A 250,748-nucleotide genomic window follows, 5' to 3' on the forward strand; every position below is an offset into this window, starting at 1 on the left:
AGGAAGAGGAGTATGACATTGCACTGACTGTGAGGCGCTCCGCGCTGAGACACAAAGCCAAACCACAGGAGGTAGTGGTACAGACATACAAAATACTCTCCCGTCTCTCTGGTCTCAGAAACCTCATTCCCGACATGGTATGGATTACAGGAGATTTGATGCCAAGCAGCACTCATAAAAGCCTGCAGTGGGTGCTGGTTTTCATCTGCACTTTGCAGATCAGCTACTACCGTCACTGACGGTTAGCTGGACAATCCATTAAAATATGGATAAGTATATAGATTTTAGCTGCATGTGTGTGTATGGAATCTCACACTTCCATACAACAGGCTTAATTAGTATGGTTGAATCGTGCTTGAAATACTCGGACGTCATACAACATTCACTGAAAACGTGTATGGGACCACAACAATTCCACCTATTTATACAATTCCATCCATTTATACCCCAGAATGCATAGCTGGCGGAAAGGTACACCAGATAGATAGTGCTCAAATCAGAGACGCATGTCTCTGATTTGATTGACCGCTTTACCTGGACAACTTTCCCAAATCGGATTCTTAAGTTTGATAACAAGCGAGATATTAACACAAACACCACAGCATTTTCAAATAGTACGTTGTTTTATGAGTATAAAGTACATACTCATGCAGTGTTAAAAGTTAGCATGCAGTACCTTTTTCCAAAGATGTTCTGCACCTCTGTGTTTGCTTATGACCATTTCCTGTTTCTGTAGCCTGAGACGTCTCTGTATGAGGTGCTCTTCTGGTGGTTACCTGACTTTGATGACGATAATGAAGAAGAAGCTGATGAAGGGGAAACCAAACAAGGTCGAGTGAAGAAAAGGGTTCGAGAGAGGTCGCTGAAGGGCCTGAGAAGCAGTGGAACACCAGAGACAAGACTTGTCAAAGTCAGAGTGGGGAAGACAAAAGATGAGAGGGCCAAGCGAGAGAGGGATGAAGGAACCAAGGGAAAGAAAAAGGGAAAACAGGCCAAGCTGATTGATGTGGAAAAAATGGATGAGGAAATCAGTGAAGAGGAAGACGAGGGAAAACCCAAGAAGCTACAAAAGGTTATGAAGTCAAAAGCCAGCCAATCTTAAGGCAAACGCCACGCTGTCTGATGAAACATTTAGTAAAGGAGTACAAGATAGATCTAGTTCTCCATTTGCAATTGTAAAATGAGGCCACAACACTTACAACTAATACATGCTGTTGGCTCATTGGCAGCCATTACAAGTGTCAGTCAGAAGAGCAAACCAGTTCTTAGTCTGCCATGTACTTCTTGCTTAGAATATTGAATGATTTGTGGTTTGTATTGTAAAGATGAGACTTATGATTAATTGTAAGGGTGCCATTGTAAAATAACTGCTCAACTGGGGCCTCTTTATAGGAATGCTGGATGTTTCAGACTGCCTAGGCAACTTATGCAATTGTTTTGATAACACTGTAAATACTGTACTTGAAAAAAATATATATACTTTTATGTAACATTTCATTTCTGCTACCCTAACTCCATCACAAAGCATTGGACACATCAATAAAGCTTTCCCTGTGTAATCTTTGAGAAACAAATAAGTATTGTATTATTCCACAAGCATATATTGTCTTTGTAGCTACACACATTTTCTTTCCAGCCAAGCACAGAGTAATTTCATAAGACACAACTTACTTTTCCACATTCTTTATTATAAAAAAAAAAGTATATTTAAAGATGAATTGTGGATCGTCAAAGATGTTGTTTAATTCAGAGGGCTCAACATCTACAATACAGGGGAATATATTCATCCTGGTGCTATTACAGAGCTCACAAAACTATGACCACCTTACAATATCCACACTAGCAGAAGACTTAGAATGCATGACCATTACATGTACACTGCTTAATTCTGAGTAGTACCCCTAGTGTAGATGTTGCCAGAGACAATATTTCAGTAGGACAAAATTCCTTTGGCAACTGTGTACAAAACCTACTGAATATGGTCCGTCGGTAAAAATGCATGTGGATAAACAACATGTCATCCAGTTTAGAAAGTGTACATTGAAACAGTACACTTGACACAGTCCAATGAAGGGGCACTGTAGTGTAATAGCAACCAAACGATAGGCAAACACAATCAGTTGTTTTGATGGGGCATTCCTCCATGACTGTCAGAAGGGAGCGGGGGTCTCATCAGGGGTGGCATGCCCATCCCGGGGCCACCGTGTTGCATCTGATGGTGGTGGTGCATCTGAGGAGGGCCAGGGGCACCAGGGGGCATGGGGGGCATATGCATCCCCCCTGGGGGTGGAGGGGGCATGGCCTCATTGGGGGGCCGAGGCCCTATCCCACTCATCAGCGGAGGGGGGCGCTTTACACCCATCGGGGGTACGGGTCCGCTGGGTGGAGCGAGGGATTTTTCCATCTTGAAGTGGAATTGGAGGAAAAACTGGAAAGATATTGGGGGGGATTACATGATGTGTACATTCAAGTTCAGGATTCTATTAATACCCAAATATCCGCCGAAAGATAGGACCATCTATGGGACTGTCAGCACCAGTACCATACCTGTTTTGTATCTTTGTTCCAGTGGGTCCAGAAGCGACTCTCGGCTTTATCAATCTCTCTGCTTGGCACCTGCAGAAATACAGAACATACAAAACAGGTCTGATTTGTCATTCACAGGAAAACAGAACAAGGAAAAGACAAATTGGAGTGATTGGGGATTCCCTTCGGTCCAAATGAAGACACACCTTGAAGGCGATGGTCTCATACGGTTCTGCAGCCAGTAGAAGGTACTGCCAACGACGGTCTGGGGGCTCAATGCGCTGCTCGTATGCAGACATGAAGCGATGCCTGGGCCCTATGCCCTCCGCTATCTCTGGGTAATCAATCTGATAAGGGAGGAGGAGGAGAGTTACTCAAGGTAACCAGTGTGTTCCAAGACTCAGAACAGTAGAAATTGCTTTCCCTCCATTGATCTGACCTTGTTGTATCTCGCTACACCCGCAATAACATCTGTTAAACACGTGTATGTGACCAATAAAATGGGATTTGACCCATGTTAATTATGTCCATGTCTCATTCAGACTCACCTGGAAAAGTAAAGACTGTTGCCCACTCTCTGGATCTCTCTGCTTGGTTACTGTTGACAAGGGAAATAATATCAGTTCAGCTCCATGATTCTCCCCAAAGAAGGTAAGAGGGACGCTGCGCCACCTTGTGGACTGCCCCAATTTCTTTTTTTACTTTGTTATCATTTAAGGACTATTTTTGCTCTAGATTGCAGAAAATGTCCTTTATTGCTATTCAAAAATGCTCAAATTGGGGCCACTGCACAACCACCTGTACTCAGGAGCACCACCTTGTTAGAAAAACCTGGGGAAAACCCTGACAGTACATAACAGATTGTTCTGGAGTCATTGAATCCTTGATGACTAACTACCATCAAAACACATAACCTACCTTTGTACCCTGGTCGACCAATCTTCACAAATTTCTTGACCTCAACCTTCACCTTTTCGGGGGCTGGCTGGGCAGGGGCTTCTTTTGCTTCTTTGGCTGCTCTTCTCGCTCTGCATTCAACAAAACAGGGAAGTGAACAACACCAGATATACAAAGTTGTTCAATTAAAGAAACATTTAAGTAGTAATAGATATGTACTTACAAATTGGTCTGATGCTTCTTTCCCTGTGTATGGGCCAGATAGCTGCCCTGTAATGAGAAAACGGTTAAGATCATGAATTCACATGAACCTTTTGAACTAGGGCTGACCACATTTTGTCGACTGGTCAGTTGTTTGGTTGAAAGTCTGTAGGTCGACCAAGATTTTTTAGTCGAGCAGTTGCAAATATATATGCAGTACCAGTCAAAAGTTTGAACACACCTATTTATTTAAGGGTTTTTCTTTATTTTTACTATTTTCTACATTGTAAAATAATAGTCGAGACATCAAAACTATGAAAACATATACTGAATCATGTAGTGACCAAAAGAAAGTGTTAAACAAATCAAAATATATTTTATATTTGAGATTCTTCAAAGTAGCCACCCCCTTTGCCTTGATGACAGCTTTGCTAACTCTTGGCATTCTCTCAACCAGCTTCATGAGGTAGTCTCCTGGAATGCATTTCAACTAACAGGTGTGCCTTGTTAAAAGTTACTTTGTGAAATGTCTTTCCTTCTTAATGCATTTGAGCCAATCAGTTGTGTTGTGACAAGGTAGGCATGGTATACAGAAGATAGACCAAGTCCATATTATGGCAAGAACAGTTCAAATAAGCAACGAGAAACGACAGTCCACCCTTACTTTAAGACATTTCCGAAAATGAAGAACTTTGAAAGTTTCTTCAAGTGGAGTCGCAAAAACCATCAAGCGCTATGATGAAACTGGCTCTCATGAAGACCGCCACAGGAAAGGAAGACCCAGAGTTACCTCTGCTGCAGAGGATAAGTTCATTAGTTACCAGCCTCAGAAATTGCAGCCCAACTAAATGCTTCACAAAGTACAAGTAACAGACAAATCTCAAACGCAACTTTTCAGAGGACACTGCATCATTCAGGCCTTCATCGTTGAATTGCTACAAAGAAAGCACTACTAAAGAACACCAATAAGGAGGAGACTTGCTTGGGCCAAGAAACACGAGCAATGGACATTAGACCGGTGGATTTTGGTTCCAACCGCCGTGTCTTTGTAAGACGCAGTATTTAGGCAAGAGGCCTGTGCGCATACATAACCCGTACTATTTACACTGTCTATGCACACTAGGTAAGACCTGGCCGGACCACCACCTATATTTTGGTTAGCGCGCCGGTTGGTGCTAAAGGTTAGGTAAGCTGTGGGAAGGCAGGAAAGGTAGGAAAGGGGACTCTAACTTTTACTTTCTTTGGTTCCGTCCAGCCCCTTTTCCCCACCTTACCGTGTTTAGGAATAATAAATTCCATGTAAACTGTATTTCTCTCTGCCTCTGTCCTTTCCTGCACCAACAATCACATACGTTTCACTCCACGGGGAGTTGAGATATAGCAGGGTGTTACGTACGCCTCTTGGAGGGAACGCAACAGTAGGTGAACGGATGATCTCCACATGTGTGGTTCCCACCGTGAAGCATAGAGGAGGAGGTGGGATGTTGTGGGGCTGCTTTGCTGGTGACACGGTCTGTGATTTATTTAGAATTCAAGGCACACTTAACTAGCATGGCTACCACAGCATTCTGCAGCGATACACCATCACATCTGGTTTGCGCTTAGTGGGACTATCATTTGTTTTCAACAGGACAATGACCCAGAACACCTCCAGGCTGTGTAAGGGATATTTAACCACCAAGAAGGAAAGTGAGTGGAGTGCTGCATCAGATGACCTGGCATCCACTATCACCCGACCTGAACCCAATTGAGACGATTTGGGATAAGTTGGACCGCAGAGTGAAGGAAAATAAGCCATCAAGTGCTCAGCATAAGTATCAACTCCTTCAAGGCTATTGGAAAAGCATTCCAGGTGAAGCTGGTTGAGAGAATGCCAAGAGGGTGTAAAGCTGTCCTCAATGCAAAGAGTGGCTACTTTGATGAATCTAAAATATATTTTGATTTTTTTAACACTTTTTGGTTACTATATGATTACATGTGTTATTACATAGTTTTGATGTCTTCACTATTATTCTACAATGTAGAAAATAGTAAAAATAAAGAAAAACCCTTGAATGAGTAGATGTGTCCAAACTTTTGACCTGTCATACACGCCTGTCTCAGTGGACTAATCCATTGTGAAGGCCACGGGGATGGCACAACAGTATCACCAGTAGTAAATGTACCGTTAATTCCCATAATTTCTAGTCCACAATGTTTGTTTGGATACGTTAATTTATGTTAATGAACTCAATATATTACAGTCTTTTAGCGTTCTCATGGTCGGAATGGACACATTGTTTGCAGACTGCACAACCTAGGCTACACTTGTAGGAAGCAAGTTTTGGCTCCTGTCAATGTTGAGTAAGGACACAAATCTGATTATGCAAAGTAGGCCTAGGCTACCTGGCCTGCATGCAAATGTAGGCCTATAAATGTGCCCATTTGGGGATCTGACAGTATTTCTGATTTTCTTAACTCACCACCACTGGAACTTCTCAAAGTAATTTTTACTTCACCTCAAACAGCAAAGTAAACTAAGTCTGTTTTTACAGCCATTAACATATAAACTCGGCAATAAAAAAAAATAAAAAAAGTCCTCTCACTGTCAACTGCGTTTATTTTTGGCAAACTTAACATGTGTAAATATTGTATGAACATAACAAGATTCAACAACTGAGACAAACTGAACAAGTTCCACAGACTTGTGACTAACATAAATGGAATAATGTGTCCCTGAACAAAGAGGGGGTCAAAATTAAAAGTAACAGTCAGTATCTGGTATGGCCACCAGCTGCATTAAGTAGTGCAGTGCATCTCCTCCTCATGGACTGCACCAGATTTGCCAGTTCTTGCTGTGAGATGTTACCCCACTCTTCCCCCAAGGCACCTGCAAGTTCATGGACATTTCTGGGGGCAATGGCTCTAATCCTCACCCTCTGATCCAACCGGTCCCAGACGTGCTCAATAGGATTGAGATCCGGGCTCTTCGCTGGCCATGGCAGAACACTGACATTCCTGTCTTGTAGGAAATCACGCACAGAATGAGCAGTATGGCTGGTGGCATTGTCATGCTGGAGGGTCATGTCAGGATGAGCCTGCTGTAAGGATACCACATGAGGGAGGAGGAAGTCTTCCCTGTAACGCACAGCGTTGAGATTGCCTGCAATGACAAGATCAGTCCGATGATGCTGTGACACACCGCCCCAGACCATGACAGATCCTCCACCTTCAAATCAATCATGCTCCAGAGTACAGGCCTCGGTGTAACGCTCATTCCTTCGACGATAAACGGGAATCCAACCATCATCCCTGGTGAGACAAAACCGCGACTCGTCAGTGAAGAGCACTTTGCCAGTCCTGTCTGATCCAGCGACGGTGGGTTTGTGCCCATAGGTGACATTGTTGCCGGTGATGTCTGGTGAGGACCTGCCTTACAACAGGCCTACAAGCCCTCAGTCCAGCCTCTCTCAGCCTATTGCAGACAGTCTGAGCACTGATGGAGGGATTGTGCATTCCTGGTGTAACTCCGGCAGTTGTTGTTGCCATCTTGTACCTGTCCCGCAGGTGTGATGTTCGGATGTACCGATCATGTGCAGGTGTTGTTACACGTGGTCTGCCACTGCGAGGACGCTCAGCTGTCCATCCTGTCTCCCTGTAGTACGGTCTTAGGCATCTCACAGTAAGGACATTGCAATTTATTGCCCTGGCCACATCTGCTGTCCTCATGCCTCTTTGCAGCATGCTTAAGGCACGTTCACGCAGATGAGCAGGGAACCCTGGGCATGTCATAAGTTTTCATAACTGTGAACTTATTTGCCTACTGTCTGTAAGCTGTTAGTGTCTTAACGACCATTCCACAGGTGCATGTTCATTAATTGTTTATGGCTCATTGAAGAAGCAAGGGAACCCGTGTTTAAATCCTTTACAATGAAGAGCTGTGATGTGATTTGGATTTTTACAAATTATCTTTGAAAGACAGGGTCCTGAAAAAAGGATGTTTCTTTTTTTGCTGAGTTTAGTTCCTCAAAGTAGCCTATTTAAAAAGAAAATTCCAGCTTTCTTTCGATAACCACTCAGCTTGAAAGAGAGGGAAAAAATGTCATGCTCTAATCCGGTGGAAACATCATAAAATGGGCCTACCTGATTACTTCTTTTCCTTGCGCAAATAGCCTACAGCTATGTCTGTCTGAAACTCACTGGAGCTGGAAATTCTGAAGGCCCAGAATATTTGAGAAAATGTTGCAAGTTTGCTAAAGTGAGCTTCAGGCCAGACCAAGTTAATAGTTGATACAATGTTTCAAGTTCCTTGTAGACAGGCCATGCATAGCCAATGTAATTTATAGGATATTTATAAGGATATTTTCTACCTTCAGGCTGCAATGTTTTTATTTGTAGGCTATTTTTTTTTACATAGTTGGCAACGGCAATATAACTTAATTTTAGAATTGTATTAACCACATAATCATTTTGAGATACGAAGACTTATTATAAATTAAATTAAACTGTTCCACAAAAATCATAACTGGCACACGGATTGGTAGAAATGGTAAGATAAATTGGCACTCCAAATGGAAATGGTTGCCACCTCCTGGTGTAGCCTCTTAGGAGCATAACAGCAGAATCTGCGAAGGCCAGCAGCAGCGGAGGAAGAGGGTCGGCAACAGTTTTTCTTCTGGTTAGACTATCTTGATCTCTGGCTCCCTCAAATCATTTGTGTGTCTTAATTATTTAAATCACAGTGTGCTTAAAGCATCAGACAAGCTCAGTAGCCTACATATTGTTGATTTTATTAAAACACATAGGGTGTGTCGATATAGGGAAAAATACATGTTTTAAAATTTTGACCAATCGATTGAACAGACGACTATAGGCCAACCAAGATTTTTTTGGGGGGGCCGCCCTAAATTTAACATCATATAAAGAGAAGAGTTATGGTGTGTTAAAATAAGCACTTTCTTACCTCATTGTTGTGGAGTGTCAGACACAGCTTACACTCATAAGAGCCCAGATGGTTCTTCATGAAATAGGGGTCCTTGTTGATGTCGATGGTCTCCAGGGCCAGCTGGCGGAGCCGCTCTCGCCTATCCCGGTTGCTCTCCGAGGAGGACGCCACGCCACCGCTCCCCGTCTTGCCCCCAGCTCTGTGTTGGAAATCCATCTTTGCGGGGCGATGGATTCACTCACCCTCAAACCTCCTCCTGCTGCTGCTAGACAGCTGGTCAAATACTCTGAAAATATGTCTTCAGACAGTGGAGAAACATACAGGAAGAATATTGTCAATGTTATGTTTGTAACAAATACAAGCAAAATAACTAAGATTGATTAGCTCAATTCCACAACTTATCTGCACTGTGGCATAGAAGGTGGAAACTACTTAACTAGCTAGCCACCTCTGTGGCTGTGATTGGCAATTGCCAATCTAACCTTTGCCATTGGAGACCAACACGTAAAATCTATTCATATGATGCATTTGCAGAACAACTAAAATCACGTAACGTTACCTAGTTAATAGATTAGCGTGCGACTAATTAACTAGCTAGCTATTTAGCCAATACTAACTAGTTACATTATCCATTTGCAAACATAACTACATCAAAGCACTGCATGTATTAACTAAGTCAAATTAGTTACATCTAATCTACGTTACTGGGTTTTGTTGCGCATGTTAGCTAAAGTAGCTTTGTTGAGCTAACCGGCAAGGTAGCTCAACATAATGACGATTTTAACTTTAAACGAACAAAACGGGGCACCTTTTCATATCTGGTTGCCGTATATGTAGATGCCTCTATTAAAATAAATACAATATCCTAGCTAATACCACATTTACCAGATAATGACTAGTTTTAAAACTCACCAATTAACTTACGTTTCGATCACGCTGTTCGCAATTTAAACACTCATGCGCATGCGCGAACATCAGTTTTGTACTTTTGTATATCTTTATTGACAAATGTACACAAAACACAATTTGACGATGTCAAATGTGGTCTTTCTTTAGCTTTACTGTACGAACTAGATTAACAAAAATATCAATATCTTAATTACTTCCCTTTCTAAAATTTGAGACATCCCTTTGGCCAGAATTTATAGCCTATAATGTTCAAATGCGTATCAGTCCAACCACAAAATGTCCTCACACGGTCACCATACTACGAAAGAAAGTGTCACATATGAAGGAGTGTCCACTTTTCTTTTTTCTAGGGACGTAGCTAGGCTAGTATCGAACACTTCGACCTCAGTGTGTTTAACCAACCACAAGTCAACACATTTCATGACGCTTTGTCAGTTAGGCAGCGAGTACTAGAAAGTAAGTGCACTTCTTCTGACAGCAGCAGGAGGCGGCTTGTGAGGAACTAGCTGAAACGAGTTTACCCGCATGAAACTACCGCAGTGAGACGTGTAACGATGGATATTACCAACACTGACATTTTGACAGAATAGCAAGCTAGGCTAGGTTGCCCTCCGCCATAAGGACATGGCTCTTTTTTAGCTGAGAGTGTTGCTTACCAAAGATTTGTATAATTAACGGTCAACCCTGTGCTGCATTTGTGAACCGCCTCAGGATGCGTTTCAATGAGAAGGAACTCATTTCGTTGAGTCGCCAACCATCTGAGAGGGCAGCGGAACTTGGCATGCGAGGACCGAAGAAAGGAGATGGTATGACTAATCCGAGTGGGATCACTATCATTATCACTGATGTCCATAACACATAGTCTAGATCTTAGCTACTCTAACTTGCCGGTTTGCAATTGTTACTCATTCATTGGAAGGCTACTGTAATGTCAAATTGATGGCATGATCAGGAAGACGTTTGCTCATTCATTCATTTGTTCTCATCTGTTATGCCAGTTGTAAAGAAGAGGTTGGTGAAGCTGGTGGTTAATTTCCTGTTCTACTTCCGAACTGATGAGGAGGAGGTAGGACGAGTTACCACCACCATCTTATGTCTGTCTCTGACTGTATGGGGATTTGGCAAGTGACAGGGGGTGTTTTTTCTCTCTTTGACAGCCTCAGGGTGCCTTGTTGCTAGAGCAGTGTCGGGTAGAAAGAGAGGACAGCCAAGCCTTCTCTATCAGTGAGTCCAAAACTGATCTCTCTTCTCTGCATTCATTGTTGAGTTTGGTTGGCTGTGACCCACTTTTTGTTTGACTTTTTTTGTAATTTAGCAGATGCTCTTATCCAGAATAAATATTGCTAGAGTGCCCAACATGAAAAGAAAAACAAAGTCCATTTTAAGCTTTAGTCATCGTACAAAAACATTGTGGGAACTGCTGTTCTAAGGAACCAATCTTCTCTCAGCTTTTCTAGATGAGGCAGAGAGGAAGTACCTGTTTGAGTGTGACTCCCAGGAGCAGTGTCAGGAGTGGATTGACTCCATCATCAAGGCCAGGTAATATAGGACTGCCCCATTTCACTTGCCTATTAGTGCAGAGGGTACAGCTACAGAAGCTATTCAGGACCAGGGTGGGTGATATTTTTTTTTTGTGTGTGACTCATCCTAGTTGCAACTCTATTCTTCATCTGTCCTACAGTTATGAGTTCATGAGGAAGAACTTGATCTTCTATCGCACAGAGATCCACCGGCTGACCGGCAAGGTAAGACAGACAGACCTGTTATCTGGATGGTCTCTTCTAACCATAGACTTTACAAAGTAACTTTACACAACCTGAATACACACTGATTACCTTCTCCTAGGACCCTCTGGAGCAGTATGGTATTGAAGATGAGACGCGCTTCCAGGTCACTAGTGGCCTACAGCTCATGCCTAAAGACATTTAAGATGTACTGTAGCCCCTGCCTACCTATGATGGACTAGTCACACCAACCACATCCCTTAGCATCTCAATATTATAGTGGTCTTTTCTTGCGAGAGAGTTCAACCTAGGTAAATGGGAAAGCCTTTTATATTTTAGATTAATTGTTTGTCTGTTTTTATGTTTGTTGTAATGATATGGCCTCCTATATCCAGGTACTGTACAACTCTTTCACGGGCTACTGCAGTGATATTCAAACTTTTTACTCAATTTTTTTCCCGACAGAATTTCTGGGGACCACATTTTTTCCCCTACAATATTAACTTTGACCCTTCTGTCACCTGCTGTACATTTAGTCATTTCACTCATTGACTTGGCTGGCTGTGTGATTCTCATTTCCTATATATGTAGATATGTTTTTTTTTACAATGGTTTTCTAGTGTAAGAAGCTGTGTTCTTAGTACAATGTGACGACTGTAAAGCTGTCAGCCTTTGAATGTGCAGAGGTTTTTGACTTCTTGAACCCCCCCCCCCCCCCCCCCCCCCCCCAGTGAATGAGACTGAAATGATGTACAGGCTGCACTTTTATCCAACCCACTTCTTTTTTCACTTCATGTTCTTGTATGTCATGTGTTTAGCCAGATTGGCAATACTTTTTTAGCTTGACCAATATTCCACGACAGTTGATCTTATTGGTGTTTGGTATGATTACTAATCTTATTTGTACTTTAGACCAATGTTTTCATGATACTTTTGCACATGTTTGTCTAGAGAATGGATTTGACTTGTGTACAGTCTCTCTCTGTAACAAATACTTGTCATGACTAGTTTAAGAATTGCACTCATCTACCTTCTTACCTGCCTACTTTTAAAGCTATTTTACATCAGTTCATCTGTTTGTCTAACACTTTAATTCAAATTGAGGACTACTGTTATTTAAATGTGAAACTGACAATGTCATCCTCTAAAACTGTTTTATCCAAAATCAAAGTCTGACTTGGAATAGAGCAGCAGTGATCTTACAATGGTAACAATGCATGTTACTTTTTTCCAGACTACAATTTCCTCAACACTGCATCACTGTTCTAGGACACTGTATCAATGGATTTGCAGAATGACCTTCCAATAATGACAATGCTTTGATAATGTCTGGGTATGTATGTTGAATGTTTCTGTTGCGTTACTTTGGCACGTTGAGTGTGCCGTGTGGTTAAACCTCAAGCCTGATTCTGCTTTTACTTCAAGTAATACAATGTACATTTCACTGTCATACTTCAATACCACAAAGTATGAGATCTACAATGTATTTTTTTTTTTTTTTTTTTTGAATAAAGTCAGATTTTAAAGACATAACCTTTTGTGAGTGAACATGCTTAATCAATGTATAAGTCAAAATGTAGTGTAAAAATGGTCTCCCTGTCACCAGTTGATCTATTGCTCACGCTGTGTCAAACAACTTCTATCTAGTGCACAGAGACCGGATGCCCCCGATTTCCAGCGACAGTCCCTGATTCTGGTGGCCTGTCCCTAACTAGAGCTGTCTCAAATGTTCCTGATTATTCTTCAAATAAAAAAGCAAAGATTTAGACTGATATTTCAATAATCAAATGCTGTATTGCTGGTGACACCTTAATTGGGGAGGACTGGCTGGAATGGGATAAATGAAATGCAGCACTCCACCATTCAGGCCATTATGGTAGAGTGGCCAGAAGGAAGCCATTCCTCAGTAAAAGGCCACTGACAGCCCGCTTGGAGTTTGCTAAAGGACTCTGACCATGAAGAACAAGATTCTCTGGTCTGATGAAACCAAGATTGAACTCTTTGGCCTGAATGCCAACTGTCACGTCTGGAGGAAACCTTGCACCATCCTGCTGGTAAAGCACGGTGGTGGCAGCGCCATGCTGTGGGGATGTTTTCCAGTGATTAGTCGGGGTCGAGGGAAAGATGAACGGAGCAAAATACAGGCGTGGCTTCGGGACAAGTCTCTGAATGTCCTTGAGGTTCCCATCCACAGCCTGGACTTGAACCAGATTGAAAAGACCTGAAATTAGCTTTGCAGTAATGCTCCCCATCCAACCTGACAGAGCTTGAGAGGATCTGCAGAGAAGAATGGGAGAAACTCAGCAAGTACAGGTGTGTCAAGCTTGTAGCATCACCCAAGAAGACTCTAGGCTGTAAACCCTGCCAAAGGTGCTTCAACAAAGTACTGAGTAAAGTGTCAATACTTCTCTAAATGTGATCCTTCAGGGTATTTGTTTTTATACATTTGCAAACATGTCATTATGGGGTATTGTGTGTAGATTGAGGATTTAGAATAAGGCTGTAAAGCAACAAAATGAAAGTATTCACACCCTTTCTCCCCCCAAAATAATCTTACAGCCTGAATTTTAAATGGATTCAATTTCTATTTTTTGTCACTGGCCTACACACAATAACCAATAATATCAAAGTGGAATTATGTTTTTTGAAGTTTTAACTAAATATGGAAAGCTGAAATGTCTTGAGTCAATAAGTATTCAACCCCTTTGTTATGACAAGCCTAAAGTTCAGGAGTAAAAATGTGCATAAGTTGCATGGAATCACTCTGTGTCAATAGTAGTATTTAACATGATTTTTGAATGACTTCCTCCTCTCTGTACCCCACACCCACAATTGACAGAGTGAAAATAAGGAAGCCTGTACAGATTAAAAAATATTCAAAAACATGCATCCTGTTAGCAACAAGGCACTAAAGTAATAATGCAAAAAGTGTGGCAAAGCAATTTCCTTTTTGTTCTGAATACAAAGTGTAATGTTTGGGGCAAATCCAATACAACACATTATTGACTCAAGACATTTCAGCTTTTCATTTTTAATTAATTTGTATACAGTGAAAAAACATAATTCCACTTTGACATTATGGGGTATTGTGTGCAGGCCAGTGACACAACATCTACATTCAATACATTTGAAATTCCGGCAGTAACTCAAAAAAATGTGAAAAAAGGGAGTATGGGTATGAATACTTTCTGAAGGCACTGTATCATTGGGTCCTACATTTCAGCACTACAAGACAGGGCTCATTCGTTACTCAATTACAAGAAAGCAGCTACCAGAATGACCACTAGCGACAAAGCTTGCACTAGGGACAAAGCCTGTTTTTTGGTGAATTCACTCACCTGTTCACAAATTTGGACTCCATTTTCTCTGCACAACATGTAATGGATATAATGAAAAATGTGCATTTGTCTTTTTCTCTCACTTTGTGACATCAGGGCTGGCAACATTGCAGAATGTGAAACTGAAAGAGACTCTGTTTCCATTTAGCCTACTGCCAGTTAAATCTTTCCCGAAAAAGAATTGTGCCTTTTGCACGTGTCTTCTAACAGAGGTATTTTTCCACAAAACAAACAGGGGTTCCAGTGACACATTGTTGACAGAGTAACTGCTCCTTTCTGCTGTTCCTCCACCATGCTCTGTAACCCACACCCTACTCAATTATTGACACAAGCAATCTCATTAGGTTTAATAGAGTGGACTCATCAGAGCACCAGAGAGAGAACATTTAGTTGTTTTCCTGTCCTGATGTGTGCCATTGTGTTTTTTGTTGTTGTTGCATACTTGCAGTTGTCTGTGTGTCTGTCTTTTTGTGAAATAGAGAGAATTTGGCAGGGTGGTGCATGTAGTATGAATACAGACAGAGGTTTAGACTCTGTGGTTGGTCTCTCTGTCTTGTTACCATTCAGGAAGGGACTTTCCCAGAGGACAGTTGTTGAATTCCTTCCTTGAAGGTATCCCAATGGGCACAGATGTCAGTTCAACGTCTAGTTTTGATTTACTTTTGATTGAGTTGTCAACTAACGTAAATCAACGAAAAATGTTAACCATGTCATTGGATTTAGGTTTAAAAAATGGTGAAAATAATAATAATATTCCTGAAATTCCTTTACATTGATGACTTTTTGAAAATCCAATCAGTTTTTGCACTTTGATTCAACGTCATCATGGCCAGACTGAAATATGACATGTTGTTATTCCACATTTTATATTCTATGGGAGTTATTGGAGGAACGACTTGGGAGCATTCACTAGGTTTGAACTAGTTGAGAACGATAAACGCAACTCCTAACATCACCCCTGGTGAGACAAAACCGTGACTCGTCAGTGAAGAGCACTTTTTGCCAGTCCTGTCTCCCTGTAGCGCTGTCTTAGGCGCCTCACAGTACGGACATTGCAATTTATTGCCCTGGCCACATCTGCAGTCCTCATGTCAGTAGAAAGGCCTCTTTAGTGTCCTACGTTTTCATAACTGTGACCTTAATTGCCTACCGTTTGTAAGCTGTTAGTGTCTTAACGACCGTTCCACACGTGCATGTTAATGAATTAATTGAACAAGCATGGGAAACAGTGTTTAAACCCTTTACAATGAAGATTTGTGAAGTTATTTGTATTTTTACGACTTTGAAGAAGGGTCCTGAAAAAGGGTTGTTTCTTTTTTGGCTGGGTTTAGCTACGTCACCAGCTAACGTACTACAAAAATCCCCTTTTCCACATTTTGTTATGTTACAGCCTTATTCTAAAATGGATGAAATATTTTTTTCCCTCATCAATCTACACACAATACCCTGTAATGACAAAGCAAAAGCAGGTTTGTATACATTTTTGTATTCAGACCCTTTGCTATGAGACTCAAAATTGAGCTCAGGTGCATCCTGTTTCCATTGATCATCCTTGAGATGTTTCTACAACGTGGTTGGAGTCCACCTGTGGTAAATTCAATTGATTGGACATGATTTGGAAAGGCACACACCTGTCTATATAAGGTCTCACAGTTGACAGTGCATGTCAGAGCAAAAACCAAGCTATGAGGTGAAGGAATTGTCCGTAGAGCTCCGAGACAGGATTGTGTTGGGCACAGATCTGTGGCTAGACGGAAACCGCTCCTCAGTAAAAGGCACATGACGGCTCGCTTGGAGTTTGCCAAAAGGCTCTCAGACCATGAGAAACAAGATTGAACTCGTTGGCCTGAATGCCAAGAGTCACATCTGGAGGAAACCTGGCACCATCCCTATGGTGAAGCATGGTGGTGGCAGCGGCAGGGATTTGGAGACTCGTCAGGATCGAGGGAAAGATGAATGGAGCAAAGTACAGAGATCCTTGATGAAAACCTGCTCCAGAGCGCTCAGGACCTCAGACTGGGTCAAGGTTCACCTTCCAACAGGACAATGTCTTGGCTGTGTGCTTAGGGTCAACGCAGGAGTGGCTTCGGGACAAGTCTCTGAATGTCCTTGAGTGGCCCAGCCAGAGCCCGGACTTGAACACGATCAAACATCTCTGGAGGGACCTGAAAATAGCTGTGCAGCGACACTCCCCATCCAACCTGACAGCTTGAGAGGATCTGCACAGAACAATGGGAGAAACTCCAAATACAGGTGTGCCAAGCTTGTGGCGTCATACCCAAGGAGACTCGAGGCTGTAATCGCTGCCAAAGGTACTTCAGCACAGTACTGAGTAAAGGGTCTGAATACATATGTAAATGTGGCATTTCATTTATTTATTTTTTTTCAAACATTTGAAAAAATATCTTAACCTGTTTCTGCTTTTTTTCATTCAAAAACAATTGAATCCATTTTAGAATAAGGCTGTAGCGTAACAAAATGTGGAAAAAGTCAAGGGGAAATTTTCCTAAAATATATACAAACATATTTTCCCTTTGTCATTATGGGGTAATGTGTGGATGTGTGAGAAAGAACACTCAAATTTGATCCATATTGAATTTAGGCTTTTAAACAACAAAATGTGGAATAAGTCAAGGGGTATAAATACTTTGAAGGCACTGTAACTCAGGTGAAGACAGGGCTCATAAGTGATCGTAGTGAACTCCCATGAGGGGTACTGAAGGAGCCTTGGGGTGCACCTTTTAACTAACTATGATACTAGAGGGTGTGCCCTGATGTTGCACCTGCAATCTGGTTATGACCCATAGAGATGGCTGCCATATACACGTTCAGTGCAGATGGGGCCTTTCCTGCAACCATGAGCTCCTGGAGGAAAGTAAAAATGACAAATTGGGCAGGAAGGTGACATTTCTGCATGGTCGACAAAACACTTCCTGAACACATTTCACTTGTAGGAATACAGGGTTCGCATAGAGCAGGCATCATCTAGATTTAGCCGCGGGTCGTTTCTTTCATGAGTGGAAGGTCAGGGAGCGGAAACATAATTACAAATCATGTGTAGACTGCAAATTGACCGCAAGAATCCCAAACAGATATGACTAAAGCAGAATTGTTTCAAACCTTGCTTACCTTTGTATATACTGAACAAAAATATATTTCAATGATTTTACTGAGTTACAGGTCATATAAGGAAATCAGTCAATTTAAATAAATAAATTAGGTCCTAACTATGGATTTCACATGACTGAGCAGGGGTGCAGCCATGGGTGGGCCTGGGACGGCATAGGCCCATCCACTGGGGAGCCAGGCCCACCCAATAAGAATGAGTTTTTCCCCACAAAAGGGATTTATTACAGACAGAAATACTCAGTTTCATCATCTGTCCGGGTTGCTGGTCTCAGACGATCCTGCAGGTAAAGAAGCCGGATGTGGAGTTCCTGGGCTGGCGTGGTTACACGTGGTCTGCTGTTGTGAGGCCGATTGGACGTACTGCCAAATTCTCTAAAACGACTTTGGAGGTGGCTTATGGTAGAGAAATTAACATTAAATTATCTGGCAACAGCACTGGTGGACATTCCTGGAGTCAGCATGCCAATTGCACTCTCCCTCAAAACTTGAGACATCTGTGGCATTGTGTTGTGTGACAAAACTACACATTTTAGAGTGGCCTTTTATTGTCCCCAGCACAACGTGCACCTGTGTGTTGATCATGCTGTTTAATCAGCTTCTTGATATGCCACACCTGTCAGTTTGATGGATTATCTTGGCAAATGAGAAATGCTCACTAACAGGGATGTAAACAAATTTGTGCACAAAATTTGAGAGAAATAAGCTGTTTGTTCTTATGAAACATTTCTGGGATCTTTTATTTCAGCTCATAAAACATGGGACCAAGACTTTATTTGTCCTTTATATTTTTGTTCAGTATATATGATCACATCTCTATTATGCTTGGGAATACTTGGGAACAGATTACAAAACTAAAATCAATTGGAGCTAATTTCCTGGTGTTTTTAGAGTATTTTATGTACAACAAATTTTTTTTTTTTTCCCAGAACAATTGGGGGGCCAAATAAAACCATCCAAGGGCCAAATTTGGAGGGCAATCCTGGAGCTACAAGGCAGTCACATACAAGTAGAACTGACGCGCTCTCGAGACTAATCTTCCTCAATACTTGAGGGAGCAAGGGAATTGGTGGAAGCGCATACAGCAGCCATCTGTGTGATAGGGCATCGACCCTGAGTGGGCCTGCTGGACCCTTTATTGAGAACCACATAGGACAATGGGTTGAGTCTTGCGATGCGAGCCGACAGCAATGGCCCTTTCGAATCGAGCCTAGATCATCTCCATTACTGTGGGATGTGTCCTCCAGTCTGAAGGAAGAGGGCCTCCTCTGGAGAGGTCTGCTGCCTGATTCTACAAACCCGGTGAGTGTATTGCTCTGAGGGATGTAAAGTGTCTGCTTGCCCAAAGCAGTAGCTCACTTTCTACCTGGTGCAGTGAAATTATTTATATTAAAGATGCACCAATATGACATTTTTGGCCGATACCGATATCTGATCTTTTCCTTGCCCCCAAAAAAACAATAGCGCTAACCGATATTTAACATTTTTGCGGCCTTTTAAGCATTCTAGGACAGTTAAATAGTTAACACACACACATACATGGAACGCAGCGGTCTAAGGCACTACTTTCCTCAGTCGGAAATCCACGACGACCCATTGTGCTGTCAGACTCAGCATGCTCATGGGGCTGACATCGCTGATCCAAATGTCAGTTGTGAAGGTAATAGCAGTGACGCTAATAGCAATACTGTGTAACTCCGGTAGGGCAACATCTGAAAAATAGCACTAACTTGGTAGTGTGTACCGGTGCTCGACCAGTCGGCGAAAGTCAACATCACCCACGACAAAGAACGGTTGATTGTCAAGGACAATGAATTCCATTATCTTGGCGTTTAAGAATTTTGCCTTTGAGTTGTCTCGCTGAAATGTTCTTACTCTTTCAAATGACTGCTTGACTTGTTGACTGCTCGATCCACACAGCAGACATTGTGGGCTAGGTTAGGAATGCTGTGTTGCACGTGTAGCGCAAAATTTTACCTGGTGTCATTACATCATGTACCGACATTATATAGGTATGCACGTCAACTTTGACATCGGTTTTGCACATCGGCGTTAAACTAGACTTTGGGCCGTTGCCGATGTTGGCATTTTTAGCTAATATCATCCGATTCCGATATGTTTACATATGTATCATGCATCCCTAATTTATATATACACTAGATGACTAATAGGGGGCGCTGTGTTGAATCTACCGCGTCTCCATCTTTACACTCCCAAGATTATAAAAGAAATTGGGAAGCTTTAGAAATGCATTTATTAATGTCTAGATTACATGTATTTTATTACAGACGTCTTAATGCATACTTTTACTTTTAAATTATATTATGTGAGCTAAACATAAACATTTAAAATGAAAGATTATATAAAAATATTTTTGTTAAACTACCATTTTTAGAGATTACTAAAGTCACTGTTCCCACTACAACAACACAAATACTTAAATTAATGTAATTTTGGCCTTGAAACGTTTCATTGAAATGGTGTAGAATTCCATTCATTCCTATGGAGGACTGCTCCTACTGGGGAGTGCCAATATGGCCGACAGGTGGCTTCAAAGCCTCTCAATGGCCAATACATAGCATCAGTAATCCAGGGTTTATATACATCATTGGTGCAGTGCCCTTGACCTCAGTCCACTCTGGCGGTTGATGTGTGCAACCACGATTGTCTTGTCTGTCAGTATGAGTACATGTTGTCTTCTCAGTACTGGAAGGAAGTACCACCTTGCGCTCCGGTATGTTGATGTAGGGCGTTCTCCATGGTGCTGACCATACACCATTGATCATTGACTGGTTCAAGACTGCTCCCCATCCCTGTTGGGAGGCGTATGTGGTCAAAGTCACCCGGTTGTGAGCTATGACTAGGAGAGCTCCACTGGAAGTTTGAAGTGCTAAGCGCCACCATTGTATTGCTCTCTAGCAACTAATTGAAATTGTCAGCTTTTGTGTTTGTCCCTTCTGGAACATAGATTGTGTCTGTTGTACCAGCTCTGTATTGGCAGCATGTGGAGCACGCCCAATGGTACAACATGGACTGCAGCAGCAAGGGGGCCCAGGAGCCTCTGACTCTCTAGAACGATCATCTATTTTCTTAGATTGAAGGGTGAAAGACAATTTGTCAAAGATACCACACTTTCTGGAGAGACTGTTGCTTGCATTATTTGGGTTTCCAGTGTCAAGCCTAAAGTGCATCAGGCAGCAAACCTTTTCTCCCATCCCAGGGTCCCAACTGGGATGCCAAGAAACCAGGCTCAGACTAATGCTGCTCAGGACTGGAGGAACAGACACCCTCAGCCCTACCGAAGAGCTCAGCATCGCCCAAGAGGCAGAAGTGCACCATATGCAGGCCACATCCCCTCTGCACCACAGCACACAGAGCCTCGATCCTGATGAGACCGACTATCTAGCACATCACAGTTTCCTCGAGCACCACCTTTCCAACTGGAAAAGGTAAACGGCCAACAAATGGGTGTTACACAAGGCTGCGCAATACAATTTTGTCAGTGACACCCACGTTTCAGGGGTGTCTTGAAAACAACAAGAGGTAGATCCAACAAAAAATGTCGGATGCCTCTGTCCGATCCTGAACCTAAGGTGCCTGAATCGTCATCTTTCAGCACTTCCCTTCAAAATGCTGCCATTCAAAACCATCCTTAAGTCAGTACAATCAGGTGATTGGTTCACCACAGTGGACCTGAAAGATGCATACTTTCATATCCCCATTCTACTAGCACACAAAGTTTTTTTCCATCAAAAAATGTGTTTTTCAGTTTTTGGGGGATTACCAATGAATTTAGAAAAGAGTAATCTAGTCCCCACTTAGTGTGCATTTTAGGCTTTGTAATGAGGCACTGAGGCTTCATATGTGCTTCTCTGTCTTCCCTAGACACTTGGAGGAGGTGGGCCACTGCTGGGCCAAATGTCTGGGCAGGTGTTATGGGTACACCTACGAGTGGAACCGTCTCTTTGTCAGGGAGCTTAGACTGAACTAACCATAGGTGGCGCCATGCCACACACTGTTGCCAAATATTTCCCAACCATCTGAGCAAGTCTTTAACTGTATTCAATTCATTCACGGTGTCAGTATCATAGTTTGCGGAGAGGGGTTCATGCAGCTCCTTCTGTTAAAAGGCCAGTACTGCTGCTGAGTTGCTAAGCCTAGCAGCTGAAGCAGTGCTGTCATGTGTTCTGCGTAGGAAGCGGTCAGATCTCCTGCATTGTTTATTAGGCAGCTCTTGGTCTGAACTGTGACGGAGAGAAGCAGGCAGAACAAGCGATGCAAATTATTTGTCCATACGGGGGAACTGTCCAAAACCACTCTCATCTGCAACATATACTGTAGCTAAGTGAGTGCATGTGCTTGGCAGGAGTTCTGTCATTTGGCATGCTCCAAGTGCATTGGATCTCATGCACAAAGTCTTTGAACAACAGAATGGATGTCTCAGTCTTTGAAGAACTGAATAAAACATGGATGTGGACGCCATGGCAGTAGATGCATGTTCCACTTTGAGGTTCCTGCTTGCCCTCAAATATTTCAGACAAGGATATTTTCTGGTTGACCATCACTGCCAGGCCAGCAGGCTGGGACTGGACGATGTTAGAGCTGTGGTACATAGCATCATCACCAGAGTGCTCATAAGAGTGGGAGGCTCGTGTGTCATGTGAAGGGAGCAAAACACATTTTTAGACCTGGAGCGTTTGGAATGATCATTGATCTGTGTGGCAGACTCATCTGATGAGAATCCGGAGGCTCCCCCCGAAGCCCACAAGTTGAGATTTCAATGCTCTTGGTTTGAATTTTTGACAGTGAGTGCACGAGCTGCTACCCTGTGCAGCCACTTGAGCATCTTCAGCTCCCTAGCAAAGAACGCAAAGTGTGTGCTCATCTGAGGGTTGGTGTTGTTTTTCACACTGTTGATATGGGTGGAACAACATCCTGTGTACAGTACTGAATCAGTGTGCTGTCAGAAGGTGAGTGTAGCTGGTGCATGAAGTCAGGCGCAGGAGAGCAAAATGAGTGAGCAACGTACTTTACTCAAAAAATAAAGGCACAAGGTAAACAAATACACTTGACGAAAATACCAACGGTTAATATAAGGCACGGCTGAACACAGCACCCGTCGAAAAAGTAATCATAAACCGAACTGAACATACAAATAATCACGCACAACAAGCATGGGGAAAAAGAGGGTTAAATACATGAACATGTAATTGGATAATGAAAACCATGTGTGTAGAAAATAAAGACAAAACCAATGGAAAATGAAAGATGGATCAGCGATGGCTAGAAGACCGGGGACGTCGACCGCCGAACGTACAAGGAGAGGGACCGACCTCGGCGGGAGTCGTGACATGTGCAAAGAATGGATTTTCACATAAGAGAAGTGTGTTCCAAGAAAAAAAAAATGTTTAATGCTTTTTGTTTTGGTGTGATTCTGTGTATGCTTCTGTATCGGCTTCAGATGCTTCGAGAGAAAGTTATACCGTCATGCTTTGGGTTTGAGACTCCCGCCTAAATATTTATCAAGGTCCGGGCTTTAAACTCCTGCCCGTTTGAAGCTATCTGACTGGCATTGTCAAGCGTGGACTGTCTGTCTCGGTGTTGGTGGACTCGGTCAAGTGAGGACCGGTAGCCAACAGGACCGCTGAGCTCCGTGATCACTCCAAGCTAGGGAGTGGCAATGCTGGATCAACAGGCTGGTATGGCAGTGAAGCGGGGACTGGCACGACACCACGAGTCAACAAGTGCCCACAACAGATACAACAAGTTAACTAGCTACGGTAGCATTGTGTGGCTAACTTAGCTAGCTAGCTATGAACTAACTTCCGAGGTTACTGACTTCTCTATGTGGCCGTGTATGGAAATTGTCTTTCTGGGCCGGGCAACAGTTAAATTGTAGTACCAAAGCAAAACTGTAGGAGCAGTCAACCAAACATTAGGGTGTTTTTGTTTGACCCACTCAAACATGACCAAAGACATGACTGAAACAGAAAATAGTGATGGGCATTCCAGCTCTTTTCAGTGAGCCGGCTTGTTCGGCTCAGCTCACCAAAAAGAGCCGGCTCGTTCGGCTCTGCTCACCAAAAAGAGCCGGCTCTTTTGGCTCCCAAACGGCTCTTTTAAAAAATATATGTTTTGTATTTTTTCAAATCAAACAGTTTGCGATAGTTTGACTATGATTGGTGTTAAAACAATTCTAATTAAATGAAATCATACTCTACCTTAACCACAATGTATTTAAAAATGCATTGGTCTGTTATGAAAAATAATGCTATTAAACATGTGCATTTAAAGTATAACTTTTTAATGTATATAAACAAAGTGCATATAAATGTAACAATTCAAAACTAATACAATCTGAACAACATAATAATAGAATATTGCACCATATCAAAGAAAAATAAATAACAATGTGCAAAATGCAACATTAAACTGGTCTCTCTTTTCTCTCTTCTTTAATGCCATGTTATCCAGCAGCATACCACCCTGCATACCACTGCTGGCTTGCTTCTGAAGCTAAGCAGGGTTGGTCCTGGTCAGTCCCTGGATGGGAGACCAGATGCTGCTGGAAGTGGTATTGGAGGGCCAGTAGGAGGCACTCTTTCCTCTGGTCTAATAAAATATCCCAATGCCCCAGGGCAGTGATTGGGGACACTGCCCTGTGTGTAGGGTGCCATCTTTCGGATGGGACGTTAAATGGGTGTCCTGACTCTCTGAGGTCATTAAAGATCCCATGGCACTTATCGTAAGAGTAGGGGTGTTAATCCCAGTGTCCTGGCTAAATTCCCAATCTGGCCCTCAAACCATCATGGTCACCTAATAATCCCCAGTTTACAATTGGCTCATTCATCCCCCTCCTCTCCCCTGTAACTATTCCCCAGGTCGTTGCTGCAAATGAGAACGTGTTCTCAGTCAACTTACCTGGTAAAATAAAATAAATAAATAAAAAATGCCATGTTATAACCAGCAGCACACAGCAATGTTGACCATATTTTGCTTTTATGAGAGATTCGCATTCAGAAATGCAAGCTGCCTCACTTTCGAAGGGCTGATGCAGTTTCTTCTCTTAGTAATTATTTGTCCTGTTTTTGAGAAGACCCTCTCAGAGGGAAAGGATGTGGCCACTATGCAGAGTCTCCCAGTTATGACTTTAGTAAGCCGTGGGTAGACAGAGGCCTTGTTCTTCCACCAGCTCAGAGGATCTGCAGGTCTTTGGAGGAGGGGCTCCTCCAAATAGGATTGAACCTCCATTATGGCATCTGCTGAAGGATTCCTTCGTGCTGCATCCCCAGTTGCTCTCTCCTCAAACAGCATCCAAACAGCAGATGTTTGTGGCACTACTGCTGGTGCTTCTGCTCCATCTGATCCCTCTTCTTCCTGTTGCCCTGGTGCCTGAGCCAGCTGACTGCTGGGGCTGTCCCTCCCTGCTGCTGAGGTTATTCTTTGAAGAGCCTCATCAATCGCTCTGGCATCACTGAAGGCTAACTTCTTAAACCCTGGGGTCAAGTGCAGCGATTTCTGATAGCACGTGATTGTATTCCATTCTGTGGAACTTTCTGTCCATTGATGAACATAGGGTGTCCATCAACTCTACCACATGTCCTGTGGTTACGTTTGCTTCTCTCTGGCAGCTGGCTGTGATTCGCTGCAGACCCTTACACAGGAGTTTCACTTTTGAGGCTGTCACATAGCTGAAAAGAGAGAACAGTAACTTATTAGTTCAGGTTCATGTTTTGTCTACTGATTCTACATTCTCATCTACTGCTCATAAGTGTAACGGATGTGAAATGGCTAGCTAGTTAGCGGGTACGCGCTAGTAGCGTTTCAATCAGTTACGTCACTTGCTCTGAAACCTAGATGTAGTGTTGCCCTTTGCTCTGCAAGGGCCGCGGCTTTTGTGGAGTGATGGGTAACGACGCTTCGTGGGTGACTGTTGTTGATGTGTGCAGAGGGTCCCTGGTTCGCGCCCGTGTCGGGGCGAGGGGACGGTTTAAAGTTATACTGTTACATATGCATATATAATAATGGATTAAATAATGATGTAGTAATAACTGCTTACTGTACCTCTCTCCACTGATCTCCACAGTGACCTGCTCAAAGGGTTCCAGGACTCTGCACACCTCCTCCACCACCTCCCATTCCTCTTGGGTCAGAGCATCAACAGGTGCATTGACAATGGCCAGGGTAGAGATGATGGCATCCTTTGACTCGGTAGAGATGATGGCATCCTTTGACTCAAGAAACCGCTTCAACATATAAAATGTTGAATTTCACCTTTTAGTGCAGTCTTGTTTAGGCCTCAGCTCAGGCATCCCCCATCTGGCGTTGTGCAGACTTGCGTTTTTCAGCACCTACTGTGCTCCTTCAGAGCATCTCTTACAATCAGGTTGATTGTGTGGGCAAGACATGGATGATGGGTCTATTTTAAAATGTTCATGGCTTTGGTTATGTTACCTGCATTGTCGCTAACACAACAGACCACTTTTCCATCTACTTGGCATTCTCTGGCCACTCCCAACAGTTCCTCTGCCAAGTTTTCTGAGGTGTGTCTGTCACTGAACTCAAAGCAGTCCAGAAGACAGCTAGACATTGAAAAATCTTCAAAGAAGTGACATGTAACCGACATGTAAGAAGTGGTTACCCTTGATGTCCAGCAGTTAGTGGTAAGGCAAACTGCAGTAGCTTTTTGGACTCTTTCCAGCACTGAAGCCTGTGTGCTCTCGTACAGTGTGGAATAAGTGATTTTGAAAGGGTTTTCCTGCTTGGAATTGTGTACATTGGATTTAGACTTATTGCTATAATTTCTAAAACCTCTGTTCTCCACGATCGAAAATGGCTGGAAATCGGTGGCAATCATTTAAAGCCAATGCAATATCAATTTGGCCTTGTTTTGCTACAGACATAGACTTTGGCATAAACTGGTCCATAGAAGACTGCGTTGCTGTGGGTCGCGGAGTAGGCCTACTTGGCTGAGTGGATACTGGCTCCACCACTATCACTAGCAGGCCCGCTAGGTTCTCGAAGCTCTGCTACAGCTAGCTTTACAGTTGGGTGCACAGTTCGCATAAACCGGTGTAGGTTGTGCGTAGAACCGGCTTTATATGAGATTTTGTTTTGGCAAATTCTACACTGTGCTCTAACATTGTCTTGTTTATTAAAATGCATCCAAATGCTACTGTGCTTCAGACTGATTTTCCAGCTGTTGTTTTCACAGCCGTCCTTCCTCTCTCTTGGTCTGCTAAGTGTGTGACTGTGAGTGAGTTGGCTCGGCCTTCCCTCGCGCATCTTTGGTTCATTGGTTGACACTGCGTGTCTGATTGCGCTTGAGCAATTAGGCCTATATTATTGTATTTATTTTTTCGTTCTTTGAATGAGTTAATCATATTCATTTAAATATTTTGATTATTTATATCTTAATTTTTTTATAAATATATTTGTCTCTTCTGATATGTGAGCCGGCTCCCAACGTTCACCTACAAGAGCCGACTCGTTCGCAAACGACCAATCACTAAAAGAATCCAATTTACCTGGGATATATACAAATTGGTGTGATATTTGAGCCTCTCTCTCAATTGACTGTATAATGAACACACATATGATTTCAGTTCATGAGTGTGTGATATGGGGGTTGGAGACATGTTTAATTCGACATTATAAAGAAAACGTTTTATGTTGCAGATCACCTCCTGTCGACTCGACTTTCGGCTACAGTCGGTTGCTTTAGCCGTACTACTCAAACGAGCCCATTATTAGCTTTCAATGGAATGTCTCAACTGTAACAAAGAGACTATCACATTATGGTGCCTCTTCCTTCTTCTTAGTTTCACCTCAAAGTAATTGACATTTTTATGATATCTTTAGCACAGTAATGTCCCCTAAAGATGTTTCATCAAAGATGGTTTAGAAACTGTGGTCACTGGTTTCACCTCCCTGCCTGCCCCTCTGCCTGGTATCATTCGTTACCATAAACACAAAGTAAAAAACAACAACCTTTTCTACCATTTCTCTTCATAAAATCTGATTGTACACCTAACCCCAACCTTAACCATACTGCTAACGTTATGCTTAACTCTAACCTTAAATTATGACCGAAAAGCTAAGCGTTGACTTTGTGGCTGTGCTAACTAGTGGAAACCCTCTGTTCCCTTGACGACGTAAAATGTGTGATTCAAAAACAGTGACGTCACCGCGCCATTCCCATGTTGCTTTGCGAATCCCAGTCGAGCGTTTGTTCGATTTGTTGGTCTAAACATTTGTCTCTGTCTGGGCTGGAGAATAAATAAAATTGATTTATTTTACAAAAAATCTCGCCAAACAAACCGTCTCAAACTTGGTGCATAACTGAGAGTCTTTGACGCTGCACGGTAGGTCAATCTGAAAAATAATGGTGTGAGGAACAAGTTCGAACGTTTGGAGATAAACAATCACAATAGCGCACGTTAGCTAGATAGTGCTAACTTTTAGCCTATTCAGCGTGCTAATGGTAGTCTAGCTACTATAAGTGGCCTTTTCTAATGGGTTTTAAAAGTGGCGCTCATGTTGGTTCTCTTGTCTTGAACTACGTTAGCTAGCTATTAATGAATAACTAGCTAACGTTAGCTTTGTAGCTAGCTAGTGCAACGAGCACTCAGGTTTGTCGACTAATTAGCTAACGTTAGCTGTCTACAACATCGATTAGTATTTGTTGAGCAGACTAGTAGAGCTCAAATACGAAATTCCTAGAAAACCTCATATTTCCACTCATTCATCGAGATACATGAAAGTGACAAGCGTAATGTTAGTTATGGGATGGAAGTGATGTTCATCCGTTCTGAGGCCTTCTGTCAATGGGCTAAGTTTACAGGTCACGACATCAATAAGCAATACCAATAGGTTTCTGATGGTACTATATACACAACAAACACGACAGAAGATAAATTGAGATTAGTGAACCAGCTGGTCAAGTCTCCACACAAAACGACCTCAATAGTTAGTTACAATTTCCAGAAGTCAAAGCAGTGCCATGAATCTGAGGTGTTGAGTTTATATACACCAAGCAGTATAATATAGTAGTGGTTACTGTACCAACAAGTTACTTTTTCTCTGCCAGAAGTACTGCTGAAGTCAAGTCAATTTTACCAGTAGGCCAAGTACCCCTGGTTGGGAACCACTGTCATAGAGGCAGCAGGTAGCCTAGTGGTTAGAGCGTTGGGCCAGTAACCGAAAGGATGCTGGATCGAATCCCTGAGTTGGCAAGGTAAAAATGTGTCGTTCTGCCCCTGAACAAGGCAGTTAACAAGGCAGTCATTGTAAATACGAATTTGTTCTAAACTGACTTGCCTATTTAAATAAAGGTTAAATAAAATATATATTTTTTTGGGGGGGGGGGGGTCTGTTTAGATGACAATGTTTGAAGTTATATCCATGCTGTATCTTTTCTGGGGGTGAATGTATAGAGCGGAACAAATTGAGGGACCTACCAGCATTTGTCCAATAGAAGCTCAAATTTTTGTTGCAAAAATGTTTTCCAAATATTGTGTTGGCCTACTACGTCCCTGTTGTAGGGCGGCAGGTAGCCTAGCAGTTAAGAGCATTGTGCCAGTAACCAGAAGATTACTGGTTCAAATCCGCGACCCGACTGGGTGAAAAACCTGTAGATGTGCCCTTGAGCAAGGTACTTAACCCTAGTTGCTCTGGTTAAGAGTGTTCGCTAAATGACTGAAATGTAAATGTGCTCCTTTACAGATATGGACCAGGACTATGAGTGTCGGCTGCTCAGGCAGATCAACATCCAGAACGAGAACGCCAGCCCTTTAGTAAGTGCATAGACTCAATAAAAGTTGTGTATTATTCTGGATTGGCACAATATCATTCTGTATTGAGATGGCATATGATGTTCATAGATGCCAACATCTAGATTTATTTGTCGGAATTGGTTGGCACACTCGGCTGACAGCATAATGTTCAGGGATTTCAAGAGTAAGTTCTAGTTCAGTTGATGGGACGAAGCGTATGGTCATCTATCCAGAGATACAAATCCCCTGAAAGTAGGTCAGGTGTACTAGAGAACCAGTTTGTGTATTATTTTCTTGCTAAACTATATCAGACATACATTTAGCCTAAGCAGAACACACTGTCAGTGTTTGAAGTTGACAGCTACTGAACAAAGACTATATAGATTTTTTTCAGATTAGCTTGACAATAGTCTGATACTGGCTCCTCCCTTACATGTTTAATAACAAACTGCTTTGTGAAGACTAAAGAGGGTGTCTAATGTGTGACACGAGAGCTTTGCTGTCAAACAGTGTGTGAAGTCTAAAAGCTACGGTTTTATTCAATGAGTCGCTCTGTCAGGTCCCCTGATGTTTTGTCTGCATTAAAACCACCTCTCTGATTGACCCCTCCTGTTTACTTTAAGTCAAGTTTCTCCCCTCTCCCTGTGGAAACCCAGTAGAAAATAGGCATAGGCTATATCTTAGAGTATTCCTTTTAATTGTATCTCTATTGAACACCTCACCCGTGAATCACGAAACCCCCTTAGTTAATTGTTTATCTCACTTGGGCTCTGCGGATCTCATGAGCTATTAATGTGCAATGATTGTCTTTTTCTCATCTCTCGTGGTTAAATTGTCCTCTCTGTGGACGAGTCCCTCTCTGACCCTGTATCCCCTTCTCTCTCCCCATGAAGAAGGCCATAGATACAGTACGAGCCCTGACACCCACCAACTCCCCCCTGTCGTCACCAAGCAAACATGGCGACCGCTTCATCCCCTCCCGCGCCGGCGCCAACTGGAGCGTCAACTTCCACCGCATCAACGTGAGTCCCCCCGCAATGCACTTTGGGATTTTTTTTGTGCCCCAAGTTTTATATCTGTGTTGATCGTGTCACTTGCTGGGTTTCTCTGTCACCCTAATGAAGGGTGTTGTAGCTGCACCATGTCGGTGCATTTAACATTTTTTGCTATGCATTAAACAATAAAGGCTTTTAAAATTGTTCCACTACATGAGAGTGCCTTGATTACTTCCGGAAGTTTTGTTGCAAAGGCTTTTCCGGCATTGTTTACTATCCAGCATCAAATCATGTACAGTATTTCACCCCATGATCAAAGAGCACCTCATGGTTTAACTATAAACCAATGAAGCGCTCCTCTCCTGTCTCTACATATTAGTCATTGTTAATGTTGTTGTGTAGGAGAATGAGAAGTCTCACAATCAGAACAGGAAGACAAAGGATGGCACAACAGACACTAGCAAAGGTAAGCCTATTGACTCTGTTGAATTTATTGTGTTTCTGTAGTGTGCATTGATTCTGTTTTACTCATTGATTCTGTTTTACTCATTCATTCATACCCATTAAAATGGAGATTAACATACCCCTCCCTCCTTCTAGCGGACGGCCTGGCGTACTCTGCCCTACTGAAGAACGAGCTGCTGGGGGCAGGCATAGAGAAGGTCCAGGACCCCCAGTCAGAAGACCGCCGCCTCCAGCCCTCCACCCCCGCCAAGAGGAGCCTCTTCAGTGTACTTAACATAGGCCCTTATACATTCTGTTGGAATAGCGTCTTTTTCAAAGCTACCAGGGGTATTAGTGTATTGTGTGTGCTGCAGTTTTAATTTGTTAGTCGTACAACATGTTTACCTTTGATACTAAATATGCCAGTTGTTTCTGTTTACAGTATTCTGTCAGTGCCAAACGATCTCTACCCGAGGATGGCAACACAGTGTCTCCATACTCCTTGTCTCCTGTTAGCAGCAACAGGTATTCACCACTTTCACTTATGCATTGGTTTTATATTATATGGCTAACAGTGGTGTTCTAGTTCTCCTCTCCCTCTCATTCCATTATAATGAGTCTTTTCTGTGTCACATTGAATGTGTCATCTGTCTTGTCTCCTTGTCTCCCTCCTTGTAGTCAGAAGCTGTTACGGTCACCTAGGAAACCCACTCGTAAGATCTCTAAGATCCCCTTCAAGGTGCTTGATGCTCCAGAGCTGCAGGATGACTTCTACCTCAACCTGGTGGACTGGTCCTCCCTCAACGTCCTCAGTGTCGGCCTGGGAACCTGCGTCTACCTCTGGAGCGCCTGCACTAGCCAGGTGTGTGTGTGAATGTTTGTGTGTTATCACACTGAAATCAGTGACACTGTCTCCATTTATCGCAAATACCTTTCTCTCGTAAACTCTTTCATATGATGTGGATTGGAAATTGACAATCTATGGATTGTGTCTTTTGGTCTTCAGGTGACGCGTCTGTGTGACTTGTCAGTGGAAGGGGACTCTGTCACGTCAGTGGGCTGGTCAGAGAGGGTGAGTCTGTCTGCTTTAACTCCTATGTGTTGTCATGGGCACCCCTTGTTTACCCTATACCTCCAGGGCTCTGCAGTCCTGGCTCTATACGCTTCAGGGGGTGTGATGGATATGCCCTGATACCATGTGTGTCCGGTTATTGTACTCTTCTCTGTGTGTGTGTGTGGTTTCTCAAGGGGAACTTAGTAGCGGTGGGGACTCATAAGGGCTATGTACAGATCTGGGACGCGGCAGCAGGGAAGAAACTGTCAGTACTGGAGGGACACACAGCCAGAGTGGGTGAGTAGAAGGAGGCTGGCTGGCTGTCCTACAGAGAGAAGAGGAGAGCTTCTCCTCTGAGTCAGAGGAACGGTAGTGCTGCAACCATAGAATATAATATCTAGTAATTCTATTGCTATGGCTTCGTCATGAAATATTCATCCTTTAGTCAAAAGAAAACTATGAAAACAGTGCATTTCAGCTGTTTTTATATTTTTTGCTCAATCTTTCTCTAGGTGCGTTGGCGTGGAATGCCGACCAGTTGTCGTCTGGCAGTCGTGACAGGGTTATCCTGCAGAGGGACATCCGGGCCCCGCCCCTCCAGTCAGAACGTCGTCTCCAGGGACACCGACAGGAAGTTTGCGGCCTCAAGTGGAGCACAGACCACCAGCTACTGGCCTCAGGGGGAAATGACAACAAGGTACACACAGCACAGACCACCAGCTACTGGCCTCAGGGGGAAATGACAACAAGGTACACACAGCACAGACCACCAGCTACTGGCCTCAGGGGGAAATGACAACAAGGTACACACAGCACAGACCACCAGCTACTGGCCTCGGAGGGAAATGACAACAAGGTACACACAGCACAGACCACCAGCTACTGGCCTCGGAGGGAAATGACAACAAGGTACACACAGCACAGACCACCAGCTACTGGCCTCAGGGGGAAATGACAACAAGGTACACACAGCACAGACCACCAGCTACTGGCCTCGGAGGGATTGCAGGACACACACAAACCTCTTGAATATCTATTGTACACTCCTGCTTTTATCCTTATCCTATGGCATTAACTTCCCAGAAAAATAACAATCCCTCCCCATAGCTGCTGGTATGGAACCACTCCAGCGTTCTCCCGGTGCAGCAGTACACGGAGCACCTGGCAGCAGTGAAGGCCATCGCCTGGTCCCCCCATCAGCATGGCCTGCTGGCGTCTGGAGGGGGCACGGCCGACCGCTGCATCCGCTTCTGGAACACCCTGACAGGCCAGCCCCTGCAGTGCACCGACACGGGCTCCCAGGTCTGCAACCTGGCCTGGTCCAAGCACACCAATGAACTGGTACGTAGGTAGGGGCGGCTTTTTAGGGTCATTCTGTGGGAAACAAACATTTGTATGAAATGTGATATTTTCCATATATTTGGCACAAAGACAGGCCCTTTTTAAAGGAAATTATTTTGACTCCTAAACATCTGTGACTAAAATCCTTTTTACCTCCAGGTAAGCACACACGGCTACTCCCAGAACCAGATCTTGGTGTGGAAGTACCCCTCCCTCACACAGGTGGCCAAACTGACAGGCCACTCCTACAGAGTGCTCTACCTGGCCATGTCCCCAGACGGAGAGGCCATCGTGACAGGCGCCGGAGACGAGACGCTGCGCTTCTGGAACGTCTTCAGCAAGATGCGGTCCACCAAGGTAGCCAGACACCTCATATTGATTGGGGTCATAGATTTTTGTGCTGCCTGTGCCCCATATGAAGTCTACCTTTCAAATGATTTTGTTACCAATAACAACGCAATAAGCAAAACCACTGTCTCAGCTGATATAGAGGATTGTAGTGTTTTAGAGATCTGACCCCTGCTCTCTTCCTCTGCAGGAGTCTGTATCTGTTCTGAACCTGTTCACCAGGATCCGGTAGCCAGAGGGGCGCAGCTGTTCGGCAGGGGAACAAGCGGGGTGGGGGAACAAGCCCATAGGGAATAATGTACTGCACACAACAAGTCCGACCCCTTATCTCTTCCTAGGCCTCTGGTAGGCTAGGGTCCTTTCACATACCCAAGGCCAGGTCGTCAAGCCGATAGAGGAGTCTTCTTCCACTGCCTCACCGCCCATCATAACCAGTGTGACATCACAAGGCCACACCCCCATACAGTAATATTGGTGCTTTCCCAGGAAGAGAAAGAAGAGGACTCTGGAACTTTCCTTTCCCCCAAGTGATTCTGTTTTTTGACAGACACTGTGCATACCTGCCAAATACGAAGTTTGTCCTTTTATTGAATGTTTATTTATTGTTTTTCTTTTTTTAAACATTGTTATCACGTGTCGTCGCCAGTCTGCTTCTGCAGCCTGTGTTTGGGTTTTGTTTTCTGTGTGTTAATGTTACATACAGACTTTGTGAAGAGCCTGATGCTTTTGTGGTTGTGCCTGCCTTAAAGGGATAGTTCATGTCTAAAATCAAACTCATGTTTTCACCATTGAAGGTATGGAAATGTATGACATGCTTTGACTTCAGGGTGAGCTGTCCTGTACCAGTTTGTAAACTAGTGATGGTTAACCCTAGGGCTTGAGAGGTGGGAGCTCACTGTTTTTTTGCATGTTGTAGACCATTGTAATTTATTCACCTTGTAAAGTTCATTTGAAGTGTGATGATGCGTGATAATAATAATGGTGGAAATCTTATGTTTTTTTTAATTAGAAAAAAATCGGCAATTTATAATTTGAGCAGTGGCCGCAAACAAACTATATATACTCGTATTGTTTTGGCAGTTATCTTTTTTAACCAGTTTCTATCTTTAACCTACATTAACCTAGACACATTTCACATTATTGCTGTCTTGAGTTACAATTGCACTCAGTCTGATAATGGGCTAGTACCATTCAAAACAGATGTAAATAACTAGGCATAACCTTTGCATTGAGACTTATACAAGAAAGAAAAAACTGAAATATCAAAAGTAACATTTTTAATCTTAATCAGGGTAACTTTTTTTCCTGGGTGTAGCAGGAACTGAAAGTCACTGTAAAGAAAAAAGTAAAGATGTTGATGGCCTCTTAAAGGCATTACTAGTGCATTGTGCTGTGTGTGTCTGTGGTATAATTTTTTTTTTTTAAACAAATATATATTTAGTCCATGGCACTTATCGTTTTGCTCTTGACTCTAAGCAGATGTGAAAATCTCATTTTGTTGTAATTCATTTAAAAGAAATGTTTAGGCTGATTTTTCTAGTGATTATTTTTCATTTCCTCAGTTTGGATGTGGTGTTGGAGTGACCTGGTGTGCCATCTTTGAATGAGTGGTATTTATTTGAGCTGTGTTAGTGTCCAGTAGTACACCCATAGCTTGTTCTGAGAGTTTAATATTATCTGAGAAAGGTGGAACGCTGATCTGTTCGGTGTATATACTAGCTCCAGTCCTAAATAAGCATTTGTACTCCTTTTATGCCACTTAGAAACAAATAAAAACAAAGAATGCTGCCAACTTGAAATGCCTAAAGAATGTTATGAAGATAAATATTTCTGTACTGAGAGAAATGGAATTTAAAAAATAAAAAAAAGTGATTGTATATAAGGTTTTCGAGTGTACGTTTTTATCTGTATCAACTGTCTGAATGGGGATGTGGTGCATGTGTAATTGTTTGTGTGATCAACTGTGTCTGAATGGGAATGTGGAGCATGTGTAATTGTTTGTATCATCAACTGTGTCTATGAATGGGAATGTGGAGCATGTGTAATTGTTTGTATCATCAACTGTGTCTGAATGGGGATGTGGGGCATGTGTAATTGTTTGTATCATCAACTGTGTCTGAATGGGAATGTGGAGCATGTGTAATTGTTTGTGTGATCAACTGTGTCTGAATGGGGATGTGGGGCATGTGTAATTGTTTGTATCATCAACTGTGTCTGAATGGGAATGTGGAGCATGTGTAATTGTTTGTATCATCAACTGTGTCTGAATGGGGATGTGGGGCATGTGTAATCGGCAGAACGTGTGGAATAATCCCTCAAGACATACATCACTGTTGCTAAAGAGCTTTGATTGCTGTGTGTGATGAAGAATATCGTACTATGAACTGAAGCCCTCTGTGAGATGGCTCTTGTTGCTGTCCCAAAGGAATGACCAGAGGGCGTTGTCTCCTACAGCAGCAGCCTCATCCACACCCCTGTTCCATTTCCGCACCAACATCAGGCTGTAGTTCGTGCAGGTTTTTGTTGCTATTTGATTCACAATAATCATTTGAATGTACAGCCTAGTCTTATAGACTAGATGTAACATAGTAAATGTAAATCTAGGACACTTAAATTAGTAGGCCTATGTTACGTATGGTTACGTAAGACAGAAGGTTACTTAGGTCAAAAATGAAAGTAGGGTTATTGTATAATGCGAATGTCTAGCAACCCAAAGGTTGTGTGTTTGAATCTCATCATGGACAATTTTAGCTAATTAGAAAATGTGCAACTACTTAGCATGATCGCTAACATTAACGCTTTAACCTGACTCCTAACCTTAACCCTAACCGCTAGCTGAAGTGTTGTGGTTGCAGGTTCACCTGCATCATCAAAAGCCTATTATTTTAGGGTGTTCCTATAGGCCACCAAGTGCTAACAGTCAGTATCTACACTGAACAAAAATATAAACGCAACAAGTATTGGTCCAATGTTTCATGAGCTGAAATAAAACATCCCAGAAATGTTCCAAATCTCTACAATTTTTGCACAAATTTGTTTACATCCCTGTTAGTAAGCATTTCTCAATTGCCAAAATATTCCATCCACCTGATAAAGAAGCTGATTAAAAAGCATGATCATTACACATGTGCACCTTGTTCTGGGGACAATAAAAGGCCACTAAAATGTGTAGTTTTGTCACAACACAATGCCACAGATGTCTCAAGTTTGAGGGAGCGTGCAATTTGCATGCTGACTGCAGGAATGTCCACCAGAGCTGTTGCCAGAGAATGTAATGTTAATTTCTCTACCATGAGCCGCCTCCAACCTCATTTTAGAGAATATGGCAGTACGTCCAACCGGCCTCAACACCGCAGGCATTGTATGGCATTGTATTGGCGAGTGGCTTGCTGATGTCAACGTTGTGAACAGAATGCCCCATGGTGGCAGAAGGGTTATGGTATGGGGAGGCATACGTTACAGACAACCAACACAATTTTATCAATGGCAATTAGAATGCACAGAAATACCGTCACGAGATCCTGAGGCCCATTGTTGTGCCATTCATCCGCCGCCATCACCTCATGTTTCAGCATTATAATGCACAAGGATCTGTAGACAATTAATGGAATCTGAAAATGTCTCAGTTCTTCCATGGCATGCAGACTCACCAGACATGTCACCCATTAAGCATCTTTGGGATTCTCTGTCTCGACGTGTACGACAGCGTGTCCAGCAACTTCGCACAGCCATTGAAAAGGAGTGGGACAATATTCCACAGGCCACAATCAACAGCCTGATCAACTCTATGCGAAGGAGATGTGTCACACTACATGAGGCAAATGGTGGTCACACCAGTGCCTGGGATCTGGTTCAGGTTATTAATCAACTTACCATGGTGTTTACAAACACTACAGGAACTATATCATCCATATGTATTGATCACATTTTTACTAATACTGTAGAACTTTGTTATAAAGCTGTATCCGTTGGATGCAGTGATGCGCTGCTATATCCAGGAAAGCCAAGGTTCCAAAAGCTGGGCCTAAAATAGCGTATAAGAGATCATACGAAAGATTTTGCTGTGACTCTTATGTGGATGATGTTTAAAATATTTTTTGGTCTGGTGTGATTAATAAGGATCATCCAGAATCTACACTTGATGAATTTATGAAATTGCTTGTTACAATTATTGATAAACATTGACCTGTTATGAAACTGACTGTTAGAACTGTTAAGGCTCCATGCATTGATGAGGAATTGAAAAACTCTATGGTTGAAAGAGATGGGGCAAAAGAAGTGGCTAATAACTCTGGCTGCACATCTGACTGGCTGACTTATTGCAAATTGAGAAATGATGTGACTAAATCAACAGAAAGAAGAACAAACTGTATTATGAAGCAAAGAGCAATGATATAAAAAAAACATTGGAATAGTTTAAATTAAATTATGGGCAGAAAGACAACTCCATCTTTCAGCAAATCAGATGTCTTATTCATCACAAAACCATTTGATGTTGCCAATTATTTTCATAATTACTTAATTGGCAAAGTGGGAAAATTTAGGCAGGAAATGCCAACAATGAGCAGTCCTATTCATGCATACAAAAACAAATAATGAAAGAAAAGCAATGTAAGTTTTAATTTTGTAAAGTCAGTGTGGGAGAGGTGGAACATTATTGATAACGAACAATAATGACAAACCTCCTGGCACTGACAACTTAGATGGAAAGTTACTGAGGATGGTGGCTGACTCTATAGCCACTCCTATCTGTCATATATTTAATCTGAGCCTCGAGGAAGGTGTTTGTCCTCAGGCCTGGAGGGAGGCCAAAGTCATTCTGCTACCAAAGAATGGTAAAGCGACCTTTACTGATTCTAACAGCCGACCTTTCAGCTTGTTGCCAGCTCGTAGCAAACTGTAGGACAAAATGGTGTTTGACCAAATACAATGCTATTTCCTTGCAAAACGATTAACAACAGACTTTCAGCATGCTCATAAAGAAGGGAAATCAACATGTACTGCACTGACACAAATGACAGATGGTTGTTAAAGAGACAGTGATACATTTTCACATTTCTGTTTTTCATAATGTAAAATGCATATTCCGTATTATACAGTCTATGCTTGATATTTTATTCACCATAGGAAGATTGTGGGAGCTGTACTGTTAGATTTCAGTGTAGCCTTTGATATTATTGACCATAACCCGTGTTATGGTATTTTCAACCTCTGCTATATTGTGAATTCAGAGGTATCTATCTAATAGAACACGGAGGGTTGGTTTTCTTTAACGTCTTATGGCTGCAGGGGCAGTATTTAGTAGCGTGGATGAAAGGTGCCCAGAGTAAACGGCCTGCTCCTCAGTCCCAGTTACTAATATATGCATATTATTATTGGTATTGGATAGAAAACACTCTAAATTTTCTAAAACGGTTTGAATTATGTCTGTGAGATTAACAGAACTCATATGGCAGGCAAAAACCTGAGAAGTTCCACTTCCTTTTTGGATTTTTTCTGGGGGTGCCATATTTTCAACCAAGCTCTCATTGAAAATACAGAGAGATATGGATGGGTTTTCACTTCCTACGGCTTCCACTAGATGTCAACAGTCATTAGAACTAAGTCTGATGACTCTAATGTGAAAGGGGGTCGAAGGAGACAGAAATTAGGTATCACTGCCATGAGGTGACCATGCATTCAACACGCGCGTTCACGTGAGAGGGAGCTCCGTTCCATCTCTCAATTGAAGTCGATCTAATTCTCCGGTTGGAACGTTATTCAAGATGTATGTTAACAACATTCTAAAGATTGATTCAGTACATCGTTTGACATGTTTCTACTGACTGTAACGGACCGTTTGGACATTTCGTCACGTTATAGTGGTCGCGCTTTGAGACTTTGGTTAGGGTGTTTGGTAAACAATTCGAAAGTAGCTAATTGGACATAAATAACGGACATTAACGAACAAATCAAGCATTTATTGTGGACCTGGGATTCCTAGGACTGCATTCTGATGAATTCATCAAAGGTAAGGAAACATTTATCATGTATTTTCTGGTTTCTGTTGAGTCCAACATGGCGGCTAATTTGGCTATTCATCTCAGCTCCGTCTCAGATTATTGCATGGTTTATTTTTCCGTAAAGTTTTTTTTAAATCTGACACAGCGGTTGCATTAAGGAGAGGTATATCTATAATTCCATGTGTATAACTTGTATTATCATCTATATTTATGATGAGTATTTCTGTTGAAACGATGTGGCTATGCAAAGTCACTTGATGTTTTTGCAACTAGTGAATCTAACGCCTCAATGTAAACTCAGATTTTTTTATATAAATATGAACTTAATCAAACAAAACATGCATGTATTGTGTAACATGAAGTCCTATGAGTCTCGTCTGATGAAAATAATCGAAGGTTAGTGATTAATTCTATCTCTTCTGTTTTTTGTGAAAGCTATCTTTAGCTGGAAAAAATGGCTATGGTTATTGTGGTTTTGTGGTGACCTAACATAATCGTTTGTAGTGCTTTCGCTGAAAAGCCTATTTGAAATCGGACACTTTGGTGGGATTAGCAACAAGATTACCTTTAAAATGATATAAAACACATGAATGTCTGAGGAATTTTAATTATGAGATTTGTTTTTTGAATTTGGCGCCCTGCACTTCGACTGGCTGTTGTCATATCGATCCCGGGACTGCAGCCATAATTAATGGAAGCTTCTCTAATGTTAACATGTCAAGTGTGGTGTACCGCAGGGCAACTATCTTGGCCCTCTACTCTTCTATTTTTTACCAGGAAGTCAGCAACCACATATAGTGAAATCACTACAATCCTAAACAAATAGTTGCGGTCAGTTCTAGAATGGGTGGCCATTAATATACTGGTCATGAACATCTCTAAAACTAAGAGCATTATATTTTGTACAAATCATTCCCTAAGTTCTAGACCTCAGTTGAATCTGGTAATGAATGGTGTGGCTGTTGGGCAAGTTGAGGAAACTAAATTACTTGGTGTTACCTTAGATTGTAAACTGTCATAGTCAAAACATATTGATTCAATGGTGCTAAAGATGGGGAGAGGTTTGTCTATGATAAAGAGATGCTCTGCTTTTTTTGACACCACACTCCACATAGCAAGTCCTGCAGGCTCTAGTTTTATCTTATCTTGATTATTGTCCAGTCATATGGTCAAGTGCTGCAAAGAAGGACCTAGTTAAGCTGCAGCTGGCCCAGAACAGAGCGGCATATTTTGCTTTCATTGTAATCAGAGGGCAAATATCAGTACTATGCATGCCAGTCTCTCTTGGCTAAGAGTTGAGGAAAGACTGATTGCATCGCTTGTTCTTTTATAAGAAACATTAATGTGTTGGAAACTCCAAATTGTTTGCATAGTCAACTTACACACAACACTGACACACACACACTTACCCCGCCAGGCATGCTACTGGTGGTCTTTTCACAGTCCTCAGGTCCAGAACAAATTCAAGGAGACGTAAAGTACCGTAGAGGGCCATGATTGCATGGAACTCCCTTCCATCTCATATAAGGCAAGTGAACAGCAAACCTGGATAAAAAACTACAAAAGAAAGCAACACCTCCCGGCACAATGCCTCTCCCCATGTCACCTACCTTTTGTGTCTATGTATTGGCATGTGTATGTAACTGACAGATGCTTGCACGCACGCACACACACACACACACACACACACACACACACACACACACACACACACACACACACACACACACACACACACACACACACACACACACACACACACACACACACACACACACACACACACACACACACACACACACACACACACGTTTTAAAATGTATGTCAATTGTAAAGTCTTTTGTCTCTAATGTCTTTTTCGTTATGTGTTGGACCCCAGTAAGACTAGCTGTTGCCATTGGCGTCGGCTAATGGGGATCTTAACAAAATAAAATCCAAGCTTAGCTAACGTTAGCATTAGCCACCTAGCATTAGCCACAACAAATTGTAATTCGTAACATATCATGTTTGTAAATTCGGGAACATATAGTTTGAAATGCAATTCGTAACATATTGTACGAATTGTAATTTGCAACATATCATACAAAATGGATGATGAACATCCAGAAATGAATACATACTAAACAAAAAAAAACATATGATACTACTTGGAGTGTCCGGGATTTACTTTTACTATGTTACGTCTACCCCTGAGCCCAGGTTGTGGATTATTCTGATTGGGTGAGTGTGCAATGACAAAAGCCTGCAAACACTGTGGCTGTCCAGAGCCCTTCAGAGCTATTTCGCTAGCTCCCACCCCTTCAGTGTTCACAGGTGTAAAATGACTGGGGAGGTGGGAGAAATATGGTGCTTCTGCTTCACTTAGTACCACAAATGGCTACAAAGATTTCCCACAATATTGTCCTTAGAGACCTGCCAACACCAAAGGATCAGGAACTGGTAATGTTCCATTTGGGCCCATAGGACAGCTGCATCCTAATAGTATTGAATTGCTTCCTTTACTTGTCTCCTTTTCTTCATGACCACTGAACTGAAAGGAGAGGCCTCTTTACCTTTCACTGTTCATGGTGAGGTAGAGGGGATGGAGGCTCATTCTGAAAACAACCCTTACCAAGCTCCATCCCTTTATCTAACCTGGTTGCTTGCTTACTAATCTGAAGGAACACAACTGGTTTAAGCAATATAGTGACTGGTCCGACATTGCTTACACCTATCCAGTCCATTCAGATCTGCAAACACATAGAGATTAGCAGACAGGGGTTTGTTTTTGGACCGGATAGACAATTGGAAACTACTGGAGATTATTGGACCACAGACACAAACAGAAAAACAATGAAGGATCAAAGCGGTGTGTTCGGTAGACAGATAATGGATTTTGTCTGCTGTCTACTGTAGAACCCAATCATAATCCAATGCAAATTACACAGATGTATTGTGATGTAGGCATACAACAGGGCATGCAAAGTGTTACATCTCTGCACCCACTCCAGCTTAGTTGCTTTACCATTAAATTAAGCCTTGAGAGCAGGCTGGAGAATAGAGGGAGATGTGTTCATATGCATAATCCTGCCTCCCGATGAGTCTATCAGGAGACGGCCCAGAGAGAGAGAGGTCTTTAGGTATCATATTGAACCCAGCTGTAGTGCTAATCACCACCAGACTGCTGGGCTATCAAAGACTCTGTTATACCTGCTGTTCACATGTGTCCTTCTTCCTGATCTTGTCCCGATCTTGCCTGTTTACACTTATAAGATCTGATCACAATCAGATTACAATGCGTCTTTTAATCATCTACAATTGTCTAAACATGTGGGCGCAATCAGAATGTGGACAAGATCAGGACAAAGGCTACATTTTAGAACCAGGTATAAACAGGGCTAAAGGAGCGTGGCTTTGTGTTGGCTACCCAGAAAGACCCAGGCTATATCTTGGGTTGGTTTTCAATACAACATTGTAACCATAGGCGGAAATCCCAGGGGGGACACGACCCCCCCCCATCCTGGGGAAAATATGATTTGTCCCCCCCCAATATATCACTGTAAACATAACTATGTAATTTCAATAATATTAATAATAGGCAATGAAAGCACTTGTACTGATTATAGACACTTAATAGCGCGTTTTTAAATTTCACAAGATTGCGACCCCCCCGCCCTTTGCCTCACAATGGTTTGATCCACTGCCAGTTCTTTAGCTGGCAAGGTAATAGAGGGCTCGTATCTACTGTCCGAAAGGCACTCAATGTACGTAATTGACGTGAGGTAATCCAGTTAATCGCGCTTTAGCAATGTATATATTTTTTTCATGTTGCAGGGTTCACACACTAGCTGAATTTGCAGAGCTAGCGCGCAAACTAAAGCAAACATTAACTATCAAGCTAGCTAGTACCTATTCCATTTATGTGGCGTCGTCAAAGATGGAATATTTGCTATCGTCAGTTTATTCCAAAATTAGCATGCAGCTGTAGTGCTTCAAAGTCCCTGTGATAAGGTTAGCGATAAACTGAAGTCCAAACTGAACAAAACTACACTCTCTTATACCATTGTCTTAAATATATTTAATGGTCTCGTTGCAAAAGCTATATTGTCGCTAGTGAATTTTTTATTTTTTTCACCTTTAACCAGGTAGCAAAGATTATAGCAAACACCACAGAAACGGAATTGGTGCTCGCTAGCTTTGCAAATTCAGCTATTGTTGGAAGCCTGCCAATATGAAACAAACTATGTTAAAATTTCAAAACGTTGCAGCATGTGTTGTGTAAATGTGTGTGTGCAGCTAGACCGGTCAGCCAGCCAGCCAGGTAGAAAAATGTCAGAAAAAAGTAAAAAGACGGACATCAGAGTATTTTTCAGTACACCAAAACGCAAAGTAAGAACTCTAGTAGCCTAATATCTCAAAGACCAGTTGATAAAATGTTCATAAGAAAGAAGTGAAATGCTAATGGAAATATTTCACAATGATGTCATTAGGCAGAGCAGGCAACAGATGGCACACAGACAGCAGAGCTGGGGACAGATATGCAGGGACAGACTGGCAGAGACAGGGAGTCTCAGGTAAGTTTGTTGAGTCTTTGTTTGGCAACATTATGAAAGGTTCTCAATTTTTTTGATTTGTAAAATAGGGACATAATTGGAAAATGCCATGAATACCCCCACTCTCAATTTAAACTGGTGACTGAACCAAGATTTGTTTAAGGCAATGGTATTGCTGTTGTGATTAATTGTGTAGTTTTGGGTACCGGTAGTTAGGTGTACAGCAAACACCTTATTTCTTTTCTAGGAGACAGACTGTGAGTCAGTGAGGGTGGTGAAAGGGAAAGAGCCAAGGAGAGAGACTTGAGGACAGTGTCACAGCCACGGCAGGACCAGGTGTCACCCTTGTTGCCAGCAGCACCAGTATAGGGGACAGTGGCACAGCATCGTCCAGTTACCTCAGTGATGACACAAAACCATATCAGCCACACCCACAATTTATAGAACCGCAAACTCTTGCAAACGTTTCAAGAGAGAGGAACACTGCACTGATAAGGAACATTGCTATAACTATTATTATTAGTAGTATTATAATGATTTAAACAAGTTGGGACAACCCTTCAGTTAACTACTGTACCTAACAATTATCCAGTAGTAGTGATTATGGTCCCTCAATATACATTTAACATATTACAACATAGTCTATGTGTTACAGCACTACTTTTGGTGTCTCCCTCAGGAATTGCTCCTGAGAAAATTTCATGTAATTGTCCCCTCCAAGGTTGATATCAGATTTTCGCCCCTGATTGTAACGATACGTGACTTGATGCTTTATCCTATTTCTAGGCCATAATACTTTGCATACCCTATTTGCTGTTAAACATTAGACACTGATCGACACTGGTCATTCAATAGGCTGTGTCCTTATAGGATTGTATGCCTCTCTAACCAGCTGATCATGGACTACAGGAAAAGGTGGGCCAAACAGGCCCCCATTAACATCGACGGGGCTGTAGTGGAGCAGGTCGAGAGTTTCAAGTTCCTTGGTGTTCACATCACCAACGAACTATCATGGTCCAAACACACCAAGACAGTCGTGAAGAGGGCACGACAACGCCTTTCCCCATCAGAGACTGAAAAGATTTGGCATGGGTCCCCAGATCCTCAAAAAGTTCTACAGCTGCACCATCGAGAGCATCCTGACCGGTTGCATCACCGCCTGATTTGGCAACTGCTCGGCATCTGACCGTAAGGCGCTACAGAGGGTAGTGCGTACGGCCCAGTATATTACTGGGGCCAAGCTTCCTGCCGTCCAGGACCTATATACTAGGCAGTGTCAAAGGAAAGCCCCAAAAAATGTCAGACTCCAGTCACCCAAGAAATAGACTGTTCTCTCTGCTACCGCACGGCAAGCGGTACCGGAGCGCCGAGTCTAGGACCAAAAGGCTCCTTAACAGCTTCTACCCCCAAGCCATAAGACTTCTGAACAATTAATCAAATGGCCACCGGACTATTTACATTGACCCCCCCCCCCCTCCCTCCATTTGTTTTTTACACTGCTGCTACTCACTGTTTTTTATCTATGCATAGTCACTTCACCCCTGCCTACATGTACAAATTACTTAAACTAACCTGTACCCCCACACATTGACTCTGTAAATATTTTCTTCACTCTTTCTTGAACTGCACTGTTGGTTAAGGGCTTGTATAAGCATTTCACGGTAAGGTTGTATTCCTGTTGTATTCGGCGCGTGTGACAAATAAAGTTTGATTTGATTTGACACTACATAGCATCCTTAGTCCTTACAGACTCATGCCCAATATGACATATTGAGAAATAGGGTGTTCAAGTGATACAGTCAGAGATATGATTTTAAACTGCACCCATTTTGTACCTCACATTTGTATTTGTACATGTTTTTGAGTTTGCATGGCTCCGGCCTTTTGGGGCCCTCTTGAGGCGCGAGCGGGACTCTTCACATTAACCTTGCCAGACAATGCTCCTGCGTAATTGAGTTTATTCACAGGAAGGGCAGTGGTGCACCAAAAACATCCTTCAAGGCCCTCAGATGGGAACATACTCACATTTTAGATTTTAGTCTACAACACATTGGCTATGAGACGGCTTCAACCTTTTTAGTAATTAGGTATTTGTGTGGTATAAGGGGTGGGGGGGTTAAAATGAGCATTGAAATGGAAAATAGAACCACTTGGGTTTTCCAAATATGTTTATCTGAGAGAGGAGTGAGATGAGCAGCATCCACAATAATGAGTCACACATAACCGTCGGTGGTTATTGAAAGTTTGGCAATCTATTTGAAGAGTGCACCCTTGCGATCTATTTGCATATTATTTCATATTTTCGTTATTTGTTCAGGTAATTCCAGGTAGAAAAATACATTATGCACACATTCATATGATCATTCATCCTGTTGGTGTACTGCCTTTTAACTGTCTGTAAAGTGACCATACACTGTGGCCATTTTCTGGGGCAATTTGCAGAACATTGGCTCATGAATTTCACCTTTTCTCAAGATAGGGGATTTAATGCTTACAAGAACAGCCTTATATGATCGATCAATCAATGAAATCTATTTCATAAAACCCTTTTTCATCTATAATAAATATTAAACATTATATAATGTGCGTGTAAGCCTATTTGCCTTTTAGATAATTTATGTTTCACTCCATTGGTTTTTATTTGTAATTTCAGGTCATCATTTGTTGGGGCCGCACCCATGATTTTCAAAAATATATATATAAAAAAAATATCGAATCTCAATTGGTCTTTTCCTGTAGTCGTGATCTGCATTGATCCAGCCCCCTTTCTGGTGACCGGACAATATATAAACGGACAGAATTTCATCTCTCGCTGAGCTACCTAGTAACATCCTAATAACCATTACGTGGACCGCAGATGGGGAGGGTTTACAGCTGAGATTGACGTGTGTTTCAATGGCAGCCGGAAAGAGAGAAAGCGGGGCGACAAGACAACCCAATAGAAACGGTACCAAGGAGTCACCTGTTGATCCGTAGGCTTTATGATGGTAAGTCAGACGTCCTCTATTTCACTTTCACATATTAGACAGGTAAAAAAAAATGTTAACTTGTTGTAAAGACGTTGCCATTGTAGAGAGAATTGTACAGACAATATATTGTGTTGTTTACACAATTATGGTTGAAGGGATCCAGGACGTGCCCGAAAGAAGAAAACGGTCAGTGTGAGAAGTATATTTGTTAGTATCATTGGCAAATTAAGAGTGGACTCCATATTTACAGCAATTATTCTGAAATGCAATGTCATTCTCTCGCTCGTTTGCCAGCATATAGCTTGAGCCCCGAGAAAAATATTCCTGATCCCGTTGTTTTTTTTATCGAACAAATCTCAAAAGGTTAACTTTCAGTAGCCTATTTACGTGTTTTGTCTTCATTTACGTCGAATATCTGGGTTTTTTAAATCAGCATTAGATGGAAAACTTTCGTGCAACATGTGGTTTTCGGGGCCGGTGTAAGGAAAGGCGAGTCTGATGCCGGGGATAGGGATAGGGCGTCATTCAGCACTGAGCCACTGGACAGCTCACACGTCCACAATGTCTATTCGACAATCAATAACAAATATCGTTTATAAAAATTTAAAAAATTCGCTACTAGATTTTCAATTTGTTTGTTGGTCCTGTTAGCAACAAGATCAGACCATGTAATGACATCATTAGTAGACTACTGGTTCCTCCACAACACCTTTCATTCATCTGGCCTTGTTTTCTTCATTGAAATCCCCAGTTACTTTCAAGTGGAAAGCTTCATGAAATCCAGGTCAAAAAGAGCCATTGAGATGTTCATTTATAATTTTACATTTGAGTGTCATTTAAAAAAAAAAATATGTTACTGTCAACAGAAAATTAAGGAAAGGCATGACTTGGAAAGTAATACCTACTCAAAAGAGGAATTGACTTTTCCACATATAATGACACATCTCCTCTAAATGATCTGTTTTCCTGAGAGAGAGCTTTCTCCGCCTGTGATCAGCCAGCCTCTCTACAAACCATGGTTGCCAACATTTACTGTCATCCTTTCTTCCCCCAACCTTCCCTTCCCTTCCCACCCCCCAACCTTCCCTTCTCTGTACTAAATTGTCACCACCACCCCACCCTCCTCTCCCAGTTGCTCCCAGTCCTGTTGCATAGCTACCTGCTCTGCCCATGAAACCCACTGGAGATGGAAGACAATGATTATAGCTGTGAGCGTGCACGCTATCCAGATGATAAAATCAAGCCAAAAGCAAACAAAAATTGGATTTATCTCCTTGTGGAAGTTCAGTCTTTGACTGTCATCTGTTTTCCTTAGTGGTGACAGTAACGTGTAGATAGTGTAACACAATATGAACACTATGATAATGTAGAACCATTTTCACAACTATCTACAGTATGTAGCTCAGGCAAACCCCATTATTAATTAAGGTCATCTCTATTTCTTTAATATTGGAATTTGACAACATGCAGTAGCAGTGCTTTTGCAAATAGGGTTTATTATTAGTGCTATGTTCCCCTCCCCCATATCCCCTCATACTGCTGTCCTCCTCCTCTTCCCCCTCTCCACCTATCTTCTCCTCTACCTCTTTGAGAATGGCTGAATGGTTGGCATTAGAACAAAGGCAGAACGGAATGTCAACAGGCTACATACAGAAACAGGTAGAGAGAGGGAGATGGAGAGCGAGAGAGAAAACACAGGGATGAGAAAAGGACAGTGCCAAATAAACCTCTCACCTCTACACCCCTTGTCACTTTTCATATCTTCCACTAGAGTTCCAACTACAGCTCCCAATAAGTATGAGTAGTAGAGTGTGGTATTTACATGTTGAGTGCATACTGTATAAATGTGGATGTGCAGAGCGGGAATAAAAATGTTAGGTGGGTGCATATGTGAAATGTCAAGTGGAATGGGATTTTTTACCCTCATAATCTGTGTCAAGGCTCTGTGCTATCATGTCTTTCTTAATATTTTATTTCAGCTGAAGCAAGGGATCCGGAACACCAGATGGATGGATGGATGGAGAGAGAGACACCTGATCCTAGTGCTGTGTGGAAGACTAGTGATTTTGTTGTGATGCTGAGCAATGAGAATAACAACAAGTCCCAGTCTGCCTCTCAGCACAGGGCACTGGCCTACAGTCTGTAGCATACTACAAGTTCAAGTCCCAGTCTGCCTCTCAGCACAGGGCACTGGCCTACAGTCTGTAGCATACTACAAGTTCAAGTCCCAGTCTGCCTCTCAGCACAGGGCACTGGCCTACAGTCTGTAGCATACTACAAGTTCAAGTCCCAGTCTGCCTCTCAGCACAGGGCACTTGGCTACAGTCTGTAGCATACTACAAGTTCAAGTCCCAGTCTGCCTCTCAGCACAGGGCACTGGCCTACAGTCTGTAGCATACTACAAGTTCAAGTCCCAGTCTGCCTCTCAGCACAGGGCACTGGCCTACAGTCTGCAGCATACTACAAGTTCAAGTCCCAGTCTGCCTCTCAGCACAGGGCACTGGCCTACAGTCTGCAGCATACTACAAGTTCAAGTCCCAGTTTGTTTTTTCGTCATATACACATGATATACACAGAGTACCCAGTGAAATGAAATGCTGACTTGTAGGTTCACGTCTTGACAGTGCAACAACAATAGAAAAAGTAAACAGGTAATAAAACAATCAAATGAAGACTCAATGGGATAAAATAGAGTAGTAATTTAGAAAGAATATATTATAAAATATAATGCAAGAATGCAAATTAAATTAAGACTGATATTTACAACATGTGGTGGGAATTGTGCAATAGATTGTGCAATGATAGAGTCCAGTAACATCAGTCGTGTGAGTGGGAAGGTGTGTGCGTGTGTGTGTGTTTGAGACTGTGTGTAGGTGTGTGTGGGTGAGTATACAAACACTGTGTGTGTGTGTGTGTGTGTGTGTGTGTGTGTGTGTGTGTGTGTGTGTGTGTGTGTGTGTGTGTGTGTGTGTGTGTGTGTGTGTGTGTGTGTGAGTTGGTATGCATGTTTTTGGTTCCATTCTGTTTTTCCAAGAGAGCTGACTCGTGTACTCATATCTTTACCCTGCGTTGTCAGGCCTGGTTGTTTGGATTTGCTGGCAATGGCACAGGTAATATTTCCCAGCTTCTCTGTCCAACTAAATGTGTCTGGAAAGATATAATTAAACACTGGAACATTGATAAAATACAAAAACAGGTACAAATGGTCACATCCATACAATCAGAAAATACATCAGAAATGTGGAATCTCGTGAGTACACATGCTTTGATCAGTTTTCCAGGCATTCTGCTCAAAGGGAGAGGCAGCCATTTCCCCCTGGTAATCTTTTAAGACTAGCATTTTAATCTGATATATTTGAACTAGGGCAAATTTACAGTTCAAAGTACAGAAGGCCCACAGTGTATGGCTCTATGACTACACCTCATAGATAAAAACACTTCTAGAATTGCTTTATCTGACATCAAAGGATGTAAAATGTGGATGTAAAAGAGGACATTTTGAAAATGGTCCATTGCTGAACTGGAATAATTCAAATGACATGCTGTCCAGCGTGTCATAACACCAAGCCTGGTTTCAAATATGTGTATTTGAGTATCTTGAATTGAAAATATTTTAATGGTTATTTGAAAAATCAAATAGTCGACCAAATTGTATTTAAGAGGATTTTCAAATATTTATTTCAAATACTATTTTCAAATTCCTGGGTTAAACACATAGGAATGTATTTGAGTCAGTGTATTCTAGTTTTTCAAATACATTCAAAGTGTATTTCCAAATACATGAATATGTTCAACTTCTTGTCTTTTCAAATAAAATATATCTGAATACTTTGAATGTATGTGAAAGTAATAGAGATATTTGAAATAGCATTAGAACCCAGGTCCGTAACACACTCTTCAAAGGTCTTCATGTTACATCCCCACTTCAAAATAAAGGAGAGCCGCACACTCTAGGAGCTCAGATGCAAAAATGTAATTACCAACGTTTCGACAGCCATCAGGGTATAATCACAAACACTGCGGGATAACTCATTTATATAGTGTCAAAAGACACACAGTAGACTTTGATCTGAAGCCATTCTTGTGATTATTGTGACTTTGCCATTGTAATTGTTTGTAAGCTTGTGTAGTATAAAATGAATCTATGATCGTATGCTATCCATTTGGTTTTTGTATGCTGTTCTTTGTATGCCATTTTAACATTTGAGAATTAACCAATGCTATTAGGCCACTCTTGGCCATGATTACCGACACCTGTGTGTCTTTTGACACTATATAAACGAGTCCTCCCGCAGTGTTTGTGATTATACCCTGATGAAGACAGCTTGACTGTCAAAACGTTGGATATTACATTTTTGCATCTGAGCTCCTAGAGTGTGCGGCTCTCCTTTATTTTTACGTTTTCTACTCCGCTAGCCAGCACCTCGCCTACATAGGTGTGCGTTTCTTTTTCTTCTACATCCCCACTTCAACCTTCCGCTGAGCGCCCTAGTACTAATATTTATTGTGTATCTTATTCTCTCGACACAATTTTGCATGTTAAAGGAACGGTGGGTTAGAAGAACCCATGGCTAGAACACAAATCCTTTCATGCCCCTGCGCATACCACCTGGAGGGGGCTTAAATTAAGGTGGGCCAATCTGAAATCAATGCCCATTTTCTCAAAATGTACCATTAAAGTAGCCATCAATTGCACACTTGTGACCACCCATAACGAGATATAGCCAATATTGTCAATCAATACAGCCTGCTTCCCATATACCCACCCACGTCCTCCGACCAGGTAAGTCTGATTAGTCACAATGGGTGCTGCACATCGCTAGTGGATAAGGAGCATTCACCACCCCCACCCCATTACAATGGAAAGTATTCACCACCCCCACCCCATTACCCCATGGGAGACCAGATGCTGCTGGAAGTGGTATTGGAGGGCCAGTAGGAGGCACTCTTTCCTCTGGTCTAATAAAATATCCCAATCCCCCAGGGCAGTGATTGGGGACACTGCCCTGTGTGTAGGGTGCCATCTTTCGGATGGGACGTTAAACGGGTGTCCTGACTCTCTGAGGTCATTAAAGATCCCATGGCACTTATCGTAAGAGTAGGGGTGTTAACCCCGGTGTCCTGGCTAAATTCCCAATCTGGCCCTCAAACCATCATGGTCACCTAATACATTTACATTTACGTCATTTAGCAGACGCTCTTATCCAGAGCGACTTACAAATTGGAAAGTTCATACATATTCATCCTGGTCCCCCCGTGGGTATTGAACCCTGGTCCCCCCGTGGGAATTGAACCCACAACCCTGGCGTTGCAAGCGCCATGCTCTACCAACTGAGCCACACGGGACCAGTTTAATCCCCAGTTTACAATTGGCTCATTCATCCCCCTCCTCTCCCCTGTAACTATTCCCCAGGTCGTTGCTGCAAATGAGAACGTGTTCTCAGTCAACTTACCTGGTAAAATAACGGTAAAAAAAAATAAAAAAAATAAATTACAATGGAAAGTATTCACCACCCCCACCCCATTACAATGGAAAGTATTCACCACCCCCACCCCATTACAATGGAAAGTATTCACCACCCCCACCCCATTACAATGGAAAGTATTCACCCCCCCCACCCCATTACAATGGAAAGTATTCACCACCCCCACCCCATTACAATGGAAAGTATTCACCACCCCCACCCCATTACAATGGAAAGTATTCACCACCCCCACCCCATTACAATGGAAAGTATTCACCCCCCCCACCCCATTACAATGGAAAGTATTTACCACCCCCACCCCATTACAATGGAAAGTATTCACCACCCCCACCCCATTACAATGGAAAGTATTCACCCCCCCCACCCCATTACAATGGAAAGTATTCACCACCCCCATTACAAATGAAAGTATTTTGAACACAGGATAAGCACCACACAGATACAACATCCAACCATAGGTGGAGTTGGGCTTCCTGTGTGGGAACAGTGGTAAGTGGTTAATGCCATAGACCTACGGGGGTTCACTTAAAGGGCCAATCCGCAGTTGAAATAATAACAAAGTGTTGTCCCCATCACTTTTCCGGTAACAAGCTGGTGGATGGGGCTGGAGAAATGTAATCACTCTCAAATACATAGATAGAGCTATGGATGCAAGGACTGACCATCCATGATAAACTACGTTACAAAAAGTATGTGGACACCTGCTTTTCGAACATTTCATTCCAAAATCATTGTCATTATTAATATGGAGTTGGTCCCCCATTTGCTGCTATAACAGCCTCCACTCTTCTGGGAAGGCTTTCTACTAGATGTTGGAACATTGCTGCGGGGACATGCTTCCATTCAGCCACAAGAGCATTAGTGAGGTCAGGGACTGATGTTGGGCGATTAGGCCTGGCTCTCAGTCGGCGTACCAATTATTGGTCACATACACATGGTTAGCAGATGTTATTGTGAGTGTAGCGAAGCACAGAATACTCTAGAGTGTCATTGTATTCTGTAGCGTTAAGATTTTCCTTCACTGGAACTAAAGGGTCTAGCCCAAACCATGAAAAACAGCCCCGTACCATTATTCCTTCTCCCCCAAACTTTACAGTTGGCACTATGCTTAGTGGCAGGTAACAGTCTGGCATTCACCAAACCAAGATTTGTCTGTTGGACTGCCAGATGGTGAAGCGTGATGCATTGTTCCACTGCTCCAGAGTCAAACGGCGGCGAGCTTTACACCATTCCAGCCAATGCCTGCTCAACCTTGGAAACCCATTTCATGAAGCTCCCGACTAACAGTTCTTGTGCTGACAATGCTTCCAGAGGCAGTTTGGAACTTGGTAGTGCAGAAGCACACCATCCCAACAGTGAAGCACAGGGGTGGCAGCATCATGTTGTGGGGGTGCTTTGCTGCAGGAGAGACTGGTGCACTTCACAAAATAGATGGCATCATGAGGCAGGAAAATTATGTGGATAAATTGAAGCAACATCTCAAGACATCAGTCAGGAAGATAAAGCTTGGTCGCAAATGGGTCTTCCAAATGGACAATGACCTCAAGCATACTTCCAAAGTTGTGGCAAAATGGCTTAAGGACAACAAAGTCAAGGTATTAGAGTGGCCATCACAAAGCCCTGACCTCAATCCCATAGAAAATGTGTGGGCAGAACTGAAAAAGTGTGTGCGAGCAAGGAGGCCTGTAACCTTACTCAGTTACACCAGCTCTGTCAAGAGAAATGGGCAAAAATTCCCCCAACTTATTCTGGGAAGCTTGTGGAAGGCTACCCGAAATGTTTGACCCAAGTTAAAGAATTTAAAGGCAATGCTACCAAATACTAATTGAGTGTATGTAAACTTCTGACCCACTGGGAATGTGATGAAAGAAATAAAAGCTGAAATAAATTATTCTCTCTACCATTATTCTGACATTTCACATTCTTAAAATAAAGTGGTGATCCTAGCTTGGATTAAATGTCAGGAATTGTGAAAAACTGAGTTTAAATGTATTTGGCTAAGGTGTATACAAACTTCCAAATTCAACTGTATATAGTGTATAAAAAAATGATAGTTTTAACCATGTTTTGAGGCTGTATAGTGTTTGTTTACATTGACTTTGTTAACAAACATTTGAGTAAAACATTTGTGGACCATACTCACAAACTTTTGCTTCGACCCGAGGTTTATACCTGTGGTCTGTGGCTAGATGCTAGCTTTTCTCATAGGCCAACCTGGCACCATTAGCCACTACACGGAGGACAACCAGCAGAGCACATAATTATATCTGTTAACAGAATAATAGATACATTTACCAACAGGGTAGGTTAGGTTACTTCCTTAATTTGATCCATTAGAGTTACATGTCCAACATTGTAATCAATAACGTAACTAATGTAATCTGATTACTTTCAGTTACTTTTAGATGACTTGCCCCTTACGAGGCATTAGAAGAAAAGAAAAAGGAATGTTACCAATTCAACAACATCTATTGCAGGATAAATCAATGTTAGAGTTTACATAGCTGGCCATAAACGGATGTTGCATTTTATGGGTTATGTAGGCTTCTTACCCATTACTTTCTCTTCAATACAGATAATAACCTTGAGACAACTCTGTGCTGCCTGGTCTCCACCAACTCCACCACCTGGAGCCAGCAGATTGTGTGGGTGGAATTCGCACGCAACTCCCTTCCTTGCTCTGCCATGGGCCTATCGCCCTTTGAATGTTCCCTGGGTTATCAGCCCCCTCTCTTCCCCGAGCAGGAGGAAGAGGTCGGCGTACCTTCTGCCCAGATGTTTGTCTGCCACTGTCGTCGTACCTGGAGGAGAGCCCGATCGGCCCTCCTCAAGACCACCTCCAGGTATCGACAACAAGTGGATCGCCATCAGACCCCGGCTCCCCGGTATCATCTCGGGCAGAAGGCATGGCTATCCACCCGGGATCTGCCCCTCCGGGTGGAATCCCACAAACTCTCCCCACGGTTTATTGGCCCGTTTCCCATCTCTAAAATTATTAGTCCCTCTGCTGTTCGTCTTCTGTTGCCCCGTGCCTTTCGTATACACCCCACCTTTCATGTGTCCCTTGTTAAACCCATGTCTCACAGCCCTTTGTCTCCTGTTTGTCAAGTCAACCAGCGTTTTTTTGCATCAGCTCCTGCTTTTCCCCAGTCTCTCTTTTCTCGTCCTCCTGGTTTTAACCCTTGCCTGTCCTGACCCTGAGCTCGCCTGACCACTTTGCCTGTCCTGACCCTGAGCCCGCCTGCCTGACCACTCTGCCTGCCCCTGACCCTGCTTGCCGTCCAGTACCTTTGCCCCGTCTCTGGATTACCAACCTTTTCCATGACCTGACCCATAGGCTACCTGCCAGTACCTTTGCCCCTGTTGCTGTAATAAATATTGTTACTTCGACACGATCTGCATCTGGGTCTTACCTCATCCTGATAGAAATATGACTTACACTCATCCTCTTGCTTAAAAACTGAAGAAACTAAGAAAGATAAACAGCTCAAGCAAAAACCGTCTAACCTATAGACCTCTTTCTAGTAGACAACACACTGACGTAACATACAGATGCCACTTCTCTTGGCTGCAGTAAGAAAGCCATCGCCATCTACTCCCATTCAATAGAGCCTAGATTTACACTTTTATTACATCTAAACAAAAGCACTTTTTGGGGTTCTTATACACTTACAATGATGTTTTGATTCTTGCTTGAACAGTCGTTAACATTATATTTGGTTGTGATCTTTGCAAAATAACTATTTTGGATGCAGCAGTTGTTAGCTAAAATTCTAACGCTCATTGGTATAGGCTGTAGCAAAAGCTAGCCGAAGAGCCGTTTTACTGGTACAATGCAACAAGTACAATGCAGTTGATCAAATGGCAAAGGAAAATATATGCAAGGTGATCAACTGAGGCCAAAGCTGCAACTTGATCTCATAGTTTCAAATCAGGATTTGACGTAATGTGGATGAACGTCAAATTTTGACCCATTAATTCCGCATTGTTACAGGGTTCATTCCGTGACTAACTTGTTTCTTGACACCCATTCTGAATCTGACTGCAGCTCTTAGTTAAGTGTTGCAGTGATTTCACTTGCTGTGGAAGATAATGTGTGGAGTCATCAGCATACATGGACACACTGGCTTTACTCAGTGGCAGGTCATTAGTAAAGATTGAAAACAGTAAAGGGGTCTAGACAGCTGCCCTGGGAAATGCCTGACTCTACCTTGATGATGTTGGAGAGGCTTCCATTAAAGAACACCCTCTGTGTTCTGTTAGACAGGTAACTCTCCATCCACAATATAGCAGGGGATGTAAAGCAACAGATTATGATCAATAATGTCAAAAGATGCACTGAAGTCTTAACAAAACAGCTTCCATAATCTTTTTATTATAAATGTATCTCATCCAATCATCAGTAATTTGTGTAAGTGCCGTCCGTACATGTTGAATGCCCTTCTCTATAACCGTGCTGAAAATCTGTTGTTCATTTGTTTACTCAAAGGTTGATAAGGCAGCTGAGCCAGTAAAGAGTGCTTTGCTATTCTTGGCCTGAGGACACACACGTTCCTGTAGGCTTAGGTGCCTCCTTAAATAGGGGTATGGTGGCTCCTTCAATATGTGTAGGAGTTCTGGATGATGATGTCTCTGAAGAAGGGGAACCAGTCTCTGCACAAGCAGACGAAGTAGATGTATCCAGGGTAAAATGACTCCTTCTGGTGGGTGGCCCCGGCCTTGATGATGTGGAGGGCAGCATCGCTGGCTGGGTAGGCCGTCATGTTGGTATATCCTCTGGAGGTGGCATAGAACAATGTAAAGACATGCTGCCTGCAGGGTGTTTGTAAATGCTTTAATCAGGACTCCATCTGAAATGGCCTATTCCCTATATAGTGCAGTACTAGGTGCAATTTCAAATGCACACCAGGTTATCTCAATGGTTTGAATAAAGGTTGCATAATAAAATAACGACACATTGGTAAGACCTACATGATACCTACTGTAATGTTTTACCTTAACTCCCCATTACACTTTAACTAAGACCTACTATAAATGCAGCAGTTACTGAACCACCAGAAATATATACCATTACACAATCACTCAATACAACTCATTCATGTTATGTTTCTTACGTGACCAGTCATTCAACATCACAAGTACAACCAGTCTTGATGTCATGAATCTATTTGGAAGAGATGAGAGTTGTAGAATACAAATCTCTTATTCTGTTGAAAACCCAAGTGTAAATGGCTCCTGTGACTAACCTGATTTTGTCCATGGCTGAGTCTGTGTCTATCAGGCCCAGTGTGGTGATGGTCAGAGACACATTGCTGCGCTGCATGGCTAGCTCATGCTGCATGGAACCAAAGAAACCGTTCACTGCAAACTTGGTGGCCGCGTAGGGCCCCACAAAAGGAGTGGTTATCTTACCTGTAGAGGAGAGGGAAGAGAAAGGTTGTGAGTTCACACAGTATCCACAGTGCTTGTCTGAGTACTTCAGACTGAGAAGAACAGGATTTTAAATTGTATTCCCCCTATAAGGATTACTAGTGCAGTTGCATCTGTATAAGACTGTATGTGTATAAGACTGTATGTGTATAAGACTGTATGTGTATAAGACTGTATGTGTATAAGACTGTATGTGTATAAGACTGTATGTGTATAAGACTGTATGTGTATAAGACTGTATGTGTATAAGACTGTATGTGTATAAGACTGTATGTGTATAAGACTGTATGTGTATAAGACTGTATGTGTATAAGACTGCAACTGTATAAGACTGCAACTGTATAAGACTGCAACTGTATAAGACTGCAACTGTATAAGACTGCAACTGTATAATATTATCTGTATGAGACTGTATCTGTATAAGACTATATGTATAAGACTGTCTGTATAAGACTATATGTAACAGTTTAACTTTACGTCCGTCCCCTCGCCCATACCCGGGCGCGAACCAGGGACCCTCTGCACACATCAACAACAGTCACCCACGAAGCATCGTTTCCCATCGCTCCACAAAAGCCGCGGCCCTTGCAGAGCAAAGAGAACCACTACTTCTAGGTTATTAGAGGAAGTGAAGTAACTGACTGAAAGGCTGCTAGCGTGCACCACCGCTAACTAGCTAGCCATTTCACATCCGTTACACTCACGCCCCTTTCGACCTCCTTTTCCGCAGCAACCAGTGATCCGGGTAAACAGCATCAATGTAACAGTATAACTTTATGGCGTCCCCTCGCCCCGACCCGGGCGCGAACCAGGGACCCTCTGCACACATCATCAACAACAATCACCCACGAAGCATCGTTACCCATCGCTCCACAAAAGCCGCAGCCCTTGCAGAGCAAGGGGAACCACTACTTCAAGGTTTCAGCGCAAGTGACGTAACTGACTGAAAGGCTGCTAGCGCGCACCACCGCTAACTAGCTAGCCATTTCACATCCGTTACATACAGTGGGGCAAAAAAGTATTTAGTCAGCCACCAGTTGTGCAAGTTCTCCCACTTAAAAAGATGAGAGAGGCCTGTAATTTTCATCATAGGTACACTTCAACTATGACAGACAAAACGAGAATTTTTTTTCCAGAAAATCACATTGTAGGATTTTTAATGAATTTATTTGCAAATTATGGTGGAAAATAAGTATTTGGTCACCTACAAACAAGCAAGATTTCTGGCTCTCAGAGACCTGTAACTTCTTCTTTAAGAGGCTCCTCTGTCCTCCACTCGTTACCTGTATTAATGGCACCTGTTTGAACTTGTTATCAGTATAAAAGACACCTGTCCACTACCTCAAACAGTCACACTCCAAACTCCACTATGGCCAAGAACAAAGAGCTGTCAAAGGACACCAGAAACAAAATTGTAGACCTGCACCAGGCTGGGAAGACTGAATCTGCAATAGGTAAGCAGCTTGGTTTGAAGAAATCAACTGTGGGAGCAATTATTAGGAAATGGAAGACATACAAGACCACTGATAATCTCCCTCGATCTGGGGCTCCACGCAAGATCTCACCCTGTAGGGTCAAAATGATCACAAGAACGGTGAGCAAAAATCCCAGAACCACACGGGGGGGACCTAGTGAATGACCTGCAGAGAGCTGGGACCAAAGTAACAAAGCCTACCATCAGTAACACACTACGCCGCCAGGGACTCAAATCCTGCAGTGCCAGACGTGTCCCCCTGCTTAAGCCAGTACATGTCCAGGCCCGTCTGAAGTTTGCTAGAGAGCATTTGGATGATCCAGAAGAAGATTGGGAGAATGTCACATGGTCAGATGAAACCAAAATATAACTTTTTGGTAAAAACTCAACTCGTCGTGTTTGGAGGACAAAGAATGCTGAGTTGCATCCAAAGAACACCATACCTACTGTGAAGCATGGGGGTGGAAACATCATGCTTTGGGGCTGTTTTTCTGCAAAGGGACTAGGACGACTGATCCGTGTAAAGGAAAGAATGAATGGGGCCATGTATCGTGAGATTTTGAGTGAAAACCTCCTATCAGCAAGGGCATTGAAGATGAAACGTGGCTGGGTCTTTCAGCATGACAATGATCCCAAACACACCGCCCGGGCAACGAAGGAGTGGCTTCGTAAGAAGCATTTCAAGGTCCTGGAGTGGCCTAGCCAGTCTTCAGATCTCAACCCCATAGAAAATCTTTGGAGGGAGTTGAAAGTCTGTGTTGCCCAGCAACAGCCCCAAAACATCACTGCTCTAGAGGAGATCTGCATGGAGGAATGGGCCAAAATACCAGCAACAGTGTGTGAAAACCTTGTGAAGACTTACAGAAAACATTTGACCTCTGTCATTGCCAACAAAGGGTATATAACAAAGTATTGAAATACACTTTTGTTATTGACCAAATACTTATTTTCCACCATAATTTGCAAATAAATTCATTAAAAATCCTACAATGTGATTTTCTGAATTTTTTTTCTCATTTTGTCTGTCATAGTTGAAGTGTACCTATGATGAAAATTACAGGCCTCTCATCTTTTTAAGTGGTAGAACTTGAACAATTGGTGGCTGACTAAATACTTTTTTGCCCCACTGTATATGTATAAGACTATCCATATAAGACTGTATTTGTTTAATGCTATCTGTGTAAGACTGTATCTGTGTAAGACTGTATCTGTGTAAGACTGTATCTGTGTAAGACTGTATCTGTGTAAGACTGTATCTGTGTAAGACTGTATCTGTGTAAGACTGTATCTGTGTAAGACTATCTATATAAAACTATATCTGTATAAGACTATCTGTATAATACTATATCTGTATAAGACTATCTATATAAGACTATTTTTTAAGACTATTGGTATAATACTATCTGTGTAAATCTGTATTGTATAAGGCTGTGTGATGTGTACTCACCCAACAGAGATGACACTACGATCATAGACCCTGCACTCTGCTCCAGTACTGGCAAAGCTGCTGAAGCCATGTTCACATAGCTGAGGAAATTCAACTTTGGAAGACAACACATTAAAAACTACACTCATTGAATGACCTTGTCTCGCTTGGCCAGACACAAGACTTGAATTATAGCCTAATATGAAGAAGAAGAAAACAAAAGCGTACCTGCATCAGTTCCCTGACGTGATCCCCATCTCCGTTCCACATGGCGAATGGGGTGGATCCAATGTGATTTAGAACCAGGATGTCAAGACCTCCTGCGAAAAAGAGAAACAGATACTAGTGTGCCTTATGAATCTCTAACATAACATAATAAATACTCACAATATGACTGAATGTATTCTTAGTGATCAGTCCTTACCCAGTTGTTCGACAGCCATCCTCACCACTCTCTCTGGGTCTGAGGACTGGGACATGTCCCCTGTCACATACAGAGCCTTCTGGGCCCCCAGGCTTGTGCAGTTCGCTGCCACCTACAGGACAGAGGGAGCAATGACACACTGGTACAGAGGCTGTCACTATCTATCTGGTCATCATGAGACAGTAGAAAGGATAGAAGTTGATAGACAGACAGACAGACAGACAGACAGACAGACAGACAGACAGACAGAGAAACCGACACAGATAGATCCTCAAACCTTCTGTAACGCGTACTCCCTCCTGGCCGTGATGACGATCTGGGCGCCCATCTTGGCATAGTGGTATGCCACCTGTTCTCCGATGCCTGTGCTAGCCCCAGTCACCAGCACCCTGGCATTACGAACAGATTCTGAGGGGAAGGACAGACAGACAGACAGGCAGTCAGTCAGGCTGCGTGGGGTGAGAAAGAATACTGACGGAGAAGGAAGATCACATGATCACAGTGACTAAAATAAAATAGTGGTGTTTTAAGGTTAAACACAAATTTAAAATACTTAATCGTAAAATACTTAATTGTCATCATGATCATCACATACTATTAAATACTGAACAAAAATATAAATGCAACATGTAAAGCGTTGGTCCTGTTTCATGAGCTGAAATACATGTATATTGTTGGTCCCCTGTTTCATGACCTGAAATACATGTATATTGTTGGTCCCCTGTTTCATGAGCTGAAATACATGTATATTGTTGGTCCCCTGTTTCATGAGCTGAAATACATGTATATTGTTGGTCCCCTGTTTCATGAGCTGAAATACATGTATATTGTTGGTCCCCTGTTTCATGAGCTGAAATACATGTATATTGTTGGTCCCATGTTTCATGAGCTGAAATACATGTATATTGTTGGTCCCCTGTTTCATGAGCTGAAATACATGTATATTGTTGGTCCCCTGTTTCATGAGCTGAAATACATGTATATTGTTGGTCCCCTGTTTCATGAGCTGAAATACATGTATATTGTTGGTCCCATGTTTCATGAGCTGAAATACATGTATATTGTTGGTCCCATGTTTCATGAGCTGAAATACATGTATATTGTTGGTCCCATGTTTCATGAGCTGAAATACATGTATATTGTTGGTCCCCTGTTTCATGACCTGAAATACATGTATATTGTTGTTCCCATGTTTCATGAGCTGAAATACATGTATATTGTTGGTCCCCTGTTTCATGAGCTGAAATACATGTATATTGTTGGTCCCATGTTTCATGAGCTGAAATACATGTATATTGTTGGTCCCCTGTTTCATGACCTGAAATACATGTATATTGTTGGTCCCATGTTTCATGAGCTGAAATACATGTATATTGTTGGTCCCCTGTTTCATGAGCTGAAATGCATGTATATTGTTGGTCCCATGTTTCATGAGCTGAAATGCATGTATATTGTTGGTCCCCTGTTTCATGAGCTGAAATACATGTATATTGTTGGTCCCCTGTTTCATGAGCTGAAATACATGTATATTGTTGGTCCCCTGTTTCATGAGCTGAAATACATGTATATTGTTGGTCCCATGTTTCATGAGCTGAAATACATGTATATTGTTGGTCCCCTGTTTCATGAGCTGAAATACATGTATATTGTTGGTCCCCTGTTTCATGAGCTGAAATACATGTATATTGTTGGTCCCCTGTTTCATGAGCTGAAATACATGTATATTGTTGGTCCCATGTTTCATGAGCTGAAATACATGTATATTGTTGGTCCCATGTTTCATGAGCTGAAATACATGTATATTGTTGGTCCCCTGTTTCATGAGCTGAAATACATGTAAAAGTGTTGGTCCCATGTTTCATGTGCTGAAATAAAAGATCCCAGAAATGTTCTATACGCACAAAAAGCTTATTTCTCTCAAATGTTGTGGACAAATTTGTTTACAACCCTGCTAGTAAGCATTTTTCTTTTGCCAAGATAATCCATCCACCTGACAGGTGTGGCATATCAAGAAGCTGATTAAACAGCATGATCATTACACAGGTGTAACTTGTGCTTGGGACAATAAAAGGCAACTCTAAAATGTGCAGTTGTCACAACACAATGCCACAGATGTCTCAAGTTTTGAGGGTGCGTGCAATTGGCATGCTGACTCCAGGATTGTTCACCAGAGCTGTTGCCAGAGAATTGAATGTTCATTACTCTACCACAAGCCGCCTCAAACATTGTTTTAGAGAGTTTGGAAGTACGTCCAACCAGCGTTGTGTGGGTGAGTGGTTTGTTGATGTCAACATTGTGAGCACAGTGCCCCATGGTGGCGGTGGAGTCATGGTGTGGGCAGGAATAAGGTACGGACAATGAGCACAAAAGCATTTTATCGATGGCAATTTGAATGCACAGAAAAAGCGTGACGAGATCCCGAGGCCCGTTGTGAGGCCCATTTTTTAAGATATCTGTGATCAACAGAATCATATCTGTTTTCCCAGTCATGTGAAATCCATAGATTAGGGCCTAATTCATTTCAATTGATTTAATTCCTCATATGAACTATAACTCAGTAAAATCTTTGAAAGTGTTGCATGTTGCGTTTATATTATTTTCAGTATACTTACTACTTTTTAGCTAATTTGCAACTACTTAGCAAATTAGCTAACCCTCTAACCTAACTCCTAACCCTAGCTTTAACCTTAACTCTAACCTTAATCCCTAGCCTAGCTAATGTTAGCCACCTAGCTAACATTAGTGTTGCCGACTAGCCACCAAGCTAACATTAGTGTTGCCGACTAGCCACCAAGCTAACATTAGCCACAACAAATTGGAATTCATAACATATCATACGTATGGCAAATTCATAACATAATGTATGAACTGTGATTCGCAAAACATATCATACGAATTGTAATTCGGAACATATTCCAAATGGATGATGGACATTCAGAAATTAATAGATACCATACCAAACGTAGCATATCATACTAATTTGAGTGTCCCGGATATTTATTTACTATGTTATGTCTACCCCTGAGTCTAGGTTGCACTACTATCATAGCACAGCACACTGTGTATGCTGGAACATTGGTAACATTGTGGGAGGCAAGCCGTCTGGAGAGACTATGTATGGACTGATTACATAACAGGGAATAAATACATAGCTGCACCGGGGATGGTCAAAGTTACTTATGTTGATATCAAGGTAAGATATGAAAAATTAAGATAACATTTGTCATATCAAGAACTTGGGACTATAAAGGTTATCTGCAAAAAGATGAGGAGTTCATTGGCTTTAAAGTACCGAACCCTCATTGGTTGAAATGGTGTCAGAAATGTTATCTCGTATTCTTTTTAACTTAACATGAATTGGGGTATTTAGAGTTGTATATAGGTAGAGAATATGGTACAGAACAAGGCTATGTCAATAACTCAATTTGCAATTAGAACTTTCTAGTCCCAAATTCTCAATGACAAATTAAGATTAGAAATGAAGTGTTATACTGTTACACATTAAGTTTAAATATGATCCATACGTTGTAGATCCTGACCATATTTCACACTCAGTTATGTCTGCCCTAAAATGGACAGATCTGCCCCATAGCCACATCTGCAAACACTTCAAATCTACCAAGTCTCCACAGTCCAGTCTAGCCCTGTCCAATCCAGTCTAGATATTCTAATGGGTATCTGCAGTCATTAAGTGACTAATGTCCATTGTGGATTGAAACTGTTCAAGAACTCGGGTTAAATTGAATTGACAAAGTGAGTGGTGTCCCATTTGATGTCATCAAAGTTGTTTTCTGATTATATTGTAAATGATGACAAGTTAAATCTAGTGCATTAAATCTTAATTTAGTTTAAAAACTTGAAATGGAAAAGGCTAATAGAACACTGGGAAATGAAAATTACATTTCCTGGATGTGGGAAATCTAAACAAACAAGAACCTTAAATGAGCTAAAAAGGTGTGTTCTTGCCCGCTATAATCACCATTCTGTTGATGGCATGCCCCCATAGCTTGGACCTTAAACTTTTGTTTGTACTCCACCATTATTGGGTGTAGGGGTCCTGCCTTCCAGCCCATTTTATTATATATTTCTTGCCCGCTATAATCATCATTCTATTGCTGGCACGGCCCCATTGCTTGGGCCTTAAATTTTCATTTGTACTCATCACTATTAGTAGGTGTCGGGGTCCTGTCTACAGGCCCCTTTGTTTATTGATTTCTTGCCCGCTATAAATCACCATTCTAATACTGGCACATCCCCTTATATACGCAGCCACTGTCTCGGCCCTGAGCCCCACGCCGAGGGGAAGGAAGAGACCGGAGAGTCGCAGTCTCGCGCCGTTTACCCACGCTTCATCTTCCTACTTCGCTCGATCTATATTCTACTGTGGCCCTCTGGTCGACGTCTGCCTGTCCTATGGAGCACTGTTGTCTGCCTGTCCTATGGAGCACTGTTATCTGCCTGTCCTATGGAGCACTGTTGTCTGCCTGTCCTATGGAGCACTGTTATCTGCCTGTCCAATGGAGCACTGTTATCTGCCTGTCCTATGGAGCACTGTTGTCTGCCTGTCCTATGGAGCAATGTTTGAGGACTCACCTGGATCAAATGTGTCCCTCCAGAGGACTGCCATCAGGCAAACGGCAAAAATTAAAAACACGGTCTTCATCGGGACCTGCATAACAATGTTGACTTCTATTCAGTGCCGCAGGTGATGCTCAGGTAAGACACGTGACTTTAATTGGTAAAACAATTTCGTGCCTGTGCCAATATCCTACTTCATCGAACTGTAAAAACAAAACGGTCCCGTAAGGTTATTCTAAAACTCCATCAAGTTCTGTAAAGCATGCTATGATCACAATGCTGCAAGCCACGGACAAAGTGGTTCTTGCCTTCCACCTCATACATTTTGTAGCCCTAGCCTAATGCTTGTCTTACCTTAAAGGGGCAGCGACACTTGGACGCCAGCCATGTAAATTGGCATATACAGTTGACGTCTGAAGTTTACATACACCTTAGCCAAATACATTTAAATTCAGTTTTTCACAGTTCCTGACATTTAATCCTAGTAAAAATTCCCTGTCTTAGGTCAGTTAGGATCACCACTTCATTTTAAGAATGTGAAATGTCAGAATAATAGTAGAGAGAATGATTTCAGCTTTTATTTATTTCATCACATACCCAGTGGGTCAGAAGTTCACAAACACTCAAATAGTATTTAGTAGCATTGCCTTTACATTGTTTAACTTTGGTCAAACGTGTCGGGTCGCCTTCCACAATAAATTGGGTGAATTTTGGCCTATTACTCCTGACAGAGATGGTGTAACTGAGTCACGCTTGTAGGCCTCCTTGCTCGCACACGCTTTTTCAGTTCTGCCCACACATCTTCTATAGGATTGAGGTCAGGGCTTTGTGATGGCCACTCCAATACCTTGACTTTGTTGTCCTTAAGCCATTTTGACACAACTTTGGAAGTATGCTCATTGTCCATTTGGAAGACCCATTTGAAACCAAGCTTTAACTTCCTGACTGATGTCTTGAGATGCTGCTTTAGTATATCTACATAATTTTGCTCCCTCGTGATGCCATCTATTTTGTGAAGCGCACCAGTCCCTCCTGCAGCAAAGCACCCCAACAACATGATGCTACCACACCTGTGCTTCACAGTTGGGATGGAGTTCTTCGGCTTGCAAGCCTCCCCCTTTTTCCTCCAGACCAGAGGATATTTCTCCAAAAAGTACGATCTTTGTCCCCATGTGCAGTTGCAAACCGTAGTCTGGCGCTTTTATGGTGGATTTGGAGCAGTGCCTTCTTCCTTGCTGCTATAGCCTTTCAGGTTATATCGATATAGGACTCGTTTTACTGTGGATATAAATACTTTTGTACCTGTTTCCTCCAGCATCTTCAGGTCCTTTGCTGTTGTTCTGGGATTGATTTGCACTTTTCTCACCAAAGTACATTCATCTCTAGAAGACAGAACGCGTCTCCTTCCTGGGCGGTATGACGGCTGCGTGGTCCCATGGTGTTTATACTTGCGTACTATTGTTTGTACAGATGAACGTGGTACCTTCAGTCGTTTGGAAATTGCTCCCAAGGATGAGCCAGACTTGTGGAAGTCCACACATTTTTTTCTGATGTCTTGGCTGATTTTTTTTCCCCCCCCCATGATGTCAAGCAAAGAGGCACTGAGTTTGAAGGTAGGCCTTGAAATACATCCACAGGTACACCTCCAGTTGACTCAAATGATGTCAATTAGCCTATCAGCGCTTATAAAGCCATGACATAATTTTCTGGAATTTTCCAAGCTGTTTAAAGGCAGTCAACTTAGTGTATGTAAACTTCTGACCCACTTGAATTGTGATACAGTGAATTATAGGTGAAATAATCTGCCTGTAAAACAATTGTTGGAAAAATGACTTGTGTCATGCACAAAGTAGATGTCCTAACCGACTTGACAAAACTATAGTTTGTTAACAAGAAATTTATGGAGTGGTTGAAAAATGAGTTTTAATGACTCCAACTTAAGTGTATGTAAACTTCCGACTCCAAATGTATACAGTACCAGTAAAAACTTTGTTACACCTACTCATTGAAGAGTTTTTCTTTATTTTTACTATTTTCTACATTGCAGAATAATAGTGAAGACATCAAAACTATGAAATAACACAAATGGAATCATGTAGTAACCAAAAATGTGTTACACAAATCAAAATATATTTTATATTTGAGATTCTTCAAAGTAGGCACCCTTTGCCTTGATGACAACTTTGCGCACTCTTGGCATTCTCTCAACCAGCTTCATGAGGTAGTCACCTGGAATGCATTTTAATTAACAGGTGTGCCTTGTTAAGTTAATTTGTGGAATTTCTTTCCTTCTTAATGCATTTGAGCCAATCATTTGTGTTGTGACAAGGTAGGGGTGTTATACAGAAGATAACCCTATTTGGTAAAAGACCAAATCCATATTATGGCAAGAACAGCTCAAATAAGCAAATAGAAATGACAGTCCACCATTATTTTATTTTAAGACATGAAGGTCAGTCAATTCGGAAAATTTCAAGAACTTTCAAAGTTTCTTCAAGTGCAGTCACAAAAACTATCAGGTGCTATGATGAAACTGGCACTCATGAGGACCGACACAGGAAAGGAAGTCCCAGAGTTACCTCAGCTGCAGAGGATAGGTTCATTAGAGTTACCAGCCTCAGAAATTGCAGTCCAAATAAATGCTTCACAGAGTTCATCAGACACATCTCAACATCCACTGTTCAGATGAGACTGCGTGAATCAGGCCTTCATGGTCAAATTGCTACAAATAAAACACTACTAAAGGACCAATAATAAGAAGAGACTTGCTTGGGCCAAGAAACATGAGCAATGGACATTAGACTGGTGGAAATCTGTCCTTTGGTCTGATGAGTCCAAATTTGAGATTTTTGGTTCCAACCGCCGTGTCTTTGTGAGATGCAGAGTAGGTGAACGGATGATCTCCGTTCCCACTGTGAAGCATAGAAGAGGAGGTGTGACACTGTCTGTGATTTATTTAAAATTCAAGGCACACTTAACCAGCATGGCTACCATAGCATTCTGCAGCGATACACCATCCCATCTCATTTGCGCTTTGGGGGACTATCATTTGCTTTTCAAAAGGACAATGACCCAACACACCTCTAGGCTGTGTAAGGGCTATTTCACCAAGAAGGAGAGTGATGGAGTGCAGCATCAGATGACCTGGCCTCCACGGTCACCCGACCTCAACCCAATTGAGATGGTTTGGGATGAGTTGGACCGAAGTGAAGGAAAAGCAGCCAACAAGTCCTCAGCATGTGGGAACTCCTTCAAGAATGTTGGAAAAGCATTCCAGGTGAAGCTGGTTGAGAGAATGCCAAGATTGTGCAAAGTTATCATCAAGGCAAGGGTACCTACTTTGAAGAATATAAAATATATTTTGATTTGATTAACTTTTTTGGTTACTACATGGTTCCATAAGTGTTATTTCATAGTTTGATGTCTCCACTATTATTCTACAATGTAAAAAATAGTAACAAAAACCCCCCCAAAAACCTTGAATGAGTAGGTGTGTCCAAACTTTTGACTGGTACTGCATGTATAATTATTTTTTAATGTCAGATAGGCAAATACACAATGTAATTGTATGCCCTCTTCCTTATACTCATTCTACTTCTCCCGCTCACCATATTCTCATGCACAGGAATATGGGAGATATGCTATGTACCAGGAGCTGGGAACACACACCTTGTGAAAAAAATATCTCTTTTATTATCCATGATAGTGTTGTTACACAAACAGACAAAACGGAGAATTGAACACTTGTAAGCTTACTAAATAATCAACTTTTGTAGAAAGCAGCAAAATAACATGGTAAATATATTTCCTCTGAATCTCGACAGTCCTGTAAACTTGCAAACTACACAATAAAGCACCGTAACAACGAAGGAGAGGGAGGAGAGAAAATTCTGATATTTTCCCAAACAGAGCTTTTGAATACCACTGACTGTCTGATGGGCATGATGAAATAATTAATGGTTTTAATACCTAGCAAACACTGTGAGAATGACAGAGCAGAACACAAGAGAGGAGGACAATAAGTTTCCACATTTATGTAGAATTTAAGATCTAAATTAAGTGGCATTTTGAGGTAACATTACTTTTAACCTAAATTGAATTATTTAGGGCCTTCTAGGCATTGTAAAATGTTATCTCTCTGGCAAAATGCCACTACTGGTAGGGAATCTTCACCGGTCAGAGATTTAAAGATAAAAGGTCTTTATCTTTGTTCAACTTCTCTCAACAATTGCTAGTTTCAAAAGTCAATTTCAACATCAACCTTTTTAGTGTGGATAAATAGCCCCATTAAAACATATGTGAAGCTTTACAAAAGCATTCACATAAGGGACATTTTTACACCTTAATTTCTGAGGTGAACAAAGAACAAAAACTAAGCTAGAAACATGAAACGGTTTTATTACCTTTTATGTTTAATTCCTTACTGGAAAAAAAGGTTTAAATGCTAAGTAAACCTGGCCACTAGTGGGGAAAAATAATGAACCAACAATGGCTGCAATCGCGAAATAAAGCATTATTCAACATCAAACAGGAAGAGCAAATAATACCAAAGCATCTTTGCAGTATTTTTAAAAATGCGTCACACATTACAGGTATTTACAAAAAGTAAGTACAGTTACAGTCATGACGGTCTAACAACATGACAGAAATATTTGATTATTCAACCATGACTAAGGGTTGATTGTAATCCAAAATGTCTTAAACATGACTCTCTGAATTTATGAAACTAGTAGCTAAGTCAAATAATTCCTCTCAAATTAAAATGTCAGCTTAGCTGGTGTGGGTGGTTCTGAAACATGAGCAGGCAAATCTTGGCAATTGTTTATAATTTCTATTAAATAACATTATTTTCTTGCACTATTCAAGCAACACATTTGAACATTAACATAGGTCATTTTCACTGATAATATCTACTTCCTTAGCCAAACAAAACACTAATTCTATTGTCCATAGTAACCAAGTCATCAACCATCAGTTGGGAATACATTGTATCAAAGCTTTTGCCCTGGTACAAAGTTCATATCCATGTTTTATTTCAGAATATATAAATAAAAATGATAGCTAAATATGTTTTAAAATAAGTTGCACATAGAGATAAGAAAAATAAAACATTGCTGCTTCATCTCTTGTTTCTTAAAGTAACTGTCGAGTGAAAATGTAACTTTAAAAAAAGTTAATATTCTGTTAAGCCAAATAATGTTGTTGACTCGTCCTATACTCATGTGGCCAAAGCATAAATTGGAGAAAAATAAACACTTCAAAAACCCCACCTCAAACTTGTATCTAAAACAGACAGTTTAAAAACTGCTTGCTATTTCCTTATAGAGTATGATGTCATACTCCTGAGGAGGATGAGCTGTCCAATCAGCGGCCTACTCGCATAAAAATCTGTGATGACCAGTATACGCCAACACCATTATGTTGTTGGGGTACGCACACACCATTCAAATACAGAAAAGCTGCTTTTTAACATACTTAATTACTTTTTTTTGGAAGGAAAACTATTTTACTCATATTGTAAGTAATTAATTGTCATATTTCATCGAAATCTGGAAAAGTTTGACAGTTACTTTAAATGAAAAATAAATAGATGTAAGCTTTGAACTGTTTACAAAAGCCTAGTCGATCTAAGTAACAGATTTCACACTTTTAGCAAACTTCTGACCTTGGTAGTCCTTCTCCCATTAGATGAGACAAGGCAGGGAACATGTCCACAATAATGACAGTAAGTGTCATGTTTGCAGAGTTTCATTTCAATTCAGGGGAGGTATTCAAATTGCATTGATGAATTAAGCTTCTCAATATTTCAATTTGGTAAATACTGAATTTTGAACTCACTTCCTTGACTGAGTTGAAATGAGAGTCGACCTCAAGGTGGTTTTGACCGAGTCGAATTTGTATTCTAGGTGGTTTTGACCGAGTCGAATTTGTATTCTAGGTGGTTTTGACCGAGTCGAATTTGTATTCTAGGTGGTTTTGACCGAGTCGAATTTGTATTCTAGGTGGTTTTGACCGAGTCGAATTTGTATTCTAGGTGGTTTTGACCGAGTCGAATTTGTATTCTAGGTGGTTTTGACCGAGTCGAATTTGTATTCTAGGTGGTTTTGACCGAGTCGAATTTGTATTCTAGGTGGTTTTGACCGAGTCGAATTTGTATTCTAGGTGGTTTTGACCGAGTCGAATTTGTATTCTAGGTGGTTTTGACCGAGTCGAATTTGTATTCTAGGTGGTTTTGACCGAGTCGAATTTGTATTCTAGGTGGTTTTGACCGAGTCGAATTTGTATTCTAGGTGGTTTTGACCGAGTCGAATTTGTATTCTAGGTGGTTTTGACCGAGTCGAATTTGTATTCTAGGTGGTTTTGACCGAGTCGAATTTGTATTCTAGGTGGTTTTGACCGAGTCGAATTTGTATTCTAGGTGGTTTTGACCGAGTCGAATTTGTATTCTAGGTGGTTTTGACCGAGTCGAATTTGTATTCTAGGTGGTTTTGACCGAGTCGAATTTGTATTCTAGGTGGTTTTGACCGAGTCGAATTTGTATTCTAGGTGGTTTTGACCGAGTCGAATTTGTATTCTAGGTGGTTTTGACCGAGTCGAATTTGTATTCTAGGTGGTTTTGACCGAGTCGAATTTGTATTCTAGGTGGTTTTGACCGAGTCGAATTTGTATTCTAGGTGGTTTTGACCGAGTCGAATTTGTATTCTAGGTGGTTTTGACCGAGTCGAATTTGTATTCTAGGTGGTTTTGACCGAGTCGAATTTGTATTCTAGGTGGTTTTGACCGAGTCGAATTTGTATTCTAGGTGGTTTTGACCGAGTCGAATTTGTATTCTAGGTGGTTTTGACCGAGTCGAATTTGTATTCTAGGTGGTTTTGACCGAGTCGAATTTGTATTCTAGGTGGTTTTGACCGAGTCGAATTTGTATTCTAGGTGGTTTTGACCGAGTCGAATTTGTATTCTAGGTGGTTTTGACCGAGTCGAATTTGTATTCTAGGTGGTTTTGACCGAGTCGAATTTGTATTCTAGGTGGTTTTGACCGAGTCGAATTTGTATTCTAGGTGGTTTTGACCGAGTCGAATTTGTATTCTAGGTGGTTTTGACCGAGTCGAGTTGTATTCTAGGTGGTTTTGACCAGGTCATAAACGTGGATGTGGAAGTCGTCGTCGTATTTGATGTAGTAGACGGAGGGTTTGGCGGGAACCTGGTAGATAACCAGCCCAGTCCTCTTCACGCCCTTATCAGTGACGTACTCCACCTGCTTACCCACAAGGCTCTCCGTCTCCTCGCCTGGCTTCCTGTCCGCAGGCAGCAGGTGTTTGTTCTCTGGGAAACGAGGGAAAAAATAGAGGAGGAAAAAAAATAGATATGCATATGGTGTCTGCCGTTTTACTTCACATACCAGAACAAATACTTCCTCCTCTTTCAGGTCCTCTACTCAGCAGCTAGCCACGTAAGACGTGTTCCAGTTCTCATGCTCTCAACAGACTACAACCATTTCACCCAGTAGCCTCATAAGCCATTCATGACCTGATTTTGAGTTGTCTTTCTGGATGTATACTGATCCCCAGCAGCATCTGCCCAGCATAATCAGACGTGTGTATATCTCTTCTGTATATCTTTTCCTTCGCTTTACATGTCAAACCTGCCTTTCATTCAGCTTTACAACAATTACTTCATCCGATAGTACTGTGGACATGGCTCCCTCCCTGGCCATCCACATACTGTGCTGTATGTCCCCATTTCAACTGCTATATGCAGTGAAGACCATTTCTATTTCTTCTTATGGAGATAAGATATGTGTGGGTTAAAGTCTTTACAATGACCTTAATTAATGTTAAACTAGGTTTACAAACTCCTTTACTAATGTTAAACTAGGTTTCCTTTGTGTCAGCACTAACCATTGCAACAGACCTGTGATTTGTATCAGACCCTCTGTCGCGTCATCTTCTAAAGGTGAAGATAATTATATGGAGTAAATAAAAGTCCTCTTCTAAAGGTTAACATAATTATATGGAGTAAATAAGTCCTCTTCTAAAGGTGAAGATAATTATATGGAGTAAATAAAAGTCCTCTTCTAAAGGTTAACATAATTATATGGAGTAAATAAAAGTCCTCTTCTAAAGGTTAAGATAATTATATGGAGTAAATAAAATACTTTCTCACCAGCTTCAGGCAGGATGCGGAGGTCTCCGTCCTTATAGTCGTCCCAGAGCTGGTACATGTAGAGCACAGGGTCCTTCTCATAGGTGATGTAGTACCAGTTGGTCATGACTGGGGCGCGAGAGAGCACCATGCCCCGCCACTCATTCTTCTCACCGTCCTCCTTCTCAAACAGGTGCTCCACAGCCTTGCCCACCAGCTCTGGCGCATCGTGGGGCACCTTGATCTTGTTGTTTACTATGGAGGTAAAGAGAAGGACTTATAGTTTTGAAAAACACTAAAATAGCAGCCTGGTCAAGAATACGGAACACTGCGCTCACTTTTGGTTTCAGATTATTTCATTTAACTAGGCAAGTCAGTTAAGAACAAATGAGGGCCTACCCCGGCCAAACCCGGACGACACAGGGCCAATTGTGCGCCACCCTATGGGACTCCCAATCACAGCCAGATGTAATACATCCTGGATTCGAACCAGGGACTGTAGTGACGTCTCTTGCACTGAGAAGCAGTGCCTTAGACCGCTGCGCCACTCAGGAGCCCCAAAACAGAACGTGAGCTGGTTCCACCAGGCGACTAAAATAGTTATTTAACTTAGACTGAGAGAATTGCTCTTTTTGTGTACTTTGGGGGCGAGAGGTAACATGGGATAACAAATACTCCATTTAAAAAAGAAAAACAGCCCTAGGCCCTTTCGATCTGAATGGATAGGTGTATAGGTCCAATCATATACAATTCTTCTACATTGACACATATACAGTACAAGCTAGGTGCTGGGATTGAATAAAATGATCTTGCATCGAGTTGACAACACCTTTATCTTGTAGTTTGCTGTACAGGAGATTACAATTAGCAATGTGCGGAAAGGTCACACGATAACGAAAAGGTAGGTCATTAACCTATGGATAAGGAGAGCAATGGGGATAATGGTATGCAGGCTTTTATTTACAATTAGGCCTTGATAAGATTAATCTGTTGTGTACATACTGACCTGGAACAAAGACCAGCACACACTGTTCTTTTGTGTTTTGTACATATTTGCTTGGTGGTCATTCCAGGTCGAGAATTTCTTCTCTCATTACCAACATGCTTAAATCAAAGCTTCAACATACTCAAACAGTAGGTGAACCCACCGACTTTCTCTGTTAAAACCTGCAGGTTGGACACCCGCTCGTCTTTGAACAGCTCGATGCCATAGACGCAGTCGAAGCCGTCGTATTTGACCATGTACAGGGAGGTGTTGACGGTGAGGCGCTCCAGCACTGTGCCTTTCCACTTGGTCAGGTTGCCCTTCTCCCTCCAATTGTGCTCAATCCGCAGGCCCAGCAGGTTGTTAGCGTCTGGGGTCGACGACAGAGACAAACCCGAACTCTCACTCAGCTCGCCGCTGCTACGCTTTCTGAGAGAAGAATATAGGTGTAAAATAGTTAAAGCAAAACAGGAAATACCCAAAACAGTACTCAATTATCAGTGAAATACCCAAAACAGTACTCAAATACCAGTGAAATACCCAAAACAGTACTCAAATACCAGTGAAATAACCAAGAACAGGTGTTTCAACCTACCTGCCCCTTTTCTTGGACATATTTCCAGAAATTCACACAATCCTGTGGGCAGAGAGCAAAGAGAGTGTATTATTTCAATGCAAAACCTCAAATAATGTAGCAAAAGGCAGGGCAGGGCAGCGAACCCAGGTCGCTGGCTCACATAGTGAGGATCGCTATGTTGCACCCTCAGAAGGGAAAGGTGCGTCCCTATGCCCTCGACAACTCAGCCCCCTAACACTTCTGTGCCGTAAATTCACAAACACCATCCCACTTCTGACACCAGTGTAGCGAACGGCAGGGCAGGGGAAGCGAGCCCGGGTCACTGGCGTAAAAGGCATACACCCTGCAAATCGTGCCAATAGAGTTCACCCACTTAGTGGGAATAATAATGTGGCTCATATACCAAGGACCTCTACCATAATCTCAATCTGGAGAAACTAACTTGATACAATTGTATTAAAGTGTAGGCTAATTATGAATTAGCATTTCACTAGGCTATATTGATAACACATGGACTGTGTCACGGGGTAGAAATTCCTATCTTCAAATGACAAATGTTAGATGGCACATTTATCTGGAGACATGCAATCTGCAAATCATAACAAGATAACCTGTTACAGTGTATCATATAATGAATTATGGCTACGCAAGCAATAAACCCACACCCACCAGTGTACAAGTACTGGCGAGGATGGGTTATTTTACCCAGGTAGCCCTAGTTTCCCGCGAGTATACCACAGGCAGCCAAATTCTGATATTTTTCGAACTAATTGGTGTTATGACCAATTAAATCAGCTCTAAAAGCATCTGATGTGATTGGTCAAAAGACCAATTAGTGGCAAAAAATATCATAATTGGGCTGCCTGTGTAAACGCAGATTAAGTAGCCCTACCGGATGTCAACAAACAATGTCGCCCTCTCCCTCACTGCATAACCTCCTTCAACTGCTGCCTGTGCAATTGTCTGTGAAATCATGTCATGTCTCTAATGTAATTTTGCGGCGGACCACGTTTCGTAAGATTGCAGCAATTTGATATTTTTGGACAAGCCAGAGATATTCCTGACTACATCAAGGTGTAAGCAAGCCTGTAAGCAGAGGTGTAGGCCTAGCCTTTCACATGCACGATTACGTTCAGATGTTGACAATTGCTTTTCAAAGACGCGCGTGCCTATTTGCGCAAAGCGAAACCAATAATAGAACATTCAACGTCATGTAATCATGTGCGGTAATTTTGTGCCGTAACACTGACCACTGGTATACAGTAAAACGACCAACTGTGTTAGCGTTTGCATTACAATAAATAACGTAGACAAAATTGACACACTGGAGGCCTTGAAATGCATTATAATGTAGTGCAGTAACACGATTATCAAAGTAGAAAGCATATTTAGACAAAGAGAGTTACCTGGCCCCTATTTTCATATCTACTTCCCTCTGCTGAGCAGAATCCGCCTCATGAAGGCTACAATGAAACAGTCTGACTACGGGAACTACAACTACCAAGATAGGTTTATGACTAAACTCTGTAAAAGTGTTGTCCTTCGCACAGGCCGCTGGGGGTTGGTGTACTTCACGTTACCCACCCCATTAAAGCCATTACAATAAATTGGGTTGTGTAACTCACAAAGGAGCAAAAACGGTCTTTAGTGGAGCTGTACCTTGTGGCTTTGGCAAGCAATTAAATATTCAGTGTGTAGGCCTGTCTATTTCAGGAAAACTGAATTAACATAAAAAGTATCCATTTTGTTTTGCCTATCCGGTAGTAAGCTTGTCGGCCAAGCGTGTGTAGGTTGAACTACATTTCCCACAATGCAATACATATCACGGATTGCGTTGGGGAAATTCCTTTACAGCTGCACTATGACATGTATTTTTTCCCTTAGCCCATACTTTCTTTGTCATGTTATTCTACTGTGGGCCATATGAATAGCTATGCCTGCTTTAGAAAATAGATGTTTACATAGTCTAGACCTACAATGTGTGAGTACTTCTGTAGAATGGATGCATTGCATGTTTATATTTATATCAAATTATATAATATTGGCTACTAATAATAATATGTTAGCAATTATAAAATGGATCAATGTTGAATCAAGGCTTGGAAGTGGTGGTGTGAATGAGTCAACCAGGTGTTATTTGCAAGAAGGTGGAGGCACACAACACACACAACACACACACACACACACACACACACACACACACACACACACACAGCCTCAGGAAGTAGTTGGATGGGGGGGGGGGGTGTATGAAGACACTGCTAATAGCTAAAACAGGCCTAGTAAAGGACTAGTGCAATACTTTAGTATTTTTTTCAAACTACATGTATTTGAGTGTTTACCAGCATTTGTAACTTTGGTCTGATAATAATCTGTACAAAACAGTTAATCTGATAATACTTGTGGAATATGAAAATACTTGCTTCATATGTTTTCCAGTTTCTTGAAATACTTTGAAAATGCAACTTATTTCTATGTGAAAACTGAAATGGTCTTTTAATTCCTTTTCCATAGATGCTGTTATCCAGAGCAATTTACAGTAGTGAGTGCATACCTTTTCTATACTGGTCCCTCATGGGAATCAAACCCACACCCCTAACATTGCAAGCGCCATGCTCTACCAACTGGGCCACATCATGTCATCACAAACCACTTGATGCCTCAATGTACTCAATTGCTGTATTGGTCATTGTTTTTCTATCATAGTGACAAAAAGTCTACTGGTACAAACCTAGATGACCAGCTTACAGTGTAAGGAGGGTAAATTAATACTGCACAAAAAGTGGTTGTTTGCCATGTTATTTGATCAAGAAAAATATTTAATTTGTCTTGTTTTGGCCGGTGTAGACCGTCATTGTAAATAAGAATTTGTTCTTGACTGACTTGCCTAGTTAAATAAAGTTTAAAAAATAACTTTGCACCTTTTGATGTAAATGTTTGAGGACAGGGTTTTCTGGATTCCATTAGAATGACAGAATCGCAGAGAAAGGGACATAGCAACAACTCTTACAATTCCAACTATTGAATCCTGCAAGATACTGTTCTTAATTATACAACCACCTTTTTTCTATAGACGTCTATATCGGTCCACTAATACTAGTAAAGGCCTAATACTAGTAAAGGGCTAATACTAGTTAAGGTACTACTTTTGTGAAACTTTTTTTTCTGCAAAAGATACATGATTTTTTCATGATTTTTTTTGTTTATTTTTTTACTTTTCAGTGGGTGCTGCTGTAACAGTTTAACTTTAGTCCGTCCCCTCGCCCCGACCCGGGCGCGAACCAGGGACCCTCTGCACACATCAACAACTGACACCCACGAAGCATCGTTACCCATCGCTCCACAAAAGCCATGGCCCTTGCAGAGCAAGGGGAACCACTACTTCAAGGTCTCAGAGCAAGTGACGTCACCGATTGAAAGGCTGCTAGCGCGCACCACCGCTAACTAGCTAGCCATTTCACATCCGTTACACTGCAGCACCCTCAGCACCCCTACTTCCCAGGGTTATACACACACGCACGCACGCACGCACGCACGCACGCACGCACGCACGCACGCACGCACACACACACACACACACACACACACACACACACACACACACACACACACACACACACACACACACACAGGCAGCAAGAGTACCTAGCTAACTAAAATCAATCTCTGCCTGTCTGTCTCTCTCCCTCTCTCTCTCCCTCTCTCTTCCTCTCTCTGTCCCAGACTGCTGTGTCACTGTACATAATGAACTAGAGGTACAGACTCTAATCACTAAAAGACACTGCTACCTGCTGTGGGGAGTGATGGGAATATGAAGGACCTCTGAGTCTCAGTGGATGTGATCAGTCATGCTGTCCTATAAACTGAATCGACAGTTTTCACCACTAGATGTCAGCCACAGTCTCTCTGTCACAGCAGACCATTCATAATGAGCTGATTTGGACAGACTTGGTGGAAAAGGTACATAATTGTCATACTTGAGGAAAAGTAAAGATACCTTAACCCTCCTGTTGTGTTCGTTTAATGTTAATTCATTCTGTGTTCCCAGTCCAAAATGTCCGCCCAATTATAGCTGATTATAAATCCATAATAATACATATATTATCACCTAATGTTGTGTTAGATCTTTTTATCAACTTAAGTTCTTGTAAACATTACAAGTTTTGAACTTCTATTTGCTATTTATGGCCTGTAGGCCTCATTGACTTGAGCTCATACAACTCGTTTTTGAGTAAAAAAAGCATAATGTATGGATTATTTGGACTACTGTATTACAAATACTCAGATGAAACATATTGTGTTATTTATCACAGACTACTTTGTGTCAAAGTTTAACAATGACATTTGTTTTGAAACCATTTCAAATGTTTAAATAGTGGCAGGATTTTCTGTCATCAATCCGGGATATGGCGTATCTCATTGGCCCTGGGGTCATCCTGATAACATTTTCAGCCGGCAGCCGACCTCTCCTCTCAGGTATGGATGAAGATCAGGACAAATTCCCATTCTTTGACCGGAATGTAACAACAACCTCAGCAGGGCCCTCTTCCTCATCACTGGAATGTAACAACAACCTCAGCAGGGCCCTCTTCCTCATCACTGGAATGTAACAGCAACCTCAGCAGGGCCCTCTTCCTCATCACTGGAATGTAACAACAACCTCAGCAGGGCCCTCTTCCTCATCACTGGAATGTAACAACAACCTCAGCAGGACCCTCTTCCTCATCACTGGATTGTAACAACAACCTCAGCAGGGCCCTCTTCCTCATCACTGGAATGTACCAACAACCTCAGCAGGGCACTCTTCCTCATCACTGGAATGTAACAACAACCTCAGCAGGGCCCTCTTCCTCATCACTGGAATGTAACAACAACCTCAGCAGGGCCCTCTTCCTCATCACTGGATTGTAACAACAACCTCAGCAGGGCCCTCTTCCTCATCACTGGATTGTAACAACAACCTCAGCAGGGCCCTCTTCCTCATCACTGGAATGTAACAACAACCTCAGCAGGGCCCTCTTCCTCATCACTGGATTGTAACAACAACCTCAGCAGGGCCCTCTTCCTCATCACTGGATTGTAACAACAACCTCAGCAGGGCCCTCTTCCTCATCACTGGATTGTAACAACAACCTCAGCAGGGCCCTCTTCCTCATCACTGGAATGTAACAACAACCTCAGCAGGGCCCTCTTCCTCATCACTGGAATGTAACAACAACCTCAGCAGGGCCCTCTTCCTCATCACTGGATTGTAACAACAACCTCAGCAGGGTCCTCTTCCTCATCACTGGATTGTAACAACAACCTCAGCAGGGCCCTCTTCCTCATCACTGGAATGTAACAACAACCTCAGCAGGGCCCTCTTCCTCATCACTGGAATGTTCCACATCGATTGTCTCTTGGTCTGGATCATAATCTGTGTTGTCTTCAACTTCAGACACTTCCTCCTCTAATGCATCTTCGCTGTCAGTTTCCTGGCCTCTCTCCTCCTTACCAGTGTCATGATCAAAGATATGATCAAGATCCTCACATACAGTATATCGTTTGGTCATTGTGCTGCCACAGAATTAATTGTGAGCAAGGCTTCAAAAAAGCTTTATATACCAGAGCTGCGAGAAAAGTTCTATATATTATTGAAACAATGTTTCGATTGTTTGTGAGAATGCCAACAGGTGTGGTTCCTTGGGGGAAAGATTCTATTGGGGAAAGGTTGCCATGGGGTTGCCACTATTCAGTCAGAAATCAATGGCCCATCAACTTAAGGACTGACAAAACTAATTTGTCTCCACTTAGCGACACACAAGCCTTTGAATTGATTTTGTGAAGAATTTCTTTAACCACTCCCAGAAGGCTCTTTATAAATCATCTTCTGTCCTGGACGAGGAACTTCTGAAGAGTTTACTTCAATGGTAACTTAATTAAATGTAGTTGTTGTACCCTAGCATACTGGGGCTGGCAGACACTTAAAACCCATAACCGTCTAAGCACTGTCTAAGCCGGGGGAGGGGGGTTCTACTAAGCTATATGGAATTGTTTTAAGAAGGTCATACCAAGGACCATTTAGCTATTTGATTTAGAATGTTAAAACCCATTGAAGTATCCCCAAAAATGAAAATGATTTTTCATTTTTATTTTTATTTTTTTAATGAAAATATATTTTTGGCCTTACTGCTACTTGCCTACACAAACACATTGAATAACATATTTACTACATGGAATTTGTTGAATTTCTTTGACATGTATTTAACCCCTTATTTTTGGCACAAAACAGACGCCATATACAGTATTCTTCAACTGGTTCTGGGGGCCATTCAGATGAGTCTTGTGAGGACTGTTGGCGTCCTAGAGAAAGACAACCAACATGTATGTGTTTATGAGAGTCTCACCTTTCCACAGAGGGGAAACCCAAATCTGGGCCTAGTGTGTAGCCCAAGCTGTTCGGATGCTACAGACAGAAGTTGTCAGATCGGCTGTACCGACTTCAGACGAGTCCCAAGGCACATTTGGCGGTCAGAGAGCAAAACGGAGAACCCCGTTGTGTTTGTGAGAGTCTCATATTTCCATAGAGGGGCCATAGGGGTCATAACCATTCGGTTGCTACAGGTGATTTTGTGAGAAGACTCTGTCACCTTTCACCACAGATGAGGAAGTGTGACATTGGCGGATTTGGTAGATTAAGAGGCATCCAATGCAAGCTGATATCTCTAGCTTAAATTGACAGATTTTTATTGGTATTTTAAAATTATGCTAATTAGATTCCCGCGGGGCACGGACATTGACTCTAGGGGATTTAAACTGTGTAGTACTACGGCTCTATTCAATCTGTATCAATGAAGCATTAACATTGAAGTGTTGACACACCAGGGAATATTACCCCTAATTAGTACAAGGAAGCTATGTAGAAATACAGACGGTCTAAAGGGCCCTTCCCTCTTTGTTGCCTTCATCTGTACTGGTCTTAAAACAAAGGCTATGGTAAAACAATCAATCATTTATCTGTGCTTTCACTCGTCCAGTTTGATGCCAGTGCAGTTGGAGGAAAGGAGATGAGGAGAGGAAAAGCCACTTCACACTATTGAGATACACCCGGATGAGTCATCTCTACCATCAGTCTCATCCCATTTCTCTCCCGTAATCCACTGTAGTCTGTGCCCTGAGCCCTATTCCAATACTTTTGCAATGCCTCCTTATTTCTTACCTCCCTGTCTTGAAGTAATCCCCTTTCTGACATGAATGGATGTAAGCTCTTGTTTTCACCTCCCTTTCGAGGTTGGATCAGTGATTATGTGGTAGTCCCACCTAGCTATCTTTAGATTAATGCACTAATTGTACGCCGCACTGGATAACAGTGTATGCTAAATGACTCAAATGTAAATGTAAAAAAATATATTACTCGGAGGGGACAAAGAGATGATTTATTGAACAGGGCTATGGACTGCTCTCTCAGTGGTTTGGATGCCAGTGTGCCTCCACCTTGGCTCACTCAGCAACACTGGATCTGGCCAGAGAAGCCTGTGGGTCTGGCTAAAGCTTGTGTACAATCCACCCCCACAGCCATTCATCATCACAGACACAGAACATCCAGAACAACAGAGGTGATTGTTGTTGTATAAGGCTAGAGAGAGACTAAAAGCCTTGTACACAAGGTTATAGGATTTCACTAGCATTTTACTTGAGCCCTTTGGCCTACGTCCTAATAATGATGTTACAGACATCATAAATAGTCAAGAGCTATAACTCATGTAATATTATGGCAGCTATCATGAGTCATGAATCCTTAGGAAATCTGTTATGTGGGTACAATGAAACCGTTTTGAAAAAAGGTTCGAGTAGGCCTAAAGTGCATTTTCCTACGTCAGAAACAGCGACTGAGTTTAGGCCTACTCGAATCCTTTTTCAAAAGGACTTCCTGTCAGCCGAAGAACTAGCGCTGCACCAAACATAATATCTTCAGATGTCTACAGTGGAGATGTGTAGCCAGTGTGTGTGTGAGTGAGTCAGAAAGTTAAGCTGACAAACCGTATGTGTGGGCCTTGTGTCCTCCTCTCTGACTGTGTACAAAGCTTTCATGCTGGCCAAGGTTGCCTGTCTACATTCCTGGCTGCCTGTCATTGTCACAGCAACCGAGCAAAAAGCATTGAGCTGAAAAGGCACTGCTATGTTGTTTCACCAAATAGCTAAAAGTTGCCATGACTAATGGAATACCTTGCTTTATATTTGTAAGAGTGAAGCAGGATGATGACGGTGCTATTCCGACTCACTTCCTGCTTTTTATTCGGCACACAGTCACACACTGCTGTACAGAATGGCTTTAGATATTCAGTAAAATACAATTAACTTTATTATGCTCTTAAATATTTTACAGTTCATCACATAAGAGCAAGGATGAACATTGTAACATGTTTCCACTCAACACATGATCTTTGGTTGATCATTTGATCAATGAATCCCATTATGGTATATTACCAAAAACTGTACAGTATTATCTAATAATATTCACTCTTAATCTAATGGTAATCCAAATTGGGGATCGGGATAAACTGGCAGGTCATGGCTGGATCACTCGTGTCAGTAGCCAACAAAGTTTGCAAACCACTGCTTAAAACCAAGTAGCTTAGTGTAATCCTAAAAAGTCTGGAGGGAAAGTAGCCTTGGCTCCATCTCACACACACACACACACACACACACACACACACACACACACACACACACACACACACACACACACACACACACACACACACACACACTCTCTCTCTCTCTTACACATAGATTGCATCCAAATCCCTGGTCTGTCCCACACACAACCAGGTAACTCTCTCTGCTGCTGTCTCAGCTGCTAAGAGGTTCCTCCAGCAGTGGTATCCTAGGAGGGGAGCCAGTGGATGCGTTCTCCCCAGGGGCACGCTGCGAATCTCGCCTTTAAAAATAGAGTACTCCCGCTCTCCCTCCATCTCACATCTCCAGGTATATGTCAGTTCAATTTTCACTGCAGGAGAGAAGACACTCACTTGCCAAAAGGGTCAGGTAGAGTTTTCTGACGATGGAAGCCTTTGCACATAGGTGGGATGAGACAGAATCTTTGACAAAACTTTTCCCTAAGCTCCCAGAATATTTACAATGAACAGAACAATAAACAAAACATTGTGTTTTATCAAGAACCTAGATAACATTTATTCTGGAACTCAATATAAAGAACAAGCTAGACTGTGTCTGGTTTATTTCTGGCAACTCCCATTCAGTTTTTCTATTTCTCAAACCAAGGAACCTCAATCCCAGCCACCACACTCTTCCTGTACCTCTTCTGCTTTTATCAAAAGATCTCCAGGCCTGGTAGCCATGTAAATTAGTTCCTGTTATAGCTGTACTGTCCTGCTGAGAGTGTTGATTGTGGTATGGGATGAATTGTAGAGGGGATATTATGGTGAAGGAGACATGTACACTCAAGACCAGTCATGTCTATATCTAAGGTCACACTGTGTGTGCGTGTGTGCGCGTGTGTGTGTGTGTGTGCCTGGATCACACATGAAAGAACAATTGATTGAGTGTCACATCCTGTTTCCATTGGTAGATCACGAAGTGTGTGTGTGTGTCTGTGTGTCTAGGAATACTGCTCTGTTTCAGCTGATAATGGTAGCATGTCCACATGGCAACAAGCTCTCACAGTCTCACTGCAGAGTTAGGCATTTATCGACGTTTCTCCAAACACCAAATTTCGAAGTTGCTCCAAAACTAGTGTCCACGCACGCACGCACGCATGCACGCACACACACACACACACACACACACACATCCAGAGACATGGGATTATGCCCATTCACCACCCCGTCCACGCCCTAGCAAAACCCTAGCCTACTTGATGGTAATAGTGCTCACTGTTGTCCCTAGTGGGCGGGTTTGAAAGCATTTCCCGACTTGCCCTGGCGTGCCCTGGATGTATGGATGTCCAATTTTGAAGTCACTCTTGAGCGATCTGCCTGCATACGAAGGAGGCCTTTACAGACTCCTGACTGTCAGAATGTAATAGATGGTTCACCATGGTTCACTGTTTATCCAAATAAAAGCATTTGTGTGTGTGTGTGTGTGTGTGTGTGTGTGTGTGTGTGTGTGTGTGTGTGTGTGTGTGTGTGTGTGTGTGTTTGTGCACATGTGCATTGCTGCATGTGCATGCCTGTGTGCATGTCTGTGGAATGTTATATTCTAAATTTGGAAATCACGCCAGTGTTAGGGCTAAAATCAGAATGTGCTGATTGCTGTTTTCACTGGGTTTAATTAGCGAGTCTATAAGCTGATTTTTAGCCTTAATCACACCTAACCTCCCTGTTCCCTTGCAAATGATGAAATGGCAAATTTAGAGGATGGTGTCTGCTGCAATATTTTTCTCAGGAGAACTTTCTGTAACAACCCCAAGACATTTTGTGTTTGAGAGCTGAATACATTTCGACAGGGTCAAGAAGAGTTTAGTGGGATGGGTGAACACATGGGACGTAGATCTCCTGTGGCCTACAAGTGATTTATTTATTTATTTGACCTTTATTTATACATGTTAAATTAATTAAGAAGAGATTATTATTTTCAATGCTGATCTGTGTTAGCCCACTGAGCTAAAGTATAGGTATTAACTTGGATCGCTAACTGAAGCTTTTAGGTTTCAGGTATACACCCCCCCCCCCCCCCCCCCCCCCCCCCCCCCCCCCCCCCCCGACACAAAGAAACAAACTGAGCAATCATCCAAACTGATCTTCAGTCTACAAAGCAGAAAGTTGACTTTAGAAAACTATCCCCAAAGAGAGTTCAGTACAAATATTTCATTTCCTGATGTAAATTAAACTTAGCATTCAATGGAGTTCTGCCCAATGAACGATCTTGACGATAGAGTTCCAAGTCGTGTCCTCCACACAGGACATTGTATCTGTTTAACCTTTTCACAGTGAAGAATGAGGTTCACACGTGTGCACTCCTAATGAGTATGACCAGCCTATAAATGGCTCCACTCCGCATGTTTCCCTGTCCTTTAACACCATGTATGACCTCCACATAGCGTTTCAAGTGTTATGTTTCACAAGTTTAAGGACCAGACTTTGAAATGGGTTTAGAATATTTATTGAGGAAATTGATGTGCGAACGAGGATTCAGGAGGAGATTTAGAATGGACCAGATGAAGCCTAGGGCTGCAGATGACCCTCCCCAGGAGATCCTTGGAAGAACCTAAAAGATACTAGATAAAAGGTGAAGGGATGCAAAGACTTGATAAAGATAGGAATGCATGGTGTAATGCAACACGCCATGCACTACAGAACATAGAGAAGGAATGTTCATTTGTCAGGTTAAAGTAGTGTGGCTGTGGTGATTAAGGAGATTGAGGACAGGTGTGGAGGATGATTGGCAGTTAGTAGCAGCTGGTGCTTGTTGAGTTGCAAGGGAGCAGTGTTTAAGGCAACTAGTTAAAGTGTTTCATGTTAAATCTTAAAACTACACATGAGTTAGCAAATACCAGAGGTACAATAGAAGTAGCAGCACCACTATAACTTTCATTGACGTTTAAAAAAATATATTTAAAAAAGTTAACAGCAGGCCTGCATTTGGCACTCAGCCATCTACTCCATTTGCATTTGCACACACTGTATATAGATTTTTCTATTGTGTTATTGACTGTAATTTTGTTTATCCTATGTGTAACTCTGTGTTGTTTTTTGTCACACTGCTTTGCTTTATCTTGGCCAGGTCGCAGTTGTAAATGAGAACTTGTTCTCAACTGGCCTACCTGGTTAAATAAAGGTGAAATAAAAATACAAAAATCTAACTCAGGCTACAGGGATTTAGTTTCTTGCAATTAAGAAGAGTGATAACACACTAATTCCCTGCCATTAATGATTGGACTAAATTAAATGTACTATTTGCCCATGAGGTTGTATAGCCTTCCCTGTCACAGCCAGTTGACCCTGAGAGAGAGAGGTGGAGAAGACTAACTTCCAACCATGCACAAATCTAATTAACACTTCTACCAGATCAGAGGAGAAATAGGAAGACGTAGATGTGTGTGTGTGTGTGTGTGTGTGTGTGTGTGTGTGTGTGTGTGTGTGTGTGTGTGTGTGTGTGTGTGTGTGTGTGGTGTGTGTGGCATGAATAGCAGACTGGTATCCAGGCTACCAGAATACAGTTGGAACATATGTTCCTACTGAACCATTCAATGGCTTTGATGGGCCTCTACTTCACAAGGTGTTGATGTACTGGCCTGTCTATTTCCAGATGCTGATGCTGAAAGGTGTTGATGTGTTTGACTCTCTTCCTTCACACATTCTGTTGATATTAATTACTCCCTCCAGTCTGACCTCCAGCTTGTGAGTCTAAGCACTCTAATCAACACACACAGCGTTAGTAAATACAGACACAAACAAACACTCACGTATGTACGCATACATGCAAGCACATAGGTACTGTATGCATGCACCCAGGTACAATTGTACACACACCTACCACTGTGTATGTCAGTGTATCAATAATAAAGTGCTGTTCTCCCTCCCTCCCTCAATCCTTTAATCACTGCCTAAATCCAAGATCCACAGACTGACTCCTGACTCCACAGTCCTGAGTGCATCTCAACAGTCTGCACTGGGTTCCTCCTCTCCCGCAACTCTAATTTGACAGGATAGGATAGGTCAGAGAATCTACCAGAGTTTCCTTACACCACAGTAGATCATTGATATACACTTACCCCCGCATACTCTGAGCTTGCTGGTTCTATAATAGTTAACATGGCAATGTGGTTTGTCCTTCCTAGTATGGCTAGATAGTGACTCTGGTGTAGAGGCTATAGGACAGGTAGTATGGCCAGATAGTGACTCTGGTGTAGAGGCTATAGGACAGGCCGTATGGCCAGATAGTGACTCTGGTGTAGAGGCTATAGGACAGGTAGTATGGCCAGATAGTGACTCTGGTGTAGAGGGTATAGGACAGGCAGTATGGCCAGATAGTGACTCTGGTGTAGAGGCTATAGGACAGGCAGTATGGTCAGATAGTGACTCTGGTGTAGATGCTATAGGACAGTCCGTATGGCCAGATAGTGACTCTGGTGTAGAGGCTATAGGACAGGCAGTATGGCCAGATAGTGACTCTGGTGTAGATGCTATAGGACAGGCAATATGGCTAGATAGTGACTCAGTGTATAGGGTACAGGACAGGCCGTATGGCCAGATAGTGACTCTGGTGTAGAGGCTATAGGACAGGCCGTATGGCCAGATAGTGACTCTGGTGTAGAGGCTATAAGACAGGCCATATTGCCAGATAGTGACTGGTGTAGAGGGTATAGGACAGGCAGTATTGCCAGATAGTGACTCTAGTGTAGAGGGTATGGGACAGGCAGTATGGCCAGATAGTGACTCTAGTGTATAGGGTATAGGACAGGCCGTATTGCCAGATAGTGACTCTAGTGTAGAGGGTATAGGACAGGCAGTATGGCCAGATAGTGACTCTGGTGTAGAGGCTATAAGACAGGCCGTATTGCCAGATAGTGACTCTGGTGTAGAGGGTATAGGACAGGCAGTATTGCCAGATAGTGACTCTAGTGTAGAGGCTATAGGACAGGCAGTATGGCCAGATAGTGACTCTAGTGTAGAGGGTATAGGACAGGCCGTATTGCCAGATAGTGACTCTAGTGTAGAGGGTATACGACAGGCAGTATGGCCAGATAGTGACTCTGGTGTAGAGGCTATAAGACAGGCCGTATTGTCAGATAGTGACTCTGGTGTAGAGGGTATGGGACAGGCAGTATGGCCAGATAGTGACTCTAGTGTATAGGGTATAGGACAGGCAGTATGGCCAGATAGTGACTCCGGTGTAGAGGCTATAGGACAGGCAATATGGCTAGAAAGTGACTCAGTGTATAGGGTATAGGACAGGCAGTATGGCCAGATAGTGACTCTGGTGTAGAGGCTATAGGACAGGTAGTATGGCTAGATAGTGACTCTGGTGTAGAGGCTATAGGACAGGCAGTATGGTCAGATAGTGACTCTGGTGTAGAGGGTATAGGACCTGCAATATGTGTTATTGATCTGTGTACTCTGCTGCAGTATGAGTTATTGATCTGTGTACTCTGCTGCAGTATGTGTTATTGATCTGTGTACTCTGCTGCAGTATGAGTTATTGATCTGTGTACTCTGCTGCAGTATGAGTTATTGATCTGTGTACTCTGCTGCAGTATGTGTTATTGATCTGTGTACTCTGCTGCAGTATGAGTTATTGATCACTGTGATTATGCTTTGATACCTTTGGCTCCCCTCCGCACAACAGAGTTATCTAAAAGTGTGTGTGTGTGTGTGTGTGTGTGTGTGTGTGTGTGTGTGTGTGTGTGTGTGTGTGTGTGTGTGTGTGTGTGTGTGTGTGTGTGTGTGTGTGTGTGTGTGTGTGTGTGTGTGTGTGTGTGTGTGTGTGTGTGTGTGTGTGTAAAAGAGAAAGAGAGAAACTCCACTTTGTTCCCTCCCCTGGCCCAACAGTGTGTCATGTCACATACACCAGGTTGTGAGTGTCACAGTAGGATCCAGTGTTTGTACGTGTATGAATGCAAGTGTGCAAAACGTAACACCCCCACTTTAGTGAAGACAAGCCTTGTGCCTGCTCAACTCAAAGGTTTGTCTCTTTGGCCCTATTGAAATACTATAAAAGTGCATCCCACGCTTCCCTGCCTTCTTGGAATTGGGGAAAGCTACAGTATGTTAGGAACCCTTGATTTAACCAGACCATTGTTGTATTGTCATTGCTGTTATCATCACCTTGACCCAGGGCCGGACTGGCCATTTCGGGCAAATGCCAGATGGGCTGGTCCACTTTTTGCCCAGGGGGTCTATCTAACTAGTCATTTTTTGGGGTGGCAAAATTATAATAATTTGGCTAATAGGGGGGGCCTCAAGGGAAAAAATGGGCCGGTGTGTTAGAAATGCCAGGGCCGATTACTGGTCCCAGTCCGCCCCTGCCTTGACCTTAGTCATTGTTGATGTTGTTGTTGCTGACTGAGGTCAACTCAGTCAATTTAGGAGATTCAAATGTATTTAATTAATTATAAAATCTTCATCAGATGATAAAGGCCATCACTTCATACCCTAAATTAAACATCAATTAACTTAGCAGAAAAATATTCTGTTAATACTCTCTAGCTTATTGTTTTCATATGTTCATTGTTACTAAAGTGTTGCCAGAATTAGAACCAATCAAATCAACACTCTGAGTCAGTAACCATTGAAAAGCATAATGGATGGGATTATCATGGTTGTCAATCATTGATTTAGTTTTAGGAAACCCCGTTTTCACGGTTTCCTCCCCCCACACCACTGAGCTTCCCACTGAATTAGATCTGATGGGGACTGATGGTGCAGAACTCGTTTCAAGTTCCATTCAGAGGTTTCATCCCCATTATGTTGCAGGGTTGCTGTGATCAGCATAGAATTAAATAGACCATCAGCCTCTCTGTATATCTCTATGGTGTGGGCTATTGTTTTATTTGAATTGTATATGAGTCTGTGTACTGTGTCTACAGACACGTGCTTAGTGACGGAGACTCAATGAATCACGGCAGAATAGCTGCTTCATGAAAACTCAGAATAATGTTAGAAATAACAATAGTACAGTAGCTTGCTAACTAGCTAGCTTGTTTGAAAGCATGCAACACTGTGTGTGCAGCACTAAGCAGATAGGTTGGTTAGCATCATTGTTTCAGTGACTGGCTCAGCTAGCAGGCTGCTAATGTTGACATTTAGTGTGCATTGTCAAACTTAAGAAATACTGCATTTTGAAGCACACAAATTCTTAGCTAGATGTAAAATGGGGAGACTAAGACTTCCTCACCCTAAAAAAAGCGAAATTATCGACAGATTTATTGTTTTAGCTTAGATTAATTCAGACTGTTATGAGTCAGAAATGGGGTTTAGCAGACGATGTCACTGTAACCATGGTCTAAGGGAGGAGACCAGAACGCAGTGTGGTAAGTGTTCATGCCTTTATTAGCAAAGTGAACACTATGACAGAAATAACAAAGAGATAAACGAAAATCGAACAACACCAAACCGTTCTGTCTGGTACAGACACAAAGACAGAAAACAACTACCCACAAAACACAGGTGGGAAAAGGCTACCTAAGTATGGTTCTCAATCAGAGACAACGATAGACAGCTGCCTCTGATTGAGAACCACACCCGGCCAAACACACAGAAATAGAAAACATAGAACACAAAACATAGAATGCCCACCCCAACTCACGCCCTGACCAAACCAAAATAGAGACATAAAAAGGATCTCTAAGGTCAGGACGTGACAGCCACCTAGGTAATATGTTCTAGTGTTAGACAGTACATTGTAACCAAACTAATTTGTATCTATCCCATTACCTTTGCAAGATAGGAGAGGCAAAATATATGTAGTCTCTGATGTACAACAAAGGCCTCAGAGGGTCTCTAGAGAGATGTAATCTATCCATTGTCAATATAAGGCTGCCTAGGATCTGGTCCATTGATGGCTTCGATGAGTCAGTTGGTGTGACAGTGACAATGCCCTGAGGCGATGTGATGGGGGTCTGAGGTGCCCATCAAGGAAATGACAGAAATCTTTGATTTGTAAAAGCATGCAGTTGGATATGTCCTTGTTGCAGATGTTTTTATGAGTCAGATAGCAGGGCTTATGCCGAGAGAAGGAGAAGGCGAAGGAGACCAGGGGAAGGAGACCAGGAGGAGGAGAAGGAGAAGAAGGAGACCAGGAGAAGGATACCAGGAGGAGGAGAAGGAGACCAGAAGGAGGAGAAGGAGAAGGACACCAGGAGGAGGAGAAGGAGAAGGACACCAGGAGAAGAAGGAGAAGGCGACGGAGACGGAGACCAGGAGTAGGAGACCAGGATGAGGAGAAGAAGACCAGGAGAAGAAGGAGAAGGAGACCAGGAGGAGGAGAAGGAGACCAGGAGAAGGAGAAGGAGAAGAAGGAGAAGGAGACCAGGAGGAGGAGAAGTAGAAGGAGACCAGGAGAAGAAGGAGAAGGATGAGGAGAAGGCGACGGAGACCAGGAGAAGGAGACCAGGATGAGGAGAAGGAGACCAGGAGAAGGAGAAGGAGAAGAAGGAGAAGGAGAAGGAGAAGGAGAAGGAGAAGGAGAAGGAGAAGGAGAAGAAGACCAGGAGAAGGAGAAGGAGACCAGGAGGAGGTCCAGCTGCAGAATGCTGCTATCCTCCATTATCATGGCTGAAAGATACCCAATTATTTACTCCCATAAGCGTGTGGGGTGTGTGTCTGTTTGGGTGGTGTGTGTGTTTATGAAAGAGTGAGAGAGAACCTCATCTTCTCTTTATGTAGCTGGAGAAGGTTTAGAGAGAGAGCGAGAGAGAGGGAGAATGCCAATCTGCACTTCCAGTGACTTAGCAATTTCCCAGATGAAATGTGTGAATGATCCTCTCCTCCCTCCTCAGAATATCCCCATTAGTTTTACTACTTAATTGTTTTTATCAGGGATGTCACAAATTGTGGCCCTAAATCTCATCTTTATAATGTGACACATGATTACATTTAGACATAAAATTAATCACGTTGAAATTGCCTTGCAGGCAACTACGTTAACTAACAGTAAGTGTAATTGACGACACACAAAGCTACACAGTCTCCTAAGCAATATGAATTTCACTGTAATGCCAATGTCCTCAAATAGAGCATTACATGGTTTTTCAGATTCTTACTTCACTCATAATTCTCTTTAGTTGATGCTTACTGCTATATCCAGTAACATCCTTCATCTGTTTACTGCTGGAGAGACGTCAGAAAAACGTTGGTAAAAGCAGGGAGACAGAAGGACAGAAATAGACCCAACCTGGGATGGTTGTTATGCTGCGGTAAGGCTGGGTGAGCAGAGGAGAGGAGATGAGAGGAGAGGGAATGGCCTGGGCTGCACACTGTTCAGCCCTGCTTCGGGTGCTGTGATGGATAGAGAAAACAGAGAGAGCGCTTTCAAGGTTTTATTCGTCACATGCACAAGTACAGAGAAATGCTTAACTTGCAAGCCCTTCCCAACAATGCAGTATTCAATATAAAAATAGTCAAAAAATTTGGGGTCACTTAGAAATGTCCTTGTTTTTGAAAGAAAAACACATTTTTTGTCAATTAAAATAACATAAAATTGATCAGAAATACAGTGTAAACATTGTTAATGTTGTAAATGACTATTGTAGCTGGAAACGGCATATTTTTTATGGAATATCTACATACATCACTCCTGTGTTCCAATGGCACGTTGTGTTAGCTAATCCAAGTTTATCATTTTAAAAGGCTAATTGATCATTAGAAAACCCTTTTGAAATTATGTTAGCACAGCTGAAAACTGTTGTTCTGATTAAAGAAACAATAAAACTGTCCTTCTTTAGACTAGTTGAGTATCTGGAGAATCAGCATTTGTGGGTTCGATCACAGGCTCAAAATGGCTAGAAAAAAAGTGATCAAAATGGCTAGAAACAAAGAACTTTCTTAAGAAACTCGTCAGTCTATTCTTGTTCTGAGAAATTAAGGCCATTCCATGTGAGAAATTGCCAAGAAACTGTAGATCTCGTACAACGCTGTGTACTACTCCCTTCACAGAACAACGCAAACTGGCCCTAACCAGAATGGGTGGGAGGCCCCGGTGTACAGCTTAGCAAGAGGACAAGTACATTAGAGTGTCTAATTTGAGAAACAGACACCTCACAAGTCCTCAACTGGCAGCTTCATTTAATAGTACCCACAAAACACACACACACACATTAACATTTAACAAGGCACTACCTCATGAAGCTGGTTGAGAGAATGCCAAGAGTGTGCAAAGCTGTAATCAAGGCAAAGGGTGCCTACCTATTGGGTTACTACATGATTCCATATGTGTTATTTCATAGTTTTGATGTCTTCACTGTTATTCAACAATGTAGAAAATAGTACAAATGAATAAAAACCCTTGAATAAGTAGGTGTGTCCAAACGTTTGACTGGTACTGTATACAGTTGAAGTCGGAAGTTTACATACACTTAGGTTGGAGTCATTAAAGCTCGTTTTTCAACCACTACACAAATTTCTTGGTAAAAAACTATAGTTTTGGCAAGTTGGTTAGGACATCTACTTTGTGCATGACACAAGTAAATTTTCCAACAATTATTACCATACAGAATATTTCACTTATAATTCATTGTTTCACAATTCCAGTGGGTCAGAAGTTTATATACACTAAGTTGACTGTGCCTTTAAACAGCTTGGAAAATTCCAGAAAATGATGTCATGGCTTTAGAAGCTTCTGATATGCTAATTGACATCATTTGAGTCAATTGGAGGTATACCTGTGGATGTATTTCAAGGCCTACCTTCAAACTCTGTGCCTCTTTGCTTGACATCATGGGAAAATCAAAAGAAATCAGTCAAGACCTCAGAAAAAAAATTGTAGACCTCCACAAGTCTGGTTCATCCTTGGGAGCAATTTCCAAATGACTGAAGATACCACGTTCATCTGTACAAACAATAGTACGCAAGTATAAACACCATGGTACCACGCAGCCGTCATACCGCTCAGGAAGGAGACACGTTCTGTCTCCCAGAAATGAACATACTTTGGTGCAAAAAGTGCAAATCAATCCCAGAACAACAGCAAAGGATCCTGTGAAGATGCTCGAGGAAACGGGTACAAAAGTATCTATATCCACAGTAAAACGAGTCCTATATCGACATAACCTGAAAGGCCGCTCAGCAAGGAAGAAGCCACTGCTCCAAAACCGCCAAAAGCCAGACTACGGTTTGCAACTGCACATGGGATAAAGATCATACTGGTCTGATGAAAAAACGGAACTGTTTGGCCATAATGACCATCGTTATGTTTTGAGGAAAAAGGGGGAAGCTTGCAAGCCAAAGAACACCATCCCAACCGCGAAGCACGGGCATGGCAGCATCATGTTATGCGGGTGCTTTGCTGTAGGAGGGACTGGTGCACGTCACAAAATAGATGGCATCATGAGGAGGGGAAATTATGTGGATATATGGAAACAACATCTCTAGATATCAGTCAGGAAGTTAAAGCTTGGTCGCAAATGGGTCTTCCAAATGGACAATGATCCCAAGCGTACTTCCAAAGTTGTGGCAAAATGGCTTAAGGACCACAAAGTCAAGGTATTGGAGTGGCCATCACAAAACCCTGACCTCAATCCTATAGACAATTTGTGGGCAGAACTAAAAAAGCGTGTGCGAGGAGGCCTACAAACCTGACTCAGTTGCACCAGCTCTGTCATGAAGAATGGACCAAAATTCACCCAACTTATTGTGGGAAGCTTGTGGAAGGCTACCCAAAACATTTGACCCATGTTAAGCAATTTAAAGGCAATGCTACCAAATATTAATTGAGAGTAAGTAAACTTCTGATCCACTGGGAATGTGATGAAATAAATAAAAGCTGAAATAAATGATTCTCTCTACTATTATTCTGACGTTTCACATTCTTAAAATAAAGTGGTGATCCTATTTGACCTAAGACAGGGAATTTTTACTAAAAACTGACTTTAAATGTATTTGGCTAAGGTGTATGTAAACTTCTGACTTCAACTGTATCTAAGACGCAGGACAGCTAAGACCCCAGTTATCTAAGACCCCAGTTATTTAAGACCCCAGTTATCTAAGACCCCAGTTATCTAAGACCCCAGTTATCTAAGATCCCAGTTATCTAAGGCCCCAGTTTTCTAAGACCCCAGTTATCTAAGACTGCAGGTATCAAAGACGCGATTTATCTAAGATGCCAGGCATCTAAGACACCAGCTATCTAAGACTGCAGGTATCAAAGACGCGATTTATCTAAAATGCCAGGCATCTAAGACACAAGTAATCTAAGACTGCAGGTATCAAAGACGCGATTTATCTAAGATGCCAGGCATCTAAGACACCAGCTGTCTAAGACTGCAGGTATCAAAGACGCGATTTATCTAAGATGCCAGGCATCTAAGACACCAGCTATCTAAGACTGCAGGTATCAAAGACGCGATTTATCTAAAATGCCAGGCATCTAAGACACAAGCTATCTAAGACTGCAGGTATCAAAGACGCGATTTATCTAAGATGCCAGGCATCTAAGACACCAGCTGTCTAAGACTGCAGGTATCAAAGACGCGATTTATCTAAGATGCCAGGCATCTAAGACACCAGCTATCTAAGACTGCAGGTATCAAAGACCCGATTTATCTAAGATGCCAGGCATCTAAGACACCAGCTATCTAAGACTGCAGGTATCAAAGACGCGATTTATCTAAGATGCCAGGCATCTAAGACACCAGCTATCTAAGACGGCAGGTATCAAAGACGCAATTTATCTAAGATGCCAGGCATCTAAGACACCAGCTATCTAAGACTGCAGGTATCAAAGACGCGATTTATCTAAGATGCCAGGCATCTAAGACACAAGCTAAATAAGACTGCAGGTATCAAAGACGCGATTTATCTAAGATGCCAGGCATCTAAGACACAAGCTATCTAAGACTGCAGGTATCAAAGACCCGATTTATCTAAGATGCCAGGTATCTAAGACACCAGCTATCTAAGACGGCAGGTATCAAAGACGCGATTTATCTAAGATGCCAGGCATCTAAGACACCAGCTATCTAAGACTGCAGGTATCAAAGACGCGATTTATCTAAGATGCCAGGCATCTAAGACTGCAGGTATCAAAGTCGCAATTTATCTATGCCGCGGTTTATCTAAGACGCCAGGTCTCTAAGACGCCAGGTATCTAAGATGGAGGTTATCTAAGACGCCAGGTATCTAAGACGCCAGATATCTAAGATGGAGGTTATCTAAGACGCCAGGTATCTAAGATGCAGGACAGCTAATTAACATTATGATGAATGTACCATATCAACATTAAAGATATCGACAAAGTATTGGAATGTTTATGAGTACACGAGTCAGCTCTCTTGGAAAAACAGAATGGAACCAAAAACATGCATACCAACTCACGCACACGCACACACACGCACACACACACACACACACACACACACACACACACACACACACACACACACACACACACACACACACACACACACACACACACACACACACACACACACACACACACACACACACACAGACACACACACACACACACGTTTCTAAGTGGGTGGCCGACTGTGCTTCTCTTTAATTGCTCTCTGCCATTGAAAAGGTTGAATGGTTAATGGGGTTTTTGTATTAGCGGCAGTCATAGAAAGAGTTTAGCTGTGTGTGTGTGTGCATGTGCATGTGTACGTTTATGTGTGTGTGTGTGTTTCAGCTTTGATGAGTAGCTTGGGCGTCAGCGATCCCAGACCTTGATGGAACAGAATAGATGAGATGAATCAGAAGCCCAAGCATTGTCCCAGAAGCCCAGAGCACCCAGAACACAGAGTTCTACTGTGCACCAGACAATCTAACACTACACTTCCTAGAAGCCCTTCAGGATTCTACTACTGTATTACTGTAGGACAGAGAGGTAGATGGAACTTGTGGAAGCCTGATGCGGTGGCGGCCATGTAGAGGGCATGAACTATTAGCTTTTGAGACACTATGTCAGGGAAGAAATAATATGGTATCTGTCTGAGATTGGGAGTGAATGATGTTTACAAGAAGAGACAGATGGTCTAAGATTGCCCTGCATTATCTCGTCCTCCTTATCTTCCTCTCTTCCTCTCTTCCTCTCCCTCGATACATCTGCCAGGAGTTCATGGACATTTCTGGGTCGTCTGTAATGGGAAGTGTTTAGGGTTAGGGATAGGGTCAAGTGTTTAGCAGAGCAGATGCATAGCATACTGCACAGCCCAGGCCAGCTGCTCACACAAAACAGAACAGTACAGAACAGCACAGTACAGCACAGTACAGCACAGAACCGTACAGAACCGCACAGTACAGCACAGTGCAGAACAGCACAGAACAGCACAGTGCAGAACAGTACAGAACAGCACAGTGCAGAACAGCACAGAGCAGCACAGTGCAGAACAGTACAGAACAGCACAGTGCAGAACAGTACAGTACAGAACAGCACAGAACAGAACAGTACAGAACAGCACAGTGCAGAACAGCACAGAACAGCACAGTGCAGAACAGTACAGAACAGCACAGTGCAGAACAGCACAGAGCAGCACAGTGCAGAACAGTACAGAACAGCACAGTGCAGAACAGTACAGTACAGAACAGTACAGTCCAGAACAGTACAGTACAGTACAGAACAGCACAGAACAGCACAGTACAGAACAGTACAGCACAGTACAGCACAGAACAGAACAGCACAGAGCAGCACAGTGCAGAACAGGACAGAACAGCACAGAACAGCACAGCGCAGAACAGTACAGAACAGCACAGAACACCACAGTGCAGAACAGTACAGAACAGCACAGTGCAGAACAGTACAGAACAGCACAGTGCAGAACAGTACAGAACAGCACAGAGCAGCACAGCGCAGAACAGTACAGAACAGCACAGAGCAGCACAGTGCAGAACAGTACAGAACAGCACAGTGCAGAACAGCACAGAACAGCACAGCGCAGAACAGTACAGCACAGTGCAGAACAGTACAGAACAGCACAGTGCAGAATAGTACAGAACAGTACAGAACAGCACAGAACAGTACAGAACAGCACAGTGCAGAACAGCACAGTGCAGAACAGTACAGAACAGCACAGTACAGAACAGTACAGAACAGCACAGAATAGCACAGTACAGCACAGAACAGAACAGCACAGAGCAGCACAGTGCAGAACAGTACAGAACAGCACAGAACAGCACAGCGCAGAACAGTACAGAACAGTACAGAACAGCACAGAACAGTACAGAACAGCACAGTGCAGAACAGTACAGAACAGCACAGTGCAGTACAGCGCAGAACAGCACAGTACAGCACAGAACAGAACAGCACAGCGCAGAACAGTACAGAACAGTACAGAACAGCACAGTGCAGTACAGCGCAGAACAGCACAGTACAGAACAGCACAGAACAGCACAGTGCAGAACAGTACAGAACAGCACAGTGCAGAACAGTACAGAACAGCACAGTGCAGAACAGTACAGAACAGCACAGTGCAGAACAGTACAGAACAGCACAGTGCAGAACAGTACAGTACAGAACAGTACAGTACAGCACAGAACAGCACAGTACAGCACAGAACAGCACAGAACAGTACAGAACAGCACAGTGCAGAACAGTACAGAACAGCACAGTGCAGAACAGTACAGAACAGCACAGTGCAGAACAGTACAGAACAGCACAGTGCAGAACAGCACAGCGCAGAACAGTACAGAACAGCACAGCGCAGAACAGTACAGCACAGAACAGAACAGTACAGAACAGCGCAGAACAGTACAGAACAGCACAGAACAGCACAGTGCAGAACAGTACAGAACAGAACAGCACAATACAGCACAGTACAGAACAGCACAGTACAGAACAGTCTAGCACAGAACAGCACAGTACAGCACAGTACAGAACAGCACAGTACAGAACAGTCTAGCACAGAACAGCACAGTACAGCACAGTATAGCACAGTATAGAACAGAACAATACAGCACAGTACAGCACAGTACAGCACAGCACAGTACAGTACAGTACAGTACAGAACAGTATAGCAGAGAACAGCACAGTACAGAACAGCACAAAACAGTACAGCACAGTATAGAACAGAACAATACAGCACAGTACAGCACAGTACAGCACAGCACAGTACAGTACAGTACAGTACAGAACAGTATAGCAGAGAACAGCACAGTACAGAACAGCACAAAACAGTACAGCACAGCACGGTACAGCACAGTGAGATGAGATCCTAATAATCTTCTCTAAAAGATTTGGTCTCCCTTGATATTTGTATTTATTTCTATAATTAGCTGATCAGCATTGAGCTGAGCTCAACTGTGGGTTGTCCTGGTGCAGCAAAACGCCCCCTAAGGGAGGCCAGTTTGGTTTTGGCTTCAGACCAATCAAATCACTTCCTTAGCAAAATGTAATTTCCAGAAAAACGTGTCTGTTTCTGGTCTGTTTGTGTTGATGTTCTTCAGTAGCTAGCTTGCTAAATCGGCCCTTTCCTAAGCCACGGATGGAGATGGGGATTTGGACTTGTGGTTTTGACTTAACTCTCTGTATAGGCCAATGATAATGACTGTGATTCTGATCAACCATAAATTAATATGTTGTGCCACTGGCCTGAGATGATTGAAGTTCGATATGTAGCCTACATGTAGCCTAGTAGGCTCATGTTAACTAGCTAGCTAACTTAGCTGGTTCACTGTTGCCCATGCGAGAAAGTCAGGCTAGCAACCATTTTAGCGAGGTAGCCCATGACAACAAAAACTAAAGTGTACTGTATGACAGAGACAGACTGTTTAGTCAACATGAAAGAAAGGAGGATGGCATTGGCGATCAACTAGTCTACAAGTAGGGTGAGTCAATTTGTTTTATTTTACAAGCCCTTAATAAACAATATCGTTTTAAGAAAATAAGAGTTAAGAAAATATTTACTAAATAAACTGAGGTAGAGAAAGTAACAATAAATAACAATAACGATGTTATATACTGGGGGTCCCGGTACCGAGTCAATGTGCAGGGGTACAGGCTAGTCGAGGTAATTTAAACAATATGTACAGTGCCATTCAAAAGTTTGGACACACCTCCTCATTCCACGTTTTTTTTTATTGTTTAAACTTTATTTTACGCACCTGCTAATATCGATTTCCTATTGAACATACTTCTTTCCGTATGAAATATTACAGTTTGATTACATTTTAGAGTATCTGAGGGGTCAATAGAAACTTATTTTGACTTGTTGTAGCAAAGTTTAGTGGTAGATTTTTGGATTCCTTCCTCTGCAGGTTGAACGAGTGTCACGTTCCTGACCTATTTCTGTTAGTTTGTTATATGTGTTAGTTGGTCAGGACGTGAGTTTGGGTGGGCATTCTATGTTTTCTGTTTCTGTGTTGGTTTATTGGGTTGCCTGGTATGGCTCTTAATTAGAGGCAGGTGTTTGGCGTTCCTCTAATTAAGAGTCATATTTAGGTAGGCGTTTTCACAGTGTTCGTTGTGGGTGGTTGTCTCCTGTGTCTGTGTATATGTTTGCACCATACGGGACTGTTTGCGGTTTGTTCGTTTTATGTAGTCTGTTCCTGTTCATTGCGTTCTTCACGTTATATGTAAGTTCGTCGTTCAGGTCTGTCTGCATCGTTTATTTGTTTTGTTAGGTTATGCAAGTTTAGTTTGTTTTTTCCGTCGTGTTCAATAAATCATGTCATTTCACTACGCTGCGCCTTGGTTCCCTCAATACTCCTCCTTTTCGGTCGAAGAGGAGGAGGACCGCCGTTACAGAACCACCCACCAATCCAGAACCAAGCAGCGTAATGTCGAGCAACGGGAGAGTATGCAGGACTTGTGGAGTTGGGAGCAGGTATTTAACGGAGAAGGACCATGGGCTAAAGTGAATCACCGTCCATGGGAACAGCTGGAGGCAGTTCGGAGAGCGGAGGAGAAGAGAGAGAGGAACCGGCGTTATGAGGGGACACGTCTTGCTAAGAGGTAGTGGGCCAAGGGCAGGTAGGAGACCTGCGCCCACTTCTCAGGCTAACCGTGGAGAGCGGGAGTACGGGCAGACACCATGTTACGCAGTAGAGCGCAGGGTGTCTCCTGTACGTGTGCATAGCCCGGTGCGGGTTATTCCACCTCCCTGCACTGGTAGGGCTAGATTGGGCATTGAGCCAGGTGTCATGAGGCCGGCTCAACGCGTCTGGTCTCCAGTGCGTCTCCTCGGGCCGGCATACATGGCACCTACCTTACGCATGGTTTCCCCGGTTCGCCTACATAGCCCGGTGCGGGTTATTCCACCTCCCCGCATTGGTCGGGCGACCGGGAGCATTCAACCAGGTAAGGTTGGGCAGGCTCAATGCTCAAGAGAGCCAGTACGCCTGCATGGTCCGGTATTTCCGACGCCACCTCCCCGCCCCAGCCTAGTACCTACAGTGCCTACACTACGCACTAGGCTACCAGTGCGTTTCCAGAGCCCTGTTCCTCCTCCACGCACTCTCCCTGTAGTGCGTGTATCCAGTTCGGTGCCTCCAGTTCCGGCACCACGCACTAAGCCACCTGTGCGTCTCCAGAGCCCTGTACACACTGTTTCTTCTCCCCGTACTAATCCTGATGTGCTTGCCCTCAGCCCGGTGCCACCAGTGCCGGTACCACGCACCAGGTATAGAGTACGCTTTGAGAGTCCAGTGTGCCCTGTCCCTGCTCCCCGCACTAGCATGAAGGTGCGTGTCCTTAGCCCGGTGCCTCCAGTTCCGGCACCACGCACCAGGTCTACAGTGCGCCTTATCCGGCCAGAGCCATCCGTCTCCCCAGCGCCATCTGAGCCATCCGTCTCCCCAGCGCCATCTGAGCCATCCGTCTCCCCAGCGCCATCTGAGCCATCCGTCTCCCCAGCGCCATCTGAGCCATCCGTCTCCCCAGCGCCGTCTGAGCCATCCGTCTGCAATGAGCCTGCAAAGCCGCCCGTCTGCCATGAGCCTGCAAAGCCGCCCGTCTGCCATGAGCCTACAGAGCCGTCCGCCAGACAGGAGCCGCTAGAGCCGCCCGCCAGACAGGAGCCGCTAGAGCCGCCCGCCAGACAGGAGCCGCTAGAGCCGCCCGTCAGACAGGATCTGCCAGAGCCGCCAACCAGACAGGATCTGCCAGAGCCGCCAACCAGACAGGATCTGCCAGAGCCGCCAACCAGACAGGATCTGCCAGAGCCGCCAACCAGACAGGATCTGCCAGAGCCGCCAGCGAGCCATGAGCAGCCAGAGCCGTCAGCGAGCCATGAGCAGCCAGAGCCGTCAGCGAGCCATGAGCAGCCAGAGCCGTCAGCGAGCCATGAGCAGCCAGAGCCGTCAGAGAGCCATGAGCGTCGAGAGCCGTCAGCCTGCCATGAGCGTCCAGAGCCGTCAGCCTGCCATGAGCGTCCAGAGCCGTCAGCCTGCCATGAGCGTCCAGAGCCGTCAGTCAGCCATGAGCTGCCCCTCAGCCAGAAGCGGCTAGTAATCCAGAACTGCCCCTCAGTCCAGAGCTGTCTCTCTGTCCGGAGCTGCCCTTCAGTCCGGAGTTGCCCCTCTATCCTAAGCTACCTCTTTATCCTAAGCTACCTCTTTACCCAGAGCTGTCTCTCTGTCCGGAGCTGCCCTTCAGTCCGGAGTTGCCCCTCTATCCTAAGCTACCTCTTTATCCTAAGCTACCTCTTTATCCTGAGCTACCTTGTCCCGGAGCTGTACTTTATCTTGGTGTTGCCCCTTAAATTAGGTGGGGGAAATAAGAGGGTGGTCATGATAAGGGGTAAACGTAAGCTGGGATTGACTATGGTGGGGTGGGGACCTCGTCCAGAGCCTGAGCCACCACCGTGGTCAGTTACCAACCCAGACCCTCCCCTAGACTTTGTGCTGGTGCGCCCAGAGTTCGCACCTTATGGGGGGGGTTATGTCACGTTCCTGACCTATTTCTGTTAGTTTGTTATATGTGTTAGTTGGTCAGGACGTGAGTTTGGGTGGGCATTCTATGTTTTCTGTTTCTGTGTTGGTTTATTGGGTTGCCTGGTATGGCTCTTAATTAGAGGCAGGTGTTTGGCGTTCCTCTAATTAAGAGTCATATTTAGGTAGGCGTTTTCACAGTGTTCATTGTGGGTGGTTGTCTCCTGTGTCTGTGTATATGTTTGCACCATACGGGACTGTTTGCGGTTTGTTCGTTTTATGTAGTCTGTTCCTGTTCATTGCGTTCTTCACGTTATATGTAAGTTCGTCGCTCAGGTCTGTCTGCATCGTTTATTTGTTTTGTTAGGTTATGCAAGTTTAGTTTGTTTTTTCCGTCATGTTCAATAAATCATGTCATTTCACTACGCTGCGCCTTGGTTCCCTCAATACTCCTCCTTTTCGGTCGAAGAGGAGGAGGACCGCCGTTACAACGAGTGGATTACTCAAATTGATGGCGCCAACTAAACAGACTTTTTGGGATATAAAGAAGGATTTTATCTGAAAAAACGACACTACATGTTATAGCTGGGACCCTTTGGATGACAAATCAGAGGAAGATTTTCAAAAAGTAAGTGAATATTTAATCGCTATTTGTGAATTTATGAAACCTGTGCCGGTGGAAAAATATTTTGATGTGGGATGACGTCCTCAAACAATCGCATGGCATGCTTTTGCTGTAATGGCTCTTGTAAATTGGACAGTGCGGTTAGATTAACAATAATTTAAGCTTTCAACCGATATAAGACACTTGTATGTACCTACATGTTTAATATCCATAATTTCGATGATCATTTATTTGAATTGCGTGCCCTCCAGTTTCACCGGAAGCTGTTCCGCTAGCGGGACTCCCGGTCACGTCCTGACCATAGAGAGTCCTTATTTCCTATGGTGGAGTAGGTCAGGGCGTGACTAGGGGGTTAGTCTAGTTTATTATTTCTATGTGGGGTTCTAGGTTTGTTTTTCTATGTTGGTGATTTTGTATGATTCCCAATTAGAGGCAGCTGGTAATCATTGTCTCTAATTGGGGATCATATATAAGTAGCATTTTTTCCACCTGTGTTTTATAGGATAATGTATTTTGAGTAAGTGTATGTAGCACCTCTGTAGTCACGGTTCGTTGTTTGTTTATTGTTTATTTGTGTCACGAATGTTGTTGTATGAATCGGACCAAGGTGCAGCGTGGAATGGTATTATCATCTTTATTCGAGTGAAACGCACAGAAAAAATAAAGAGCAAAATGAACGTGAAGCTATGCAGTGCTCACAAGCAACAATACATAAACAAGATCCCAACCACAGTGGGGAAAAGGCTGCCTAAATATGATCCCCAATCAGAGACAACAATAGACAACAATAGACAGCTGCCTCTGATTGGGAACCATACCAGTGTCATGACGTTGGCCTGGGGGTAGGTTTATGACAGTCATAAATACCTCTTTCCCCCTTTTTCCCTCTCCCTACTATAACTGATGTGACATAAGAAAACCCCTTGGTTAACATAGAGATTCTGGGAACATCAGAAGTTGGGGGGAAATTAACTATATTCTGGTAATCCGACCAACTGAACATATGCGGTGGTACTTAAGGTATATTATGTCAGTTCGGTTGCCCTCTGACACATTCTCATCAATGATAGAATGACATAAACTCTACTGTGGAAAGTCTAAACGTCAGAGGTATCGGATTCACATGAAATTGTTGTTTTATTCAAATGTTTGAATATGAAATTATTTGTGAAGAGATTAAATGTAATTTTAGCTTCCAAATGAGAGATTTGGGTTTTCATAAGTTTGGGCTTCTGCTCAACCAGGGGCCCGCCCCTGTGAAGAGACATGGGTTATAAACTTTTCAGACACACCCCTCTCCCTCCACTATATAAGCCATTGACAAAAATATAACTTCCTGTTCCGGGTACATTAGGATGACGATCCGATGTCAGAATGGTTCAGATAATGACTACAGAACTAAGCCAACATCAGCATGGACTTTGGTTGTAAATGGTATGAACTTTGAACTCGTATTCACTACAGAAGTGATACCTCCTAGCCGTTGAGTTATCAACAGTTGCTACAAACGCAGGTTAGGAAGGACAGTCAGAGTATCCCGTCTACTCCACAACGACGTTACCACATATCCAGGGACCACCAGAGACATTCTTCAAAGGACAGAGGACTCGGGTTGGCGATACGGTCTTCCATCTACCACCAACCTACTGAAGCGCAGCTCAGAGTAAATATTTATTGCATTTTCCTTTTTCAAATGGGCGGTAATTTAGAATGCATGAGATACTGTATTTACGTTAGCACAGCTCGCCTATGTTCCAGTCTCCCGCTCTTTCACTAAAATCCCGCCCCTTTTCTTTGTGTAACAAGCTGTCATATCTATTACGCCCGCTAGGGACGTTTTCCTTTATGACGGCAATTTGTGATCAAGTTATGATTTAATTGTGTATGTGTGATTCTGTGTGATTAGTTAGGTATTTAGTAAATAAATAATTAAACCCAATTTTGTATTGCTGATTCAACTTGTTAGCCAGGATTCTTGCAGATAACCAAGGATTTACACCTTTCAGATGAGACTGAATAAAATGACGATTAATGTGACTGCTTATGGATGTAAAATATTACTAAATCTTTAAGAGTTTATTCGGAAGATAACAGCGCTATAAATATTATTTCGTGGTGTCCCTCTCTAGTTAATTACATTTACATGATTAGTTCAATCAGGTAATATTAATTACGGAGAAATTATTTTATAGAATAGCATGTCATAGCAATTAATCTGGCATAGCCAAAGACACGACACCAGGCCAACATAAAAATACAAAAACTAGAGTACCCACCCTAGTCACACCCTGACCTAACCAAAATAGAGAATAAAAAGGCTCTCTAAGGTCAGGGCGTGACAATTTGTTTTGTTTTTGTTAAGTTTCACTTTTAATAAATTATGTGGAACTCAACATTCGCTGCGCCTTGGTCCGTTTCTACAAACAAACGTGACAGAATACCCCATCAACCCAGGACCAAGCAGCGTGCTACAATGTGGAAAATAAGTTGGACCTGGGAGGAAATAATGGCAGGAGTCACAGCAGACGCAAGGAGAGAAGGAAGAACAGCGACGATGCCGGGGTTCGCGGCCACAAGGAGAGCCCAAAAGACAGCCTACAAATGTTCTGGGGGGGCACACGGGGTGGTCGGCGGAGCCGAGGTGTGAACCAGTGACAACATGGGAGGAGGTAGAGAGGTGGTCGGTCGACCCAGGGAGAGTGCCAAAGCCCGCCTGGGTGTTAACAGTCTGGTGCAATCTGTGCCAGTCCCACGCATCAGGCCTCCAGTGCGCCTCCCCAGTCCGGTACGTCCTGTACCTGCTCCTCGCACTCGCCCAGATCTACGCCTCCACAGCCCAGTACGTCCTGTGCTAGCTCCTCGCACTCGCCATGCAAAGTGAGTCATCGTTCCGGGAACAATTTGTGCCGGCTCTAGACGCCAGGTCTTCAGTGCGCCTCCACAGCCCAGTGCGTCATGTGCTATGTCATCGAACCGGTACCATTGATGCCGGCCCCACGCATCAGAACTCCAGTGCGCTTCCCCAGTCCAGTACGTCCTGTTCCTTCTCCCCGCACTCGCCCTGAGGTGCGTGTCACCAGTCCGGTACCACCAGTGCCAGCCCCACGCACCAGGCTTCCTGAGACGGTCCACAGTCCGGAACCTCCTGAGACGGTCCACAGTTCGAAACCTCCTGAGACGGTCCACAATCGGGAACCTCCTGAGACGGTCCACGGCTAGGAATTCGGTATCATTGAACGCGAAGACCGACAACCGCCGTAACATCTATTCTATAACGACATGAATGAATGTTACCCTGAATGTTACTATCCACTCTAACCACGGCAGAGAGAGAGAGAGAGAGAGAGAGAGAGAGAGAGAGAGAGAGAGAGAGAGAGAGAGAGAGAGAGAGAGAGAGAGAGAGAGAGAGAGAGAGAGAGAGAGAGAGAGAGAGAGAGAGAGAGAGAGAGAGAGAGAGAGAGAGAGAGAGAGAGAGAGAGAGAGAGAGAGACAGAGACAGAGACAGAGACAGAGACAGAGACAGAGACAGAGACAGAGACAGAGACAGAGACAGAGACAGAGACAGAGACAGAGACAGAGACAGAGACAGAGACAGAGACAGAGACAGAGACAGAGACAGAGACAGAGAGAGAGACAGAGAGAGAGACAGAGAGAGAGAGAGAGAGAGAGAACAAACTCTCCAACAGAAACAAACTTTTCAACAGTATTCCCGACAACACACTGAGCTTAAATATATATATTGATTGCAATTATTCCCGAATGAGTGAGCGTTCATGTGCAAAGGATCAGCATTTCAATTGTTATAATTATCAACTTTGTAGTGTCTCATCTCAGTCGACCCCCACTTCCCTTTTGTCCACCAAGCCGCAATGCCGGTTTAGCCCATTAGGGCACATTCCCCTATAATTTCCTTGTAACTACTGTTATCTACTGTTTGTTATGCATTTCTGTGATTACTTAGTTAGTAAATAAATTATTTAAGACAATTGATGTATGGATTACTCATAGTGAAGACTGGGTTCGTGCTGATAACCAACAATTTACGACGTTTGGAATGAGACTAACGTGAGGTAAAGAATAATTCATTAATTCGAAGACTAATTGATCCGATATTAAAATATCTGAAAGTTATATTAGGAAAATTATAACTTTGTAATCTCAATATTTTCCTTGGTGCCCCGACTTCCTAGTTAATTACAGTTACATGATTAATTAGTTTAATCGTGTAATAATAATTACAGAGTTATTTGATAAAAATAAGTCTTCCACACTGGTGACACTGTCAGTGATTTATTTAGAATTCAATGTACACTTAACCAGCATGGCTACCACAGCATTCTGCAGTGATATGCCATCCCATCTGGTTTTCGCTTAGTGGGACTATAATTTGTTTTTCAACAGGACAATGATCCAAAACACACCTCCAGGCTGTGTAAGGGCTATTTGACCAAGGAGAGTGATGGACTGCTGCATCAGATAACCTGGCCTCCACAATCACCTGACCTCAACCCAAATGAGATGATTTGGGATGAGTTGGACCACAGAGTGAATAAAAAGTAGCCAAAAAGTGCTCAGCATATGTGGGAACTCCTTCAAGACTGTTGGAAAAGCATTCCAGGTGAAACTGGTTGAGAGAACACCAGACAAAGGGTGGCTATTTGAGGAATCTAAAATCTAAAATATATTTTGATTTGTTTAACACTATTTTGGTTACTACATGATTCCATATGTGTTATTTAATTGTTTTGATGTCTTCAGTATTATTCTACAATGTAGAAAATAGGAAAAATAAATAAAACCCTTGAATGAGTAGGTGTGTCCAAACGTTTGACTGGTGCTGTACATGCAGGTGGGAGGGAGCGAGGGAGAGCTTTGTACGAGTCTCTCTGTTTGGAGTAAAAGTGGTCTAGAGCTATTTTCCCCTCTGATTGCACATGTGACATGCTAGTAGAAATGAGGTAAAACTGATTTAAGTTTGTGTTATTTCATTGGTTCATCGGTTGGTAGATAGTGTGGCCTACAGCTTATCTTGGGCCTGGTCCAGGAGCAGCAGTAAACCCTTTGTGTCTGACTCATTAAAGAAAAAATATTAGTCCAGTTCGAGGTGAGTAATTGCTGTTCTGATACCCAGAAGCTCTTTTCGGGCATAAGCGACTGTAGCAGAAACATTATGTACAAAATAAGTTACAAACAATGTGAAAAAACACACAAAATAGCACAACTGGTTAGAAGCCCATAAAACAACAACTTCCAACTACTAAATCAGTAGTTGTTTAGTAAACTGTCGGAAACATTAACTTGCTTGACCATGCTGCAAGTTGTATAACTGTTTGCTACATGCAACATTTGCTTTGTGGACTTCACCGGACAGATGCTGCCCTCCGGTTTTGTGATGACACAAACATATGTGTAGTTGAATTTATTCTGCCACTTTGTGACTGTTGTCTTTTTGTTGTCACGCCTTATAGTATATCACGGGGGCATATGAACGAATGGGTCATAGAAAAAACAATGGAATTATCACAACATAGGTTGTAATATGGCTTTTCTACTGGCTTGGCTTCCTCAGTGATTTGACCCACGCACCGCTACTGTTCATACATATACTGAAAGAATATATAAACACAACATACAACAATTTCAAAGATTTTTCTGAATTACAGTTCATAAACTCCGCAAAAAAAAGAAACGTCCTCTCACTGTCAACTGCGTTTATTTTCAGCAAACTTAGCATGTGTAAATATTTGTATGAACATAACAAGATTCAACAACAGACATAAACTGAACAAGTTCCACAGACATGTAACTAACAGAAATGGAATAATGTGTCCCTGAACAAAGGGGGGGTCAACATCAAAAGTAACAGTCAGTATCTGGTGTGGCCACTAGCTGCATTAAGTACTGCAGTGCATCTCCTCCTCATGACTGCGCACCAGATTTGCCAGTTCTTGCTGTGAGATGTTACCCCACTCTTCCACCAAGGCACTTGCAAGTTCCCAGACATTTCTGGGGGGAATGGCCCTAGCCCTCACCCTCCAATCCAACAGGTCCCAGACGTGCTCAATGGGATTGAGATCCCGGCCCTTCGCTGGCCATGGCAGAACACTGACATTCATGTCTTGCAGGAAATCACGCACAGAATGAGCAGTATGGCTGGTGGCATTGTTGTGCTGGAGGGTCATGTCAGGATGAGCCTGCAGGAAGGGTAACACATGAGGGAGGAGGATGTCTTCACTGTAACGCTCAGCGTTGAGATTGCCTGCAATGACAACAAGCTCAGTCCAATGATGCTGTGACACACTGCCCCAGACCATGACGGACCCTCCACCTCCAATTCGATCCTGCTCCAGAGTACAGGTCTCGGTGTAACGCTCATTCCTTCGACTATAAACGCGAATCCGACCATCACCCATGGTGAGACAAAACCGCGGCACGTCAGTGAAGAGCACTTTTTGCCAGTCCTGTCTGGTCCAGTGACGGTGGGTTTGTGCCCATAGGCGACGTTGTTGCCGGTGATGTCTGGTGAGGACCTGCTTTACAACAGGCCTACAAGCCCTCAGTCTAGCCTCTCTCAGCCTATTGCGGACAGACTGAGCACTGATGGAGGGATTGTGCGTTCCTGGTGTAACTCGGGCAGTTGTTGCCATCCTGTACCTGTCCCGCAGGTGTGATGTTCAGATGTACCGATCATGTGCAGGTGTTGTTACACATGGTCTGCCACTGCGAGGACAATCAGCTGTCCATCTTGTCTCCCTGTAGTGCTATCTTAGGCATCTCACAGTACGGACATTGCAATTTATTGCCATGGCCACATATGCAGTCCTCATGCCTCCTTGCAGCATGCCTAAGGCACGTTCACGCAGATGAGCAGGGACCATGGGCATCTTCTTTTGGTGTTTTTCAGAGTCAGTAGAAATGCCTCTTTAGTGTCCTACATTTTCATAACTGTGACCTTAATTGCCTACTGTCTGTAAGGTTTTAGTGTCTTAATGACCGTTCCATAGGTGCATGTTCATTAATTGCTTATGGTTCATTGAACAAGCATAGGAAAGTGTTTAAACCCTTTACAATAAAGATCTGTGAAGTTATTTGGATTTTCACAAATTATCTTTGAAAGACAGGGTGCTGAAAAGGGACGTTTCTTTTTTTTGCTAAGTTTATAAGGTAATCAGTCAGTCATTTCACATGAATGTGCAGGGGTGCAGCCATGGGTGGGCCTGGGCATAGGGGGCATAGGGCATAGGCCCACACACTTGGGAGCCAGGCCAACCCACTGGGGAGCCAGGCCCAGCCAATCAAAATGAGTTTTTCCCCGCAAAAGGGCTTTATTTCAGACAGAAATACTAAAAAAATGGTGGCCTTTTATTGTCCCGGGCACAAGTTGCACCTGTGTAATGATCATGCTGATTAATAAGCTTCTTGATATGGCACACCTGTCAGGTGGATGGATTATCTTGACAAAGGATAAGATGCGCACTAACAGGGATGTAAACAAATTTGTTCACAACATTTCAGAGAAATAAGCTTTTTGTGCGTATGGAACATTTCTGGGACCAGTACTTTACATGTTGCATTTATATTTTTGTTCAGTATACATACGCTGTAAGGTGGGATGCAAGGTGAAAAATCAGGGAAGAAGTTTTGGGTTTAAGAACTGAACACTGAGCAAATGTCAATCTCAGGTAATTTAGGGTCTGAGCTCAAGCATAATCATAAGGCCTAGGAGCTAACAGGAGTGGTAAAGGAGTGGTCACGTCAGTAAAAACTAAGTCATTTCAATTCCAAAATAAACTCACTCAATTGAGTAAAGGGTTCATTCTTGCCATTTATACGTTTATTGATTTTTCCATTACAGAAACAAACCAGGAAGGCAACACAACACTAAGATACATTGCACCCAGATCTCATCAGTCCCCATTTTCCAGGAGGCTGTGCCCTGGTTCCTGTGTGCTGTGTACCCTACTCCCAGGTGTGCTGAAAATAACAGAACGCTTGGCCCTGTTCACCAGCCCTTACAGCTGTCCCACTCCACCGCTACAGAAGCATTTAAAGGTCAACTCTGACAGAATACTCCTCATAGGCCAATAAATCCTCAAAGGGGATGTGTTACTACTGTAATACTGTAGGAACCGTTTGTGTACTGTACCCTGGCTTTGGCTTTGAACGTTTTATCATTTCATAAGGTTTTACATGTGTTGGTTTATAATGATAAACAAATACAATCTGTACAGATGCAGGATATAATTTGCTTGAAGCTTCTAAAGTTTGTCATTTACACTTCAAAATTTCCCTATCTAAAAATGTATCAACCCCTACACAAATGTCCATTAATTATAATCCACAGAATAATTCACATTTCCTGTTGCTGCAGGATTATTTTCCTGCCGTGGGAATTAAGATCAAACATCTGTAAAGAAACGTTTATTGAATTGCCATTTTCCGTCAAGAGTGGCTTAATATGTTTTATACAGTAGATAAAACCTTTAAGGAAGGAAGGACACTACTGTACAAACATAGGTAAAGCTATACACACAATGCATGTGTCTCTATCCACATTATACAACATAGGTGTTTATGAGACTGTTCTTACTGTTCTTCATAATTCAGTGCTCCGGTTATTCTCTCCCTGGTGTCTCTCTCTGCTCCAGCCCGGATCACTGCACTGTGTCCTGGGTGGGAATGGAGGGATGGAGGGCTGAAAAGTGGAGGGCTGGAGGGGAGAAAGGAATGGTGGGAAGGGGGAGCGAGACAGAGGGGTAGAAGGAAGGAGAAATGAGAAAGAGAAGGGTGGGAAAGGGAGAGAGGGTGAAGAGGGGAGTGGAGATAGGTGGGAGAGGGGGGAGAGATAGAGAGAGTGACAGAGTGAGAGAGGGTGAAGAGGGGAGGGGAGATAGGTGGGAGAGGGGGGAGAGATAGAGAGAGTGACAGAGCGAGAGATGGTGAAGAGGGGAGGGGAGATAGGTGGGAGAGGGGGGAGAGATAGAGAGAGTGACAGAGTGAGAGAGGGTGAAGAGGGGAGTGGAGATAGGTGGGAGAGGGGGGAGAGATAGAGAGAGCGACAGAGTGAGAGAGGGTGAAGAGGGGAGGGGAGAGAGGGGGGAGAGATAGAGAGAGCGACAGAGTGAGAGAGGGTGAAGAGGGGAGGGGCGATAGGTGGGAGAGGGGGGAGAGATAGACAGAGTGAGAGAGGGTGAAGAGGGGAGGGGAGATAGGGGGAGAGATAGAGAGAGCGACAGAGTGAGAGAGGGTGAAGAGGGGAGGGGAGATAGGTGGGAGAGGGGGGAGAGATAGAGAGAGCGACAGAGTGAGAGAGGGTGAAGAGGGGAGGGGAGATAGGGGGGAGAGATAGAGAGAGCGACAGAGCGAGAGATGGTGAAGAGGGGAGGGGAGATAGGTGGGAGAGGGGGGAGAGATAGAGAGAGTGACAGAGTGAGAGAGGGTGAAGAGGGGAGGGGAGATAGGTGGGAGAGGGGGGAGAGATAGAGAGAGTGACAGAGTGAGAGAGGGTGAAGAGGGGAGGGGAGAGAGGGGGGAGAGATAGAGAGAGCGACAGAGCGAGAGATGGTGAAGAGGGGAGGGGAGATAGGTGGGAGAGGGGGGAGAGATAGAGAGAGCGACAGAGCGAGAGATGGTGAAGAGGGGAGGGGAGATAGGTGGGAGAGGGGGGAGAGATAGAGAGAGCGACAGAGCGAGAGGGGGTGGGAGCTGTGCTCCAGCTGCTCCAGGGCCTGGCCAGAGGAGTGTGCCCTTGGGCTGCCCTCGTCTCTGACGTACGCACGAACAAACGCACATAGACACACTCACACACACACACTCGATCATTCATTCACTCTCACATACACACACAGCCACATGTATGAGCACACACCATCTCTTCGTCACACTCACACGCAAAGCAGTGATAGGAGTCTCCTGACTCAGACAGCTCATCACGGATGCAGCAGAGCCCCTGTCGGCAGAGAGACAGAGAGACAGAGAGAGAGAGAGAGATAAAAAGAAAGAAAGAGAGAGAGAGACAGAGAGAGAGAGAGAGAGAGATAAAAAGAAAGAGAGAGAGAGACAGAGAGAGAGAGAGAGAGAGAGAGATAAAAAGAAAGAAAGAGAGAGAGAGAGAGAGAGAGAGATAAAAAGAAAGAAAGAGAGAGAGAGAGAGAGAGAGAGAGAGAGAGAGAGAGAGAGAGAGAGAGAGAGAGATTTTCTATTGAGGCAGAGAGGAAAGAGACAGACGCCTCTGTGATTAACTGGGTCTGTGTGCCTGTTTGCATCTGTTTTGTAACAGCAAATCAAAGGCCACACAATTGTTCCGTCTGTATGTGTACTGTAGCTGTCATCTACAAAACATTTTTTCACAGCAATGGTTTTAAATTCAAACACCTATAGTAGGAGGCTGACTGTGAAGGCTGCTGAGGGGAGGACGGCTCATAGTAATGGCTGGAATGGAGCAAATGGAATGGCATCAAACATGGAAACCACGTGTTTGATGTATTGATACCATTCCATTCCATTCCCCTCCAGTCATTACCACGAGCTCGTCCTCCCCAATTAAGGTGCCACCAGCCTCCTGTGGTGGTTAACTGTGCCCCTGTGTGTTCTTCCACTGGTATTCATTGAGATATTAACTGTAAGTAATTTTGGACCCTATTAGCCTGTAGAGATAACGGAGAGATAACGTGACCACCCCCAACAGTTGAAAAACACTTTAAGTGAAGTGTGTAACTTACCATTGTCAGAATGAAAAAGTTGTCAGGTATACCCAGAATATGAACACACGAATCAATGAAGGGACATGACTGCCAATGCGCTCATCTTTTTATTGCACAACAATGACTCATTTTGTTAGGAACGCTTTAACAACATTTCCACCGACCGACAGACCAGCTTATTGAGAGAGAGCAGAGCCTGGCTCTGAGTTTTGGACCAGCTGAGAGAGAGTGTAGGACAGCCGTATACCCCGTACCCCGTCCAAAGGAAAGAGTGGAGCTATTACCATATTGAGTACATCTATCCACTTCTTGCAGATATTCACGATATGTGAAGTACTTAGGAGTAGGGTTTAGGGGTCAGTTTGGGGTTGGACAGCTAGATACCAGCTCAGACAGAGTACAGTATGGAGTTCAGTGGAGCGTTAAAGTACTTTAACCCGTACAGACCCAAACACAAGCTGAGCCTGAGGGGCTTTAAGACAACCTCAATGGGGAACGACAAACACTGAGTGACAACGAGAGAAATTTGTTTAGTTTTTTCATTGCCAGATGAGGATAAACCCACAGTGGCTGGAACATAGAATTCCACTTGAGTTCTGAGAACCTTTGTACTGGAACCACTGTTAGGAAGGCTAGCTGCAGTGATGTAGAATCTCTTTTGTCAAAAGATTCCAAAATAAACTGCTTTTTCAGATGGCAGCTCTCAGATTGCAATTGTGTCTGTTTCTGCTTGAGTGGGCCTGAAGACCTAGCTTGGTGTTCTCAAGTGGGACCAACAATGTAGAAGGAAAGGCACAGGTACACACACACACACACACACACACACACACACACACACACACACACACACACACACACACACACACACACACACACACACACACACACACACACACACACACACACACACACACACACACACACACACACACACACACACACACACACACACACTATACAGAGAGTCCTAAAGCAGAGAGAAGGCTTAGATAAGCAGGCCACAGTAGCTACAACACTAAGGTATAATAATTGTCAGACTAGTTGACATTTTAAATCATTGTAGTTGGTTACACAGAAATGTCTAGATTTGAAGGTCCCACAAGGAATTATCAACCAAACATCCCCTCTAGGTCAGAAGCAAATACATTGGTTAGTCAGACAGATATGAGAAACAGTAATCAAGCTTGGTACTGCTGCTGCTTCCTTGGTCTTCAGATGAACAGTTTTGGGGTGTCCATTTTCACTTGAATGATTCTTGATTTGAGTTCAGTTGTCCACAAACACTGTTTGTTGTCTGAGGTGATATCTAGACTGCGTAAACTCCACGAAAAAGCTTGTTTTGAGTTCACCCTCTCATTGTAGAAAATGTTTGGATTACACCAGATTGTGGTACAAACACGACAATGTGCCTCCATAACTCTGTGTATGTCACACATACAGTAGATGAGTAGAGTACAGCGCACATGGTGTTTGAAGGCTCAAACCAACAAAAATGTGTAATTTTGTGTTTCCCAAACCAGGGAAATTGATATATACTGACATTGTCATTTTAATTCAGCAGTACTAATCTTTAGCTAACATTTGTACATATATTGCAAGTTGAAAATAAAAACACATATTTGCATTTCTACAAGCATGTACATACCACAAAAAGAGACTGTGGAAACTAGATATACAAGGTACAGTATATGCTGTCCATGTGCATTGGGGCAAACTGTAAACAAAAACAAGAACAACAACAAAACAAACAAACAAAAAATACTTATCGAAACAGAAACATAAAATACACTGATATGCTAAGACATCAACACTAAGGTATTCAGTACCCTTAATATCTTTCATATCTGGTACGGCAAAAATTTGAGATTTTAAACTGAGATAACCGTCTCTCAATAATCGTTGGTTGGTTTCAAGCATATGTGGGGAATCTCACTTGCATTCCATTGCAAGTTTCTTTTTCACAGAGAACAAAAGCAACAGTAAATGACCAGTAAGACTTTACTTGAATACGCTATCTTAAAACCTGCATAACACCTTCTTATACATAACAGATGCAAGGGATTCAAGAAAGAGCTTGTCAAATTCACTGAGGTGTCATCCATTGATCAAGAGTCATGCTGGGTGCATGGCAACTCTTGCACTGACACAGAGATGATATTGCCTGAACATAGCAGTTTTTTCTCTGCCCTTCTTTTTTTCACTGACTGTGGACAATCATTCAAATCTTTACAAATAATATCAGCACAGTCCTTATAGCAGCTAGCTTAGCACGGCAAACTCGGGTTTTAGCACATACAAGGAATAGGTAAGAGGACCAATTGATTGCAATGACACAGCATTGAAGCGCACACCTGGAGTTCACTCATTTAGACTTAACTCATTCATAATTGTATAGGCATTTTGCCATGGGAGAAAACAAGCAGTCATTATAGTAATATGTTGGGGACTATGATCTGACTTAAAATATGTGACGTGATAGTTAAAAATGATAGGCTCAAAGCATTAGGTTTTGATATGTGGCTCAGAATATAAGTGATAAACTTATATAATAATAATTGTTATCGAGTGATCCAGAATTGATGTGAAATTTAGGTAAAATCAATAGTGAACCAATAAGGGATCAATAAAACCATACAGACGTGGGATCTTAATTTGACCCTGCTTCTCACAGCAGGAAAATAATCCTTCAGCAGCACAAAATTGTAATTATTATGTGTATTATAATTAATGGATTTTTTGTAGGTGTTTTTCGTTAGGGAAAATTGTGTCTGAAATTTTAAAGTGGAAATGACAAATTTTAGAAGTCTTTTTAAACCTTGAATACACCACAATTTGCATTTCCTGTTGCCCAGGAATATTCTCTGCGACAACAGTGGGATCAAATTAAGATATCAGATCTGTATATCTTTCCGGAAAGGTGGTAAACCTGAGTGAAATGTCCATCATCATGAAAGTTCAAAGCTTCAAAAGTCAGAAATGGTACGACGACTCAGCTGCCAATTTTCTCCCAGGATATTATTAGGTTAACCAGATGTGACCGTTGTAAAAGACTGAAGCTGTGATTTCCCTTTCCATTAAAGGCTCATAATGTGACACAATCTGCTTAATGTTGAGCTCAATTTTGCTGTGAACCAACGAGTCAGTTCTCAGTGACAAACTGAAAATGGTTTCAACTCTCTGTCCTACATCCAATCATTTAAAAAAGTGTATTGTCTTGTCATAGAACAGAGAATGGGGTAACACACAGTTTCCATAAAGAACACACCCAGACCAGAGAAGCAATAAACCTAAGAAACATCGCACAAACATTCAGCGACACAATCTCCCTTCGCATCGTCACCCAGAATAATTTCGGTCCTTGTATTTACATGGCAGTTTATTTCTGATTAGCTGTCTTCCCCCTCATATGGCATACATTCAGCAAGAGAAGGCTTTGAAGTACACCAGGATTAGAATCATTAGAATATTTATAATCAATGTCACAACCCGCCACAACCATGAATTTTGAGAACTAAATAGGATTGCTGAAGAATAAATAATTTTCGTACAGACATTCGTAGAGTTTGAGATTCGAAGGAGCTGTATCACTTGCTCAATATACATACAACACCAAAAACACACAGGTGAAGACATACTTTACTCTACCCCACAACATTTCCTATTGGCATGCATTCTGTCAATTAGTTAGTCTTTCTTTACAACATACAATATTACTTTAAATGGACTTTAAAGTGATAGTTTGGGGGAGTTGATTTCCATAACTCCATTCCGGAATCCTCGGGGGACCCTGAACCAGTTTGAAACCAGTTTGCCTCATTTGAACCACAAAATAATTACATCCACTCACTTCCTCTGACATTTTTGGTTAAGATAACAACGTGGTCACTGGATTACAATAACACAACATGTGAAGCCACGGCAGCTGCTGGATTCTTTAAGGTTTCACAGTAAAAAGAAAGAAATTAGATACCTGTACAGCATATGTATATACATGTTATATATATATTTAAATATATAGGCGGGGTAAAAGTATTGCAGAATTATATTGCATGTATTAATCAATAAACCTGGACGAAAACAAGCAAGTATACAGTATGGGTTGTTTGCGATGGTTCTTTTTGATAAAGCTCAGATTTTTGCCTCCAGGGTCACGATCAGTATATTTCTGCTGACATGACAAGTGGATATCTTTCCAGACACATTTAGTTGGACAGAGAAGCTGGGAAATATTGCCTGTGCCATTGCCAGCAAATCCAAACAACCAGGCCTGACAACGCAGTGTAAAGATATGAGTACACGAGTCAGCTCTCTTGGAAAAACAGAATGGAACCAAAAACATGCATACCAACTCACACACACACACACACACACACACACACACACACACACACACACACACACACACACACACACACACACACACACACACACACACACACACACACACACACACACACACACACACACACACACACACACACACACACACACACACACACACACACACACACACACAAATCAAATCAAATATATGGCTTCTAAACTTGGAATCAAGGCAATTGAATAAATGGCATTTTCTTCTATATTTCTTTTTTAGTTGATACAGACACAACCAAACTTTGTGTTTAAGCTCAACTTTGGTTTGGAGTAGTTACAATGAAGATATTACCTTTCGGTATTTTTTTTTACTATTCTAACTATTTACACATCGATGTAAGATCGACCAGCGGTCTAAAACACTACCTTCACTACTATTTTAAACAATATGAAATGTATTTATTTTGCTACAACAGCGTTTACAGAAAAAAAGGACCTAAAAACACATTCTGAAAGCGTAAAATGTCATCATTGTCATCTGATTCAAGTCCCTGATTTTGCGTTTTTAAGTCCAGCTCCTGCTAGATTGCATTGTATGGATTCTACACAGTATGCAACAGTTACATTAATTATGTTGTTTCTCAATATCTTTACAATAAAGACAGCAATATAGGTGTTTGGAAGCAGAGTGTAAGGGGTGATACTAAGACTACAGGTGCTGGCATAGTAGAATAGTCCAGTCCCACCTTTGTTAAACTAGTTTAATTGTTTCGACTCTCCAAGTCACATGAGCCAAAGAGTTCCTCTCTCCTCTTTGTTGACTCCGACCGACACACAGGACATTCAGTTAGAATGACTGACGGTGTGGCCCATATGAAGCCAGCCAGGTCAGTAAGGAAGCCGACCAGTCAGGTCATCCAGACAGAGATAAACAGACGTTTAGATTCACCCATGTGAAGAAGGCCTCTCTCCTGCAGCTCTCATAGGGTCACAAGTTGGAAGACAGCCGGTTCCGGGCTGAGTCTAACTCTGGTATGCTAACGATCGAATCCTTCTTAGGAGCTCCAGAGGCCGGGAGCCCCGACCCAGCCGCCGCTGCAGCCGCCCCCATCCCGGGTGCTCCTCCTGGGGGAGGAGTGGAGGCGAAGGCCACCCGCTGTGGAACTCCCGCGGGTCTCCCCCCAACCTGGACCCCCACCCCAGAGGGCCCAGGCTGGCTGGGGTGAGTGGGCTGAGGGGGGCCGATGGAGGTGGAGGAGGCGTGGGTGGATGGGTGGGTAGATTGGGGAGGGCTGGGGCCGGCAGGAGGGGTTCCATCCTGAGGGAGGGAGAGCTGGGAGGCGGAGAGGACACGGGCGTCTTGGCTCAGGGTGCCTGAGTGGAGCGAGTGGGTGCTTTTGTGTGAGGAGGGCCTCTGGATGGTGTGCGTGGGGCTGGGAACGTGGTGCTGCACCAGGGACAGCTGAGACCCAGACGGCCCCGCTCCCCCCATGTACTGGAATGTCCGTCCTGGATGCGCCAGAGGGCTCTGAACTGGTGGGCTGGAAATAGCCGACCCAAACACTCCTGTTGCATGAGCCATCTGTGGTGGCTGGGACTGGAGAGGAGATGCGGAAACAGGGCTCTGTGACAGGCTATGGACCACCTGGAACCTCCGCAACATGCGGGGGGACTGCAGCGTCCCTGACCCTGACCCAGACGCTGACCCTGGCCCCATCGGACCTGGCCCCATCGGACCTGGCCCCATCGGACCTGGCACCATCCCCATCCCCATCGGCATACCCATCGGCCCCATCCCCGGCATCCCCATTCCCCCCATCGGCCCCATCCCCTGGGGGCAGAAGCTCATGGCCACAGCCTGCTGGAGGCTGGCGAGGGCCCCGACCCCGGATGGGCCTGCGGGGGAGAACATGCCCCCAGGGACGGAGGATGTCATGGACATGGTGCGGGGTCTCTGGAGGTCCACCAGTTTGACCATCTCACGGTCGTACTTAACAATCTCCTGGATCATCTCATTCTCATGGTTGTTGAAGACGCCGGAGTTGAGGTCGTGCTGCACTTTGTGCATCAGAATGGAGTTCTTCTTGCCTGTGATGTGAGGAGGAGGAGGAGTGAGGAGGAGTGAGGAGGAGGATAAAAGTAGAACATGATGAGGTAGAGGAAGAGGAGAACAGGGAGGAGGAGGAGGAACACTGACAGTATTTTCCATCCTTCAAACTAGGTATATTGTTTTGGCAAGAACAATGCTACAGGAAAATACTGACAACAAGAGGGTCACAGTGTCACTTCATCAATTAAAGGAAAGAGTCACCCATTTTGAATGTTATATCATTTTTATGCATCTCTGAGCAATGTTTTATCGATTCCAGGGTCATTTAATGTTTTCGTGTGTTCCTGAGCTATTGTCGTTTAAGCAGGCAGAAATAGAGCCTGTATGACAAGTTTTGCATTATATAATGAATATTGCACATAGATAACTAAATAACTAAATAGCATTCAAAATGGGTGAGTCTTTCCTTTGTCCTGTATAGAGCATGCTGAAGCAACACCATAACTCAGCTCAATGCTCGGGCTAGAGTTATCTTTCATAGATAAGATTGCATCTGCTATTTCTAAGAGGAAGTCCAACATAAAAGGTCAAATAAAGATGTGTTTATGTGATATCAATACGTAATATTAGGGTAAGATGTGAAGATGAATTCTCAATAAAGACAGTGTCACGCCCGAAGCCTGCTTTTATCCTCTACTCCCCTGTGAAAATAACAGGTGCAACCACTTGATATATCTGGCCCAGTCCCTATTGATTGGACCACTGTTGTGTCTGGCAAACAGTGGGGAATGCAGCATCTGTGGAGCCACCTGGGTACCACTAGCGCGGAAACTACTATCACACAGGCAGTTTATTGTTCTCTTTCTAGGAAGAGAAGCAAGTACAACTTGGGCCCTATTTGACTACTTTAAAATGCATCCTTCTTTCTTAGTTCCCTTGGGAAGTAATCACTGATCTAACTCAAATGGATTGTTGAAAGTTCACGGATCTACTACTGTCAGATCAGTGATTACTCTAAGGCAGGGAGTGAGGAAGGTGCATTAGTACAGGGCCCAGAGCTCTCTTCAGTACCTATGCGGTCCAGTCGGTCGATGGCCACGGTCTCAAAGGCCCGTCTCATCATGGGGTACTCCTCTAGCACCTCATTAAAGTTGTCCACAGACAGGGAGTAGAGACGGCAGTACGTCTCCGCTCTGACGCTGGCCGTACGCCGACCCCGCGTCAGCAAACAGATCTCTGATAGAGGGAGACAGGGTCAGGAAACACAGAGATAGAGCAAAATGTCTCAGAGAAACAATATATTCATGTTCTATTTCATTATCTGTAAAATATACCGTAGAAACCACCCATTATCTGTTTCACTACCAGTTGTTTGGGATTGTGGTACACTTCCAATAAAGTTGTGCTAGTTTTCAAAGCCGAGGGACACATGAAAACCCACAAAGCAGTGGGTATTCTGCTCCAGAATACTTCAGTGATCTCATTATGTGTCACGCCCTGACCTTAGAGATCCTTATTCTTCTCTATGTTTGGTTAGGTCAGGGTGTGACTCGGGTGGGAAAGTCTATGTTTTCTATTTCTTTGTTTTTGGCCGAGTGTGGTTCCCAATCAGAGGCAGCTGTCTATCTTGGTCTCTGATTGGGGATCATATAGAAGTTGTCATTTTCCTTTTGGGTTTTGTGGGATCTTGTTTTCTGTTTAGTATCTGAGCCTGACAGAACTGTGCGCTTTAGTTTTTCTGTCTTTGTTATTTTGTTTTGGTGTCATCAATAAAAAGACGATGTACGCCCACCACGCTGCGCCTTGGTCTCCTTCTACAAATGAGAGCCGTTACATTATGTCTAAATATTAATTGTTCGCTGAATTAAATGAAAGTCTGTATGTATTGTGGTTCAGGCCCATACCTCCAAAGTAAGAGCCATCAGAGAGTTTCATTCCCAGGGTTCCCTTGGTGATGACGTTACAGACTCCGTGCTGGATAAAGTACATCTTCTTGCCGATGGTGCCCTCTCTGATGATGTAATCACGAGGCTGGAAGACCTCGAAGCGGAGCATGATCAACATGGCTGTCACAAAGTTGGGCTCTGCGTTGGCGAACAGCGGCATGGACGCCACCAGCTTACGGCAGTTGAAATTGACAATTTCCTGATGATTGGATAGACAAAGTTGGTTAGTAAAATATTTCAAAAACGTTATATCCACCAATTATTCACATGTATGTTTTTATTTTGAAATGATTGCTTATGGGTACATTCATGTGTGTGTAAAATATTTAAAAAATGTATTAATAAGATATTCGATGTGTATGAAAATGTTTTTTTGCTAAATGCTATACCATTGGTTAGCTGGAATGGAATGTTTGTATTCTGTATATTTGACCTGTGTATGAATGCACTTACAGTAAGTCGCTCTGGATAAGAGCAACTGCTAAATGACTCAAATGTCACATGTAAATGTTACACATACAGGTCTCAAATGATTGTATTTATAATATCGTTGTAACATTTCTATATTTCTTCCTTCCTTTCTTAGAATTTGGGGGATTTGTGTGTATTGTTTAGTAACGACAGGTATTATTGCAGTGTTGGAGCTAGAAATATAAGCATATATAAATGTTTTATATTGATGTCATACATTTAGCATTTCTACATTTCTTTATAAAAATGTAGTTATTTGTACATTTGACTGTGTAAAACCTAGCAGTACTACTTATTTTTCTGAGAGTGAGGCGGATATATAGCATTTTGCAACAAAAAAAACATGATTATATGTCTCTCTGAAATAAAACCATCAACTGATGGATTTTAAACAAATACATGTCTGTCATTAAACCATGCCATGATTAGATAGAGAAAAAACACACCAATCTCCTTCATAATTTCTTTCAACAATAAAAGCTAATTTCCCAGCATTTCTGAAAATGGATATATAGCGTTTTGGAATGAAACTCTTGAAATGTTTTTAAATAGTTGTGTGTGTGTGTTCATGGCGTGCCTGTTTAGGTAGGAACTCAAGAGACCCACCTCTCTGAGTGGTTCGTTCAGTTCCTCCAGGATGCTGTCTTCATCAAACATCTTCCCCTGGTACCGGTGCTCATAATAGTCATGGATTTTCTGTCGGAAGTCGGATGGCAGCTTGTGGAAAGACATGTACTGCTCCACTTGTTTGTACTGGAGAGAGAAATAAAGTCAATTTTATTTTATTTTTTATTTTATTTAACTAGGCAAGTCAGTTAAGAACAAATTATTATTTTCAATGACGGCCTAGGAACAGTGGGTTAACTGCCTGTTCAGGGGCAGAACGACAGATTTGTACCTTGTCAGCTCGGGGATTTGAACTTGCAACCTTTCGGTTACTAGTCCAACGCTCTAACCACTAGGCTACCCTGCCGCCCCAATGTGCTGTCTAGAACCAGAAAGGGTTCTATCTAGAACCAAAAAGGGTTATTTGGCTATCCTTATAGGAGAACCCTTTGAAGGACCCTTTTTGGTACCAGGTAGAACCATTTTGAGTTCCAAGTAGAACACCTTCCACAGAGGGTTCTACATAGAACCCAAAATAGTTCTACCTGGAACCAAAAAGGGTTCTACCTTGAACCAAAAAGGGTTGTCCTATGGGGACAGCTGATTAACTATTTGTATCTAAGAGTGTAGAGCTTAAACTGACTCTATGGAGCGGTTCAACCATTCCATCATGAAAAAAAGGGAGACCCATTACTAAAGTGGATGGTGGACAGGCCATGGTGAAAACTAAGGTCTGGTTTTCCAGACAAAGATTAAGTCTATTCTGGACTAAAAACATGCTAAATGGAGCATTTTTCTAGCCTAGGACTAGTGCTTTTCTAGTCTAGGACTAAGTCTACTCTGTCTGGGAAATCAGCTCCTAAAGCTATGCATTACTAAATCAATGGAGTGTATCAGGTGGTGTATAACTGGCATGGTGTTTGATCCCAACCCTCCCCGGGATGCTAGTCTGCCAGTCAGGAAGACATAGATGTGGTTGTAAAGCTGTTGAGCTGTGGGAGATGGAGAGATTCCTCTGTGCACTTTTATGTCAGCATCCGTGCAGTTCAGCCCACGTCAAACAGGGAAGCTGTCTCGTAAACATGTCACTCCACCCAGCACTCATAAAGCCTTCACAAACATAACACAGGTCTGGGTCTTAACTGGCACTGACACGTCAAAACCCACACACATACTGGCAGGCAGACACACACACACACACACACACACACACACACACACACACACACACACACACACACACACACACACACACACACACACACACACACACACACTGACTGATAGACAGACAGACACATAGACAGACAGACAGACAGACAGACAGACAGACAGACACAGACAGACAGACACAGAAAGACAGGCACACAGACAGACAGACAGACAGACAGACAGACAGACAGACAGACAGGCAGACACACACACACACACACACACACACACACTGACTGATAGACAGACACATAGACAGACAGACAGACAGACAGACAGACAGACAGACAGACAGACACAGAAAGACAGGCACACAGACAGACAGACAGACAGACAGACACAGAAAGACAGGCACACAGACAGACAGACAGACAGACAGACAGACAGACAGACAGGCAGACACACACACACACACACACACACACACACTGACTGATAGACAGACACATAGACAGACAGACAGACAGACAGACAGACAGACAGACACAGAAAGACAGGCACACAGACAGACAGACAGACAGACAGATAAATTAACTGTTTTCCTTCCCTTCTTTCTCAAACCATTAAAAATGTACAAAAACAGAAAACTCTTTCATAATTTTAAAGAAAATAGTATAAACTATGCAAATCTGGAATGTGAACCCTTATGAACACCTTACTGATTGTAATATATAATAATATATGCCATTTAGCAGATGCTTTTATCCAAAGTGACTTGGTGTTGCCTGCAAACATTTAACACATGGGTGGTCCAGGGAATCAAACCCACTACCCTGGGGTTACAAGCACCATGCTCTACCAACTGAGCTACATATTAAGGTCTAGTAATAGAGTGTTAATAACTGCCTTATTCATGATCTACTACGAGACAGGAGCACCATAAAGGTTTACCATACCCCATTTGACCCACTGCTTTCATCTCTGCCACATCCACCGAGAAGAAGCCATATAACTCTAACAAGCTCAGTTGAATAATTCAAAGGCAAAATAAAGAAGTGAAGTCTCTCATGGGTGATGAAAGCTTTGCTTCCCTAACTTGCTGTTACATAATGAGATGCTGCGTCAGTGCTGCTGCTCTCTGACAGGCTGAACGGAAGCTGTGGTGGCATAGGTAGGTGTTGCTGACGTAGTGTGTGTGGGTGTGTGGGGGGGAGGGTGTTGCTGACGTAGAAACAGCCCAGGGCATGCTGGTGATGCTGATAGGCTAACCATCATAACAACTGAACCTGCTGGTGATGCTGATAGGCTAACCATCATAACAACTGAGCCTGCTGGTGATGCTGATAGGCTAACCATCATAACAACTGAGCCTGCTGGTGATGCTGATAGGCTAACCATCATAACAACAGAATCTGCTGGGGATGCTGATAGGCTAACCATCATAACAACGGAACCTGGTGAGGATGGATCAGTCATTGCCTGTTTCTGAAATAGTACCCTTTGCCTATATAGTGCACTACTTTTGACCAGGGCTCATAGGGCTTTGGTCAGAAGTAATGCACTATATGGGGAATAGGGTGCCATTTTAGACACAACCAGTGTTCCCATTGTGATGAGACCATAGAAATTGAATAGGTAGAATGGAGTAGTTGTAACATAGATACCAGTAGTTCTATTATTTACAGGATTTCTATGGTAACACCCCATGTACAGATTATACCAAGAAAACAGGATGTTCAGTTGAACAACTTGAATAGTGGTATCCCAGAGCTAAAAATGTGAATTCCAATGAGTATTTGAAGTGGATAATGGTAGTGTAATACCTACACCTACTGCTACTCCCAGTTTGAGCATCAACCATATCCCTCTTTGCCTTCTCTGATTGGTGGGTGATGTAGAGGTCATGGGTCAAACCTATCCCCAGCGATTTAGACTCTTAAGTACAGGAGAATGAAGCAACAAAACACTATCTGTTTGGCTGCTGATTGGCTTAAATAGCTGCGGTTTAATGACCTGCTTTTGAAAAACATGTCCATGTGCCAGATTGATTTTTACAACCTGACAGCTCTCCAATGTTATTGAGAAATGAGAGAAAGGGTTAGCCAATGAGCCACAGTGCTCGGAGGGGGACTGACAAACATCCAAAGAGGGTCAAAATGACACCCATTTTCTGTGTCACTTTGACTGGCCCATATGCTGCAGCTAAACAGTGTGAGAGATGACATCTTGATGTAGCCTAAACATTGGCATTCATGGATTTCTGTTTAGCACTTGGTGGTGGAATAGTTCTCCATTCACTATTGACAGCATGATGGACAATGTTCTATCACTTTTACTTCTACCCAGGGGCATAAAATGGGGTACAAACTGTGTGTGACACTATTTATCCCTTACAGTTAAACACAAAAATAGTAAAAAATCCAATGAAAGTAAATGGAAATAGATATGTCATAGCGATGATCAATTCATCACTCATCATGTTGAAGCTGAACACAACCCCCTGGTCTGCTCCAGTGACATCAGCAACACTTATACGTCATCTATCTTTAAAGCTGTTTAATCTCAACCCCCCCCCCCCCATGGCCCCCCTTTTCCCTTTCCTCTCCCCTCAGTCCTCGCTCCCCACCATGAGCAATTCTAATTTGGGTTCAGTGCGGACAGCATTTTCGGATATATCATTCATTCACTGCATTCCGGCCTAAATCACTTCATTATAATACATAGCACATCTAGCAGTGAGTGAGAGGCTGGTGACAGCCAAGTCAAAGCCTGTCTCCCATCCCGCCAGAGAAGATGTGAGCAGAGGTAAAACAACATCAAAGTCACTACTGCTCTGTTAATTGGATTTTTACGGAATCAGAAACATACTGAGATTGACTCTGAGAGAGCTAATGGCCACGGGATGTTGGCCTGTGCACGTCTTACATTTTGTTTTATATTTTCCTCCATTGAATGTCTGAATACGTTTACGTACATCTATGAGCTACCGTCTTTAAAAAAAGCGAGTTCCAAAAGGATTATTTGGCTGTCCCCATAGGATAACCATTTCTGGTTTCAGGTAGAACTCTTTTGGGTACCATGTAGAACCCTCTGTGGAAAGGGTTCTACAGGGAATTTAAAAGGTTTTTACTTGAAACCCAAAAGGGTTCTTCAAAGGGTTCTCCTATGAGGACAGCTGAAGAACCCTTTAGGTTCTAGATAGCACCTTTTTTTCTAAAAGTGTACGTACTGATATTTAACCCTCTATATACAGTAAGAACTAATGGTGGCCACAGTACATTGACATTAAAGTCATTTAGCAGACGCTCTTATCCAGAGCGACTTACAAATTGGAAAGTTCATACATATCCATCCTGGTCCCCCCGTGGGAATTGAACCCTGGTCCCCCCGTGGGAATTGAACCCACAACCCTGGCGTTGCAAGTGCCATGCTCTACCAATTGAGACACACGGGACCACAGTAGATCCTAACTCAGTCTGAGTAATGAAGGTGGTCAGAGACTTGATTTGTGTCTGAGAGAAGACAGCCCACATGAAAAAAGACTACAGTTTAGGATCATATAATAAACTGTAGTATACTGTAGAATACTACACTGAGTGTACAAACCATTAGCAACAACTTCCTAATATTTAGTTGCGCCCACTTTTGCCCTCAGAACAGGATCGATTCATCAGGACATGGACTACAAGGTGTCAAAAGCGTTCCACAGGGATGCTGGCCCATGTTGACTCCAATGCTTCCAACAGTTTTATCAAGTTGGCTGGATGTCCTTTGGGAAACTGTTGAGTGTGAAAAACCCAGCAGCGTTGCAGTTCTTGACACACTCAAACCAGTGCACCTGGCACCTATAACCATACCCTGTTCAAAGGCACTCTTTTGTCTTGTCCATTCACCCTTTGAATGGCACACATACACAATCCACGTCTCAAGTGTCCCAAGGCTTAAAATTCATTCTTTAACCTGTCTCCTCCCCTTCATCTACACTGATGGAAGTGGATTTAACAAGTGACATCAGTAAGGGATCATAGCTTTCACCTGGATTAATCAAGCCAGTCTGTGTCATGGAACTAGCAGGTCTTCTTAATGTTTTGTACACTCACTGTACTATCCATCGATCATGTGTAGTACTTACTATAGAATGTTGTAGTATACTGTAGAATACTACAGTAAATACTACAATATTATCCAGAAGAAAAAAACCCAGTGTAGTAAATACGACAGTAATGCCCATTTCCCTCCCCAATATTGCAATTTGTGGCACCCATGCGGAAAACCTACATGCCAAGTCTAGCCCATAGCTGTGTTCGAGTACTCACACTAACGGCACTAACCGTACTATTTCTGACGTGAGTTGAGTGTATAGTATGCATATTGGTCATAGTATGGTTATAGTTAGTATGCCAAAAGTTCCCGGATGTCGTACTACATTTGCCAAAACATGAAGTATACACGCAGAGGACACTATTTCTGTAATTTAGGGCCCATAATGCAATTCTACGGAAATGGGTGTGGCTTCACATCGTTTTCAGATTTGAAGAAAACGGAGGAAAATATGCAGCCGAAGTCCAACGAGAGCTGATACAAATTCACTGCTTTAACTAATTAGGACAAATGTTAAGAAAATGCAATGTAATAAAGTAATGACTTTTCAAATAAGTTACCTTACACGTTATGTTGGCTGACAATTTGTTAGCTACGCTGTCCTTATAAACCACATAACATATTACATATTATAATTATGTAGCGGTATGTTAGCTAGCTACCTAACGTTAGTCGTTATACATCAAACTTGCCAGTATATTAACTATCTAACTACCCAATGTTTATTGACTTGATTATTCCCATCATTCTTAGTTTAGCTAAATGGTATAGTCGTTGTGCGTTCTCAACAGACATTCGGGTGCTTTCGTAAATTCACTCTGGCCATCTACTCCGATTTCAGAGCACTCTCGTCTGAGTGTACCAGAGTGCAGAATAATGAATTTACAAGTGCTCAACACCAGTTGAATATGGCCAGTGTCAGTAACCGTTGGCAAAAAAGCGTAATTAAATTGTTGCCAGCAGCACAGTTGCAGTCACCAACGCTCTGGATAACATGAAAACTGCCTAACCAGCTCTGCTAGGGCGAGTAAAATGGTCAGAGTGGTCTCATTTGTGTCTGGAAGTAGCTAGCAAGCTAGCCAATGTTAGCTTGGGTGCTTGACTGCCGTTGTAAGGTCAGAACGCTCAAATCAACCCAACTCCTGGGCCAGAGCGTCCAGTGTGCGCTCCGAGAGAGAAACGCCCTGAATTTAACAAACGGACAATCTGACAAGGCTCTGAATTAACGAGCGCACTCTGGCACTCCACATTGAATGAACACACCCAATGTCGTAAAATGTCTAACTAGTCATGTGTTATGCTAACTAGCTAACAAGAGGTTGCATAGCAACAGCATCAACTTCCGGTAGACAGGCGAAGAGCTAGTACGCTCAACTGAAAGCCTACTGTTCATTTACAGTATACTAAAAATGAACTAATAGTATATGGTATGCAGTATATACTCATTAAGTATGTAGTATACAGTATGTTAGTATGGGTATTCGAGCACAGCTCATGTATTGTGTTCTCTACAGGTTCTAGAAAAGAGCAGAAGCTCTGAACCATCCGTTCAGACCCCAGTCCTACCTACCTACCTGTTATGGAGAATGAAATATTTTAGTATTTCTCCAGTAGGTTCCTGAAGGAGAAAGCCTCCACTTCGATGTCAAAACAAAACCACTGCAGTAAATACTACAGTAATGTCCGCAAAAACACTACTGTAAATACTACAGTATACTACAGTCATCAAAGATATTACATAAATTACTATGGTATATACTACAGTTTTCTTTTAATACATAATTTATACTACAATTAACTGTAAATACTACAGTATACTACAGTAAAAACTTAACAGCAAGGTATGCAAAAACACTGCAGTGAATATTATAGTATTTATACCATAGTATACTATAGTCATTTTTTGTGGGAGATCACTTCTGTGGCTGACATGTAAACAATCCTCCATCCTCTTACATGCTTCAGGCAGCGCAGCTTGGGCTGTCAAAGACCTCTGCTGAGTACTAAGCTACTATACTGTCCAGCCTTTAGGGTGACCAATCCTGCACTAACACACCTGATTAATCCAGAGACTCGAGGCTGATTCATTGGATTAGGTGTTTCAATGCTGGGCCTGCACCCACTTCATCTGTCCAGGACCAAGACTGGCTAGTGGCCATCCCCCTGTGCTACAGTGTGAACCCACAGAGACAGACTGACTCCACTCTCATCAGGGGCAGAAGGTTTAAACGACTCTCAGTAATATTTGGAGGCATAGAGAATTCCTCCAGCCGAGAGCAGCTTCACTGGACTGACAGTTCCTTTTCTGGGTGTTTTAATAAACACACGGTGATCCTCAGCTCAGAAACCATAATCCCTAGCAGAGCAGAGTCGTCGGAAATCTGACAGCAGATCATGAGCAGTAGAAAGTTTCTATTGAAATGTACTGACCTGGCCTCTCTGCAATGCATGGTGGAGTGGTAAAATGGATTAGACAGAGAGTTATTAAAGAGACCAGGAAATACAAATGAGAGACAAACTATGTCAACTCTTTCAGTTCCATTCAGTGGGAAGAGTTCCATTACGCTCCAAGTGCACTTTGACATGGATGCCTAATCCTCCTTCATTTGATTCAAGGTAGGACAAAAAGATTCCGTTCACCTGTTCAAGATGTTCTAGAACACCAATATTCTGATAAGATTGCATTTGTAAAACCAGTCACTCTCTGTTGTAAAACCAGTCACTCTCTGTTGTAAAACCAGCCACTCTCTGTTGTAAAATCAGCCACTCTGTTGTAAAACCAGTCACTCTCTGTTGTAAAACCAGTCACTCTCTGTTGTAAAACCAGCCACTCTCTGTTGTAAAATCAGCCACTCTGTTGTAAAACCAGTCACTCTCTGTTGTAAAACCAGCCACTCTCTGTTGTAAAATCAGCCACTCTGTTGTAAAACCAGTCACTCTCTGTTGTAAAATCAGCCACTCTCTGCTGTAAAACCAGTCACTCTCTGTTGTAAAACCAGTCACTCTCTGTTGTAAAATCAGCCACTCTCTGTTGTTAAACCAGTCACTCTCTGTTGTAAAATCAGCCACTCTCTGTTGTTAAACCAGCCACTCTCTGCTGTAAAACCAGGCACTGTCTGCTGTAAAACCAGTCACTCTCTGTTGTAAAACCAGTCACTCTCTGTTGTAAAATCAGCCACTCTCTGCTGTAAAACCAGTCACTCTCTGCTGTAAAACCAGTCACTCTCTTTTGTAAAATCAGCCACTCTCTGCTGTGAAACCAGTCACTCTCTGTTGTAAAATCAGCCACTCTCTGCTGTAAAACCAGTCACTCTCTGTTGTAAATTCACCCACTCTCTGCTGTAAAACCAGTCACTCTCTGTTGTAAAATCAGCCACTCTCTGCTGTAAAACCAGTCACTGTCTGCTGTAAAACCAGTCACTCTCTGCTGTAAAACCAGTCACTCTCTGCTGTAAAACCAGTCACTCTCTGCTGTAAAACCAGTCACTCTCTGCTGTAAAACCAGTCACTCTCTGCTGTGAAACCAGTCACTCTCTGTTGTAAAATCAGCCACTCTCTGCTGTAAAACCAGTCACTCTCTGTTGTAAATTCACCCACTCTCTGCTGTAAAACCAGTCACTCTCTGTTGTAAAATCAGCCACTCTCTGCTGTAAAACCAGTCACTGTCTGTTGCAAAACCAGTCACTGTGTGCTGTAAAACCAGTCACTGTCTGCTGTAAAACCAGCTACCTGGCAGGGTGTTCATCTCCCCCTGGGAGATACCATTCCTCACCGATGAGACACACCATGTATCACACAGAGAGCTTTTAGCACCCGTTGCCCGGGGCACGAGAAGAAGGATGAAAGGTAATGGAGAACCATCTCATTGCAGATCTAATAGAGGTGAAATACAACGAGTTGGATTGGTAACAAAATGTGATCCAATATGATTTACAACTAGGTAATTACATTTCGCTCCTCATAGGAAAGACCTTGAAATGAAATGAAAAGTAGCAATGCCGTAACAGAGGATATTCCCAGACAAAAATGACTATTATTGTCCTGACATCTCTGACTATGGCCCAAAATCGCATTGAAAAGGTATGTATTAGAGGCAAGAGACTTCAGACCATCTAAGTCTGGTCATCATAAGTCTCCTCCTCTTTCCCTCCTCCCCTCCCCCTTGCTTGGTTCCCCGTAGCGGCCAGTTAGCACTGCACCTCTCAAGGACACAGCCACCAGAGAGAGGGAAGGAGAGAGACAAGGGGAAAGAGAGAGAGAGAGAGAGAGAGAGAGAAAGACAGGGATAAGAGAGAGAGAGAAAGAGAGAGAGAGAGAGAGAGAGAAAGAGAGAGAGAAATAAGGACAGGGAGAAAGAGAAGGACAGGAAGAGAGAGATAGGGGGGGATAGTAATGGTCAGAGAGAGAGCGAGAGAAGGACATGGAGAGAGAGAGGACAGGGAGGGAGAGAGAGAGAGAGAAAGGGAGAGAGAGAGAGGGAGAGAGAGAGAGAGAGAGGGAGAGAGCGAGAGAGAGAGCGAGAGCGAGAGTGAGAGTGAGAGTGAGAGAGAGAGAGAGAGAGAGAGAGAGAGAGAGAGAGAGAGAGAGAGAGAGAAAAGGTAGAGAGAGGTAGACAGACAGAAAGAGAGAGACCGAGAAGAAGATAGAGCTGGAAGGGAAGCACAGAAAGAGTGGGATGAGAGCAACAACGTGTGTGTGTGAGAGAGAGATTGAGTGGGAGAGGCAGGGAAAGGGAGAGAGGGGGCCATGGTGGGGACATCACCTTCAGGATGACATTGGCAGCAGGTCTGCTGCCTCATCAATTCTGCTGCTGCCCAGAGGGACGTCATATCTCCCACTCCACCTTTCCCTCCTCTTCCACATCTGCCTCCCTCCCTTAACCCCCCTGCTACCCCCAGCCCGCGGCAACGCGGCTCTACCTGGTTGAACACACCCGCTCACTCCGATTGGCTGCTGAGAGGTAGGAACACTCCCGCAGCTCGACAACCACAGAGACTCTGCTTGGAGACAGGAGCCAGGGCTTGTGTTGCTAACGCTGCTGCTAACACCAGGCGACACTACTGCAACACTACTCATTAACACTAGACTACAGCTTGCTGGCTGGGCTCTGCAGGTATTTTCCTGGGATCTACAGAGAAACTATATGGTGTTATACTACCATACAACAGGTACTATCTGGTACCTATGTCAAAGATCAGTTTGTAGGCCACCTTACTACCGACTAGGTACAACCCAATGATGCCTAGTGGTTCAATTATAAAATAAAGTATTTCTTACTTTACTTATAAATCACTACATTTTACGATGTCATTGTTACATAGCCTATCATTTGTGAATTATTATGAATAGCGGAAGTAATATGACGGGAAAGAATAGCCTAGCAGTAAAGGAATAATGGTAGTTAATTCATTAATTCATTTAGTAGTACTACTAATACGCAAGAAATGAAGCTATAATTTCACTGCACCGTTCAGGCAACATGATCATTACCATAGTAAGAACACAACTGATTGTTGTTGTATCACTGCAGTAATCGGTATCATCATTAAAACGCTTTGCCGTCACATTCTGGAAGCAGCCCATTTAAAACTGCCACTCATCTGGGGAGCAAAATACATCAAACACAACAGAGGACAGACACGGTTGTCAGGGTGGAGATGTGTCAGGGTGGAGATGTGTCAGGGTGGAGATGTGTCAGGGTGGAGATGTGTCAGGGTGGAGATGTGTCAGGGTGGAGATGTGTCAGGGTGGAGATGTGTCAGGGTTGTGATGTTTCAGGGTGGAGATGTGTCAGGGTTGTGATGTTTCAGGGTGGAGATGTGTCAGGGTTGTGATGTGTCAGGGTGGAGATGTGTCAGGGTTGTGATGTGTCAGGGTGGAGATGTGTCAGAGTGGAGATGTGTCAGAGTGGAGATGTGTCAGGGTTGAGATGTGTCAGAGTGGAGATGTGTCAGGGTGGAGATGTGTCAGGGTGGAAATGTGTCAGGGTGGAGATGTGTCAGGGTGGAGATGTGTCAGGGTGGAGATGTGTCAGAGTGGAGATGTGTCAGAGTGGAGATGTGTCAGGGTGGAGATGTGTCAGAGTGGAGATGTGTCAGGGTGGAGATGTGTCAGAGTGGAGATGTGTCAGAGTGGAGATGTGTCAGGGTGGAGATGTGTCAGGGTGGAGATGTGTCAGGGTGGAGATGTGTCAGAGTGGAGATGTGTCAGAGTGGAGATGTGTCAGGGTGGAGATGTGTCAGGGTGGAGATGTGTCAGGGTGGAGATGTGTCAGGGTGGAGATGTGTCAGAGTGGAGATGTGTCAGAGTGGAGATGTGTCAGGGTGGAGATGTGTCAGGGTGGAGATGTGTCAGAGTGGAGATGTGTCAGGGTGGAGATGTGTCAGAGTGGAGATGTGTCAGGGTGGAGATGTGTCAGGGTGGAGATGTGTCAGAGTGGAGATGTGTCAGAGTGGAGATGTGTCAGGGTGGAGATGTGTCAGAGTGGAGATGTGTCAGAGTGGAGATGTGTCAGGGTGGAGATGTGTCAGAGTGGAGATGTGTCAGGGTGGAGATGTGTCAGGGTGGAGATATTATAACTTCATAATATAATTTTATAATCATGTCATTTAATAGTAATTTCATGTGTCAAAATGACTCTATAGTCATGTAGCAGGGATCCAGAGGTGGCACCACAGGGCCCAGAGTTGTGGGTCCATTTTCTTTCCCTGGGGGACAGAGTTTTTCCTGATTTGGTAACCTAACCAGGTATAAATCCAGACCATATCGGGTATGACAGTAATTAATCAGTTGGAAAAAGGCTTTGTATGGGCTATGATGGGACCAGAGTTTTTCTAATCAGGTCACATGGTTTAAAAAATAACTCCTGGAAAAACTCCTGGGCCTAGGGCAGCAACCTTGTTCATATAATATATGATATATTTTAAAATTCGACTAACGTGTGTGGGGGGGGGGGGGTGTTTACACAGACAACACCTGTACAATAGAATTCAAAGGGCTGAGCTTGCTCTATGCAGGTTTGTATCGTGTAGGCCAATGCAACTATATTTAAAAGAGTAACTCACAGTCTGTCATCACTAGCGTTGTGTTGTTAATTTCAGGTAGGCTAATAATTTTGGATTGAAAAGGTCAAGGTAGCCTAGCCAACGTAACCAAATTTGATCATATTCACATATTCACATTTTCAGAAAATATATTTATGTATTTATAGTCATTTACACAAATAAATGGGTTATAAATGCATAAGATGAACAAGATGACTTTGTTTACCCTCCCCAGAGATGACAGGGCGCCCTGGCTGTAGCGTATGAAGTTGTGGTTGTTATCCGTAGCCTACAGTTGATCCGTCTGAAAAATCATCTAATTCTCATCCCATACAGCATGTCAGATTGATAACGTTAAGGTGAGGGCTGCTGTAACGTTTCTGTTTGTGTCTGTTGGGAGTGAGGTGTTATCACACTTGCTAAATAAATACCGGAGGAAAGTGGAGAGCGTTCTTTGTGCTTTGCTAGATGACTTGCCTTGTGCCGGCCCGCACAACCTGTGATTTCTGTGAATCTGATTGGTCAAGACACACACAAGAACCTCCTCCGACATGAACGACAGATACATTATTGTATGTGAGTTGACAAATCATGAAGCAAAACAGTCTAAAAAATGAAAATGTTTCCCTCTTGTTAACACTTTTGACTCAATATTCTCATCAAGCAAAATCAAAAATGGTGGGGATGTAGGTTCAGAAGAAAATGTACCAAAAATACAAACACTAAAATTGTGGAAATTATACCACCAACCTAAAGGAACTTTAGAGACTGGAAGAGGCATTTTCTCTGCACAGGTAGAGCCCTGTCTGTGCATGTGCCTGGTACTGCCACGTCATTTTTAACACTTGATAACACTTGATTTAGTCTACATCATCATCAATATTGAGTCTAGATGGCTGATACTCGCATCAGAGAGACGCAGAACGGCATAGAGAGGTAAATCACAACCAGGTAAATCACAACCAGGTAAATCACAACCAGGTAAATCACAACCAGGTAAATCACAACCAGGTAAATCACAACCAGGTAAATCACAACCAAGTAAATCACAACCAGGTAAATCACAACCAGTAAAAGAAGTTAAGCTAGCTAATCAGCAGATTTACATGAATCATCAACGATCAGCTGATAGCCTACCCTCTGTTCCAGATGTCACTGTCTTTAGGAGGCACTGTAACTAGCTTGCTTACCAGTTGTGATGATGATTGAGTGCGTTGTTGCAGAAATAAATAGGCCTATGTTCAAAAAAACGTTTTTTATTTTGAGCACATGCCCCCTGAAAGGTCTGTGCATGGCCCTGGTTGGGTTGTTGCAGGAAAGAGGGAGAGAGAGAGAGAGAGAGAAGGATGAAGACAGAGGGAGAGACAGAGAAAATAAAGGGATAAAGTATTTTTACCTTCTCCTGGTACTGTCGTCGGGACGAGTCCAGGGACTGGATGAGTGCGGTGGCATGGCCTATGAACACAGCGTAGCAGGTGGCCCCTACGATCATGCTGAGCATGGTGAGCCAGATATCAGACAGGCTCTCCGGGGCCTGCCGACCATAGCCGATACACAACATGTGGCTCATCGCCTTGAACACTGCAAATGAATACAGCTCAGACCATGTGTCATTCTGCAAAGAGAAAAATGAAAGAGAAAATGAATTTAAATATGTATGAAAGACAGAAGAAAAAACATTTGGGGAGGAGAGGAGAAGAAACAAAAAGAGGAAAGTTTTTGAGTTGGTGACTCAAAGTAAGAGACAAAAACTGAGAAGAAGTGATAGACTGAGGGGAGAGTAGAGAGATAGAGAGAAGAGGATAGAGGAAGATAGAAAGGAGGGTAGAGAGATAGAGAGAGGAGGGTAGAGAGATAGAGAAAGGAGGGTAGAGAGATAGAGAGAGGAGGGTAGAGAGATAGAGAGAGGAGAGTAGAGAGATAGAGAGAGAAGAGGGTAGAGAGATAGAGAGAGGAGGGTAGAGAGATAGAGAAAGGAGGGTAGAGAGATAAAGAGAGGAGGGTAGAGCGATAGAGAGAGGAGAGTAGAGAGATAGAGAGAGGAGGGTAGAGAGATAGAGAAAGGAGGGTAGAGAGATAAAGAGAGGAGGGTAGAGCGATAGAGAGAGGAGAGTAGAGAGATAGAGAGAGGAGAGTAGAGAGATAGAGAGAGGAGAGTAGAGAGATAGAGAGAGAAGAGGGTAGAGAGATAGAGAGAGGAGAGTAGCGAGGTAGCGAGATAAACTTCTGTATGTGTAATGTTTACTGTTAATTTGTATTGTTTGTTTCACTTTTGTGTATTGTCTACCTCACTTGCTTTGGCAATGTTAACACATGTTTCCCATGCCAATAAAGCCCCTTGAATTGAATTGAATTGAGTAGAGAGATAGAGAGAGGAGGGTAGAGGGAGATAGAGAGAGGAGGGTAGAGAGATAGAGAGGGGGTAGAGAGTTAGAGAGGAGGGTAGAGAGAAAGAGAGAGAAGAGGGTAGAGATAGAGAGAGGAGAGTAGAGAGATAGAGAGAGGAGGGGAGAGGGAGATAGTGAGAGGAGGGTAGAGAGATAGAGAGAGAAGAGGGTAGAGAGATAGAGAGAGGAGGGTAGAGGGAGATAGTGAGGAGGGTAGAGAGATAGAGAGAGAAGAGGGTAGAGAGATAGAGAGAGGAGGGTAGAGAGATAGAGAGAGGAGGGTGGAGAGATAGAGAGAGGAGGGTGGAGAGATAGAGAGAGGAGGGTGGAGAGATAGAGAGGAGGGTAGAGAGAGAGAGAAGGGTAGAGAGATAGAGAGAGGAGGGTAGAGAGATAGAGAGAGGAGGGTAGAGAGAGAGAGAGGAGGGTAGAGAGATAGACAGAGGAGGGTAGAGACAGTGAAAAATCCCATTTAGCTTAGTTTTGTTTTGTCTTTCATACCAGGTCATATGTCTTCTCAAGTCATGTTGACACGGTTCTACTACCATTGATTTAATGTATTGTTCTGATTAATATTGATGTTGTAGTTGTTGTTAATGGTGATCCCATGTCCACTACTACTAGTATTATTACTGTTGGTCCCACCATTTATCTATATATAAATATATATATATTTTGTATATATATACATATATATTTTATTTTTCGATATGTATACTTTGACAATGTAAGTAATAATGAACTTGCCATGTCAATAAAGTCAATTGAATTGAAATTGAATTGAGAAGAGGGTAGAGAGATAAAGAGGGGGGTAGAGAGATAGACAGAGAAGGGTAGAGAGATAGAGAGAGGAGGGTAGAGAGATAGAGAGAGGAGGGTAGAGAGATAGAGAGAGAAGGGTAGAGAGATAGAGAGAGGAGGGTAGAGGGAGATAGAAAGAGGAGGGTAGAGAGATAGAGAGGAGGGTAGAGGGAGATAGAAAGAGGAGGGTAGAGAGATAGACAGAGAAGGGTAGAGAGATAGAGAGAGGAGGGTAGAGAGATAGAGAGAGGAGGGTAGAGAGATAGAGAGAGAAGGGTAGAGAGATAGAGAGAGGAGGGTAGAGGGAGATAGAAAGAGGAGGGTAGAGAGATAGAGAGTGGAGGGTAGAGGGAGATAGAAAGAGGAGGGTAGAGAGATAGAGAGGAGGGTATAGAGATAGAGAGAGAAGGGTAGAGAGATAGAGAGAGGAGGGTAGAGAGATAGAGAGTGGAGGGTAGAGAGATAGAGAGTGGAGGGTAGAGGGAGATAGAAAGAGGAGGGTAGAGAGATAGAGAGGAGGGTAGAGAGATAGAGAGTGGAGGGTAGAGAGATAGAGAGAGGAGGGTAGAGAGATAGAGAGTGGAGGGTAGAGGGAGATAGAAAGAGGAGGGTAGAGAGATAGAGAGGAGGGTAGAGAGATAGAGAGAGAGATAAAGAGGGGGGTAGAGAGATAGACAGAGAAGGGTAGAGAGATAGAGAGAGGAGGGTAGAGAGATAGAGAGTGGAGGGTAGAGAGACAGACAGAGAAGGGTAGAGAGATAGAGAGGAGGGTAGAGAGATAGAGAGTGGAGGGTAGAGGGAGATAGAAAGAGGAGGGTAGAGAGATAGAGAGGAGGGTAGAGAGATAGAGAGTGGAGGGTAGAGAGATAGAGAGAGGAGGGTAGAGAGATAGAGAGTGGAGGGTAGAGGGAGATAGAAAGAGGAGGGTAGAGAGATAGAGAGGAGGGTAGAGAGATAGAGAGAGAGATAAAGAGGGGGGTAGAGAGATAGACAGAGAAGGGTAGAGATATAGAGAGTGGAGGGTAGAGGGAGATAGAAAGAGGAGGGTAGAGAGACAGACAGAGAAGGGTAGAGAGATAGAGAGAGGAGGGTAGAGAGATAGAGAGTGGAGGGTAGAGGGAGACAGAAAGAGGAGGGTAGAGAGATAGAGAGGAGGGTAGATAGAGAGAGAAGGGTAGAGAGATAGAGAGAGGAGGGTAGAGAGATAGAGAGAGGAGGGTAGAGAGATAGAGAGAGGAGGGTAGAGAGATAGAGAGAGGAGGGTAGAGAGATAGAGAGAGGAGAGTAGAGGGAGATAGATTGTTTTTATTGTCTATTTCACTTTTGTATATTATCTACCTCACTTGCTTTGAGGGTAGAGAGATAGAAGGAGGAGGGTAGAGAGATAGAGAGGAGGGTAGAGAGATAGAGAGAGGAGGGTAGAGATATAGAGAGGAGGGTAGCGAGATAAAGAGGGGGGTAGAGAGTTAGAGAGAGAATAGGGTAGAGAGATAGAGAGAGGAGGGTAGAGAGATAGAGAGAGGAGGGTAGAGAGATAGAGAGAGAAGAGGGTAGAGAGATAGAGAGAGGAGGGTAGAGAGATAGAAGGAGGAGGGTAGAGAGATAGATAGGAGGGTAGAGAGATAGAGAGAGGAGGGTAGAGATATAGAGAGTGGAGGGTAATGAGATAGAGAGATGAGGGTAGAGAGATAGAGAGGAGGGTAGAGAGAGAGAAGGGTAGAGAGATAGAGAGAGAAGAGGGTAGAGAGATAGAGAGAGGAGGGTAGAGAGAGAGAAGGATAGACAGATAGAGAGGAGGGTAGAGAGATGGACAGAGGAGGGTAGAGAGAGAGAGAAGAGGGTAGAGAGATAAAGAGGAGGGTAGAGAGATAGAGAGGATGGTAGGGAGATAGAGAGGAGGGTGGAGATATGTAGAGAGAGAGAGGAGGGTAGAGTGAGAGACATTAGGGTAGAGACAGAGAAAGGAGGGTAGAGAGATAGAGAGAGAGAGATATATAGAGAGAAAGATAGAGAGGAGGGTAGAGAGATAGCAAAAGAGAGGAGGGTAGCGAGAGAGGAGGGTAGAGAGATAGAGAGGATGGTAGGGAGATAGAGAGAGAGAGGGTCTGTGGAGAGATGTAGAGAGATAGAAAGGAGGGTGGAGAGATAGAGGAGGGTGGAGAGATGTAGAGAGATAGAGAGGATGGTAGGGAGATAGAGAGGAGGGTGGAGAGATGTAGAGAGATAGAGAGGACGGAACAAGGCCGAAAGCATTAGGGACAAAGGAGACAAGGAGAGGAAGTTGTTTAAATGAGGACTCAGGGGAGATAAAGAGGAGAGAGTTAGATGGCGAGAACAAGAATTAGGGAGGGTGAGAGACAGAGGGGGAGAGAGAAAGCAAGAGGGAGAGGGAGGAGGAGAAAGACAGGGAGAGAAGGAGAGAGAGAGAGAGCGAGAGGGAGAGATTGGGGGAATCCTGTGAGGCCTAATCAGTGAGAGGTGGAGGAGGTTCTGAGCTGATTTCCACCGAGAGAGACTTTAATGAGAGGTCATTAAATATGCCCTTTCACAAATCGTAATATGAATTCACACACACACACACAGACACACACAAAGGGTGGTATTCTCTGTGCAAAAGATCCCCCAAAACCTTGCAGCAGATTTTTTTTTAATGACGTCCATTTTATGGCACCGATAATTTATAGGTGCATAGGAGCAGTATTACAAACTCATTTTGTAGTAATGTAATGTAATGTAATGAAATATTGCTGTTTGTTTTTGGTACAATCTCAGCAATTTCTTGCAGTGAGAGCTGTCTAGTCAACAGAAAATGTCCAGGACGGAAGCAATGAAATGGCAAGTCCAAATAGCCTAGCCAAGTCCTAATACTTTTGGATAGCTTCCTTTCCTTGTCTGCTCTCCTTGTTGAAAGCTGAAGATGAATTTAGTTGGCAGGTGAGCAGACACTGATAGAGACCTCTACAATCCTTCCATCTGTCTGTTAGCGGAAGGAAACACTTCAGAGGGGTTGGGTTAAATGAGGAAGACACATTTCAGTTGAATGCATTCAGTTGTCCAACTGACTAGGCATCGCCCTTTCCCTTTCCCTTTCCCAAAACACCAAATGCTTATGGCCAAGGGGAAGGGCTAGGGAGCTAATTGGGACCATCTGATAGTGTTGGAACATAGCCCCTATCCAGGAAGCATCTGATGTCAAAAACACCTTCTTCCACACTGACAAGCAGTTCCACCAATCACAATGTACTGCAGAGGAGGCTGTGGGAGCAGCTATAGGAGGACGGCGTTCCTACAGCTCCTCCCACCAACCTCTTCTGGTGTACTGTACAGCACATAGTCAAGGTCTCCAAAGATGTCTTACATTCCACCCCCTCCTCTACCGCCCACGACATGACACACGGCAGAGAAGAGCAGCGCAAGGCAAGGTTCCAGCTAGAGGCTGCAGTCAACATCTTCCACTTTGTCCTACTCTCCCCTCCAGACCGCATTCAGTGGTGCAGGGTTAAATGGAGGAGAATAGAATTGTGTTTCTCCTCTTGGTTCTAGACAGCTACAGGTACACTCATGGTATATTGGCCATGTACAGTACCACATCACATATACTACGCTGAAACAACATACAGTGCCCTGGGCACCGCCTGGTCCATATCTAGGATTTACTCTGTAAAATGGTTACAGTGGAAGGAGGGAGAGTTTTACTTAGGCAATAAAAGGAATAGAGATGTGTTAAATAACCGTTGGCCACACCGAGGGGGCTGTGGCTAAATGATGGAAGAGAAAACAGAAACAGTAGAGGGATAGAGAGTGAATAATGAATGAACGATGAGCACTTTGGCTCGAAAATAACCTAGGTGGATGAGAGAGAGAGTAGAGAGAGAGAGAGAGAGAGAGAGAGAGAGAGAGAAAGAGAGAGAGAGACAAAGAGAGAGGGAGAGAAAAAGAGAGAGAGAGAAAGAGAGAGAGAGAAAGAGAGAGAGAGAGAGAGAGAGAAGAGAGAGAGAGAGAGAGAGAGAGAGAGAGAGAGAGAGAGAGAGAGAGAGAGAGAGAGAGAGAGAGAGAGAGAGAGAGAGAGAGAGAGAGAGAGAGGGAGAGAGGGAGAGAGGGATACAGAGATTGAGAGAAGAGGAGAGCGAGGCAGTCTATCCTCTGAGTGGTTATTCGCACCGGAGGATACAGGCTCAAACCCTTACATGTACAGGTGGTTCACCTATGAAAGTGATGCTATAGCTCACCCTGTGAGACTCGGGGAGCGTATATATCTTCCCACATATTGCTTTTAACCAAGCTGTTTCCTTCCAAGCCAGGCTCTGAAACCCATTCATCGATACAAGGCTAGGGGCTCATGTTTTCAGAGCCTGGCTTGGAGGTACAGCAGGAGGTAGAGGAGAACAGGATGTCATGGATGACGTCGGATCTCCTTGAATCCTTATAAGCTGTGTCCTGATGTTTGTTTGGTTTCCTTTCTTTCAGACACTCTGCTGGCTCACTGTACACAAGTAGTATGTCCAGACCATGAGCTATACCCGATCAGTACAGTCGACCTCACTGGAACAGAACTCGGTCATAGCAAACACAGGCAAACACAAGAAGACAGAACACAGAGATAGTAGCCTATGTTTGCTTTGCACCAGCACATTCTCATAAATGTTCCCTTTCTCAGAACAAAATGGGAAGCCAGAGCTCTGCTTGGCCCTGATAGGCACGTAGTAATCTCCCGTAGCCAGATTCTGCGTATAGACCGAGAGAATCTGTCAGGACTGAAGGGGATGCGTGACATTAAGCAGACGTTTCTGGGGGTTTTGTCACTGGTTATTTGGACGTGGTTATTTGGATGTTTTGGTTATTAGGAAGCTGTGCTTCAACTGCTTTGCCTCGAGTGCATTGTGCGTGTGCCCACGCGAATCGGCATGGGGGGGGCTATGGTTGAGAGTTTCCCTTTGTGAGGGGGGAGAGTTGCTGGAACTCTCAAGTTCTAATGCTGTAAGTATGAATCCATCAATTAATCATGCAGCTGACCAAATTATGCAAGATTTTACTTCTGTTGTTAACAGAGTACTTAGAGACACCCAATGAGAGACGATCGACACGTCTAACTGCAGAGCGATAAACTGAGCAAATATCAGCAGATATCAAGCCCTGTCTGCAGCCGCAGGCTCTGTTTGCACTAGCTTATCTAAATGTACAGTGACCAGCCACAGAAAGACTGACAGACAGAACATCTCTCTCTCTCTCTCTCTGTCTCCCCCCCCCCCCCCACGCCACCACTCCACGCCTCATCGCTCTTCATCCATCAATACCACTGAGAGGAGAACACAACACTGAAATATAAGTCTTAAATCTCTGAACAGACATTGTCTTTCCTCGGCACATTCATTCCCAGCACCAGAGGAACAGTGGCATCCTGTTTTAATTGTCTCTACCTCTGCCATGATGATGATGGGGGGTCTGTAGTGTTGGAGTCTGGGCACGTTTGGTCTTTTCTCATAAAGCCTGTACTGGAAGGGAAACAGCTCCTCTGATGAATAGGTCTATGGGTTTGGCGTGCATTCCATGAAGAGCTGCACAACAGCAGATAAGGGCAGAGAGAAGTCATTACCATAACATGGGACTACTGAGTTCCACATGCAACGGAGGAACCTTTCTCTGTATGCGATTCATTTGGTTGGCCATGTATTTATATTTATCATATACATCAGTGGAGGATGCTGAGGGGAGGACGGCTCAGAGTAATGGCTGGAATGGAGACAATGGAATGGTATCAACCACATGGAAACCATATGTTTGACTCCACTCCAGATATTATTATGAGACGTCCTCCCCTCAGCAGCCTCCACTGATGTATATGATAAATATAAATACAAAGACAGGAAGGGAATCTAGAGAGGTGTCTGCTCCCCTGCATTAATGTTTCTGGAAAAGCCTCTTTCTCCATATGTTGGCTACGATAGACCCCGTGGTGTTCATTCAGGAACAGCAAACCCAGAGCAGATCATTGGACTGGGGATGATCCCTTCCTTCCTTTGTCTCTCATCTCTCTCAGACAAAAGTGAGAAAAAAATGCCTTAGTATGTCTAATCCATTCACTGAGCTCTAACGACTGTTTCCACTCAGTAACTGTTTGGGATCTGATCACAGTTAATTACTTAGAGCTGAAAATGAGCTCTAAAACACTAAATCTACTTTAGCCCACCCTAATAGTTCATACTAGTCCACTAGAGTAGGTAGCGTACAGTCGTGGCCAAAAGTTTTGCAAATGACACAAACATTAATTTTCACAAAGTCTGCTGCCTCAGTTTGCATGATGGCAATTTGCATATACTCCAGAATGTTATGAAGAGTGATCAGATTAATTGCAATTAATTGCAAAGTCCCTCTTTGCCATGCAAATGAACTTAATCCCAAAAAGACATTTCCACTGCATTTCAGAACTGCCACAAAAGGACCAGCTGACATCATGTCAGTGATTCTCTCGTTAACACATGTGTGAGTGTTGATGAGGACAAGGCTGGAGATCACTCTGTCATGCTGATTGAGTTCGAATAACATACTGGAAGCTTAAAGGAGGGTGTTGCTTGGAATCATTCTTCTTCCTCTGTCAACCATGGTTCCTGCAAGAAAACATGTGCCGTCATCATTGCTTTGCACAAAAAGGGCTTCACAGGCAAGGATATTGCTGCCAGTAAGATTGCACCTAAATCAACCATTTATTGGATCATCAAGAACTTCAAGGAGAGCGGTTCAATTGTTGTGAAGAAGGCTTCAGGGCACCCAAGGAAGTCCAGCAAGCGCCAGGACCATCTCCTAATGTTAATTCAGCTGCGGGATCGGGGCACCACCAGTACAGAGCTTGCTCAGGAATGGCAGCAGGCAGGTGTGAGTGCATCTGCATGCACAGTGAGGCGAAGACTTTTGGAGGATGGCCTGGTGTCAAAAAGGGCAGCAAAGAAGCCACTTCTCTCCAGGATAAACATCTGGGACAGACTGATATTCTGCAAAAGGTACAGGGATTGGACTGCTGAGGACTGGGGTAAAGTCATTTTCTCTGATGAATCCCCTTTACGATTGTTTGGGGCATCCGGAAAAAAGCTTGTCCGGAGAAGACAAGGTGAGCGCTACCATCAGTCCTGTGTCATGCCAACAGTAAAGCATCCTGAGACCATTCATGTGTGGGGTTGCTTCTCAGCCAAGGGAGTGGGCTTCTCATAAAGAATGGTACCAACACATCCTCCGAGAGAAACTTCTCCCAACCATCCAGGAATAGTTTGGTGATGAACAATGCCTTTTCCAGCATGATGGAGCACCTTCCCATAAGGCAAAAGTGATAACTACGTGGCTCAGGGTATTTTATCGATATTTTGGGTCCATGGCCAGGAAACTCCCCAGACCTTAATCCCATTGAGAACTTGTGGTTAATCCTCAAGCGGACAAACAAAAACCTACAAATTCTGACAAACTCCAAGCATTGATTATGCAAGAATGGGCTGCCATCAGTCAGGATGTGGCCCAGAAGTTAATTGATAGCATGCCAGGGTGGATTGCAGAGGTCTTGAAAAAGAAGGGTCAACACTTCAAATATTGACTCTTTGCATCAACTTCATGTAATTGTCAATAAAAGCCTTTGACACTTATGAAATGCTTGTTATTATACTTCAGTATTCCATAGTAACATCTGACAAAAATATCTAAAGACACTGAAGCAGCAGACTTTGTGAAAATGTATATTTGTGTCATTCTCAACACTTTTGGCCACGACTGTTTATGTAGTAATGCACAAATAGAGGGGAGAGGGCAGTGGTGGCTGGTGTCACTTAAATCGGCGGACAGGCTCATTGTAATGGCTGGAATGGAATAAATGTACCGGGTCAAACATGGTTTCTATGTGTTTGCTGCCATTCTATTCATCCATTCCAGCCACTACTATGAGCCATCCTCCCTTCACCAGCCCCCTGTGGCAGAGACTTATGACTCACTGAAGCTGTTTCTCTAATGAAGTCTCTGTGTGTCTCGCCCAGTCGTCTGACTGAAGCACGTCTGCGTTCTTTATGGTCTTTAATCCAGAAGCTTTTAGTTAACACCAATAATTACAGTCCTTTAACCATTGACTCTGTCTGTTAGTAGCTGCTGCTGCCTATGTCATTATCCATTTAGCCCTTCACTCCAGTGACACATGGCTCCTCTCTCTCTCTCTCTCTCTCTCTCTCTCTCTCTCTCTCTCTCTCTCTCTCTCTCTCTCTCTCTCTCTCTCTCTCTCTCTCTCTCTCTCTCTCTCTCTCTCTCTCTCTCTCTCTCTCTCTCTCTCTCTCTCTCTCTCTCTCTCTCTCTCTCTCTCTCTCTCTCTCTCTCTCTCTCTCTCTCTCTCTCTGTTAATCCACAATTAGAATTAAACTTGATAGAATGGACTAGCATTGATCATCATTCCCTGGTGGTTGTAATAGCTGGCCATTTAGAATGTTTAATTAATTGATGCTTAATTGCCATACTAATTGCTTTTGTGCACATAAAATAATATGTGATGGGGAAAAATCGATAGTTACATATCGCAATATTTTTTGGGACGGTATTATATCGATACTTTGACTCCAAGTGAGCCAACTTGTTTTCAGCTCTTTAATTTCCATTAATGATCAAAATAAAATGTCTCATGCGCTCTCTTGTCGATCTGCAGCAGATATACATGTATAATGAGCAATAAGTTCGGAACATCAAATCCCATTAAAATCACAGTATTGATTTTAATATTATCAAGATAATATTGTATTGTGAAATTAGAAATTCCCAGCACTAATTAGAATGTGGTACTTTTCTCACGTGCAACAATGGCAACTGCAACTGTGCCTCACTATCATGTTGGCCATGTTGGCTGTTCCTCTTCCACTCACCAATCCATGGCCCGAGCATCAGTGTTGTGTTCAAGACCACCTAAAGTGAGACCGATTCAAGACCAAGACCGGAGCAATTTAAATCCGAGTCAGAGACCAAGACCGGAGGAGGGGGGGCGAGTCAAGACCAAGACCGGAGGAGGGGGGGGGGGCGAGTCAAGACCAAGACCGGAGGAGGGGGGGCGAGTCAAGACTTTTATTTCCATCACGAATCAATCGCTCCGCCCTCAACTTCCGGTCTCCGTGCTGTTGTGCTGTTTATTGCTACTTGGCTATCAGACAAACTTGTTGGTTTTTACTTTTAATACATTTACCAACGTCTAAGTTTTTTCCTCGCTCTACTTTTTTCGTTAAACTTTTTCACCCCGGATGCTTTATCTGGACATGGTTCTACAGGACCTCCACCAGCCGAAAAATAAGTACATGTAGGTAGAGTTATTAAAGTGACAATGCATAGATAATAAGAGAGAGTAGCAGCAACATAGAAGGGGGGGGAAAGGGTAATGCTAATAGTCTGGGTAGCCATTTGATTAGATGTTCAGGAGTCTTATGGCTTGGGGGTAGAAGCAGTTTAGAAGCCTCTTGAACCTAGACTTGGTGCTCCGGTACCGCTTGCCGTGTGGTAGCAGAGAGAACAGTCTATGACTAGGATGGCTGGAGTCTTTGACAATTTTTAGGGCCTTCCTCTGACACTGCCTTGTATAAAGGTCCTCAATGGCAGGAAGCTTGGCCCCAGTGAAGTACTGGGCCGTACGCACTACACTCTGTAGTGCCTTGCGGTTGGAGGCCGAGCAGTTGCCATACCAGGCAGTGATCAACCTGTCAGGATGCTCTCGAGGGTGCAGCTGTAAAACCTTTTGAGGATCTGAATAGGTGTTGTCGTGCCCTCTTCACGACTGTCTTGGTGTGCTTGGACCATGTTAGTTTGATGGGGATGTGGACGCCAAGGAACTTGAAGCTCTCAACCTGCTTCCTTACAGCCCTGTCAATGAGAATGGGGGCGTGTTCGGTCCTCCTTTTCCTGTAGTCCACAATCATCTCCTTTGTCTTGATCACATTGCGGGAGAGGTAGTTGTCCTTGCACCACACGGTCAGGTGTATGACCTCCTCCCTATAGGCTTTCTCATCGTTGCTGGTGATCAGGCCTACCATTTTTGTGTCATCGGCAAACTTAATGATGGTGTTGGAGTTGTGCCTGGCCGTGCAGTCATTAGTGAACAGGGAGTACAGGAGGGGACTGAGCACGCACCCCTGAGGGGCCCCCGTGTTGAGGATCAGCATGGCGGACGTGTTTTTACCTACCCTTACCACCTGGCATCAGCCCATCAGAAAGTCCAGGATCCAGTTGCAGAGGGAGGTGTTTAGTCCCAGTGTCCTTAGCTTACTGATGATCTTTGAGGGCACTATGGTGTTGAACGCTGAGCTGTAGTCAATGAATATGTGTGGAGTAAAGGTGGTCTAGAGTTTTTTTCCCTCTGGCTGCCCATTTAACATGCCGATAGGAATTAGGTACAACTGATTTAAGTTTTGCTGCATTAAAGTCCCCGACCACTAGGGGCACCGCCACTGGTTGAGCGTTTTCCTGTTTGCTTATGGCGCTATACAGCTCATTGAGTGCGGTTTTAGTGCCAGTATCGGTCTGTGGTGAGATGTAGACAGCTACAAAGAATACAGATGAAAACTCTCTAGGTAGATAATGTGGTCTACAGCTTGTCATGAGATACTCTACCTCAGGCGAGAAAAACCTCGAGACTTCCTTAGATATCGTGCACCAGCTATTGTTTACAAATATGCATAGGTCCCCACCCCGTGTCTTACCAGAGGCTGCTGTTCTATCCTGCCGATAGACTGTATAACACGCCAGCTGTATGTTATTAATGTCGTCGTTCAGCCACAACTCGGTGAAATATAAGATATTGCTGTTTTTAATGTCCCGTTGGTGTGATTTGCGTGCTTTCAGTTCGTCCCATTTATTTTCCATCGATTGAACATTTGCTAACAGTACGGGTGGCGAAGGCAGATTAGCCACTGATCCTCACAAGGCACATCTCTTTCCGCAAATTCTCAGTTTCTTTCTCCAGCAAATGATGGGGATGAGGGACTTTACGGGTGTTTGGAGTATATCCTTCCCGTCCGACGAATTAAAGAAAAATTATTTGTCCAATTCAAGGTGAGTAATCGCTGTTCTGATGTCCAGAATCTCTTTTCGGTCATAAGAGATGGTAGCAGCAACATTATGTACAAAATAAGTTACAAACAATGCGGAAAAACAAACAAAATAGCACGGTTAGTTAAGAGCCAATAAAATGGCAGCCATCCCCTCCGGCGCCATCTTCACAACTTCCAGCTTAGTGGAGTCTGCCACTAGCACAGTCAGTGTAGTCACCTCAGCTATCCCCATTGAGATCGTGTCTGTGCCTCGATCTCGGTTGAGGAAAACAAAACATGGCGGTGTATAGCAATCTCAGTGGAATTAAGACCTTTCCATTCCTGTCATTATTGAAAGAAATTGTGATATCTCACATCTCAAAATAGGGTTACTTAATGTTATATCCCTCACTTCCAAGGCAGTCATAGTCAATGAACTAATCACTGATCATAATCTTGATGTGATTGGCCTGACTGAAACATGGCTCAAGCCTGATGAATTTACTGTGTTAAATGAGGAATCTCTTCCTGGTTATACTAGTGACCGTATTCCCTGAGCATTCTGCAAAGGCGGAGGTGTTGCTAACATTTGTGAAAGCAAATTTCAATTCACTAAAAGAAAAATGACTGCGTTTTCATCTATTGAGCTTCACGTCACAAAATCTATGCAGCCTACTTAATCCCTTTTTATAGCTTCTGTTTACAGGCCTCCTGGTCCGTATACAGCGTTCCTTACTGAGTTCCCTGAATTCCTATCAGACCTTGTAGTCATGACAGATAATATTCAAATTTTTGGTGACTTTAATATTCACGTGGAAAAGTCCAAAGACCCACTCCAAAAGGCTTTCGGAGCCATCATCGACTCAGTGGGTTTTGTCCAACATGTCTCCAGAACAACTCATTGCCACAGTCATACTCTGGACCTAGTTTTGTCCCGTAAATAAATATTGTCGATCTAAATGTTTTTCCTCAGAATCCTGGACTATCGGACCACACTTTTATTTTGTTTGCAACAAATAATCGCAACAAATAATCTGCTCAGACCCCAACCAAGGATCATCAAAAGACATGCTATAAATTCTCGGACAACCCAAAGATTCCTAGATGCACTTCCAGGCTCCCTCCATGTACCCAAGGACGTTGGAGTGCAACAATTGGTTAACCAAATAACTGAGGATCTTAATGTAACCTTGCGTAATACCCTAGATGCAGTCGCACCCTTAAAGACTAAAAACATTAGTCACAAGAAATTTGCTCCCTGGTATATAGAAAATAACCGAGCCATGAAGCAAGCTTCATGGCGCTCCACCAAACTGGAAGTCTTCCGACTAGCTTGGAAAGACAGTACCATGTAATATCGAAGAGCCCTCACTGCTGCTCGATTATCCTATTTTTCCAACCTAATTGAAGAGAAATGAACAATCCCAAATATATTTTTGATACTGTCGCAAAGCTAACTAAAAAGCAGCATTCAAAAAGAGAGGATAGCTTTCACTTCAGCAGTGATACATTCATGAACTTCTTCAATGAAAATATCTTGATCATTAGAAAGCAAATTACAGACTCCACTTTGAATATGCGTATTTCTCCAAAGCTCAGTTGTCTGAGTCTGCACAGAACTACCAGGACCTAGGATCAATGGAGACACTCAAGTTTTTAAATCCTATATCTCTTGACACATTCATGAATATAGGCATGGCCTCTAAACCGTCAAGCTGCATACTGGACCTATTCCAACTAAACTACTGAAAGAGCTACTTCCTGTGCTTGGCCCTTCTATGATGAACATAATACATGGCACCCTATCCACTGGATGTGTACCAAGCTCAATAAAACTGGCAGTAATAAAGCCTCTTGAAAAAGCCTAACCTGGACCCAGAAAATGAGAAAAACTATCAGCCTGTATCAAATCCCATTCCCACTCCAATTCCTCTCAAAAAATATTAAAAAGCTGTTGCGCAGAAACTCACTGCCTTCCTGAAGACAAATAATGTATACGAATTGCTTCAGTCTGGTTTGACCCCCCCATAGCACTGAGACTCCACTTGTGAAGGTGGTAAATGACCTTTTAATGGCATCTGTCCTCCTGCTCCTAGACCTTAGTGCTGCTTTGACACCATCGATCACCACATTCTTTTGGAGAGATTAGAAACTCTAATTGGTCTACATGGACAAGTTCTTGCCTGGTTTAGATCTTATCTGTCGGAAAGATATCAGTTCGTCTCTGTGGATGGTTTGCCCTCTGACAAATCAATTGCAAGTCCTCAAGGTTCCGTTTTAGGACCACTATTGTGTTCACCATATATTATACCTCTTGGTGATGTCATTCGGAAACACAATGTCAACTTTCACTGCTATGAAGACGACACACAGCTGTACATTTCGATGAAACATGGTGAAGCCCCAAAATTTCCTACCCTGAAAGCCTGTGTTTCAGACATAAGGAAGGCAAATGTTTTACTTTTAAAGTCAGACAAAACAGAGATGCTATTTTTAAGTCCCAAGAAACAAAGAGATCTGCTGTTGGATCTGACAATTAATCTTGATGGTTTTACAGTCGTCTCAAATAAAACTGTCAAGGACCTCGGCATTACTCTGGACCTTGATCTGTCTTTTGACGAACATATTAAGAATATTTCAAGGACAGATTTTTTCCATCTTCGTAACATTGCAAAAATCTGAAACTTTTTGTTTAAGAATTATGCAGAAAAGGTAATCCATGCTTTTGTCACTTCTAGCTTAGACTACTTCAATGCTCTACTCTCTGGCTACCCGGATAAAGCCTTAAATAAACTTAAGTTAGTGCTAAACACAGCTGCTAGAATCATGACTAGAGCCCAAAAAATGTAACATATTACTCCATTGGCTTACTTTTAAGGCTAGGCTTGATTTCAAGGTTTTACTGCTAAACTACAAAGCATTACATGGGCTTGCTCCTAACTATCTCTCCGATTTGGTCCTGTCATACATACGTAAAAAATGAGGACCTGAGCCCTAGGATCATGCCTCAGGACTACCTGGCCTGATGACTCCTGGCTGCCCCCAGTACACCTTGTCGTGCTGCTGCTCCAGTTTCAATTGTTCTGCCTGCGGCTGGGGAACACTGACCTGTTCACCGGACGTGCTACCTTGTCCCGGACCTGCTGTTTCCGACTCACTCTCTCTCTACTGCACCTGCTGTCTCGACCTCTGAATGCTCAGCTATGAAAAGCCAACTGAAATTTACTCCTGAGGTACTGACCTGTTGTATCCTCTACAAACACTGTGATTATTATTTGACCCTGCTGGTCATCTATAAATGTTTGAACATCTTGAAGAACAATCTGGCCTTAAATGGCCATGTACTCTTATAATCTCCATCCGGCACAGACAGAAGAGGACTTCCTAGGTTCCTACCTTTCTAGGGAGTTGTTCCTAGCCACTGTGCTCTTTGGGGTTTTAGGCTGGGTTTCTGTATAGCACTTTGCAACATCTGCTGATGTAAAAAAAGGGCTTTATGGATAAATTTGATTGAAGATCGAGACCGGGAGGGGGACAAGGGGTCGTAGAGACAAAGTCAAGAATGAGACCAGAAGGCCTATAGGTTCACCACTGAAGGCCTATAGGTTCATCACTGAAGGTCTATAGGTTCACCACTTAAGGCCTATAGGTTCACCACTGTACTGTTAAGATGTTCATGTTTTAACAAAGGAGGGTACATATTTGGTCTGGCGAAGAGCTTTTATGCACTGGTCTCAGCTGGTCTTATTAGGAGTCCTCACTGTCCGAGACCGAGTCAAAACCGAGTACAAATGTATCCGACACCAAGACAAGACCGAGACACTCAATATGTGGTCTCGAGACCGGACGTCTTGAGTAATACAACACTGATTAGCATCATGTGATGTCTTTCATTCAACAAAGAAGGGAACAGGCTGTTCATACTCTTCAAAAGGGTTACAACAACCTGCCTGCCCTCGCCCCCGTCCGCCTCACGTTGCCCTCCATGAGTTACTGCCTGTGGGGACTCCTGACTCCTCCACCGGCCTGTACTATAGCTTGTGTAGGTGTAGTAGTGATGATGGATGTCCTGGCTGCTACACGGTGGCTAATGTTACGAGTTGTCAGCCACTGAATAACGGGGAGGTCTCAGGTGGCCTGGGCTGCTCGCTTCAGAGTGACGGCCCTCTGGAGAGATGCTGCCCTTGATTATACACCGGGAGGGAGGAAGAGGGGGAGGGAAAAGGGGAAGAGGGAAGAGGGGGAAGTCAATGGCCTGACAGAGAGAAAGTGTCAGTTTGGGCGTTTATACAGTACACTATACAGTCTTCAGGACCCCTAGGTGTCTATTATAGAAGGATAAGGTTTTTACTTTGAGGTGGCCTGTCAGAATGCCTGTATTGCATTGTCATAGGAATGACATAGTACCTGTCAGAGAAGGTCAAGAGGTTTATTACAGTCTGACATCACACTTATGGGAAATGACAATCACACTCCTGAGAGGTGGGGATGTTCAGAACCTTGCATTAGAGAGAGTGTCCTGGGAAATCCACACGAGTCCCACTGTTGTTATCACATTCTCAAACAGGCCTTTCATATTAGCATTGTTACCTGATCAATGAACAAACCAACTAATATCTGTTCTGGTCACTTGACCCCTCACCTCACCCCTGCAATACCTCCCAAGGTCGTAAGATTGGGAGGCAGAGCCAAGGTAGTTTTCTCCTTTCTCAGCTGACCTGATTTAAACAAATCTTGAGACACAAAACAGCTGGAAACACAGCTCAGATGACAGTCTAGTCTAATTCAATTGAATATCACAAACCAAGAGGGATTCGTCCCTTCATAACAGATAAAAGGACAACTTTTATCTGCTTTCTCCTCTCATTGCTTGAGGCCCACCGGGGGACTCATTTGATGGGGTATTAGTTCTGTACGTCGATAAAAAGGAACACACGTCAACATCTGCCCTGCAGAAAAATGTAAAAATAACAGAACATTTACGTGACGTGGTGGCAGGCCCAATGACAGCGGAGGAGCAGAACCCAATCCGTTTAAAAACCCATTTGGAGCTGTGCCTGGTGGGTAGGGCAGAGGCTGGGAGACGGAGCGGTTTTCCCTGGGCATGTAAAAGGCCAGACTGACGGATGGACCTATAAACACTCAGCTTTTACCTCCCAGAGAAAATAGACAGGAACAAAGGAGCCTGCTGCCCGGGCACATTCCCATTCCTCCCTTTCCCTCTTAATCTTTCCTGTCATCGCCCCACCCCGGTGAGAGAAAGAGAGGGAGGGATGGAGGGAGGGAGGGAGAGATGCAGAGGGAGGGAGAGAGGGATGCGGAGGGAGAGAGGGATGTGGAGGGAGGGAGAGATGGAGGGAGGGATGGAGGGAGGGAGAGATGCAGAGGGAGGGAGAGAGGGATGCGGAGGGAGAGAGGGATGTGGAGGGAGGGAGACATGGAGGGAGGGATGCGTAGGTGTGCATAAATCGTGTTGCCTGACTTGTTATTTCTCTCAGCGTTCCCTCGCTCGTCTTCAGGTGGCTGGGCAGGCTGTGTCTGGCTCACTGGCTGACTGTTCTAACAGTAGACAGTGCAAACAACCATCAATAGTACTAATCACTGGACTGATTTCTAGTTAAAACACATCGATGTGTTTTCCCAATAGGCCTTCTTCACGAAGGTCTTTTGGTCTATTGATAAGTCAACAACAGAATCTGTATCTGATAGATGTTTATTGTGTACCTGTGGGAGACTATTCTTATTGATTAGGAACAAAGCATTGATTAATGAATGGATTATGACTGATGTTTTCTTCTGCCGCTCTAGTCGCTAGTTCTAACTATGAATCTATATAATAGGTTCAATCCACAGCACACCCAAAATGGATTACTGAAGGTGCTGAAAGCTGGATAAACATAAAAAAGTCTCTGCACACTTCCAGTCCAATACAAAGTTATTTTAATTGTATCTGAGCTTTCGGTCAATCAACCTTCATCAGAGCATAACTGTGCGTCACTGTGTATAATATGCTCTGATGAAGGTCAATTGAACGAAAGCTTAGCTACAATTAAAATAACTTTGTATCGAACTGGAAGTGTGCAGAGACTTTTTTTCTGTTTATCCAGTTTTACTTGTGAATGTAACACATGTAATGAATCAAACACATACCACCATCTTGTTGAGGGAGACCCAGCAGTCCTGGGGGAAGTCCTGCAGCATGGGAACCAGGAATTGCAGACAGCCATCCCAGTGACACAGCAGCAGCATCATACCAATCAGGTTGAAGATCCGCATTACTGCACTGGCCAGGTCATAGGTCATATGGAAGATCTAAAACAGAGATGGAGAGACAAGGAATGAGTTAAGGCGGAGAGGATGGACGAGTGTGTGTGTGTGTGTGTGTGTGTGTGTGTGTGTGTGTGTGTGTGTGTGTGTGTGTGTGTGTGTGTGTGTGTGTGTGTGTGTGTGTGTGTGTGTGTGTGTGTGTGTGTGTGTGTGTGTGTGTGTGTGTGTGTGTGTGTGTGTGTGTGTGTGTGTGAGAGAGACATCGAGAGATAGAGAAGCAGAGAGAGAGGATAAGAGAGAGAGAGAAAAATAGAGAGAGAATCACAGTCACAGAATTCTTCAAGATTTCCTGTTTAATTTGCTGCAAGATTCTCTAGTGATCAAGATGACAATTCCTAGGAGCAGGATTAAAGGAGAAGACTACAGTCAGCAGAACCATGTTACCTGCTGGTTCTTTGGACCGGATTAAGAATGATTAATGAGAGGGGGAAGACAGCTTCCCATCAGTCGGCCATCATATACACAGCAGGAACAGAGCAGACATTTGTTACAGCCAGATACAAGACATTAATCAGAACTGTAACACACACGACAGGACTCCCTCGCTCACTCCCACCCAAACACATACCGGTACACAAGTCTGTAGGCACAGATGGCTATACACGGCAGGTAGCCTAGTGGTTAGCGCTTTGGACTAGAAACCGAAAGGTTGCAAGATCAAATCCCCAAACTGACAAGGTAAAAATCTGTCATTCTGCCCCTGAACAAGGCAGTTAACCCACTGTTCCTAGGCTGTCATTGAAAATAAGATTTTTTTCTTAACTGACTTGCCTCGTAAAATAAATAAATAAATATACACACTCAATAGGTGTCTCTCTTTTCTACCCCATCCCTCTCTGTGGGATGGACAGGGAACCATTAGGATTCTTCCTATCTGATGTCATCTCACTGATCAGTCACAAGGTTGTCACTTTAGCCAACCATGGATCATTATTGTCACTTTGGCCAATTATCTGTCAATTATCTGTCATTACTTTCACTTCAGACAACCATTTTAGCTAAATGGTTTGAGTGATGGCTAAAATAACGGGGTGGCAGGTAGCCTAGTGGTTAGAGTGTTGGACTTGTAACTGAAAGGTTCCAAGCTCGAATCCCTGAGCTGACATGGTAAAAATCTGTCATTCTGCCCCTGAACAAGGTAGTTAACCCACTGTTCCTAAGGCTGTCATTGAAAATAAGAATTTGTTCTGAAATTGACTTGCATAGTAAAATAAATAAAAAACCCAACCAGATAAAATTGGTATGCTTCTCTAAACCCAACAAGATAAAATTCACCCAAAACATATGCACTTCTGAGCCCTAAGAAAGAAACCAAACTGGCCACAAGGACAATCATCTTTCAATGACCCCTGAGGAGGTATTAGTAAAATGGAAGACTAAATGCTTCTCAGTCCTGGCACCCCAATGGTGGAACCAGATTCCCCCTGATGCCAGATCAGCAGAGTCCCTGCCCAATGTCTGATATCCTACCTCTTCAAAGAGCATTTTAAATAATCCCATAGCACCCCCCCCCCCCTGTAAAAATAACACCCTTGTCTTTCACACTTTACTTTTTCCTACTTGCTGATAGCTTCTTTATTGAGGAACATTTTACTTACTATGACAGATATTTGGTTGTCCCACCTAGCTATCTTAAAATGAATGGATAAAAGGACTCAAATGTAAATGTAAATAAGTATGGTGCATTGCTAACTCACAGTCACTGACTGATGACATCATACACTATCTCTACCACGGCTGTGATTGGACATGAATCACCAGTTGATCTTTCTTAATGCCACTTTAACCTTTTGGGGCTTCTGATAGTTAGTTTCTAATATGAGATGGCAACTTACAAAATACTGCACTTCAGCACATCTATTTATAGAGTCAACATGTCACTTATGATTAGTGACATGTTGAGGAGGAGAGGAGATAGTCACAATACCAGAGCAATATTTACAGTATGCAGAGTTCTGCTAACCTAGTTTAAGACACAGAATCAGAATGGGTGTCATGTGGGCACCAAAGGTTCCAAGAGAATTACATTCTACAGAAAATATCGATTAGAATGTTACTGTCATGGAACGTTTGGTGCCAACATGGAGGACTGATTGGCAAACTGTATGGCTCTAATGAGGCACCATGGACAGCGCCAAGGTTCTTATGGCGTTATGAGAAATCTGAAAATAGTGAACCAAAGAGAAGCAGAAATTGGACACATTTTGAGGCAGATTCTCTGCAATTTTGTGTGAAAATGTAATCACCAAAATTACTCATTCAATTAGATCCTCAAGTCTTCAAACCAACATTTTGTTTTTGTGTGGGAAACAATAAACACTCACATAATCAATTGGAGGACTGACTAGCAACTACTACAACAACAACAACAACGGTAAAAGCAAACTGCTACTACTACAGCACAAACAGTTATGTCGCCATGGCAATTCCCATTAGTAGAGGGTCCAGTTTGAATTGGAACTACTTTGTAGAAATGAAACAAACAGTTAGTCATTATATCGGTCTAAAATATAAAATACGCACTTTATGCTTCAAAACCATCTTTATAAGAGCTCTAAAAATAGGTTATTTTTCGACTCAAAATTCAAATTATGTAGAGTAAGTCCTTGTTGGCAGAATTAAATGTATGTAGTCAATGCGTGATTAATAAAATTCACCAATCAATCGCTAGGTAGTCTAATAAATATTGCTATATCAGGTTGTAAATCACAGCTAGCACATTGTTACCTGCCTCCAGCCATTCAGGAGATGAATTCAGTTTCACTGACCCAATGCTTTGCACAAAAACGGATTGAAAAGGGCAGTGATTGGGAATGTCAACACAATAAATCTAGCTATGCAGTCCCGTTACGTGGCTAGTGCTATAGCTAGATGATCTATTTATGGAGGCCTACTTATTTAGCAAGCTAGCTATATGGCTTGATAGCTAGCTAGAACCTAACCTGACACAGAGCCTTGTACTGTAGCTCGCTAGCTAGCTGCTGGAAGGATGTGATGTTATCGCCTGGACAAGTGTGTGAGTGGAAGACTTTTCCCCCAATGTTAAATTTTCAGCTTTGGTGGCTACAGCTATTAGGATCACTAAGCTAGCTACTCATTTACTCAAACTTGAACGACTGTTAGCATATCTCTTAGTTGTCAATCAAAATGTATTTGGCATTGATCAAATGAGCAGGCAGGCAAGCTCTAAACCCCATTCACTTATGGGTTATTATGGGACTGGGGGCAGGCTGCAGGAGGCTGAGCAGGCTACTATTCCTCATCGTATTCACAGTGCAATTTCGACTACGTACTGAAAAGGTTTGAGAGGGTTTGCCTACCACCCACGGTACTAGACTTTAGCACATCTGGCACAGGCTAGATAACCATGTTGTTATTATTGTGCATAGGCAACTTTATTTATTTATTTATTTATTTATTTTCATCAAAGAAAACAGTGTGCAGGTGTGGTTGGAAGCCCAGGGGCTTATATAAAAACCACACCATAAACAAACAATATGCAATAAATAAGTACAAAAAAAGGGTTGTTAAAACAGATAACAAAACCTACTAATTATAAACGTATAAAGAAATTGATCAGTAATCACGAAAATATATATATTGTCTTGTTTAAATGTGTGTGTGCATGTGTGGATGTGAGTGTGTGAGAGTTAGGCTATATGGAGGAGATTACTGAGTAGTTTGGTTCATCAGGCTGAACCCCAGTCTTCCCTTGAAGTTATTGAGGGATGATGATGTTTTGGCAATGTGAAGATAAAAATTCCAGAGTATGGTACCTCTATATCTGATAGAGAATGTACTATGTGAGGTGCGGCAGTGGGGAGGGTGCGACAGTGTCTTGTGTTATATAGATGGATTTCAGAATGAACCTGGAAGAATCCAACCGAGGGAGAGATAGCCTACCTGTTGGTTGTTTGATCAACAGGACTGTAAAGTTCCCAAAAGTAAGACTCCCATGGTATTTATATATTTGCAGAAAACCAAATCAGGTTTCTTTTGTGACTTTTGCTACTGCTTTCTAAACAATGATCTAAACAAAGTTGTGCTGTTCTGATGCCTGTAAACACAACCCAGCGCAGTGCAACGGCTGTCAGCAAAGTGACTGGCACAACACTCACAACCCTAAACAGTGGAGAAGCACATCTAGTACCGTACTCAATACTTCCTCTCCAAACTCCACTCTACACTCTTAGAAAAAAAGGTTCCTAAAGGGTTCTTTGGCGGTCCCCATAGGATGACCATTTTTGGTTCCAGGTATAACACTTTTGGGTTCTACCTGGAACCAAAAGGGTTCTTCCTGCAACCAAAAAGGGTTCTTCAAAGGGTTCTCCTATGGCAGGGATTGGCAACTTTGATGGGGCCACAGTGGTTTGTGGGTCAGCAATTCTAAACATTTTGCCATAGGGTGGAGGCAAATATTTGCAGTTCTTAATATGATAACTGATGATCAATGGGCCCCATGCCGCTCGGTAATTCGACCGTGCTTACTACAAGTTTAGATAGCTGGCCGCTAGACTAACTTACCAATATAAAAACAATTGTGATATGGACTAATTGAGTGAATGCTGACGAACAACCACATAATAGAAATTGTGTATTCTATTATTCTAACTCTCAATAGTAAGTTGAGACCCCGACTGAGTACCATATATATTTTTTGCCTGTTTAACACCAGCCCATCTCAGCACTCATCTTCCATGCATGCCAAGTATCCTCCTCCACCCATCATGCACCGCTCTGTGTGTTTGTCGCATAATGTCTTCAGAAAATCCAATTATCCAAAGGTCATGTGCACACACAGGGCCCAGTGCATCCATCCACCATCCGCCATCCGCACCAGGGGCCCAACCAAGCACAAAGTACCCCTTCAAATAATGAATCGAGCAGAGGCATATATGTACTGTAGATGAACAAATAACTAGATATGAAGGCCGAAGGAAAAACCAGCTAATCAGAAATCCATTCCCGAAGCCAACAAAGAGACAGAAAATGTATGGAAACACAATTAAACCCATACAAGGAACGCTAGCCTAACTGAATTATAGGTTGGTAATAATAACAATTAGCAAGACATACAGTATGATCATAGTGAGCACCCCCTCCGGTGTACCATATTGTCACCCCTCCAACCCACCTGCACCTCCTCAGGCGTCTTAATTGATTAAATGTGTTTGCATCTCTAATATGCTGCTTATGAAGACGAGCTGATGCCTTCTGGGATTCACAGGTCAAAGGGGGAGACGGTGACGACACTGATGGTGATTAGGATGCAAAGTGTGTGTAAAAGCTTAAAACCTCCTGCCAACAACATCACACATATTTCAGGGAGAACAGCAAAGTAAACTCCTGGCCCTTGACAAACGACTGGGAACAAACTAACATATGCAGCTTGCAGACAGGGCCGGGTCCAGACTGATCATCTGTCTCACAGCTTATTGGGCATCAGCCAACAACTAAATGTCTGAGAAGGAACTCAGTGACCTAACAGCAGCTATACCCAGATCTGCTTTTTTATTAATTTATGCAGAAGTCCAAATAGATTGGGTACCAAGAGTTCCTGGTTACAGAACAGTGTGGTGTGCTGGTTGAATATTCTATGCTTGACAAAGCATTCTATGATTGTCTACCTAGACAACTTGTCTAGACAACCTTTAGCATAATTCATTACCCCTCAATACCTCTTACTACCTCTCAATACCTCTCACTACATCTCAATACCTCTCAATACCTCTCAATACCTCTCACTACCCCTCCATACCTCTCACTACCCCTCAATACCTCTCACTACCCCTCAATACTTCTCACTACCCCTCAATACCTCTCAATACCTCTCACTACCCCATAATACCTCTCACTACCACTCAATACCTCTCACTACCCCTCAATACCTCTCACTACCTCTCAATACCCCTCAATAACTCTCACTACCCCTCCATAAATCTCACTACCTCTCAAAACCCCTCAATAACTCTCACTACCTCTCACTACCTCTCACCACCTCTCACCACCTCTCACTACCCCTCAATACCTCTCACTACCCCTCAATATCTCTCACTACCTCTCACTACCTCTCAATACCCCTCAATAACTCTCACTACCCCTCAATACCTCTCACTACCTCTCAAAACCCCTCAATAACTCTCACTACCTCTCACTACCTCTCACCACCTCTCACCACCTCTCACTACCCCTCAATACCTCTCACTACCCCTCAATACCTCTCACTACCCCTCAATTCCTCTCAATACCTCTCACTACTTCTCAATACCTCTCACTACCTCTCACCACCTCTCCCCACCTCTCACCACCTCTCACCACCTCTCACTACCCCTCAATACCTCTCACTACCTCTCAATATCTCTCACTACCCCTCACTACCTCTCACTACCTCTCAATACCCAATTCACTATCTACAATTCACTATGCCTCTCTACCCAAATCACTATCTACAATTCACTACTTCTCAATACCTCTCACTCCCCCTCAATACCTCTCAATACCTCTCAATACCTCTCAATACCCCTCAATAACTCTCACTACCCCTCAATACCTCTCACTACCCCTCACTACCTCTCACTACCTCTCAATACCCCTCAATAACTCTCACTACCTCTCAATACCCCTCAATACCTCTCACTACCTCTCAATACCCCTCAATACCTCTCACTACCCCTCAATTCCTCTCAATACCTCTCACTACTTCTCAATACCTCTCATTACCCCTCAATACCTCTTACTACCCCTCAATACCTCTCACTACCCCTCAATACCTCTCACTACCCCTCAATTCCTCTCAATACCTCTCACTACTTCTCAATATCTCTCACTGCCCCTCAATACCTCTCACTACCTCTCAATATCTCTCACTACCTCTCAATACCTCTCACTACCTCTCAATACCCAATTCACTATCTACAATTCACTATGCCTCTCTACGCAATTCACTATCTACAATTCACTACCTCTCAATACCTCTCACTCCCCCTCAATACCTCTCACTACCTCTCTCTACCCAATTCACTATCTACAATTCACTACCCCTCACTACCCAATTCACTATCTACAATTCACTACCCCTCACTACCCAATTCACTATCTACAATTCACTACCCCTCACTACCCAATTCACTATCTACAATTCATTATCTACAATTCACTATCTACAATTCACTATCTACAATTCACTACCCCTCACTACACCTAAAGTAAAGCACTTTAGACCTACAGAGGAAAGTGTGGTACAAAATCCAATCCATTATCATTATTGCCATCGGAAATGTATCTCATTGTCTATAAATGACTTCTGTGTAATGCTGTCCTACCTCCCTACTGTGCCTTCTCTCTGACAATACTTGTACTTTGCTAGCATAGCCATTAAGGCTGGTAATCATATGGGAAATCAAATTACAATATTATCACTATACTTAGGTGCCAAGGCAATATGTATTGCGATTCTCATGATTCTCATGATTCTATATCAAATCAAATGAAATTGTATTAGTCATGCGCCGAATACAACAGGTGTAGAATAAAGAGATAAAACGAACAAATAATTAAAGAGCAACGGTAAAAAATAACAATATATACAAGGGGGTGCCGGTACAGAGTCAATGTCAGTGGGCACCGGTTAGTTGAGGTAGTATGTACATGACTATGCATAGATGACAACAGAGAGTGGCAGTGGTGTGGAGAGGGGGGTGGCAATGCAAATAGTCTGGGTAGCCATTTGACTACATGTTCAGGAGTCTTATGGCTTGGGGTGTAGAAGCTGTTTAGAAGCCTCTTGGACCTAGACTTGACGCTCCAGTACCTCTTGCCGTGTGGTAGCAGAGAGAACAGTCTATGACTAGGATGGCTGGAGTCTTTGACAATTTTTAGGGCCTTCCTCTGACACTGCCTGGTATAGAGGTCCTGGATGGCAGGACACTTGGCCCCAGTGATGTACTGGGCCGTTCACACTACCCTCTATAGTGCCTTGCGGTTGGAGGCCGAGCAGTTGCCATACCAGGCAGTGATGCAACCAGTCAGGATGCTCTCGATGGTGCAGCTGTAGAACCTTTTGAGGATCTGAGGACCCATGCCAAATCTTTTCAGTCTCCTGAGGAGGAATAGGTTTTATCATGCCCGCTTCACGACTGTCATGGTGTGCTTGGACCATGTTTTTTTGTTGGTGATGTGGACACCAAGGAACTTGAATCTCTCAACCTGCTCCACTGCAGCCCTGTCGATGAGAATGGGGGCGTGCTCGGTCCTCTTTCTCCTGTAGTCCACAATCATCCCCTTTGTCTTGATCATGTTGAGGGAGAGGTTATTGTCCTGGCACCACACAGCCAGGTCTCTGTCTTGTTGTTGTCGGTGATCAGGCCAACCACTTTTGTGTCATTGGCAAATTTAATGATGGTGTTGGAGTCGTGCCTGGGCGTGCAGTCATGAGTGAACAGGGAGTACAGGAGGGGGCTGGGCACGCACCCCTGAGGGGTCCCTGTGTTGAGGATCAGCGTGGCGAATATGTTGTTACCTACCCTTAACACTCGGGGGCGGCCCATCAGGAATCCAGGATCCAGTTGCAGAGGGAGGTGTTTAGTCCCAGGGTCCTTAGCTTAGTGATGAGCTTTGAGGGCACTATGGTGTTGAACGCTGAGCTGTAGTCAATGAATAGCATTCTCACATCAGTGTTCCTTTTGTCCAGGCGGGAAAGGGCAGTGTGGAGTGCAATAGAGACTGCATCATCCGTGGATCTGTTGGGGCGGTATGCAAATTGGAGTGGGTCTAGGATTTCTGGGATGATGGTGTTGATGTGATCCATGACCAGCCTTTCAAAGTACATCATGGCTACAGACGTGAGTGCTATGGGTCGATAGTCATTTAGGCAGGTTACCTTAGTGTTCTTGGGCACAGGCACTATGGTGGTCTGCTTAAAACATGTTGGTATTACAGACTCGGACAGGGAGAGGTTGAAAATGTCAGTGAAGATACTTGCTAGTTGGCCAGCACATGCTCGCAGTACACGCCCTGGTAATCTGTCTGGCCCTGCAGCCTTGTGAATGTTGACCTGTCTAAAGGTCTTACTCACATCGGCTGCGGAGAGGGTGATCACACAGTCTTCCGGTACAGCTGGTGCTCTCATGCATGTTTCAGTGTTATTTGCCTCGAAGTGAGCATAGAAGTAGTTTAGCTCGTCCGGTAGGCTTGTGTCACTGGATAGTTCTCGGCTGTGCTTCCCTTTGTTATCTGTAATGGTTTGCAGGCCCTGCCACATCTGACGAACGTCAGAGCAGGTGTAGTACGACTCGATGTTAGTCCTGTATTGACGCTTGCCTGTTTGATGGTTCATCGGAGGGCAAGCGGGATTTCTTATAAACTTCCGGGTTAGAGTCCCGGTCCTTGAAAGCGGCGGCTCTAGCCTTTAGCTCAGTGCGGATGTTGCCTGTAATCCATAGCTTCTGGTTGGGGTATGTACGTACGGTCACTGTGGAGACGACGTCATCGATCCACTTATTGATGAAGCCAATGACAGATGTGGTGTACTCCTCAATGCCATTGGAGGAATCCCGGAACATATTCCAGTCTGTGCTAGCAAAACAGTCCTGTAGCTTAGCATCTGCTTCATCTGACCACTTTTTTATTGATCTAGTCACTGGTTCTTCCTGCTATAATGTTTGCTTGTAAACAGGAATCAGGAGGATGGAATTATGGTCAGATTTTCCAAATGGAGAGCAAGGGAGAGCTTTGTATGCATCTGTGTGTGTGGAGTATAAGTGGTCCAGAGTTATTTTCCCTCTGGTTGCACATTTAACATGCTGATAGAAATTTGGTAAAACTGGTTTAAGTTTCCCTGCATTAAAGTCCCCAGCTACTAGGAACGTCGCCTCTGGGTGAGCGTTTTCTTGTTTGCTTATGGCAGAATACAACTCATTCTATGCTATCTTAGTGCCAGCCTTTGACTATGCTCTGTAAACAGCTAAAAAGAATATACATGAAAACTCTCTCGGTAGGTAGTGTGGTCTGCAGCTTATCATGAGAAACTCTACCTCAGGCGAGTAATAGCTCGAGACTTCCTTAGATATCGTGCACCAGCTGTTGTTTACAAAAATACATAGACCGCCCCCCTTTGTCTTACCAGACGCCGCTGTTCTATCCTGCCGGCACATCGTATAACCAGTCAGCTGTATGTTGATATTGTCGTCGTTCAGCCATGACTCCGTGAAGCATAAGATGTTACAGTTTTTAATGTCCCATTGGTAGTTTAATCTTCCCAGTAACTCGTCCATTTTATTGTCCAAAGTTTGCATGTTTGCTAGCAGAATTCAGGGTAGTGGGGGTTTATTCGATCGCCTCCGACTTCTCAGAAGGCAGCCCGCTCTCCAGCGTCTCTTTCTCCTTCTCCTCTTCACGCAGATCACTGGGGTCGGGGCCTGTTCCCGAGGGAGCCGTATATCCTCCGCCTCGGGCTCGTCAGAGTCGGGAAAGAAGAAAAAGGATTCTGCTAGTCCGTGGTGAGTAATCGCAGTCCTAATGTCTAGAAGTTATTTTTGGTCATAAGAGACGGTAGCAGCAACATTACGTACAAAAAGAGTAAAAAAATAAGTTACAAACAACGCAGATAAAAAAAAATTAAAACAGAATCGGTTGGGGGCACGTAAAATGTCTGCCTTCTGCTCCGGCGCCATCTTACTCAATACTGTGATTTTATTGCAATTCGACGTTCCAAACATATTGCTCACCATATTTCTGCCACAGACGGACAAGAGAAAGCCATCAGAATGAGTTTTGAACTATCAAGGAAATAAAAGTGCTGAAACAAATTGTCTCCCTACTTAAAAATAAAATGGAGAACAAGCTATGAAGGGAAATACTGGATATGTAACTGTATCGCTTTTCCTCTCATCACTAATAGCCATCTAGCTTTATTAGCGTTTACATCTATAGTGACTATCTTAAACCATGTAGCATGTAGCCATGATGCTGTGAGTGGGCACTACAGATTAATAGTGGATGAGATGAGTTTCCATGTTACAAGCTCTAAGAGTCCAAGTGAATGGTGCTATATGTCTACTATAATTACAATCATTCATCCTTTCACATGACCACAAATAGTGGATGAGGTGAGGTCGAGCTCCCCTCGAGGCAATCCATTATGATAATTATACTAAGCCATGTAGCTTTTAGGGGCGGGGGTGATCCTACCTCTTCCCACTGGTGGATGTAACGTTTAGGGGCGGGGGTGGGGGGTGGTGGTACTACCTATTCACACTGGTGGATGTAACGTTTAGGGGCGGGGGTGGGGGGTTGTGAACCTACCTCTTCCCACTTGTGGATGTAACGTTTAGGGGCGGGGGTGGGGGGTGGTGGTCCTACCTCTTCCCACTGGTGGATGTAGCGTTTAGGGGTGGGGGGTGTGGGGTGGTGGTCCTACCTCTTCCCACTGGTGGATGTAGCGGATGAGCCGGGACAGCCTCAGCAGCCTCAGCAGACTCAGGATCTTAGTGAAGCGTACGATCCTCAGGGCCCTGGCCGTCTTATACATCTCAGAGTCGATCCCCTTCTCCACAATCAGAAAGATATAATCCACGGGGATGGAGGAGACAAAGTCCACGATGAACCAGGTCTTCAGGTACGTCTTCTTGATGGTCTTGGGGTCCAGGATGATGTCAGAGTTGTCCTCGATGATGATGCCAGTGCGGAAGTTGAGGACCAGGTCCATGAGGAAGAAGGTGTCGGAGATGACGTTGAAGATGATCCAGGGGGTGGTCGTCCCATCGTTGAAGAAGGTGATGCCCACCGGGATGACAATCAGGTTACCCACCATGAAGAGAAGCATCGTGAAATCCCAGTAGAACCTGGAGAGAGAGGAAGAGAGAGAGAGCGCGCGCGTGTGTGTGTGTGTGTGTGTAGGCAGGAAAGGGAGAATCGAGAGGAGGAGGAAAGGGGCGGAGTAGAGGACAAAAACAGAGTGAGCGAGAACAGAGAGAGAAGCTGAAAGGCAGTGGAGACTTTCTAACAAAGGCTGGTGAGACTGGAAACAAACTACATAGACCTACAATAGATCAGGGTGAAGGATAATGTTAAGCTAATTACTATTGATGAAGTAAAATGAGTATGATTGTTGAAAAATATGAACCTAAAATAATATGAAAAATATTAACCTATTATTATTGTAGTAAACATAGGCCTATGTGTGTGCCTGTGTGTGCCTGTGTGCCCTCACGGTCCACATCGTTCCATAAGGTGTTATCAGTTTTTCAAATCAGATTTTACTGCTTGCATGAGTTACTTGATGTGGAATAGAGTCCCATGTAGTCATGCCTCTGTTTAGTACTGTGCGTTTCCAGAGTCCATTCTGTACTTGGGGACTGTGAAGAGACCCCTGATGGCATGTCTTGTGGGGTATGCATGGGTGTCTGAGCTGTGTGCTAGTTGTTTGAACAGACAGCTTGGTGCATTTAACATGTCAATGCCCCTCACAAATACAAGTAGTGATGCAGTCCATCTCTCCTCCATTTGAGCCAGGAGAGATTGACATGCATGTTATTGATGTTAACTCTCAGAGGACATTTAAGTGCCATCCGTGCTGCTCTGTCCTGGGCCAACTGTAATTTGCCTTTGTCTCTTTGTGGCATTTGGTCATATGACTGGGCAATAGTCCAGGTAAAACAAAACTAGGTAATTTATTAAGGACAGACCTCTCCCCATCTTAGCTACCATTGCATCAATATGTTTTGACCATGACAGTTTGCAATCCAGGGTTACTCTAAGCAGTTTAGTCTCCTCACCGCTCAATTTCCACATTATTCATTACAAGATTTTGTTGAGGTTTAGGGTTTAGTGAATGATTTGTCCCTAATACAATGCATATTACTTGCCACTCACTCTAAAACTGACTGGGCTCTTTGTTAAGTGTTGCAGTGATTTCACTTGCTGTGGTAGCTGATGTATAGTGTGGAGTCATCAGCATACATAGACACATAGGCTTTACTCAGTGCCAATGGCAGGTCATTAGTAAAGATTTAAAACAGTAAAGGGCCTAGACAGCTGCCCTGAGGAATGCCCGACTATACCTGGATTATGTTGGAGAGGCTTCCATTAAAAAAACACCCTCTGTGCTCTGTTAGACAGAACACTCGATCCACGCTATAGCAGGGATGTAAAGGCATAACGCATTCATTTTTCCAGCAGCAGATTATGACGATAACGTCAAAATCTCCACTGAATTATGACGATAACTCAAAATCTCCACTGAATTATGACGATAACTCAAAATCTCCACTGAATTATGACGATAACGTCAAAATCTCCACAGAAGTCTAACAAAACAGCTCCAACAGTTTTCTAATTATCAATTTATTTCAGCCAATCATCAGTCATTTGTGTAAGTGCTGATAGTCAGTTGATAATTTGTTTACTGTGAAATAGTATTGTATCTGGTCAAACACAATTTTTCCTAAAAGTTTACTAAGGATTGGTAGCTGGCTGATTGGTCAGCTGTTGGAGCAAGTAAGGGATGCTTTGATATTCTTGAGTAGCAGAATGACTTTTCCTTCCGTCCAGGCCCGAGGGCACACACTTTCCTGTAGGCTTAAATTGTAAAGATGGCAAATAGGAGTGGCAATATACAGTGCCTTCAGAAAGTATTCAAACCCTTTGACTTATTCCACATTTTGTTGTGTTGCAGCCTGAATTCAAAATGATTTAAAAAAATGTATAATCCTACCCATCAACACACAATACCCCACAAGGACAAAGTGAATACATGTTTTTATACATTTTAGCAAATGTATTGAGAATTAAATACAGAAATATTTATTTTAAATAAGTATTCACACCCCTGAGTCAATACAGTTGAAGTCGGAATTTTACATACACCTTAGCCAAATACATTTAAACTCACAATTACTGACATTTAGTCCTAGTAAAAAATGTCCTGTCTTAGGTCAGTTAGGATCACCACTTCATTTTAAGAATGTGAAATGTCAGAATAATAGTAGAGAGAATTATTTATTTCAGCTTTTATTTCTTTCATCACATTCCCAGTGGGTCAGAAGTTTACATACACTCAATTAGTATTTGGTAGCATTGCCTTTAAATTGTTTAACTTGGGTAAAACGTTTCGGGAAGCCTTCCACAAGCTTCCCACAATAAGTTGGGTGAACTTTGGTCCATTCCTAGCAGAGCTGGTGTAACTGAGTCAGGTTTGTAGGCCTCCTTGCTCACACACGCTTTTTCAGTTCTGCCCACAAATTTTCTATAGGGTTGAGGTCACGGCTTTGTGATGGCCACTCCAATACCTTGACTTTGTTGTCCTTAAGCAGTTTTGCCACAACTTTGGAAGTATGCTTGGGGTCATTGTCCATTTGGAAGACCCCTTTGCGACTAAGCTTTAACTTCCTGACTGATGTCTTGAGATGTTGCTTCGATATATCCACCAAATTTTCCTTCTTCAGGATATCATCTATTTTGTGAAGTGCACCAGCAAAGCACCACCACAACATGATGCTGCCACCCCCATGCTTCACGGTTGGGATGGTGTTCTTCGGTTTGCAAGCCTCACCCTTTTTCCTCCAAACATAATGATGGTCATTATGGCCAAACATTTCTATTTTTGTTTCATCAGACCAGAGGACATTTCTCCAAAAAGTATGATCTTTGTCCCCATGTGCGGTTGTAAATCGTAGTCTGGCTTTTTTATGGCGGTTTTGGAGCAGTGGTTTCTTCCTTGCTGAGCCACCTTTCAGGTTATGTTGATGTAGGACTCGTTTTACTTTGGATATAGATGCTTTTGTACCTGTTTCCTCCAGCATCTTCACAGGGTCCTTTGATGTTGTTCTGGGATTGATTTGCACTTTTCTTTGCACTTTTCTCACCAAAGTACATTCATCTCTACGAGACAGAACGCGTTTGTTGGAAAAATTACTTGTGTCATGCACAAAGTAGATGTCCTAACCGACATGCCAAAACTATAGTTTGTTAACAAGAAATTTGTGGAGTGGTTGAAAAACGAGTTTTAATGACTCCAACCTAAGTGTATGTAAACTTCCGACTTCAACTGTACATGTTAGAATTACCTTTGGCAGAGATTACAGCTGTGAATCTTTCTGGGTAAATCTCAGAGATTTGCACACTTGGATTGTACAATATTTGCCCATTATTCTTCACAAAATTCTTCAAGCTCTGTCAAATTGGTTGTTTATCATTGCTAGACAACCATATTCAAGTTTTGACATAGATTTTCAAGCAGATTTAAATCAAAACTGTAACTCGGCCACTCGGGAACATTTACTGTCTTCTCTGTAAGCAACTCCAGTGTATATTTGGCCTTGTGTTATAGGTAATTTCCTGCTGAAAGGCGAATTCATCTCCCAGCGTCTAGTGGAAAGCAGACTGAACTAGGTTTTCATCTAGGATTTTTCCTGTGCATAGCTCCATTCCATTTATTTTTTATCCTGGAAAACTTCCCAGTCCTTAATGATTGAAAGCATATCCATAATGTGATGCAGCCACCACTAAGCTTAAAAATGTGGAGAGGGGTACTCAGAAATGTGTTGCCCCAAACATAACACTTTGTATTCAGGACAAAAAGTTAATTGATTTGCCACATTTTTTAAGTATTACTTTAGTACCTTGTTGCAAATAGGATGCATGTTTTGTAATATGTTTATTCTGTACAGGCTTCCTTCTTTTCACTCTGTCAATTGGGTTAGTATTGTGGAGTACCTACAATGTTGTTGATCCACAGCCATTAAACTCTGTAACTGTTTTAAAGTCACCATTGGCCTCATGGTGAAATCCCTGAGCGGTTTCCTTCCTCTCCGGTAACTGAGTTAGGAAGGATACATGTATCTTTGTAGTGACTGGGTGTATGGATACACCATCCAAAGGTTAATTAATAACTTCACCATGCTCAAAGAGATATTCAATATCTGCTTTTTTTACCATCTACCAATAGGTGCCCTTCTTTGTGAGGCATTGAAAAACCTTCCTTTTCTTAGAGTTTTAAATTCACTGCTCGACTGAGGGACTGAGGATACAGAGCTGAGGTAGCTTGACTGAGGGACTGAGGATACAGAGATGAGGTAGCTTGACTGAGGGACTGAGGATACAGAGATGAGGTAGCTTGACTGAGGGACTGAGGATACAGAGATGAGGTAGTTTGACTGAGGGACTGAGGATACAGAGATGAGGTAGCTTGACTGAGGGACTGAGGATACAGAGATGAGGTAGCTTGACTGAGGGACTGAGGATACAGAGATGAGGTAGCTCGACTGAGGGACTGAGGATACAGAGATGAGGTAGCTCGACTGAGGGACTGAGGATACAGAGATGAGGTAGCTTGACTGAGGGACTGAGGATACAGAGATGAGGTAGCTTGACTGAGGGACTGAGGATACAGAGATGAGGTAGCTTGACTGAGGGACTGAGGATAGAGATATGAGGTAGCTTGACTGAGGGATTGAGGATACAGAGATGAGGTAGCTTGAATGAGGGACTGAGGATACAGAGATGAGGTAGCTTGACTGAGGGACTGAGGATACAGAGATGAGGTAGCTTGACTGAGGGACTGAGGATACAGAGATGAGGTAGCTCGACTGAGGGACTGAGGATACAGAGATGAGGTAGCTTGAATGAGGGACTGAGGATACAGAGATGAGGTAGCTTGACTGAGGGACTGAGGATACAGAGATGAGGTAGCTTTACTGAGGGACTGAGGATACAGAGTTGAGGTAGTTCGACTGAGGGACTGAGGATACAGAGATGAGGTAGCTCTGAGGGTAGACTGAGGGTAGAGAGATCAAATCAAATCAAATTTTATTTGTCACTTGCGCCGAATACAACAAGTATAGTAGACTTTACAGTGAAATACTTACTTACAAGCACTGAGGCACTCATTCAAAAATCATGTTAAACACTATTATTGCACACAGTCCATGCAACTTATTATGTGACTTGTTAAGCACATTTTTACTCCTGAACGTATTTAGGCTTGCCACAACAAAGGGGTTGAATAGTTATGGACTCAAGACATTTCAGCTTTCCACGTTTCAGCTTTCAGCTTTCCATTCATTTGGAAAAATTTCGCAAAACATCATTCCACTTTGACATTGCGGGGTATTGTTTGTAGGTCAGTGACCATAAATCTCAATTTAATCCATTTTAAATGTAGGCTGTAACACAACGAAATGTGGGAAAAGTCAAGGGATGTGAATTCTTTCTGAAAGCACTTTAGTCCTCTATCATCCTGAGACATTGTCCATCCAAGTTGTCAGACGCAGGTGGCTTGTCATTGTTGATAGACAACAATCGTTTTTCACCTCTTCCACACTCACTTTACGGAATAAAAAATTGTGTGAATTGAACCATCTTATTTTTGCCCAAAATTATATTTAAGGTCCTCCAAAGCTTTTTATTATCATTCTTTATATAATGTAACTTTGTTTCATAGTACCTTTTCTTCTTCTTTTTATTTAGTTTAGTCAAATGATTTCTCAATTGGCAGTACATAAAATCCATTTAGCTGAGGTGTAAAGAGCAGGTTAAACGGTTGGGTGCTGTTGATGACAGTCAGAGGTAGAGGTAGAGGTAGAGGGGAGAGGTAGAGGCAGAGGGGAGCGGTAGAGGGGAGAGGTAGAGGTAGAGGTAGAGGGGAGAGGTAGAGGTAGAGGGGAGAGGTAGAGGTAGAGGGGAGAGGTAGAGGTAGAGGGGAGAGGTAGAGGTAGACGGGAGAGGTAGAGGTAGAGGGGAGAGGTAGAGGCAGAGGGGAGCGGTAGAGGGGAGAGGTAAAGGGGAGCGGTAGAGGTAGAAGGGAGAGGTAGAGGTAGACGGGAGTGGTAGAGGTAGAGGTAGAGGGGAGAGGTAGAGGTAGAGGCGCAGAGGGGAGAGGTAGAGGTAGAGGGGAGAGGTAAAGGGGAGCGGTAGAGGGGAGAGGTAGAGGTAGAGGTAGAGGGGGGAGGTAGAGGCAGAGGGGAGAGGTAGAGGTAGAGGGGAGAGGTAGAGGTAGAGGCAGAGGGGAGAGGTAAAGGGGAGCGGTAGAGGTAGAGGGGAGAGGTAGAGGTAGAGGGGAGAGGTAGAGGGGGGAGGTAGAGGCAGAGGCAGAGGGGAGAGGTAGAGGTAGAGGTAGAGGCAGAGGGGAGAGGTAAAGGGGAGCGGTAGAGGTAGAGGGGAGAGGTAGAGGTAGAGGGGAGAGGTAGAGGTAGAGGGGGGAGGTAGAGGCAGAGGCAGAGGGGAGAGGTAGAGGTAGAGGTAGAGGGGGGAGGTAGAGGCAGAGGGGAGAGGTAGAGGTAGAGGGGGGAGGTAGAGGCAGAGGGGAGAGGTAGAGGTAGAGGTAGAGGGGGGAGGTAGAGGTAGCGGCAGAGGGGAGAGGTAGGCTAGTGAGTGTTCAGGTCCACACAGTCAGAGAGGGCTCACTGCAGGTGCAACGCTGAGTCATTACACTGCGACTGAAGCAACAAGGTGTGAATAAACCCTGTTAGTCATGCTATTTGTGAAAACTATGGCATGCCAACTCCTATGAGACTTGCATTTCTTGTGTTGCATAACTCTCCTGAAAACTATATGCTCAGATTACATACACTGAGTATACCAAATATTCCCACAGTTGTGTCAAGCTGGCTGGATGTCCTTTGGGTGGTGGACCAATCTTGAAATACATGGGAAACTGTTGAGCGTGAAAAATCATACCCCGTTTAAAAGCTCTTAAATGTTTTGTCTTTCCCATTCACTCTCTGAATGGCACACATACACAATCCATGTCTCAATTGTCTCAAGGCTTAAAAATCCTTATTTAACCTGTCTCCTTCCCTTCATCACCACTGATTGAAGTGGATTTAACAAGTGGCATCAATAAGGGATCATAGCTTACACCTGGATTCACCTGGCCAGTCTGTCATGGAAAGAGCAGGTGTTCTTAATGTTTGTACACTCAGAGTTATTGGATAGGGGAGACCATGTCACAAAGCAACACAGGGCACAAAGTAACAACTAAATAACTCAGATTAGAAGCCCCTTGGAAAAGTGTTATTTAATGTGCTAATAATTGGTTAGTGTATCTACATGCCTAGGAAATGTTGCTTAAATCCATACATTAAAAAAAAAATATATTGACAGGACAAATTCTAAATATTCTTGCCACCTCCCTTTTTTGATCATTGACCTATGAAACATTCCCCATGTATCTAATCATATCATTTTTTATCAGTTAGAACAGGTATTTTGATTGGTATAGTTCATGACAATAATTATTGTTGTATTTTGTCACAATACTCGGTATTACACTCAGATTTGTAATGGGGGTACATTGTAACATTTGTTACAATTAACCCCTTACCTAAAATTCAATGGTATTTTATATGCTATTTAAAGACATTTAAATAATGATATAAAATAGCACTTATTTACATCAAGTTTGCCAGTACAACTAAGATAATCGCTCTAAAACATGGCTACTCCGTTTTTAGTCAATATGACATGATGAAATTATGAAAAAAAGTGTACATTTTGTGTATTTATATCCAAATATCAATTTAACTTCCGAACATGTTTAAATTACCCCAAATATTTACCATTGAAGACAACCGCCTACGGGGTTAATTGTAAAATGTTACCTTCCACCACTCTCGGATTGAATTCTAAACGTCTGGTATGGCCTAGAAACGTAGTCAGGTCACAGTGTGTGATGGTAGCTGAGATATGTGTGTTGTTTGTATAAACAAACTCAAATAATAATTTCATAAATAAGCAAAATACTGAAATTGTTACTTTGCGCCCAGGTCTCCTAGGCCCTAGTATTATATGTCTTGTACTGAGTCAACCTTATTTGATTCCATTCGTTAAGATGAGCTGAGCCGAAACAGCACGAGGTGTGATTTGTGAATCGAAAGTAGGCTAGCTACAGAGTTTATCATTCTGCCGGCTCCACTTTCGGTTAGGCGGGAGCTGTCCACTTGTGACGAGTGGTGCTGAAAGAGGGAAGGTAGCGCCCATGTGTCTATCAAGAAATCCAGTGACGCAAAGATGCAATTTCACGAACATGTAAACAATGGCATATCACTCAGAGACAGGGCCCAATTCACGAAAATAAAGCATTTCATAATCATCATGACCCTCTCAAACGCGAGAGAAGCCCTATATTGTGTCAAAAGGCGTGAGAAGTCAATTAAGTCTTATCGCTGATAAAACCGTGATGAACGGGCAAAGCAAACCCCCCATTAAAATGCATGATCCGGGGAGTCAGAGTGATAGAGGCGGATATGTCTCGAATGAGCATGCTTGAGGTTTTAGCACACTTGGCTCAAGGTGACATTCAATTACTGAGTGCATCACACACCCCGGCAATCCTATCAGCCAAGGATCTGGCCGACAGCCATAGGCTACTACGCTAACCTCGACTCGAAACATGAACAAATCATCTTTAATCTAGCCCCACGGTAAATAGCCTAGTAATTTGCGGAATGTAATGATTGTGGGCCAAGATTCGCCTATTGTTCTGAATGCGATCGATGCGAATGAGTTGACGAATTGAAACAAACGCGAGGCTTGGTTGGGTATCCAGGATATTCAACAGACTAGCTAGTGTTTACAACCTTGAAAGGGCACGATATCATCGTTATTCATAAAGCCTATGCAGAGAGCTTTGCGCACAGGTTGTCTTTGAAATCATCTAAAAAGCATTTCTAAAAAACCTGATTTGTCAGTGGCCCATTGTTTAATGAAAATCACTGCATAGATGGGCTTCATTCATTAAAATGTGATATACATGTATTGGCTAAAATACCAGCCAGAACAGTTGAAACAAAAGGGGTAAATGTAAATTTTATAATAACTAATGACAATGGATGTGTTACACAAAGTACAATGACTATAGCGTTCTACTGCTGGGCTCCTGGATTCTCAGTATAACTTGTTGATGGTGCTATGGGGCCAAACTTAGGCCCTCCATGACATTGCCAACATGCACATACATACATACATTGCATAACTCTTACCTGAAATCACTGTAGGGGTGGATAATCCAATTGCCCGCTGATTTAACCCGCTCTTGCTCCCTCTCCACCGCCTTTTGACTCCCATACATGCGTAAGGAGAATTTGTTAACTCCAGGCTGCAGCATGGCACTGAATTGTCGTTGCATGAAGGTGCTTCCGTCAGCCTCGGCATCCTCGGCCTGGATCTGGGGTCCATCCTCCGGCTTCTGGAAGGTGACAGAGTTTCTAGGCTGCTGGGTCGTCTGGGTCTGGGTCGAGCCGTGCAGCGATGAGGAGGCTTTCCTGCTTGGCGCGTTGGAGAAGGACACCCTGGAGTCCTTTTTCTCGGGGACGCCGGTGGAAACAGGGGTGACGCCGGGGTTTGCGCTACCTTCCCCCTGGCCCTGCGTCATGGAGCCTGTCGCGGAGCCATCCATGCTGGCCCTGGCTGAGTTACAGGCACCACGCCTAAGGGACGCGTCCTCGGCCCTCCCCGCCCCGGCAGTCTTGTTGGAGATGATCGAGCGCAGGCTCCCGGTGCCGGAGTCCCTCCTGCATTCTCCGTTTTTGTTGCATTTCATTCTTGAAATTGGAGCGGTGCTGTTGTTACAAGCATCACCTGCTGCCGCGTTTAAAACCTCTACTGCGACCGCTGCTCCATACGCCTCCGCCCCTGCCGCTCTGTTGGTCTCGCAGCGCCCGGCAGCATCTCCCGGACAGGTCGTGGTATCAGTCGCTTTGGATGCTACAGTGGGCTTAGTAGCAGCAGGCGCACCCTCTGTTTGCAGTAGGATGGGCTCGTTGTTGGTGGAGTTCTTTCTGGTAGCCGTGGCCGCGGCTCCCCCTCCTGGCGTAAAGTTCTTCATCCTGATACTACCGCCTCCACCACCACCGCCACTGCCGCTCCCCCCGGTTCGGCGCAGTCGCGGATACTGAAACTTGGACTCGTCCTCACCGTCCTCCGCCTCGTCTATGACAGCGTTACTGGCCTCGCCGGGCTGCTTCACATTCGGGGGGCTCTGGCTGGCAGCAGCAGCGGGGGCAGAGTCAACACAATTGCTGCTTTTGCTTCTCGTACAATTGGACGTGGCAGCTTTGGGCGCGCTGATGTGGCTACATCCGCTACTGCCTGCCGCCTTCTTTTTCATGGTCGCAGCAGACGAGCCTGGTGAAACCTCATTCTTGTCCATGACATTGGGCATATCAAATGTTGCCTCCAATTATCTTTAGTGAAAACCGATCAGGACAGAGGAGTGGGGGAGAGAGAGAGTGGAGAGAGAGAAAGGAGAGAGAGGAGGGGGTGGACGTGACTTCTTTGCAAACTACAAGAGTAGGTATCTGTACTCACTTTCAGAGATCATGTAAGCTTCGCTTCAACATTGTTTATATTTTATCACATCTAATAACACTTTTAGTGGCAGTTGCTCTGTGATTAAGTCCCATTGCCTTATTAAATTAACTTTCAATTACATTCTAATCAATCCAATTTCCAAAATAGTCAACAAGATAGCATCTAAATTCATGTGAAATCAGTTAGGGTCAATGACTCATACAGCTATCAAACGCTCAATTAAAACGGCATGAAAGTAATGAAGCAATGATGTCATTTTTTAGAGGGTGTTTTCAATGACAAGATGTCAAACAGGCGTGTAGCGCCCTCTACTGTCCATACAGGTGGAATACAGAGAATGAGATCTCAAAGTGATAGTCTGTTTCCTTTACCTCATCATCTGCACTGATGTGAAATAGCTGAGCAGGTAAACTTCCACAGCAACAGTAACTTTCCAATAGGCATCCACCATACTCTCCCCTGTCATGTTTCCATATCAGGGGACGACAATGAAGATATAAAGGGAGGAGGCCACAACTATCCAAATGGACCTTATATAAGCATCATGTCCTTGAATCAAACTGTTTGGATTTTCATCAAAGATTCTCCTCAAAGATACAGCTTTCAATTTACACCAAACATTCCAAGAATCCAAATGGGACAGTAATAAGGATCAAATGATGTTTTGGAAGTGTTGTCACCCAAAAGTTAGATTAAGATATTAGAGAACAGATACAATAATGTGTGCAGGCAAGCACCAAATGATTGTTGCTAGTAGGATTACATTCTATCTCCGGTTCTAGCCTGCTGTTACCTCCATCAACAGGTACATGTAACTTTTTGTAACCACATGATTATTTCAGGACCCCTTTACAGGACAGAAACAATGTTTAATCCATCACTAAGTGTACCCAAGCATTCACAACCGGTGAGCATACTGAAATTGAATCAATTGAATCAAATCAGACCAGCAGTAGGATACGTACGAACAGCCCTGACAAAGGACCCAAAGTCCCAGACACACTGTTGGATCTGATATAGGACAAGGATGCCTTTGTTTAGTGAAAACGTGCCTAGTATTTATTTATCGCCAAGTCCTATTTCAACCATATCTACGTCATACACATGATAATCCAGGCCAAACTGTATATATGATCTGGTATTTTACCTTGTCCACTGAACCATTGAGACCTACATGACACACACACACACACACACACACACACACACACACACACACACACACACACACACACACACACACACACACACACACACACACACACACACACACACACACACACACACACACACAGCCTTCAGAATCACTGACGCTGATTGCACAGTCTGTGTCAATGACATTCAGAGGTTGTCTGCAATCACTGAACTTGTCTCAAACATCCATGCAGCAATGTTAAACCACGTTTCCCAGGGGTCAATGGAGTTGTCGTGACTGTTTTGAGTCTCCTTGCCGCAAGTCTCTTACCTTTTCACAGTGAGATGCCGGGTCCAGTCTGAGTTGGCAGATGGAGTGTGTCTCTCGCTCTGCAGAGGCTGCCTGCCTCAATTCCACTTCCTGGTATGATGACACATTAGAAGAATGATGCTATGGGTTCATTTGCATAAAAGGCAGAGTTCCAGTTCCAAAAAAGAAAAAAGGCTAATTGATCTTGGACGAGGTCCAACGAGCTACGAGGAATCCCAGAGAGAGACAGAGTTTCAGGCTGGTTGAACAGATGCTGCTGTTGGGTGGTCTGGTGGAACTAACCTGAGAGCAGCGTATACTGACAGTGTCAACATTCATCATTGTTGTATGAGAATTTGAAGTTGCAGCTATAACCACTTACACAGGGTCAGTTATTCGTTCAACCCTCTAAATGGTTTAGGTTAAAATTGGGGTTAGCGTAATCTGGTCCTAAATCTGTGGTTATGCTTATACTAAAACCTCAGCTACCCTTTTCCCACATGACATCCCAGGTGTATGTGGACTGGCTATAACATATTTATAGCGTAACAATAAGCATTTCAGTCATGCACAGAAGGTTTAGTGAAAGATACACAGTTGTTGTTCTCAGAAAGCTAATCACCAGGCCAGGTGGTCTCTTTCGCTGTTTTGGTTCTCTCCCCCACCCCTTTCTTCCCTCTCTTATTTTCTCTCCCACACACACAAACACACACACACACACACACACAAAAGAAAGACAAGGCAGGTCTAAATGGGTCCTGTGTTTAGGCTGATGGGGCTGCAGCAGTAGAAGGTCCAGTTAACTGATGAGTCTTACCAGCAGGACTGATAAGGACATGACTTGGGTAAAGCCCCACATAGAACAGACTAGAACATACATTTCATGTCATCTGACCAAATCCAAGTGCCAATGCCATTTATCAAGAAAAAAAGTATTACATTTATTACAAAATATTTTTCTCTGAACAATTGTATTAGTATAAATAATATAATTTCCCCATGTTTTGTAGCTGAGTATTTGTATTATTTATTTTATACAGTTATTTTGCTGATCTTTATCAAGCATGCCAATCATTTTGGACCTGACTGTACATGACTTGGGTAGGGGCCACACAGACTAAAACATGCTTGAACCTTAACTACAGGCACATTGCTTGGTCTGAAACACATTGAAATGTTCCAATGATCCCTTCAGTGACATTGGCCCCTTCAATGTTCCAATGATCCATTCCCCTAACCCTAGGGGTAGGGGTTAGGGGAATAGTTAGGCTGGACTACACAGAACACCATCTTCCTACCATGCACATAAAGAATGAATAGAACAACATCAGGTACCATATTTGAAAAGGTGATAAAATATGCGTAGTGAAATGGAGTGTGCATAGCAGGGTGAGAAGTGTACCACGGCCGTCTGTCTCCAAGGCCTGCTGCCAGAGACAGTGAGAAGTGTACCAGGGCCGCCTGTCTCCAGAGCCTGCTGCCAGAGACAGTGAGAAGTGTACCACGGCCGTCTGTCTCCAGAGCCTGCTGCCAGAGACAGTGAGAAGTGTACCACGGGCGTCTGTCTCCAAGGCCTGCTGCCTGAGACAGTGAGAAGTGTACCACAGCCGTCTGTCTCCAGAGCCTGCTGCCTGAGACAGTGAGAAGTGTACCACGGGCGTCTGTCTCCAGAGCCTGCTGCCTGAGACAGTGAGAAGTGTACCACGGCCGTCTGTCTCCAGAGCCTGCTGCCTGAGACAGTGAGAAGTGTACCACGGGCGTCTGTCTCCAGAGCCTGCTGCCTGAGACAGTGAGAAGTGTACCACGGGCGCCTGTCTCCAGAGCCTGCTGCCAGACAGTGAGAAGTGTACCACGGCCGCCTGTCTCCAGAGCCTGCTGCCAGAGACAGTGAGAAGTGTACCAGGGCCGTCTGTCTCCAGAGCCTGCTGCCAGAGACAGTGAGAAGTGTACCACGGCCGTCTGTCTCCAGAGCCTGCTGCCAGAGACAGTGAGAAGTGTACCACGGGCGTCTGTCTCCAGAACCTGCTGCCTGAGACAGTGAGAAGTGTACAAGGGCCGTCTGTCTCCAGAGCTTGCTGCCTGAGACAGTGAGAAGTGTACCACGGGCGCCTGTCTCCAGAGCCTGCTGCCAGAGACAGTGAGAAGTGTACAAGGGCCGTCTGTCTCCAGAGCCTGCTGCCTGAGACAGTGAGAAGTGTACCACGGGCACCTGTCTCCAGAGCCTGCTGCCTGAGACAGTGAGAAGTGTACCACGGGCGCCTGTCTCCAGAGCCTGCTGCCTGAGACAGTGAGAAGTGTACCACGGGCGCCTGTCTCCAGAGCCTGCTGCCAGAGACAGTGAGAAGTGTACCACGGCCGTCTGTCTCCAGAGCCTGCTGCCAGAGACAGTGAGAAGTGTACCACGGGCGTCTGTCTCCAAGGCCTGCTGCCAGAGACAGTGAGAAGTGTACCACGGGCGTCTGTCTCCAGAGCCTGCTGCCTGAGACAGTGAGAAGTGTACCACGGGCGTCTGTCTCCAGAGCCTGCTGCCTGAGACAGTGAGAAGTGTACCACGGGCGTCTGTCTCCAGAACCTGCTGCCTGAGACAGTGAGAAGTGTACCAGGGCCGTCTGTCTCCAGAGCCTGCTGCCTGAGACAGTGAGAAGTGTACCACGGGCGTCTGTCTCCAGAGCCTGCTGCCTGAGACAGTGAGAAGTGTACCAGGGCCGTCTGTCTCCAGAGCCTGCTGCCTGAGACAGTGAGAAGTGTACCACGGCCGTCTGTCTCCAGAGCCTGCTGCCTGAGACAGTGAGAAGTGTACCACGGGCGTCTGTCTCCAGAGCCTGCTGCCTGAGACAGTGAGAAGTGTACCACGGGCGCCTGTCTCCAGAGCCTGCTGCCAGAGACAGTGAGAAGTGTACCACGGCCGTCTGTCTCCAGAGCCTGCTGCCTGAGACAGTGAGAAGTGTACCACGGGCGTCTGTCTCCAGAACCTGCTGCCTGAGACAGTGAGAAGTGTACCACGGGCGTCTGTCTCCAGAGCCTGCTGCCTGAGACAGTGAGAAGTGTACCACGGGCGTCTGTCTCCAGAGCCTGCTGCCTGAGACAGTGAGAAGTGTACCACGGGCGTCTGTCTCCAGAGCCTGCTGCCTGAGACAGTGAGAAGTGTACCACGGCCGTCTGTCTCCAGAGCCTGCTGCCTGAGACAGTGAGAAGTGTACCACGGGCGTCTGTCTCCAGAACCTGCTGCCTGAGACAGTGAGAAGTGTACCACGGGCGTCTGTCTCCAGAGCCTGCTGCCTGAGACAGTGAGAAGTGTACCACGGGCGTCTGTCTCCAGAACCTGCTGCCTGAGACAGTGAGAAGTGTACAAGGGCCGTCTGTCTCCAGAGCTTGCTGCCTGAGACAGTGAGAAGTGTACCACGGGCACCTGTCTCCAGAGCCTGCTGCCTGAGACAGTGAGAAGTGTACCACGGGCGCCTGTCTCCAGAGCCTGCTGCCTGAGACAGTGAGAAGTGTACCACGGGCGTCTGTCTCCAGAGCCTGCTGCCTGAGACAGTGAGAAGTGTACCACGGGCGCCTGTCTCCAGAGCCTGCTGCCAGAGACAGTGAGAAGTGTACCACGGCCGTCTGTCTCCAGAGCCTGCTGCCAGAGACAGTGAGAAGTGTACCACGGGCGTCTGTCTCCAGAGCCTGCTGCCTGAGACAGTGAGAAGTGTACCACGGGCGTCTGTCTCCAGAACCTGCTGCCTGAGACAGTGAGAAGTGTACCACGGGCACCTGTCTCCAGAGCCTGCTGCCTGAGACAGTGAGAAGTGTACCACGGCCGTCTGTCTCCAGAGCCTGCTGCCTGAGACAGTGAGAAGTGTACCACGGGTGTCTGTCTCCAGAACCTGCTGCCTGAGACAGTGAGAAGTGTACCAGGGCCGTCTGTCTCCAGAGCCTGCTGCCTGAGACAGTGAGAAGTGTACCAGGGCCGTCTGTCTCCAGAGCCTGCTGCCGGAGACAGTGAGAAGTGTACCAGGGCCGTCTGTCTCCAGAGCCTGCTGCCTGAGACAGTGAGAAGTGTACCAGGGCCGTCTGTCTCCAGAGCCTGCTGCCAGACAGTGAGAAGTGTACCACGGGCGTCTGTCTCCAGAGCCTGCTGCCTGAGACAGTGAGAAGTGTACCACGGGCGTCTGTCTCCAGAGCCTGCTGCCTGAGACAGTGAGAAGTGTACCAGGGCCGTCTGTCTCCAGAGCCTGCTGCCTGAGACAGTGAGAAGTGTACCACGGGCGTCTGTCTCCAAGGCCTGCTGCCTGAGACAGAATTCTCTCCATTTCCTCCTTCAGGACAGGACTCCTGAGGGAGCAGAGCTATGATTGGCTCCTATGCTGTGCTCATAATTAAACCGTGTTGATTGGGTTATTAGGTGATTACTAATCAGCATGGCACCACTTAGCCCGATAGTATATAATAGTTTCACATAATGGCTTTCAGCCCCTGCTTATTGTTCAGCGCCCGGTTTAAATACTTCAGAAGTCCACCCTTCCTAGTTACTACCTACCTTCCTTCCTTGAAGTGACTAACTACTGAGCTGACATGACTATGCTGGTGCTACTGTAGTGCTTCACCTCTCCCATCGGGAATAATTAGTGAGAATTTTGTACAATGGAGGAAGGAAGGGTGGATTTCTAAAGTATTAGAACAAGGCAGACAATTCCAGACACCTCATATTTCACCATTAAAAAACTTTTTCACAAAGCAGAACATTCTAGAATCGTCCAGAATAAATGCATTTTCTACTTACCGTCATAGTATAGCGCTATCATCAAAACTGCAGTATAGTCCAGTTTCTGTGTTGTATTGTTATTTTACCCTAACAAATGATTAACCTACAATAGAATATGTATATAAAAATGTATTGAACTGAAATTCATTGTATGGGACATTCGAGGAAACTGAGTGAGAATGTTTGCCACTTTTGATAGTAGCCTACAAGAAATGTGAGAATACAAACATTTAGGAAAAATGCTGATAAATTGAGACTTTAATGTGAGAATCACAATATGAGCATTAAAATTAATGAGGAAAAGTTCAGAGATGCAATAACATTTTTGTTCAGTTGTAGTTTCCCAAAATTCCCAATCCTGAAACCAAACAGAATGTAGTGCAACAGAAAAGTGCAAATAAATCATTCTAAAATCAGATGCATACACTCAGTTCTCTCTGTAAGATATTCTTCAGTTGGCTGTACAGTGACTGACCTGCTTGTTTATGTTCTTAAATATGAATACCTCTATGTAGACATATCTCTCTCCTTCGGCATGGAAGTCTGTACCACCACGGTTGAGTAAAAAAAAAAAAAAAAAAAAACTTTCAACACTTTCTCTTTTAAATATAAAATGTGTGTCCCCATCTTATGGCAAAAAGACATGACAATGTCTCAGTCAAGTCGCAGTCCACTGCGGTTCAAACGTGGATACTTTTATACACCACAGCCTGTTCAGATCCTTCTCCAGTTTCATCTTCACTCTCTCCTTTTACAGAAGCAACAATACTGGTGCCGTCATCCACTCCAGTCCTCACACATGGGAAGGAATGATCGTGTGTTCAAAGTTCACAATAGAAAGGGGATCAAATAAACTAAAAAGAACGTCTCAATGTCCATATTGTGTTTATCGTTTCACCTCCAGAGTAGAGTCATCTCCCCAGCAGCTTCTCCCAGTGGACCTTAAAGAGAGCACTGAGAGGGGCGGCCCTTCAGACTCTCCTGAGCCAGTGGTAGAGTGGGGGTGAAAGTCTGCCTGGGGTGGGGGTGAGGTGTTGGTTGTGTGCAGGAGGTGTGATGGTGATGGAGATCTAGGAGTTGTTGGCAGCGTTCTCGTTACTGGGGGAGCTGGAAGAGGATGAGGAAGAGGAGGAAGGGGAGAAGTTCATTCCTGAAAGTCCAGGGGGGTCCGTGGCTGTGTTCTGTCCACTGAGGCTCTTTCTGCACACTGGACATGTGTCGTGCTGAGGGAGGGAGAGAGGGTCACAGAAACGAGGCTCAGCTTACAGCTTAGACAATGAGAACACATTAACATGCAAACCACTGCATTTAAAAGGAATTAAACTAAGGTGATAAAGCACATACCTGTTCCAGCCATGGTACTATACAGTCATTGTGAAACAGGTGATTGCACGGAAGTTGCCTCACAGTCTCCCCTACACTGTAGTCTTCCTTGCACACAGAACATTCTAAACTGGAACCTGCAATAAAATACAATATTTTGTTTATGAACTACACCTTTAAAATTATTTTTGACCTCTGTGGTTGAGTGATCAGTCCCTCCAAAATTCCACTTGAATTTGCTGCGGCAATTCTGACATTTTACATGGCAATATGCCATGATTTTGTCCAATTTGTCGTGACAATGCGCTGACATGGGGAAAAGTTTGTTGACGTGTGGCTTGATTGAACCATATTATACAGTAGATGTGCAGTGATTGGTTGAAATTGCGAGCCATCTTTCTGCAATGCGATTATATGCGATCATATGACTTATTTATGCGGAAATGGTGCAGTGATTGGTTAAATTTGCAAGTCCTTGCATAATATGCAGGGAATTGTTGCTTTTGCACCCAAAAAAACGTGATCCCAGAATCCTGGAGGGACTGTTGTTGTTGACTCACCCACATGTTCCTCTGTGATCTGGATGCTGGGCAGGTTCTTTATCCTCTCTCTGTCAGCAGGAGGAGGACCAGTGTTCTCAAACTGATTTAATAACTACAGAGGAGAAAGGGAAAGTTGTTTTATTAGATTGTGCAAATGTGTCACCAGAATTTGTAATTGAATCCCTTGTGAGGTGTAGAGGATTTGAGTATGTATACCTGGGTAATGATAGAATCAAGTCCATTGGCACCCCAAGCATAGTCCATTGGATTTGAGTGTAGCATGCCCCTATCAAGAGAATTCCAAGAAATGAATAGAAACACACAGTAACTAGTACGTTTACAGACACAACATCAATTTTCCTGGTAATTATATAATAACACGGTGCACATACCATGGTCCCATTGCAATGTTCGGCATGGCTGTGGGTGCTATGATTCCATTCACTAGCTGCTGGATGATTCTGCAGAGGGACAATGAGAAATATCTCAGTCACTTAAGCATTTCACTCTAAGGTTGTAATTGGCGCATGTGACAAATAATATTTGATTTGACTTCCTGAGTTATTGCTGAAGAAAACTGAGTCATGTCACGACACAAGTAGTGTATGAATTCCTTTTTCATCTCTTTCCTACAGGGAAAACAATGTTTCATAGGGCAAGCAAGCTGGAAAGTGTTCCTTACCCCTCTAATGTGGGCACTCCTTCGTGTCTCTGTCCCGGTCGCCGTGGCATGTGTCGTCCCTGTGGTTGCCGAGCGCTGTACCGTTGCCGTGACGCCATCTCCCGTTCCCGCCGGTTCTCCGTCTCGCGGTTGTCTTCTGCTGGCAGCCCCGCTCGGAGGTCGAAGTTCTCGTCAAAAATCCCCAGAGCGAACTGGCCGTATCCGGGCGGAAATGTAAACATGTGCTGGTGGTCCATACTCTTAGGAAGGACAAAGAGTGAAACATATACTGTCACTACCTTGCAGTCCAACCAAGGTGCATGAGTTCATGAAGACCAACTGTTGAGTTGAGGAACAAAGGAGTTCTGTGTCACTAACCTCAAAAGTCGGACGGTTCTGATCGCTGGTGGAGGCAGTGGATGTGGACCCATTTTCAGTGCTGGAAATAAATAAAATACAAAAAAATGTCAGGTTCTCATCTTATCTTCAGCTATGAACCAATGTGATAGAAATGAGCCTAAACACTGACAGCCTGTTTCCCAGACACATATAGCATTGTCAATGGAGAAGTGCTGCTGAAAGGGCTTTAAACTCTGATAGACAGGCAGATGATACTGTAGGCTACCTTCTCTCCACTGATAGCTCTTCAATGAAGCCAGATTCACACCGCGGACATGTGTACTCCTGCAGGAAAGCAGAGATACATCTAATTTATAACATAATCATAATTGTCATCTGTCAGTCTCATACACTTTAATATTTTCATTTGATCTGAAGCAAAACAAAACAACAATCTTGCCCATGTAGGCTATGTATGTATCTGGGAATTAAGATTGTTAGCTAGCTTCAACCAGATGTGGCTTGAATTCAAAATCAAACAAGTTAGCTATTGACCTTACACGTTGACCCGCTGTAGCTCCATTCCCAGAGTTGATCATTTTAACAATAGCTGATGATCCATTTAATCCATTGCTATTGAGAGATCTTTGAGTACCATTAGCTCTTTGCAAAGGCTCTCCATGCAGGTAGATATCTGAAAACTACTGCACTGTACAATTTAAGAAGCTTCCTTTGAATGACCATACAACAACACTGTTAAAACAGGTTGTTGCAGCTATGGAAATGAGTTGGTGGTGTACATAGCCTAATGATTGTGTTTTTTGAAAGTCACACTTTGTGAGATCATAGCTTAAAGGGGTAATCAGCAGTTGCTACATCCATTTGTGGATGTATAAATGGATTATATGTACCCATTGATTCTTGAAGAATATAACTTATAAATGCATTATGAGCTTAGTTCAACTGTCCTACCCTGTCATAAACCAAAATATAAGTATATTTAATTCACTGTTTGTAAACAAAGTAAATGTAAACAAACACTATTTATCCTAAAATCATGGTTAAACTATACTTTTGATATCATGGATGGTAATTTCTTACATCTATAGCTTTGAATTTGAGAGTGGCTAGATTTCTCCAGTCATGAAACAGTGATGGAGAGTCGCTTTGTTATTGTTTCAACTGCTGATTTCCGCTTTAAAGTTAGGTAGCTATCTACCTTTGGATGTGCTAGGGGCCGATTTCCCTGTTTATCCGGCAAGCTGTCATAATCATGAACAGGTCTCATATCATAAAAAGAGACAAGACACGCTGTCACTGTAAGACATGAATAACTTCTTAGCTAATCCAACAAATCACAGAGGCATGATCTCGAAACATCCTAACAGGCAAACTACAAGCTATTTTGGTAGCTGGCAAGATTACAAACGAAACTATAGCTGTCAAATGATTGGCAACGTGAACGTTCCACTAGCTAACGTTACAAGCTAACGTTAGCTAGCTGTCATGCTTCAGCCAGAGGAAATCGTGGATAAAATAATACAAACCCCACTTAGCTGGCCATGGTTTCCTTTCGTGAACAACAAAAACCTCTCTGGAATGCTTACCGGGAGACGAGGGTTGATCTCTGCTGAACATCGGTGACAAAAAAACCGGCAGGGCCGTGGGGGAGCTTCAGCCATCTTCGGATTCTCTACCAGACAACCCGGAGGGAACGTGTACGGGTAGCGACAACCGACAAAATGCATCGATTTGCGAGACGAACAGGAAGCGGAAACTAGCGAAGCGCTAGCTAGCTTAGCAACAGATAGCTCGTATCAGGGAATACAGATCTGGTTAGCTGCAACTATGGAGTCCGGAGATACAGGTAAACGCTTGCAATAATTTAAATGAAAGACCTTAACTATTTTAAAATGCTTAACAACAAACTCTTGCCTCATCAAATGTGGTTATTTGCGCTAGCTAACTACATAACTAACGCGTTAGCTACTTAGCTAGCTAACATTTGTCACTACCTCCCATCAACAGGATTTGTAGTTGTTGATATATCAAAATTCATCAAAAAAATCGGTAGCCACAATCAGAATCAACCACATAATGTCAAATTCATTACATAATTAGTTGTAGTTTGGTATTTTAGCTATTTATTGCTAACGTCTTGATGCCACCTTGTAGCGAGCTAACTAGCCAGTTTTAGAATTTTATTTTTACCAACCCTGGCCTGCTGGCTGCTTCTCAAGTCTGTGACAACAAATATAATCAAAGGGAAAGGAGACATCCTCAATGCAGCAAGATATAGTCCCTGACATGTTTACACATTCCTAACATTCAGGGAAGTTCATTCTTCATAATATATAGATAACTTAGCTAGTCACATACGACTTTTACTGAAATACTCACGAAGATAGCTAGAGAAATTACAAACGAGATCACCTCTTGTGACTAACATTGTTGGTAGTAGGACACCAATAACAACTGCTCCCAACTCTTCCACTGTTTGTTTTATTCCCACTGCAGGGAGAGGAGGCTGGAACAACAAGTTCCGGCCAGCCCAGAAGAACAGGATGAGTGTGAACATTCTCCGTCAGGAGGAGCTGATCGCCCAGAAGAAGCGCGAGATCGAGGCTAAGATGGCAGAGCAAGCCAAGAAAAAGAGCCTTCAGGCTCCCAACAAGCCACTACCACCAAGGTACAGTAGATCATAGTCTTCTAAACACTACAAATACCTCTCATCAAAACTCTGCTCAATCCCTGCTGGAAGTAATTGATTCTGGCCCACTTGACTGTAGCCATTGATTTTGACTTCTTATCCCCACAATTTTCACAGTTCACAGGGACACTCTTCGAACAACAACAAGTATGTGAACGACGGAAGCTTCTTGCAGCAGTTTATGAAGCTTCAGAAGGACAAACCCAGCTCCGACTCTGGTGAGATAGCGAGCTCTTTAATTGGTTTCAATAGAACTTTATTTTAATTGCACAGAAATGATTAAATCAAATGGTAATAACACAATAATAATTTATTAATTACTTTTTCTTCTGGATTCATTAAACAATGAATGTGAGATTAACCCAGTTGTGTACCCTCTCCAGGCTCCAGTAGTGACACCAAAGCCCCGTCATCATCCACCCCCAGTCCGTCGTCAGGAGTGTCTCAGCCCCAGATGAAGAGCATTCTCATCGGCAAGCGACCCGGTCTAGGGATCAGCAGCATGCTAAGCCAGTTTAAGAACTACTCCCAGTCCAAGAAGACCCCGCTTCTCCCCCAAAGACCTAGCATATTCAGCTCCCCAGATGAAGATGATGATGATGATGAGGAAGTTGATGACTCAAGCTTCCTAGAAATCAAAGGTAATTCATGATCTGTGTTTTTAAATATCAAAGGACTGCCAGGAGCCTGTGTGCAAGTCAGATTCTGTCCTATTCTACATGTTGTCATTTCACCCATGTCATTGACTGTGTAATTCAGTTGCAGAGTAGCTGCTTCCTGAGAATAATGCTTTGCCTGAATTCTCATAACCTTCTACAGTAGAGTAAAGGTAACGTACTCATAGTCCTCTTAAAGTCTTTCCCCCAGAAGACCCAGACACACGACTTATCCTGGACAAGATGGCGGCCTTTGTGGCTGAGGGAGGGCCTGAGCTAGAGAGGAAGGCCAAGGAGGACTACAAGGACAACCCTGTTTTCTCGTAAGTCTGTATGGATGTAGCTACTAACAATATGTTAATTGTATAGCTAGTATATAGTGTGGGTAATGGTGCCTCTTTTAGTGCTGATATAAAGATCTTTTCCCTCCACTTTACAGATTTTTGTATGATAATAACAGCCAGGATTATCTTTATTACCGAAAGAGAGTTGCTGAACTCCGAAAGGATCAATCAAAACATGAGACGCCATCACGTTCTCATGGTAAGATTACCTATATCAGTTTCTCTCTCACTCTCTCTGTCTCTCTCTACCACACACAGTTCCTCACTCTCTCAAAGACTGATGGTGTTCTTTTAATCTGTAATCTATATTTATACATGTGAATGAGTCATATGTGAGATAAATATAATTGCCCTCCTTGGAGAGTTTTAGTTGATGTTGAAAGTAACCATTAAAACAAAAAACGATGAGGATCGAAGCTTCAAATTACAGATACACAATGATTTACTGAATACTTTGACCATGATACAAGTCATTCACGACACATTATGATTACCCACAACGTTTCATGGTGTTATTTGTTCACCAATTTTAAGATTAGGTCTGTATTCCATTATCAAATCCATACAATACACTTCCCCAATCACCACCGTGTCCCCCTGCTCCTCCTCCTCCTTCCCCCCCTCTTCTTATCCCCTACTGGCTGTAGGCGGGTGTGTGAGGGCCAATTGAGTACGGTACGGTAGTAGTGTGAGTTGAGCCCCAGTACTGATAGGCTGCTTAAAGTCTCCCCCCCAGTGGACGAGGAGACCCAGAGGGTGGCTGAGAAGCTGGCCATGTTTGTGGCCGATGGTGGCCCCGAGGTGGAAGCCATCGCCGCCCAGCACAACCAGGAAAACCCCACCTTCAGGTTAGTGACAGTCTCAGATATTGTAACGAGAGCGTTTATTGTATTCATCCAATTGTATTTTATTGTTGCCTAAGAAGACATTGATTTGTCAGAAGCTTTGAATAAAATAAAGTAAGTAATGCTGACATGTAAATTGGATAAAATACCACAAAAGACAGCATATTTCTTCTTCCTTTTCTCAGTTTTCTATATGACCTCCAAAGCCCCGCCCACCGTTTCTACAAGGAGAAGGTGGAGGAGTACCGCCAGGCCAAAAATGCCCAGAGCCCCCCTCCAACGATTAAGCAGGAACCTGAGGTGGAGCTCAAGAGACCGGCCGCCCCTCCCCTGACTTATCCTCCCCCACCTCCGCCCCCTCACTACCCCTACCTGGTGGGTCAAGTAAAGCTGGAGCCGGGTCTGGGGATAAAACAGGAAGTGTCAGGTACGCCCGTGGTGAAGAGGAAGAGGAAGAGCCGCTGGGGGTCGGAGGACGACAAGGTGGATCTGTCACTGCAACCCATCATCATCCCCAAGGAGGAGGAGCAAGAGCCCAGCCCGTGTCTCTCTGGTAATCAAACACACATACACAGAGTGTACAAAACATTAGGAACACAATCCAAATATTGAGTTACACCTCCCTTTGCCCACAGAACAGCCTCAATTTGTTGGGGCATGGAATCTACAAGGTGTCAAGCGTTCCACAGGGATGCTGACCCATGTTGACTCCAATGCTTCCCACAGTTGTGTCAAGTTGGCTGGATGTCCTTTGGGTTGTGGACCATTCTTGATACAAACGGGAAACTGTTGCACGTGAAAATCCCAGCAGCCTTGCAGTTCTTGACACCCTCAAACCAGTGCACCTGGCACCTACTACCATACCCTGTTCAAAGGCACTGAAATAGTTTGTCTTGCCCATTCGCCCTCTGAATGGCACACATACACAACCCATGTCTCAAAGCTTAAAAATCTTTATTTAACCTGTCCCCCCCTTCATCTACACTGATTGAAGTGGATTGAACAAGTGACATCAATAAGGGATCATAGCTTTCACCTGGATTCACCTGGTCAGTCTCTCATAGAAAGAGCAGGTATTCCTGGTTTATTTTTTTTGTCCACTAAGTGTATGTTCAGCCTCTTGTATAACACACACAGAGACAGAGGTTATAGTATAAGACTAAAAACAGTGTTTGTAAGGTATGTCCATCCATGCTGTGTGTGTTTGTGGTGTGTGTTTCAGTTAATGAACTGAGGGATCTGGGCTATAAGAAGGGAAAGCCTATGGGCCTGGTGGGAGTGACTGAGCTCTCAGACGACCAGAAGAAACAGCTCAAAGAGCAACAGGAGGTACTACATGACTGACAGACAGCACAATAGACTATGGCAGCACATTGTACTTTCCCAGTTTGAATTGTAGGGGACTGGGCGGTGTTAATCCTTGGTTTGGTATGGGGGTGCATAGCATACTTCAAACCCTTAACAAAACCAGATGGGCTCAGTTGCGTTCGTTCTCAGCCACCTTGCAATCTGTCCCTGAAACCTTGCCTGAGGTGTGTGTCCGGCCTGCACATGCGTGTGTGTGGTGTGTCTGTGTTCCCACCGCAGATGCAGGAGATGTTTGACATGATCATGAAGCATAAGCGTGCCATGGCAGAGATGCAGGTGATGTGGGAGAAGGCGGTGCGGGACCACTCCCACGAGTACGATAGTGACGAGGAGGTGGACCAGCAGGATGGCACCTGGGAGCACCGCCTCCGGCACATGGAGATGGAGAAAACACGTGGTAAGATTCACGAAGACAGTGTTCAAGATTTTCAGAACCGTGATGTATCATAGGTAAATTATGATCTACAAATCATATTGAGTAGTTATTTATGATGCAAGGTGATTTGTAGATCAGTCAGTCTCAACTCGCCTTTCAAGTCAGCTGCAATGTGAAACGATTTGCTTCTGTTCAAGTGAAAGGGCTCAAAGAGAAAAAAATAAAATAAATCCACCTTCATATTCATCATCTCCAGCACCACCCCAACATTGTGCATTTCCATGTTTTGTAGTTAAAAAGATAAGTGTTTACAAAGACATCAACCAAATAGTAGGCAATGCCTCCTTATAATTGGTTAAAATGACACGATGCACACCAATGATGACATTGGAAACACTTATCTTCTATCTGTTTTACTACAAAACATAGAAATCCACAATTATCACATATGTTAATGTTGGGGTGGTGCTGAAGATGATGAATATTAAGGAAAATGTCAACATTTTTCAACTTCAAGTTCATTTGAATGTGAGATTTCATTCTTCAAAAGATCAGTTTTTTACTACTACTATTCATTAATCTACTGAGATGAACCTGGGCCACGTTTAATCTGAAAGTTCCAATACATTGTGTCCCGCTGACCACGGCCCTGAAGGGATTTGGTGTTTATGCTTGTGTCTTCCTCCAGAGTGGGCAGAGTCGCTGACTGACATGGGAAAGGGGAAGCACTTCATTGGTGACTTCCTACCTCCGGAGGAGCTGGAGAAGTTTATGGAGACCTTCAAGGCACTCAAGGTCGGTCCACTCCCCATCTGTTCTCTTCACCACTTGGTCCTTGACCCCTTTGTTATCTAGCCTCTGCCCAAAAGGAATTACCTGTGAACCACCATTTGTGAAACACATATTCTATTCTCATGTTCTTGCCTTGTGTTCTGCAGGAGGGCCGTAACCCAGACTACTCGGAGTATAAGGAGTTTAAGCTGACGGTGGAGAACCTTGGTTTCCAGATGCTCATGAAGATGGGCTGGAAGGAGGGCGATGGGCTTGGCTCTGGTGGACAGGGCATCAAGACTCCGGTCCACAGGTTGGGGGCTGTCAAATACACACACTCACAGACACATAGTATACACATTTGCACTCAGACATGGACACAAACACTTCACATGAGTACACACAGTATTGTCTGATACAAGGTCTTCTACACAGCTTACACACACACAGAGACATACACCTAGCCAGCTGATGTGGTGTGTTTGTTCCAGGGGAACCACGGCTGTTGACGGGGCAGGGTTTGGCGTGGACCGGCCCTCTGAGCTCTCAGGACAGGACGATGAGTATGATGCTTTCAGAAAGAGGATGATGCTGGCCTACCGCTTCAGGCCTAACCCACTGGTAACTACTACATAACATGTAAGCTGTTCTGTTTAGATGACCTTGCATCGACAAGAGTTTGGAGTAATACGTCTGTCTCTCTTCTCAGAACAACCCGAGGAGGCCATACTACTGAAGAAGAGGTCTGAACTTGGCTGACTTCGTCAACTTTTCATTTTTTAAACAACCAACAGTGGCATATTGATTTCTCTTTGTTGTGGAAACAAACTGTAGGACACTCAGTTCAAGTAATCTCCTCTAGATTGTGTGGAATTGTGTGGTTGGTGATAAACTTTTTAGGCTGGAGATTAAGGATGGATTTGTCTGATCTAAAGTTTTCTAAGAGTCAGTTGATGTTCTTACTGAACTGCAGAATGAAAGTTTCCTATTTGATCAATCGGACGGCTAGGGGAGCTTTGTGATGGCTCGCTATCATGATCTGATTTCACAGTCATGACTCTTAACACAGAACAACCTACACACACACACACACATGAATACATACATAGTGGATGGAATAAGTACCCAATTGTCATACTTGAGTAAAAGTAAAGATACCTTAATAGAAAAGGACTCAAGTGAAATTCCCCCAGTAAAAATATTTGGTTTTAAATATACTTAAGTAAATGTAATTGCTAAAATATACTTGTTTTTTTATTTACGAGTAGCCAGGAGCACACTCCAACACTCAGACATAATTTATAAACAATGCATGTGTGTTTAGTGAGTCCATCAGATCAGAGGCAGTAAGGAGGACCAGGGATGTTCTCTTGGTAAGTGTGTGAATTTCACAATTTTCCTGGCCTGCTTGCTAAGCATTCAAAATGTAATGAGTACTTTTGGGTGTCATGGAAACTTTATGGATTAAAAAGTACATTATTTTATTTAAGAATGTAGTAAAAGTTGTCAGAAATATATATATAGTAAAGTACAGATACTTAAGTAGTACTTTAAAGTATTTTTACTTAAGTACTTTAAACAACTACACAAACAATTTGAATGAAGATTTTTTTTAAATCAGTTTGAAGGTAATGAATGGCTTTGAAGTTAGTTATTTCTGTACATGGTTTTGCTATGGTTGTACATCGTAAATGCAACAAATGTAAAATGCTTCACTGCAAACAATAAAAATGTATACACTGAACAAAAATATAAATGCAACAGGCAACAATTTCAAAGATTTTACTGAGTTTTTCAAAGATTTTACAATTTATCGGTCAATTGATATAAATGCATTAGGCCCTATTGGATGGGTTTCACATGACTGGGACTACAGATATGCATCTGTTGGTCACAGATACCTTAAAAAAAAATAGGGGTGTGGATGAGAACCAGTCAGTATCTGGTGTGACCACCATTCAACTCATGCAGTGACACATCTCTTTTGCATAGAGTTGCTCAGGCTGTTGATTGTTGAATATTGTCCCACTTCAATTGCTGTGCGAAGTTGATGGATATTGGCGGGAACTGGAACACGCTGTCATACACGTCGATCCAGCGCATCCCAAACATGCTCAATGGGTGACATTTCTGGTATGTATGCAGGCCATGGAAGAAGTGGGACATTTTCGGCTTCCAGGAATTTTGTGCAGATCCTTGTGACATGAGGTTGTGCATTATGGTGAAACATGAGGTGATGGCACGACGTTGGGCCTCAGGATCTCATCACGGTATCTCTATGCGTTCAAATTGCCATTGATAAAATAGAATTGGGTTCTTTGCCCTTAGTTTATGCCTGCCCATACCATAACCCCACCAACACCATGGGGCACTCTTCACAACATTGACATCAGCAAACCGCTCTCCCATACGACGGCATACACGACGTCTGTGATTGTGAGGCCGGTTGGACATACTGCCAAATTCTCTTAAACAATGTAGGAGCAGGCTTATGGCAGATACATTAATATTCAATTGTCTGGCAACAGCTCAGGTGGACATTACTGCAGTCAGCATGTCAATTGCATGCTCCCTCAAGACATGAGACATCTGTGGTGTTGTGTGACAAAACTGCACATTTTAAAGTGGCCTTTTATTGGCCCCAGCATAAGGTGCACCTGTGTAATGATCACGCTGTTTAAACAGCTTCTTGATATTCCACACCTGTCAAATGGATGGATTATCTCGGCAAAGGAAAAATGCTCACTAACAGGGATGAAAACAAAATTAAAGAAAAATAAGCTTTTTGTGCATATGGAACATTTATGAGATATTTTATTTCAGCTCATGAAACATGGGACCAACACTTTACATGTTGTGTTTATATTTTTGTTCAGTATATCTTGATTGTGTAGTAGTGGAGTATTTTTGTAGCTGATCAGTTCCCTCTGGTGTTGACTTGTGGAAAAACAGATTTTAGTCTATGATTTAAATTTGGGTAAACTCCAATTCCACAGTGTTGATCAGATAAATATATTTATTTACAAGATAAACTGAATGTCCATTACATAGTATGTCTAAAACACTTAGCCTCCTGTTAGTGAAAATGTTTCTTTCAACGAGCAAATAGCAAGTTTGTACTTGTAATAGCAAGTAGCACATTTACATTGTTGTACAGCATTGCAGGGGTGAAAGGAGAAATGGTTGAAATAAATTTATAATTAAGTAATACGGCCCGAGAAGTGGTGGTATATGGCGCAACGCGGAGTGCCTGGACACAGCCCTTAGCCGTGGTATATTGGCCATATACCACAAACCCCAGAGGTGCCTTATTGCTTTTATAAACTAGTTACCAACGTAATTAGAGCAGTAAAAATAAATGTTTTGTCATACCCATGGTATACGGCCTGAAATACCACGGCTGTGAGCCAATCAGCACTCAGGGCTCAGACCACCCAGTTTATAATGTGTAATAGAGGTACACCTGGGTCGCGTTCAGCAGTAGGCAACATTTTAAACATTCAAATAGAAAAATACCATGTAGAACAAACATGCCTAAGACATGTAGAATAAGGAATCTCAATGGCTCTTTTCGTAGCATTTCTATCTGCAATGTTCAACAGTGTTTGGCTACTGAACGTGGCCCTGATGCCGATCTTATCCTGGGGTTGAAGAGTTGATAACCCTGGTAGGGTGTCCTCGAAATCCTGCAACCTCATCCAGAGGCGTCATGCCCATAAGGGGCACATGCCTTCTCAAATTTGGCCTGTTTAAAAAATAATAAATATAGTTGAAGTCGGAAGTTTACATACACCTTAGCCAAATACATTTAATCTCAGTTTTTCACAATTCATGACATTTAATCCAAGTTAAAACTCCCTGTTTTAGGTCAGTTAGGATCACCACTTTATTTTAAGAATGTGAAATGTCAAATTAATAGAGAGAATGATTTATTTCAGCTTTTATTCCTTTCATCACATTCCCAGTGGGTCAGAAGTTTACATACACTCAATTAGTATTTGGTAGCATTGCCTTTAAATTGTTTAACTTGGGTCAAACGTTTCGGGGAGCCTTCCACAAGCTTCCCACAATAAGTTGAGTGATTTTTGGCCCATACCTCTTGACAGACCTGGTGTAACTTAGTCAGGTTTGTAGGCCTCCTTGCTCGCACACGCTTTTTCAGTTCTGCCCACAAATGTTCTATGAGATTGAGGTCAGGGCTTTGTGATGGCCACTCCAATACCTTGCCTTTGTTGTCCTTAAGCCATTTTGCCACAACTTTGGAAGTATGCTTGGGGTCATTGTCCATTTGGAAGACCCAATTGCGACCAAGCTTTAACTTCCTGACTGATGTCTTGATGTTGCTTCAATATATCCACCAAATTGTCCTCCTCATGCCATCAATTTTGTGAAGTGCACCAGTCCCTCCTGCAGCAAAGCACCCCACAACATGATGCTGCCACCCCCGTGCTTCATGGTTGGGATGGTGTTCTTGGCTTGCAAGCCTCCCCCTTTTTCCTCCAAACACGATGGTCATTATGGCCAAACAGTTCTCTTTTTGTTTCATCAGAAAAGTACGATCTTTGTCCCATGTGCAGTTGCAAACCGTAGTCTGGCTTTTTTATGGCGGTTTTGGAGCATTGTCTTCTTCCTTGCTGAGCGGCCTTTCAGGTTATGTTGAAATAGGACTTGTTTTACTGTGGATATAGATACGTTTGTACCTGTTTCCTCCAGTATCTTCACAGCGTCCTTTGCTGTTGTTCTAGGATTGATTTGAACTTTTCTCACCAAATTACATTCACCTCTAGGAGACAGAACACATCTCCTTCCTGAGTGGTATGACGGCTGCGTGGTCCCATGGTGTTTATACCTGCGTACTATTGTTTGCACAGATGAGCGTGGTACCTTCAGGCATTTGGAAATTGCTCCCAAGGATGAACCAGACTTGTGGAGGTCTCCAATATTTTTTCTGATGTCTTGGCTGATTTTTTTTTTCCCCCCCATGATGTCAAGCAAAGAGGCACTGAGTTTGAAGGTAGGCCTTGAAATACATCCACAGGTACACCTCCAATTGACTCAAATGATGTCAATTAGCCTATCAGAAGCTTCTATAGCCATGACATCATTTTCTGGAATTTCCCAAGCTGTTTAAAGGCACAGTCAACTTAGTGTATATAAACTTCTGACCCACTGGAATTGTGATACAGTGAATTATAAGTGAAATAATCTGTCTGTAAATAATTGTTGGAAAAATTACTTGTGTCATGCACAAAGTAGATGTCCTCACCGGCTTGCCAAACTATAGTTTGTTAACAAGAAATTTGTGGGGTGGTTGAATAACAAGTTTTAATGACTCCAACCTAAGTGTATGTAAACTTCCGACTTCAACTGTATACAGTTTCAGTCGAAAGTTTTGACACACCTAATCATTCAGGGGTTTTTCCTTATTTTTACATTGTAGAATAATAGTGAAGACGTCAACACAATGAAATAACACATATAGAATCATGTATTAACCACAAAAGTGTTAAACAGATCTAAATATATTTTATATTTGAGATTCTTCAATATCTTGCCTTGATGACAGCTTTACAGTTTTACAAACTCTTGGCATTCTCTCACCTGAAATGCTTTTCCAACAGTCTTGAAAGAGTTACATACATATATTTAGATCTGTTTAATTGGGATTGGTGTACCGCTAGCGTTCCACTATGACAACATGAAATTGCAGAGAGCAAAATTTAAAATACAAAAATTGTAATAGTAAACATTCATGAAAATACAAGTGTCTTACATCGTTTAAAAGCTTAACTTCTTGTTAATCCAACCGCGTTGTCAGATTTCAAAAAGGCTTTACGGCGAAAACATACCATGCGATTATCTGAGGACAGCGTCCCACATACACCACCATTTAAAACATTTTTCAAACCAGCAGAGGCGTCACAAAAATCAGAAATAGCGTTAAAATAAATCACTTAACTTTGACGATCTTCCTCTGTTTGCAACCTCAAGGGTTCCAGCTACACAACAAATGGTTGTTTTGTTCGATAAAGTCCTTCTTTATATCCAAAAGAAGTCAGATTAGTTGGCGCGTTTGAGTCAGTATGCGTTTGATTCAAATGCAAATTAATTACTTAAAAATCATACAATGTGATTTTCTGGATTTTTCTTTTAGATTACGTCTCTCACAGTTGAAGTGTACATATGATAAAAATGACAGACCTCTACATGCTTTGTAAGTAGGAAAACCTGCAAAATCGGCAGTGTATCAAATACTTTTTCTCCCCACTGTATATATATTTTATATATTTTTTTTAATTTATTTTTGGGGGGGTTGTTTCTCTGTAATACTACTAGCCACCTAGCAATTTTATGAAGTTTGCTTTTGCTAGCCCGGAGTCTGTCTCCCAACCTCATAACTAGCTACCAAGAAGCCATTTAAGGATATCAATCAAGTTAGAGGGCTCCCGAGTGGCGTAGCAGTCTAAGGCACTGCATCTCAGTGCTAAGAGGTGTCACTAAAGACCCTGGTTCAAATCCAGGCTGTATCACATCTGGCCGTGATTGGGAGTCCCATAAGGTGGCGCACAATCGGCATGGGCTGGGCTGGGGTAGGCTGTCATTGTAAATAAGAATTTGTTCTTAACTGATTTGCCTAGTTAAATAAAAATAGAGTAGCTAGCTTGTCTATCTTAGCTGGCAAGGTTGGTAGACCTTAGAAAAGCAAGCAACAACTAAATGTACTGAATAAGACAGTCTATTACCCAGAGATGCAGAGGAGTATATTTCATTTCTTTAAAAAAATAAACACCAGTCAGGAGGATACAGACCGCTCCAGAGGTATGCTTAGTTATGCTGAAAAATACACTTTTATAAAGCATAGAATTAACACTAGTGTAAAGTACTTAAATCGTTTTTTGGGGTATCTGTACTTTACTATTTATATTTTTGACTACTTTTACTTCACTACATGCCTAAAGAAAATGTTCAACTTTTTACTCCATACATTTTCTCTGACACCCAAAAGTACTCATTACAAATCATCAATAATCAAGAGAACATCCCTGATTATCCCTACTGTTTCTGATCGGGCGGACTCACGAAACACAACTGCTTCGTTTGTAAATTATGTCTGAGTGTTTGAGCGTGCCCCTGGCTATCTGTAAAAAAATGAACTAGTGTCACGGCCGTTGAAAGAAGTGGACCAAGGTGCAGCGTTGTGGGCGTACATTTATCTTTTGATTTAAAATGTCCACAACAAACAAAAACCACCGTTAAGCTTACAGTGCAATAGTGCCACAAACAAAGTTAACTTCCCACACTGAAAGGAGGGAAAAGGGATACCTAAGTATGGTTCCCAATCAGAGACAACGATAGACAGCTGTCCCTGATTGAGAACCATACCCAGCCAAAACATAGAAATAAAGAAACATAGAAAACAAAACATAGAATGCCCACCCCAAAATCACACCCTGACCAAACCAAATAGAGACATAAAAAGGCTCTCTAAGGTCAGGGCGTGACAACTAGGGAATTTTAAACTATTTATACTTTTACTTTTGTAGTATATTTTATTTTTAGCAATTGCATTTATTTTTGATACTTAATAAGTATATTTACAACCAAATACTTTTAGACTTTTACTTAAGTAGTATTTTACTGGGTGACTTTCACTTTTACTTGAGTTGTTTCTATTTAGGTATCTTTAATTTTACTCAAGTATGACAATTGGGTACTTTTTCATCCACTGAGAATTAAGCATAATGATTATGGATTTAGATTGCAGGAAAAAGCTGTTTCAGGTGTTTTAAAAATGCCAAATGATCCTACTTCCGGACCACCTGCCAGCCTTCCTGAAGTACTTTATGCCCCCTCAGATTTTTGACCTCATCCTCATATGTACCCCTTACATCCAGGTATGGGGGGGGGGGTTATCCTATAACTCCTAATTGATCAGCCCCAGCGTTTGGCAGCCACGGTGGTCCTCTAATGAGGAGGGTAACAGATCTGTGAAATCAGAGCTTCAGTTTGATATTCCCTGGGGTTTACACCGGTTAAATATAACCCAGATCGGTCAGCTAAGCAAAAAATGGTTGGCCTCTGAGGCTGTGGTAGCTGGATACTTGTGTAGTGGGACAGGGTTGGTCTGTATGCAGTCAGTGCGGAAAGCAGGTCAACACCACTGACTGCACTGCTGTGACCTGACATAGGGCTGTGTTCAGGATTACCTAAAACTGAACATCAAGAATTACATCAACAGCAATTAAAGCACCCCTGGGTGTTTTTGTTCCTGAGTGTTTGTATTCATATCAAATCAAATCAAATTTTATTTGTCACATGCACCAAAACACACCATTGCATCTAGAGCGAAACGCTTACTTAAAAGCCCTTAACCAACAATGCAGTTTTAAGAAAATAGAGTTGAAGAAAATATTTACTAAATAAAGTTACAAAAATAATTGTAAAAAGTCACACAATAAAATAACAATAATGATGCTATATACAGGGGGTACCGGTACCGAGTCAATATGCAGGGGTACAGGTTAGTCGAGGTAATTTGTACATATAGGTAGGGGTAGAGTGACTATGCAAAGATGATAAACAGCGAGTTGTGCAGTGGTCTAAGGCACTGTATCTCAGTGCTAGAGGCGTCACTGCAGACCATGCTTTGATTCCAGGCTGTATCACAACCGGCCATGATTGGGAGTCCCATAGGGCGGCGCACAATTGGCCCGGCGTTGTATGGGTTAGGGTTTGGATGTCATTGTAAATAAGAATTTGTTCTTAACTGACTTGGCTAGTTAAATAAAGGATAAATAAAATAGCAGCAGTGTAAAAACAAGGGTGGGGGTGGGGGGGGGGGGTCAATGCAAATAGTCCGGGTGGCCATTTGATTAATTGTTCAGCAGTCTTTTGGACCTAGACTTGGCGCTCCGGTACCGCTATCTTATATTTGTAATTGGTTTAGAAGAAATAGATTACACCCTTACAGAACACATGAAATGCAATTTCTTTGGGGGATTTTATTTGTGGTGATTTGATATGTGCATATTTGTGTCCCTAATCTGGCCTAGGTTGTTCAATTTGTTGCAGTGCTCAATTAGTTTTTCTTTAACCCCTAACAGTAGCTCTAGGACATATTAAAAGACAAAGTACATTTTGTGAAGGCTGTGAGTGTGAAATAATAATAAATAAATAAAATAGTCTGGGACAATGTAGACGAGAGGTTGGCTTTCATTCAACTGGAGCATATATACAGTACCTATTGATAGTCAATGGGCTGGAGAGAGGGGGGTGGTAAACAAGATGGCGGCAACCTGATAGCAGCTGCATCAATAATAGCAAACCTCATATTTATGCAGAGAGACAAATAAAACACTACATAACATCTGTCGATAGAGTCTGGATGTTAAGGTGAGACCCGTTACCACAAAATGCTGACATTTAGCTAGCATAACTACCATCCACTTTAATCTGTATTTAGCCGTTAGCTCCTGCCGGGTAGCTAGGTAGAAAGGATATAACGTCGTTACTGTACTTCTTACTTGCTAGTAACTTTATCCGATTTTAAACATAGCCTAACTACATAGCTAGCTAACGAAATACCCATTGCATACAGTTAGACGAGTTATCTGGTTAGCTAGAATGAAATTGTAAATTCGTGCGAGAGTTCGGGAAGATTGGAGTTAAGGTTTGACACCTAGATTAAATTAGTTTTATATAGGATATTCGGGGTTTTGTCTTGTCGATAGCTATTGGACTCAAAAAGGCCATGACTATGAAGATGGTATATTCTGAATCGGGATGGATGAGAACAATTCACATCTTTAAAAGTAATAGTATGACTTTGGATTTCAATCTTCAATAGCTCTTCCACAAAGCGTGCCATGACTGATAATGATATATTCTGAATCAGGGGAGGATGGTCAAAAATCCACAGCTTTTTGGGCTCCTGAGTGACGCAGCGGTTTAAGGCACTGCATCTCAGTGCAAGAGGTGTCACTACAGTCCCTGGTTTGAATCCAGGCTGTATCACATCCGGCTGTGATTAGGAGTCCCATAGGGCGGCGCAGAATTGGCCCAGCGTCACCCAGGGTAGGCTGTCATTGTAAATAAGAATTTGCTCTTAACTGACTTTCCTATTTAATTTTTTATTTGGGGGAGGATTGAAAGCCTGAAGATAAAATAAAACTGTCCATTGTCCCCTGACTCATAGGGGGAGACATTGAAATTTGAAATAGTCTAACAAGAAAATAGAGGTGTGGATTGTGCTCAATCCATCCCTGATTCAGAATATAGAATTCATGCTTGGTTCAATATCTATTGACAAAAGACCCGAATATCCAATATAAAACACATTTTACCTCTACTAACGTTGAGGTGTCAAAAGCGTGTTAGCCGGTTAACTAGCTACAGTGAGTTGGGGAAGGTAGCAAGCTAGCTACTGAAATAATCGGCAAATGGCAAAATACCTGAGGCTAGCTAGCTAACTCCGCTTGGTTGCAAGCTTTTTTTTTTTAAATGTGCGACAGGCATTCACTGACTGAGTCGTGCAACATAATCGGCTGTCATTCTCTATTAGTCCTTGTTTACTTGCGTCCTGAAATCTTGATCTTATGGTTTTAGTATTTTGACACCAGACCAGAAGTATCCTAAAATGCATAGCCAGCCTTGTGGACCTGTAGCTGTCACTCATTTCCTACAAAATGAACATTTAAAATGTTAGTAGGCAAATATCACTTGATTGCTGAAAGATTTGACTGTTGATTAGCTACATTTTTGACCTACAGGTTCTCTGGAGCAGTATCCTGAGTTGCCAACTGGAAAAGACTAGTGGACTCCATAGAAGAGCTGACAATAAATCTAGGACCCAGAGCATAACGATACTAAGGACTGAAATAACTCAGTTAGGTGTGATTGAGTATTTATTGCATCTGTACTTAGATCAAGGCAAACCAATGGGGACCATGGATCGCTACAAGGTTCTATGGCCGTCATGCTTCGCTTGGCTTTGAAACAGGACTGGTTACCTCTCCCTCTGCATGTTGCCATCTCATATCAGATCACGGATGGAGGTGACATGGAGCTAAGCAGCGGAATGTAAACTCAGCCAGACGTCCCACTCTCTGCTCAGTAGCACCTGTCCCACAGCCTGAACTCTCCACAAATCTTTTCACCCTGGATCTTGGCATCGCTGGGTCTTAGTTAACTACCCCACACCACTTTGGAAACCTTTACAGCTAGCCTACATCTTGTTCCCACGAACTGAAACTAACCTCTGTGTTTACAGACCTACTCTATTACAACGTTAACTGTTTCTCTCAATGCCCATGCCTGGCTATACCTCCAATGTCACTTAGTGTTTTCTAATTGAACTGTGTCCCTGAGCCACCAGGATACACAGCCCAAGCTCAAGGCTTGAGGTCACAGTCCACTATATTGGACTGTCTGGAGCACGCTACAGTAACTAAGTTGATTTAACCATGAGTGTCGGGGAGCTGCAGCACCTGGACTATCTGACGGAGAATGAGCTGATGGGCATGGACACGTTCATCCACCGCATCGACTCCACAGAGGTGATATACCAGCCACGCAGGAAGAGGGCCAAGCTGATCGGGAAGTACCTGATGGGAGACCTGTTGGGGGAGGGCTCCTACGGTAAGGTGAAGGAGATGCTGGACTCTGACACGCTGTGTCGCAGGGCCGTCAAGATCCTCAAAAAGAAGAAGCTCAGAAGGATCCCCAATGGAGAGGCCAATGTGAAGAAGTAAGTAGTGGGGTTTTGGGAGGGAGGGACAGACGGACGGACGGACGGTGGAAGGGAAAGAGGGACGGTGGAAGGGAGGAAGAGGGGATGGAGTGGGGGGGGGGTGTGATGTGGTGGGTTGCTCTTGTGTCACTATGTGATTTTTCACTCTGTCTTCATTTGTCTCTTTCTTGCTCCCTCTCTCTCCTTCACTCTGATTTGCACTCTTGGTCATGCATCGTCAAGCACAATTGATTAACAACTAATGTCACTGCTATTGGATGATTGTCTGGGTGTAACGCTTTAGATTGTCTCTGATTTATCATAAACGGCGTGCATAGCCTACTACTGTATTCACGCCTACTGTGTAGGTTTTCCCTATGGTGTCTCCCTACGGTGTCTTCCTACAGTGTAGGTTTTCCCTACGGTGTCTCCCTACAGTGTAGGTTTTCCCTACGGTGTCTCCCTACAGTGTAGGTTTTCCCTACGGTGTCTCCCTACAGTGTAGGTTTTCCCTACGGTGTCTCCCTACAGTGTAGGTTTTCCCTACGGTGTCTCCCTACAGTGTAGGTTTTCCCTACGGTGTCTCCCTACAGTGTAGGTTTTCCCTACGGTGTCTCCCTACAGTGTAGGTTTTCCCTACGGTGTAGGTTTTCCCTACGGTGTCTCCCTACAGTGTAGGTTTTCCCTACGGTGTCTCCCTACAGTGTAGGTTTTCCCTACGGTGTCTCCCTACAGTGTAGGTTTTCCCTACGGTGTAGGTTTTCCCTACGGTGTAGGTTTTCCCTACGGTGTAGGTTTTCCCTACGGTGTAGGTTTTCCCTACGGTGTAGGTTTTCCCTACGGTGTAGGTTTTCCCTACGGTGTAGGTTTTCCCTACGGTGTCTCCCTACGGTGTAGGTTTTCCCTACGGTGTCTCCCTACGGTGTAGGTTTTCCTTACGGTTTCTCCCTACGGTGTAGGTTTTCCCTACGGTGTAGGTTTTCCCTACGGTGTCTCCCTACAGTGTAGATTTCCCTACGGTGTCTCCCTACAGTGTAGGTTTTCCCTACAGTGTAGATTTCCCTACGGTGTCTCCCTACAGTGTAGGTTTTCCCTACAGTGTAGATTTCCCTACGGTGTCTCCCTACAGTGTAGGTTTTCCCTACTGTGTAGGTTCTCCCTACGGTGTCTCCCTACAGTGTAGGTTTTCCCTACGGTGTCTCCCTACAGTGTAGGTTCTCCCTACGGTGTCTCCCTACAGTGTAGGTTCTCCCTACGGTGTCTCCCTACAGTGTAGGTTTTCCCTACGGTGTCTCCCTACAGTGTAGGTTTTCCCTACGGTGTCTCCCTACAGTGTAGGTTTTCCCTACGGTGTCTCCCTACAGTGTAGGTTTTCCCTACGGTGTCTCCCTACAGTGTGGTTTTCCCTACGGTGTCTCCCTACAGTGTAGATTTCCCTACGGTGTCTCCCTACAGTGTAGGTTTTCCCTACGGTGTCTCCCTACAGTGTAGGTTTTCCCTACGGTGTCTCCCTACAGTGTAGGTTTTCCCTACGGTGTCTCCCTACAGTGTAGGTTTTCCCTACGGTGTCTCCCTACAGTGTAGGTTTTCCCTACGGTGTCTCCCTACAGTGTAGATTTCCCTACGGTGTCTCCCTACAGTGTAGGTTTTCCCTACTGTGTAGATTTCCCTACGGTGTCTCCCTACAGTGTAGGTTTTCCCTACTGTGTAGGTTCTCCCTACGGTGTCTCCCTACAGTGTAGGTTTTCCCTACGGTGTCTCCCTACAGTGTAGGTTTTCCCTACGGTGTCTCCCTACAGTGTAGGTTTTCCCTACGGTGTCTCCCTACAGTGTAGGTTCTCCCTACGGTGTAGGTTTTCCCTACGGTGTAGGTTTTCCCTACGGTGTAGGTTTTCCCTACGGTGTAGGTTTTCCCTACGGTGTCTCCCTACGGTGTAGGTTTTCCCTACGGTGTCTCCCTACGGTGTAGGTTTTCCCTACGGTGTCTCCCTACGGTGTAGGTTTTCCCTACGGTGTCTCCCTACGGTGTAGGTTTTCCCTACGGTGTCTCCCTACGGTGTAGGTTTTCCCTACGGTGTCTCCCTACGGTGTAGGTTTTCCCTACGGTGTCTCCCTACGGTGTAGGTTTTCCCTACGGTGTCTCCCTACAGTGTAGGTTTTCCCTACGGTGTCTCCCTACAGTGTAGGTTTTCCCTACGGTGTCTCCCTACAGTGTAGGTTTTCCCTACGGTGTAGGTTTTCCCTACGGTGTCTCCCTACGGTGTAGGTTTTCCCTACGGTGTCTCCCTACGGTGTAGGTTTTCCCTACGGTGTCTCCCTACAGTGTCTCCCTACAGTGTAGTGTCTCCCTACAGTGTAGTGTCTCCCTACAGTGTCTCCCTACAGTGTCTCCCTACAGTGTCTCCCTACAGTGTCTCCCTACAGTGTTTCCCTACAGTGTCTCCCTACAGGGTAGTGTCTCCCTACGGTGTCTCCCTACGGTGTCTCCCTACGGTGTCTCCCTACGGTGTCTCCCTACGGTGTAGTGTCTCCCTACAGTGTAGTGTCTCCCTACAGTGTCTCCCTACAGTGTAGTGTCTCCCTATGGTTTTTCCTACATATGACTGACTATCGTCCCCCCTGTTAAAATTGAACTACACTTTGGATCTTTGTTTGCATTTCCCCCTCGTCCAATACAGCCCCCTGCTCTTCCAATACAGCCCCCTGCTCTTCCAATACAGCCCCCTGCTCTTCCAATACAGCCCCCTGCTCTTCCAATACAGCCCCCTGCTCTTCCAATACAGCCCCCTGCTCTTCCAATACAGCCCCCTGCTCTTCCAATACAGCCCCCTGCTCTTCCAATACAGCCCCCTGCTCTTCCAATACAGCCCCCTGCTCTTCCAATACAGCCCCCTGCTCTTCCAATACAGCCCCCTGCTCTTCCAATACAGCCCCCTGCTCTTCCAATACAGCCCCCTGCTCTTCCAATACAGCCCCCTGCTCTTCCAATACAGCCCCCTGCTCTTCCAATACAGCCCCCTGCTCTTCCAATACAGCCCCCTGCTCTTCCAATACAGCCCCCTGCTCTTCCAATACAGCCCCCTGCTCTTCCAATACAGCCCCCTGCTCTTCCAATACAGCCCCCTGCTCTTCCAATACAGCCCCCTGCTCTTCCAATACAGCCCCCTGCTCTTCCAATACAGCCCCCTGCTCTTCCAATACAGCCCCCTGCTCTTCCAATACAGCCCCCTCAATACAGCCCCCTGCTCTTCCAATACAGCCCCCTCTTCCAATACAGCCCCCTCTTCCAATACAGCCCCCTGCTCTTCCAATACAGCCCCCTGCTCTTCCAATACAGCCCCCTGCTCTTCCAATACAGCCCCCTGCTCTTCCAATACAGCCCCCTGCTCTTCCAATACAGCCCCCTGCTCTTCCAATACAGCCCCCTGCTCTTCCAATACTTCCCCCTGCTCTTCCAATACGGCCCCCTCCCCTTCCAATGCGGCCCCCTCCCCTTCCAATACGGCCCCCTCCCCTTCCAATGCGGCCCCCTCCCCTTCCAATACGGCCCCCCGCTCTTCCAATGCGGCCCCCCGCTCTTCCAATGCGGCCCCCCGCTCTTCCAATGCGGCCCCCCGCTCTTCCAATGCGGCCCCCCCCTCTTCCAATACGGCCCCCTCCTCTTCCAATACGGCCCCCTCCTCTTCCAATACGGCCCCCTGCTCTTCCAATACATGGCAGAGCCATAGTTGAAGATTTAAAGGCCTGCATCATTACAACCCTTCTTCCCACGATGAAAACACAGTAATGTTCTCCATTACTGTTCACTCGTCTCATGTTTGTTTTGTTTATCCGAACTCACACGTTGCTCATTCATATTGGGCTTTCATTCTTATAGTGTAGGACAGATCCATGTGTTTAAATATATGGCTTTGGTATGGGCTTACCCCCCCATCCCTCCACTGGTTTTATTCCCAGCATCATTGTGACCCAGAGCCACATATTTAAACATCCTCTCTAATGGAGACTGAAGTTGTACGCCCGGTGTTTCTTTCCTTGATTGTTCTCTTTCTCTCTTCTTTCTCAATTCAAATGGCTTTATTGGCATGGGAAACATTGTCAAAGCAAGTGAAATAGATAATAAACAAAAGTGAAATAAACAAACATTACTCTCAGAAAAGTTCCTAAGGAATAGACATTTCTCTATCTCTCTCCTCAGTCTCTATAAATAGTTTTCCTCTCCATCCTCCCTTTCACAGGGACAGCCAAGGTTTTAATCACACAATGGACTTTATTTAATATTCTCCTGTGATGTGCGAGCTAACTGTCAAATGATTTCCCACTGAGGGAAAGTGTTTAGAGAGATGGATGAACAACTTAGTTTAGGTTGCTTTATTGTAAATCGCAGGGTCTTAGTACATATTTGAGGCTTTTTGTAGAAAACCTTTGCTGTAACAGTGCACGTTTTATTGGTTTGGGTTGCATGTTCTGGTTTGGTTTGATTCAATTACTCTTTTGAATGTGGTTACACTGACTTGATTATGTTAAAATGTTGTCTAGGCTACTCACTGCCAGTGTTATGGAGAATGCACTGCTCTGTCTTGCATCATACTCACACCCTCTTTATCTAAGCAAAGCTTGGCCTAATACTAAGCCACCTCTTGCGTGTCAGGGTGTGAGTTGTTGTGTAGCCTACATGCTGGAGTTTCTCAGTGTTTTGGTGGAAACAGACCAGTACGTCTGTAATATGTGTGTGCATGTCTGTGTAGGTGGGCCCTATCCTATGGGTTTGAGCCTGTGTGAGAGCCATCCTTAGCCTTATAAGGCTCTGGATGCCACAACAGTACTACCCTTAGCCCCTGTTGTCTCTCTCTACACTCACAGCAGCCATCGCATAGCATTCCTGTGTGCCAAATGCTTCCTTCTTACACTGCCCGGGGTTGCCACACTATGACCACTCCTGTTGCTTGGGCAACGCCTCCGGAATGCTGAGCCCTGGTTTGGAATGCCACACACGCACATCCCTCTGGACTAGAACTCCTGAGCGGGGGAGGTGTGTTCATTGAGTGATTTCATTGGACGACTAGCATGTAAAATTCAACAAGTTTGTCATCATAATGAATTAACCGAGAAGGTAATGCAGCTGTCGATAAATAGTAAACAAGTTTTGTAAAAGTGCAGGTTTCCGTCCTCCTGGACCATCCCACAGAGGGATATTGGATCCGCTGCAGATAGACTCTCTCTATGCAGCAGACACAGTGCTTTTAGACAGCAAAAAGCTGACACTCTGATTTCTGTATTTTCCTAGTGAACAGCAGGGCTGCTCACTCTTGTTGAATGTTTTTAACCTTGAATGGGATAGATGATGCTGCAAAGGTTTATCAATTGCCTTTTTAGTACTAGGAAGTGAAGTGACCACAATTCTCTTACACATAGGCTTATAGTTACAGCAGCGATGGTCAAGCAAAACAATAACTCATTTTGATTGGTCGTGCTGCTCTTTACTAGTGACTGAAGTTTTCTTTTACCTGTCTTTTACATGTTCTCCATGACGTGTGTGCAATACATTCTCTTTTGCAATAGTGTTAGTCCATTTTGATGTGTGTGGCAGTGTGCATGTGGGATGTCTCTCTGACTCTGTCGGTAGTGATGCAGTAGTAGTGTGTAAAGCAGAGGACTGGGCCAGCCTGTGACTGCAGGCTAAGATGACACAAACGAGCACCGTACAGAGTGAGCTACAGTACAGTGTATAGATTGTGTGAGAGACTGACAGTTCAGACTAGAGAAAGAGGGTGTGTGTCCTACAGTGGGGTCCCCCCTCATTATTATTATTATTATTATTATTATTATTTTAATGGAACCGTCTGGCTTTAAACTTACTCTTGAAAGTTGTAATAGTAGAATGCACAAAGTGCAATCTAGAAATTGTGTAGTGTATCACCAGTTCCTCTTGTCATGTACATCATTACAGACCTCAGATTTCTAGTCAGGAAGGTGCACATCAACTAGCCCATGTTAGCTGACATTTTAATTATTTAGGTTTTTTAGCCCATAGATATAGTTGTAATTTTAGTCACTCAAATATCCCATGAATACACATTAGACATGGCAATATGTATAGAATTGCAAGAAATAAGCTTTAAACCTGCTAAATTCTCTCCACTAACTACATGGGTGTGAACAGTGAGTCATGAACAGTGCTTGTGCCCATAGAAATAGATGTGGTGCGTACAGGGGGTGTTCCCCAATGCTGGAAGGGGGGTCCCGACTGGGGAAGTTAGTGAATCTTTGCCCTACATGACGCTTCAATACACCGTGAGCATCCCCATGCTGTGCAGTGAAACGCTGGCTTAATTCACTTATTACAAGAAGGAAGATTTACCGTAAGAGGAGGAAATGTACTCATGAAAATTACCTTTCAAATGTAGCCGGCATTTCCTTCCTTCCCATTTGAATGGCATGGTTAATTTTAAACACCTAGAGGATTCATTTTAAAGACCAGGCCGCTATGGGGATGTTCTCTGTGATCTAGACTAAAACATATACACACTGCTGTGTGTGTGTGTGTGTGCCCTTCATGCAGTGGCTGTATTCATTAGTGGCAGGCAGGCAACTCTGTAGCAGCTCTCAGATGAATGTGGAGTCTCCTGGGGGTTTGTCGTGGTGGTGCTGGGGGGTGACTCTAAACTCCCTTTCCAAGGCCAGTTCACAGATGTGTGTCTATACTGAGCTTGTTGCTATAGCCACCCTAATGCGTCATTCCCGATTCCTTTCTCATTTATTTTTCAGATTTGTGATATTTAGGCAAAGACTGTAAAGTCACACTCTGTTCATCTTACAATGTGATTTTAATTTGTTTTATTTCACCAATGTTTTCATTGTGATGGATGGTTGAATTTGTAACTTGTTTGTGTTTCAGGGAGATCCAGCTGCTCCGGAGACTTCAGAACAAAAATGTGATCCATTTGGTGGACGTGTTGTACAATGAAGAGAAGCAGAAAATATATTCTTTCTTCCTGTGTGTACATTTTAAGCACCATTAGTGTGTGTGGAATGTTTGTAAATTGATGAGGGTGGAAAGATTTCCTTATGAATTGTCTACTCCCCTACTTCCTCTCTGTTGAAGTAAACTCTGACACTGTGCAGGCTCTCCTAGCTATGTGTGTGCCCCTCTATCCTGCAGCAGTGGAGAGAATCTTGATGCAGACAACTAAGCAGCTAATAATGTCATGACCAGGCATTGCCTGTCTGCACACGCTCTTCCTCTTCCGCTCTCTGTCTGCACACGCTCTTACTCTTCCGCTCTCTATCTGCACACGCTCTTACTCTTCCTCTCTCTGTCTGCACACGCTCTTACTCTTCCTCTCTCTGTCTGCACACGCTCTTACTCTTCCTCTCTCTGTCTGCACACGCTCTTACTCGTCCTCTCTCTGTCTGCACACGCTCTTTCTCTTCCTCTCTCTGTCTGCACACGCTCTTACTCTTCCTTTCTGTCTGCACACGCTCTTTCTCTTCCTCTCTGTCTGCACACGCTCTTACTCTTCCTCTCTCTGTCTGCACACGCTCTTACTCTTCCTCTCTGTCTGCACACGCTCTTACTCTTCCTCTCTGTCTGCACACGCTCTTACTCTTCCTCTCTCTGTCTGCACACGCTCTTACTCTTCCTCTCTCTGTCTGCACACGCTCTTACTCGTCCTCTCTCTGTCTGCACACGCTCTTTCTCTTCCTCTCTCTGTCTGCACACGCTCTTACTCTTCCTTTCTGTCTGCACACGCTCTTTCTCTTCCTCTCTGTCTGCACACGCTCTTACTCTTCCTCTCTCTGTCTGCACACGCTCTTACTCTTCCTTTCTGTCTGCACACGCTCTTACTCTTCCTCTCTCTGTCTGCACACGCTCTTTCTCTTCCTCTCTCTGTCTGCACACGCTCTTTCTCTTCCTCTCTCTGTCTGCACACGCTCTTACTCTTCCTCTCTCTGTCTGCACACGCTCTTTCTCTTCCTCCCTCTGTCTGCACACGCTCTTTCTCTTCCTCTCTCTGTCTGCACACGCTCTTACTCTTCCTCTCTCTGTCTGCACACGCTCTTACTCTTCCTCTCTCTGTCTGCACACGCTCTTACTCGTCCTCTCTCTGTCTGCACACGCTCTTTCTCTTCCTCTCTCTGTCTGCACACGCTCTTACTCGTCCTCTCTCGGTCTGCACACGCTCTTACTCGTCCTCTCTCGGTCTGCACACGCTCTTACCCTTCCTCTCTCGGTCTGCACACGCTCTTACTCTTCCTCTCTCTGTCTGCACACGCTCTTACTCTTCCTCTCTCTGTCTGCACACGCTCTTACCCTTCCTCTCTCTGTCTGCACACGCTCTTACCCTTTCTCCCTATCTTACATTTACATGCTAGTCTTTTAACAGATGCTGTCATCCAGAGTGATTTACTTAGTGCATTCATCTTAAGGTGGCTAGGCGAGACAACCACATCAGTCACTCTTCTGTATCATCCCACTTCTCTTCCCCTACCATATCTACCTAGAGGTTTTCTTGCTAAGATGATATCACATTGATTATGAGCCAAACGATTATACAGCTGCGGCCAAATATATTGGCACCCTTGCACTTTTCTTAAAGGGATACTTCGGGATTTTGACAATTAATGATATACTTCCCCAGAGGCTCTTTAGTGTAATGACTGAAAGGCTATAGACTTCCAGTCATTTCTCTAATGCTAGTTAGAATTTGAGCTAACGCTAGAAAGCGACTTCTTTCAAACTGCACGAGACATAAAAATGGTATCCAAGAGTTCATCTGCCTCTGGGGAAGTAAATAAAGAGCTTCAATGCCACAATCCAGAAGTATGCCATGTAATAATTTGGTCACCACACCTTGTCAATGGATTTTCAACATGGCAGAAACACATTTTTCGGAACTTTAATTGGAACCCCAGAGATTACTTGGTTGCACAGCTTTTTGCCAACATATAACTGCCAACAAATGCTTCTTGTAGCTGTCAATGAGCTGTGTACCTTCTAGCTTTTCTACTTTTCAGCAGCAGATTGCTCTGCTCTAGTTCTTCAATGTTTGAGGGTGCCCTCCGACTGCTGTTTTCAGATCTCCACAGGTTATGGATAGGATTGAGATCTGGACTTTCACTGGCCACTCCAGAAAAGTGCAAAGGTCCCAACTGCCAATATTTTTGTCCGGATCTGTATCTTGTTTTTGCCTTTTTTATACATTTTTCTTGTTCAAAGATAACTCGAATTGCTACTTGCTTAAATCCTTGAAGAAACCCACCTAAACAAATAAAACGAGACATATTTAGTTGATTTCCCACTCTGAGCCAGTAACTTTAAATGCATTATGTACAAGGAAAATGTATTTCCTTTTCTGTTGTATTTTAATGGCTGTTTTAATATGGCAGTTTGTTTAGTGTGTAAATGCTTCTCATTGGTGTGTTTTGAGAATTCCCTTGACTCCCTGTCTCACGTATATGGTGATGGAGTATTGCGTATGTGGGATGCAAGAAATGCTGGACAGCGTCCCAGAGAAAAGATTTCCAGTATTTCAAGCTCACGGGTAAGTTTCTCACCAGCTCGCTCTATCCTCTCGCTCGCTCTCGCTCTATCCGCTCGCTCTATGCTCTCGCTCGCTCTCGCTCTATCCGCTCGCTCTCGCTCTGTCCTCTCGCTCTATCCTCTTGCTCTATTCGCTCGCTCTATCCTCGCTCTCGCTCTATCCTCGCTCTCGCTCTATCCTCGCTCTCGCTCTATCCTCGCTCTCGCTCTATCCTCTCGCCCCTCGCTCGCTCTCGCTCTATCCTCGCTCTCGCTCTATCCTCTCGCTCGCTCTCGCTCTCGCTCTATCCGCTCGCTCGCTCTCGCTCTATCCGCTCGCTCTCGCTCTATCCTCTCGCTCTCGCTCTATCCTCTCGCCCCGCGCTCGCTCTCGCTCTATCCTCTCGCCCCGCGCTCGCACTCGCTCTATCCTCTCGCCCCGCGCTCGCTCTCGCTCTATCCTCTCGCCCCGCGCTCGCTCTCGCTCTATCCGCTCGCCCCGCGCTCGTTCTCGCTCTATCCTCTCGCCCCGCGCTCGCTCTCGCTCTATCCTCTCGCCCCGCGCTCGCTCTCGCTCTATCCTCTCGCCCCGCGCTCGCTCTCGCTCTATCCTCTCGCCCCGCGCTCGCTCTCGCTCTATCCTCTCGCCCCGCGCTCGCTCTCGCTCTATCCTCTCGCCCCGCGCTCGCTCTCGCTCTATCCTCTCGCTCTATCCTCTCGCCCCGCGCTCTAGCCCTGTCCCCCCCGCTCTCTCGCTCTATCCTCTCGCCCCGCGCTCGCTCTCGCTCTATCCTCTCGCTCGCTCTCGCTCTATCCTCTCGCCCCTCGCTCGCTCTCGCTCTATCCTCTCGCCCCTCGCTCTATCCGCTCGCCCATCGCTCGCTATCCTCTCGCCCCGCGCTCTAGCCCTGTCCCCCCCGCTCTCTCGCCCTATCCGTTCTCTCTCTTCCCACTGCTATTATTAGTGTGTGCTTCTGTGCAGAGTCTACTCCCAGGCTAAGTTTAGTGCCAGTATCCAGCAGGACTGCAAACCTCTCCATTGCAGGAATACCTAGTCAATGGACAAATCCCCAGCTGCTAGATGACTGGTGCAGATAGGGAGGTTACACTGATTTTATAGCCACACATTTGAATAAAACACATTAGATTGCTTGGATTGATACGTCATGCAGGGCTGAATTCACACTCTTGTAAATCACTGATGTTGAGGGATTTATGCAAAATAGAAACGTATGCACAGATCTCAAGTTAGGATTCACCATAGAGCTAATGTAGTCTGTCTGTCATGTGTCTGTCTTCTCTGTCTGTGTCTCTTTCTCTGTCTGTGTGTCTCTCTCAGGTACTTTTTACAACTGTTAGATGGTCTTGAATATTTGCATAGCCAGGGAATCGTTCACAAAGACATTAAACCAGGGAATCTGCTGCTGAACACCGACGGCACGCTCAAGATCTCAGACCTGGGCGTGGCAGAGGTGAGAGATCAAATATAATTTACCTCTATTACCAACTATTAGGGACATACAGGTAACTGCCAAAATAAAGGAAACACTAGTAAATGAGGGTTCTGGTGGCTCTGTTCTGGTGTGGGGTCTGTTTTCCTGGCATGGTTAAGGTCCACTCAACCCCTTAGAGGGCAAGGTAAACGCCAATAAATACACAGCCATTCTGAGTGATCACCTTCAGCCCTATGGTGATTAGTTTCTATCCTGATGAGTGGTTTCTTCCAGGATGACAATGCCCCCACAGGGCACAAGTGGTCACTGAATGGTTTGATGAGCATGTAAACCATATGCCATGGCCGTCTGTCACCAGATCTAAACACTTATAGGAGATTCTAGAGCGATGCCTGAGACAGCGTTTTCCACCACCATCAACAAATTATGGAATTTCTCGTGGAATAATGGCGTCACATCCCTCCAATAGAGTTCCAGACACTTGTAGAATCTATGCCAAGGCACATTGAAGCTGTTCTGGATCATGGTGGCCCAATGTTTCCTTTATTTTGGCAGTTACCTGTACATGTTCTTAACTAAAGTGTGCAGATGGCATTCTTCACTCTCTCTGATTCATCATGCTGATTGTGAGCTTATTCTTTCTCCCTACCTCGCTCTTATGTATATTCTTCCCCCTCTCTCCGCCAGGCTCTGCACCCGTTTGCGAAGGATGACACGTGTCGTACAAGTCAGGGCTCGCCAGCGTTTCAGCCCCCCGAGATCGCCAATGGCCTGGACACGTTTTCAGGGTTCAAAGTGGACATCTGGTCTGCAGGCGTCACACTGTGCGTAATGGCTATTGCACTGTCCACGCCCCCCTCTGAACATGACCCCCAGCCCCCCTCTGAACATGACCCCCAGCCCCCCTCTGAACATGACCCCCAGCCCCCCTCTGACCATGACCCCCAGCCCCCCTCTGACCATGACCCCCCCAGCACCCCTCTGACTATGACCCCCCCAGCACCCCTCTGACTATGACCCCCCCAGCACCCCTCTGACTATGACCCCCCCAGCCCACCTCTGGCCATGACCCCCAGCCCACCTCTGGCCATGACCCCCAGCCCACCTCTGGCCACGACCCCCAGCCCACCTCTGGCCATGACCCCAAACACTGTGTTGATCTGAAAGGATGACAAATGATAACAGCCTAGTGTCATCTAGTGCTTTGATGACCATTCTGTTGATCTTCTTTTCAACATCATCCTTTGTGTTCTTACTCATGGAAACCTGAACATTGCAGGGAGTCTTCGAATGGCTTTTGCCATTTTAATTATGATAATTAGTTATACATAGCTTGTGGTCCATTATAAGATAACATGAAGTCTCAAACTCATGGTGTGTAATATCGTGCCTGTTTTCACTTTTCCCTGCCGTAGATACAACATTACAACGAGTCTATATCCGTTCGAAGGGGACAACATCTATAAGCTATTTGAGAACATTGGGAAGGGAGACTACAGTGTTCCTGAGGAGTGTGGCCCCTCCCTGTCAGACCTATTGCAAGGTGAGACTGACCATGATGACTGACATAGCTGTTCATTCAGCTCGTCACTTTACACTGCACTCCGTCAAAGTGGATCACTCCGGTCATGGAGAGCTTTCTTCCAGGTCAACTTCCACGACCCAATGCAGTTCCTCTTGGTCTAGATGGAAGATCATCTGAATGTTACTGCTGGGCTGGAGGGGGGGGAAACAGCACACTGCTATTTATCCATCCTTCTGCGTTAGTCAGGGGAGTCACTGGACTAGACTGAGAAATGCCCTGTGGCGTTGTCTGAGCTTGTCCAGTAGATGGCACCATGACGTTGACTCTGTCATAATCTGAGGCCTGTAATCTATGCAGAATGCATTAGTGGAATAATGGGGTGTTCTCAGGGCAGGCCTGGTTACAGCTAGATATGTTCACGCTTTTCTTGACCTAATTCTCCTAACCTGCCATGTGAATTCTCCTAACCTGCCATGTGAATTCTCCTAACCTGCTGCAAAGAGTTACTTCTGCTAGTCTAAACCGGCGTGCCTGCCCTGAGAACAGTGTGTTCAGAATAACACGGTACTCCATAACCTGCACTCTATTGAAAATCTTCTGCACACTTTCCCATTGATATAGGAAAAGCAGTGCACTATTAAAATGGCCTCGGCGAAGGACGGATGTATATTCACCTAACCTCTGCAGTCACTAAACTAGCTCCACTGCTTGTAGCCCTGCACTTAAAGTTGTGACTATGGATGGGCATACTGTACAACCACAGACAATGAGATTTGGCCTTGGGGACTTCAGTGATAAAAGGGATATTTTATTCAGAGAAGAGGAATGTAAGGACAACCTCTGCACCTTGTGGTGCAGTCTAGATGCTTCGAAGTGAAATAAACTAGAAATGGTACGCTGGAAACCGAGAAATCATATTTTTATTGGTGTTCAGTAAGATCTATTTCATCCTTGTGACGTGTAGAAGTGTGTATGCACAGTAGTATTTTATTACATTAAAAGCCTCAAAGTAGTGATTATCTAGGCATGCTAGAAAGGACTGAATCACTTTCTAACCACAGGCACAGTTGATCTGATTGGTATTGAAGGGATTAGGGCATTAGGTTAATAGCAATGGGTAGCGTAGGAGAGGGTAAAGGTTTTCCTCTGATGCAGAAGAGCCTTGCCTGCAACGCTCATCATAGCTTTCCAATAAGACCCACACACATCTTGTGAACGAGACTAGATTCAGAATGGATCGTTTTCATCGTCAAACTTCTTTGTAGTCAAAGCAATGTTTGATCTACAATGAAAGCTTATCAATAGTGGTAGAAAACGGGTTTCTGTTGCTTTAGGCAGCTCTGTCATTGACTGCGGAGGTCCATTTCCTCTTGACGTGTGTCGTATGTATAGGTGTGTGTCTGGTGACGCAGCCCAGGTCTGAGAGCTAGCCTGCAATTACCGTCTCTAAAATAAGCTCCCTGCCTGGCACAAAAGGTGTCCTTCAGCACGCCCATGAATACCATCAGCACGCATGGCGTACTTCAAATGTACAATGCATTAAGCATCACTGATGACGCAGAAGTATTTAAAAAAAAAAAAAAAAAATCCACCTTTTTCTCCCCAGTTTTGTGATATCCAATTGGTAGATAGTCTTGTCCCATTGCTGCATCTCCCGTACGGACTCTGGAGAGGTGAAGGTCGAGCGCCACGCGTCCTCCAAAACACCACCCTGCCAAGCCGCACTGCTTCTTGACATACTGCTCGATTAATCCGGAGGCCAGTTGTACCAATGTGTCGGAGGAAACACCGTACACCTGGCGGTCGTGTGCATGCGCCTGACCTGCCACAGGAGTTGCTAGTGCGTGATGGGACAAGGACATCCCGGCCGGCCAAACCCTTCCCTAACCCGGATGACGCTGGGCTAATTGTGCGTCGCCTCATGGGTCTCCCAGTCGCGTCCAGCTGCGACACAGCCCGTTATCGAACCAGGAGCAAAAGTCATTTTTGAAGATGTGGATTACTGCTTTAGTGTAGGCTAGCGTTGAATATTTTCCCGGTATTTTAGAAATGTTCCATCCCGAGAATAAATAACTTTTCTCAGAGGTAAACCAGTATTTCCCAACAAAACCGGAAGTGTCATTCAAAAGCATTATAAAGCATATAAATATATTTGGATTTGATTAGAGCTTTGATCAACATGAACATTCAAGTTGGTTGCTAGCTGAGCCTGATGAACCATATATCAAATAATTGTTTTGAGCCCTACATAAATGACATTGTAATGAGCCCAGATGATTGTGCAGTTATCAAATACATATATGATATAGGCTGCTACACATAAACTGTATTATATGGACTGAAATTAGACCCATCATTCAAACCATAATAAAGTAGGGAGAGAACATGTGATTCTGGTGCAGCAAAGTTACAAGTATAGGCTAGCAAATTTGATTTTAAATGTGGAAATATATGGCCTATTTTTATAATTAATAGGCTGACTCATATTTCCCCTAATGTTATTAGCTACCTCTTTCTCTCTCTGTTGCTTCATTCCTTCCTCACTTTCAACAGTTTAAATTAAATATGTTTTGTCGTCCTTATCTTAATCATTCTAATGACATCAATGAATAATATAATTAGATGCAGAAGGCTTTCACTTCTCATCACGAAGATTGATTGAATGAATGGTTATGGGTCTGAACAAATAACTGCTATAGCCTATACCCATCATGTGTCTGCTCTTCTTTGAAACTACCTGTGAGTTCTATTGGCTGCCGTATTCAACATTCAGCAAAAAAGAACTTGCGTCCCTGTTCAAATAGTCTTGGTGTAAGAAATGCTTCTTTTTTTTAAAGTCAAGCAACCTATAGCTTTTCTTACATGAGACTGACTGCAAGAGCTAAGGAGAGGCCATGGGAGAACAGGTGCTTGCATGTTGCGTAAGAGACAGAGGCTACAAGTCAGAAGCTTATTATTCATAGCCCATTTATTAATTAGCTAAATATAAGGTTAATACTGCATAGAATGTATTACCTGAAATAGGTAGGCTAGGATCTCGCTCTCTCTCGCGCTCGCCCTCTCTCGCGCTCGCCCTCCTATACACACAGTCACAAGTTTGGACACAAGTTTTTTTTTAATTTAACATTGTAGAATAATAGTGAAGACCTAAACTATGAAATAACACACATGGAATCATGTAGTAACCAAAAAAGAGTTAAACAAATCAAAATATATTTGAGATTCTTCAAAGTAGGCACCCTTTGCCTTGACAGCTTTGCACACTCGGCATTCTCTCAACCAGCTTCATGAGGTAGTCACCTGGAATGCATTTCAATTAAAAGGTGTGCCTTAAGTTAAATTGTGGATTTTTTCCCTTATTGTGTTTGAGCCAATCAGTTGTGTTGTGACAAGGTAGGGGTGGTGTACAGAAGATAGCCCTATTTGGTAAAAGACCGAGTCCATATTATGGCAAGAACAGCTCAAATAAGCAAAGCGAAACGACAGTCCATCATTACTTTAAGACATGAAGGTCAGTCAATCTGGAAAGTTTCAAGAACTTTGAAAGTTTCTTCAAGTGCAGTCGCAAAAACCATCAAGCGCTATGATGAAACTGTCTCATGAGGACCGCCACAGGAAAGGAAGACCCGAAGTTCATGAGTTAAATGCACCTCAGATTGCAGCCCAAATAAATTCTTCACAGAGTTCAAGTAAGACACATCTCAACATCAACTGTAACAGAGAAGACTGAGTTAATCAGGCCTTCATGGTTGAATTGCTGCAAAGAAACCACTACTAAAGGACACCAATAATAAGAAGAGACTTGCTTGGGCCAAGAAACACTAGCAATGGACATTAGACCGGTGGAAGTCTGTCCTTTGGTCTGAGACCAAATTTGAGATTTTTGGTTCCAACCGCCGTACCTTTGTGAGACGCAAAGTAGGTGAACGGATGATCTCCGTATGTATAGTTCCCACCGTGAACCATGGAGGAGGAGGTGTGGTGGTGCTTCGTTGAAGACACTGTGTTTTATTTAGAATTCAAGGCATTACTACCACAGCATTCTGCAGCGATACGCCATCACATCTGGTTTGCGCTTAGTCCCACTATCATTTGTTTTTCAATAGGACAATGACCCAAAACACACCTCCAGGCTGTGTAAGGGCTATTTGACCAAGGAGAGTGATGGAGTGCTGGATCAGGTGACCTGGCCTCAACAATCACCCGACCTCAACCCAATTGGGATGAGTTGGACCGCAGAGTGAAGGAAAAACAGCCAACAAGTGCTCAGCATATCCTTCAAGACGGTTGGAAAAGCATTCCAGGTGATTACCTCATGAAGCTGGTTGAGAGCATGCCACGAGTGTGGAAAGCTGTCAAGGCAAAGGATGGCTACTTTTTTTGGTTACTACATGATTCCATATGTGTTATTTCATAGTTTTGATGTCTTCACTATTCTACAATCTAGAAAATAGTAAAAATAAACTCTTGAATGAGTAGGTTTCAACTTTTGACTGGTACTGTGTGTGTGCTTTCAGACGCCTTCACTTTTTCCACATTTGCCTTATTCTAAAGTTTTATTAAATTGTTTTATTTCCTCATCAATCTACACACAATACCCTGAAATGACAAAGCAAAAATGGGTTTTAGAGCAAATTTATTCAAAATAAAATACTACTACATTTACATAAGTATTCAGACCCTTTACTCATTACTTTGTTGAAGCACATTTTGGCAGCAATTACAGCCCTGAGTCTTTAATTGCGTATTTGGGGAGTTTCTCCTATTCTTCTCTGCAGGTCCCCTCAAGCTCTGTCAGGATGGATGGGAAGTGTCGCTGCACAGCCATTTTCAGGTCTCCAGAGATTTTCGATCGGGTTTAAGTCCGGTCTCTGGGTGGGCCACAGAGACATTCGGAGACTTGTCCCAAAGGCACTCTTGTGTTGTTGACTTTGTGCTTCGGGTCGTTGTCCTGTTGGAAGGTGAACCTTTGCCCTCAGTCTGAGGTCCTGAGCGCTCTGGAGTAGGTTACTTTGCTCTTTCCCTCAAACCTCAATCTAGTCAATCCTGACTAGTCTCCCAGTCCCTGCCGCTGAAAAATCCCCACAGCATGATGCTGCCACCACCATGCTTCACCATAGGGATGGTATTGGCCTGGTGATGAGCGGTGCCTGGTTTCCTCCAGACGTGACACTTGGCATTCAGGCCAAAGAGTTCAATCTTGGTTTCATCAGACCAGAGAATCTTGCTTCTCATGGTCAGAGTCCTTTGGGTGCGTTTTGGCGAAGTCCAAGCGGGCTGCCATGTGCCTTTTTACTGAGGAGTAACATCCATCTGGCCAGTCTACTCTAAAGGACTGATTGGTGGAGTGGTGCAGAGATGGAAGGTTCTCCCATCTCCACAGAGGAGCTCTGTCAGAGTGACCATCGGGTTCTTTATCGCCTCCCTGACCAAGGCATTTCTGCCCTGATTGCTCAGTTTAGCAGGGCGGCCAGCTTTCGGAAGAGTCTTGGTGGTTCTAAACATCTTCCATTTAAGAATGATGGAGACCACTGTGTTCTTGGGGACCTTTTTAATACTGCAGAAATGTTTTTGTACCCTTCCCCAGATCTGTGCCTCGACCCAATCCTGTCTTGGAGCTCTACGGACAATTCCTTTGACCTCATGGCTTGGTTTTTGCTCTGACATGCACTGTCAACTGTTTGGACCTTTTATATAAACGGGTGTGTGCCTTTCCAAATCAAACTTTATTTGCCACAAGTGTAGACTTTACCGTGAAATGCTTACTTACAAGCCCTTAACCAACAGTGAAGTTCAAGAAGAAAATATTTACCAAGCAGGCTAAAATAAAAAGTAACACAATAAGAATAACAGTAATGAGGCTATATACAGGGGGCACCGGTACCGAGTTGGTGTACAGGCTAGTTGAGGTAATCTGTACATGTAGGTGGGGGCGAAGTGACTATGCATAGGTAACAAACGGCGAGTAGCAGCATTGTACAAGGGGGGTCAATGTAAATAGATTTTTATGAATTATTCAGCAGTCTAATGGCTTGGGGGTAGAAGCTGTTAAGGAGCCTTTTGATCCAAGACTTGGTGCTCCGGTACCGCTTGCCGTGTGGTAGCAGAGAACAGTCTAACTTGGGTGACTGGAGTCTCTGACAATTTTATGGGCTTTCCTCTGACACAGCCTATTATATAGGTCCTGGATGGTAGGAACCTTGGCCCCAGTGATGTACTGGGCCGTTTGCACTACCCCCTGTAGTGCCTTACGGTCAGATGCCAAGCAGTTGCCATACCAGGCGGTGATGCAACCGGTCAGGATGCTCTCGATGGTGCAGCTGTAGAACCTTTTGAGGATCTGGGGAACCATGCTAAATATTTCCAGTCTCCTGAGGGGGGGGGAAACCATTTTGTCGTGCCCTCTTCACGACTGTCTTGGTAGGTTTGGACCATGATAGTTCGTTGGTGATGTGGACACCAAGGAACTTAACTCTCAACCTGCTCCACTACAGCCCCATCGGCCTGCCTTTTCCTGTAGTCCACGATCCGCTCCTTTGTCTTGCTCACAATGAGGGAGAGGTTGTTGTCCTGGCACCACACACTGCTAGTTCTCTGACCTCCTCCCTATTGGCCGCCTCATCGTTGTCGTGATCAGGCCTACCACTGTTGTGTCGTCAGCCAACTTGATTTTGTTGGAGTCGTGTTTGGCCACGCAGTCGTGGGTGAACAGGGAATACAGGAGGGGACTAGGTACACACCCCTGAGGGGCCCCAGTGTTAAGGATCAGCGTGGCAGCTGTTGTTGCCTACTCTTACCACCTGGGGGTGGCCAGTCAGGAAGTCCAGGATCCAGTTGCAGAGGGATGTGTTTAGTCCCAGAGTCCTTAGCTTAGTGATGAGCTTTGTGGGCACTATGGTGTTGAACGCTGAGCTGTAGTCAATGAATTGCATTCTCGCATAGGTGTTCTTTTTGTCCAGGTGAGAAAGGGTGGTGTGGAGTGCGATTGCGTCATCTGTGGATCTGTTGGGGTGGTATGCGAATTGGAGTGGGTTTAGGGTGTCCGGGAGGATTCTGTTGATGTGAGCCATGACCAGCCTTTCAAAGCACTTCATGGCTACGGACGTAAGTGCCACAGGGCGGCAATCATTTAGGCAGGTTACCTTCGCTTCCTTAGGCACAGGGACTATGGTAGTCTGCTTGAAACATGTAGGTATTACAGACTTGGTCGGGGAGAGGTTGAAAATGTATTGACGCTTTGCTTGTTTGATGGTTCATCTGAGAGCATAGCGGGATTTCTTATAAGCGTCCGGATTAGTCTCCCACTCCTTGAAATCGGCAGCTCTAGCCTTTAGCTCAGTGCGGATGTTGCCTGTAATCCATGGTTTCTGGTTGGGATATGTACGTACAGTCACTGTGGGGACAACGTCATCGATGTACTTATTGATGAAGCCGATAACTGAGGTGGTGTATTCCTCAATGCCATTGGATATTCCAGTCTGTGGTACCAGAACAGTCCTGTAGTGTAGCATCCGCGTCATCTTACCACTTCCGTATTGAGCGAGTTACTGGTACTTACTGCTTTAGTGATTGCTTGTAAGCGGAAATCAGGAGGATAGAATTGTGGTCAGATTTGCCAAATGGAGGGCGGGGGAGAGCTGTGTGTGGAGTAAAGGTGTTCTAAGATTTTCTTTTTTTACCCCTGGTTGCACATGTGACATGCTGGTAAAAAAATTGGTAAAACTGATTTAATTTTGCCTACATTAAAGTCCCCGGCCACTAGGAACGCCGCTTCTGGGTGAGCATTTTCTTCTTTGCTTATGGCCTTATAGAGTTGGTTGAGAGCCGTCTTAGTGCCAGCTTTGCTTTGTGGTGGTAAATAGACGGCTACGAATAATACAGATGAGAACTATCTTGGTAGATAGTGTGGTCGACAGCTTATCATAAGGTGCTCTACCTCAGGTGAGCAATACCTTGAGTCTTCTTTAATATTAGACATCGGGCACCAGCTGTTATTGACAAAAAGACACACACCCCTACCCCTCGTCTTACCAGATGTAGCGTCTCTGTTCTGCCGGTGCATGGAAAATCCCGCCAGCTCTATATTGTCAGTTTCTTTGTTCAGCCATGTCTCTGTGAAACATAAGATGTTACAGTTTTTAATGTCCCGTTGGCAGGATAATCTTAATAGTAGGTCATTTTTTATTTTCGAACGATTGCACGTTAGCAAGAAGAATGGAAGGCATTGGGAGTTTACTTGCTTGCCTCTGGCTTCTCAGAAAGATCCCCGATCTGCGTCTCCTTTTCTGACGACTTTTCTTCATGCAAAAGGCGTGGATCTGGGCCTGTTCCAGTGAAATCAGGATATCCTTCTCGTTGGACTAGTTAAAGGAAAAAGTTTACTCCCCGCGGACTGGAAGAAACACTTTTCTGATATCCATAAGTTATTTTCGGTCATAAGAGACGGTAGCAGCAACATAATGTACAAAATAAGTTACACAAAACGCCCAAAAAAATAACAAGATTGCACAATTGGTTGGGAGAATGTAAAACGTCAGCCATTTTCTTCGACACCATCTTTTGTCATGTCCACCACAGGTGGACTCCAAGTTGTAGAAACATCTCAAGGATCAACTCAATTTTGAGTCTCATAGCAAAGGGTCTGAATACTTTCTGTTTTTTATTTTAAATAAGTTTGCTAATATTTCTAAAAACCTGTTCACTTTGTCATTATGGGGTATTGTGTGTAAATGAGGATTTAATATGTTTTTTTGGATTCATTTTAAAATAATGCTTTAACCTAACAATGTGGGAAAAGTGAATGGCTCTGTATACTTTCGGAATGTGCTGAAGTTTATCAATCTAGAACAGGATCTATTTTGGATGCAATTTTAATGGAGTTGGAGAGGGAGAAAGACTGCGAGAGTGCTCACACGTGCACTGATTTTAAAGCAACGATATTCGAGTGATGGGCTGTTTTAACTCTGCAGCTGCAATTAAAATAATTCTTATCTTTACAATTTTTTAAAAAACAAGGTGATCCCCGAAATTCAGATGGAGATTGGTAAATTAGACACACATTCGGTCTTTATAGTACTGTAGAATCAGCTGTGCTGAAGCAAATGTAGGCCTACCTGTCATAAAAAGGGAAAAGAGACCATGATCGGTCTACATGCATTGTGAACTGCGCTCCAGAGTGAGATGAGCTGTCTCCCCACCCTGAGCGTTGATTCACCATACAGAGGCTGTAGAGAAGCCAGATTTAGACATTGCATATCATTTAACAGTTCCATTTCACGTCATGCTGTTCATATAAATAATTGATTATAATTGACTGGTTTCTCGCAGTTATTTAACCCGGGAAAAAGGTTTTGGGCGGTTAATCTCGGTTAAAGGGTTCCCGCCTTTCAGCCCTAGTGTAGTCTAATCAATATATGAGAGAGAGAACATTTATTATTTCTTTATTGCAGCACTGTGGGAACCTTATTGTGGCATTTTACGATGCTCTAGTGACATTTTGTTATAGTATTTGTATTGTGGGCAGTTCATGTCTCCATTGTCTGTCCTGGGATAGCCTCCACCTTCGTAGCTGGCCACGGCGTAGTAAGTATGGAGAGAAAGATGGGCTGTAGTAAGGATGGGGAAATGCAGATCCTTATAGGGCTGTTAGTGCTTTGATTCGGCGTAGGGAGTTTGATTCGGCATAGGTGATAGGTTCCCTGTTTCTTGGCGTCTCCTAACAGATGTGGTATACAGTGAAATGTGTTCTCTTCCTCTATAGAATACATCTATTCCCCCCGTTTCTCCTTTGTTCTCCACCGCTCCTCTGTTCTTACATTCTGCTTGTTTGTCTTTACCAGGAATGCTTGAATATGATCCCGTCAAGAGGTTTTCCATACAGCACATCAGGCAACACAAGTAAGTGACTGAAGTTATCCATGTTGAAAATATACAAGTCTTTACTTCAATTTCTTTCATCTTCTGATTCGATTGAACTAAAATGGATGTCACCCTGATCATGCCACAGTCCATACAGAAGGCTGTGCTCTCTTGCCCTTAGCGATGCTGTGAACCCTGTCACTTGATATCAGACTGATCTAGAGTTCCACACAGAGTTAGAATGAATGTGTTGTGATTCTCTGGTTCCACTGCTCTTCCAGCATCAGGGACAGACCGACTGAGACATGAGGCAGCAGATGTAGCAACACTGTTCATATTAATGGCTGGGAATGTAATGGGATCTAACACATGGAAATTATGTTTATGATGCGTTTGATAAAGTTCCAGCTATTACTATGAGCCCTACTATGAGCCCTAAGGTGCCACCAGCAGCCTTGAACCTCAGACAATGACATTTTGCCTTGGAGAGACTTCAGATTACTGATCTGTGTGTGTGTTCTTCAGAAAATAGGTATTTTAGCATACCTTGTGGTGCAGTCTAGCTGCTTCAAAATGAAATGGTACACTGGAAACGGAGAAACCATATCGTTTTTTTTATTGGTATGCGATAATGTCTTTCATCCCTGTGACTTGTCCATATGATCGTAATATCCATTGTGACATTAAAAGCCTTAATTACTGAACCCCAACACGTCCCATCCTAGGCTTAATATTATTATTAGTTACACCGTCCATTTCTGAGGCTCGTAGATACTGACGTGGTGCGCCGATGACGTCAGTGGATTAGAGGGAGAGGAAGAATAGAGGGGGAGGGGGGAGAGAAGCTGTTCAAAGCATGCTGAAATCCATTTTCTCCCTTTCTGTGTGTTCGAGGAGAAGGAGACTGCAGTTTGAGAGGACTCTCTGGGTTTTAACCCTCTTAACTAAAACGAGCTCCAACGACTGCGATGAGACTTTGTTTCCATGGTTACTAATGACAGAGGCATCCTTGTGCTACAAAGGGGTTCTTGACCCTTCTGCAATTTGTGGAGACAATGAGAGAAAAAGAGGGTGAAAGGGAAAGAAATGAACTTGAGGGATAGAGAGCGGGAGAAAAATAACCTCAATCATCCTCCTCGGCAGCCCTTCTACTGAAAGACCCTCCACAGCTGTCTGCTGCCTCATTTAAAGTCTTTATAGCAGCACGATGCCGTGAAGGAAAGCAGACGTAAACCAACCCCATTCGTCACACACTGAAATACACACTCCGTTTCCATATCTGGTTGGGTTGCATTAAAATGTAGCTAGGTGACGGCATATGAATACTGACTTCAGTCATGACACAAACCACTATGTGGGTCAGCCTATTGGCTCGGTATAAGGCTAACCAACTGGCTTACCTAAGTCAGATTTTGTGCCAAGACTAGTTAAGTAACTACTAATACAATAACCCCCTCCCTTCCATTCTCCCTCCAGCTGGGTACGTAAAAAACACCCTCCAACGGAGCCCCCGGTGCCCATCCCAGCCAGCGCGGAGAGCCGGGACGTGTGGCGCAGCATGACGGTGGTGCCCTACCTGGAAGACCTGCACGGCTACACCGAGGAAGAGGACCAGGAGTTCTATGACCAGGAGGATGACATCATCTACACTCAGGACTTCACCGTGCCAGGTAGGCACAGAGAGAAATACTGTGTGACACACACACACACACACTAAAATATGAGTGGGAGTGAAAGAGAGAGAGACACACACACGGCTTCAGTGTGCCTGTTAGATTTCTGTGTTCTCGGTCTACTGAACGGAGTCTGGTGGAGAGCACAGGAAAGACGGGGTCAGAGAGAGGGGTTCAGATGGAGGGAGGATAGACTACAGTCAGAGGATAGATGAGACGTTTTTAGTGTGTTCCATTTTTAAAAGGCTTGAGGAAGGAGTGTTGCAGTCTTGGCAGGATTCAGTTGTCCTAATACTGTTTTCCACTTGTAGGTGACCAGTCTAGACTGTTAAGTGTTGTATATCATATAGCTCTGGGAAAACCCTTCTAATGGAAATGTTACATTTTCCCTCAGTTGTTGCACTGTAGACATTTTTGTCGACAGTTGCACTTCTAAATCAATAAATAATCCTCTTTGCTGAGTCAGTTGGTTATAATGGCTTATGAGGATTTAAACATTTAACATTTTAGTAATTTAGCAGAGGCTCTTATCCAGAGCGACTTAGTAGTGAGTGCATACATTTTCGTACTGGTCCCCCGTGGGAATCGAACCCACAACCCTGGCGTTGCAAACGCCACGCTCTACCAACTGAGCCACACGGGACCGTCATCCGTGCAGAATTCTGAACTCCTTAGCTAGACTTTTCTTCTTTCATAAATGTGTTGCTAGGCAACAAGGCAACTGATAACATAATGGCAGTAGTCCTTGTCGCTTTGAAGCTTGATGACCTACAAAAAAAAAAACATTTTCAATGGCACCACAGAGCGCTTGAATGGCAGTGGGTGAATGCATCTAATAATAGCTTAGTGTGGGAGTATGAATGGTGATTCCAGGCACCACTCTCCCACCCACACACACTCACTCAACACTAACTCATAACATTAGCTCAGAGCCACAATCTCTGTCTGTCTGCTAAACACACCTTAAATAAGGTGACATTTCATAGTTGGCACACAGCTTTGGCGTTTTTAATAATGTCACTTAATGTCATTTAGTATGTGTAAATGTATTGAGAAAAACAACTTTAAAAAGGGTACTACTGTGCAGACACAACTCAATTACCACTCTGATTGGTTCTCTTCTTACCATCTGCTCTCACTGGCCCAATCGCCATTGATCTTTTGACCCGACTGGTCAGAAAGATCAATAGAGGAAATCTGATGAAGCAGTCAGTCACTCAATGGATTTTCTGGTGGGGTTTTCTTTTGACAATGTTTTGTCCCCCAGTCTTTATCTGCTTTGATATTTTAGTGCTATTGAGGAGGAAGAGTTTTATTCTAAAGGTCTCGTCTCTCTCAAAACATGTTTTTATAAATGAGCTTTCTACATGATGAAAGCAGTAGATTATATGAAGGTGGTGTGTGATTGCCTCTGCAGATGTTCATGGTGGTTGTCTCTCCGTCCCTGTGTTTGTGTGTGACTGTGTTCTGTGTTGACCGGCCTATATTCTCTCTCTGTCCTCCAGGGCAGGTACCAGAGGAGGACTTGGATGAGGCTGAGGTGGATCTGAGCCGGGCCCAGGCCAAGCCTGTGTGTGTAAACAGGACGGAGAGCAAGGACAAGCCAGAGCGCAGGTCCTCCTCCTCATCCAATCCCTCCCGCAAAGGAGTCTCCACAGCCAGCAAGATACGCAAGTTCTCCACCTGCAAACAGCAATGACCACACCTCAACAACCCATCTGGTGAGAAGGGTGTGTGTGTGTAGGTTTGTGTGTCGCAAGGTTATTGTAGGAAATGAAAACGAATCATGAAAAAACTATTTCGTAAACTGAAATAAAATAATTAACAAACCCGTTTGGAAACACTACTGGACTACTTTAAATCCAACTAAAATAAAAAACATCATGAATTATGTTCAGTTGAACTTTCCCCTGAACTTCTGGGAAACATCCAATGGGGTTTTCAAGCTATTAAAAAAACAATGTGTGTATATATATTCTGAATCTGGTGGGTAAATGCTGCCAGGTGATAGGCCTATTTGAAACATCCCTATCTTGTGCATCACTCACTAGCTATTGCGTGCTAACGGGGAAGTAATCTGCTAGCCAAAGGGCGAGCGTGGAGCGTGAACAATGGCGACAGCAAACCCTAAACCACCAGTGGTCAGTCGACCATATTTCTATTACCAGTCTAGGCGCTAATCCTTTTAAATCAAAGTCCCATTGAGATTGACTTTCTCATTTAAACTAGGGCTGTCAAAGTTACCACATTAACACGTACGTGACAGGTTTATCAGCGGAACCTTTTTTTCTTCAATGCACGGAACCTTTTTTTAAGCGCACATGTTTCCGCACTGACCCTTTTTAAGCGCAGAACGAATCACAGCTTCAGCACAGATGGAACAATGAGCCAGATATTTCACCGGATGTATAAATGTGAAGCATCTAGTTGGCGTTTCCTCTCACTACCAAATATGGTGATAAAAGGAAGCCCAGTGGGAGAAGGTGGAGCCAGATGGATTGTGGCTGACATTCTGTGAATTTTCTCATCGATTAAACATATCCCAATACAGTTTTCTGTTTCCAAAACTAGAATCTGTTACAACAGAGGACTAAGTTTTGTAGATTTTATCCTTTGCCAAAGTAATAACAAAAATGCCTCTGAAAGATACATCAGCACAAGAAATTCACAACAACTATACACATGTAAAGGGTTGAATAAGAATATGCACATATAAATATATGGATGAGCGATGACAGGCAGATGCAGTAGATGGTGTAGAATACAGTTATAGTCGAAGTTTACATACACCTTAGCCAAATACATTTAAACTCCGTTTTTCACAATTCCTGACATTTAATCCTAGTAAAAATTCCCTGTCTTAGGTCAGTTAGTATCACCACTTTATTTTAAGAATGTGAATGTCAGAAAAATAGTACTGATTTTTCAGCTTTTATTTCTTCCATCACATTCCCAGTGGGTCAGAAGTTTACATACACTCAATTAGTATTTGGTAGCATTGCCTTTAAATTGTTTAACTTGGGTCAAACATTGTGTAGCTTCCCACAATAGGTTGGGTGAATTTTGGCCCATTCCTCCTGACAGAGCTGGTGTAACTCAGTCACTTTTGTCGGCCTCCTTGCTCGCACACACTTTTTCAGTTCTGCTCACAAATTTTCTATGGGTTTGAAGTCTGGGCTTTGTGACGGACACTCAAATACCTTGACTTTGTTGTCCTTAAGCCATTTTGCCACAACTTTGGAAGTGTGCTTGGGGTCATTGTCCATTTGGAAGACCCATTTGCAACCAAGCTCTAACTTCCTGACTGATGTCTTGATGTTGCTTCAATATATCCACATAATTTTCCATCCTCATGATTTAATCTATTTTGTGAAGTGCACAAGCCCCTCCTGCAGCAAAGCACCCCACAACATGATGCTGCCACCCCCGTGCTTCACGGTTGGGATGGTGTTCTTGGCTTGCAAGCCTCTCCCTTTTTCCTCCAAACATAACGATGGTCATTATGGCCAAACAGTTCTCTTTTTGTTTCATCAGACCAGAGGACATTTCTCCAAAAAGTATGATCTTTGTCCCCATGTGCAGTTGCAAACCGTAGTTTTGGCTTTTTTATGGCGGTTTTGGAGCATTGGCTTCTTCCTTGCTGAGCGGCCTTTCAGGTTATGTTGATATAGGACTTGTTTTACTGTGGATATAGATACTTTTGTACCTGTTTCCTCCAGAATCTTCACACGGTCCTTTGCTGTTGTTCTGGGATTTATTTGCACTTCTCACCAAAGTACGTTCACCTCTAGGAGACAGAACGCATCTCCTTCCTGAGCGGTATGACGGCTGCGTGGTCCCATGGTGTTTATACTTGCGTACTATTGTTTGTACAGATGAACGTGGTACCTTCAGGCATTTGGAAATTGCTCCCAAGGATGAACCAGACTTGTGGAGGTCTCCAATTTTTTTTCTGATGTCTTGGCTGATTTTCTTTTGATTTTCCCATGATGTCAAGCAAAGAGGCACTGAGTTTTAAGGTAGGCCTTGAAATACAGGTACACCTCCAATTGACTCAAATTATGTCAATTAGCCTATCAGAAGCTTCTAAAGCCATGACATAATTTTCTGGAATTTTCCAAGCTGTTTAAAGGCACAGTCAATTTAGTGTGTGTAAACTTCTGACCCACTGGAATTGCGACACAGTGAAATAATCTGTCTGTAAACAATTGTTGGTAAAATGACTTGCTTCATGTACAAAGTAGATGGTAGATGTCTTAACCGACTTGCCAAAACTTTAGTTTGTTAACAAGAAATTTGTGGAGTGGTTGAAAAACAAGTTTTAATGACTCCAGCCTAAGTGTATGTAAACTTCTGACTTCAACTGTACATGAGATGAGTAATAGGATATGTAAACATGATTAAAAGTGGCGTTATTTAAAGTGACTAGTGATACCTCTATGTGAACCTTATTAAAGTGACTGATTCCGTTTATTTAAGTGGGCAGAGATTTGAGTCTGTTGGCAGCAGCCTCTATGTTAGTGATGGCTTTTTAACAGTCTAATGGCCTTGAGATAGAAGCTATTTTTCAATCTCTCGGTCCCCGCTTTGATCCACCTGTACTGACCTCGCCTTCTGGATGATAGCGGGGTGAACAGGCAGTGGCTCGGTTGGTTGTAGTCCTTGATGATCTTTCAGCGCTAAAGACCGTGTGCCTCTTGCCAAAATCATGTCAAAGTTAAGCACAATATTACCGGGGCGCTTTCTTTCTGCCGCGGATTCGTGCGCATGTCGCTGGCCGTTTTAAACTACTCACGAGACGCAATTTTTGGGGTTTCATAAAACTACATTGGTTTAGCTAGCCAGTCATGTTACCTACCTAGCTAGCAAACTGAGAACTTGATCACTGACTAGGCTTTGCACTAATTTAGATGGCAAAGGAAGAACTGAAAATGCAATGGGCTACTCAGAGATCCGTATAAAGGTAGGCTGCATATGCAAGAGTGGGGTGTGTGAGCGCGAGTAAGTGGGCGAGTTCATTTTGAATGGCCCGGTGCCCCGGGTGGGTGGAGATTTCATTTAAGGACCAATTGAATGGTCTAAAATGTGTGAACTCCGCCTACCCAGTGCACCAGTCCATGCAAAACGACTCACCCAGTTAAAGGGTGTGGGTGGGAGAATGTGTAGGACTGTATTGTATGTGTAAAGTTATCTGAACAGTACATATGATTACAGTATTTTCCTAACATTGGTTGGACAAGTTTTAAAAGCTATTTTTATCCGTAGAGCCAATCAAATGTTTTCCCCCCTAGTCACTCATTTAGAATGCTTTAAGTGTGTGTGTGTGTGCATTAAATTTCAAGAACATTCATAAGAGGCAGTAGGCCCACTCAACATTGGGTGCATCAATGGCTTTCTGTTCGTAACCTTTGTGTTTATGGTGAACTAATGCCATTAACTAAATTTTAATCGTTTGACAGACCTCATTTTTAAAAAAACATCACCGTATGTATTACTGCCCACCAGTGGCAAGAAGTGACATCCCAAAAAACAACTATTCATCACATAAATGGCTGCTAGCCTCCCATGTATATGCTACTTTCTGTCCGTAACACTAAAAATAATAGAAACAAATGAAATGAGAATATTTTTCTAAAAGTAAATAAACTAGTAAATCAGGTCTGAAAGCTAACAAATTAAACAGTTAAAAAAAAAAAAATTATTTTCAACTATAATAACCGTGTGTGTGTGTGTGTGTGTGTGTGTGTACAGTCGTAGCCAAAAGTTTTGATAATGACACAAATATTAATTTTCACAAAGTCTGCTGCCTCAGTTTGTATGATGGCAATTTGCATATACTCCAGAATGTTATGAAGAGTGATTAGATGAATTGCAATTAATTGCAAAGTCCCTCTTTGCCATGCAAATTAACTGAATCCCCCAAAAACATTTCCACTGCATTTCAGCTCTGCCACAAAAGGACCAGCTGACATCATGTCAGTGATTCTCTCGTTAACACAGGTGTGAGTGTTGACAAGGACAAGGCTGGAGATCACTCTGTCATGCTGATTGAGTTTGAGTAACAGAATGGAAGCTTGAAAAGGAAGGTGGTGCTTGGAATCATTGTTCTTCCTCTGTCAACCATGATTACCTGCAAGGAAACACATGCCGTCATCATTGCTTTGCACAAAAAGGGCTTCACAGGAAAGGATTTTGCTGCCAGTAAAATTGCACCTAAATCAACCATTTATTGGATCATCAAGAGCTTCAAGGAGAGCGGTTCAATTGTTGTGAAGCAAGCGCCAGGACCGTCTCCTAAAGTTGATTCAGCTGTGGGATCGGGGCACCACCAGTACAGAGCTTGCTCAGGAATGGCAGCAGGCAGGTGTGAGTGCATCTGCACGCACAGTGAGGCGAAGACTTTTGGAGAATGGCCTGGTGTCATGAAGGGCAGCAAAGAAGCCACTTCTCTCCAGGAAAAACATCAGGGACAGACTGATATTCTGCAAAAGGTACAGGGATTGGACTGCTGAGGACTGGGGTAAAGTCATTTTCTCTGATGAATCCCCTTTACGATTGTTTGGGGCATCTGTAAAAAAGTTTGTCCGGAGAAGACAAGGTGAGCGCTACCATCAGTCCTGTGTCATGCCAACAGTAAAGCCAACAGTAAAGCATCCCGAGACCATTCATGTGTGGGGTTGCTTCTCAGCCAAGGGAGTGGGCTTCTCATAAAGAATGGTACCAACACATCCTCCGAGAGCAACTTCTCCCAACCATCCAGGAACAGTTTGGTGATGAACAATGCCTTTTCCAGCATGATGGAGCACCTTCCCATAAGGCAAAAGTGATAACTACGTGGCTCAGGGAACAAAACATCGATATTTTGGGTCCATGGCCAAGAAACTCCCCAGACCTTAATCCCATTGAGAACTTGTGGTTAATCCTCAAGAGGCGGGTGACAAACAAAAACCTACAAATTCTGACAAACTCCAAGCATTGATTATGCAAGAATGGGCTGCCATCAGTCAGGATGTGGCCCAGAAGTTAATTGACAGCATGCCAGGGCGGATTGCAGAGGTCTTGAAAAAGAATGGTCAACACTGCAAATATTCACTCTTTGCATCAACTTCATGTAATTGTCAATAAAAGCCTTTGACACTTATGAAATGCTTGTAATTATACTTCAGTATTCCATAGTAACATCTGACAAATCTCTAAAGACACTGAAGCAGCAAACTTTGACACAAATATTAATTTCCATTCTGAACACTTTTGGCCATGACTGTACACACCTGTGTAGGTGTGATATTTTAAGCACTCTTACAAAAATAATTTACTCTCACCGGTCCACCTGTGTGGTAAGGCAGGGAGGAGTGGAGAGAAGGGAAGGGAGGAGAGAAACTGATTCAAGGCTTCTCTGAGTCATCTCTACCACATCACTGCTCACCAGGCATCCTCCTAGAGACTGAGGTTCACACACTCACACACATGCAACGCACAACTGCATTTCAACACACACACACACACACACACACACACACACACACACTGCAGAGCTACTTGGTCGGATATGCAGCAGTCTCTGTATTAATGTGTTATAGGGATGACTCACACTGGTCTAGATGGAGTGGGCTGCAGGCAGGATATTGTCTCTTGCTCACTCCCGCCCTCCCCTGCTCGCTCCTGCCCGTGCTCGCTCTGCCCCTCCCCTGCTCGCTCCTGCCTGCGCTCGCTCTGCCCCTCCCCCTCTCTGTCGCTGCCCCCCTCTCTGTCCCTGCCTCTCTCTCTCACTGCCTCTCCTCCTCTCTCGCTGCCTCTCTCTCGCTGCCCCCTCCCTCTCACTGCCTCTCTCTCGCTGCCCCCTCCCTCTCACTGCCTCTCCTCCTCTCTCGCTGCCCCTCCCTCTCGCTGCCTCTCTCTCTCTCACTCACTGCCTCTCCTCCTCTCTCACTGCCCCCCTCTCTCGCTGCCTCTCCCCCTTTGGGCTGTATTTTCTCTCTGACCCCCCTTTTATTCAGCTGCTTTCTGTGTTTTGCTGGCGGCAGAGGGACACACTGTGCGTGCCTGTGCACATGTGACAAATAAGTCTTTGATGCTCAAATAAGGCAAAGGGTGCAAGCCCTTTAAATAGACTTCAAGTCTGTACGTCATAAATAATCCTATTTGTCATGCAATAGTTGTACAATGAAATGAACTAGAATAACGCTTGCCTCTCTCTCCTCCTAGGTTTATCTTTTCCCCTCCTTGGCAAGGGTGAGAGAACTGCTGATGTTGTTCCTCCTGAACCATTTGGCGAAGAACTCTTCAAGGATGTCATGCGGAGAGATGGACAGAGAGCAGCAGAGAAACAGACTGTACCCTCGGGTCTTTGTGTGAAGTGGCTCTTTGTGTTTCCGTTCCCCCTCTGTTCTTTTGCTCCCTCCGTCCTCCCCTCTCAGGCTGTCCCAGAGGAGGCATGGCTGGCCGTGCAAGTCCCACCTTCGTGAACTCTGACCCCGTTGGTTTTATTTCTCAGACAACCTTTTATTTGACAGAACCTAAAGATACATTGTAAAAGGAATTAGGTTGATAAAGAATAGCTATTCATTTTAACTATGAGGATAGTGATACTGATATAAAAACTGCATGCTGGCTTGAACTTTGAGAAAGGGAAATTGCTCAGTTAAGGACAGACAAACGGACTGAAACCTTGACTTCCACCACTGGTGTGTTGGGAGGGGCTTTATTGTGTTCATTAGGTTTTGTTTATTTTTTCCAATAAATCTTTTTTAATTATTATTTATATAAAACACGTCCCATCCAAACCCTGTTTGTTGTCTGGCTCCCATTTTATATTCTGAACGTACACTGAGTGTACAAAACAATAAGAACAGCTGCTCTTTCTTTTACACAGACTGTCAAAGTGAAGATTATGATCCCTTTATAAATCTCACTTGTTAAATCCACTTCAATCAGTGTAGGGGATGGGTTAAATAATGATTTTTAAGCCTTGAGACATGGATTGTGTATGTGTGCCATTCAGAGGGTGAATGGGCAAGACAAAATATTTCGGTGCCTTTGAACGGGGTGTGGTAGTAGGTGCCAAGCACTCTGGGTTGAGTGTGTCGAGAACTGCAACGCGCCTGAGTTTTTCCACTCAGCAGTTTCCCGTGTGTATTAAGAATGGTCCACCTCCCAAAGGACATCTAGCCAACTTGGCACAACTGCAGTGGTGGAAAAAGTACCCAATTGTCGTACTTAAGTAAAAGTAAAGATACTTTTAATAGAAAATGACTCAAGTGGAAGTCACCCAGTAAAAGACTTCTTGAGTAAAAGTAAAAATATTTGGTTTAAAATATACCTAAGTATCCAAAGTAAGAGTAAAAATAATTTCAAATTCTGTATATTAAGTAAACCAGACGGCACAATTTTCTTGTTTTTAAGTGTATGGACAGCCAGTGGTATACACCAACACTCAGACATTATTTACTAACGAAGCATGTGTGTTTAGTGAGTCTGCCAGATCAGAGGCAGCAGGGTGACCAGGGATGTTCTCTTAATAAGTGTGTGAATTGGACCATTTTCCTTTCCTGTCCTTACATTTAAAATGTAATGAGGACTTTTAGGTGTCAGGGAAACTGGTGAGAAAAGTACATTATCTTTAAGGAATATAGTGAAGTAAAAGTAGTCAAATATATGAATAGTAAAGTACAGATACTCAAAACAACTACGTAAGTAAAAATACTTTAAAGTACTATTGAAGTGCTGTGTACAGCTGTGGAAAGCATTGGAGTCAATATGGGCCAGCATCCCTGTAGAATGCTTTCCACACCTTGTACAGTCCATGCCCTGATGAATTGAGGCTATTCTTGGGGCAAAGGGGGGTGCAACTCAATGTTTTGTACACAGTGTATGGTCATTAAACTGCTGGTGTTTAATGACCATGCGCTTTTACAGTTTATTTCACACCTACACTGACATTGGAGTGAACACTTGCCCCAGAGGGGGATTGAGTGGGATTCTTGACTATGAAACTGAAATGAGGGGCTCTGAAAACGTGAAAAGGGTTTCATCAGACCTCAGGTAAACCGGGATAATATGGCGTCAGGCATCTGAATGATTGAAGATGCACTGGTATCCTTTTTTCGTTTTTGTGCTGATCACGTCCCTGGAAATTCCTCACCCTATTCTCTCCCTCTTTCACCTTCCATCTTTTAATTTCTCTCACTTGCTCTCCGGTCTGACTCACTCACCTACTCTCTCTGCTGTCCTGCCCTCTCTCTTTCTCCCTCTTTCCCCCGCTCTGTATCCCCTCCTTCCCCTTCCTGTCTCTATGCTCTGACTCATCTGCTCGCCTCCCTCCCTGTGCTCTGACTCACCTGCTCTGTGATCTATTCTCAGTGTTGGGCTGATGGAGCGGCGGGGTTGCGTAAAATGGAGACAGACAAATGCTGCCCACGTCAGCCAGGCACTGAGAGAATCTATGCAGAGCCCAGACCAGGCAAAACTGGATGATAAACCTCACATGTACCTTTGATTAATGAAGTATTCCAACTTTTCTGACCTTATTCTTATTAAATAAATACCATGTTAAGAAATATTTTTTATTTCATAACAATAATACATGGTATTGGTATTAAAAAAAAGGGGAAAATAAGATCTGTACACTTTCAAAATCCCAGATGTTTTGTAATGCCTTGATACCTACTGTAGATTGGACACAAAGTCGAGGACACAAAGTCTCTTTTCTTAGCCGTTGCAATTAGCCCACCCCCTATTTCTCCACGGTTCTGTTGATGATGCTGTATCTCTGAATGTTGTGTGATGTGGATGTCTGCATTGCATCCTCTGTTGTTCACTAGTCATCTCTGCCGTCATGGTTATTTTATTCTATTGTACAGGAAGTGAAGTGAACACATCTCGTTTCTTCTTTCTTTGTCTCTTTTATTTAATTGGGGGGGAAGGGGAAGGAAAAATCCTAAATGAATATATACATTGGTTGGTCCCTCGAAATCTAAAGTAGGTATCAAGGCATTACAAAACATCTGGGATTTTGAAAGTGTACAGATCTTTTTCTCTACACAAAATGACCAGAAACATAGACAGGGACCCTTTATTCCAGGTACAACACTCGCCCCCTGGTTCCAGTACCTTTATTCCAGGTACAACACTCGCCCCCTGGTTCCAGTACCTTTATTCCAGGTACAACACTCGCCCCCTGGTTCCAGTACCTTTATTCCAGGTACAACACTCGCCCCCTGGTTCCAGTACCGCTACCAATGGATGTACACTGTTTTTGGGAATGATAAAGTGAACAATGTGATATGTACAAGTACCCAATGTTTTAAGGTTTAACTCAGGTTTTCAGAAGGTACAACATTGCTTAAGCATGCAAAAGGGGTCATTAGGGTCATTAAATAGCCCTTCCAGTGGGGTTAGGGGTCATTAAATAACCATTCCAGTGGGGTTAGGGGTCATTAAATATCCCTTCCAGTGGGGTTAGGGGTCATTAAATAGCCCTTCCAGTGGGGTTAGGGGTCATTAAATATCCCTTCCAGTGGGGTTAGGGGTCATTAAATAGCCCTTCCAGTGAGGTTAGGGGTCATTAAATAGCCCTTCCAGTGAGGTTAGGGGTCATTAAATAACCCTTCCAGTGGGGTTAGGGGTCATTAAATATCCCTTCCAGTGGGGTTAGGGGTCATTAAATAGCCCTTCCAGTGGGGTTAGGGGTCATTAAATATCCCTTCCAGTGGGGTTAGGGGTCATTAAATATCCCTTCCAGTGAGGTTAGGGGTCATTAAATAGCCCTTCCAGTGGGGTTAGGGGTCATTAAATATCCCTTCCAGTGGGGTTAGGAGTCATTAAATATCCCTTCCAGTGAGGTTAGGGGTCATTAAATAACCCTTCCAGTGGGGTTAGGGGTCATTAAATATCCCTTCCAGTGAGGTTAGGGGTCATTAAATATCCCTTCCAGTGAGGTTAGGGGTCATTAAATAGCCCTTCCAGTGGGGTTAGGGGTCATTAAATAGCCCTTCCAGTGGGGTTAGGGGTCATTAAATAACCCTTCCAGTGAGGTTAGGGGTCATTAAATAACCCTTCCAGTGAGGTTAGGGGTCATTAAATAACCTATCCAGTGGGGTTAGGGGTCATTAAATAGCCCTTCCAGTGGGGTTAGGAGTCATTAAATAGCCCTTCCAGTGAGGTTAGGGGTCATTAAATAATCCTTCCAGTGGGGTTAGGGGTCATTAAATAACCCTTCCAGTGGGGTTAGGGGTCATTAAATATCCCTTCCAGTGGGGTTAGGGGTCATTAAATATCCCTTCCAGTGGGGTTAGGGGTCATTAAATAGCCCTTCCAGTGGGGTTAGGGGTCATTAAATATCCCTTCCAGTGAGGTTAGGGGTCATTAAATAACCCTTCCAGTGAGGTTAGGAGTCATTAAATAGCCCTTCCAGTGGGGTTAGGGGTCATTAAATAACCCTTCCAGTGGGGTTAGGGGTCATTAAATAACCCTTCCAGTGAGGTTAGGAGTCATTAAATAACCCTTCCAGTGAGGTTAGGAGTCATTAAATAGCCCTTCCAGTGAGGTTAGGGGTCATTAAATAACCCTTCCAGTGGGGTTAGGGGTCATTAAATAACCCTTCCAGTGAGGTTAGGAGTCATTAAATAGCCCTTCCAGTGAGGTTAGGGGTCATTAAATAACCCTTCCAGTGGGGTTAGGAGTCATTAAATAGCCCTTCCAGTGAGGTTAGGGGTCATTAAATATCCCTTCCAGTGAGGTTAGGGGTCATTAAATAGCCCTTCCAGTGGGGTTAGGGGTCATTAAATATCCCTTCCAGTGAGGTTAGGGGTCATTAAATATCCCTTCCAGTGAGGTTAGGGGTCATTAAATATCCCTTCCAGTGAGGTTAGGGGTCATTAAATAGCCCTTCCAGTGGGGTTAGGGGTCATTAAATAGCCCTTCCAGTGGGGTTAGGGGTCATTAAATAACCCTTCCAGTGAGGTTAGGGGTCATTAAATATCCCTTCCAGTGAGGTTAGGGGTCATTAAATATCCCTTCCAGTGAGGTTAGGGGTCATTAAATATCCCTTCCAGTGAGGTTAGGGGTCATTAAATATCCCTTCCAGTGAGGTTAGGGGTCATTAAATAGCCCTTCCAGTGGGGTTAGGGGTCATTAAATATCCCTTCCAGTGGGGTTAGGAGTCATTAAATAGCCCTTCCAGTGAGGTTAGGAGTCATTAAATAGCCCTTCCAGTGGGGTTAGGGGTCATTAAATATCCCTTCCAGTGGGGTTAGGGGTCATTAAATATCCCTTCCAGTGAGGTTAGGGGTCATTAAATAGCCCTTCCAGTGAGGTTAGGGGTCATTAAATATCCCTTCCAGTGAGGTTAGGGGTCATTAAATAGCCCTTCCAGTGGGGTTAGGGGTCATTAAATAGCCCTTCCAGTGGGGTTAGGAGTCATTAAATAGCCCTTCCAGTGAGGTTAGGAGTCATTAAATAGCCCTTCCAGTGGGGTTAGGGGTCATTAAATAGCCCTTCCAGTGAGGTTAGGAGTCATTAAATATACCTTCCAGTGGGGTTAGGAGTCATTAAATAGCCCTTCCAGTGGGGTTAGGGGTCATTAAATATCCCTTCCAGTGGGGTTAGGGGTCATTAAATAGCCCTTCCAGTGGGGTTAGGGGTCATTAAATAACCCTTCCAGTGGGGTTAGGGGTCATTAAATAGCCCTTCCAGTGGGGTTAGGGGTTATTGGGTGCTGAGAAGTCACTCACTCAGCGTATGCAGGTTCAAACCAATGTACTGGAAGCATTTAACATTTAGCGTTTTGATCAGATCCTAATTGCAACTCCGATTTCATAGTCCTATGGGAGCTACATTCCCCAGGTCTCCCCCTCCCAGTCACCTGCTCTCTCTTTCTCCTCTTTCCCTGTCCTCTTTCTCTCCCCTCAGCCTCTGCCGCTCTGTCTGTCCTCTTTCTCTCCCCTCAGCCTCTGTCACTCTGTCTGTCCTCTTTCTCTCCCCTCACCCTCTGTCACTCTGTCTGTCCTCTTTCTCTCCCCTCACCCTCTGTCACTCTGTCTGTCCTCTTTCTCTCCCCTCAGCCTCTGTCACTCTGTCTGTTCTCTTTCTCTCCCCTCACCCTCTGCCGCTCTGTCTGTTTTCTTTCTCTCCCCTCACCCTCTGTCACTCTGTCTGTCCTCTTTCTCTCCCCTCACCCTCTGTCACTCTGTCTGTTCTCTTTCTCTCCCCTCAGCCTCTGTCGCTCTGTCTGTCCTCTTTCTCTCCCCTCAGCCTCTGTCGCTCTGTCTGTCCTCTTTCTCTCCCCTCACCCTCTGTCACTCTGTCTGTCCTCTTTCTCTCCCCTCACCCTCTGTCACTCTGTCTGTCCTCTTTCTCTCCCCTCACCCTCTGTCACTCTGTCTGTCCTCTTTCTCTCCCCTCACCCTCTGTCACTCTGTCTGTCCTCTTTCTCCCCCCTCACCCTCTGTCACTCTGTCTGTTCTCTTTCTCTCCCCTCACCCTCTGTCACTCTGTCTGTCCTCTTTCTCTCCCCTCAGCCTCTGTCGCTCTGTCTGTCCTCTTTCTCTCCCCTCAGCCTCTGTCGCTCTGTCTGTCCTCTTTCTCTCCCCTCAGCCTCTGTCGCTCTGTCTGTCCTCTTTCTCTCCCCTCACCCTCTGTCACTCTGTCTGTCCTCTTTCTCTCCCCTCACCCTCTGTCACTCTGTCTGTCCTCTTTCTCTCCCCTCACCCTCTGTCACTCTGTCTGTCCTCTTTCTCTCCCCTCACCCTCTGTCACTCTGTCTGTCCTCTTTCTCTCCCCTCAGCCTCTGTCGCTCTGTCTGTCCTCTTTCTCTCCCCTCAGCCTCTGTCGCTCTGTCTGTCCTCTTTCTCTCCCCTCACCCTCTGTCACTCTGTCTGTCCTCTTTCTCTCCCCTCAGCCTCTGTCGCTCTGTCTGTCCTCTTTCTCTCCCCTCAGCCTCTGTCGCTCTGTCTGTCCTCTTTCTCTCCCCTCACCCTCTGTCACTCTGTCTGTCCTCTTTCTCTCCCCTCACCCTCTGTCACTCTGTCTGTCCTCTTTCTCTCCCCTCACCCTCTGTCACTCTGTCTGTCCTCTTTCTCTCCCCTCACCCTCTGTCACTCTGTCTGTCCTCTTTCTCTCCCCTCAGCCTCTGTCACTCTGTCTGTCCTCTTTCTCTCCCCTCACCCTCTGTCACTCTGTCTGTCCTCTTTCTCTCCCCTCACCCTCTGTCACTCTGTCTGTCCTCTTTCTCTCCCCTCACCCTCTGTCACTCTGTCTGTCCTCTTTCTCTCCCCTCACCCTCTGTCACTCTGTCTGTTCTCTTTCTCTCGCCTCACCCTCTGTCACTCTGTCTGTCCTCTTTCTCTCCCCTCAGCCTCTGTCGCTCTGTCTGTCCTCTTTCTCTCCCCTCACCCTCTGTCACTCTGTCTGTCCTCTTTCTCTCCCCTCACCCTCTGTCACTCTGTCTGTCCTCTTTCTCTCCTCTCAGCCTCTGTCGCTCTGTCTGTCCTCTTTCTCTCCCCTCACCCTCTGTCACTCTGTCTGTCCTCTTTCTCTCCCCTCACCCTCTGTCGCTCTGTCTGTTCTCTCTACACCATGAGTGTGAAGGTTTATCTGACAGACAGAATATCATGTGTCAGTCAGGCTGGTGATAACTGTCTGCTGGATGAAGGAGACTTACCATCAGCCTGACTGACACCATACACTAAGGCTACATTTACACAGGTAGATCAATTCTGATATTTTTGACCAATCACATCAGACCTTTTCACATGAAATCTTTCTCAGAGCTGATTTGATTGGTAAAGAAAAAACAATTTGTGAAAAAAAGATCAGAATTGGGCTGCCTGTGTAAACGTAGCCTTAGAGCATTGTGTCAGTCAGGCTTATGTTAAGTGCCCTTCATCCAGCAGACAGCTGCCTGCGACACATCCCTGTTCCCTCAGCTCAGGCCTCCAGGGGGAAATGGATTCCCCTTCTATAATCAATATACAGACACAACATGAGAGGATGGAAGGTCGATGTCATGGAATTGGAATGAGTTGTAGTTATAATTTCTGGTTTCTAGTGCTGATAGGGGTCTGGGAAATTGGAGAGGGAGGACAAAAGAGGAAGAGCATAGACAACCATTTGTTTTCTAGATATGGTAGAACTTTACACAAAATATTCCCATTTTCTAGGGGTTATTTCATGAACTGTTTTTTTTTACGTTTAATATGATGCCATTGAAGATGCAATACAGGAGAGCACATAAAATGAGCAAATTTGAATAAATAGATAAATAACAATGATATACATATTTTAAAAAAAAATAGAGAATCAATATGAATATCAAACCAAACCTGAATCAAATCTTGTCATCATGTGTTACTCAAGTAATCTGGGTGCTAATTTGCTTTGAATGCATAAATGGAGCAAACTACCAGACTAGAATCCAGTCAACTCTATGGACAGACACCCATTACCCATACTCAATGATAATCATGATGACATTACCCATACTCAATGATAATCATGATGACATTACCCATACTCAATGATAATCATGATGACATTACCCATACTCAATGATAATCATGATGACATTACCCATACTCAATGATAATCATGATGACATTACCCATACTCAATGATAATCATGATGACATTACCCATACTCAATGATAATCATGATGACATTACCCATACTCAATGATAATCATGATGACATTACCCATACTCAATGATACTCATGATGACATTACCCATACTCAATGATACTCATGATGAGAAGGACATTTGAAGACGTTTTGGAATGAAGAAAATGACAAACATACCATATTATCTTCCCATCAAAGTGCATTTCCTATTATGTAAAACTGTACAGTATTCATTTTCACATTGTTTACACACATATCATGCTGTAAATTACACTATTATGGCAGAAAAAATGATGTGAGCAGGGAAGTCAAATCACATTTTATTGGTCACATACACATATTTAGCAGATGTTATTGCAGGTGTTGCGAAATGCTTGTGTTCCTAGCTCAAAACAGTGCAGTAGTATCTAACAATTCACAACAATACACACAATTCTAAATGTAAAATAATGGAATTAAGAAATATATAAATAATAGTTCGAGCAATGTTGGAGTGGCATTGACTAAAATACAGTAGAATAGAATACAATACAATATATACATATGAGATGAGTAAAGCAGTATGTAAACATGATTTAAACATTATTAAAGTGACTAGTGTTCCATTATTAAAGTGGCCAGTGATTTCAAGTCTATGTACATAGGGCAGCAGCCTCTAATGTGCAGGGTTGCTTAACCGGGTGGAAGCCGGCTAGTGATGGTTATTTAACAGTCTGATGGCCTTGAGATAGAAGCTGTTTTTCAGTCTCTCGGTCCCAGCTTTGATACACCTGTACTGACCTCGCCTTCTGGGTGACAGCGGGGTTAACAGGCAGTGGCTCGGGTGGTTGTTGTCCTTGATGATCTTTTTGGCCTTCCTGTGACATCGGGTACTGTAGGTGTCCTAGAGGGCAGGTAGTTTCCCCTGGTGATGTGTTGGGCAGACCGCACCACCCGCTGGAGAGCCCTGTGGTTGTGGGCGGTGCAGTTGCCGTACCAAGCGGTGATACAGCCCGACAGGAGGTCCTCAATTGTGCATCTGTAAAAGTTTGTGAGGATTTTAGGGGCCAAGCCAAATTTTTTCAGCCTCCTGAGGTTGAAGAGGCGCTGTTGCGCCTTCTTCACCACACTGTCTGTGTGGGTGGATAATTTCAGATTGTCAGTGATGTGTATACCGAGGAACTTGAAGCTTTCCACCTTCTCCACTGCCGTCCCGTCAATATGGATAGGGGTGTGTTAAAATGCTAGCAACAATCTAGCTAGGAATTGGATATCTAATTTCCTAGCAAGGATAGCTATCTAATCTCTCGTAGAAACGTATAATCTGTCACGAAGGGATGGGCTGCATGGGACAAAGTTCTGGTCTTTGGGTTTTCATCACTGGTTATTTGGAGCATCAGGATTAGGGCGAAGGCAGTGCTTAAAGGAAAATTTCACCCAAAAATTATATTTCGGTATATGTTTCATTCCATTGTTGATATAGTCCAAACATATTTTGCATGTCAGTAATCAAGTTCTCAAAGATATATAACTTACAAAATGCATCATACCGGCTGTATTTCTATATTTTGAAATTTCTATATCTTGAAAACTTGATTACTGACATAGATATCCCTTCGTGACAACTACTGTTGCTCGAATATGTTGACCAATTTACGCAAGGTTTTAGTTCTGGGTTAACCGAGATTAATATCTATCTAAAGCAAGAATATACCAGTAAATATGGAAATCTAAGGTCGCAGATTTCTATCTTTCATAGTCTACCAGAAAAGATGCCACAGCACCTAGTTTCATGGTAACATAAGGCTGTAGGGAGTCACACTGGAAGAGAATAGAGAGTGCAGCCAATAGCCATATTGTCATATCATATGAATTGCGTAAAGTATCAGTCAAGAAACCTGTATCAGAGCCTCTAAGTCTAAACGGTATCCTTGGGACGTGTCAAATCTGATGTCACCCAATTGAAGTTGAAATTTAAAACGGTTAAGGTTAGGTAAGGGTTAGGGTTATGGTTAGGGTAGGGGTTAAGGTTAGGTTTAGGATTGGGACACCCCAAGGACCCCAGATAGCACGAACTATCAATCAATCAAATGTATTTATAAAGCCCTTTTTATATCAGCCGATGTCACAAAGTGCTGTACAGAAACCCAGCCTAAAACCACAAACAGCAAGCAATGCAGATGCCTATACCTGTACAGGAAGTGATATCAGTCACGAGGAAGTGTTCAAAGCCAGAGAAAAGGGTGTGTCACTTACATGTGGGAAGGTCTTTTGTTTATTTAATGTTATATAGTAGAAATAGAACAAAATCA

At 43.6% G+C, this 250,748-nt stretch overlaps 10 protein-coding genes across 12 annotated transcripts in view; 4 read left to right on the top strand and 6 right to left on the bottom strand.

Moving 5' to 3' along the window:
* Positions 1–1,667: 1,667 nt before the first annotated feature.
* sf3a2 (splicing factor 3a, subunit 2) lies at positions 1,668–9,688 on the bottom strand. Of its 2 annotated transcripts, none has more exons than XM_055866629.1 (8): positions 9,473–9,688; positions 8,567–8,846; positions 3,647–3,693; positions 3,445–3,554; positions 3,075–3,124; positions 2,733–2,873; positions 2,548–2,616; positions 1,668–2,428 (listed from the first exon to the last, which is right to left on the bottom strand). In XM_055866629.1, the coding sequence occupies exons 2-8, from the start codon at positions 8,762–8,764 to the stop codon at positions 2,117–2,119; spliced, it is 927 nt and encodes a 308-aa protein (XP_055722604.1). In that variant the 5' UTR covers positions 8,765–8,846; positions 9,473–9,688; the 3' UTR covers positions 1,668–2,116. The 2 variants fall into 2 exon arrangements, with proteins under 2 accessions (XP_055722604.1, XP_055722603.1); XM_055866628.1 differs by having other exon boundaries at positions 9,461–9,688.
* A 90-nt stretch (positions 9,689–9,778) lies between these two features.
* plekhj1 (pleckstrin homology domain containing, family J member 1) lies at positions 9,779–11,904 on the top strand. The gene is made up of 6 exons (XM_055866630.1): positions 9,779–10,263; positions 10,456–10,523; positions 10,615–10,681; positions 10,906–10,996; positions 11,139–11,202; positions 11,303–11,904. The coding sequence occupies exons 1-6, from the start codon at positions 10,170–10,172 to the stop codon at positions 11,384–11,386; spliced, it is 468 nt and encodes a 155-aa protein (XP_055722605.1). The 5' UTR covers positions 9,779–10,169; the 3' UTR covers positions 11,387–11,904.
* Positions 11,905–27,836: 15,932 nt separating this feature from the next.
* Positions 27,837–35,487, top strand: LOC129813958 (fizzy-related protein homolog). The gene is made up of 13 exons (XM_055866631.1): positions 27,837–28,009; positions 29,370–29,440; positions 30,313–30,441; positions 30,817–30,880; positions 31,015–31,145; positions 31,301–31,383; positions 31,537–31,720; positions 31,865–31,930; positions 32,107–32,209; positions 32,425–32,609; positions 33,020–33,253; positions 33,413–33,610; positions 33,792–35,487. The coding sequence occupies exons 2-13, from the start codon at positions 29,372–29,374 to the stop codon at positions 33,831–33,833; spliced, it is 1,488 nt and encodes a 495-aa protein (XP_055722606.1). The 5' UTR covers positions 27,837–28,009; positions 29,370–29,371; the 3' UTR covers positions 33,834–35,487.
* Positions 35,488–56,950: 21,463 nt separating this feature from the next.
* On the bottom strand, positions 56,951–66,239 carry hsd11b1lb (hydroxysteroid (11-beta) dehydrogenase 1-like b). Its single transcript, XM_055866632.1, has 7 exons — positions 65,939–66,239; positions 61,623–61,753; positions 61,346–61,457; positions 61,150–61,241; positions 60,943–61,036; positions 57,838–58,003; positions 56,951–57,367 (listed from the first exon to the last, which is right to left on the bottom strand). Exons 1-7 carry the CDS (start codon positions 66,018–66,020, stop codon positions 57,190–57,192), a joined length of 855 nt encoding a protein of 284 aa, XP_055722607.1. The 5' UTR covers positions 66,021–66,239; the 3' UTR covers positions 56,951–57,189.
* A 5,553-nt stretch (positions 66,240–71,792) lies between these two features.
* Positions 71,793–77,142, bottom strand: LOC129813960 (spindlin-W-like). Its single transcript, XM_055866633.1, has 5 exons — positions 77,034–77,142; positions 75,646–75,687; positions 75,214–75,479; positions 74,087–74,320; positions 71,793–73,246 (listed from the first exon to the last, which is right to left on the bottom strand). Exons 2-5 carry the CDS (start codon positions 75,663–75,665, stop codon positions 73,041–73,043), a joined length of 726 nt encoding a protein of 241 aa, XP_055722608.1. The 5' UTR covers positions 75,666–75,687; positions 77,034–77,142; the 3' UTR covers positions 71,793–73,040.
* A 38,373-nt stretch (positions 77,143–115,515) lies between these two features.
* Positions 115,516–181,511, bottom strand: LOC129813961 (potassium/sodium hyperpolarization-activated cyclic nucleotide-gated channel 2-like). Of its 2 annotated transcripts, XM_055866635.1 has the most exons (9): positions 181,417–181,511; positions 178,622–179,824; positions 169,063–169,486; positions 157,470–157,631; positions 138,504–138,722; positions 124,812–124,958; positions 123,693–123,933; positions 122,860–123,024; positions 115,516–121,826 (listed from the first exon to the last, which is right to left on the bottom strand). In XM_055866635.1, exons 2-9 carry the CDS (start codon positions 179,800–179,802, stop codon positions 120,727–120,729), a joined length of 3,639 nt encoding a protein of 1,212 aa, XP_055722610.1. In that variant the 5' UTR covers positions 179,803–179,824; positions 181,417–181,511; the 3' UTR covers positions 115,516–120,726. The 2 variants fall into 2 exon arrangements, with proteins under 2 accessions (XP_055722610.1, XP_055722611.1); XM_055866636.1 differs by lacking the exon at positions 181,417–181,511 and having other exon boundaries at positions 178,622–179,899.
* A 4,863-nt stretch (positions 181,512–186,374) lies between these two features.
* Positions 186,375–190,758, bottom strand: LOC129813963 (E3 ubiquitin-protein ligase RNF126-like). The gene is made up of 9 exons (XM_055866638.1): positions 190,618–190,758; positions 189,297–189,355; positions 189,050–189,110; positions 188,693–188,931; positions 188,403–188,471; positions 188,227–188,296; positions 188,029–188,122; positions 187,490–187,605; positions 186,375–187,368 (listed from the first exon to the last, which is right to left on the bottom strand). Exons 1-9 carry the CDS (start codon positions 190,756–190,758, stop codon positions 187,216–187,218), a joined length of 1,002 nt encoding a protein of 333 aa, XP_055722613.1. The 3' UTR covers positions 186,375–187,215.
* Positions 190,759–190,765: 7 nt separating this feature from the next.
* On the top strand, positions 190,766–197,860 carry LOC129813962 (SURP and G-patch domain-containing protein 1-like). Its single transcript, XM_055866637.1, has 14 exons — positions 190,766–190,877; positions 191,528–191,699; positions 191,838–191,938; positions 192,104–192,361; positions 192,576–192,699; positions 192,816–192,919; positions 193,445–193,568; positions 193,751–194,118; positions 194,788–194,894; positions 195,153–195,330; positions 195,998–196,104; positions 196,248–196,393; positions 196,572–196,701; positions 196,790–197,860. Exons 1-14 carry the CDS (start codon positions 190,859–190,861, stop codon positions 196,814–196,816), a joined length of 1,965 nt encoding a protein of 654 aa, XP_055722612.1. The 5' UTR covers positions 190,766–190,858; the 3' UTR covers positions 196,817–197,860.
* Positions 197,861–205,335: 7,475 nt separating this feature from the next.
* Positions 205,336–240,629, top strand: LOC129813964 (serine/threonine-protein kinase STK11-like). Its single transcript, XM_055866639.1, has 11 exons — positions 205,336–205,473; positions 206,850–207,826; positions 214,707–214,790; positions 217,264–217,353; positions 218,671–218,803; positions 219,473–219,609; positions 220,201–220,328; positions 230,150–230,207; positions 231,645–231,838; positions 233,347–233,562; positions 240,047–240,629. The coding sequence occupies exons 2-10, from the start codon at positions 207,543–207,545 to the stop codon at positions 233,538–233,540; spliced, it is 1,302 nt and encodes a 433-aa protein (XP_055722614.1). The 5' UTR covers positions 205,336–205,473; positions 206,850–207,542; the 3' UTR covers positions 233,541–233,562; positions 240,047–240,629.
* An 8,135-nt stretch (positions 240,630–248,764) lies between these two features.
* Positions 248,765–250,748, bottom strand: part of LOC129813965 (uncharacterized) — a 21,865-nt gene continuing 19,881 nt past the window's right edge. The window contains exon 10 of the mRNA XM_055866640.1: positions 248,765–250,748. This exon is cut by the window's right edge and continues 2,375 nt beyond it. The gene's annotated coding sequence lies outside the window, so the exon portion shown is untranslated.

Source organism: Salvelinus fontinalis, chromosome 17 (genome assembly GCF_029448725.1).
Source record: "Salvelinus fontinalis isolate EN_2023a chromosome 17, ASM2944872v1, whole genome shotgun sequence".
Classification (NCBI taxonomy): Eukaryota; Metazoa; Chordata; class Actinopteri; order Salmoniformes; family Salmonidae; genus Salvelinus; species Salvelinus fontinalis.

Excerpts from the sequence above, each read along its gene's own strand:
- LOC129813961 (XM_055866635.1), bottom strand. The coding sequence starts at position 179,802 with ATGCCCAATGTCATGGACAAGAATGAGGTTTCACCAGGCTCGTCTGCT. Across the intron at positions 123,934-124,811 it reads TGAACGAACCACTCAGAGAG|GAAATTGTCAATTTCAACTG; the intron begins GTGGGTCTCTTG and ends TCCAATCATCAG. Across the intron at positions 121,827-122,859 it reads CGACCGACTGGACCGCATAG|GCAAGAAGAACTCCATTCTG; the intron begins GTACTGAAGAGA and ends CTCACATCACAG.
- sf3a2 (XM_055866629.1), bottom strand. The coding sequence starts at position 8,764 with ATGGATTTCCAACACAGAGCTGGGGGCAAGACGGGGAGCGGTGGCGTG. Across the intron at positions 3,694-8,566 it reads TGACACTCCACAACAATGAG|GGCAGCTATCTGGCCCATAC; the intron begins GTAAGAAAGTGC and ends TTCTCATTACAG. Across the intron at positions 3,125-3,444 it reads TGGTCGACCAGGGTACAAAG|TAACCAAGCAGAGAGATCCA; the intron begins GTAGGTTATGTG and ends CCTTGTCAACAG.
- LOC129813960 (XM_055866633.1), bottom strand. The coding sequence starts at position 75,665 with ATGTCCAAGAAAAGGGGCAG. Across the intron at positions 75,480-75,645 it reads ATGTCCAAGAAAAGGGGCAG|AAAGCGTAGCAGCGGCGAGC; the intron begins GTAGGTTGAAAC and ends TTCTTCTCTCAG. Across the intron at positions 74,321-75,213 it reads GGTTTTAACAGAGAAAGTCG|TAAACAACAAGATCAAGGTG; the intron begins GTGGGTTCACCT and ends TTACCTCCATAG.
- LOC129813963 (XM_055866638.1), bottom strand. The coding sequence starts at position 190,758 with ATGCATTTTGTCGGTTGTCGCTACCCGTACACGTTCCCTCCGGGTTGT. Across the intron at positions 189,356-190,617 it reads AGATCAACCCTCGTCTCCCG|GAGTACACATGTCCGCGGTG; the intron begins GTAAGCATTCCA and ends GCTTTCCTGCAG. Across the intron at positions 188,932-189,049 it reads AGAACCGTCCGACTTTTGAG|AGTATGGACCACCAGCACAT; the intron begins GTTAGTGACACA and ends GTCCTTCCTAAG.
- LOC129813964 (XM_055866639.1), top strand. The coding sequence starts at position 207,543 with ATGAGTGTCGGGGAGCTGCAGCACCTGGACTATCTGACGGAGAATGAG. Across the intron at positions 214,791-217,263 it reads AATGAAGAGAAGCAGAAAAT|GTATATGGTGATGGAGTATT; the intron begins ATATTCTTTCTT and ends TCCCTGTCTCAC. Across the intron at positions 218,804-219,472 it reads CAGACCTGGGCGTGGCAGAG|GCTCTGCACCCGTTTGCGAA; the intron begins GTGAGAGATCAA and ends TCTCTCCGCCAG.
- hsd11b1lb (XM_055866632.1), bottom strand. The coding sequence starts at position 66,020 with ATGCAGGTCCCGATGAAGACCGTGTTTTTAATTTTTGCCGTTTGCCTG. Across the intron at positions 61,458-61,622 it reads GGGAGTACGCGTTACAGAAG|GTGGCAGCGAACTGCACAAG; the intron begins GTTTGAGGATCT and ends TCTGTCCTGTAG. Across the intron at positions 57,368-57,837 it reads TCAGCCATGGACAAAATCAG|AGGATATACCAACATGACGG; the intron begins GTTAGTCACAGG and ends TGCCACCTCCAG.
- LOC129813962 (XM_055866637.1), top strand. Across the intron at positions 192,362-192,575 it reads AAGCTTCCTAGAAATCAAAG|TCTTTCCCCCAGAAGACCCA; the intron begins GTAATTCATGAT and ends GTCCTCTTAAAG. Across the intron at positions 194,895-195,152 it reads AGCTCAAAGAGCAACAGGAG|ATGCAGGAGATGTTTGACAT; the intron begins GTACTACATGAC and ends TTCCCACCGCAG.
- plekhj1 (XM_055866630.1), top strand. The coding sequence starts at position 10,170 with ATGCGTTTCAATGAGAAGGAACTCATTTCGTTGAGTCGCCAACCATCT. Across the intron at positions 10,524-10,614 it reads TCCGAACTGATGAGGAGGAG|CCTCAGGGTGCCTTGTTGCT; the intron begins GTAGGACGAGTT and ends TCTCTTTGACAG. Across the intron at positions 10,997-11,138 it reads GACTCCATCATCAAGGCCAG|TTATGAGTTCATGAGGAAGA; the intron begins GTAATATAGGAC and ends TCTGTCCTACAG.
- LOC129813958 (XM_055866631.1), top strand. The coding sequence starts at position 29,372 with ATGGACCAGGACTATGAGTGTCGGCTGCTCAGGCAGATCAACATCCAG. Across the intron at positions 31,146-31,300 it reads CCAAGAGGAGCCTCTTCAGT|TATTCTGTCAGTGCCAAACG; the intron begins GTACTTAACATA and ends TTCTGTTTACAG. Across the intron at positions 32,210-32,424 it reads GGGACACACAGCCAGAGTGG|GTGCGTTGGCGTGGAATGCC; the intron begins GTGAGTAGAAGG and ends ATCTTTCTCTAG.